Here is a 272,784-nt window from a genome sequence, read left to right as displayed (position 1 = left end):
TGGAAGTATAATCTTGTAAATTGTGCTGGTTTCTTACCCTACAGGTGATGTGAATAACTTGCAGTCAGGAGGCTGATGGGTGCTTTCTGTGGCATTTGTGCTGCTGACAGGGGCTGCACAACAGTTGCTGACACTTCTCTCTGTGTTTTTAATCAATTGCTGTTAATTGTGTACTGGTGTTAGGAGTTGGTGACAGTGACAGCTGAAAGATGATGATGTTGAGACCTGAGGACTTCAGGAATTTTGATCCATGTGTTGAAGTAAGTTGGTGATAAATGTCATGGTCTGAAATTACCTTGTGTAACAGTACTGTGACACACTCATGCACTGTTGAGACTTTATCCACATCCTATTTATCTAATTAATGGGTTTAGAACTTTCTCCTTTTCAACCCTACCCCTGCCTCCCAATTAGCTAGTGAAACCTGGAGGAGTTATGGGTGTTTATGCAGGAAATCCTGGGAATCTTGCAGAGTTATTAGTGCTCTTTTCAAAGGAAAAGGTAGTGTCAAAAGGTTTTAATTTTTCTTTCAATCCTTGCTCACCTCTTCCTGCCCATCTGTTTTCTTCTGTGATGTGCTGCATTATGCAGAGTAGACTCCCAGCAGTGTAGTTGGGTTTTGAAAGCATGGTCCATAAGAGCTGACCCTTCTTAGAGAGTTGGGGGATGTGGATCTGCAGTCTTTATATACAGTTTTTAATACTCTGTCTTGCATCAGAAAACCACAAAACGTTATGAATCATCACTTCTTCAGATGTTTTGGGTTATTAGTTTACTTCTCAGCTGATAAAAACTGCAGTTTTTTTTTTAACAACCGCTACTAATCCTTAGAGGATTGACAGGCTTGGCAGTGGAAATGTGTTATGAAAAGAGTATTTGTTGCTTATTTTTTCATTGTAGATATTCTGAGTGTAGCAGTGCTGGAGGAGTACTCGGGTGGTAGTACTGAGAGTACTGAAGCTGCAAACTAGAGACAGCATAAATTCTTTTTCCTGAAGAAATGGGACTTTGTGGGTTAGAGTCATTACCTTTTGAGGCCAGCTGTGTACTGGCAGTGTATTTGCAGTTTGAGAGCTGTGCTTTTGCCACCCAGCTCTGTGTGGGTTAATCAAAAGACAGAGCAAATAATCAATAGGCTGCAGCCAGGCTGGAAAAGTGCTGTCAAAATTACTTTCTCTCCCAAGATATTTGAAGTCCCAGAGAAAGGATCTTTTCCAAATGGAACTAGCATAGAGAATGTGCTTTTGTACATGCCGTCCAGGCTGAGTTATTTATGCACTGCTGTGTAATGTTGCAGAATGTGAAGTGAGCAACAAGTCAGGATTATGGAAAAAAACTGGCAGTGCTAGGAAGTAATTCTGGTTTGTGTAAGAAGTCCTTGTGTTGGAAATAATCACAGCTTAATTCATTGTATCCCAGGGCATCAGCCTGGCATTGGACTACGATTATCAGCCTTTGCTGGTCCAAGAGCAAATTAGCAGAGGAGGATGGGACTTCCACTATTTAAGCTACGAAAATAGCATTTCTCACTCCCGTCTTCTTTTCTTTGGAGAGGTGACGTGGTTCAGGTGAAAGGTGTTTCTGATCATCCTTTGTAGGAATAGCATCTGGGGCTTTTTCCTTAAAGCAGAATATGCCTGGAATGTTTTCAGTGAAGTGCTTACCTTAAAATCACAACTTTATGGGGATTCAGGAATAATCTCATCCTGTCCTGGGTTTTTTTATGCTTAAATTGTGTCTCTCTTGAGGAGAGCAAAAGATGGGCAAAGGTGAAAGAAACAATTTTCTTCAGCACAGTTGACGAAACCCATATCTCCAATAGACTTCTATTTTATTTGAGATTTCTATGCAGTGTGTTAAGCTGACAAAACACAAAATAGAGGAAACAGATCCCATTTCAGTGGGTGATAACATCTACATTCTATAATTCTACTGAAGAGTTTTGTGAACAGCTTAGTCATTAGGTTAGTAGTATTTATTGGTTCAGAAAGATCATGGATACATGTGGGGGACAACACTGTATTTTAGCTATGAAGTAGTTCAATTTTTCTGCTGTTAATGAATGTATAAATTTTCTGCACTTGGGTTGTTTGATAAGAATTCAGTGAACCTCATTCCACCATTTTCTTGAAGGTTGTTAAGCTGATAATTACAAAAGTAAGCAGGATTCATCAATTTTAGTGCAGTAGTGGGAGTCTGTTCAGCTGGGCTCAGAAAAGGAGATTTTCATTTATGTCCTCTGCAACAAAGAAGAAGAAAACATTATTAACATTTTATACCAAAGAGACAGTTTTATGCTGTATCACTATCAATAAAGTGACTGATGCTATGAATGAGCAATCACTGGCAGAAGTATACGTGTACTAAGATAACTCCTTGCAGCTTTCATCCTTCATGTCTGGTAAAATATCATCAGAAGAGCTGGAAAAATTCTGGGAAGAGCAAAGGTTCCTTGTGTCTGACTTCTGACCAGAATCAGCCTCCACTTAAATTAGGGACTTGCTAGTAGGATTTTAAACACATTTCTTCAGTCTGCTTGTTTGGCCAAATGCCTTCTGTCCCATAACTCTTCTGGGATTAACCTGTGCTACGTTGTTAACCCTCTTGACCTTTTGCAGTCTTGTTTAGTGTTCTGTTTTCCTCTCAGCACTGTAGCCATGGGCTTCTGCTTACAATTTCTTTGCCTTATTTTGAGGTCTGAGTAATGTTCTTGGCAGGAACATTCTGTCAGGTACATCTGCCTATCCTTTTAGGTTTACCTTCCTTAATCCCAAAGCAGTGGCACCATTCCTTCAGAGCAATGAGTTTGTCCTGGTCTCCATCGCACTCTTGGAAGAAACGGGTTATGCAGTGTTCCATGGGAACAAGGGAGGCTCTCAAGGGTGCAAGCTCCGAGTGTGTTAATAATCTGAAAGAAAGGGCAGGTATGGAGAGCTGCATTTCCTTAAGAAAATCAGCAGGATTATTAAAGCTGATCTAAGATGCTACAAAACAGCAATGATGGCTTTATCAGAGATGCCCCAGTGGATTTTGTTGTGGTGCTTCTGTAGTGAATATGTCCCAGGTCATGATAAAAATGTCTAATATCTGGTGAGCTAAAATGCTTTTGCTGAATGTTTGTTTGCCAACATCTTTTTTCCTACAAGTATTACTTTTGTAGTAATTACAGGTACTGAAAGGAGCAACTTGCTCACAACTCATCACTTGTGGAGTTTTGCTGTTAATCCTCAGGATATCAAGCTTGCAAAGTGCTTAACTATGTTCTAAAACAGTAAGTGTGACTGTCCTGAGATATTGAAGGTCTGAACTTGGGAATACAGATTCCATCACTGGTTGATATGACCAAAACCTTGAAATTTGAGTTATGTTCTCAGAAGGTAGAAGCTTCCTCTGAACTGTGACTATATTTGCTCCTTAAACTGAGAGACCTCTGTGGTGTTAGTTGAAAATTATGGATACCTCACTAGTGGACTTTTGCTGCCAGGGCTCTGTCCTTTGTACTTAGCCTTTTTCTCTTAGCTTCAGTAATAACAGGACTTCTTCCTGGCTGAGAGCATTAGTAGGTATTAAGACACTGTAGAGCTTACAGTGTAATACTTGATTGTGCAAGGCAAGAGGATAGCAAATTCTGACCTAGGATATGATCAGGAAAACAATGAGAGAAAAAGTTCTGTGTTAGAGAGGGGGTGATAATGGCTTCTAATAGCTAAGGGACTGGTTCTGTATGTAGAGAATCCCTTGAGGTGTGTAGCAAAGTAAACTAGCCTGAGTTTAATCAGCAAATCAGAACTGAACCACATATAATTTTTTACCTGTCAACAGGGTGCTGATCAAGCTGGTGAAACTGCCAGTGCACAGGATACACATACATGTGGTAATTTTTGTCAAAATCATGCAGGAGCAGCTCAACCGGGTGGTCACCAGCCAGAAGGCGCTTGTCATTCTGATAGATCTTTTTTACCTGAGCTCAACACAGAAGTTATTATTTTTTGTTTCATGTTGAAGATCTGTCTTGAAGAGAGCTATCTGGCAAGAAGGCATTTTGGAGAAGTGAAACTTGATAATAAAATACCCCTAGGGAAATGTGTTTTAGTGTTGGTGACCATATGCAGCATGAAAAGCTTGCCTTAGTAGTCCACGACATTTTTGCTGCTGTCTATGTCACCTTTGGCAGTAGCTAGAAAGAAAGTGAAATTCTTGTGGTTTAATTGTCAGACTCAGCTAAGGGGGGCAGTAGCCTCAGCTTGTTAGGAGATTAAACCAGTTTTATCCCATCTTCTGTCCTGAGGCAAGCAACGCATGTTTTGGGGGGAAATAAGCCATCTTAGAAGTCGTCTAATTCATGCCATTTTGTGTGAGATGTTCTGGGCTGGTCCCTATAACTGTATGGTCTTATTTGAAAAGGATTGCTGACCTTATTCCTTTGCTTTTCGGTTAGAATCCCAGAAGTGTTCAGGTCACGTTCATAAAATTGAATAAGGATGTTCTTAAGCCAGTCTCGCATCCGGAGGGGAAACTGATCCACTTCATAATCAGTACAGGGGGGGATGTCTGTGCCAAAGAGAAAAGCTTTTCTTAACAAGTCATCTGTTAAGTCCCCATTCGAGCATTTCTGAGATTTGAGGTCTACTTCCAGTAAAAATTAGAATTGATGGAGCTGTTAATACATAAAATTTTGAATGTACCTAATTGTGTTCAATTAGAAATCTACAATTTTTTTAGTGCACGTGCTTAACCAGTTGTGCAAGCCACAACCCTTATATATCTGTGCAGCTTTTGAGCATAATTGTGCAGTGAAGCTCTAATCAGTCACTTGCATGAAAGTAGAGTTTTTGATGGCAAAGGAATATTCTGACTGGGAATGACTTTCCTCCTACCATATGCAGCAGTCGAAGAGGTTGGAAATCAATTCTGGCTTTTAGATCCTGACTTCTGCATTTTGCATCTAAGTTTGGTTGATGTTTTTTAGTTTTTTGTTTTCCATGGGGGTTTGAGAGTTAATAAATTTTCATTTTTTAACTCTCTGTAAACACTGTTTTTCTGATCAAGGATTTACAAAAATCTTCAAAGGCTATAGCAATAGGAACATATAACACAGTGCAGGGGGAAGATAAGGTCAACAAAAAATTGGTGTAAGCACAGGAGAGATGCCTAGGTTTCAGATAATTTTTAAACATTGAAAGCCTTAATTAGCAGATAATTGATGCACAAGTGGCAGATTACAGGAAGGAGGGCAATCTAGGGCTGGCAGATGTGTTAAAGCTACTGGCTCTTTATACCGAGCTGAATTCTTCAAAGGAAAAGAAGCTTACATTTGCAGGAGCCCATATAGTCTAGGTGCAGCTGGCGTCCTATTTTTGTTCCTTCCAGTTGACATTTGGTGCCGAAGAGTTGACATGTCCCATCATAAGTTTTGTTATCTGTACCACAAACCTAGAGGAAGGAAAACCACCACCCCACCACTGTGTTGAGAAAAATCCTTGTCCCTCAGAGGCATTACAGTAATAAAAGCATCATTAACATGTGGTGAATACCACAGGGAGTACATGTGATCAGAAGTATTGGAATTAGTAGTTGTTGTATGCCCTCATGAGGACTAGTTGTCTGTACCTGTATGCCCAGTTATGCAACACTTCAGTTTAATTCTATGGTTGTAATATAGCCTCTGAGATGCTGTGGGATTATTTCACTGGATGTGTACTAAGCATGTGCTCTAAAATACCAAATGGATACAGAGAATTTTTAGTGACAGGGAAAAGGTAGAATCCCTGAGACTGAGTGAAGCAAGTCAGTTACTCTGTAGTTACATGGGTTCATACTGCTCTCAAACCACACTCAGTGAGTTTGTGTGCTTTATACTTAATTTTTCAATTACTGGAATCACTCAAACTCACTTGCATGCTTTTTAAGGTAGAACCATGCTAAATAATAGCAGGGGAATATGTTATCTTGTGAATACTTTAGGTGGCTTTTCCCAGTCCTGTGCACTGGGTGAAATACTCACATGCTCATAGTCCTTGGTGGGAGGGCAAGCAGCAGGATCTTGGCAAATGCAGTGGGGTTTCCCTTGTTTGTCTGCATGACAGACTTTGCCTCTTTTGCAGTGGAAGTTCTGACATGTGTCTGGCAGTCCTAGCAGGAAAGAGGGACTATTAGAGGTGATGGGATAAAGCCAAGTGTTTGTCAGATACTACTGAGACCCAAAGCAAAACACAGCCCAGTATTCATCAAGAAGTTCAAATGCATTTTTAAGTTGGTTATGAAGCTGGATCTTGTATTGAATAAAACAAGCCAAACTTTAAATGAGGAATTTTTGTGAGACTTCTAGCAGTCTCAGATTTGAATTGGATGTGGAAATAATTTTTTTTTTTCAGAAAAAGCTGTTTGTTCTGTAGGGGCTGACATTCAGACATTCACTTCCAGACTTCCAGCTTCCTTTGGTGAAACATATCCCATCTGTCTTTACTGAATCAAGCACTGGCCTTTGTCCCACTCCTACTTGAATTCAAGCTACTGTTCTGAAACTGAAAGCTCTCAGTGCAAGGTAAGCCCCATTTCTGTATAACTGACACAAAAATTTGTGCACTGCCTACAAATGTTTTTCACTAACAAATTACTAACTCCAAGGGAGTGTGGAAGGGATTCTCTGGGAACACAGGATTAGGCACAAGCACAGTTCAGTCACGTGAAATCCTGTGCTGCAAAAGGCAGAAAAGAAATACAGACCGGCAGGTTCCCCAGTGGCAGAGAGTTGGGAGTTACATGACAGCTTTGCTTGGGGCTTACCAAGGAGAGCCTCCTCATTCCTGCTGCTGACACTTTCCATCTCACCATGGGAACTGTCTGTAGTCTTAACCTGCACAGTCACAGAGGCATAAGCAGAAAGTTGTGGTAAATCTTAAGAAGAAAAAAAATACTTGGCCTAATTTTTTTTCAGGTCCAAATACAGAGCTGACTGAGGGACAGTTTGCTCTGTTTTGCTGTGCAAAATCTGTGAGAAGAGCATAAAGCCTCTGGTAGTATTACCATGCTCTTCTTATTTGGGGGAAAAAATAGAGTAGGAGATTGAGAGAGAGAGTGAGAGAAATGGGAGCTCAGTGAGGCCTGAGTTTCTTATAATTATTCCATTGACTCTAGTCCTGCCTTTCCAAGCTGTTCACTTTTGTGTAGTAGCATTTAAAATCTTTGTGAGAGATGAGTGAACAGGCTAGCCTAGTAAGCTGGAGACTGGGTTTCAGGTTTTTAATCTGTGCATCTGTATTTATTTGTGTGTTTCATTACACACCCCACTGGGTCTGGAGCTCTTATGTGAATGGTGTTCACTTCCTTTCTAGTCCAATTCACCTAAGTGCTCTGGGTGCTGTGACACAGCATGAACCAGAGGAATACTGAGTATAAGGGGAAATGAGACTTCTGCATATTAAGAAGTCACCTATTTTTCTCCAACAGGTCATTTCAATCATCAGGAATTTAAATTTAGAACTGGTCCCTCTCCCCCTTTTTGTAGTACTCAAGTTTTATTTTAAAGATAATTTACCTTATCTTCACTGTCCATTGAATTAATGTTCTGAATGGAGCTACTAATTTTCAGTTGCTGCTTGTTGTCAGAATTGGGTGGCTCATGATCATAATAATCTTGTTCAGAATAAGCAAGGTCTTTAATCTTGACAATTTGGTAATCCTCTGTCTCTCTGTGAACTGCAGTGTCATCTTCAGTGGTTCCTTCCCCTTCAGGCTCGGTACTGGTGCTCTCCTGGTCATTACTCTGGGTTCTCTCCTCTTCCTCATAGGCTGTTTTTTTCCAGGTATTGCTGAGATATTCCTCACCACCAATGTCACCACTGTCATGACTGTCATCAGCATTACTGTCTTCCCTATCTTGTATTTTCACCACCGTGTCATGATCACTCTGATAGTTCACTTGAATATGGTATTTTCTCTCTTGACTTTGCTGCTTGCCATCCTGATATTCATTATGGGTTTTTTGAGAGAGGGGGATTTCTTCTTTATAGGACTTCTTCCTGTTCTCCCTCTCTTCTTCCTCTAGGTCAAATTTCTGGCTGTGTCTCTTGGTTTTCCGGGTTAGTTGTCTGGAATCTCTCAGGAGTTCATCTAATTGCATGCTGTTCTCATGTTGCTGTCTTTTGTATTGGTCACCTTGATGTGTCTGATGGTCTTTATGCTTTGTGTCTCTGTAATCAGTTTCTTCACCCCATTTCTCATCCTCCTCTTCCATGCTTTCCTCATCATCACTTTGACTGGCTTTTTCAGACAGGCCAACAGCATTTTTGTTATATTTCCACATGTTATGCTCATGATGAAGGCTGAAAGCACCCACTGGGTGTTCTGTGTGGCCTGGAAGGTGTCGGTTTGCCATGTTCCCATGTTTCTCATGTTTCCTGAGCTGGTCGTGCTCAGAGCTGGACTGTTCTCTGCTGCTGCTCCCAGAGTCACTGTCCTGGTTATCAGAAGCCAAACCTAGTTTATTGTGCAGTGCAAGGAAGTCAATGCTTTTCAGGCTGTTTTTCACTTGATGCTTGCTCCCAGTTCTTTCTTGTTTCCTCATGGTCTGGGGCCCATCCCTGTCTTCAGAGCCTGGTTTTAAGTTTCTGGGAGTGGGCAGCAAATCACCCTCGTCTACATACCCTGTGTTCTCTTCCTTTGAAGCTTCTGGATGAATATATTCACTCTTTAAAAAAAATGTAAATAGCAGATTAATAAATCTTAGGATTATTATTTAAAGCTGATGCAGTGTTATTTTTGCCTTGTATTGCAAAGCATGGCACTGGCTTTATTTGTTTTCTTTATTATGTGCTCCTCTTAAACTAGCCTAGGGCATGACATTCACAGCTGATGTGCCTTCTCTTTCTCAGAAAATGTGTTTTTCTGTCCCTTCTTTTATTGATGGAGTTTCTGGAGAGGTCTATGCAACTCTTTTTCAGAGAGAGATGCATATGGGTGTCTTGTGAAATCTCAGAATGCTTAATTAGTATTTTAGTCATAACCATAGGCACTTGTAGGCTGCAGCAATTATCACTTAGCTCAGAGAAGGGGGATGTGAGACATAACTTCCTGCACAGATTAGGGAAAAATAAGGGACCTGGGAAAAGAGGAGCAGGCAAAGAGAGAGTACCTTTCACAAGGTGAAAAATGCCCTGCATTGATTTTATAATCCATATATAAATCTACTTTGAGTCCAATACATCATTACTTCCTGGCTGAAGTCACCAGGAACTATTGTGTGTGGTGACAATTATAAGATCAACAAGAGATGTTTGAGTGCCTTTTCTTTTCTTAATCTGTCAAAACAACAGCAAAAGTGAGACCTTCAGTGGAAATGGTTCAAATGCTTGAGGAGAAAGCAGGTACTGAAATGACTGTCAGGTCTTGCTGAAGCAATTACCTTTTTGCTGCTGTGTGTGTTTCTGAACAACACTTGTGGATGTTCAGTGTTGCTTATTGCTTACAACAATATAGCACCTGATGCTGATATTTCTTAAAGCTTTTGGGGGGTTAAGTTTGGGAAGAATGGTCCTTCTCACTTGGTCCATCCAAGTTGCTGGAATAGCTTTTTTCCTTTAGTTTGACTGCTTGGAAACAAGCACTCCACTCACAAACACTTATATTTATTTTATTTTTAAATGTAGGATTGAAAATATTAATTTGATTCTTGTAGATCAGCTATATCCTATTTCCTAATGTCAAAGTGGTATCTTAATGTTTTACAATTTTGTCTTTTGCCAGGTGTCCTTGCTGATGTGGAAATAGTACTGGGAACTATATTCACTGTATCAATTCCAACTCTAACTTTTTCAGGGGAAGATTGTATGTTCTAACAGAATCTAACAGAGTCTAACAGAATGTAGCAGAAATTCACTGTGGAGCTTTTCCAAAGTTCTACAGGTTCAGAAAACACAAGGCCAAACAGTCTTTAAGATTTTCTGTTGTGGCTACCTGTGCTTGAAGCAGCAGTTTGAGAAAGATTTCGCTCATGTCTTGACAGGAAGCCTTGTCCTGCACCAATTCTGCAGAGATGTGCCTGGATACAGCTTCCAGATGCTGCTTTCTGTTATACCTTTGTCCCCTGGGGAAAATCAGCTCTTAGAACTCAAGTGCTTGTGAAGGAACTTGGGCAAATTTTAGTCACTGTCTGTGATTAGATACTGTGGGGGAGAGCTGGCTTTTGATAGATGATGCACACACTTGGAACTGATGATTCATTGGCTATTGCAAGGTTTTGTTTTGATGCAAGTGTCTTATGTGTGTTATTTCTGGTAGACAGCTGTAGGCTGCAAACTAATCTTTATACCATTTCCTCTGCTGGATACTTCAGTAGGAAAAGTTATTTTTTTGTTTTCATGATCCACATTGACATGAAATGTATCTGGAAAGCTGTATAGAGTGGGATATAGTTTATAATTAAAACATTTAAAATGGTTAGCATAAGAGTTGGGATTTTGAATCTTTTACTACAGAACATGGTATGAGTTTAGTAGTTCTGAAACCCCCAGTGGCTTGGAGACAAGATCCATTGTGTCTGAGTCACAAAGGCTCAGTGCAATAACAGGAATTTTTATTTGGGTCAGCCATGAATGCAAAACTATGGGCTTCATCATTAGCACACATATGTGGCACAGGGAGGGCTGGTGAAATCCTCCGTCTCATTGCCATCAGGGCATCTGGCCTGTCAGCCACAGATTACTCTGCCAGGATAAGCTGTGTCTAATGCTCTGCACCATGAATAATGAAACATATGGTGGCTAAAATTCTTACATATTTGACACTGCATATGATCCCCTGGCGTGATAAATTGAGGATTTCATCCTCCTCCTATACTGGAGATGTGATAACGACAATTTTGTCACTGGAGCTTATTACTTGTGCAAATATGGGTAATGATGATATGAGGGGATTCATTTAAGGTAATTTTCTCAATAAGTAAAACTTCTATTTTGAGCTTTAGATTTTGTCCTGTTTGCAACTGTTAATATGCAAAGCATGAGATACTTGGCACTAATTCTTGAGGTGAGAGGGCCTAAAGCTTTTTAACATAAATCAATTTGCCAAGCAGTAATTATGTGGTAATGTGTTTTTATATTTAAGATTAATAATGTAAGTTACTTCCTATTGTTTAAAGAAAAAGAAGAGTACCTTTTCTGGAGTTTTCTGTCTGTGAGTTCTGAGCTTGTGGTTTACAGGATGGGTCTAAAAAAGACAAATATATGAATATCTGCACATCCATAAGCATAGAATATTCTCAGAATATAAAATTAGGTGCCTGATGATAATAGCATGGTGAGGACTTACTGAAATAGCAAAAACTGGTCCTACAAGACAAATGAAGAGGGCTACAGCCTTCATGTTTTCCAGATCTTGTAGAGGACAATAGTTAATGGTACAGGGTTAGAACTTAGAGGTTTCCTTTCTGCAAGAAACATGAAAACAAAACAAGTTAAGATTTGGGTATAATGACCTAGAAATGTCTGATGGAAGCAATGAAGTGGTTCCTGTAAATTGTTAAGGATAGAGACCCACAAAATTGTTACACAGTGTCCTGTAAACTCAGATGCGAGACCAGCTTAACTAGAGGACACTTTAGTCTCAGTTCTTTGACAGTGATTAAGCTATAGGCTGTGTTCACAAACTCCAGGTGGGTGTTACTGAAAGGCAGAGCTGTGAATGGACACAGGTTAAGTATTTAAATACTTACAAATAGTTGTAAGTGTTTATCCACCCCTATGAGATACCACTTTGTGAAAAATGCCTCTTTTTATTGAAGGCAATAAAGTGAGGCAGTGCCTGCTTGTGGCGCCTCTACAGCTGAGGTGTCCCTTGGCTGCTCCCCTCTGTGTCTGGTAGGAAGAATTAAGTGGTGAAATTCTGCTCAGCAGGTCGCCAAGCGCAGAAGTACTGCCCAGGCTGCTTGAAGAAGGGGTGCAGTCCTGCTTCGGATGCAGTCCTGCTTCTGTGTTTTCTTGGAAATTGTCACCCAAAGTGTACACTTCTGGAAGATCCCTCTGTTAAACATTGTTCAATGTCATTATCTTTCCTCAATGAAGATCAAAATACTCATTAGTGGGGCATATCTTGTATGCAGTTCATTTTTCCTTGCAGTTAGTCTCCAAATTACCTCTTGACTAATTATCTGTTATCTCTTTGGCATTCACAGTTAGTTGTCTAAGATGTTTTCAGAGGGAAAGGCAGAATACAACAAAAGCCAATAATGAGCACATGCAAAATGCCTCACTGGGCTGGATATGGGCAGTCACTTCAGATCAAGGCAAGTGTGGTTAGACTGAGGATTATGCAGGCAACTTGTCAGAAATGCAGGGCAATAATCCAATTTTATGTAAAGCCCTGAAAACTGCATACTGTGCTTTTTGAAGGCCTTGCAAGTGACTGAGGAAAGAAGGATTTGAATGTCAGGTAGGCTTGATGTCCGTTTCTTTCTGTTGCTGGTGAGCAACACAGACCTGGGCATGTCACTTAACTGAGTTTCCTTTTTTAAAACTCACATTTGTCATATTTGTTTTGGTAAACTAGTTTGAGAGTTATAATGAAAAGTTCTCCATGTTGTGTTTTATTTACAATTGCAATTTTATAATTTGGCTTGTCTCTATCTGTAAAAGTTGCCTCTACTACCTTTGCTTAAATAATCAAAACCTAGTTGGAATAAATCTGAGTTAAGGTGGCAGGACAGGGCTTTTATATTTTTTTTTTAACAGCAAGCCCACAACAGCCCATAGGAAGTATAAGACTTGAATTAAGTATTTGGTCTTGAATAAGTATTAAATTATTAGGGAAGCCTGGCCACACTGATTGGAGTGTCCTATGATGGATTGTGAGATGATATTTTTTACACTGAGTGGGAAGGCATTTCATTCTTGCTTTAATTTCCAAATATGTCCTAAAAGAGAGAATTTTTAAAAGCAAGCTTTTGTAACACATAAGTTTGATAGAACTGTCAGAAAGGAACGATTACACAAGAAACTTTTTTTAAAAAATATGAGCAGGGAGACATCTCTCTGGGAAAATGAAATCATTATACTCTGCAGGAGAATCTGTAGGAAGACCTAGCCAAAAGGTGAATAGAAAAATTTCTTGTGTACGATGGGGATTTCGACCAAGAAATGAGTAATTTAACAGTACTTCATCTTGGGTTATTGAGCAAGCAATGCTAACAAGGGGTAGAGGGTTTGCATGGCGTGGAGGCTACAGGCTGCCATTCTAATAGAGTCAGCAGTCCCTTGAAATACTAATCAATTACATGAATTTTTAATAAAAGCATAAGTGTGATACTTTTAAATTACAACTGATATAGCACATTCCTGTTTCCAGATCTGTTTCAAAAGCCCCTTGTGAGAGCATGAGCACATTATACATGTAGGAGCTGGTTCATGTATGCACACACATAAAACTCAAAGGCAGATTTTGAGGCAGATTTCTGATCTAAGAAGAGATCACAAAAAGGAAAAAAATATTTAAGCATTAAAACTATTTCACTCATTCTGTACCAGTAAATAGTTGATAATGAGAATTGATCCCTCTGATGCTGCCACTTTTACAGCTGCAAAAGCCACCGGACGTAAGTCCTTGATGGCTGACTGCAATAAGATCAAAACCAAACCAAAAGTATTTCAGGACAAGTTAAAACAATTTTTAACAAACCATTCACATTAGCTTACTGTAATTGTTTAATCTCTTATGTTTTCTTTCTACCATTTCATTTTATTTTATACTTGTGTAGATCTTGTTAGATCCTTAGTTTTTTAGAGTTTTGGGGTTTTGGGTTGGTTTTTTTTTTTTTTTTTTAACCAGAGCTGTTTGTAATTTAAGACCAGATCAAGTCACAGTGAGCTGCTTTGATTTAATTTGAGGAGGATCAAAATGAGACTTACTTATTATGCAGAATTATTTTGATATTAGTTGGTGGGTTTTGTCTTCTCCCAGATCCTACATTTCTTTCAAGGGCTCCCTGTTTGGTACATGTTTTCACTAGATCTACCAACACGTCTTTGAAAGGTTCCTCCAAGACCAGCCAGCATTTCTCTCTCTTTCTTTTCCAATATGAGAAAAGAAGGTGAATCTATTTTTTTGGCCTTGTCTGTTGGACTAAGGTCCCTAAACTGATATTTCAAGAGACTGTTGAAGTGTTGGGAAATTAGGTCGCACCGTGGCTTTCAGCTGGACCACTGTACGGTTCCAAAGGAGGTGTGTGCTTTTCTTGGCTCTTGTTGGCCATAATGCTTCATTGTTTTGCAGGATCACTGGAAAAATAATTATTCCAGTGGTAAGATAAGGGTTGTATTCCTAAACACAGTAACTACACATTATTTTCTCTTACAAAGGTCATTTTCTGTTTTAGACATAAACATCTGAAATGTGTTATCCTTAAAACAGACAACACTGTATGAAAGCTTCAGCTATTTTGTAGTCAGTGGAAAAACATTGCAGAGGGTTAGATATAAAGCATTCTAAAGTTTTAAGAATAAAGAAGAAACAGTACCATAGCAGTAGAAGAGGTGCTCCTTCTTGGCCTGCCACTGATGTACCAGAAATCCTTGAGCCTTGCAAAATGTTGCTGCTTTTCCTGAGATGTGTTTTGGTCTCTGGAACAGACTTTCTCAGCATGTACCTTGTGCTGCAAGTGTCAGTGAAGGAGGATGGTACTCTTTGGGTCTTGGTTGAACAAGGAATCCTAGGCTTCTGTGGGACGAGGTGGGGGGCAGTGGGCTGGTGGAATTCTGGTGGATTAGTTGAATCAGAAAGACAATTTGGTGCTCATGGGCTCTGGGCCAGTGGAGCTCAGCGGCTGTGTGGGAAGGACATATTTAGTGATTTGCAGGGAAGGGAGCCAAAGGGAGTGGGTGCAAGAGTTTCTGCTGCATCAGCTGCTCCCAGAAGCGCTGAACCAAGGGATCTGCTGGGGCAGCCACACTGTTGGCTGGAAAAGTGGAACACGGGGGATGCCAGTCTCTCTGAACTGCCCAGTGTTGTTTCAATATGCTGCACATGGTGCGTGTGAGCCTGCAAAAAGGTAGAAATTCTAAATTAGGTATGTGAAACCCAGTATTGGTTGGAGGCTCTTGCGTAACTCTGAGGAGTTTGCTGTTTGGAAGCTGTTGCTATGGCTGTGCCCCTGTGTGCCATAGCAACAATGCAGAGCGAGCTGGTGAGGAGTGTGGAAACCTCCATGAGCCTCTGCAGCAGAGGCTTTGTGGCTTCTGGTTCTGCAAGCATTAATAAGTTTATTCTTTTTTTTTTTTGGTCATCTCATTATTCTATAAAATGCTCCACCTGAACTGGAATGCTTTCTGGGAAGTTGTCCAGAAATAGTGGAGGGGATGCACCAATGTAAGAGCAAAAGCACTTCCAGTGATAAAGGCAGCAATCCAGTCTCAAATTCCACATTCTGCCAATATCCTCTCTTCCTAAGGAGGACACTTTACATATTGTGTTGACATGATTGGAAGAGAGCTTGAAGCAAAATGAAATGAAGTGTGCAAATGGTAAGAACTGTAATGCAAATGCTGAAAATTCAGTCACTTTAGATAATATTTTAATTGGTTCTTTTTAAAGTTACAGTTTTCCTGACTTCTCTTCTGTTCACCCAAAATGGTAATAGGCAATGGGTGTTGATTAGAAAAAATACAGTGAGAAGTGTATAAAAATTTACCATGTTTTATGTGGCCAACTGTGAAGTTTATAGTTAATAAAAAAATTAAAAAAAAACAAAAGAGCCTGAAATCAGAGCTGAGCCCTCACTCTGTAGACCAAGCAGAAAAAAACCCCTTTGACAAAAGTCCATGAGAAATTCTTTAAATCCTTTTCCCTTTTATCTCTGCTTCTCTGCCTGGAAACTAATCCATGCCTATTGGAGTTGAAATTCTGCTTATCTGTCAGCCAGTCGGTGTCTGAAAGGAGTGGGCATTATTTCAGAACTTCCCATTTCTTTTTTCTTTTGTTGTGCATGCTGAAAAGATGATTGGTTTTATCTATTCAAAACTCTTTGTGCTGTACCATCAGATTAGCTTTACTGGGTTATCAAAGATGAGTGGCTTTGCTGTGATTTTTCAATGTTTGAGATATGGATGGACTCTCAGCCGGTAAAAGAAAACTGTTCAGGTGGCAACCCAGAAATTAGGACTAGTACAGCAATGTTAATTTTATGGTAACTAAATATATAAACTCTTTTTGTCATAAGATTTTCTGATAATGGCTATTAACCTTGCCTTGAAGTTCTTAATTCACAGAAAAAAGTGCCAGACTCTGAAGAACCGTGCAGAAACTTGAAGTGGAAATTTGTAGGAGTTTGAAGGTTATTATTGGAAAACTGTGTGTGATTTGTAGGCTTTGCCTGATTCTGTGTTTAAGCAGCTTTCTTGGGAATTGCAGGACAGTGGGGAGAAAACATTTTGGTTTTGAGGATATTGAGGAATTATTGCTTATCAGAGCTGTTACATATTTACAAAATACTTCATTAAGCAAAATTTTTAATCCTTGCTTTTCATGAGAAAATGCTTCAGTTGAGAACATCTCTGGTTGTTTTCTGATGTCACTGAGAGGTCTGGGCTTGTCTTGGAGCCACCAGTCCTAGTGCTCCAGTCCTCAGCCAGTCCCACTGTGTCAGGCAGTGTGCTTTTTGGAAACCTTTTCAGTGGTGGATTAGTAATTCCCCAACCAGAAAGAGGTGCTGTGCTATCAAGGTGAAGTATAGGGGGAAGAGGGGAGGCAAGCAGTTGCTGAGATAAGTGAAAGGGAGGATATACAGCAAACAATAAAGATTAAACATAGAAGAAAGAAAACAAAGGAGTACAGGAAGGTGCAAAAATTTGATTTATCTGTCTCACTGTAGTAGCTGCTAGACAGGCACTTTAAACAAAGGAAGAAGAGCAAAACCTCAGAGGATTTTGTGTTATATTTATTTATGTGCCTGTCTCTGGCAGCAATGATCTGTGGGTCAAACTGACTATGGATTAGGCTCAAAAGACATTTGTTTTTATTGGAGCTCTCTGCACTTTTGCATGCTCAGTCCTGCCAGAGGGTTCATATTTCTGCCCACAAGAGAGTGGTGTTGAGCCATTGGCTTCCAGACCACGTACCAGGCTTCAACTTCCAAGTTTTTAAAATGAAAAGTAAATTTTAACATCAGTGCTCATTCTGATTTACAAATAAAGTTTGGCTGTTCCATCAAATATGCTTTACCCCAAAATGAAAAGGTGTAAGCAAGGTGGAACTCAAGCGTTTTAGTGTAGATAAAGAAACTGTGCGCATATACTGGCTATTATATCAACGATATAATACCTAGCTGTGTGTCTGTGTGTTTTCTCTTTTTACTACAGAGGAAAAAACCAGCAAAATTAACCACAATACAACAGTCAGACATGAAACAATTTGAGTTTGATTGCAGTCAGTGCTGATGTGTGTGTGCTGTGGAGTTCCAGGTGGTGAAGATCACAGTCTGCCAGGTGGTGTTGAGAGGGCTCTAACCACATCCCTGGCTGCCTCTTAGCCATTAAATAAGTGATCAGGAAATTTAGGGAAATCTCGGTGTAACTTTCTTAACAAAAGGTGCATCTGAAGCCTTTCATGAGCTGATGAAATGGCCTTCATTTAGATAACCATATGAATTATTTAGATTCTCAAAAGATCACAGCCTGTAGCAACTCCCATTGGAAATGTTGGCAAGTACTGCTTGTCCTTTCCTACTGGAAATAATTGATAGGGTTCATGTGGACCATAGAGGCATTTCATGGGGAGTTTAGTTTTCTTGAGAAAGGTAGAAAAATTGGTTGGAGACAGTGCTGGGGGTAGGAGGGAGTTGATGCCTCTGACCAGTTCTGTTCAGTTGTGCCACCCCAAAGGAATACTGGAGGTGGGGGCCTTCTATGCCTTATTTTTGAGGAGGCAGGAGAATATCAGTTGTGGCTCTTTAGGTATCTTATAATAGTGATTCTGCCCAGGAAGTTTGCCCAAGTATTTTTGCATGCATTTCTTTCTAAATTAACTTATCTACCAAAAATAAATCACTGATAATTATAGTAAATATAATATATAGATGTATACATAGACAAATATTACTCCTTTTTTCTTTCCTCAGAAGAAAGAAAGCTTGACTTCCTTCTGGAGACTTCTTGTGCTGAATTTGGAATTAAGTTTTTTATATTCTGGGAAATGAATTTTTGGCACAGCTTTTTTTTACTCTAAAGGCTGCCCTTCTCTACCATCTTTTTTGACTCCAAAGGCAATGCCTGGAGTCCTTTCAAGATTAGCGAGCATGTCTGAGCATAATAATAAATGCATATGAGCTGCTAATGAGTATATTGAAACTTATCTCCCAAGAGCTTTATAGTGAAAAATCTCACGAAGTGTGGCTTATCATTAAAAACTTTTAAAAAATCACAGGGACGTGAAGTTAAAGGTCTTCCTATTTGTTCTTTTTGTGGCCTGCTACTTGGTCAGTTCTGCATCTAAAATCAGGTTCTCTTGAATACAGATTATGTGGTTGCAATTTATCTTTTGCTCTAATCCAGGAGCCCTCCATCACCAGTGTTTTATTCCATACAGCAGTAGTTCTGCCTACTTTCACATAACAATTTCCTTACTTCATTGCACTGAGTTTTCCAACCCTTCAGCAATCTCAGTTAGTCAAAACCCTGTTGTGGCTTTTTATTTCTTATTCTACCTGTGTTAAATGCTGTACGGGATGCAGTTCTGTCTGTGATTTTCATGATGCCTGGGAAGACAAGAAGTGCCAGGCAGAGCTCCTATTCCCTGGATGTATGGAGTGAGTCACGCTTCCTGGTGTGCAGAAAGCAACTCCAAACAGGGCCGAGGCTCCAGCACGGCTGCCCCTGTGCTGCTGCTATATCAGGCTTTGTCTGTGATGCAGTCAGGGTGTCAGAGACTCTCATCCCTCTCTCCTGAGAGCTGCTGCTCTGGACTGTGTCATGCTTGACCACAGTGCCTGCATAGGTTGAAATTATATGTTTAAAAAGGAGGGAGAGAAATAAACATCTTGCCCAGCTGGGGAACATTTGAGTCCCATTGGGGAGGAGCTATTTTAAAGCTCAGACTGAAAGATGTCTATTTTTGCCCTTCAGCCAGACAGACTCAGCTAATGGTCTAAATTGTTCAATCCATTTTCTTGACCAAATTCTTAAAAAGAGGAACGAAAATGAGCAGGAAGAGTCCTTAAGCCAGCAAGAGGTAGACAGAGCTCAAACCTGAAAAGATCTTATCTATACCCTTCTGTTCTTTGGGGCTGTAGAGATGTGCTTTAGTTTTTATAGTTGTAGTGTGCATTTGCTTTAATAATGAGCCAAAGAGATTAAGTTCAGTGTGAGGATTTTAAGAGCAGTACTGCTGAAAACACATTGTGGAGGTTGTGCAATCTCCACGTGTGTCTCATGAGCAGGTTGTTACTTCACTTAATCATTTCAGATGCACAGCATGGCTGGAGGCTTTTGGGGAAGCGTAACACAGCTAGGACTGCTCCTTGTGGCTCATCTTCCTTGTTTCTGATGTTCTGCTGAGCACTTTCCTTAAAACTGCCTGTGTAGATGGGTTTAAATGTTAGGATAGGGGAAAACCAAGTTTTTTATTGTGCATGGGTGCCATTTAATTGGATTTCCAACCTGACTGCCCTGTGAAGCGATTCTGCAGCTGTTTGGGAGCACCATGAAGCAAATATAGGTGGGGGAAAAAGCCAAGTCCACTTGTGATGGGGAATCTGATGTAAAAAGTGTGTCAATACACACAAAGGAGTTTGTCAAGGTTGTTTATTTAGTGAGTGCTGTGATCTTTGGTGATGACAGAAAGGCAATGAAGCTGATGAAGGGTCTGGAGCACAAGTCTGTTGAGGAATGGCTGAGGGAGCTGGGCGTGTTTAGCCTGGAAAAAAGGAGGCTCAAGGGAAACCTTATCAGTCTCTACAACTGCCTGAAAGGAGGGTATAGCCAGGTGGGGTTCAGCCTCTTCTCCCCAGCAACCAGTGACAGGACAAGAAGACTGTTTCCAGGTGTGCCAGGGGAGGTTTCTGTTTTAAATTAGGAAGAATTTATTCACAAGAAAGGGTGATTGGACATTGGAGTGGGCTGCCCAGGGACATGGTGGAGTTACCATCACTGGAGCTGTTTATGGAAAGAATGGGTGTGGCACTTGGTGCCATGGTCTGGTTGGCATGGTGGTATTTGGTCATGGGTTGATGATTGCTGAGGTCTTTTCCAACCTAAGTGATCCTGTGACAAGCAGAAAGCCTTGGTCCATAAGAAGACAAGGATTGTGAAAGACTGCAATTAATCTGTTCCTTGTTATTTCAGGAACAGCGTGGTCTTAGCATGGACTGTCACCCTCTCCTGTCATGGTCCTGGTTCTGCTGATATTCCTTACAGTGTGTGACTTATTTCAGCTCTAATGCTGGGTCTGACATCCTCAGGAATCAGAAAAACCCAAGTGTGATTTTGTACAGCTAAACGAGCCTTTTCTGCTCCTTGGCCTTTCTTACCCTGCTTCCAAGTCAGCATTTCAGAGAGCTTCTCTCACCCCTGGGAGCTTGGGGACAGCAGCTCTTGGGGCCTTTTGGCTTGGCTATGGGCAGCTAGGCATTTCCCTGAATTAGAAAGCTGCTTTTAGGATTTTCAGGGCACAGGACCCTCCCCATGGCATTGTGTCCTCAGTTTCTGGGTGATTGCCCCCCTCTTCCCTCAGGTTTTTCACCTTACTTCGTGCATCCTCAACTCCATGCAACTGCCTGTTCCTCAAATAGAAATAAGTACTGAGGAGAGTGTGTTATTCATGCCAGCACAAAGGTCAGGCTACTATCAAACCTGCCATCTGCGTGTGTGATGTCTCAGAGCCTCTCGAAAGACAAAAACGGGGCTGTGGGTGAGTGGGTGTAATGTCTGTAATGTCTGCTGTTCAGCCAGCCAGGGGTTTAAAAATACCACTTGTGAATGACCTGATGAGAGTAGTTTTAGAAGGCAACCCACAACCAGCACGTTTCAGTTTTCTGATGGGAAAGGTATTTGGAGAGGTGTTTATATCAAAACAAAATTTACTAAACAAGAAGGGAGCAGGACACTGAGGGGAGATAAATATCCATGGTGGAGTGGCTGGTGGCTTCCACTGCAGTTCTAATGCCTCTTTGGGGTCGCTCAGGGCACTGGATTTGTACTGGGGAGAGGGGAGGGAGGGGGCAGTGAGATGGGTGATCAAAGACTGGTTTTCATTTCCAAGCACCCTCCTCTAGTGCTGTAGCAACAACTTCCTGTCTGTATGAGTTATGCTAATTTCAGTGCTGAAAAATACAAAAATAGCTGAGGAGAGAGGAATCAAATTATAGTTTTGCCATGGGATGAGGTAGTGGGAAGGAAAATATGCTGTACCTTCTCCCTGTGTGGGCATGGGTGCCTGCCTCCCTGTGCTCAGAAGGAAGCAGGACCCAAACGGGGAGCAAGCCAAGCGCTTGTGTGGAAGTATCACCTTGTAGAGATCCCTGGCTGCTGCCTGCTTTGCCCCAGAAATTCATCTCCTGATGTCCACAGCCATTAAAGAACAGCCTGTCAGCAGCACCCCACATGGTGTAGAGCAAGATCTCCATGGTCACCGTTTCAGGATCTAATCATTACAGAAAAGGAAAGAAAGGATAATAGCTTGAAATATTTCTACATTTAAAATTCTCTGTAATACTATATATTTTCTAGTTTCTTTGTTATCCCCTAAAGGCAGAGGTTTCAGCCCAAATTCTGGTGCGCTGTGCATCACTCTGGTGTCTGCAGTGCCTAGCCCATGCCCAACTCTTGCTCCCACATGTCAGCCCCTCTGTGCTGCATCCCACATCTCCATCATGGAGCATTTCCCTATGCTGCACCACTGTGATGGAATCATGACTATTAGCCCCTTGTTGGCGGTGGGGCTGTCCTGGTACAGCACAGCAAGGGCTGGGTTTGTTAATGGGAAATGGCTTTTCTGGAAAATATCACAACCTGAGTGGGCTTTGATGATGCCTCTTTGAGTGCGCTAATGCTCAGCTAGCTCACACTGGCTTTGTTTTGGGTTTTGGTTTCATTGAGAGGAAAAAAAAAGGGGGAAGTGAATCAAACTGAAACCTCCCTTTATTCCATTTATTTTTCAGTTGGAGGGAATGGAGAGATTTGAGCTTACCTGCTGGAGCACATTAGTCATATGTGATGGCTGTGGGCATGGGCAAGATTTGAACGTGGGCTGGGTAGTGAAGTGCTTAAGCCCACGGTGCTGAGAGGATTATGGGTGAGATGGATCAGCTTTTGTGATTCTGGCCCAATTTCTTCAATAAGGAGTGCCAAGACCCTGCTGAAGGTAAATGGATGCCCTGGCACATAAGCTGGGGTGACACTTCCAGCAATCCTGTGTGGTTGGGCAGACAAAGGAAGTCCTTTCATGGCTTTGCATTCCCATTTGGGTTGGTTCTGGAGAGGAGCCTGGTGGAAGACAGAGGTGGTGATGCTACTTCCTCGTAGAAAGCCACAAAGTGTACTGTGTAATTACATCTGGGCAGAGCAGGGCTGCCCCCACAGCACAGTTACGTACGTGACTGGAGCAGACAGTGCTGGAATTTGCAGATATGTCAGCAGTCAGAAATACTAGAAACCCTCAGGAAAGGTTTTGTCAATAACTGAAGCCCTGAAGTTACTAAAAAAATTTGGAGGGGAGCTTTGTGTTCCTGCTCCTGCTGTGGGACCATGCATGCAGGGAAGAGGCAGCACATGTTCTCAACTGTGCTTCCCCAGACAGCACCTTGCTCTCATTTGTTTGCATCAGTCTTCCCTGCTTGCATATCAAACATATTTTCACATCTTTTTGTTTGTGACTGGTTATGCAAAATCAAATTCTGTGCACGAGAGTCAATGCTTACCCAGTATTCATTTCTTATACGCTTTTTTTTTGAGATGCCTGTTTCTAATCTCCTATGCAATAATCTTTTGTGCATTCAGCATTCAGAAAAAAACCACCAGTAATGAGAGAGTATTCCAGAAGGAATAGTGAAGAGGAACTAGACTGAGTAAAAAGGTATTGATTGTCATGTGCAATCACACATACGCAGCTGCTTTGAGGTATACCATTGAATTCTACTGGAAGTTTAACAGAGTGTGAATGAATTGTGTAAGAATTCATCTGTCATTTACAGCCGCTCATTTAAGGTGATTGGTATGAAATTACAAAGAACAACCTGGGGGGCCTGGGGGAATGGTTAGGAAGTTTTATTTATTGATAAATCAAACAATGAAGAGTGTTAAAGTCATCATGGAAGAGTGAAGGCTGGATCCAGCCTTTATGACTGGTATCTAAATTGGGTGAATTGACTACTGAGGGAATAAGTTGAAGATCTCATAAATGTAGGTCTTAAAAGCAATCAGCTTCAATTGCTACTGCAGTCCCTGTGAAAGTGGAGCAGAAATGCAGATCCCTGCCTCAGGATCAGGGGTGGCTGCTGTCAGTTGCCATGGTGATGTTCCGGTGCTGTATTTTAAGGTGCTGGCAGTCAGCTGTGCTCAGCTTCCCTGGTTAGTGCAACCAGCATTTTGGCTGCTGGCTGAATGCTTATACAGGTTTGTCACCAACAATCCCACACACTCTTTTCAGGAAAACAACATCCAGTAAGCAATTCCAGATTTTTCTTTGTTATTCTTGGTTTCCTCTGATATTCAAAACACGCTTATACTGCTTAAGCTTGGCCTGCCCCTCCCCCCAGTATTTAACGACCTTTTTAGGAACCATGGAAAACCAAGAAACATCTCCTTGGATTTAATACTTGTTTCTTGCTGAAAAGAAGTTTATCATAAGCATGTAGATTCCTGTATAGAGTAGATTCTATGGGATTTTTGTTGCATAGACCTTTGTGCAATATGGAATATTGTGGAAGATGTGGGTACAGCACTTACATAATAATAGTTAATAAAAAGTTAGATTGTGTTGGATTGTGAACCAAATGAAAGTCAGCAGATGTGTGATGTGCTATGCTTTTATTTTCTGAGGTTGTATTAATTGAGACTTCTCTGGCTTTGTGAGTTGTTTGGCATTGCTTGGGTTTTGGTAGTGAGGGGTTTCAGGTTTGGTATTTTTTTGGTGGTCATGTTTTGGGTTTTTTGGGGTTTTTTTGTGTTTGTTTTTTTTTGCCTTTTTTGTTTCGTTTTCCTTTCTTCTTTTATTTTTTTTTTTTTGTTCCTTATATTATTTTTTTAAAGTTATTAGGATTTTGAGGATTCAAATGTCCTTGGAGGTATGAGCCAAATTGCTGATGATCTCTTGCTCAGAGCTGCACTGATGGTGTCAGTTTTTCCAGGCTCCCAGGGGACTGTGGTAGTGCTTCCTGTCCAGCTACACTGAGCAGCAATAAATTTAGCCCGAGTGAGCCATAATGACAGCACAGGAATCAGAGGACTCCTGACCGCTCTCCAAGAGGGTCTGGCTCTCCCTACAGACATCTTCATCCCTCGAGCTGCCAGCCCTGTCCTGACTTCTCTGCTCCCTCTGGGCGCCTTGTGCCTCCGCATTACCCGTTTGCACTCCTGCAGTGCCTACAATCATACAATCATTTCCACTAGTCATTTCCTTCTGATGTTTTTTCCCCCTCCAACAAGAAATCAGGATGCTGTGACTCAGGAGACGGACACATACCTGACCTGCATAAAGAGCACAACTGCCCCTATGTCACCCTGAGCAGTTCACTGATGTGATCAGGGGCAAGGCTGGCCCCTGATCGCTGCTATATTTTCCTTGCTGAGAGCACTGACACTATGCTGCTTTCCAGATCTTTGCAATTCCAGTTGGATGGGAGCAAGCACAGGGTGAAAGCTGCAGAAAGCTTTTCGTATTAAGGCTGCATTATTGTTCCACTTCCAGCTTGTGATTGACAAATACTTACTGCTCCGACCTCCCAAGGGGTTGAATAGTGAGCAGGAAGTGATTGTAAAAGATATTGTACTCTGAATGAGATGTTAGGAGCTGTAATTACCCTCCGGTGTCTCTATGATTACTGCTGTCAGTGCTGAGCTATTGACAGCCCAGTGTCACTGGAGCTACCTGGTAGCTGTGCCAGCATTGTCAAAACAGGTCCCTGCTGTGAGGCAGAGCTGAGCATCTGTCCCTGCCCTGATTTTGGCTGAGGGCAGCAAGATGCAGCAGTGCCTGTGTACAGGAAGGTGTGTTGGATCTGAAAGTGGCCAGGCAGAAATGAGACATCCTTATCCACATCTGATGAAGTCACAGGCTCAAATTAGTGAATTCAGCCAAGTTGATGGATGAATATAGATTTATTGAGCCTGACAATCCAGTCACACACATCTGGGAGGGATGGCACAAAGACTTGTCCAGCCATGAACTCCAGCTGCAGTGAGCATGATGTGGATAGCAGTTATTGCTCCATGTGTTTTGCTTTGGCAAAAGTGACACAGAGCAGGTACAGCACCTGTGAGACTTTGTCCCAACAGACCATCGGGGCAATATGCTGGTTTTGCTGGAGGTCATTGCTCAGAGTAGGATGGTAGAAAAATGCTATAAATAGACATATATAGAGTGTGAGGCTGGCACAGGAGGTGGGAAGTGAGGGATTTGGGGAGATTGCCTTGCATAGGTTTTGGGAAAGGGCATGGTGCATCTTGTGAGTAGGATAAGGTTGGTAGCTCCCTTTGACAGTGTCACAGAGACTTTAAACAATCTGTGATGTCTGAAATAGGTGCCTGAAATAGAGCAAATGACTGGTGCCTTTAAAGTGCCTTTTTTCTCTGGCTGTAGAGGAAACTCCATGGTGGACATGGAATACGGTTGATGATCCTACCCCTGTGCTGACAGGACGCCAGGGGAGAGGGCTCTTGGTCTTATGCAGAGGTCTGGCATTAGCAGGTGCCTTTTGTGTGTCTGTATTTCAGGGCCTCTGGACTCAGGCTCCTGTGAGATGTTCTTTTCCAGCAAGGAGAAGTAGCAAATTTTAGAGGCTTAGAAGAAATCAAGGCTGAGCATGGCTCTGTGCTGTGACAAACATGCTGGTAGTTCCAAATCACAGCATTTGCAGCTATGGGGCTTGCTCCCAGAAGGAGTTGGAATATCAGTGTTGCTCTTCAAACACCTAAAATGTCATCATTAGCTACTGGGCTCTGTGTCATGTTAATGCTGTGAATCGCAGACAATGTTTACTCAGGTAACAAAATGAAACTGTGTTATAACGCCTGTCACCAGAAAGTGTGGGGGAAAGGGATTTGGATTTGGATCTGACCATAAGGTAGGAGCTGGTGCTGAGTGGTTGAGTGCTGAGGACATGTGCCTTGGGTTCTGCTCTCATCCTAGTCTTCCCTACTCCCCTCATTCATTGATCCTTTTCCTTTTGATGCTGCTGTCAAAATCCTTAAGTCTACTCAGGCGAGAAGTGCACCAGCAACATTAATATTATTAAAATACCCTGGACTGGAAAAAAAAAGAGGAAACAGTGGTTTTTTCAACACTATGTAGTTCTTGAGTTTTTGATGCTGAGCTGTTATGTTCTTCCTCCACCAGCTGGCTGGCTGTAGTGCCAGCTAGTCTTTTGGCTCTGGTGTCTCTTATCCCTCCTGCTGTCTGCACTAATTTCTTTCCTCTGTTCTCATGAACACTACACAGTCCAGACTGTCAAACAGAGGAGTGATATTCCTGCATCTTCTTACCAGCTCTGCCACCTTTCTAGTTTCTGACTTGCCACATACTCCCTGGTAGTCTGAGGGTGCCAACTTTAGCCTGGCCAGGCTTCCCCTATCTTCCTTCCAGGGCCTGAGCATCTTGGTAGGGTAGGACTTGTGGAAATGCCCAGTGGCATTTAAAACACCCAACAGACACCTGCTGCTCCTCTCCTCAATCCATTTCTCACCTTTGATGTAACAACAATAATCCTTAATATTATTTTTTCTTTATAAGTTTAATTGTAAGGTTGCAATATGCGGGCTGGGATTTCCTTTCCTTGAAAAACACAGGCAGATCTGCTTGGGCAATCTGGCTAATGCTGTAGGATGATCTCTGGAAGGGATTTGGGGTGCAGACCTCATCGATGGACCCAGGGCTATTGGAGATTACAGGGATGTGGGTCAGGTCAGTGTGCTGTCAGTGAGCATTGTTGGGTGTGCTGGTGCTGCAGGTGTTTCAGGGCCTTTGCAAAGGAGGGAAGTGACCTTGGGGTAGTGGCTGGTGGGGCAATGGGTGATGTGTTATAAAAGAGCTGGGCATGCAGAGCTTGCTGTTTATCTCTTTCTTGCACCACAGCACCTGGACATGAGGCACCACCAGATCTCTGGGGGCTAAGTTAAACGCAGGTTAGATATTAAAAAAAAAAAAAAAAAAAAGACAAAACATGGTAATTGTTGGAGGTGCTTAAAAAAGGTTGGTAACATGAACTCATAACCGGCTGGGGACAGGGGTATAATTTTGACACAGGTCAAAAGGAAAATACATCCCATGGTATCTGCGGCAGGGGTCAGGTGGGGAAGAAGAGGGAAAACGTGCTGAAGGTATGGGCACAGAAATGAGCGGCTTGATGGTGACTGTCTTGAGGCCAAGCGGCTGTGGGGAAAGCAGTGGGGCCACAGTGGCTCTGGGGCCTCCCTGCATGGGGCGCAGGAGGAAGGAGAAAAGTTAACTCATCACATTCAGCACCTTGTAGTCCTCGCAGGACAGACACACATGGACTGTGGGCTGGTAATGAGGGGGGGAACAGCAGGAGATTGTGAGGATGAAATTACACCCAGCAGCCAGACTGACTTGTCTGGTTTCACAAGATGCTCTGTCCAGCACGAGGCATGCCATCTGGATGCTGTTTTCTACAGCCTGAGCTAATTCAGATAACCTGCAGTTTACAGAGCCCTGACTCAATTCTGACCCTGCCCAAGTTTCCTTCAGCCATTTATTTCACAGTGCCAGCATCTCCTGTGAATGGCAGCAAAGCTGCAACCCTGTCCATGTCCCCATGGCACATATTGTGGTCTGAGTTTTCCAGAGCAGAGGTAGCATCCCCTCCCTGTCCAGCAGCTGGAAGGAGCACTGGAATGCTACACTCAGTGCAGAGTGTGTGATGCTCCCTATACACTTCCATTTAGTATTTCCTTTCTTCCTGGTACAAGCACCTGTGTGGGCATGAAAATAAAATATGAGTACTCTCTAGGGTGGTTTTGTGCTCCTGCCCCAAGGTACAGAACAGGGCTGAGACCTGGCAGGGAAATGGTCCCTGTGTGTTTCAGCACCCTGGCCCATGGCACAGGGCAAACTCTGCTCCCAAGGTTAGGTTGCCCAGGTTAGGAGGACATCATCCCTGGGATGGGGTCCAATGCTTGGCGTGGGTGACGCTGTAGTTGTTTGCGTGTGTCATGGAGGGAAGTGTGTGAATGGGATAAATTTAGCAGTCAAAACACAGGGCCAGCACAGTCTGTCATTAAGTGCCTTCCCATCTCATCATCCTGCAACCACAAGGAGCTTTTTTAGGGCCAGCGTCATGGCAGAGGCCAGAGGAAGTGTGGGAGGCCAGTTCCTGGTGACACCTCCAGGCGCAGCGGCGCTGCCCGGTGGTGCCATTGGCTGCCCCCGGCCCGGGGCTGGCACTGACCAGCAGTTAAATGCCTGCCCGGGCACCCTGGGACACACAGCCTGGAGCATTCCAACACAGACAGCCAGTTCATCCCTTCCCCAGCACCATAGGAGACGGAGGCTTGCATCACACCTTGAGGTAAAGGTCTTGGTTTCTTTGGGTTGATCTGGCATTGCCTGGAGGCAAAATGGCAACGTTTGGGAAAAGGGGATGAAGATTTCCTCACAAGTTTTGGTGGAAAGCAGGAGGCTTATCATCTGGGATGTGGGTGTTGCTTTGTCAGGGAAGAAATCAGAAGTGTGCTCGTTCCAGCATGTTTTGGGTGCAGGGTGATGTTCAGTGTGGTTAGTGTATCCCATAGGAAAGAGGTGCTGGGCTGGGCTTAAAGAAAATGCTTGGAAAATGAGAGCAGAGCTGGAGAAAAGCCCCCACTGCTTTATCTACCTGCCAGGCAGCAGTGCTGCTGGGGTGCCCACCCAGAGGGCTCTGGAGATGCAGCTCTCTGAGGCACTATCTCATTGGGATGCTCCACTTTGGAATGGTAGAAGATTTTATGAGGCTGTGAGGACCACTCCAGGTGGGAAGTGCAGCTCTGCAGCCCATGGTCGCACAGTGCTGCCCATCTGAGGTGCAGGCTTCTGTCACAACCACTGAGCTCAGCTGAGTGGTGACATTGCCATGGGAACAGGAAACTCAGGGGAGCTTTCCTGCTCCTTAATGATGCTCAGACAAAAAATCTGCCAGTACATGGCTGGGTATTTCAAATCCCAAACTAAAGGGAGGTTTCTGCACAGGAGGTGCCAGGAGGTGGCACAAGGACAAATCCCTGTCTTGTTTGATGACATGCCAGGCTGAGCACTGTGATTTGGGAGGGCTTTGTGAGACCAAGTTCCAGCCAGAGGCACATGCAAAGGCTTTGCTCTAGCCTGTAAATATTTCATTCCTTGTTGCAGCCACAGGGACCATGACTGACATGAGGGCTGCATTCCTGGTGCTAATCCTATGGGCTGTGGCGTATGCTTACCCTGTAAGTACCCCCTGGACTGACACTCCCACCCCAAACCCCTTGGTTTTGCCCAGCCAAGGTGCACTGATCACTGATCAAATGTCTCCTGGATGTGTTTAGGTGCCTGGCCATGAATCCCCCCACCCCAGCACCCTGCAGGAGGTAAGCCACAGGTGCTGCTGTCCCACAGGGAGCAGCCCCTCAGGGAGCAAGTCTGGGATGGGGAGCCAGCTCTGGGCAAGCATCCTTGGACCAGGAACCTAGGAGGGATCTGCTGCTTCTATGGGTCTTTGAGCTTTGTCTATCTGCTCAGTCTTTTCAAGCTGGGTTGGTTTCACCCTGTTTTGACTTTCCTCCCTGAAAAAGTTCCCAGTTCACCTGACACCTTTTGCTGGGCTGCTCTTTTGTTGGTGGCTACCATTTTATTTTGTATCGGCAGAAATAACGAAAGGGCTGAGGTGCAAGTAATAGAAAAGATTTGAGCTCTTGCATGGCTTGGGACTGAGGTCCTGCAGCAGCAGCAGTAAAAGTACTGTGGTTGGTGTTTAATAAACCAAAAGCACCATGTCATGTTTTGCCTCCAGGATACCGCAAATGGAGATTACATCGGCAAGCTGGGCAACCGCCTAGATGGTGGGGATGGCAGACATCATCCTGCCAGTCCAGAGACAGGGGAAAATGCACTTGCCAGGGACCTGGCAGGTGGGAATGCCGTGGATGAGGAGCTGGGTGAGCTCAGTGGCCAAGATGTGGGAGACCGCGTTGAGCAGGCTCAGCACGTAAACCAGGTGGACCACGAAGACATGAGTGCCCACAATGGGAATGACCTTGGTTTCCTGGTGAGTGAGTGAGTGAGTGAGTGGAGAGGAATGTTTTGTTCTGCCAGGAAAGCTCCCTTGGCCCCAAAGCTGGCATTGGTCAAGGCTGTGCTTGGCTTTGCATTCATCTGTTTGTCACCTCCATAGGAGGTGGATGCCCGTGACACTGATGATGCTGACAATGGAGACCACTACGGTGCCAGAGCCAACGGGTTCCCCTCCCATGGTGGCGGGTTCCTGGACGAGGAGGATGACAGTGGGGACGACACCTTTGATGCCAATAGGGAAGAAGAGAGGGGTGAAGGCCCTACCTATGGGGCTGGTGCTGATGGGGCAGGGGAACACAAGCATGATGCTGGGCGTGGGGATGCCGGGGCTGGAATGGGGCACAGCAGCAGCAGCAGCAGCAGCGAGAGCATTGGGGCAGACCACCGACGCTACAGGAACTATGGGCACACCTACAGGCACAGAGGGGCCAGCAGCAGCAGCCAGGAGGAGAGCTATGACTTCCAGGACGAAGCCATGCAGGGGGATGATCCCTCTGTCTTTGACGGCCCAGGCAGCAGCTACAGGATGCGCCACCCTGGCCCCCATGCTCTGGGGAACAGTGGGGAGAGTGCCCAGGGGGCTGGCTCCCACCGCTGGGAGGAGGGTGACAGCAGGTCCCCCGAGGTGGAGGATGGTGACTCTGGAGAAGACAGCCCATCTGTGGAGAATGACAGTCAGTCAGAAGAGCCTGTTGACAGCCAGTCAGAGGAAAAAAGCTCCAGCCACTCCAGGCAGGATGGGGATGAGGATGGGGATGGGGATGGGGAGGACAGCCCCTCCAGGGAAGATGAGGACAGTGAGTCCAGGGAGACCACTGATGAGCAGTCAGATGAAGAGCCGGGGGAGACCCCAGAGGTGGTGAGAACCTTGAATGAACACAGCAACAGTCAAACCTGGGAAGGTCAGGAGGACTGGGATTCTGCTGAGGACAGGAGTGTGCTGTCCACACCTGACAGTGAGTCCAGGGAAGAAGAGAATGAACTGAGCAAGTCCGGGGAAGATGATGATGACCAGAGCCATTCCACAGAGGACACTGCGGAGGAGTCAGAGGAGGATGAGAATGACTCTGTGCCAAGCACATCAGCTGAGAGCCCAGAGGTGCCAGAGGATGACAGCAGCCCAGAGGACAACACAGGTGAGGACAGCAGGTCTGCAGAGAGCGACAACAGCGAGTCCCAGGAAGATGAGGATGACGTGGAGAGCCACTCCCAGGAGGATGCCACTCGCGAGTCCAGCAGCCACGGGGACGACAGCTCCCTGCAGAGCCTGGAGAGCGGGGCCCACAAGCAGCGGCTGGGCGCCCTCCGCCACAGACCTGCGGCTGATTATGATGACAATGACTGCCAGGATGGGTACTGACCTGTGCCCCGTGACCTCAGCAGCAGGAAGGGTGTGGGGGGAGGAGGGGTTAATTTATTTGCTATATAGCCTGGTCGACTTCTTCTCAAGAAGTGGTTAAAATGGAGTGGCTAAAATGGTGTGGTCAATGCTGTGGTTAAAATGGAGTCGGGTTTGCCAGAGCTAGGCCTGGGCATGCTACACAGGGAATGAAAGGCTTGCCAGGCACAGGGAAAACACTGAACCACAGCAAGAAAGGGTATTTTCTGTATCAAACTGGAGAGCAGCTGAGAGCTGTAAGTGCCAGCAGGGTGATGCTGCCCACTTGCCCCAGGGGCACAGCGGTGGCTTGGCACTTCTGGGCATGCTGGGCAGGCCCCTGTGTTCACTCCTTGTGTTTACCTACCCAGACTCCAGCTGGCGCTTTCCATTAACTCTATGTCCTGCACATAAAAAAGAAAAGCTACAGCTGGTGTGCACATGTGGTGCATGGGCGCAGCAGGGTGTGAAGTACCACTTCAGGATGGGATGTATGTAATATTTTTATTATTTTGTAAGAAATGTACAGAAAACATTATACTGTATCCTTTTTGCACTTGTATTTCAAAGCTGAAATATACCCTGTCGATTTCTTTAATCACCATTAAAACCACCAAACTCCACTGTAGTGTGGTTTGAGATGTTGCAGTTTTTTTTCTCTGGGGTGTGTCAGGGTCTGCAGTTTGGGGCTGGACCAGAAGGAGCGGGAAGCAAAGGGCAGGATATTTGTGTGGAGAGCCACAGCATGCCAGGAGGAGGGGGAAAGCAAAAGCTGAGGGTGTTCCCACTCCCTCTATTTCCAGGTGCCCCAAAGGCCACCCCTGCCCCTTGGTGAACCTGCAGTGGAGTGGAAAATCTGGCTGATGACTCCAGTGAGCTGGGCCTGAGGCTTTGCTATGTTAGGGCCATCACCTCCTGCAATGTGAGCAAGGGTTGTGCTGCTCTTCCTGAGGTGCTGGAAAGGTGTCCCAAGGCATGAGGACTCTGCTGGTCCACTGGCTTTGTGTGGCCATGGTGGCCCCTGGTACCAGGTTCCCTGCAGCAGAGATGCAAGGTAAAGGTGTTACCATGCCTAAAACCTGTTTTACTCTATGTGACATTTGGTTGGTTTTTTCCTCCTATCAGCAAATAAACAACATGTTATTTAAAATCACATTATTTTAAATGTCACCCAGGCCCTTCTTCCTTGTTCACATGTGCAAGACAAGCAGTACAATGTGGGTTTCGATGCTGAAGGTGAAGCCTTGGGCTGTTGTGTCACTCTGCAGTTTTATAGCATGGAGTTGTGGCTCTGCAGGGGACAGTCCCCAAGGGGCCAGGGTGAGTGGGTACATTCCCTTCAGCTGTCAAGTCTCAGGGCTGAGCATTGCAGTACCAAATTCAAGAACCAGTAAAAAAAATGAAATCTTTTTCTGCTAGTTTTAGCAGAACCACACTTAATTTGTAGCCTGCTTCCACCACTTGAAGGCTGATAGCTGAACAACTAGTGGTTTTTATGGAAATTATGTTTTAATTTTCACCCTGTGAAAACCTTTTTCTGCTTCTGTATGAGATCAGCTCTGAAACTTGTGGCTTCCCCATGCTGCTGTCTTGGGAACGAGCCTCTTTCCTGACCCTTCATCCCACTAGTCTCCACTGTGAATACCTCAGCTGTGACCTGGCCCTTATTTTTTGGACTTCTCACAGCAGTTGTGTGAGCAGCTGGGGATACTGTGATGGCAGTGATGCCTGTCAGGGTCATGAACACCAAATTCTGGAGTGCAGCTCCGCCACTGGGGTGAAAGGCAGCAAGCGTGGCTATCTTGTGTTTGGCTGCAGCCAAAAGGTCTGGGTCACATCCCTGCCGCTGTAGTTTAAAGTTGCAGCAATGACGCGCTTGCTGCTGCGGGGCAGGCAGGGCTGGGAGCCCTCCCGCGGCCAGCAAGCGGGGCTGCTGTCCCGGCAGCGGCGACGTTCTGGTGCCGCCTCTGTCACAGGGCTGGGTCACATCCCCGGGGCCATCGGAGGTGATGGTCACGTAGCGGCAGCTGCTGGGGGTGGGGATGGAGCAGTTTTTTTCGGATCCCTCCCGGAAGAGGCGTGCAGCTCCGCAATGAGCCCAGCCTGCGAGAAGGACAGTGGAAACGTTTCAGGAGTGGGGTGAAACCGCTTCTTGCAAATTTATCCCTGACCCTGTGTCCATCTTCATCCTTGTGGGAGTGGTGCTGGGGTGCACAGCAGCCTGGCACAGCGGGGCAGAGGACTGCGAGTCCCTGTCCTCCTCATTCATGCATGGAGAGAAAAACTGGATTGATTTGGGTTTAGTGAGAGCGGGAGGCACGAGTGCCTTGCAAACAGGGCCGAGGGTATCCGGCTGTGTGCTCCTGGGGACGTGCTGCCACTACAGCCGTGTCCTGGCCAGCAACGCCCAAAACTTGCCTCCCGCTGGCTGGCTGCTCCCCAAAAGCTAAGGAGCCGGTGCCAGAGCTGACTGCTGCTTGCTGGTCCTGCCAGGACAGCTTCCCACGGGACCATCCCTCCTGGGCCTTGCCCTTCTCTGGGAAAACCTCCTGCTTGGCCTCAGAGAGGGAGCGGCTCATGTTGGGCTCACGCAGGGATTTGCCCAGAACCTGTCAAGGACATCTGCAAGGTTTTGGGGGACACTGGTGTTATTGGACTCTCCCTATCAAATGCTGTTCATCTGTGTATAAGCAGGACCGCCCTGCTTGACATCTGGAAGGGCTCGATGATGGGCAGGATTTCACAGGGTGAGGTTTTGGATGGGCAGAGGGAGTGTGACCAAAAGATGCTCTTTGGGAGGATTTAAAGGCATTTTTAGGAGTTTATGTATTTGGGTTTTGTGCCATGTGTCTGCACAATGTGAGCATTGGAGGGGGAAGCTCCTGCTCTCTGCTGTTGGGCTGGCAGGATAAGCAGCTGGGAAGGTCAGCCACAGGCTATGCCATCGCTGGAGATGTTCCTGCCTCCAGTTTCAGGATGATTATGTGATGAAGTTGTCAGATTCAGTTTTCCTGATGGGTTAGGCAGGGATAAAAAATGCCCACGTCAATGTATGCTTTTATTATCCACCCACATGACATTCTTTGTGCATTGGGGGTGGCCTCCTGAGCTGAATGCAGCAATTTACCCAGAAATCAGCATTGGGGGTTAAAGCAGGTATTTTTGGATCCATTTGGGTTTTTGAAAACATGAGTTTGCATAACCTTAAAATAAAGGTTTCTTATGGCTTCTTTTTCCCTAAGAAGAAAAAATTCTATTTTAAATAAGTAGCTGGTGGCTGAAGTGGTGGGAGGCAGCAGTGCTGAGCCTGGCTGTGGCAGCTGAACTTGGGTCAGCCACAGCATACAAGCTGTACTTATTCAACCCCATTATTTTCCTGGATTTGGTGGGAGAAACAGAGAGACCCCTGCACTTGCAGACCACCTCTCCATCCAGCAGTGGCTTTTTTGACAGTGCAGACAAATTTCCTGGGCTTCCCATGGTGATCTGAGTTCCACAGCTGGCTGCAGGCTTTTTCTTGGCCTGTGTTCGTGTTTAGCAAAATGGGAATATCATGAAAGAAACAATGACAGAATCACAGAATGATCTTGGTTGGAAGGGACCTTAAACACCATCTCAATTCAACCCCCCTGCCATGCGCAGGGACACTAGACCAGGTTTCTCAGAGCCCCATCCAACCTGGTCTTGAACACTTCCAGGGATGGGGCACCTCCTGCTTCTCTGAGCAACCTGTTCCAGTGCCTCACCACCCTCACAGCAGAGAATTTCTTCCTAGTATTGAATATAAAGCTTCTCTCTCTCAGTTTGAAGTCATCCCCCCATTGTCTTGTCACTACATGCCCTTGTAAGAAACTTCTCTACCTCTTCCTTGTAGGCTCCCTTCAGGTCTGATGGGATTGTCTCTCTGTGCCCCCTGTGATGTAATTCTGTTGTGGGAACCACTCCTCTCCAAGCACACAGTGGGGCCAGGAGAGTTTGATTGCGTTTCTCTGCCCTTTTCAATGGGGAGGAAAAACCTCTGACGGAATCACTGAGGCCATCAATCTGAACAAAAGAAATATCCCAGACGTGGGAAAACAGCCTTTGACCTCAGTGAAACCCCAAAATGTTACAAACCTTTTGAATGCTCAAAGGAATTTTTTCTTCCTGCTCTCTTTACTGCCATGCACTTTGACAGCAAATAACTTTCCCATCCCTGGCTTAGCCATGTCCTGGGAGTTTTGTGGTTCCCCCAGCACTGCCCCAAGAAGCCAGGCACCACAGGATGGTACAAGTAAATGGTAAAGTAAATTACAGGTGTAATCCACCTGTACTGCATTCCCCCAGCTCATGATGGAAACCTTAAATCCTCTCATACTGCACTCCTCAAATTCATAATGGAAACCTTCAGAGTGAGCAAGTGGTTTGCAGTTCAGTTTTTTCCTGTGTCCTGAAATGCAAAGCTGCAAAGAGCTGTTGTATTTTACTAGAAGGCATCAGGTTACTGAACACAGGGGCTGAAACTGCACCTGGGGGGCCAAGGCAACATCTGCTCTTTCTGTCCTAGACCTGATGTTGTTCCACCTGCAGAGCAAAAATTAGTTTTATGGCAATGTGAAAACTTTGTAAAGCCACCTTTTAAAAAAGTGAAATGAGTGCCTGAGTGTCAAGGTACTTTTTGCAGAAGACACGTACTTCTCTATGTATTTAGGCCAGTTTGGATGGGGCTTTAAGCAACCTGGTCTGGTAGGAGGTGTCCCTGCCCATGGCAGGGAATTGGGACTAGATGAGATTTAAGGTCCCTTCCAATCCAAAGCATTCTGTGATTCTGTGATATGTGGATACATACATCACTCTTCTGCAACTCCTGTGTGTACACAATAACAAATAACCAGTTCAAGAGCAGCAGTTCTTGCTGATACACACAGCACACTCTGCCTCTGCTGCAAGTGGGGCCTTTTTAATGCTGTACTCGGGGGTTTTACCAAGTTAGAGCAGTGTATGCAGTGCCAGGGAGGTAGGCAGCCATCACCAGTGCAGCACAGAAGCAGTGTGCTTCCACGCCATCCAGATGCCTGAAGGTCCAGGGACGCTGATTTAACTTTGTTAGAGAGCTCACCTCCTGAGCTGAATGTGCAGGCGGTTGGTTGTTAGTTCTACAATGAACAGAGGCTACCTTCCTGCTTGCCTTCTGAAAATAAGACCTTTTGGGGGGTTTATTTGGCTTTTTCTCCTGAGGATATATTTGAGAGCTCTCACATGTGGATGGAGGCAGAGACAAGTGGGGGGACCAGACCTGGTAACTTGCTCTGGCTGATGAGGAGTTTCTTGTTCCTGGAAAAAAGAAAAACAAACAAAGAGAGGAGATCCAATATACGGATATTGCTCAAACACGTGAGGGCCTGGGTGGTGACAAGTCTGGGATTTGCGATAATGCTGCAACCTAGCCTCAGTGATTTGCTGGGGTTGGTTCCCAGAGTTCAGGGTGCTTCAAAGGGCTCACATTACAGAGCTACTCCTGGCCTGCATTTTGCCAGGAAATAGAATTAATTTCCTTTTTCTGGTTTCTGCTCAGAGAAAAACGAAAATCATGTGAAATGTTCAGTTGCAGAGGGCCAATATATGAAGATTGTGTACTGATAATGGAGACTGATACAAGGTGCATTTTAGATATTCTCCCCTCACACTTTTATTCTAAAATTGGATGTTGGCAAAAGAATAATGAGTTGTGCTTGCAGCTGATGCTGGTTTGCATTTGTGTTTGTGCTCTGAGAGGTAAGGGGAAAGAGAGGCATTCCTTATTCTTATGCTGTTGCTCCCTCTTCTTTCTCATCACTTCTCTCCCCAGCTGGGACCGTGGTACACACACTCCTGTCCCTGACAGTATGTGAGGAGAGCTGGAAGCCAGGGCAAGCTCTCAGGTGACTCCTATGCAGGTTTTGGGGGTGCTCTGGCCGCCGAGCTGCATGGCAGGGGTGTCGCTATAGGACACGAAACAACACAAGCGCACACACCGCTGCTCTCAAGGTGAAGAAAAGGGAGGTTTATTTTCTGACTTTAACATTTATAGTTTTCTAAAAGTGACAGTAGATTGGAAGGTGAAAGTGCTACCCCTTTAATGACACTGGACAAACTAACAGTCTATCAAATTTCTCTTCTTCCATAAAAGAATGCAAAGCAATAAGTTATTTACACAAAGTGTGTGAGAAAGTTTACTACAAGAATGTATACATCAGAAGGCTTAGAAAATCTTAAAAAATCAGGGTGACACAGGGGTGCCCCTTTCCCTGGCTGCAGCAGCGCCTTTTTCTCTTCCCACCATGCTCAAAGTGTCCTTCTGGTTTTGTTTTCTTTACTTATTTTTGGCTCTGAGGTTTCCTTTCAGAATAGCTTCAGGGCATGGAAATAGGACGGTGTGGCCTCAGCCCTGCAGCGTGCCCGGGTAGGGCAGGAGCACTCTGCTCTGCTCATTTACCGCTCTGCAAAAATAGTAACTAAATTTGGACTTAGGAGCCATGTCAGCCTGAGCCAGACAGGGACACTCTGACCCTGAGATCCTCAGGGGCTCAGGCAAGCGAGTACATCCAAACTGTACAGGGCGCCCTTGCTGGGTGCAAGCTGCAGCACAAAGCTGCAGCCAGCAGCTGGTGCAAACCCTGCCTTCCACTAGACCACATTGGTTAAAACCCCATCCTTTGGAGGCAGATAAGCCATTCTGTGTTTTGTTTCCAGCAAGATGATATCATTTCATAAAGCTTTCAAAGCCTGCATTCACTTTTAATAACAGATTCCTTTCAGACAAAAGGGTGATCACTCCTAGCCCTGCCACCTTGGAGAGCTGGAGTTCTTGCAAAAGCATTGAGACCAATGCTCCATGCCTGCCATGTGATGATTTTAAAGTAGTAATAGAAAATAAATTTCAAATGGAAATGTTTAGCATGGCTGGCTGAGCTCCTTGCTGGTTTTCCACCATGGTGCCGTTGAGGTTGCTGCTGCTGGTAGCCTGCCTGGGCAGCACCCGCTCCAGGAGCTAAACATAGGTGCTGGCTGCACAAGGCACTTCAGCACACGTTAATTATCCTGGTGTTTTTTAGGGATCTTGGGTGAAACATGTGTTTTTATAGTCAGTTTTCCATATTTTTTTTAAGCAGCCTGGAGTAGAAGCCCTTTAATTACATTAAAAATCACCTCCCACCAGGACTCTCTGTTCCCAAGCCCTGACGAAATTTTAAGCTCAAAGCCAGGCACTTTGCTCACTGCTTTCCTAGGCCAGGCAGCTCAGGACAGCAGGGGACAATGGGAGGCAGGCCTATCTATCTCTGTCCTGAATGCCTAGCAGGGCAGCCCCTCCAGCTGCTCCAGCCCCATAGAGATGGGGGGACATGGGAATCCTCATCCTCACAAATGCTGATCTCTCTTTGTCAGAGGCTGCTGCGTTGGCACCGAAGAACTACATGGCTGAGGTGTTTTTGTGGGTTTTTGTTTTGTTTTGTTGGTTTTTTTGTTTTGTTTTGTTTTGTTTGTTTGGGTTTTTTTTGGGGGTGGTTTTTTTTTTTTGCGTGGCTTTTCCTGGCACAAGGCGTCAGCTGAAAGCCATGGCCAACTACAGGCCTCCCTTATAATTAGGACTCTTCACAGTCACAAAAGGGGCTTTGAAGCCCATGGGGCAGCTGTGCCCTGCAGCCCCAGGGGGTTGCATGGTGGGCATGTGGCATGGTCTGCTGCCAGGGGTGTTGGACCACTGGGGGGCTATGGGGACCTCTCCCTCCTCAGAAACAACTTATGTGTGTAGTGCTCCATCAGCAATTATCAACTCCCCATCATGTACCTGTCAGTGATGGGCTCCCCAGCGTGTAGTTGAGGCTGGTTTTGCCCCTGGTTTTGAGAAGAAACATTCAGGCATTTCATGGCAAAGTGGATTTTTCTGTCCTAAATAATCATAGTTTAACCACTGGCTAAGCTGACCATTACAGATCTTATTATTTTTCAGCATCTCTCTTCCTTCTCCTTGGGCTGTCGGTCTGAAAGCATCAAGTGGGAGTTGCAGCTCTCCTTGGCACTGCAGAAAGCAAAGTTGCATTTGGTGAATAGTCATTCCCTGAACTGCTGCAGCCCAGATGTGCAGGAGCTTAGGGGCCTTTGCTGATGAGTACAAGAAAAATCTGGGAAAGAGGGAGCAGAGGTGCACTGGAGAGCTGGGGTGGATAAAATCCAAGCAGGAAATGATAAATATGGGTAAAGGAGAAAATACATCCCTGTAGAGGTGGGTGCAGGGGGCAGCATCCACTTGCTGTATCCTGTTGCCAAGATCCCCAATGTGATTTGAGTGCACATCTGGGTGGGGTTTTTTCATTTCCCCCCCACTCCCAGGAAGTTTTTCTGCTTTGCTGGGGACATACACAGATTTCAGCTGAGCAATGCCTGATTTTTGAGAGCAGGGGACTGGGCTGGCCCCTCTGTGGGCCTGCATAGTTTGCAGGGCATTAGAAACAAAGCAGACCTGCATTTTGTAGCAACACTGTGGCGGAAATGGCTCTCAAAGGGGTACTGAGTGACATCTGTATCTGAATCCCCTTTTCTTTCCCTCCCTTTACCAAGGCCTCTGCAGGCATCCTGGAGAGGGATTTTTTTTGATTTAGATTGTTTTTTGGTCTAACGGCTCTGCACAAGTGGCTGTGGGGTTGGGCCTTTGAGGTCGGTCTTTTTGTCTACTTGAAAAAACAGTGACAGGATTTCCCAAAAAGGGAGGTGGACACCCCCCAGCAACATATTTCCCAATATTTATTTTAATTAAAACCCAGAGTGTTATTATACCCTCGGCCTCCCAGCCGCACATCTGAGGCCAGACCCTCAATTAAGCGGCGCAGTCAAACCTCTTTGGGCTTGGCAGCGGCGTGGGGTGCTATGTTTGTGCACCAAATCTGCCAGCGTTGAAGTTTTGGAGGGGTTTTGGTGCATGCTGGAGAGCTGGCGTCACTCTGGGCAGGGCGGTGACTGGCTTAGGGGGGGCAAAGCCAGACCTTATATCCCAGCAGGGCAGCAGTGGGAGGAAATCTCTGCCGGCTGACTCCATGGTTAGCTCTCAGCGCTGGGGCAGGGTAAGCTTGCTGCTGCTTTTCTCAGTTGGGTTGGGCATTGATGTCTGCTTTTTGCAGGGAGATGGGAGGGTCAGCTTGCTGGCAGGATTGGGGTGCTGCTTTTAGTCTTTTCCTGGATCTCTGGCTTCATGAAGCGCTTGGGTGGAGGGGATGAGCATCCAGAGCCTTGCTGAAAGGTCAGAGAAACTTGTGGACACTTGTTTTATAGCCTGAATTAAGCAAAACTAGGGAAACTTCAAGCACAGATAAATGTAATAACAATTCCCTACAAGCACAGCTGATACTGGGTTTAGGCAGGGGAAGAGTAGGAGAAAGCCTGACTGAGCTCAGGGGGATGCTGGGAGCATTTTTCCCTGGGGGAAGGCTGGGGTGATGCTGGAAACGATTGAGTGTGCTCCTTTCTCCTTGATGCACGAGGGCAGGCTGTGTTTTGGTGCTTTGGGTGTGCAGCTCAGACCTGCCTAGAGCTAAGTACCCTCCAGCTGCGCCTGTGGGAGGCTCTTTGTATTGATGCCTTGCCACTGCTGTTTTTACCAATGGCAGCCTGTGAAGCCAATTGCTTCCATTATTTGTTTGCTTGTTTGTTTTTCCTCAGTGAGGTTACACTGTCTGTGGTGTAGTTCCCAGGAGCAACTGCTTCCTGGGCAAAGCCCAAGCAGGTCTTGGAGCTATGGAAGAGCAGCCACAGTGGGCAGTGCTCCCAGCTGCTCCTGTTGCATCTCCAGTGGGGCTTGGCTTTCTCCCCTCCCTTAAGGGCAATGGAGAAACAGGAATAAGTCATCCTTCTCCAGGAAAGCTTTGAGTTCACTACATGGTGAAACTTGCTTTTCTGGTATATTGTGGCTTCTAGAAAAAACAAAATGTATTAATGGAAGTTGAGGCCGATCTTTAAAAAAAAAGAAGAAAAAGAAAGTATTGGGTCTATTGAGGGGTTGGGTGACCTCACCAAGGAAGGCTGGAGGTCAGCCTTTCTTCTCCCCAGTCACCCACGTGGACACAGACGTGTGGATGGTTTGGAGTGGTGCTGGTGCTTTCTGGCTGAAAACAAGCCCTCAATGTGTTTCGGTGTTCCTAGAGACAGCAGCCATGAGGAGTGTCTTGGTGTTTGTCTGCCTGGTGGGAATGGCGTGCACCTTCTCGGTGAGTGCCAGCTGAGGGGGGACCCCCTGGTCTTGCCAGGGCTGGTGTGGGGCACGTACCAACTCACCCTTTCCCCCAGGTCAAGAGCTGGCTGCGGCAACCCAAGCTGGATGACTCAGAAGAGAATGCGGTAGGGTTTCCCCAGTGCCTAGTCCCACACAGGGCTGATCTTGAGGAAGAGCACATTTTGGTGGCTCCTGTACCCAAGGCCCCAGACTGATGGGATTTTCCCTCTCCTTCTCCTGGTAGGTTTTCAAGAGCCAGCGCCGGCACTACCTGTACAGATACATCTACGTGTATCCCCTGCAGCGACGGTACCAGGTGGGTGGTTCTGAGGGGTTGCTGCTGCTTTTCTGCCCTCCAAATGCAGAGATTTTGGCCTGAATGAGATGGGGGCATGGTCTGTGCCCTGTTGGCATGGCCTGTGGGCCTGGGCACAGAACATTGTACTCATGACACCACTGGGAACCCACCCACCCACCTCCAACTTGGTTTTTCCTCTTAGGGTAGTGACTCATCTGAGGAAGAGGGGGATGGCTCAGAGGAGGAGGAAGAGGGGGTGAGTATGGCAAACCAGCAGTCTGCAAAACAAATACAGGAATTTGGGAACTTTCTTTGGTTTTGTAGTCTCTGCTCATCAGCATTTGTGGTCACTGACTTCCCACAGGCTTGCACTCTGGATAAAACTGGATTTTCTACTCTGGACCTTATTTTACTTTTTTTGTCAATATTTTCCTTTTGCTTTCCTTTTTGTTCCTGGGCAGGGGTTGCACCAAACAACCCTGAGACAAATTCTCTGGGTTTCTATTTCCAGTGGATCAGAAAGGAGCCGGACAGGCCAAAGAACAGAACCAGGGAGGTTCACACAAGGAAGAAGGTGCTGTTAGGAACTCCTCTTACCTTCGTCTTTCAGGATCTGTTGCCCCTGTAATACTGAGAAAACCCCTATGGAAAACCCAGTTATGCTCTGCATGTGTCCGTGGAGTGACACAAACTGATGCTATATTGGGAAAGTCAAATTGGTATCAGTCAGATGGTAAAGCTGCTCCTGTCTGCTGGATCAGTGTGAGCTTGGGCACCTCTGGAGCTGTGAGAGCAATCCAGGTCCAAAATTAAATGTAAGGGATTACAAAGATCTTTTGTGCCTTATCGGGCTGCAAATGCTCAAAAATAGTCCAGCGGTCTCAGGCACATAGGTGCTTTGAAATAAGGATCTGTTATGCTTAGAATCCTGTGTGTCACGCTTAATCAACTTCTTTATTTTTTTCTTTTTAAAAAGTTATTTAATGAAAGCAGGGAGTCTGGTTTTAAACCCTGCTTTGGAGGCCTGTCAGGGCTTGGGATATACCATGGGGTAGCCCCTGTGCCAGCTCTGGCACCTCCCTGCAATTTGCCCCATTTTAGCTGTTTCTCTCCCCTACCACTGCAATCTCTAGGGATAAATTTGAGCAGTGGGATGGGCAGCAAAAGGTGGAATTTCATTTCTCAGGAAGAAATTAACTGGTATGCAGGAATGTAGCTGCTCTGTATGTCTGCCCTTTTCATTTTGAGGGCACCAGAGCTGTGGCTGCTCTCATGCAGGGATGTGCCTTCACTGGCAGGGTGGACAGCAAGATGAATCATGCTGAAAGGCCCCAAGGTCAGTTATGTAAAAAGCATTAAAAAGCATATTGGTTTGTAAAAAGCATTATATTGGCTGCTGTATAGGGAGCATCACTTCCACTGGCACAGCTGGCTGCACTGTGCAATTTGATGGCTCTCCTGTTGGACAGGAGAGCAGCCTGGATTTTCTCTGCCAGCACGTGCACCTGTATTTCAAGGTAGGAGGTGGCCCAAAATGCCAGGGTAGGTGTCCTTGGTCTTGGCGTGTGAGCAGCAGAGATTGCCCAGGGCAGCGATGACACTGACCTCAGGTCTCCCTGCCAGAGCTGGGCTCATATGCTGGTGCCAACAAGCTCCACCTCCCAGGCTGGGCCCTCGGTGTGTGCTTCAGGCTCTGTTTGCATTTGGGTTACTCCTTACCCTTTTTTTAGCCATGCACCCCCTGAGAGCCCCGCTCTGCTGCTGATCTCTGGGGCCAAGTGTTGCCGATGGCTGATTGCTGGTGGGGTTTGGGCTCACGCCTGGCTTTGAGCCATCACACTCTCACTGACTGTCCGCACATGACATGCAGTGTGTTCGCATGTAGTGTGCCTGTGGCTTTCTTTGTTTACTGGAAACTGGGGAGGTAACTTCAGAAGAAAACCTTTAGATGCTTTGCAAAGCAAAACTTGGAGCCAGAATGGGAACATCCGACTCCAGCCACCGCCACGTAATTGCACAGCTCCATCTGCCCTGCTGCAGCTCCCACATTTCAGCCTGGAACAAGACCCGTGAGAAAGCAGGGAACTCGGAGCAATGCCCAAATGCTCTGTGTGGATGCACTGTATCCCTCTCGCTGTGGGGAGGCCTGTGCTCCATTCCAGCTGCTGAACCCCTGCCCTGTCCTGTCTCTGTCCTTGTAGGAGCCATTTTATGCTGGAACGAAGGCAGCTGGACGCCCTGCTGGAGCAGCCCCTGAGGACTGCCAAGTTGCACTGGGAGGAGACATCACATCCCCCCAGCAGGTGTGGTTTGGGGAGACAGAGGGAGCACCCATGGGGAGGGGGCTGTTCATTGCATGTTTGCTTGTACCCATGGGATACCCTGCACTCTGTTTCTGCTTGGGGGGTTGCTGTGGAAATACCTATAGCTGGACCAAGCTCTGGGCATTAACTTGGTGTTGGAAAGGGTACCCCAAAAAGATAGTCCTGCCGTGAAAGGTGAGGGGGAATGCTCAGCTGTGCCCATACCTTCCCCTTTCCACATGGAGCTGCAAGCTCCTGACATCCAGGTAATGCTGTGCTGTCTTCCCTCTGCCAGGGCAAGGGCTGCCAAAGGATCAGGCAGAGAACGGCCAGCAAGGGGGAAGACTCTGAAAATGAAGACAGTGATGAGAATGAGGAGGAAGAGGAGGAAGAAGAAGTAGATGAGAATGAGAATGGTGTCAATGGCACAAGCACCAATACCACAGAGGGTATTGGACCTCATGGCAATGGCACTGTGGTGGTTGAGGAGGGCACTGGTGAAGCTGAGGAAGAGGAGGAAGAGGAGGAGGAAGAAGAAGAAGAGGAAGAGGAGGAGGAGGAAGAGGAAGAAGCTGAAACTACCACCATTGCAAGCACCACCAACGAAGAGGGTCTGACACAGGCGACCACTACGGATGATGGGGGACCCACAGATGTCACCACAGATGCCACCACAGCTGGGGAGCTGTGGGAGTATGATGTGACAGCCAGGGACCACAGCCGGGGGGACGAGGGCACCACTGAGGGTGGGTACGAGGAACAGGATGAGTATGCACGTGGGGACAGCTACCGGGCATATGAGGATGAGTACGGCTACTACAAAGGGCACGGGTACGATGTGTATGGCCAGGATTACTACTACAGCCAGTGAGCATGGGGGACAGCCCTGGTGCTGTCCCTGTCAGCCCCAGACACTCAGGAAGGTGCATTTGAAGATTCCCTGGAGCTGCCGCATGCCAGAGGGGATGCCAGGCAGCTTGTCATGCACAGGCTCCATCCCTGGCTCCATCCCAGGCTTTTTTTTGTATCTTGCAAAGTGAAATGAAATGAAATGAAATGAAATGAAATGAAATGAAATGAAATGAAATGAAATGAATAAAGCAACTGAACTGAGCTTGTTGGTGACAAAAGGTTTGCTGCCAAATTTTCTGTGGTCAGTGGAGGAACGCAGCACTTGGGGAGGGGCTGAGGGGCTGCAGTTGCCCATGATGCTTAGGGCTGAATCTTGTTATTCCAGCTCAGATGCACATGAAAGGAGGGAGGAATAGCAAGGCTAACTTGGAAAGCTTCTGTAGAGTGCTGTCTGAAAAATGAAAGGGTGCTCTTAGGGACACTGCTGTGGGATTACAGCCTTGTTTTATGTAAAGTTGATGTGAATTTCCAATACGTGAGCAGTGATAACTTTATCCTGTCTTCTATTCCTTGGTAATGTGCCTCCCATGGCCTGACCACACATCAGGCAATTTTAATAAGGGCAAAACCGCTAATTTCTCTTTCTGTGCATCACTAGCTGTAGATGCACACCCCTGTAATGAGGGCTTTCCTTTGTCCCTGCACCAGGCATATGGGTACGAGACTGGGCAACTTGGATGTGTGTCTTGAACACCAGTACTGCAGCCCAAAATGTCCCTGTCACACAGCCTCATTCCCAGAGCAAGGTAGGGCTGTCACAGGGCTGTGACAGTGGTGCATCCACTCCCCTCCTTCATCAGTGATGGTGATGCCTAGCTGGGAGTCCTCAGGGTCCCTTCCCAGGAGTATGTCCCTGGCCAACTGGTGTTCTGCACTATGGATAGGGATAGAACAAATCCCACTGGGTTCCAGGCAGATGCCACCATCTGGGAATAGTGATGGCCCTCATTCACAGTTTATGGCAGGTTCCATGCTTCTCTTGCACTCCTAGGAAGGAAACCTGAGTTCAGCTTCTGATGCAGGTCCAACTGCAGAACTAGTCTATTCCTGCAGCAGCAAGTCACTGGCATTGTACAAAACTGCTTCTGTACGCCAAAGCCAGGCTGCAGCTTCTGGGGAGGCAGTAGGTGCTGCCTGCAGCATGGGCACCCCTGGGGACAAATCCCTATGGTGGCACTGAGGAGCCCTGCATGCACTCATGGCTGCTGTGGGGACGCAAGAGCTCCATCATCCACATCCCCAGGGAGTGCTCCACTACGTCAGGAAACTGGCACGGACAAAGAGCCCTGGCGCTGTCGGGGGCCAGGTCCTGCTCCTACAGGGCGCTTAGCCCAGTCCTGTGTGCGTCAGCCCCCCAGGCACCTGGCAAAGGCTCTCCTCCAGGAGCCAAGGCACATGGGCTGGCTGCCCTGTGGGGTGGCATCCGACTGCCACTCCCTGGCCAGTGGCTAGGGTCAGTTTCCTGCTGGCTCCAGGATTTGCTCCTGCTTGAGGCTGGATGCTGATGGTTTAAACATTTCTGATGATAACGTGGGCATTGTGCCAGCTCCCAGGGTTTGGGTTAGGGCAGAATGGAGAGTGGGATGGGAGCTGCTGCCACCACCACCACAGTGACTGCCTGAGCCAGGCTGGCTGCAGCAGTGGGAACCTTTCTTGGCAAGGGTGTAGGTGACCAGGAATGCCACCAAAAGTATAGGTGGAGAGAAGGAGGGTTTGTACATTGTCCACACCCTTGTAGCACTTCTTTGTAATGAAGTAGGGCTCAAAGGGACTTGTGCAAGCAGCACATGGAAAAACATACTTCTTTTTTTTTTTTTGCCATACATATTTCTTCTCTTTTGCGCTTGCATGGGTTTAACTCAGAGGGGTTGAGGTTGAAACCCAAAAAGCAAGTGTCAGAAGACACAGCATGGTGAGGCTCTCAGTTTGGCCAACACTGCCCTTCTGTGCCAAAGGGCCAGGACCAGGCCTGGCTCTGGATCTTGTCCTTCCATTTCTGCAGCCCTGCCAGCTTTCCCATGTTGGTCACAGTGAGCAAGCCAAGATCCACTGCACACCCTCTTATCAATAACCAAGCTGGATGTGTGCCACACTAAGATCTGCACTAATCATTGAGCAATTTTGCCTTCAGAACAGATATTTATAAACTGTGCTTTCTGTTTATCCAGCCAGGTGGAACATTTGATAGCTGTCTTTTACCACAAACACATTTTTAGCTGGAAATTACTCCCCCTGGTTATCTGTGAGTGCTGCCAGAGCTGACAAATGTCCCTGGGCAGGAGCTGATTGGCTCTGTGCACCCGGGGCCAACTTTAAATTTCAGCAAAGTGGGCACAGGCTCCACAGTCTGCCTGTGGGACCTGCCTCCGACAGGAAAAGGTAATCTTCTTACCTAGCTTCCTGCTCTGTCTCTGCCTAGCCCTTCAGCTCTGCTGTCCCTGAGCAGGGATTCTCCTGCTTTCATTCTGGGCAAGCCACAGTGGGGATGGGGACATCCTGATCCTTGGCCGTGCTCATCTCTTGAGCTTATGTTGCTTTTGTACTGCTGATCTTTGTGCATATATTTCCTTCTGGTGTTTCCTGCAGCAATACTGGTATGGCTTCGGTCTCTGGGATGGACCTGCAAGCCCAAGCAAGGGCGGTTGGGTGAAATGAGAATTGGCCAATGGAGATATTGCCTGCTGCCATTTATCAGCGCTGTGAAAGCCTAAAGCCTGCTGCTTTCTTAATTCAGATTTATGAACAGCTTAACTTGCAGCAACTTTAGGGGATCATTTATTACAAATATCCACTCAAGCTGCTTTGACAGAGGAAGTTGGGCAGTTTTAATAGCCAGTGTCAGAGCTCCCACTTGGAGCTGCTGGCTGTGCCCTAAGCACATGGTGAGAGCATTGCCCTTGTTGCGAAGGATGCAAAGAGGCAGGACAATGCCGAGGGCCACCACAAAGCCTGGGAAAAACCAGGGTCACTGCAAAACCCTGCTGCCATGGGAGCTTTGGGATAGCAGGAGCATTTAGGTTACTGCTAACCAGGATTATTGAGGACCACAAGTCCCAGGAATACAAACTGCAGCAATGCTTCACTTTGTACCTCCAGGAGCAGCCCAAGATGCAAACATCCCTTGTCTGTCTGTGCCTGTGCCTGCTCAGCACAGCCCTCACCACACCTGTAAGTATGGCTTTTCCTGGGTTCCCAGCTACTGCTGGAAGCATGAGATGTGCTATCCGGTGCATCCTGGAATGCTTTCAGCAGTGGGAAAACATGGCTTGTAGTTGTGTACACCACCTCTGGTGCTTGGGGAATGAAGTAAGGTAAACAGCAGAGATGACCCCAGAAGAAAAAATATATATTAGCACTGAGGTGGCTGAGCATGTTCCTTCAGTTTAGCAATCAGGGCATTGAACAAGTGTCCATCTGGGTGGCTGTACCTCCTGGATTTCTGGGGATCTGGGATCTGCCTGGTGCTTTTGGCCTGCAAACAGCCTGAATGAAGCCACAGGAAGGGAGGTGCGGGAAGGATGCTCATCTTACCTGTGTGGGGAACAGTGGTCAGAGGGGCGCCCACAATTATTTTCCAGCTCTCCTAATTTGAAATATTGAGAGATTTAACTAAACACAGGGCAAGCTAAGATGAATATAATAGGAGCCATTTTTGTCTTGCATAACTGTTGCTCAGCTTACTAAATACACAGCTAGAGTGAAAGTCTGCTCCTAGAAAAGGCTTGTGTTTTTGTCAGGGTAAGGAGGAGGGAAATCCCATCTTCCCTGAGATGGCCCCTCCCATGTGTTTTTTACCCCATGGAGTAAGCTCTTACAACCCGGTCTGTAGCAGAGCAGCTCAGGGGAAGGCAATAAATCAGCACAGATTTGCTTTTCAGATAGGAGCACATATGGGAGTTAATGCTATGCTGTGTGACCAGAGCTGTAATCTGGCCTTTGACACTGTTCACAAACAATGAAACAACCTGGGGATATTCAATACTTTGGGGTGTGTTTCTGCCCCTTCAGCTGGGCTTTCAGGGACTAATTTTTCTGAAATCAAAGAGGACTCTCTTCCATGGGGCTGTCTCTCACTCTGGCATGTAAGGGATGCCTGAAATGGCTTTGTGGGGCTCACAGGATGCTCCCACTAGTAGGTTCCCCAACCCTGAGGGATGCACTAGCCAATACCCACCAAAAGATGCCAGGATAATCAGGGAGAGCTGGAAACCTGCAAGCATGTACAGAAACTCAGCTGTGAGGACACACAGGTTGCTGCTCAGCAGCTTAGTAAACACTGGAAACTCCAGTGCTTACTAAGCTAGTGTTTGTAGCCAGTTAACCAGCTCCGGACTCATCACAGGCAGATCCAAGCAGTAAGCTGGAGCATTCTTTTGTGAGCAATGATGCTGTGTATTAAAAATGCACTGTGGTAAAATCCTCTGCAGCAGTCTCCAGGAAAAGGTTATTTGTTATTTATCAACAACACCCTATGAAAGCTAGCATGCAATGCAATCATGCTGGAGCAAAATTCACAATACTTTTCAGACCCTGGAAATGGGATTTTGACCTTTCCTACTACTGCTGTCTTTAAGTCAGCACCCCAGTTAGTGCCTGGGAATTTGGTGGCTAATCAATGCAGTTTTCCCATCCTTCCCTGAAGGTGGGAAAGGGTGGGTGGTCAGCAGTTGGCACTGGCAGCTGCCTGTATGCTGAGGCAGTGTTTGATGCCTCAGCTCATCCCTGTGTTTTGCTGCCCACAGGTGCCACCTCCGCTGCCTGAGAGAGCTGCTGGGAACTGTGTGGGACAACACCGGGTATGTATCCTTCTGCCACCTCCTGGGGCCTCAGTGGGCACTGTGGGACTCTACTGCAGTGCCAGACGCAGAAAGGGAAACTCCTGCCAATGCAATTAATAAGAAAATTGTGGGTTTTGGTTATTTTCTTCCCCACCAGATATTTCTGAAAAGCTGCAATGCCAAGCATGGCTTCTACATTTTCAAATATGTCTACTCATTCTCAACGCGGAGGAACCAGACACAGATAAAGGTAAGGGGGTAGCCAGGGGACACTGCGGGACCCTGGCCTGCCTGGGGTACCTCCAGCAGCAATCCATCACCCTGACCTCTCCCTTCTCCCTTCTCCAGAAAGAAGAGGCTGACCACCAGAGTATCATCCCCAGCCACCGGCTGGATGAGGGCAGTGCCAGGAGGGAGCCACCAGCTGGGTCAGCTGGGACAGCCCCAGGGCACAGCGACAACAGCAGCAGTGAAGTAATTGAGTATGGGATTGTCTTCAGCCCTGAAAACCGCAGCACCCCGGACATCAGCAGGGATGGTCCCAGTCCTCACCCTGGCACTGGCATGCGAGCACGTGGCAGTGGTGGTGGCATGGGTCCCACCCCATCCAGCTCAGAGGGCAGCGGCGATCTGGATTTGGTGGTGGAAATTGATGGCGGTGTTCCCATTGTTCCTCAGGGTGAACGCCCCAGTGAGGTTGTGGTAGGGAACAGGTCCAGGGTCAGCAGTGAGAATAAGGATGATGGTGCCCCCAGGGTGGTTCCGGTGGGGGAGGCCATGACTGCTGGGAAGGGGAGGGCCCCTACTACCAGAGGGGCAGGGGATGAGGGCAGTGGAGAGGCCACTGTCTCTGGCCAAGGGCAGGAGAGTGTTAAGCAGGGTACAGGGACAGGAGGCATTGCTTTGTCCTCTGTCACTGAGAAGATGGAGGATGTCCAAGTGGATGCTGCAGGTGTGGATGAATACGCTTACGTCCCCGATTCAGGCAGCGTCACCATCACCCACGGGAGCCTGGGCAGCACAGACAGGGCCAATGGCTTCACCCAGATCTCTCCAGGCAAGGATGATGAGGTAAACATATTCATTGGGAGGGCCAACATCCATATGGGGGAGCAGGTAACCACCCAGGCTGGTGTCACAGTGAGTAGGGAGAATGACGGCATCCCCTCTGTGGGAAGCAGCAGGCCCCTCCACAGGCTGGATGTCACTGTGACACCCAGTGGAGATGAAGATGACAGCGTGCCTGCCCGCAGGCAGCCTGAAAGACTGGCCACCACAGCCACCCCAACCTATGGGGACAGCATTGCCAGCAGCCTCAGGGACAGCCATCTCACTGGAGAGGATGAGGAAGGTGCCACCACCATCAGTGTTGATAGAGGGCTGGTAACCCCTGTTCCCTGGAGAGTCACTAGTGGTGACGTTACCAGCCCCACAGTGGCCAGCATCCATGGGAAAGATGATGATGAGGTGAGAGGAGAGGGGCAGAAGTCCAAGGGGAAGCCAGACCATGTGGCTACCACGACCCCCCGCCACAGGGGTGACATGGAGGCCACTACCACAGTCCCAGCCAAGGGGGCCAGCGTCCACCCAGCTGCTACTGAGGGGGCCCACACCACCCCGTCAGTGACAGCCAGCAGCCACAAGGCAGGCATGGGCACTGTGCTCGGCAGAAGAGGGAGTGGGGAAGTGGGGACAGCCACCTCCACACCCTCTCGTGTGGAGGCACGGCCTGGGGCAGGCATGAGGGTCCGTCCAGGGGGAGCAGGGCTGGACAAGACACCCAGGGTGGACAAAGCACCATTTCCAAGTGGGAAACCCAGTGGCCAGGTGTCAAGCGGGGCCCAGAGAAGTGTTGGCGGCTATGATGGTGATGCTGGGGGCAGATCTCATGCTGCCAAAGCAGGAGCCAGCCCCACTCCACAGGCAGGGCAAGCCACGGGCAGCATGGCAGCAGGCAGGGGCCGGGAGCGGGGGCGAGGCGCAGAGAGTGGGACAGCAGGGCTGGGGGCCGGGGGTGGCCGCCTGCCCGGGCACCATGGCAGGAGGCTGGGGGCTGGGGTGCCGGGCACCATTGCAGCCCTGGGCCGCAGCCGGCAGCTGGACCAGGTGAAACGCGCTGACGAGCTCCACGTCCGTGAGCGGGCCTTTTACAGCCTTGGCGGGGCGGGCGGCGGCCCCCATGGCCCCTATCCCGGCCTCGGGAGTGCCGACAGCAGCCAGTCCTCCGAGGGGGACCGGGGCAGCCACAGCGAGAGTGGACAGACGGGACTGCAGCCCTCAGGGTGGGGATCCCCAGGGTACCCCCAAGGCCGCTGGATCCAGGGGCCCCTCTGAGGCGTGGCCAGTATCCACCCCGGTAGGCTCCAGCGGTGGATCTGGGGGTAACTCGCCGTGTTTTCCCCCTTGGCATCCCCCTGCGGGCTCTGCTCTTGCCTGGGTGAGGGGCAGGTTGCTGGGGGGCACACAGTGCTTCACAGCCCAGGAGCCAAAAATCACTGGTTCATGCAGTCTGCTGTTAATCTGGGGGAGGCTGCGCATGGCACAGCAGCAGGAATGCACAGGTGTGCTGTGCTGGACAGCCAGGGAACAGCAGCTATGCTACAGGGCATAGGGTAGCGATGTTTGTGCACTGATGCGAAGCAACTAAAGAAGCAGTGAGAAAAAGCCTCTGTCCTCGCAGTTTCACTTCAGCCTACTGGAGAAATAAAGGCATTTCTGTACCTGTGGATCTGCTGACTCTGGTGTTTGCAATGGGACTTCAGGCAGTCACTGCCACAAGCAGCGTGCTGGGGGTGGGCTGGTCCCTGGGCACAAGGGGATTTCTGGCCCCAGCACATCCCTGGCCCTGCCATTTCTTGTGGGACTGCAACTTGGCCAACAAGCCCTACACATCCCTCCCTTGGGATGCCAGATCCTGCCCAGGGCCAACAGCATCCCTGGGCTTGCTAGGGAGGTCCACAGAGCATCCACCCCCTCAGTTCATCCACCTCCCCCAGCAAGAAGTCCCCATCATGCCCTCCTGATGGTACATTTCCTGGCCACACTGTCCTTCCAGGAGCACCATAACACTCTGACTGTGCCACCACCACTCCTGCCACTGGCCCCTGCACACAGGCCGGGCTGGGCTTCGACACACTGGAGCCATGCCCTCAGTGCTAATCAAAGTTAATCACTGTTTATGCAATTGCAGGTTGCTTTTTCTGTCTGAGAAGCTGCTAAAACAGGCGTGTTCAGGAGCATGCCAGAGTGAACGGCACAGTGGGAGAGGCGTTGAGCCTCTAGGGGAGATGTATTGCCTCAGCACATGCTGAGGGGACTCACCCCCAGTGCTGTGCCTATGCAGGAAGCAGGTAGGAGCAGGTAGGAGCAGCCGTGATGTCAGTGAAGTACTCACAGAGTACCTGCTTCCCTGCCCTCTGCACAGCTGCATGCAGGGAAGTGGCAGATCCTGGTATGGCACACAGAATCACAGGATGGTTTGAGTTGGAAGGGACCATAAAGATCATCTAGTTCCAACTCCCCTGACACAGGCAGGGACGCCACTCTCTAGACCAGGTTGCTCAAAGTCCCATCCAACCTGGCCTTGAACACTTCCAGGGATGAAACACCCATAGCTTCTTGCAGCAACTTGGTACTTAGGGATCATACATAGCTGATTCATGCTGGAACACCAGGACACTGTGTCTCACTGGTGCTATCAGTTACCACCAGCTCTTGGGACTCTGCTTTGCTACTGCTCATGTTCTCCAGCAGAAAAAGTCAAAATTGCATATGCCCACCATGGCCCCAACCAGGTGATTAGGCCCTGGTATTTCCAGGAAAGCTGCTCTGTGTACCTTGATCCCAGTGTTGGAGACACATGGAGATTTAGGCAGCCTGTGGCAGGGATTTGCCTGCAGCTTCCCAGGCTTGGGGCAGCATGCAGAAGACCCCCAAGGGCTCATGGACCTCCCATGCTGGCCCATCCAGCTCAGACTAGAAGGTGCTGCAGAGCTGCTGCCAGTCTGGGCTGGAAAACTCACCCGTAGAATTGCCATGGCACATCACACCCCTGGATTTATGGACTACGGCAATGCTCTGGGGCTCTAGGGCTGGGCATGATTGCCTGGCAAATGAAGAGCATGGTTTTGGGGTCTCACTGCTGACAGGGTTGGAACTAAGGGGTTTGCAGCCCTGGCATAGTGCCCAGGCCCCTCCATCCTCAGTCCTGACCATACCCTTGTCCTAAAGATTAAGCAATATCCTTAAGCGAGGGCTGGGCACCATCTAGTGGAATAAAAAGCCTGTTGCTGGGAATGTTTTGTGCCTGTTGAATGATGCCCAGTTCTGCCTGATGTTGGCGTGGGCACTGCTGCCGTCTTGTCCCACCGCTTCCCCGAGGACCTGGGGAGCTCAGCCTGAATGGCAAGGTCAGGTATAAAACTGGCTAGTTCAGGTATAAATGGCATAGGCATAAACCAGCATTACCTCCTTGCACAGTCACTGCAAAAGCACCTGGAATTTTTGTGCTGTGACCCTGGCTCCCCATCTGGGAGAATACAGTATTTTGGTATGCTCACCCTGAGCCCCCTGCTCAGCACCACAATGCTGCCTGGTCCTGCTCTTTCAAAACTCCCCTGCCAAATAGCACAAGAGGCCACTGAATATAAAAATCACAAGTTTCCCTAGGAAAAGGTTTTCCCAGAGTTTTGGAACAATCAGGGAGCTGGTTTTTCCTTGCAGTGAAGGGTGAGCAGATGAGGGCTGGCAGGATGGGGGTTGGCAGGGTGACTCTGCCCACCCCTCATGCTCAAACACCCACAGCAAGCTTACAGCTGAGCTAGAGGTAGTCACCAAGTCTGGGAGAGCTTCTTCTGTGGCCTTTTGCTCTTTGGCTCGGCTGAGCTGTGTGTTTTTAAGAAAAGATTTAATTTAGAACTTTTAATAAATATACATCTACATTATGTTCCTTGTGTTTTGGGTTTTTTTGTTTTGTTTTGTTTTGTTTTTTTAATCAAGGGCAGCAGTGATTTATCTACAGGTGTTTCTTCACTCTGGGGCAGCAGAGGCTGTTGCTGAAGTGATTTAAGGTCATTCATCCCACCTTGTAAGTGCGTGAACCCAAGTGAAGAGTGATATGTACTGTCTGAGGGTGCAGAACAAAAAATGAATTGTCCCTGAAAATCCCAGCTACTCTTATGAATGTTAATTGTGGTCATGTGACCAGGCAAGTATGGGTACACGCTGCTGCTTCAGGCCAGCAAGGTTGCAAAGAACTGCTAAAATGTTTTTTAAAATAAGCCTAAAAACCAATGGCACGCTTTGAGGAACGATTCAAATGGAGTTTTGAACTGTATATTTTCAGTTACAGAGATCAATGCTGGCTGTATGGACGGGGCAGGTGGTGCCCATCACAAATAGCCCTTCTCAGATGTTTTCTTGGCTATGGGGTGGCAGCGGGAACCTCCCAGAGAGACAAGAGTGCCTTCTCCGTTGTAACACCATGTAGTTTCAGAAGAGGGCAAAAGCAGACAGCCAGAGGGAGCAGTTGAAAGCAGCATCTCTCAAAAGGGACTGAACATGGCTACAGGACAATAATGATTTTCCTTGTCACCTACTGTAGTTCCTCAGTGGGACCCATCTTCATGCCACACCAAAGACCAGGGACTGACAGGGACTGAAATACTGTGCACACCCCCAGCACACCCTTCCTCCCAGTGCTCAGCCTTCCTGCTCCTAAGTTGGCAGCCAAGGCTGGGCAACTGCAGGAGGCCTGAGTACATCCATGTTTTTGGACAATGGAAGGTGCCCGAAAGCCTCCATCCTTTGCCTCATTGACATTGATGAGGGTGCAAAGCAGCCTCAGCACTAGGAAACTTGCGTTTTATTTCTGCAGAGGAAGCCACTCAGTACTGCCTGTTATCAGGGGGGTTCAAAAATGTTTTTACTTACTCCGAACAGTCTCTAATAGACCATCCACCAGCACTTCCCTGTAAACATTTTGGAAAACATATTCTGAAGTCAGAACCGTTGCTATAGTCAAGTAAAGGCACATTTTGATACATGGAGTAAAATGCAAATCTCAGTGACATAAGCAAAAAATATTATTAGCCAATATTACAATCTGTTTGGGGCCTCTTTTGGTAATCCTTGCCTATTTCCCTGCGTCCTCATGGCAGCTTTAGAGGGACTGGTCTGCAAGGTTTCTTTGGGGAGCAATTGCCTTGCAGCTGGATACTTTGTTAAACAACATCCTATACTACATTCACCCTTCTTAAATTACTTTATGGGCCTTGCTCTGATCATCAGGGTACCCCTGATTTGGAAGAGTACAGAGCTGACAATCTCTGGCCAGTGAACTGTGGGTTTTTCACGCTTCCTGAGGTTGTCTGGAAAAAACTTCTCCTGCCAAAAAATCCTGGCAAAATGTAGCCACTGTGTGAAAATCCCAATGCTATTCCTCCAGGTGGTTAATATACCAAGCCAGTCAGTCTGGGTTAAGCTTAGGCTATTGGCTATAATTAATCTTTTAAGTTTGGGAAGTTGGTAGATAAAAACTTCTTCTGTCATGAAATGGAATGGCAGGGGCTGTTTTAGAGATCTTATACCTTGCTTCAAAGCTGGCCTGCACGGGAGGAGATAAAATAGGTATGCCACCTTTTCAGCTTCCCTGCAATGTGCAGAGAAGGGGTAGGAGCTTTATCTCCCTCCCACCACCAAGTGATGAATGTTTTCAATAGTGGTTTTAATTAAAAAAGTGTTGGGGCTTACAATAAAATTTCCCAGCCCCTTGCTGCCATCGTCCACCAGCGATGAGGAAGATCAAGCCTGACAGCCTTCAAATGTTTGACTTGCTGAAAGCTGACCCTCCTTTTCCTCAGTGCTCCCTCCTCCCTTATCCCTGTTGACACATTCCTGCAAAAAGCCATCCAATTCCACACCAAAATACAAGTGGGGCTGAGCCCACTCAGCCAACCTCAGCTGTACCTGTGGAGTGAGTGAACAGGCTCCCTGCCTTAACACATGGGATATTTCATATGCCAGTAAATCCATTTGTGCTTCATCTCATTTTAAACACTCCTGCTTTCCAAAAATGTTGAGTCCAAAGGGCAGAGTTTTAGATAATAAAAATCCTAAAGGAGATCTAATGCTTGAAATAAAAATGCTAAGCTGCTAGATTAATTCCAAATACATATTTAGTATATGAATAAGTAAGTACTTTGTGCCAGGCACCGAATATGAGAAATGAAGGATGTGTGTATGATGACCAAAACCAGCCTTTGCTTCAATTTCCAGACACAGGACTGAGAAAAATGGGAAAGTCATCCCCAACAATCTTTAAACACTCAATACCTTTCCCATTACCTAAGGGCAACTGTTGTATCAACAGAGAAATTATTTTAAGAAATGATCCTCCTCATTGGTAGGTTGTGAGCTGAGAATATCCATATGCTATCCACAGCACTGGATGAATTTCCACCATCCTCCCCACACCCAAGAGCACTCATGGCACCAGGGGCTGAGGAGCATCCCTGTATCCAGCAGGGCTAGGATGGGTTTACTGCTACTCTTAGGAGCACCAGCCAAACCCTTTGAATGCAGGTCCAGTGGCAGACTGGCTAGAAGAAAAATTGAATTTTAATTTCACTTTCCTTGCTGTGTTGCCTTTCATAGCAGAGCAGGGCTTCAAGAGGAAGGTGCTGTCTCCAGAAGCAGAGCAAATCTCCTCCCAATCCTCTTGTGAAATACTCAGCAGAGGAATAGTTGAACACCTGAAAAATTCAAGACTTCTGAGACTTTAAATAAGAATCTAAATTATTAGACTTTCACCGATTTAGGAAAAAATCCAACCCAACCTCAAAAAATCTCTTCATTTAGTTTTAATTTCTATTTACTGGGGATTAAAGTTAAAACAGTCTCATGAGAGTTTTCAGCCACAGACTAAAAAACATGAAGGAACTGTGGAATGCCTCTCCTTGGAAGGCCAGTCTGGCCAGGGTCCTGCACACCCTGATGTGGTGGATGGTGTCCCTGCCCATGGAAGGAGATTGGAACCAGCTGATGTTTAAGGTCCTTTCCATGCCAAAGCATTCTGGGACACCAGGAGGCTGCAAAGAGGGCTTCTGCTACCGTTAATGGAATGTTGCCACAGCCACGCCGTTGCCACAAGGATTCCATCCCAGGGTGCCCAGGTGACCTGGGGTCTGTTGAGACAGTTGATGGATCCTCTGCTGGGAAGCAGATGCAAAGTGTCCGTCTCCTCCGTGTAGTGTACATCTTCTCCATCCCTGGTGGGAACAGAAGGTGATTTGCAGACATTTATGAGGAAAACTCTTGGCTGACTACACAGGTAAGTGTGGACTATTTTTGAAAAGGTTTCTGATGCTGAGGGGCTGTTCTGGGCTTCTGGCCCAGCTGCAGGTGTCTGAGGCTCCAGTACTGAACTTGTACAGAAACTGGTGACTCAGGGATGGGAATCCCAGAGCAGGGGTGGCATTTAAGAGAACACGTATTCCAGATAGGTAATCTCCTCTCTTCTCTTCTGGTAGGTTTGGAAGAGCCCTCTGACCCCTAGAAGTCAGGGTTTTGTAGCAGTGTGCTACCTAAAGGAATCAAAGGGATCAATCACTGCAGCTTCTCTGACATCCTTCTCTGATGCCTGTCACGCTTACGCTCCCAGTGGTTTTAGGTCATGAAACACCATGAGTACAGTGAGTACTTTACTACTCAATGCAAATCCTATTCCTAAAACACATTGTCTGGGGTACTTCTGGAAAGGATTTAAAGAGTTTGTAGCAAATGCATGGCAACAGAAGCCTATTAAGACTTCATGTAACTTCAAGTTTTGGGACATGGAAGATTTTGAATCTCTCTGGATGCTAGCAATTGTTCACAAATGCTTACAGTGTGAACAATGACCTGATAAGATTGTGAAGTAGCCTCCTCATTTTCAAGCCTTTGGGATAGGCTTTTTCTTGGTGAGATAGCTGGCAAGAGATCAGGGGCGACTCCTTTTCCTTGATGATGTGCTCAGGGAGGAGTGACCCATAGCACCATGTGATGCATATTCCAGCCTTTTCATGAGTGTTATCTGTACCCTCGTGCTTTCATCAGTGTTGCAAAAATGGGGGCCACGTTACCCTTATGCCCACAGAAAATGCTAAGGCTTTGCTCCCTCTTAGAATCAGCAAAAGCACGTGGAGAAGCAGATGATTCTAGTCAAGCTCAGAAACTGAGCAGGGTGCTGGCTCCTAGCACAGGTGGAGCTTCAGAGCCAGAGCCAGTAGACTTCAAGGAAAGTGGTACACTTTCTTTTGAGCTTGGTAAGGACAGAATCTGCTTCTGGAGGACTGGGGTCCACTCAAATGTATGCATTTGCCAGCCTCTAGGCCCTTTAGTGGGGAAGAAGGGAAATGTGGGATTTTAGGAAGCACCTAATATGGCATCTGTAAACAGCAAGGCTCCCGGCAGGCACATGGGTTTGTTACTGCGCTATGATACATTTGTACCGGTGGGAGATGAACTGTGTAGCAAAGGTCCAAGTGCTGCTCAAGTACCTTAATGTCTGCTCTGAGCAGCTGACAGTTGCCCCAGCTGCCACTACACAGGGTAGCAAACTCAAGTTTGGGATCTCCCAGCTGGGAAGCAGATAAGGAAACTTTGTCATTAACTGTGCCCCGTCCCTCAAGGGAACCTCTACAGTATGGTACTGTAAGATCAGGATACCTGCTATGATTCCAGCTTTGGTTTGGTTTTCTTTCCTGTGTGATAAACATACACCTGTGTTAGATAAATCTGGTCTCCTGCAAGCTGCTGTCATCCAACAGAACTGTGTGAGGAGCTCAGCCACTCTTTCTTTCAGAGGGCTGGCAATGCTCTCCTGTGGACTGTTGAGAGCAAAGCTGAAGTGAAATGTGGGACACATTCCTGAAAAGAAGAGACCTAGGGCACAGATGAATCCTACCTCAGCCTGTTCCTCTGACGCTGCCCATTTCATTCCTTTGCAATTTCTCGTATTGATTCTAACATTCTGGTTTTCAGCTGGTGAGGAATTCATAGGTGTCACAGCTGACTTTCCTGACTCTGAAGACATCAATCTAACTGGCAATGATTCTGGCAGTATTGTGGTAAGTAGTGAATGACAAGCGTCTCTCTATCTCACAGCCAAATTAGTTTTCTCTTGTGCTGCCAGGCCTGCCTTCTGGCATCCAAATGTTCAGGGCTGAAACACAGATCTGACTTACCTACTTCAGATATAGCTCTCAGTCAACCCCAAATGCACCTATGAAAGCATCAGCATCTCTGAGTATCACTTGCAGAGCAATTTAAAGAGTAATTTAAAATTTTTGTTGCTCTAAAACTTGGGGAGAATGTTTAGCAATCATGGGTAATAGAATAGAAAGCGCCAATTTAAAGCTGAAGCTGTTCTAGAAACACACAAGATACAGGCCAGTGATTTAAAGAAAAAGGAAAGATGAGGATAGGAAGCCTTTGACTTCCCAAATACAAAGTGTTTAGCTGCAACATTGATTTGACGTACTCCTGTCACTTAGGTACCAAGCACTACTGTAGCTGGCTGGGGTACCAACTTTATTGTTTATTACTCTAAGTACTTAAAGTTTATTATTCCAGTTCTATTTTTTACTCTAAGAAGTATTTTACAAAGATCCGTCCCACAGGGTAGTTTATTCCCTGAGTTTTGCATGGCAAAGCAGAAACTTGCAGCAGTGATGCTGGCAAAGGTTTTGAACTTTATGGAAGAATCCGCATTACACAGCTCCAGTTCTGCAAAAATAAGCGTGGGTTTGAGGGTGGAATTTTTTCTTCAGCAGCTGTTCGTCTCATACAAAGAGTTCATGGCTATCACAGCTGAACTTGCCCATTTGCGGGAGAAAGAGGGAAAGAAAGACTTCCAGCCTAAATCCAGTCAGGGAACTGAAGCAGAGGATCAGAGTGGAAGGTGTTCATGTGATTCCTAAGTTACCTCTGTTTCTAACCCATTCTAGCAATGGGAGCAGAACCAGCAGCACCCACTTTCCAGAGAAGCAGATAATTCAGCCGTGCTACCGGCAAGTGATGATGACGTGGAACCACGAGATAGTGATGGGTATGTGAGAGATAAAGTGTCTCTCTACAGTCTGATTTCTGACATAGGGTAGAAAGATGTTTTTTGTCACATTCCTGGGTTCTGCTTAATTCTGTGCAAAAACTTCAGACCTAGAATATAATATCCTGTCTGGAAGAGAACCACTTTAAAAAAAAGAAATCCTAGCAAAATCCAATGGAAATTTTTCTTCTCTGTTCATGAGGTCATTAATGAATGTGTCTTACATAATTGCTTGAGATGTGCTGAAATGCTTGCAGTATACATAAGAGTTTTTGGAATAATTGTGTTGCTGGGCTGGGGTGTTGCTAAGTCAGAGTAGGGGATGTTTTAATTTCTGACATTCTATGTATCAGTAACACTTGATGTGTGGTGAAATTAATGGCTGCATGTTCTTTCTGGCTGTGCTCTCTCTAGTGCATGGTCATCAGGTATTCTTAGTTCTCCAAACTGGATGGATGAGTACTTAGAGGTAAGGATCCATGTGTTGTCATAGTTTCTGTTTTGTGGGAGGGGAATGGGCAGAGAGGGAACTGTACAGCTCATGTGGCCAGTGTGAGATGCTGTGGGCAGCTGGCTTGAAGCACAGCCCTTGCTTTGGAGCTCCAAAGAGCTCGTCCCTCCAAGTCACTTCTTGGTGGTGTACTCTGAGGGGGAAACTCCTGCCGCGGTGGCACTGGCAGATCTGTGGGTTCCTCATTCTTCTAGCAGCTACTGACAGATTGTAGATATTTAAGTTCTATTTGCCTAGTGCCCATAGAGCAGACAACTGGATTTTTTTTTCCTCCCAGTCCCTGTTCTGTCTTTCTTTTCTCATCAGCTCTGCAACCGATATGAAATTTCTATGGCTAACACAACTTAATTTGCCTGTTTGGCAAATTAAGAGAGAAAGAGGGAAGGATTTGCCTGCAGTCTAAATCCAGATAGGGATGAAACAGGGGAGCAAGAAGGAGGGTTTAAACATGTTTCTTAAGCTGCTACCCTTTCTACCCACCTGCATGGAGGAGTATCCACTTCTCTCCATACCAGTGGATGATTCAGTTGTGCTACTGGCCGGTCATGATGATGAAGACCTGAGAAATGATGATGGGTATGTGACAGATAAAGTGTCTCTCCAAAGTCTGATTTCTGACAGAGCAGCAACAGGTTTTTGCCAAGATTTTAGGTTCTGTTTAATCCTGTGCAAAAAGTTAATACCTGGAATATAGTGGCCTGTATGGAAGAGAACTGAGTAAAATAAAAAAAAAACCACAAAAGAAACCCCTAAAATCCATCAGAAACTTTTCTGTTCATGAAGCCATTATTGATTGTATCTTACAGTGTGGTTTGGGATATGTTGAAATGTTTGCAGTACATAAAAGTACTTATAATGCTCGTGTTGCTGGATTGGGCTGTTTCTGGGCTGGGATGTTGCTAGATCAGAATAGGAAATACTTAATTTCTGACATTTTATGTATCAGTAACCCTTGTTGTGAGGTGAAAATAATGACTGCATATTTTTCTTGTTCTCTTCACTCTACCACAAGGCGCTTTGGTCCCTTAACAAGTGTGCTTTACAAGGACTGCTTCTTATGGGTAAGAATCCCAGTGTCATCCTCCTTTCATTTTCTGTGGGAGGGGAATGGGGCAGAGGAGGAGCTATGGGACTCATCTGGCTAATGGGCAGCTGGCTTGAGGTGCAGCCCTTGCTTTGAAACTCCAATCTGTACGTCCTTCCAAGTCATTTTTTTGCATCAAGGGAAAAACCCTTATCTAGATGGCACAACCAAATCTCTGGATTCCTCATTATTTAGCAGCAGTTGACTGAGGATATTTCACGTCTTCTTTGCCTGCTGCCCATAGAGAAGCAAACTGGAATTCTTTATTCCCAGTCCCTGTTGTGTTTTCCTTTCTTCAGCAGTTGTTCATCTAACACCAAGTGTTTGTGGCTGCTATCACAACTGAATTTGCCCATTTGGGGGCGAAAGAGGAGAAGAAACATGTATAAACCAAATCCAATCATGGAACTGGGGGAGCAGGGTGGAGTGTGTGCAGGTGGTTCCTAACCTGCCTCTGTTTCTGCCCTGTTGCAGCAGCTGGAGCAAAACCAGCAGCACCCACTTGTTTCCAGAGCAGATGATAATTCAGTCCTGCTACTGGCAAGTGATGAAGAGGAAGGAAGAACCAACAATAGGTATGTGTGGGATAAAGTGTCTCTCTACAGTCTAATTTCTGACATAGGGTAGAAATAGTCTTTTGACAAAGTTTTGGTTCTGCTTGATATTATGCAAAATTTCAGACCTAGAATATAATATCCTATCTGGAAGAGAACCACTTTAAAAAAAAGAAATCCTAGCAAAATCCAATGGAAATTTTTCTTCTCTGTTCATGAGGTCATTAATGAATGTGTCTTACATAATTGCTTGAGATGTGCTGAAATGCTTGCAGTATACATAAGAGTTTTTGGAATAATTGTGTTGCTGGGCTGGGGTGTTGCTAAGTCAGAGTAGGGGATGTTTTAATTTCTGACATTCTATGTATCAGTAACACTTGATGTGTGGTGAAATTAATGGCTGCATGTTCTTTCTGGCTGTGCTCTCTCTAGTGCATGGTCATCAGGTATTCTTAGTTCTCCAAACTGGATGGATGAGTACTTAGAGGTAAGGATCCATGTGTTGTCATAGTTTCTGTTTTGTGGGAGGGGAATGGGCAGAGAGGGAACTGTACAGCTCATGTGGCCAGTGTGAGATGCTGTGGGCAGCTGGCTTGAAGCACAGCCCTTGCTTTGGAGCTCCAAAGAGCTCGTCCCTCCAAGTCACTTGGTGGTGTACCCTGAGGGGGAAACTCCTGCCGAGGTGGCACTGGCAGATCTGTGGGTTCCTCATTCTTCTAGCAGCTACTGACAGATTGTAGATATTTAAGTTCTATTTGCCTAGTGCCCATAGAGCAGACAACTGGAATTTTTTCCTCCCAATCCCTGTTCTGTCTTTTGGGTTTTTTTTGTTTTGTTTTTGGTGTTTGTTTGTTTGTTTGTTTGTTTTGGTTTTTTCTTTTCTTTAGTTCATCTAGTATGAATTTTCCTGTTTGGGGAAAATTGAGGGAAAGAAACGCCTCCAGCCAACATCCAGTTTGGAAGCTGAAATGGGTGGAGGGTGGAGGGTTTTCAGGAGGTTCTAAAGCTGCCTCTGTTTCTATCCTGTTCCAGCAGTGGGAAGAGAACTAGCAGCAACCTCTTATTTGCTCTCAGGACAACAGCTATTTGGCTACTACTTTTAATGTTCTTAACCAAAATTAGAGAGCGATAGCCTAGCACTCCTCATCTGATCTGTTGTAATTGCTTGGATGTGCTGGTGGTGGTATGTAAGACCAGGGCTGCACACCAAAGTCTAATTGTATTTTCTTTTTTCTCTCTTCCCATATGCACTGATGTAAGCTTATTGAAGGTGAGTTTACATTTTAAAGTTGATAATGGAATTGCTATAAATATAATCATTGGTTTTTCTGTGTCCTTACCAACCATCTCGAACAGCAGGGATTGAAACTGTATTTAGCAAAAGGCAAAGAACAGTGCTAAAGCCTCTGGCCAGTGTCTCAAAGAATGGATCCCACCTATGTCTGGTAGCTGCTATCAAACACCGTGGAAAATCCCCACGACATAAGTTGTTGCTTTATACTCATGTAGGAAGGTACTTTAATTTGGTGACATTTTCTGCAATTTTTAATTGCTTAGTGCTTGATTATTGTTACATGGATATGGGAGTTGCAGAGATCATTGTTGCATGTGTATTCCGAGAATTAAAAAGCAAACAGCAGTTCTTACCCTTTGGGTGTTACCAGGCCATTAAAAATGTACCTCCTTTGAACTATATGTGTTATAATTTTCAAGTTGCCTTAATACCATAGGACCACAGCAGACCCTGTTAGTATGAGTTGTGTGAGAGACGTTCCCTTTATAAGGCAGATTTGTTCACAAATAGTATAACTCTGTGGAACTTATGACACTGAGACTCTCTCAGGTAACATTTTTAGCTGTTCATAGGGTGAATAGAGCAAATGTTTTGTTTTGGTCTGTAGCAGAATAGTCTCAATGTGTGGAAGGGGTCAGCCTCAATATTTAGGGAAACTAGTTTACTTAAGACTGATTTTAACCCAGCTGAATTGGGTCCGTTTCAAATAGGAACCATTACAGACCATTTATAATAACTCATTTAAAGGGTAGTTCCAAGGAGAGAGAGTAAATAATAGATCTAACTTAGTGAAATTAAATTGCAGAGTGTGATCAGCAAAGAAGCCAGCTGCTGTTGGACAGCTCTGCACTGAGTGATGATGATGAAGATGTAGCAACAGATAATGATGTGTCTGTGGCTGATTCAGCATCTGAAGAAAGGGATTCATCTGAAGATGAAACTGGAAGTTCAGAGTACGCATGCCTCATGATGAACCAGACATTGAATTTTGCCTTTTGTTTTTCATGCAGACAAGACTATGTTTTACTGCTGTGGGCTGCCTTACCTTTGAAACCTCTACTTACTCTACTTATTTCCCTCTTCCAGTGATGACCGCATCCCATGCTGCATGATGATCAAATGATACCATTTTTACTTTAGGAGAGGAAGGCAGCCCAAGGCAGATGGAAAGCTTTGCACACAACCCTCAAGACGAGTTTGGGAGTATAGCAAGAGAGGGTGATTAGGCCCAGGCCATAGCTCACAATACATTACACTTCCTTTTCATGCCAGGCTCTAGTAGTGCTGTTAGATAAGGAAATACTTTCATTGGTATTGGCGGCTTGGCAGCAGCTGGACAAATTCTGTGCAGGCTTTATTAAAGCTGGTGTGCTTTGGATTACTGGAAGGCAAGATAGGAGAGAACTTAATATAAAAAAGGCATAATTTTTCCCTTTGATTTCAAGCTGCTCTGTTACAGCTTGTGCCTTCCTGCTGTGTTTAGGTGAGGCTGAAGAGCAGCACTTAATGCTGAGCAAAGTTCTTCTTGCCAGAGCTGTCTGCAGTGTTACTCTGTAGTGTGAGGCCTTGTTCCCTTCTAGAACTAATAATTCCCAGAGGACAGCTCAATGCTTTAGTCACAAAGCTGTTATTGATGACCTGTTGGACACAAGTGCTGGCATACATAGACTGCCCAGGGCTGGAGGCTGCTGATACTTCAGATCCTAGAGCAGGGTGCCTGACTTCATGCCCCTCTCAATGCAAACCAAGATGCTCTTTCCTTTGGGAGACCCAGACACTCATTATTGCATACAGCAAACTGAGAGAGTTAAGGATATGCAGGGTTCTCCAAAGGAAATGTGTCACGGCTGCTCAGTGCAGCTGGAGATTATGTGACATTTTATGTGTCAGTGTGGTGACATAAACAGCTGCATGTTCTTTTTGGTTCTGTTCTCTCTAGTGCTTGGCCAGCAGGTACTATTAGGTGTCCGATCTGCATGGATTTTTACCCACAGGTAAGGACCCACCTGTTGTCATCTTTCCATCTTTGCGGGTGGGGAATGGGGCACAAGGGGAGCTGCACAACCGAGCTGGCTGATGTGGGATGCTGTGAGCAGCTGGTTTGAAGCACAGAACTTACTTTGGACCTCTAAAAGTTACTCCTTATTGGTGTACGTAGAGGGAGAAACTCTTGCCAAGGAGGCACTGCCAGACCTATGTGCTCCTCATTATTCAGCAGTAAATGACACATTGCAGATACTCCAAGTCCTGTTTGCCTGCTTCCAGTAAAGCAGCTAACTCAAATTCTTTCCTGTTGTGATTTCCTTTCTTCCAGATTGTGCAAAGTGGACGACTGATTTTGTCAACACTGTGTGGCCATGTCTTCTGCAGTCAGTGCCTGCCTTTTGCCCTTCAGACTGCCAGCTTTTGCCCAACCTGCAGGACAGAGCTCACTCCAGGACAATATCATCCCATTTATATATAAGTACTTCTATTTTTCAAGACAGTCTCAGATGGATTTGGGGGGAGAGGTGGTATAATGAGTTTTTTCTCTATGTGTATATAGTTTTTGTTGTATAAGTTCCATTTTCTCTGAATTTAATTACAAATAAATTTTAAATTTATTTAAATATAATCAAGTCTGCTCATCTATGGTAGATTCTGCTGGTAGACAGAGATTTCTTTTAACAGGTGGAAATAAAACCCTTGGTTTGATTAGTCAGAAGTGCTTGTTTTTTTCATCACAATATAGTAACTGATTTTTGGGGGAAAATGCTAAAGGCATAAGCTTTGTAGTTCTTGCGATAGCATGTGTTTTATAGGGGAAGGGAAACAGGCACTGCTTGGGGTGAGAAGGCTTTTGTTTCTTAGGACAGACACAGCTGGATGTTTTGCTAAAAAATGTCATTATTTCAGTACTTTGAAGTTTGAAAGAGCAGCAGGTTGTGCACACATCCAAAGACAACTATTTTCTTTGAGAATAATTCATTTGTATCTAGACAGCTTGTTTATGGCCCAAGCTGCTTCTTGTTTTGTCACTGGTTACAGTGTTCCATTGATGATTGCCAGCTGATGACAGGAGCACTGCCAGCTTCTATGAAGCTCTTCAGCCTCTAAAAAGCCTGTAAGCTTAAGGACATAATTGCTTCAATATAATTGCTTTATTATAACTGCGTCAATATTGCTTCAAAACCAGTGCAGTTATAGCTACCTAGCTGTAAATAATTCTGATGAAACCCTTAAAAATTATTATTATTGCAACCAATTTAAATGAATAATTCATTTTATTTTTATAAATATATTTGGTTTGCCATCCTTTGTGCTGCTGGACAAAGTTGCACGAAGTCTTAATTACCCCTGTATAACCTTTTGGACATATACCATTGACAAAGTCTGGTGCCCAAGACTGGATTGCAAACTAAGCTCTTCTTCGAGGAATTCAAAAAGCAAGGGGGTTCTTTCCACACCTTTTGCCTTAGTGGGAGGGCTTCTCTTAATAAACTTTTTCTGAAGCTCCCACTCTGCCTGCGCCACAGGTGCCAAACCCCCACTGTTGTCTCAGGTATCTCACAGCAGCCGTGGACAAGCCCTTCACACCTGTGTTTCACCTCTGGGAAGATGTGCTGGAGAAGCCTGCTGGCCACAGATCCTGCAGGCACTGCTGCTTTACACACTCCTCCCACCAGAAACTTGATCCAAGGACAATTTCTGGGCATGAAAAGTACATGTTTAAGGAGGGATGGCAGCCCAACTTGGCTCGCTTTGTAAATAAACACCGGGGGTGTGTAACACAATAGCACGTATACTTGGCCCCAGCTGAGCTGTTTCTCTATACTGTGTTGTTTTGGTGTTCTGGATCAGAAATCTGTAGGTTTGTTTTTGTACCAGCCACTCAACCACTAAACTGCTTAACCTTCTCCGCAGTCAGCGTCTTGCAAAAGCCAAACACAAGCAGCTCAGGCTGCATGAAAACATGTGCAGCAGACTGGCCTGAAAGCGAAAAGAAAGCTGTAATTTACTGGAAGGGAAGGTCCGCTTTAAATTTACAGAAAAGAGCATATATAGAAACCTAACAAAAGCATGTAATGATTGTCTGGCCAGGACCAGGGGATGCAGCTGTGAGAAGTAGTGATGTGAATCAGCTATCAGATGTTAAACACATTTTGTCTTGGTCAGATCATAATCCCATATCCTTGATGACAAGTATCTCTTCCTAATACTAAAACTGCAGAATTGCTGTCAGAAAAGCAAAAGCTCAGCTTGAATTTAAGTTGGCCAGAGATGTTGAAAACTGCCAGAAAAAGTTCTTTAGATGCATAAACAACAGGCAGAAACCTAAAGGAAATATTGGCCCTCTGTTAAAAAGGAGAGGTGAGTTAATCACCAGAAACACTAAAAAGGTTGGTCATGAGGCACAAGTTCTCAACATTCTTTACCTCTGTCTTTGCCAGTACTGCTGCTCTCCACCTTGAGAGAAATTGGATAAAATAGTTGCAGTTGGCATGTATTTAAGTGGAGTCCTGATGGCATGTAGGCTGCACATGCCAGCAATAACAGGGGCATCCATAGGCAAGCTATGGAAATTCAGAGCACTGCATGAGCGCCAGGACTTGTGCCACAAATATTGAAGTTAACACTCAAAAGTTTTTGTGCAGATCACACCAAGCTTCAAGGCAGGGTTTGCAAAGTTGATTTCTTGGGGATAATATAGTAATTAAACAGTCAAGCTCATGAGAGCAGAGTTGATGCAGGAGTACGGACCCTGCCAGACCTACCCCAGCAGGGACCACTGCCACAGACTTGAGCAGAAGGCTGTGTGGTCCTGGGGGACAGGGAGACTTGGGGCCATGCTTTTTCCCTCTACTTAAGCTCGGCCTCTGACAGAGCAGCTCAGCCTATGGAGTGGATTTCACTTCATTATTTTGCTTTCTCTCCCCCTTTTCCAGTCCAGTTTCCTCAGTTGCCTGTGCTCCAATCCATCTCCCTCCCAGCCTTCTGGCTTTTCTGCCCTATTGGCATTCTCCCCCTCAGCCCTTTTTTCCCACTGCTGTTTCTCCAGCTTTGCCTTTTCCACTATGCATTTCCATCCTGGTGTTTCATTTTGTCCTGCTCTGCCCTCTGTCAGTGTTCACCTTCTCTATTCCAACCTGAGTAAACTGGTGCTAGCTCCTTGCTCTGACTGTCCAAAATTCTCAGCCAAATGAGGTCGAGGGACCCCTTAATGAAATTCCTTGGATATCAGTTTTGTGCAATAGTCTGCTACTCATTGTATCTGGTTCTTTTATGCTTCCAAGCTTAATTTTATGCCTTTTGAAATGAGCCAGAACAGAATTGAAAGGAAGATGCTGTAGGGAAGGCTGTGGGGAAACATCAAGAGACCCAGTGCTGCCATGGCTTGGTATATCTGGGAGTCCCATTTGCTGCCTAGAAAATTTTTGCCTTTATTCCTCTTTATCATTAATGCATCTCTGAATAATGATCATTAATGCAAAGGAATGGTTCTTGCTGTGCAATAGTCCCCTTTAACAAAGTAAATAACTGCTACACTGGTGATGAGAAAGTTGATGTTGAAGACTTGTAGGTTACTTCATACAGGACCTGACTCCATTTAGCAGGGGGAGGTCCATGCTGCAGGGGGAGCATGGACCCTTCAGGATGAGTTCATATGGTTTAATTATTTGATTAAAAAAAAAAAAAAGGTCAAGATTAAAAAAAAATGAATGTATAAAATGGAATTTAAATATTCGGTCCTAGTAAATGGTAAAATAATGAATATGTCCGGCAACCATTACATTATCTGCTGTCTAGAGGAAGGTAGCGCGCCTTTCACGAATGGGGTCAAAGTGCCAAGTTTGCAATGACCTTAGGACCCTTCAAGATGAGTTTCCCTTGGAAAAATCCCTGGGTTTTGCAAACAGTTCCTGTACCCAAAGGTTCTGGATGTAAATTCTGGATGTAAATCACTAACAGGCAGGGAGGGATGTTCTAATTTCCCAAAACTAAGTTACTTGAGGTGAGTCACAATCAGATGATGATGATTTTGTCATCTCATTTAGACCCAGTGTCTGCTGTGGCCTCCCAGCTCTCATGGGTCACTGGAAAAAGTCTCTGACACATGCCTGGGGGCAAGATGGGATTTTCTGTGGAAGAACTGGGGAACAATTGCTGCTCTCAGCACTTTCCAGCAATGAGTAAATACTCCTGGAAATGAATGCGTGTCAGGAAACTGCCCTTTTCTAACCTCCCTGTGTGCCTTCTCCCTTAGTCACCAGCTGGGGCTGTTGGGGGTACTTAGGAGTGTTTAAGGTGACATGCTGTGATACACATGGTCTAACATGTTTTTGCCCTCTCCCATCAGAGGAGGATGTCTCCACTCCCTGTTTGCACCCTGCACAACCTCCCTGCGAGCTCCGTATGCTTTCCTTTGCCTCCGTGTTGTCCTGCCTGCCCTAACCAGTGTGTCCTACTAAAGGGGCTTTGTGGAGGTGTGCTTGAGGAAAGCAAGGAAGTTTTAGCTTCCTATTTGCAGAGTGAGGAGTAGGTTTTTAACAGAAATTATGTTATACCTTTGCTATTGCTTACTTAGTGCTGCCTGGCTCTGGGCCACTTAAAAAGCCAGATCCCAGAAAAGAGCAAAGCATTACTATGATCACTGGAAAAACTAATCTGTGTCCTTTCTCCATGCAGCTCAAACACTGCCCAGGCCTGGGTTTTCAGAGCTAGAGAAACCTCCCCCGAGTTGGGAGGTGGAGGTGTTTGTTGAGGTGTAGGCTTGTGTTTCTCCACACAGGCATGTGGAAGGAAACTGCAGGGCATCTGTGTCATCTGGAGGAGTTTTGTGGCGGGGGAGAAAATTTAAGACTTTCTGCATTGGCTGCAGCATCTGCTTCTGAAGGGGAAAACTAAGGGGCTGATGCTCCAGGGACTGAGGTCTGTAGCCAGGCACTATCCTAGGTCATGCTGTCTGGGCAGGCTGCTCTGGCACACCTGATAGGAAGGGAAGGTGCTAGTGGGTTTGGCATAGCAAGCTCTGCACTACACTTAATCCCTGAAAATCCTGCTTGTTTAAAGGCATGAATAGTCTGATAGTTCATGGCTAACTAGAACATGAGATTTAGTTAACAAGGTATGCATTAGGACACCAGTGAGATTAAATCACTTGACTTTTAATGACAGCAGTAAAATACTTTGGCCCCATGGTACAAAAGCCTCAATAGCAGCTGGTGTCAGCCTTGGTTTCTCTCTATGGTTTCAAGACCATGCTGTCAGGGACAAACTGACCAGTACACAGCTTCATGTCAGAGCCTTATCCAGGGCACTGTAGAGGGGAAAGGAAGGGGACCCCTTCCTAGGGCTGCTGGGTTCAGGAGGCAGAGCTGTTCAGGGCTTTGGCATGGACTTGCTGTATCAGACTGTTTTCAAAACAGCTATTCTGCTTCTCAGGGTTTGCAGAAGAATTCAATAGCCATGAGGACCACAGAAAGGTTTTTAAGGGCTCAGAGATATAAGAAATATAAGGGCACAGGTCAAAAGCTAACATTTTCAAGAGCAGATAAAGCCCTAAGGCAGTAAACAACTCAGTGTGGGACAGCTGACTGTGTACAGGTGATAGTCCAGAACTAGTGTGAACATCTATTGTGATGTGCTCTCCAGAAGAGGAGAATCAGCTGGTAAAAACCAAGTATTTAGTTTGTTTGCTTTCTCTTTAATCCTCCACTTCCGCTACCCAATCCCTTGGTGTGACTTGTAACAGAAGGGCAATGGTGATGTTGTTTCTTACTCTTTCTGCATTTAGGATTTGTATTTCCAGAGCCTGCTGCAAGGGTCTCTGATGCGTCAGCATGCCAGGCACAAAGGGGAGGTTTTGTCAAGATATGTGGCATGTTTGCCTCCCCTTCTTGCAGAAACCATACAGGAATTAGTTTCCAGTATAGTTTCTAGCAAAATGCTGATATAATTCAATTCAGTTCATATAAAAGCACTTACTGATAGCTACTTGTGCTCTTCTGACACTGTTGGATATTCCATGTTTGTGTGCCTGAGAAATACTTTTACTTGGGGCTGTTCTGTCTTGCAATGGAAAGCTGTCACTAAAGGCCCCCAGAAAGGCAAAGCTTGAACTGGAGAGATGTTGTCTAGTGACTGGTGTTTCACCCCCTCTTTTTTACAAGTAGACCGCTGCTCAGGCTGGACCCTGCTCTCATTTCAGTGAGCAACACAGAGCTCAGTCCCTTGCTGCAGGGACTGACACACCTTGCTGATGTGACAGGCAGAACATGACTCATAAATCATTAATCTGGCACTGAAATGCTGCTGGAAAATTCCAGTTTAAAAGTTTTACATGGTACTGAAACAAAGCAATCTGTCACACCTCTCAAGCTGCTCAGAATTCATGTGCACTTCCTTGTGTTTGAAACAAGAAGAGGAAGTTTGGATCTCAGCTCCTTCTGAGAGTCAGGCTGATTCTCCAAAGCCTGCAGGTGTTTGGTCTGAGAGATGGGCATCTGCAAGAAGCTACAAGCCAACAGAACCTGTGGATGGGGATGCATGAGGCAGAACCATTGCACACAATGCACAGAATGCTTTGCTTAAACCACTTCCCCTCAGTGATTGGCCTGACAAATTTTCTGTGTCTTTTCCTGCTTGTTTTTCCTTAAGAAGTCTTTCTGTACCCCATGACAGGCTATGAGGAGAACTTTGTATGACTGTGAGCCTGTGGCAGTCCCAGTGACCGCAGTCAGCATCAGATGAATGCTAAATCCAAGCTCTGCCTGGCACCCTCACCCTCCTTTGCACCTGCTTGCCTGCATTGTCCACTTGCCCAGACAAGGACCACCCAGACCACCAAGGTCCTGGGTTTTCATAGATGAATCCTCTCACAGGTTTCACAGACAGGGCCAGAAGAGTAATGGGGTTCTAAAAGCTTGCTGGAAGGGTCAGAAGTCTGGGAAATCCTGGCTGAGCTGTAGCTGTGAATGTTATGTTCATTATGTTCTCTGTATGTGACAGAGCAAGTCATCAGACTGAATAGGCCAAAATATTGTAAAACACTGGTGACAGTCTTTGGATTCCTGGTTTTTAGCAGGAATTTGATTCAAGAAGATCTTCAGGATTTGTGAAGTGGCCTTTGTGCAATTACCTGGGAATCAAAATATTCAGTCATCTTTCCAACTCCCCTTCTGAACACCTTCCCAGCAGGATGGGGGCACCTTCTGGTAGATAACCAGCTATCTTCTGGTATCTAAAAAACTAATTTTAAAAGTATATGTTGTGTGTATATACCACTTGTGCTTAGTCATGTGTGCTCCTAAAGCCTTCTAACTTGGAATCACAGAATGGTTTGGGTGGAAAGGGACCTTAAAGACCATCTTGTTCCAACCCCCTGCCAGGGGCAGGGACACATTTCACTAGACCAGGTTGCTCAGAGCCTCATACAGCCTGGTCTTGTACGATTAGATGGGGATTCCAAAGTTTCTCTGATCAACCTGCTCCAGTGTCTCATTACCTTTACTGTAGACAATTTTTAACTAATCTCTAATCTAAACCTGCCCTCTGTAAGTTTAAAGCCATTTCCCTCTTGTTCTTTATGTCCTCTAGTAAAATGTCTTTCTCCAGCTCTCCTGCAGCCCCCTTTAGATACTGGAAGGTGCTATAAGGTTTCTCTGGAGTCAAGTCTTCTCCATCCTAAACAACCCCATCTCTCTCAGCCTGTCTTCACAGGAGAGGTGCTCCAGTGCTCTGATCATCTTTGTGACCTCCTCTGGACTCCCTCCAAAAATTCCATGTCCATCTCATGTTGGGGATCCCAGGGCTGGTTGGAACACTCCAGGTGGGGTCTCAGCAGAATGAAGTGGAGGGGCAGAATCCCCTTTCCTGACCTGGCCACACTGCTTTGGATGCAGACTTTGTACTTGGCCTTGTAGATCTTCCTAAGATTCCACATTTCAAGTCTGTCCAGGTCCCTCTGAATGGCATCCCTTCCCTCCAGTGTGCCTATTGCACCACTCAGCTTTGTGGTGTCATCAATCTTGCTGACTCTGTACTCAATCCTATTGTGCATGTGTGCCACAAAAGTGTTAAACAATGTCTGTCCAAACTGACCCCCGAGGGACACCACTCATCACCGGTATCCAGGTGGACAATGAGCTGTTCATTGTAACTTTGCATGCTGCCATCCAGTCACTTTATCCACTGAGTGATCTAGCCATCAAAACCACACCTCTCCAGTTTAGAAACAAGGATGTTGTGCAGGACAGCGTCAAAGGCTTTGAACAAGTCCAGATAGATGATTTCAGTCACTCTTCCTTTATCCGTCAACACTGTAATCCTGTTGTGGAACACCACCAAATCTGTCAGGCATGATTTGCCCTTAGTGAAGCCACATTTGCTGTCACTAATCACCTTCCTTGTTTTCCATGTTCTTTAGCACAGTTCCCAGGAGGATGTGCTCCAGGATCTTTCCAGGCACCGAGGGGGGACTGACTGGTCTGCAGTTCCTCAGGGTGCAAATTTGTTGCCTGTTTTTCCCCAGCGATTTATTCAGCCAGGCCGCTTGTGCTGCAGTGTCTTGTCTTATGAATGGAGGACACTTGTATATTCCTGCAGTGAATAAAGAAGATAAGAGAGAAAGCAGCTGATATTTTTTTAAGGTACACTGGCTCAAAAAAGATTTGTAGTAATGACTGTAGAGCCCACATCCAAACAAATTCAGTATGCAAATGCCAACTTCTACTAGTGAGGGTTTGTGCTGATGGAATGTAATTTCTCACTTATGTTTAATGATTGACCTGGCGTGGAGAGCAGGGGAAAGTAAACCATTTGTTATTTCAGTCCCCTGTTTCCGTCTTGGATTATATGTTTTGCATGTGGGGACACGTTGCAGGGAATTGCCCATCTGGATAAAGTGACCTCCAGGCAGGAGGTGACTCACCACCGCTTCCCTAGGCTGCAGCCATCCAGTCCCACTGTGCCACACTCCATTGCTCTCAACAGCTCTTGGGGCTCAGCTGTGTACAAGTTTAAGTGCTTTACCACCTGAAGAGCAAGTGCAAACACACAGTGAAATGTGAAGATGCTCCCGTGTTTGGTCAGGTTCTTAGGTAATGCTACTTCAGAGAAAAGTCTGGCTCATTTCTTTGACTTTGAAAGGATATTCCACACCCTTGTGTGAGTTATGTGTAAGAAAGTATATAGAATCATCGAATAGTTTGGGTTGGAAGGCTCCTTGAAGACCATCTAATTTCAGTCCTCCTGCCATGTGCAGGTACGCATTCCACTAGACCAGGTTGCTCAGAGCCCCATTCAACCTGGCCTTAAACACTTGCAGGAATGGGGCTTCCACAGTTTCTCTGGTCAATCTATGCCAGTGCCTCACCACCCTTACAGTAAAGAATTTCTTCCTAACAGCCAATTTAAATCTGCCCTCTGTCAGTTTAAAGCCCTTCCCCCTTGTCCTATACCCTTGTAGAGTTAGTCTCCAGATTTCTTGTAGGCTCCCCTCAGGTATTGAAAGGCAGCAGGTTTGTCAGAACTGGGGCATTTTTATGTAAGTTTTAACACAACTTGAAATCAGACCAGGGTTTGCCATGTCACCACAGGACTACAAAGCATGTGTATATTCTGGCATATGTTCAGCCTTCAGAAAACTGCATTTATAGACTGGGGGAAGCAAGTTTCTTTGCGTGAGCTGACCATCATTATAGGTTATGGCAGCCCTTCCCAGACCACTGGCTTAAACAGGAAAGGAAAGAGACATCTGCCCTGTCTTCTGTTTGACAAACCAAACTCGTCACAGTATTTTGCTGCACAAAACCATCACCCAAAATAACCTCATTCTTGTGTGTCAGTTTATATTTGTAATTATACTTTACAACAGGAAGAAAACTATGTTAATTACATTTCGCAGAAGAAACATTCCTCTTGTGCTTTCCTAGAGCGCCTGCAGGGAGATTACTATGTTGAAATAAAAACCCAAACAAATAAACCAATAGCTGTTTTCACTGGAGAGCCCAATTTCCACCTTGCTGCTTATTAGAGTAGGGCCTGTGCCATCGACAAGATTTTCTGGAGAGTAAGAGCAGGAAAACCTGCACAAGAATTGCTCCTGCGGGAAGCTAAGGTGCTCTTAAGAAGTCGAGAAAAGCTTTTGCAGAAGAAAGAGCAATGAGAGTGCATTGTATTACATTAAGAAAGATGTGGAGAAATATTGTAATTTCTAAATATTTTTAATACCCATGTGCCTCTAATTCATTTTTCATCAGTGGTTCAGGTAATTTGAAATCTTGCTGTTTTTCGGAGTTGATCACTGGGAGAAGAAATACTATTTCCAAAAAGCCAGGAGGTCTCAGGAGGTGTGCATGCAGCCTAAGGGAGCTGGGGAAGCTCCTGTTTCCCTAGAAGTCACAGATACGTTTGCCATACAGTGAAACAGACTTCTTGGGCAGTGAAATCTGAAACTGGAGCAAGGTGAGAAGCCAGTGCTCTGGGGAGGCTTTCCCAGCTGTGAGCATAAGGATGCTGGCAAAACCTCACCAGCATTGCCATCAGGCTTATCTCTGTTAAAATCAGAATATAACTTGTGAATACCAGGGGCTGGAATAGAACTGATAATTGTGAGCCAATCTGCTCTGTTTATATGTGGCTGAATTGTGTAAATGGCCTGAATAATCTAATCTCTTCTCTGGCCACAAAAAACAAGGGGAAATCCGAAGGCCTGTGCATAATTTAGTTCTTAGAGTTACAGCTAGGTGGTATAGCTAGTGCTCATCAACATGACTGTATGGAGAGTAGCTTTAACAACAGAACAACTCCAGTGCAGGAGGAAAAACTGCATTTGGGCAAATGCAAGCTGATAAGCTCAGTAGTATGCGAAGTTTGTCCTTCAGTCTGATGCATGCAGAGGAGTAAAAGATGGCCTTTTAAAATCCACAGAGTCTCATCCTCTGGTTTGTATCATCTGTACACTGTGGTAATTGACTTTTGTAGTCTGTCTGTATTACCAGTTCAGGCCTGGGAGATTTGCTGGCTTTCCAGGAAAGATCTCCTGGGTACTGACTGGGACACCTGGACAGCTCCTGCAGCTGTTTGAATATGGAACAAGGGAGACCATAGGCTTGCCTATTCCACCTTTAATTGCTAAGAAGGGAAGAAGCAGACAGGCTAATTTGTCAGTAGGCCTTATCTTTGTGAAAGGGGAGCAGCCCTGCTGTCTAAAACTTCAATTTGCAGCATCTGTGTAGCCCACGTAATTAAAAGAGCCTCTCTCTTTCTCTGCCTCCAACGTGTAGTCTGTGTATGTGCAAACAGAGCTGCTCTTCACTGGAGTCTATGGAGAAGACTTCCTGCTGGAGAAAGATATTTAAAACCTACAGCCAATGAATGCAATTACTTGGCTGGGTTTATTTTTTTTTTGTTTGCTTTCTATTTTGCTTCTGTATTTTTCCTTGATATCTGTGGTTATAAAGATGGGAAATCAATGTGTTAAGAGAAATGCTAGTAAAACTGAAGTTCAGAGTGAGCCTTTAGTATCTCTTAGGCATCTATGCCTCATCTCATTTGTTAACAGTAGCCAGCCAGGAGATGATAAACAAAATGAGCAAATTATTTTTACACCAAGATTTAGACTGGCCTGGCTCTAAAAACAGTATATTTAATAGTCTACTCAATAACAGGACCTGATAACTATTTGATCTCTAACAGAAAGCTTGTGCCCATACAGCAGCTTTGCAAGACCAGAGCCATACTTAATGTTATTTTTGCTGAAAATTATCAAAGTCACATGCTATAACATCAGTGTGGGATGGGCAGGTATGGTAGACATGAAGATAAATAAAAGGCTACTTAAAAAGAAATCTTGCTGTGGTAGTTTGCATTTCTAATTATTTAGATGCTACTGTTTTTTAATTATTATTGGAAAAATCTACATTATTCCTACCATCTTAAGACCTCACACAAGCCACTGAGGGTGCCTTGTAACTTGCCTGTGAAGCAGAAGTGTTACACCCCAGCAATGACACTTCTGGCACTGCCCAAAAGAGAGCCATGGATAATATTCCCTGGACAATCCATCTTCTATTGCTCTTGCTCTGAGACTTAGTCCCGCCTTTCCTCTTGTAAAAATCTATTTCCAATGGGACTGTCACACTGCTCTCTCTCTCAGGAGAGCAGCTACCTAAAAAATAGGTAGGATGAATGAATCTGCTGACCTGAAAGATTGGAAGGTATATCTACAAATTCCAGTAAGTATTGGGAGGTATATATACAAATTCAGTGTCTCAGCCTGGCTTCTTTGCCTGGAGGAGAGGAAGAGTCCTCCATGACCATGAACATTTGTTGAAATGAAGCCTTCCTCTTCCTGTCTTTACTTAAGTCTGAATCAGAAGACTAGGAATAATCTCACTGGGAGTTTCTGTGATCCAGCATTCTCCTTTGCTGTTGATTTTTCAGTGGGGTTTAGGGAGCCTGGATAATGTAGCTGTGTAATATGCCCTTGCCTGCACTTTTAGGGTAAAGCAAAGGTAGGATGTGTCAGGGATGTGGCAAACTCCTGTGGCATGTGACTGCATTGGTGCCAATGAAGGTACAGATACCAGAGTTCCTGTAGTGCTCCCTTCAGGAGCTGGGTGAATAAAAAATGCTTTTCAGCTCTGCAGAGGGCACAGAGTTATCTACTGACAACCTGCACCCTGAGATCTGTGTTCTCCAGCCTGGCACAGCCCACTGTCCTGTCACTGCCCTGTTGCTGCCCTGCTGTCTGAGCTGAGACCAACTCAGCTGCAACCAGCAGTCGAGCTTTCTCCTTTTGCCTAATCAATTGCTGAGATGAGATCTAGTCTGTGCTTCAACAGCAGTGATTTTGGGTGCAGCAGATCAAGTTTCTCCATACAGAATGGATGTTGCTTCCCAAAATTGCCTGTCATCCACTGTGTTCACATTTTCCATGGGTGAGGAGAAGTCATTTGACTTCTTTGTGACAAGCAAGACTCAGTGAAGAAAATAGCAGTGTTATTTATTGACTGGTAATGTTCTTCCTAATGCAAAGAGCTCTGATGCTGCATATCCTCCTGAAAAGTAAGTTGCCCTGTCAGCTGCCCCTTCTCATTGCTTGATTCAGATCCTGCTGCTTAACTCAGTTTCTTAGGCTTCTCCTTCCTCTAGTTAATGTATAGCTGCAGTGTGCATCCTGCTTTGCCTCCATACGCCAACCACAGTTTGCCATTTATTCTGCCAAATTTATAGCTACACACTCAACCAACAATCTGTCTAGGTAGCCAGTATGAATTATGTGCAAAATGTTATTTCCTAAATCTGGATGTGATTATCTCTCAGCTGTGTATTTCCAAAATAGCAGCTCCCTTCCATAGAGAGCTGGTAAGCAAGGAGGGAGAGCAGGGATTTGCCAAATGTATTTGTGCTTCTGTGCTTAATGAAAAGAAACCTTTTCCCCAGACATTTGTATCTGAACTATTCAGTCTCAGACACTTGTATCTGAACTATTCAGTCTATCAATTTATCCTATTTTCTTGAAAAATCACATATTTAAGAAAACATCCCTTTGCTGATGGTAATACCTGTCAGGTATGAGTTATTACTTCAACTTTCATTAAAAACTCTTTCAAGTTATAAAAAATATAGTATGCAGAACACGAGGAGAAATTTCTGGGTCTGGGTGACTTCTCTATTGGCACTTTTATTGCTTGTTGTACAAGAGGTGGCAGCCCCACCAATACTAATTGAAAGAAGCGTACTGACATGCAGAACATGTTCTGGCTTTCCAAGCCAGAGCCAAAATAATTCATTGCTGCAGTGGAGAAGATAGCTCCTGCAGAGCTCCTGCCTGCATAGGCTCTGTGGGAAAATAGCCTTGTCACCTCCAGGCTTGAGCAAGCTACGGGGAGTGTCTCCATTATTCAGTCGAGACGGGAGAGGCCTTGACCCCGGCCTGCTGATTTTTGGTTCTCCCACAAAAATAAATCAGCTTCTTGGCCAAACAACTTCCTCCCTAAGCCCAGTCCCCAACTCTTTAATTTCCCTTCACCAGGCCCACAGATGGGTTTTTCCTCCCACTCCACCACAGGGCCCCCACACCCTGGGGCGCAGTGCCTGGGACATGTTTGCTTTCACACTGACTCAGTTCTGCACCCATCCCACCTCAGACCACAGTGGCCCTGGGCTGAGAGTTGAGAAAACAGCTCACAGCAGAAGCTGAAGCCATGTGAAATCTGACAGGTTTCTGATACATAGCCAAGCCTATATCTGAGGTCAGGTTTATTGACAGGGTCGCAACATGCTCCAGACCTGCAGAAAAGATGCCTTGTGTACAGATAACCACAGACATGCAGGGTGGAATCCTGGTTGTGCAACACCCGGCACCTCTCCAAATTATCTGTTTTGCACTGGCCTCTTCCAGGAGCCACTCAGAAAGTGTGTCTTGCGAAAGGTTGGTCTCTGGGATTGGTAGCAAGCTTTTTTGGACTCAGCTCCTTGCGCTGTGATCCTTGTGTGGCTGTGTATGGAAACATGACATGAACTCAACGTGGTAAATGTGGAATGCAAAATCAAGGCTGCTGTGTGATAAGGATTCCCGGGATGCAGTCAGGACTCTGTCACACTCATCTCAGTTATGCACAGAGCAGCACATGGAAGAGTTGGCCCATCATCTCCCTGTCTACCTCTTCTCTGTCCAGCTGTGCCATGATCCACTCTGTTTCTTGCAGCAAAGGGTTCTCTCTGTTTTGCCAGCAGAGCTTCATGGAGATACAACTGGAGGGGTGCGGTGTGCAGAATCTTTCCTGTTGTGACCTGCCAAAACTCCCAGCACTTAGGGGAACAGGCATCTTGTGACTTTCCAAGTTTCACAATGCAGAGTGAAGGATGCTGTTCTTTCCATATCCATTCTGCATATTCAGATTTTTCCATTAGGGTCCTTTCTCAGCAGGAGGAGAAAATTTTGCAGTAGGATCAGAAACAGGGAACTGAGCAAGGCGGAGAGAGGGAAACAACTTGTCAAAAAGTTTTTCCAATACTTGTCTGAGAAGCAGTCCTCTGTAAAACTGTTTGCTACAATCAAATTCCTCTCAGCACTCAAACTGTGAGCACCGAGCTGGCAATCCAATGGTTGCTGTTTTATGAGCTTATATGGGATTTAAGCACACACACCTCACCTCACATGCTTTCCTTCATCCTGGAGCATTATCTCTGCAGCAGTGTTCAGACTTCAGACTGAGCTCAGCTCCTTCTCATCCTGAGATGAGAAGGTCTCATCCTCTTGTTCTCAGAAAATTGCTTTTTGAGGGTTACATACATTAAGAAATGGTACAGTAATGAAAACATGGTGTACACATAAATTCTTTCACTGGTTGTTCTTGATTCTATGAGTACTTCAGACTATTATTGTGTTTGTTATTTTCCAGTTGAAACAAATGCATTTCTTCTCCTGTCAATTCAGAGCTGAAGCACAGCCACAAACCCAGCACTGAAAAGCTGGTGTTTAGCTCTTCACACTGGTAACACTGATGACCTGAAAATAACAAAATGTTTCTGTGCTGGTTTAATTTCTGCTGCTACATGGACTTGAGTATTAAAATACATGAATTTCAATGGGGAAAAAAATCTGGAACTTTTTCTAATTGGCTGTAAAAGTCAAGGGAGAGGACATCAGTGGGGCTTCATTTTAGCAAGTTCTAGACAGCTGGACTGTATTTATGCTGTTTCAGGAGCATTCACTTGCCTCTCTGAAAGGTGGGATCTGACTGAGGTTGACTAACCTCCAGATTTGTGAGATACAGCTGCCTGGCGGTTTCTCAAATATTAATTTTTTCTTCATTTTCCAAAGCTGTTATTAAAAAGCCATTTGAAAATGAGAATAGACAGTGACTAGTCCCAGAAGCCAGAGACAAATGAGTGGCCTCTCTTTGAGTAGAGGGAGATAAGGACAGACCAAAAAACTGCAATCTGTCAGACATTGGCACTTTCTAGTATGCTGTCAGCCTGTTGTGGGGCTGTTTCCCAGAAAGTCTGTCCCAATTTATCACCTACTCTAGCTCTAGGTGGGTGTTGTGCCTAGTTCTGCAACTCCTCAAGGAACTGGTAGGGCAGACTCTGGGAAAGTGACTTCTTCAATTACTCCAAGTGGTACAAAGGCAGAGATATACAGCTGTGCTGCAAAGCATGTGTTATCGGGGTGCCCTGCTCACACGTGTAAGGAGAAAATCTCTGTTGTAATTTCTTTATCAAACAGATCTGACACCCATATCTCTTCTGCATGCCAAATATTCTCCTGGGCCCAGACACAAACACTGTGGTGGTCTATGTAGTCTATTCAAGAGGCAGAAGGCTTTGTTTCAAGTCTACCCACTCCTGTATGTAAGCTTTTCCTCACTTTTGAAGGTTTAATTAAGAAAATGTAATGGCTTTGGGAGGTATATTGGTTAATACACTGAGTTTCCAAAGAGCATTTTATGGTAGCAATATTGCTTTTCATCTGTCTTTCACAGAAACCTATCTTTACTAAGTCTGCTTTTCTTGGAGATATTCTAATTGCAAAACAGTATTTGGTAGCATTCTTAATGCTACCAAAGAAAATAGCCTCTCTCTTCCAGCCTTAGTCTTTGCCATCTAGCCTTTGTTCATGTTCACCTCTTGTTTTTTGATGAACGAAATTCAACAAAAGCCAGCTGTCTTGAAAGCTGACTGATCACTACAGGTCACTGCAGGGAGGCTGGGATTTTCCAAGCCAGCCAGAGGTATTGCTGGGTATCACACTGATGTCCTAGTTCAGGATCTTAGGTAGGTGTTGGAGGTTGCACAGGGAGGCACTGATACAGCTTCTTGACAACACAAAATGACAGCCTAACCACATGTTACCAACATAGCCCAGGATGGAAGGAATTGTGGTCAAAAGCTTTGTTTGACAGGACAGACAAGCAGAAAATGTCACCTACATGCAACAAATTACAGCCAGAGTCATGCTCTGCACGGACCCTGACAGATCTTGAAAGCCAGAATCATATACCCTCCCACCTGTACAAATTCAAGCAAGCTGCTTCTGCTGTGCCACCAGCAGACAAGAGAACTAAGGATTTTAATGTGGGAAGTGAAAATGGTGAAAGCTCCCTGCTTCCTTCCCTGCTTGTTCCTTACATTTGAGACAAAAACAAGCACAAATCCTACCAAGGCAAAGGATTTCTCAGCTAGATGATTTACAGGAGGAATAACCATTTAATGATAGGCATGAGACAAGTGCTAAATTTACTATAGCTCTGTGCAGGCTAATCTTGCATAAAATGAAGACATTTAGTAATAGCCATGGCTTCTCATCCTGCTTCTGGATTACTACAAAACATCCCTGCTGCTCCTTAGTTCTTACAAAATCTACATATAGTGGATTGTATGGTATGTCTGGCAACATACTCAAAAACACTGTCATCTCCCAGCACGCTGGAAATACCAGTTGCTTGCCAGAAACAGCTCCCTGGGGGTCACACAGAGACTCTGCTGGGAGACAAGGGTTCCAGGTTCTTGCAAAACATTTGCCTTGAGGTGCCACAGTAATAATTGACCTGTACAGGAATGTCTGTAACAAACTGCAGGAAGGCTCTGTTTCTAATGGCTCCATCAGCACAACAGATAACGCCTGCTGAACTTGGTGAAACAGGTTGTTTACATATTATGTATTTTCCTGATGGTCTGATACACAGTAATATGCCATTGTGCAAATTGCAAGTGTTGGTTTTGGCCAGACAGCAGCTCTAGAGGATCTTCGAGCATAATGTTGTTTTTCAGTTCTGTGTCTCTTGATGAAAGGCTTGTAGGGAAAGTGTGTTTTTCAGGCTTAAGGTTTAACTCAGGGTGTGGACAGGAGAGCAGGACACAGCACACCCAGTCCCACATGCAGTGGTATGAGCCACTGGCTTCACTCTGTCTCCATATTTGTTCTGTCAGATCAAAGTAGTTTTTTGCTGATGGTCAGGACTGGTGTTTGGAATGAAATGTACTTGGCTACCTAAGGGCTTGGCTTGGGGTTCCCTGGAGTCAACAGCAGTGGCCTTTTGAAGCTGTCTTAGTAACTAAGTATTGGCTACCACTTGATGCTCAAATCAACATTTCCAAAGAGTACCCACTTCCAGCTGGAGTCCTGTATCTGCATTCAAGGCCTTCAGCAAACTGGTTTTCAGCAGCACTGAGCTGCAGATACAATGGGAGATGGTAGATCTGTCTAAATCTGCATAAGATCTTGATGCTGAAATCCTAGTTGCTGAAGGCTTTTTTGGTTGAAAAGTCTTTCCTGAGTTATGATATGATAATGGTCATATAGCTTCAAAAACAAAAGCTAGGATGGTCCTCGCCCAGGTGGATCCTTACAATCAGAACTACTAATGATATACTATTACTATGTTTTTATCCAGTTCTCCCACTGGGATATTAGAACACTCTCTTAAGTACACTAAGTTGAACTTCCAGCTGTTGCTGATCTCAACTCAAAAATATAATCAGCTAAGCCTGTGTGATGGTGTAACCGGGCGGTGCTGACTAAGCACGGGTATGTTACCCCTGATGTCTTTAAACATGCCCCACAAGTGTCAGTAAGCACAGGATAACTGGTAACAGGAGCTGCTACAAACAGGTCTCTCTTGTCTGCTTGGCTAAAGATACAGCAAACATCAGTGGGGTGTCACAAATGAGAAACAGGATGACCACCTTGAAACAGTTACAAATATTCTGCCTTCTAAGAGGGCTGTTTGGAATGTTTTTCTGTGTTTGAATGACTCCTCATTGTTCTTTTAAAGAAACACCACATGGAAGAGGGTCTGAGAGTCCTCCAGCACATCCCAGCTGATGCAGAATCAGTTCAAAGTTATGGACATCCAAGGGAGGCCACAATAGATTTGTCACCCATCAGCAGGGCTGATGCACTGCTCCATAGCAGGCATGGAATTTCATCCCATGATGTCTTTGCTTCCCAATGCCAATCATGGTACTCCTCATGCTGGAGCTATAACTGTGGGGGTTTTTTTCTTCCTTTTTTTCTTTTTTAATTGAAAAATATCTGGTAACTGGTCCCTGAAAAGGGTTCTGAAAGGGATTTGGTGCATGAGACAGCTGTAGCAGATGACTTGACCAAACCACCTGAGAAAGGAGCCAGAAGGAATAAAAATGAACACAAAAGTCGTAAGAATTCCTCATAATTCCTCATAAGGATGCACCAATCTTTAAGAAGAGCTCTTGTACATCTTTCCAAACAAGTTGCTGGATGCAGAATGCCTACTGAGACAACTAGTACTACTAATTTTTTATTTTTTTTTTAATCCAGGTAGACCAAAAAATGCAAAAGGCCATATTCTGCAACATCTTTGCAATTCCTGTAGCACCATGCATGCCCTGGAGAGAAAGTCTACAATTCTGTGGAAACATTAACACATCTTTGGTGAATTTTATGTTCAGATTTATTTCTTCCAGCACACATTAGATATTCCTACCCCCTAGAGAACAGGGTACAAAAGATTTCTGGAAAGCTGGGCTTTCTACAGAAGTAGAACAGGCATGCCCTGAAGCCCTCCTACACGATACCAAACAAACACTGCACATTCAACAGACCTGCTGGTTAATGATCTCGCTCATATGTAATGTTTCAACCTTAGAATGTTTTTTGTTTGCTTCAAAAGCCACAAAGCCAAAGAGGAAGTGTAGGAGAACGTGGGCAGGACAGTGGCCACGAGCTTCATGACCTCATCTTTTTCCACCACATGGGGATTGGTGGCTGTGCTTGGGACAGAGTTTAAATTCCCAGAGCTCAGAGATGTCAGGCAGCAGGAGACGAGGGGAGAAAGCCAGAGCTGCTGGGAGACAACTGTCTGAAGCTGCTGCTGGGATCACTAAGAGTGCTCTTGTTGTGGCTGACTCCTTCAGCACCAAAAAAGGTAACTTTTATTTTCTTTTTTACCTGACATGTCCCCGTCCATCTGCAGCTTTAGCCTAGGAAACACCGAGCAGATCTTTGAAAATTGCTTCACTGGGCAGGGATATTTGATATTTCTCTGTGGAAAAAAAGGTGTGCTTTTATAGGAGCAAGGTTGTTTAGCAATGCCAAGTATTGCACATAATCACAATTTTAAATTTGTGTACTGATAGATGTTGGGAGAAGGTTACTGAAAACCCTGCCACTGAATCATGCACCCGAAACTCAGAGCTGGTGCTTGAACACAGAAAGCTTTCTTCCTCATATAATCACTGCCTGCCAGTGCTCTTGTTTCTCCTGGCAGGCTCATGGTTTGTGCTGCACAATCCTGAGTTGATGGGACAGTGAATGGGATACACTTCTCTGTGAAACTTGAAATTGCAATACCTCTATCAGAGTGTCCTGTCTCAGGGCCAGCCTTACTAATGCATTTAAATGTCCCAAGCAGTTTTGTTTTCTGCTGTGATTTACCAAAATTTTGAATGACTCTTGTTCATCAGTAAATTGGTTTAAATTCTCAGCAATTTTCCTTATTCTGGGAACTGGTCAGTAAGCACTGAAGTTTACTTTAGCTCTCCTAATTTCAGCAGGAATCAGTTATTTATTAAATTGCTATGGGAGCAGCTATTTCACTTAATCTCTCATTTAGAAACACAGGTTATTTTGTTCTAACTTCTGGATGGGGAAATGTAGATCTATCAATAAAAGCAGTTTATGTTCATGTAAACTGACTTTACTCAGCAACTCAAGTTAATAACCCTAAAAACTAGTTTCAAAATAGCTGACAAGACAATACAAATTGCTTGCCTTAACCTGCCTCTTTTTCAAAACAATTGTCTTAAATGAATGAAGATAAACCAAAGCTGGTATTTATAACAGTTTTTCACAGAGCTTTTCCTTTGCCTATGCAAGTCAGTAGACAACAGGGGTCAGTTCACCTTTTCAGTGTGGTTTTTCTCACCACTGCTCAGCTCTTTTTAGTATTCAGTTTCAAAATTCTTGTAGCTTTTTGAGTTGCTAAATCATTACAAGGTGGGTGGGAGGTGGTGATGGATGATAGAAGAAATAAAATTAGCATGGGCAAGTTGAATTCATAGCAGGGACCTGGTCTTGGCATAGTTAAGTATACAAAGATAAAGGAGAAGCTATAGTGCTTTTGTGGTATTTTGCTTTATTGACTTACTGTTCCAAAATATTTTCTAGGTAAAATATCACAATGAAGGTGGTAGTTCTGTGTTTATGTCTTATCAGCATCACAGCTGCATGGCCAGTGAGTAAATCACAAACACTATCCCCAGCACTTGCATTATTTCCTTTGCACATCAGTAAGAAACACTGCTAAATGATTTTTCTCTTTTCTCCCTTCAAGGTGATTCAATCCAAGAAGCATGCCATTTCTGCCAGCTCCAAAGAAAAATATGTAAGGTCATTTTGTCTTTCTGTTAATTTTCTTTGATAGGTACTTTTTGATTTTTGTTGTTTTGTTTGTTTTCCTCCAAAACACATTTTCTAGTACTTGTTCTATGATTGTAGATGCTTGCAGAACATGTCCTTACCTGGCTGTTATGAGCTAGTTTTAAAGCAGAGAGCCACTGATGTCCACAGACTTTTTCCTGTGTCATGTGTCTTGGTTGTGGACTTTCATTAGTTCTATCTCCAGACCAGCACTGGAAATCTTTTTTCTTAATGAAAAATGTGCTAGCTGTTAATTAAAAAGAGAAAGGGACTGCAGTATGGCAAAATTACTACAACCCATATTCATTAGTGCGGATCAGATGTCAATATTTGATGTTGGAGGAGCACCTTAATCCAATATCCTATTTTTTTTTTTTTTGAGTAATGTAAGTGAACTGTATTTAGTCTTGTTATATAGCTCTTTAATTCATTCCCCATTGCTGGCTGTTAACCTTGTAAAATCAATTCTTGGTCTGAGAACCAACCTCTGCATTTAGTTTAGAGTCTTCATGAGGTGGGAGATAAATCACCCTCCAGAAAGGGCCTAAGAATTAGAAAAAGCAATGATTGTTAGATATAACTCCAAATTCTACTCAATAAAAACAAGCTGGAGAAACTGATCTGAATTTGCCCAGGCTCTGCCAGTGAGAGAGGCACATCTCTCTATCTTATCTATCTATCCATGTTCATCTCGGATGAACGCCTAGCTTGTTCTGAGTCCTCTTCCTGCAGCAATGAACAGCTGAGGACACATCCCATACAGAAAGACTAGGTACTGCAGATGCCACATCTGCCTGAAAGAACAGGTTGGGATGCAGCAGTTTTGCCTGCTCCTTTGAGGATTAACCCCTCCTTTTTATTTTCTCTTTAAGGACTCCAGGGGCCACCACTTGCATAAGTATCACAATGACTATGTGAATTCTCAGTCTCAGGAGAGTCAGCAGGACCCACAGAGTGACCTGGCATCATCTCAGCAGGTACAGACACCTAACTGGAAGAGAAAGCAGAGCATTTTTCCATGTCAATATTTGCAAGTTATGATTAAGTGCTTAAAGAATAGTCAACATGCTGATCAGCTCTACTGTATGTGCCTTTGTGTACTAACATTGAGCATTGTGTTGCTTTCAGACCCTTTACTCCTCAGAAGAAAGTGTGGATGTCCCAGAACAATTGGTAAGTGTTTTGAAGGACAGCACATCTGTTGAGTGCTGTAGGGCAGCCGGTGTGGAGCAGCTCTCATTTTCCTCACTCAAGTGTGGTTCTTGCAGTAACATCTCTCCCAAAATAAAACAAAGCTCTGGGCAGGGGGAGGTGAACTCAGTGCAGTGCCTGCACATAGCTCCTCAACAGTGCCTATGCCCTGGGCCAACAGGACAGGTACAAGTCTGCACCTCTCACATCCATGTTCATTTGCCTGATGTGTAATAAATGTCTTCCAGCACTTTCCTGATGTGTCAAGCAAGAGCCATGAAGACGTGGATGATGATGATGATGATGATGATGACAATGATTCCAATGACACGGATGAATCTGAAGAGGTTGTCACGATTTTTCCCACAGACATTCCAATAACCGAACCATTCCCCACTTTCCCTTTCACCCGGGGAGACAATGCTGGCAGAGGTGACAGTGTGGCCTACAGGATGAGAGCAAAAGCTGCGCTGTTGAAGTCTATCAAACTCCACAAAGCTGCCAAAAAGGTGAATAGCACTGACCAGTGGTGCCCATGTTCTTGGAAATGGGGAGTGAACTTGAAAATGGACAGGGCATTTCATAGGAGTTGGTTTTGAAAAGTGATATGGGGAAAGTAGGCATAAGTGAAGGAATGCATTTCCTTTCTCTGGATACCACAGATCAGGGGTCTTCATGACTGCCAATGCACTGGGGCAGGAGTGCAGCTTGCTGATGCAAGCTGTGCAAAACTGCAGTTTGCACTGTCACGATTTACTTGCACACATGAAATCTGAGGCCAGGAGCAAATGAGAGTTTCTCATGTGAAAGGTTCATGTAACTCCATAAAGCACCAGAGTATTTCCAGGCAGAGGTTCATCATGCAGGCTTTGAGCATCCCTGCAGTCCAAGCAGGCTGCATTAGTGCAGTACTTGATGAAACAGTTCCTCAGGAGTGACAATGGCTCTTATTCTGCTCTCTAACACAGCTCATCTATGATGCGACTGAGGAAGATGAGAGCGACACGGATGCAGACAGCCAGCGCTCTGTCTCCCGGGAGGATTCTGCTTCCCGCAGGTCCCTGAGGAAGCACGCCAGCAGCGTGGTGTGGTCTGACCAGAGCCACGGGCGGGACAGCAGCGAGCGGGACAGCGACCCGCATGACCGGAGCTTGGAAAACGACAGCAGGCCCAAATCCGATAGCCACGAGGCAGAAAGTGACAGTAGCAAGCCTGGTATGAGAGGGGACAACCTCTCGAGTGTGGAAAGCAGGGAGAGAGGGGACAGCCACCCGAGTGTGGAAAGCAGGGAGAGCCGGGACCGCGTGTCAGCTGAGCTCTCTGACCATATCAGCAGCCAAACGCTGGAAAGTGCCGAGGATTCTCAAGATCGTCACAGCATCGAAAGTAACGAAGTTACCCTTTAAAAGGAGATAAAAATAATATTTCCCTTCTTTTCCAATCTCTATCTAAGGGAAGCAGGGAGTAGCTTCATTTCGGGGAACTGTTTGTTAATGTAGTTCGCGCGGTGACTTTTGGGGTTCGGGGCGGTGCACGGCCCCTGGGGCTGTGCCGGCGGAGGCGGTGGGACACGGCGGGCGAGCGTCGCCCCTCGGGCACGCTGCTCTCTGCGCTGCCGAGCGGTGTTTTGTTGTAAATGGTATTAAATAAAACCTCAAAACCCTGTACCTACATTACTATTCACTGGGGCTTGGACCGAGCCGGGGGAGCTTTAATACTTCTTGTTAAAATGATGCGAAATGCCTGTTCCTCACAAATTTAACCTGTACAACCTCTTCGCGAGGCCTCCTCGTACTTTCGCCGAGGAGGAGCGGGACTCCGAACACCCAGCGCCGGCCCCTGCACCGTTCCCGCACGGGCGGTCCGGGGCTGCCCTGGAGAGTGGAGGGAGGCGTGGGAGGAGGAGAAGGACGGCGGGAAGGAGGTCCCGGCCGCCGCTCCCGCCGGGAGCCAGGGGGACTACATCTCCCTCTGTACCGCGGGCTTTCCGCCAGAGGGCGGGGAAGGGGCGGCAGCGGCGGGGTCGATGGCGGGCGGCGGCGGCTGCCGGCGCGGCCGGGAGCAGCTGGAGCTGGAGCGGCTGGGGCAGGCGGCGCGGGCCGGCTCCTGCCCGCCATCGCCGCCGCTCTCCGTCTGCTCGCGGCAGGCCTGGAGCCGGGACAACCCGGGCTTCGAGCCTGAGGAGGACGCGGCGGCAGCGGCGGCGGCGGGGCCGGTGCTGGAGATGGACGTGGAGTGGGGCAGCGGAGCCGCGTCGTCGCTGGGCAGCGGCACGGGGGGCCCGGCGGGCGGCGGGCGGCGGGCGCGGCGGGGCCCCGCGGGGCGCGGCGGAGCCGAGGGGCCGGGCCGCCTCTCGGGGCCGCCCGACGGAGCCGCGCCCCGCAGAGCGGCCTGGGCCAAGCGCCTGGCGCGGAGACTGCGAGGTGAGAGGGCCCCGGCCGCGCACCCCGCACCCTGACCCGGCTCCTCGGGCGCGTACGCCGCTTCCTGCGCGCTGTAGAGTTGTTTGTAGTCTCTCCTCTGTAGTTGCTTGTCGTGCTCCTTTTTCTCTGCCCGTGTCCTTTTCCATCCTGTGTCTCTATGTCCCCATCTCTTCGTGCACATCTGTCTTCCGATCCCCGTCCCGGTTGTGGCCCCCAGCACACGCAGATGCACCCCCATCTCGCTCCTTGCTTTGCCCACCTCTCTGCCTCCCAGGTCTTACTCCTGGCTGCTTTCCGTGAAAGACACTCCTGCACAGGGGAGGTTTAGGTTGGACATTAGGATGAATTTCTTCACAGAAAAGGTGGCGTTGGAATGGACTGCCCAGGGAGGTGATGGAGTCATTGTCTCTGGAGGTGTTTAAGGAAAGACTAGATGTGTACTCGATGCCATGGTCAAATTGACATGGTGAGGTTGGGTCATAGGTTGCACGTGATGATCTCCTGAGGTCTTTTCCAACCTTGGCTTTCTGCCCCACCACCAGGTCTTTGGAAGGCTGGGGCAGAATGCTTGTTCTTCTTTTTCAGCAATACCCCATTCTATAGAAGTGGTTAGGATGGGGTGGGATACTTAGAGTGGGCTGCTGGGAGGGTGTTTGAATCACTTTTTCTGCAGCATTCTGCAGTGCCTTGGTGCTGCCCTTTACAGTCAAGTGCTGTCTGCTGTCGCGCAGCTGGTGACCAGGGACAGAGTTGGAAGCAAAACTGAGCACATATCATGTGAGCGTTTGAGGCGTTGTTAAAAGCTTACTGCAGTAACTTCCTGCTGATCTGGCCTTGTACAGGGTTGATTTGACAGCAGCAGAGAGAATGCTGGATGGGGAGTCCTTTGGATTTAAGGTTGTGAGAACACATTGAAAACACTCCTTTCTTTACAGAGAAGCTTAAAATGTCAGCTTCAAAGTACAAGGATTTTAAACAGAGCATTAGTTTAAGTGTCGGGCAAAATCTTTATAGTTACAAAGCTGCAGAAAAAGCAAAGCATATTTAGAAAATAAAGATTCTTCTTCTGAAATGTGGATTTTCGGAAGATAGTAGATAGTACCGCTGTTACTGGCTGCCACGGCATCAGTGGAACTATGAAAACAAGCTTGACTTTAAGGAAGGATTTGTACCTTCTCTGATTTTCATGTGCATTCAAAGATTGTTTGCTGTAATGATTTCTCTAGCTGTGGCTGTATTGCACCAGAAGAAATCCCTCTAGAACATTGCAATATCTTAGTGGTATGCAAGTCAGACTTGCAGAGATTATGGAATAGAGCAGGTTTTCTTTTTAGCAGATTTTATTGGGACCATGTTCAATGACCCAAGTCACTTCATAACAAGAAACCAGAATAACCAGGGAAAACCACCAGTAATAATTGTGTTGTGCATGAATTGGCACTGTGCTGTTTGGAGTCTCCAGTAGAGTGTTTGTTTTAGTCCATTGCTGAGATGTGTAATTGCCTAGGAAAAGAGCTGCTTCACATGGAGAAAGTTAAGTCCTTTTATAAGAAGTTTTACAAAGTTTTTATACTTCAGATGCTCCCTTCATCTTAGTTGTTGCCAAGAAGGAGCCTCCTGTGCATGTTTTCAACTGTGGTGAAAAACAGCAATGTTTGTACCTGAGGCGAATGTGAGTGACTTGGTGGTGACCTGGCAGGTGTTGCTCCTGTTCCATCTCTGTTGTGATTTGTGCAGTAGTACTGAAAACAGTTTCTGTTGATTCCTGACCTCCTTCTATAGGCACATGTAGCTAAAGTTACTGTAGTCAACAGATCCTTTTCTGGCTCTTTGATGAGAATGTTGCCATAAATTCCTGGGCACAGTAAGTGTCTGGGTGAGACTTTGGTACTGTGGAGGTGCTGCAGGGTGCTGTATTTCTGTGGAATAGGTAACACCTTATCTGAAGAATGTGATCCCTGTGCTGCACAGTTTAAAGGGGCTGATTGCAAGCCTGACATTATTATTGGGCACTTGAAGGATAACTGCGGGTTTACTATGGGAAAGAATACTCCACGGTTCTTTAGATATTCCATGGATATCCATGAGTATCTTTGAAGACTGGAAATGGTGCTTTCAGTTTTATTTCAAGGACTACAGGAAAGCTGGCATAGATTTATTTAATAGAATTGCATCTCACTAGACAGAATTCAACAAGAGGGAATAATCCTTTGGATATCACAAGTGATAGTGTCACCATGGCAAAAAAGATGCCTCTTAGTATTGAAGGATGTTCAATGACAGATTTCACTTTACTTGCCATGAGTTCTGAAAGAAAAATGCAGAGAGGATTTAAAGTATTGGGATTTTGGTAATTGCTGTAACAGGAGTTACTAAGTGAATAGAACTGACTATCAGTAGTTGAGGTTCTTCTTTATGTGGATTCTGTTTAGATTCTAACATGAATGTTTGTGAAGTGCCTTTAGTTCCTCTAGTTTTACAGATGTCTTCAGCAAATATCCCTGATGCTGAGACAAGAGGGACTGATTATTCTGCTCTGTTAAGGAGGAAGTTACCAGAAGTTTTGATGGGTAAAAACAAGGTGTATTTCCAGAGCAGCCTGGAAAGGTAATCCTGACTTGTAGAGCTGTACTTGGTCACCCAGTGCTGCCATGTTCTCATGTCTGTCATCACTGATGTGTGTTGGGCATTTCTTGGAAGGTTTTCTTAGTTATTGTTATATAAAGATACAAAATACCCGTCCCAGTCACTCATTAATTGACACTTTCATGAAGACTGCTACATGCAGAATGAGTATGAGCAACTGCTAGTTGCAGATTTAATTGACAAAAATACACAGATCATGTCAAAAAGTTGGTGAATAGCAAATGTATATAAGAAAACAAAAGAGTTTTGTTGATTGCAGCAGATGTCAAATCCAGCACTACTTACCTCTGCCATGTTTGAGACATCTAAATCAATATTCTAACAAGGGAAAAAGGGAATAATATATTTATATTGTAAAAATGTTGCAGCTAATGAAGGCTCCAAGCTAGGTCATTTAGCACAAAAATCGTTGTGTGATCCCTGGTGCTGTTTAGTTGGATTTTTTCTTTGCTGACTTGACTTCTAATGATAGTCTAATATGACTGAATTTGAGTTTGGAAACTTTCTGCTTCTGCTCACCACATATCTTATTGGTGAGTAATTGCTGACAGCCGGGACTTGGCTTTCTCGGCAGCTTAGCTCACTGGCTTTTCCAGCCTTTTCTTCCTCTCTTCCATAATGTCTTCCTGCCTTTATTATGAAAGTTGCTAGTGCAACTTAGTGCTGTGCTAGAGACTGAATTTATTGAGTTATTATTATTACTGACTCAGTAAATGTTCTTGGATTTGTGTTTTTGTCTTCAAGAATGACCTAATGGGGAGGATTTGGCATTCAGTGTAGTAAAGTTGCAGTCTTTATCTGCACATTTTCAAACTTGGCCTTAAAGAACAGCTTTGGAAAAGCTCTCCTATTTGGGCGCTGACACTAGGGAAGGTCCTAAGTTACCAATTAAACCATGTGAACAGAGATTAATGCTGAAACTGTTAGTGCTTGCTGTGCCCATGCAAGAGAGGTTTCTGGATTTATGTCACAACTTAAAAATGTGGTAGGTGAAAGGCTTCAAGAGACATCTAAGACTTTTTTTTTCTCATTTATGCAGGTAGAGGTAAGAGCTTCCTTATTCCCATCTCTGTTAGCAAACAAAGGTCTGCAGCAGGCAGCTTAGCCCATTGTCTTAGCCTTACAGCAGTGGTTGCAGACTGACTGAGCTCATGCTTCATTGTCAGGTTTATAATGCATTTTGGCTATCCCTTGTTACTGTTCCATTTCAAATTACTGTAGTATGTTTGATGGACCCAGGATTTTTCCTAGGGAGCTTGAGGTTACTACATTTCCATCTACTGAGAAGGTAAAGGATGTTTTGAAAGGTTAGCTGTTTAAAACACCTGAAAAGGATGGAAGTTTACTGCAGTTCTGTAGGAGTGAATTTTTAGTTTTAAATGCTTTTTCACTGATCAGAAACTGAGGTCAAATTGCCTTGCTTTAGGTTTAAATGAGGAGAAGCTCCATGAAGGGAACAGTCTGAGCAGCAGCAGCCGTTCCCAGCTTTTTTTCTATTCTGTACTAGGCGTAGGAAATAATGATGGTGATTGCTAACTGCATTTTGTTTCCAGGTGGTTGTTCCTTTTAAAAGACTCTATTTAAAAGATCCTTTTGCTTTTTTGTTACCCACTTGGAAGAGATCACCAAAGTTCAATAGCTTCTCTCCCTGTCTTTTTGGGAATGCCATTATATGAAATGAGGACCAGGCAGAAACAGTTCAGCTAATGCAGTTGCTCAGGCTGACAGCTAGACTGTACAGCAGTTGCCCATTTAGGCTGCTACTGATGTTTAATTGATAACTCTTTGTTGTGCAGGGAAAGAAACCATGCAGAAATGCTCACCAACATCCCTGCTGTGTCTCTTGCCTGTCTGAGAGAGGAAGATTATCATACAGAGTTTTAAAAATTAATTTGACTCAAGTATCTTCCTTTCATGTAGAAAATTACGACTGCTTCTAAAGGCTCAATAATGAATGTGCATTGTCATTCATTGAACAATGATTTGCATGTTGAAAAGATAACATACCAAAGCACTGCATTTCCATTTCTTGAGGGATGGCTGTCTGTGCATGTCACTGTATGCTTGTATCTGTTTTTATACCATGTGGTTCTAAGCAACTGTATTTCTGCAAATCTTCCCCAGATTCTCTTAGAGTTCTGCTGAACTGTTCCTAAATTATTGTGGTATCTCATTGATAGTTGATACTGCCTCAGGCCCCATTCTGTCTGCAAACAAAGCTCCTCTTTCTTAAACTTAAAATCCATAGAAGATCTTGCAGCAATGACAAAGGTTAAGCTTTCAACACTACTTACTGTCACTTGTGTATCTGTACCAGACATCTGTGCACATCATTATATATATCTTTTTCCTTTTAAGGCCTGTGGGGGACAAGACTCATGGAAGAGAGCAACACCAGCAGAGAGCAGTACTTGAAAAGTATTTTACGGGAGCTGATCACGTACATTGTTTTCCTCGTGGTCCTGTGTGTCTGTAAGTACTATTCAGCACCAGTGCATCCAGTTCTGTACTACCTGCTTGTTGTGATTCCAGAATGGAGGTTGTTTGATGTGGGAGAATTAAGAGACAGGCAGGCAAATACTTGGAATCAAATATTTCTCTTTTTTCTGCACATGGGCTGTTGCTTGAGACTGAAAATACTACAACCTTCTGCATCTTAACAAACTTAGAATCTTCAGGCAGGATGATAATAGACTTATTCTTTTAGAGAGCATTTTTTTATTGTAGTACTGCATTGCAGTGTAATACTTCTGCTACACTTTTTGAAATCACTGAGAAGAAATGGTAAATGAAGAGGAGGAGTTAGCCATCCAGGACAAATAATTGAATCACCACATTTGGAGTTCATCAGCAAGGTTATATACAGATCACAGCTGGAGGCTTCTGTGGTTTGTGCCATTTGTTGTCTTCATACCACATGGAGTATCATAACACTAAAGAACAGAGAACATAGTAACATTAAATTTGCAATGCAAGAAAGAACTTCTTGTGGAGTTACAAAATATCTGTTTTATTTGTTTGCTAGGGAGAAAACCAACAAAATGTGCGCATTAAGTTAGTGTATCTTTAGAAAGCCAGTATGTTTCAAGTCTCCAGTTTTTAGTGTGAACAGTTCTGCCCTAAATGGCTGAAATGCTGGTGGTGGCTCTTGAGTTGCCATTTATGATCAGTTTTAATACAACAAAGTGATGTTTTAAATTTTTGTGAGAGGGAATCTCAGAGTGGAAAAGCAAAGGCAAAACTACACTGGTAGACTATGTCTGAGAGCAAGTCTGCTCTGCTTGAACGTAACAGAATTACTAAAAAGCCCAAATTTTATACTATTGACACAACTGTTTTGATGTTGTACTGCAGGCATGTTTATATATTAAATATCACGTTTTTTTCCTTCCTGAGTAATTTAAGAATGCTTAGAGCAGGTTTATGAACAAAGCAGTGCAAGGGTGCTTGTGGCTGGCACACTGTAGCACCAGGAGAAGTGTTGCAGTGAGGGGTCTGCTTTAAAGTGAAATTTGTTTCAGCGGGAGAAGTTTGACTCTTAACAGGCTGTTAACTGATTGTTTTGCTACAGAAAGAGATTTTTGCTAACAGAATAAAGGAAAAGTGTAGTGTGTTAAATATCTGGAGATATTGCTAACTTATTACTATTTTTTAAGTATCCTTTTTATTTTTCACATAAACAATAACTGGAGGTCAGTCTGGTCTGTGGCTTGGCATGCCCTAGGAGAGTGCTTCCCAGTGCAGGCTAAATGCTGTGAGCATTTCTTATTCTCTTGTTTGGAGAGTAATGTTTAGAGAGAATCCAGGTATTGACAGTCATGTGATATATTCCATGTGCACAGCAGAACTCTATTAAAAATAGTTTTGCTCTCTGGTTGTTAAGGGAAACAAAAAATTTATAAATTTTATGCAATTACCAAAACTAACAGTGATTGTTCACTGTAGGCCTAATCTTTCAGATTCCTCTGAGTTTTAGCCACAGAGTGGTTCAGGTATTTACAGGTGGTAACAATACTTGTCAGCAGTGGAGAGACAGGGGCATCTGAGCTTGGATCAGAAGCCAGTTTTATTGAGAATATGAGGCATTTATATATGGTTTTACTGGTATGGCACTTCATTAAGGTTCTATTTTTGGTAATAATTTCCCATTGGTTACACATTCTTCATGACATCACATCACCTGGTAACATTATCTTATCACAAAAGTTTCACAACATGTCTCTTGCTCACTTCTTGCCCAGGGAGAATTTATCTGTGTTTGTCTCTCCGAAGGTTTCTGCTTGATCAGGCCTAGGATATCAGGCTCCTTTATCAGTTCCATTGTACTCTGTTTTATTCCCCATAAACACCCATGCCAAAGACTATTTCCTCAACCCATCTTAGTTTTGTACATTTTATAATTTATGCTCTGTGGCCCTCAGCCATACCTTTGACCCTGTGTGAGGAAAAGGAGTAATACAGTCATTTATTTTCTGTGGGGAGTTTCTCTTAAAGGCCCTGCACATCTGTACTGGACGTTCATTGCTTAATCCATGTCATTCCCAGTGCCCTGCAGTATCCTGGTTGACTGTCATTATCTGCTCAAGCAGAGCATAGTTGTCCTGAGGTCTTTGTGCCATCTGTGCCAGTTCTCCGTGCATGTCTTGGATAGCACAAGCCACCTAAAAAGGCCCTACCAGCCTCTCTTCAGGCTGCTGAATTGTGCCTTTTTTTTCCTTGAGGTTTACTTTGGTAGAAGCATTAATAATAGAATGAGATGTGGAAAGGAGAAGAGAGTATTATAAATTGATTGATCAGTCTACCTTCACTGCTTTTTGTATTTTAATCACAGTTGACAGATAAATGCTGCTTGGTGTGGATTTTGTTTTGGAGCTTAATAGTTCCGCTACAAAATCTGTACAAATTCAACCTGATGTATTCAAAACTAATAAAGGTTTGGTTTTGGTTTTTTTTGTTTCTTCCTTTCTTCCTTCCTTTCTTTCTTTCTTTCTTTCTTTCTTTCTTTCTTTCTTTCTTTCTTTCTTTCTTTCTTTCTTTCTTTCTTTCTTTCTTTCTTTCTTTCTTTCTTTCTTTCTTTCTTTCTTTCTTTCTTTCTTTCTTTCTTTCTTTCTTTTCTTTCTTTCTTTCTTTCTTTCTTTCTTTCTTTCTTTCTTTCTTTCTTTCTTTCTTTCTTTCTTTCTTTCTTTCTTTCTTTCTTTCTTTCTTTCTTTCTTTCTTTCTTTCTTTCTTTCTTTCTTTCTTTTGTTTTTTTTGTTTGTTTTTTTGTTTGTTTGGTTGGTTTGGTTTGGTTTTTTTTTGTTTTTTTGGGTTTTTTTGGTTTTTTCCTCTTTCTTTCATTCCTTTATCTGTCACTCTTTACCAAACCTTCTGCAGTGACTTACGGGACAGTGAGTTCCAGTATGTACTATTATACAAGGGTTATGTCACAGCTCTTCCTGGAAACACCTGTGTCAAAAACGGAGAAAACTGATTTCAAAACTTTGTCCACAATGGATGACTTCTGGAAGGTAATCTAAACCCAAGTTTTTATATCTCTGTAGCTGTGGTTCACTGGTACTGTCATGAACCTTAAATTTAACCTTTAGAATCTTATTTCCTAGCGTGGTCAGGCTCGTGCATGAAAATCTATGTGCACAATGTCAAAGCTATGGAACAAAGTAGACCTTTAATATGTGAAAATTTAGAGCAGAAATGATGTTGGTGGGGCAGGGTAGGGCAAGTTTGTGGGATGTCTTTGGAGGGCAGGTAATAGTAAAGTCTTATGTCAGAGAAATTATTAACTGCAATTCTAACACTTCTGTGGAATGAAGATCTACAAAAACAGGGCTGGCAGCATGCAAACTGAAGTTCTGTCATCCTCCCCAGTTCACAGAAGGCCCTTTGCTGGATGGTCTTTACTGGGAAATGTGGTACAACAACAAAACCGTGGCAGAAAACAAAAGCTTCATTTATTATGAGAACCTGCTCCTAGGAGTGCCTCGCATTCGGCAGCTGAAAGTCAGAAATGGTTCCTGCTCCATACCTGAAGATTTAAAGGAGGAAATCAAAGACTGCTATGATGTCTATTCTGTAGCTAATGAAGATACTGCTCCTTTTGGACTCCGGAATGGAACTGCGTACGTAGCATTCCTGTAGATACATACTCATTTTTATATACTTGTCACCCATTTTTCTATCTTAATTTTACAGTGTTAGTCAAAGGAACTTTGTAACTTCTTTCTCAGAGGTTACATCAAAACTTTGTTGCAAGGACCCTCTGAATTAAAGTATATTTAATAGCTAATGCATGTTTTTTGGTCAGGTTTTGTTGGTGTCTGTTTTATTAATTGTAAGTTGAAAGTGGAAAGACCAATGTGCTTTCTTTCACTTCTGAACTAGCTGGACATACACCAATGAGAAGGATTTGAATGGCAGCAGCCACTGGGGCTTGATTGCCACATACAGCGGGGCTGGTTATTACCAAGACCTCTCGAGGACCAGAGAAGTAACAGCTCTGCAGATTGCAAGTCTGAAGGAGAACCTGTGGCTGGACAGAGGGACCAGAGCAGCCTTCATTGATTTCTCTGTGTACAATGCAAACATCAACCTGTTCTGCGTGATCAGGTATGAACAGAACCACGACAGTGTTCAGTTGCACCGTGTGGGTTGCAGACCTGGGGTTTTCTTGTGATGGCTTTGGTTTGGGGACATAGGTGTATCGGTGATATTTTTGCCTGATGTCTGGGAGAAATGATGAGGACTCCTCCATGGATATCAGAAGATTAATTAATTAATTTATTATACTATATCATTCTATGTTATATTACACTATATTACATTACATCTAAACTGAATCTGCACAAGCACTCAACTGCACAGAATCTTGTGACTGTCTGCTGACCGACAGTCTGCACGTGCACTTGGCCCTGACAGGCCAAGGAAACAAAACCCCATCACTTTGGGTAAACAATCTCCATATTGCTTTCTACTTTGGCACAACACAGGAGCAGCAAATGAGATAAGAATTGTTGTGATCATTCTTTTCTCTGCTTCTCTCACTGCTTCTCTCAGGTTCAGAGAATGTGCATCCCACATAGGTGAGTGTATGTTTTGTGTAAAAGAGACAGACAACTGAAGTGCCATACCTCCCTGTCAAAGAAGTGAGACTCCTCATGGAGTCTGTCCTGGCTTTCCTGATGCCACAATGCCTTGGGTGCAGTTTGCAGGAGAGCTTTCTAGAGAGTTGGCATATTCAAGTAAATCCATGGGTATAGAGCATCAGCCTTTGGTTTAGGCAGAATGAGACAGGCAGAGATGAAAACAAAGCTTTCAGTCTCTGTTTCTTCATGTTCCAGAAAGGCTTTGAGTTTTAGTCAAAATTGAGTGTGGTCACGTTTACAACTTTTGTGTAGTGTGAAAAATTGGAATAATATGTGGGTTTGTTTCTATTATTTAGATAATTATACAAATAAACCCAAGTGTCTTTTAGTAGTGCTTTCCATTAGTTCTTTTAAAATTAAATTCTTTTCTTTGCCTTTTTTTAAATGCAGGTTGCTAATAGAGTTTCCAGCCACTGGAGGCCTGCTTACATCTTGGCACTTTCAGCCTGTGAGGCTGATTCATTACATCTCCACTTTTGATTTTTTCCTGGCAGCCTGTGAAATGTCCTTCTGTCTTTTTGTTCTGTATTATATGGTGGAAGAAGTCTTAGAAATTCGCATTCATAGACTGCACTACTTCAGAAGTGTTTGGAATTGCCTTGATATCCTTATCATTGTGGTAAGTAACCTTTATAATCAGGCTAAAATTGCTTTCTAAAGTGCACTTTGTGGGAGACATGAATTGAGACATAAAAACACAACAGTGTTCCTGTTGTGGTTTTAAAGTACAGGACCATCATTAGGAGGGATACTTCCAGACTATTAGGCTATTCAGTCTGAATATGACAATTTTAGTCTGTGTTGCAATGTTGGTATGTTTCACAAAGTTGGTTGTTCTGTCTTCAGTGCTTTCAGCCTGGTGCAAAGTTAGAGTATTTGTCCATCGTGCATTTTCAGTTTTTGTTTATACAGACTTCCACTGAAGGTGACAAACTTGCCCTCCCTTCTACATATCTGGTACAGACTATTGCACTGGCTTTCAAATAAGAAAATCATCTGCTTTAAATAAGTGATTTACATTTCAAGGAATGGGACTTGGATTTGAATGTTTGCAAAGAACCACAAGGAGATTTATCTTGGTATTAAATACTCACCAGCTAATACCAAGTTTGAAGAAGTGCCTCAGAATTGTAGAGTGCTAGCAGCTGTCTAGGTTAAGTGGACAGTCTTGCACATTAGTAATCTTAGTGTGCCAGAAAATATGAGCTTTGGATATAAAGCTGCATAATATAATTCTCTCTGGACTCAGATCAAGCTGTGCTTACCAAAAGTATACAAAGCCAGAAATGCTGAAACAGTTCCAGTCCCATACTTGTTTTGTATCTTCAGGCTTGGATTAATCAAAGGTTTCAAGTCTTGAAGCCAGTATTTGTAATCTAGGGAAATATTACTTGCATCACAGTGCTTTGTAAACAAAGGGCTGCTTAGGAGGATGTTTACATGAACTGTGTGCTGTTTTTTACACTTAAAGGTTGGGCAGGGAAAAAATGCTTTGCTGTCACAGTCAGTGAAGAGTATTCAAGTGTGAGTGTAAAATTCAGTGCACACAAGAGGTCAGAATTCTATGTTTATGCGTTGCCTGAGGGGCATTGTTTAAATGTAGGATTACGTACTTATGACTCTCTATATGTGGTGAAATGTTCACTTACAGTAATGAACAGCACATTTGCAGAAGTGAAAGCAAGAAACCTCTGTGGTAAAACTGCAGCTTCTCTGCTGTTGCTTGTTCTGGGCAATACTGCTCAGTCTGTGCTCTGGAGAAACTGTAGTACCTTTTTGGCTACGGCTGTCTTTCTGTTCTGTGTTCTTTTTCACCTTTGTCTGTTTGAATTGTCATATTTGCTCCCTTACATTTTCTTCTCTGTGACAACATCACTTCTGTAATCCTGCTAGGTGCCACTGTCATCTTGTTCTTCACAAACAGTGGCAAGGAAATGACTTTTAAATCTTCTTACTCCCAGACTATTTGTCTGTAGTCCAGGACTATAATGGTTTTATTTTGAAATGCATGAATTTCCACATATCTTAACTTTATCTGACATAAATGTCTCAAACAAGTTGTTTTAAAACCCTAATTGATTTTTGTAAATTTATGTGTTTCTTTTGTCCTCAGCTGTCTGTGGTAGCTATAGGAATTAGCATCTATAGGACATCAGCTGTCGATATGCTCCTGAAGAAGCTGCTGGAAGATCAGAACTCATTCCCCAATTTTGAACCTTTAGCATATTGGCAAATGCAGTTCAACAACATTGCTGCAGTCACTGTGTTTTTTGTCTGGATTAAGGTAATTCAAGACACACATCTTTATTCTACCGTTAGAATGTAAGCAGTATTCTGAGTTTCACGAGACACATTATTTGAGGCTAACTCATGTTTCTTTCAAAGTCAATCATGTGAGAAAGTCAGAACAGTGATAACTTCTTGCAGATGAAAATCTAAGTTGTAATTTGCCACAGGTGTAGTCAGCTCTTGCTTAGGTCTAGAAAAAGTAGTCAGTCCTTGTGTTTTGTCAGCAGACATGTTAAGAAATGTTTTTATTATTCCTCAATTGATAAGTCAGTAATTCTTACTGGGTACTGCTTTGTCTCTAGCCATGTTCAAGACATATCATGTGAAAGAGTAGAGAGCAATTATGTTAAGAAATTGTCTTCCTTCTCTTTTCAGCTTTTTTCTTTGTTTTTTTTCCTTTTAACAGCTTTTCAAATTTGTTAACTTCAACAGAACGATGAGTCAGTTATCCACCACAATGTCTCGCTGTGTCAAGGATATAATTGGCTTTGCCATTATGTTTTTTATTATTTTCTTAGCATATGCTCAGTTGGCCTATCTTGTCTTTGGCACTCAAATTGATGACTTCAGCACTTTCCAAGATTGCATGTAAGTACAGGTATAAAAAATGGAAAGAAGATTTTGGTGCATTGGTGAATCAGTTACTTTATCAGAGGCAGATCCTGTGATGTCCATCTAAGCAGATAAGCTGCAGGCACACTGCTGTTGAAATAACCTGGTAGCAAACACATTTTATAACATTTTTATCTCTGTGTTATTGCTGTCAGAGCAATAAACTAAAAATGGCAGGGCTGGGTTGGTGTTATATGATTTTTACAGGGGTTGGTTACATTCCTAGACAAAGCAATGACTCCATGTTCAGTGGTTAAAAGCTTATTGAAATATTGGATGCATGATAAGGTTGTGTTCCTGATAGTGTTCATAGTTGCTTGACTCAGAGTCCATCTTAGACAACCACAAAATTTATAAGTATCTGGAATCCAGGAGAGAGAGAGGACTTAATATAAGATTGCTAATCAATTTTTCCTTGATTGATTTGGTGCAACACAACCTGATTGTAACTGAGGAAATTAATAGGTTGTTCAGTCACTGATTTCCCCTACTCCCTTACACTGGGGCAGTGTTGCAAGGAATTTCTTGCAGAGAAGTGAAGGAACTGGAGATATGCTGATGGTGGCATAAATTGCCAAGCTTCTTCCAGCTTAGAGGGAGAGGGTTGGGGTTGTATGTGTGTGAGGAAGATGGGAACGGGTCTAAGAGCTTCACAGTAGTAATTGCTCTGCTTCCTGTTGTGACAAAAAGGAGAAATAACCCCCATGGTTTTGTTCTGTGTGTGGCACCTGGCTGTGAGTTGGGTTATGCCTATAAGATGTGCTTGATGAATTGTTTTTGCAGACCCTGATAAAGTGTTGCAAGAGTGCAGATCTCTCTGCAGCCTATCAGTCACACTGCTAGAATAAAATAGTTTGAGAATCCTCGCACAACTCCAGTAATATTTTCTTCAACTCCTGGATGTGTTTTGTTTTTTAAGATTTACTCAATTCCGCATCATTTTGGGAGACTTCAACTTCACAGAGGTTGAAGAAGCTAATCGAATTTTGGGACCTGTTTATTTCACTACATTTGTGTTCTTTATGTTCTTCATTCTTTTGGTATGTACACTTTGTTTATATGGGGTATGTCAGTGGCTGTTTTTGCATCACTTGTCCTTTGATTCCTCCTGCTACTTTTGGGGCTTTTTCTGATGGTGATGAGTGTATGGCCCATGAAGGGGCCTGACTGCTACATGGCTGGTCACTACACTCTTTCCTGTTTTTCCTCATTTAAAATTGATTTGCATAGTATATTCTTTGTCATTCTCATGTAGTGATCCACATTTTAAATTTATCATTATTATTATTATTAATTTTAGTTCTAAAATCTGAATAGTGCCTGGTTGTCAGATACAGCAGGGCTGTCTCTTTTGGTGAAAAGTAGCTGTACTGTTCCATGCAGTCTCTTGATTCATAAAGTGCTCTAATGTGTGGCTGGCTGGGTTTACAACAGCTTTGTTCTTGCATGCCACACACAGCTTTGCCTGCTGCAAGAGCATGGTTCTGCAGCAGTCCTGTATCGTCATAATTTTTAATGTTATTTAGTGACCTTCATACTTAGTGCAGCTTTTTGTTAGTATTTGAGATGAGGAGGAGTGGTATTCAGATTTTATTTGTGGGAAAATACTTCATCTTGGATGTTCACTGGTAAGGATGCAGAGAATTTTAAATCTTTCGTGAGGAATTTAAGTGTTTGGTGAGATGGACCAGGATTCAGTGGGAAAATAACAAATGTGTCGCTATGTGCCAAAGGTTCACATAAAGCAGGTTTCCTATTTGCTTTGTAGCACCTAAAGTGTCCCAGAGAACAGTCTAGTGTCCAGCAAGGGAAAGAAATCTCTTTTTTCTAAGGGGCAACAGAAAAGCACTGAAAGGTGAAGTCAGAGCAGGTTATCCAAAATACTCACTATAATTTGTGTGTTTTTTAATATCATTTTGTCTGAAATGACATGTTGATGCAAGTCCCTTGAGACCAGTCTGAGACCTGAAAATTCAGTTAGGGAAGATGGGCAGAAAGCACCAACTCTTAAAACTGGAGAAAGTAGCAGCAGAAAATAGCACAACAGTGAATTGTCCAGTTACCTCTTACTTCTCTGGTTTTGGGCATGAATGCATAAAGATACGGCACTGAAAGATTGTAACAAAGCATGTTTTTAAGTCCATGAGGAAACAGAGGATAACGTTGCTTTTCTACATTGAACATGCCAGTAAATTGAGTAACTCTTCTTGAATGTGCAATTTGTAATTCAGTCATGTTTACTCCATGTCTAGCAGGAGCCTTTCAGCAATGACAGCATGGTTTGATTAAGTTACATGCTTGGCTCAGATTTAGTGAGACCAATATTTTCCCCTTTCTCTGTACAAGAAAGAGCTATTTCCAGAGTTGGTGCCATAAATGCCAAATGCCTGATTTTAAGCTTTTTGATTTTATCTTTAGTTTGAAATGCAAGCAGAGCTGTAACTAGATAAGAACCTTTGTTTTGTGCTGATTATTACAGGATGAGTAGTTAACTTGATTCCTCAGGCATTTTTGTTGCCAACTGTTTTGCCTGGATTAATTCACAGCTGTTACCTGTGTAAGTTTTGCTTTGCAGGGTTTACTGCCACTGCTGTGTGTAGCTATGAACTGTCTGGAAAGTAATTCTCCAGTTATGTTAATAGCCAGTGATGTTGATTAAAATTTGTTATATTGCAGAACATCATATTTCAATATCAAGCTCTGGATGTTAGTTTCATTTTAAACAGATCACTATTTTCTTCTGGCCTTTTGAAACAAAATCCGTGTTAAGGTCTGCACAACAAGGTCATAGGAATAGTAGGGCTCAGTCCTGTTGAAATTTGAAATTTCAACATTTTTGTTTTCTCTTATGAACAGAACATGTTTTTGGCCATTATCAATGATACCTACTCTGAAGTCAAATCAGATATGGCACAACAGAAGGCAGAAATGGAATTGTCTGACCTTATCAGGAAGGTAAATGTAATGCTTTGTTTGTTTGACATCTTATTCGTCACATCTGAACTTATTTCATAAAATACTATATAAACTGTACAAAGTAAAGCTGGCAGCAGCTGGGAAGAATACACATCTCGGTTAAAATAAGTAATTCTGAGCTGAGTATAAATTAAATGAGTGAAACCTTCCCATCACAATGTATTTCAGTCATCTAAGACTTTGCCTTGAATGATCACACTGAACACACTGAATGAAATTATATAGTAGCTGATTTCTGTAATCAATAAACTTATTAGAAATCTTGTTTCATGAGAAACAACAGAATTTTACTTTCTCTTTTAGGGCTACAACAAAGCCATGATCAAACTTAAATTGAAGAAAACTACTGTTGATGACATTTCAGAAAGTCTGAGACAAGGTGGAGGAAAACTCAATTTTGATGAACTCCGGCAAGATCTCAAAGGGTAAGGGAGGTGTTACTTCTTATCTTGAATAGTATACCCAGGGACTTGTGATGTTTCGTTTTAAACTTTTTGATGTAATTTTCCTCTAGCAGAAGCACACTAATGTGGATAAAGACATACACCAGAGTGTTTTTCTCTGCATTATGGCTGGTGTTGGCATCGTGTACCGGAGAAAGGTTTTGGGGGCTCTGGGGCCCAACCTCCTTGAATTTCTGTGTTTTGGGGAGAAAAACACAGAAATCTCTGAGGAAGAGATTTCTCCTCAGAAATCTCCTCAGAAATGACAGAAACATTACCATTTCCTCAGAAACATTACCATTTCTCCTCAGAAATGACAGAAACATTACCATTTCCTCAAACCTTTGAGGAAATGGTAATGTTTCTGTCAGACTACTGCAGGAGTTTGTGGACAGTCGGGAGTCCAAGGCAAGGGTACAAATCAAGGAGATACAGAAGGGAGTTGTGAAGGAGAAATGTTCAATGTCAGGAAGATTGATGCTTTAACTAATGAAGGGTAAGGACTGAGGGGTTTTTATCAGTGTTGTGAATCTACAGGCAGCACTGGGATGTCTCTGTCTTGAGGAAGAAAGTCTATTTGAAGTGAAATGTTTTCTGATACACAGAGTTCTTTCAGCATCTGAAAAATGGAAAGTGAGGGAACTGCTTTTACTGCCTTTTCAGGAAGGGGCACACGGATGCAGAGATTGAAGCAATATTTACCAAATATGATCAGGATGGGGACCAGGAATTGACAGAGCATGAACATCAGCAGATGAGAGATGACCTGGAGAAAGAGAGGGTGAGCTCAGCATTAGGAGTGGGATGCTGCCAGCATTGTCTGCCAGTCTGTGTGCCAGTCCCTGTGCTGGTTTCCTGCCTCAGAAAAATCCTCTTGTCTCCTTTCACTTTGCTGTCATTCCTGGCTGTCTGAGCAGAACTGTAAAAAGGCACAGGGGAACTGATAGAGGACAGGAGCTCTTTGACCTTGACACCACCATCCCCCATGTACAGGTGAAGGTTTTTTACATCTCTCTCTCTCTCTCTCTCTGGCTTGTGTTTTCACAAAGGAGGATCTGGACCTGGATAGGAGCTCTCTACCACGTCCTCTGAGCAGCCGCAGCTTCCCCCGGAGCTTGGATGACTCTGAGGAGGATGAGGATGAAGACAGTGGACACAGCTCCAGAAGGAGGGGCAGCAGCTCTAGTGGGGTTTCCTATGAAGAGTTCCAAGTGTAAGTTTATCCTTCTGAGGGGGACAGATCTGCATGTTGGGTTTTGTTTTTGTTTTTGTTTTTGTTTTTTTTATTGTGCATTTTCTTCTTTGGGTTATATGGTATTCTCTCCTTGATATTAATCAAATTATTTATAAAAGCAAGTGTTAGGATTTTGTTGTGCATAAGTCACTCCTTTTAGTAGCTTTCAAATAATATCTGAACTGGAAGTGCCTTAGAGAGCCTCATGGGAGATGGTTAGAATATAGAAAATCAGAATAAACAAAAAAAACCAGCAAAAAAACCCCTGTCCTTAAAACCTTGTCACTGAAAAGTCAGAGAAAAGGGTCATGTTACAATAATGCCAGAAAATACTTTTGTAGTTTTTTAAGTAGTAAACCCTTGAGTTTAAGTTCAGTGAGAGCTTTAATGGTTGTTTCTAATAAGATTTAAGTTAGTCATGAGTGTGTATTTTGTCCGAAGCAATAGATCTCCATATTAATTAATTACAGCAACACTGGCTGAATAAAGAATTATATAACTGGAACTAACAAATTTTCATGATGATGCCCTAAGAGCAGTGAAAGCAGGGTGCAAGATGTACATTTTTCCCCCATGTGCTTTGCCCCTGTTTTACTTTCTTGCTCTGGTATACCTTATCCCTCCTGGATGGTAGGTTTGTGGGAAGTCAGAGGCATGCTTGGGTAACAGTGATGTCTCATCCTTGTCTGCTCTGGTGTTGACATGCTAGAACGGTGCTGACTGGGCAATGTCTGAGTCACTGAAGCTCCCACTTGTTGCCCCCAGACTCATGAGGCGGGTGGATCGCATGGAGCATTCCATTGGCAGTATCGTCTCCAAGATCGATGCTGTTATCGTGAAGCTGGAAGCCATGGAGAGGGCCAAGCTGAAAAGGAGAGATGTGTTGGGAAGGCTGTTAGATGGAGTGACAGAGGTAAGAAACTCACTCTCTGTGATCTGGTCACAACCTGAATGTCTTCCTTTCTGTTGGCAGTTCTTCCTACTGCCTGGCTTGGCAGGATTGAAGGAGTGGTGGTAAAGAGGAGGTGTTTGCTTTGGCAGTAGGTGAGTGATTTCAGTTAGGTGTTAGGAAAACATGAAATTTAAAATGTGAAATTTTGGGAACATGATTCAAGATTCAGATATGACAACATGTCTTACAGCAGCCCTGTGTCACCATTTAAACCTGTGATCTGGGCAGCAGTGGTGTTCAGTAGTTGCTGAAGCAGCTCCTCCATCCCTTGGTGTCTGTTGGGATTAATACAATACTTTTTGTGGACTAGTCTGTTAAGAGTCTATGGGATCCAGCCCACTCTGCTCTTATTCTCCTTTGTTGCTTCTGGGACTGTGTGTGGCATTTGAGGGAGGTCACTTCTGTCACAAGGGTTACCTGACTTCTGCTGCTTCCCCTTTCACTCTCTCTTTCCTTGAGGGCCCTTTGGAAACAGCCAGTGGGAGAAATGTGTTATTTCTGTAGATCCTAAAATCTGTCAGGTGGAATACAAGTTATGCTTTCCTAGGTGGCAACCTGGGCATTTAATTTCATCCCTGGAAATAAAACAGTTTGCTGTGGGAGCTGTATCCCCATTAGCCTATGGAAGTACTCAAGTGGTATAAGAATTTCTTGTGGTTGTATAGGGATTTGCCTAGACTTCAGTTTGGAAGCTGCACTTCCAGCTTGTGTCTTTTAATGTGTTTAGGATGAAAGACTGGGCCGGAACAGTGAAATCCACAGGGAGCAAATGGAGCAGCTGGTGCGAGAGGAGCTGGAGCGCTGGGAGTCGGACGACACGGCCTCTCAAATGAGCCATCGGCTGGGAACACCCCTGGGACTGAACGGCCAGCCTCGCTCCAGGAACTCGCGGCCGTCTTCTTCCCAGTCCGATGGGGTTGATGCAGGAGCAGGAAATGGGGGGAACAACATCCACGTGTAGCTTGAGCTTTGTAGGTGATTCCACGTGTTTCAGGTCACTGTTCAGTCAGCAAATTCCCCAGCATGAGGGGATCGTTCTGATCAGACCCCTGAGGACATCTTTCACTGGTAGGAAAAAGTAAATACTCATTCCATAAATCATTTTCAGGCCTGCGTAAGCCATGTGTAATGCCAGCAGTTGGAGTGGCACCCTTGGAAACAAAAATGCTGGAAACTGAATGGATAGCAAGTGGGAAAACATCTACCAGGACAGAAATCTGATTCCATAAAAATATTATTGGGAACACTTGCAGGAGGGCAGCAAGCTTCAGACAAAATAATGTGCAGTGGCTGACGTACTAAGAGGCTATTAATTTTCTGCTTCCTCTTGGAAATGACAATTTTTAAAGGCTTTCAAAAGCAAATTTTAAAATAATATGGCATCAGTTTGTCTTATTCATTATAACAGCTGACAGATAAAACAGCACTTTTTTTTAAGAATATGAGTTTCTACTTGTCTTTCTGAGTTATTCTTGGTATACTTAGTATTTTACTTAATTTAAAATATTTTTTCCTGTTTTGAGAGGTACATTTCTTTAAGCAGAAGAAAGTGCACTTAGTTTGTACAATTATAAATTGCATCATTCTGTGGTAGAAACGGAATGCATTATAAGTAGCATTTAGCAAGAAATACTCTTCACATCCAACTAACATAATAATTTTCAGCTAAGTTGCAAAGTGCCCATTTTTTAATGCTATCTTTTAATGATTTAAGTGTTTCTGGGATAAACATTCCAGAGGTTCTTAGATAAGTACAGCTACTTTTGCAGAAAATACATCATTTAAAAGCATACAAAATTGAAAACCACTGAGTTTTCCTTGGGTGTGACAGGGAAAGGGACAGAGAAGTTTCTGACAGTTGGGAGAATCTGATCTTGTGCCATGTGAAGTTCTAATCACATCTCAACTATGTGGTCTGTATTTACATTTAACTAAACTGCTTGTGAAATGGGTGGCTACATTTCTACATAGACTTTTCTGCCGAGGTGCAACACAGGATTCATTTGGGAAGGTGTTTATATTACAATCAATGAATTTTAGTATTTTTAGTATTCCCTCTGCTTTGTGTCATAGAAGCTTTATTTTTGCAAGGACACGCAACGTTGAAATTCTATTGGTTTCCTATAGAGAGCACCGAGGCAGTGTTTGCAGTTTTGCCTAGGCTGGTTTAGGAGGAAGGCTGTCACTTGTGCTTTTTTCCTGAAGATGGCAGTGTTCTGGTGTTTAAAGACTGAGAGCTGGTGAAAAAGACAATGGAAAGCTACATAATCAGCCACATCTTAGCTATTAGTAGCATATGTAGAGGAGAAAAGGCCTGTTTAACAAAGTATAAGTGGCATGTGTCATGTTGGTGCCTTCTGTTTCAACAAGCAATTGGTGTCTCTTCATTCTTGTGGGAGTGCTGCTTAGGCAAAGCTTCCATGTTCCATACCTTCTTGCAATGGCATTGCCTGGATGTGTGGAATGCCTTTCCCAGGGAACTTGCTAAAACTAAATAGAATTCACACCTTTCCATTTTTGATTTTATGAGAAACCATATGCACAGAAACCTAATTAATGTAAGCTGGAAGAGGACGAAATTCGGTACTGGAATGTCTTAGGAGCTGTGTCTCGGGAGCAGAATTATGTAGGAGAACAGGTTGTGGTTCTTGTATGGGTTATTTGGTCCTTTATTGGGAAGAAATTCATACCCTTTCACAAGAGTCCTCAGGAACCTGTGAAAACAGTGCACAGCACAGTGGGGGTAAGGCATTTGTGTAGGATGAGGGCATTCAGATTAAGCTCTCACTTGCCTTGATTGAAGGGTTTTACACCTCACAAACCTTTCTGAGGGAAGCTTTTCAGTGTTGAACTGCATTTCTGACTGTAAACAGACCAAAGAGAAACACCAGCTGTACTCATGGCCATCGGGTGTGCAAGGAAAATAGAAAATACTATACCAAAGCAATTTAAATACACAGAGCCTTGTCTTTATATTCATATCCAAAATGTCTTTCAAAATGTAAATTCAGTCACTCTGTTCACCTTTCATTTGTACTATATGTTTATTATGAAAATATTTGCATTAATAGCTGTATTTGTTGGGGTATATTTCTGTAATATGTCGTTACTTGATAACAAACTTCATCTTGAAGTGCAGTAAGTTTCCATGGGTACCCATGTGCGTGGACAGTGGGCCTTGCAGTAAGTGCATTGCCACTTGATAAATGTTACAAACTTTTTATTGATGCATTTTTCAGTATTAGATTATAATATCATTTGTCACTTACTATAAAGGTACAGTTTTTTGCATAGTAATGTACAGTGTTTGGTTTTATTAGGAAGCTGTTAATTATGCAAGTCTTGTACAATGATCAAGAATGAGCACTTTATTTCCTAATAAACATTTTATATAATCTACAAAGCAAATATTGTGCCTACACTTGGTTTGTTTATAATGGAACATGAAGAATCCTACATTTTATTTGTGTTACTTTTAGCTCATATCTTATTCTCAGATTACCTAATAAAGGGAGTAGAGGGTGTAAATGAGCACAGTGGACTGGGCTGATCCTACTGATTCATTGCCCAAGCAGTCCTTTTTTAATACTTTATTTCAGATCTGTGTTTCTGCAAATGCACAGGTCTGCTTTCTGCTACTTCAGGTAGCAGCTCCCACTGCTAGCAACTGTCTCTTCATTACTTGCTGGATAATTTAAGTATTTTTTTTCTCTATTCCCCCTTTCCACCCCCCCTTCTTTCAGGAGAGAATACTACAGCATCTGGAGGGTTTGAATAGAGCTTGGAAAGCCCAGGCTGCCATGTAAAACCCATGGTTCTCTCTGGACAGCTGTATTAATGAAACTGTATTGATGAAAATGGAATGATTAATGTAAATACATCTCATTCTTTAGTGAAATACATACATACTGAATTTATTAAGTATATTAAGCCTTTAATAAGTGCACTATAAAAGTCACAGTGTGTGGGGAGTGGGAACTTTATTTATTTATTTAATTAATGAATTAATATTGTGTGTATGCTGTAATATTGCTGATTTTGGAAGATTTCTTCAGGAAGTGCAGCTTGAGGTGCCTATTTGGAATAAGAGCTTTTTGGAGTAATTCTTCCATGTCCACAGGCATTACTTGAATGTCTTGTATAGTCCAAGATTCTTCTCCAGTAAATCCAAACAAGAAAAATTTGGTCAAAAAACTGAGGAAAAGGGGACCTTTATGATTAAAGGTCTGCAAGAAATTGTCACTTGTATAACAAGGACTTCCAGGTTTTAAGCAGTGATCATGCAAAATAGGTACAGAAAGGTGGAGTGACAGCTTAATGGTTCAGGTGACAGACTGACATTCAAAGAGTTGTGTTTTATTTGTGTCACCTCACCCTGATGCCTTAACACACACTCAGCTGCTTCCAGCTTGGATCAAAGGGCTGCTACAAACATGCTGCCTAATCACCAGTAATGCTAAAACACTAGATTTTCCTTGGATTGGGGATTCTGGCAGCTCTTCTGCTTTGTTTCTACTCCAAGGAATAGTCAGGGAGACTAAAACTGCATCCCAGGATGCAAAGAGCAGCAAACTTGTGCCTTCTGTAACAGGCCTGAATTTGGATGAAATGTGAGAGCAGATCCTACAGCCAGATGTTCAGGTGTTTTGGAGCAGGCCCACCAGCAGTGGGGTACGAGGAAGGGAGCAAGAAGGGTTTTGAGATATGGAGAGTGTGCTGGGTTTGTGTGGTTTTCAAAAAGTCATTAGTAGTCAATGCAGTAAGATTGCCAAAGGACCAATCATGACAGTTTGCATCAGCCACAGTTTTGCTGGTGACATTTTGACAAAAGTTGACACCAGTAATTTCATTCATTTGCAAAGTCGTGGGAAGAGTTAAAGATTAGCAGAGACTCACAGGGGACAAAGTGCTTATTAAGGAATTATTCATAAAAAACAAATCAACAATATTAATCTCTTTCAGAGTTAGAATTTGTTTTAACTCCTGTTCAGGTTTTAAGACTTCTAGTTTTGAAAAAAATAATTTCCAGTGAGAAGAGTTAGGCTTTGTTTTCTGGGTAGTCACAGTAGAGGTGTTTTTGAAAAAAAAACTTAACACTATTAAAAATGCCTGTGTGAGCTGCTCAGGCTGCTGCTTTTCACTGCTGCGTGTGATCTAGACTCTGGGAAACACTCAAAGGAAAAGAATGCTCCTTTCAGGCTAAACCTGAAATTACCAATTCATTCCAAAGTCTGAGGTAACTACACTTCTGTACTGCTACTAGCTTTTCCTGGAGCTGAGGTGGATGCTGTCAGACTGAGTTCCTCAGCTCCTCAGTTTCAGATATCTGTGTGCACAAGATGCAGCCACGAGAAACCTTGTGCTGCAGAAAGGCAGAGCTGGCAAGCACTGGAAAGAAATTTCCATCTCTCTCAGTGTTCCTGTGATGCCACAGCTGTGTAATAAAGGCCAGCTGTGTTTCCTGGCTTAGTTATTTGAAACAGATTTGACAAGGGCTTTAACTGTCTTAACTGGTTGTAATTTCATGCCCAGCAAGAAGAGGAGGGAGATGTCAACTGGGAGAGGAAAAGCATTTACGTTCAGGATACTTCTCCCTTTTTTTATGGCACAGGAAGATGAAAATAAGATCTATCTGACAGGAGAACTAATTTTTTTTAAAAAAAGAAGGAAAATATTTAGGTTGAAAGTTGTTCATGTCTGTAAGAACCATAATCACAGATTATTTAGCAAATAGAAGTGTGTCACATGGAAGATCCAGGGGAGCAACTCCAGGAGTCTTGGTTGGCATTGCTGCTATTTACATTATCAGATTATACTCTCTCCTCCTGCTATGTAGCTTTTGTGTAAAAAAACACAGCTGAACACAAAGTGAGCACTTGCACTTCCCTGGATGTTCAAGAGACAGCAAGTTGATGCTTATAAAAATGGCATTTACCAGTTAATATGAGAAAGCTATTCACCTTTTTTAAAATTTTCTAAATTATTATGTTCTCTTTTAGAAGAACATTTGTATAAAGTGTGCAGAAAACCTGGCACTGTAGCAAGGAATACTGAAAATTTTTATCCAGGAAATAAAAGTTTGAATACTTGTAGTGTTTATCAGCATCCCAGAGAAAATTTGCAAACTGAAGTAACTACAAATCCATTACAGGGTTCATTTGAGTACATTTGATTTACCTTGTACTGATGCTGGTGTGTGTCCAGAAAGAGTGTCCATCATGTTACCTGCAGTGCCTGTCTGCAGCCCTACAGAGCAGGGTTTCATCCTCAGAACTTGACTCTGTGCCACTGGAACAGTGGAAAAGTAATCAGAAGGCAGGTGGCTATTTCATAATACTGGGGAGTGAGGGAGTAATTGCAGTGTTGTATTCTTGAAGAAGCAGGGTGACTAAGATTTTGGCAAGGCAGTTTTCTTGAGAATGAACCAGATATGACCCAAAACCTTATGGAGGCAAAGATTATTTCTCTTGAAATAGGAAGGAAATACATGAAACTGGAGAAGCAGAGTTTACATATTTTAGTAGGCTGAGCTGCCCTTGAGTTTCCACATATTAAAAAACCTGCTGTTCTGAGCTCTTAATCTATAACTATTTCGTCTCTGAAGACAAGAGATAGACATACAGAATTTAAATTTTTTTTCTGATGTTGCTATCCTAATTGTTCTCTTTCTTCCTTTTCAGTGGATATATTCATTATCATTATTGTTTGACAGCTTCCAGTGTCTACCTGACATAAATTCTTTCTGTCCTTTATGGTATTTTTTTCCAATTCTTGCTCAGTACTGGAAAAACACAGAACTGCAAACCTTTTTATTGATTTATTCTCTGTTTTAGTGGGGTGCTACCCTACAAGTACATTTCTTAATGTCTCTGGGAAACCCAAATGAAACAAATGTTTTTCCTCACAGGTGGTTAGTATGCAGTCTACAAGGCTCTTATTTTATCCACCAGCACAGAAGTCAAGAAAGATGATGACATTTTTTTATGCAGCCCAAAGCATCCAGACAGTGGTAGCGACTTCATCAGTAAAACATGTAGGCCCATGGTGAGAACTAGAGGGTCAGCAAGCACTCAGACACTTGTTAAATCTTTGCTTTTGAACAAATACAATTTATAAACCCTTGGTACACTGTGAAAAATAAGTAACAATCCCCAAGTCAGTGTCATGGGCCTTTTACATGTATCATTTGAAAAGTCAGCAGCCTATATCATGCAGTTGTCCAATATGTGTATTTTCCATACTGTCTAGCCTTCTGCCTCCTCATCAAAAGCCATTCATATTGCTCTGCCACCAAGCTTACTAACCTGCTTCACAATTCACTGAAATAATTCTTTATTCCAGAAAAATTGCTCCAACAATTGTAATTATTGATAATTAAATATTTTAGCACAAAGAAGAAGCTAAAGGAGTAGAATTGAATACCAGTGATTTCAGTTTTGCCAGTGCCCTTCTGCATACTAAAAGCTCTCAATTAATACGGGTTTACTCCTTAGGCTGCTCTTAGCATTAGGTTGCAGTTTACTTTTTTCTTCTTCTTAATAAATAAATATAGAGCTCTGAATTACGGCATTCCAAACCTGTGTAAGTTTTAAATATTCTTCCTAGGACATGACCACTTCACCTGGGTGATATATTAGCTGTATCTAGCCCATTTGCTATCTATTCTTGCCTTCATGAACATGCACTACAAGGAAAAAGCAATTACTTTCAGTTACTGGCACAGAAAATATCAGAACCTTAGTTTCTGTACTCAAAGCAATAAAATTTAAAAGTGGTATCTTTTAAGATTATTATCATAAAGTTTCATTTAAACTAATTGAATTAAATTAGTTTAATAGCTCTTTAGAAAGTATCAATCCTCAGCTTGTGATTTATTTTGATTGAAGTTGTTCAGACAGAGGATGTAAAGAAAAATCTTCAACTAGATTGAGTACTCTAAAACCTAAATAAAAGTAAGTCTTTTATAGTTTCCAAGAGTACAGATTAACTCGCTTGCTGTCAAAGTGTAAGCAAGCTAAAGAGGAATTTTCATACATGAAAACACATTTTCAGTTGAGTTAGTGATATAATCAGAATCATTAAGTTCTGTACATCACACTATTTAAAAGTTAAATGCAAATGACAAAAAGTCTCAGGAAAACAATGGTATCAGGCAGTTCTGTCACTTTTAAGCCTGAGCAATACATGAGTCTTTACACCATAAACTACTTAATCCTGTTACCTTCTCTTGCTAAGATCCTGCCGAAAGGAGCAAATGTCAGGGATAATTCAGCTCCTGAGCCAGTTGCAGTGGAAAGCAGGGATCATTTCAAGACCAATTTGGAGCAGATTAATGAAAAAAAAAGGGTTTAATGAGCCATGGACCCCTAAAAGAATGCTGGACAAATCCACCCCTGATGAGGGTGGGGAGATAAAAGAGATTGTGAGAAACAAGTCAGGACCATTAACCTTGGGCTATGAAGGAGGTTCTTGAGAGTCTAATTCTTGTCACAAGGTCAAGCTTTTACAAAGCAATGAGGGATCTCCATAGTATCAACCTACAGGCACACACACATACTCAAAGCCCTCTAACCTCGGGGACTCTGGACTCATTTCCGTTCTCTAATTGTCTTCCCCCCCTGCTTGCACTGCTTGCAAAATACACGTTCGAGTATTTGTAGCAATGAGGTGTCTCCTGGCTTGTGCAAGAAATTGTAGCTATAGTTGTACTAATCTGTAATTGTACTAATCTGCCCCAAACTAAAGGGGAGAACCAGATATATCATAGAATAATAGAATTTTGGGATAAGAAGGGACTTTAAAGATTGCCAATTGCCAACCCACTGCCATGGGCAGGGGCACCTTTCACTAGAACATGTCATGTGCAGTGCTGGACAAAAAGAAAAAAATAAAATCTTAATTTAAAGCCTATAGTGTGACAGAAAAGTCTGACATTACTACTACTGTAATTCCTGCCCATGCAACTGAGGTATAGAATTTTACAAGTTTATGGAATAAAGTATTGGAAAGTACTGGAAGAAACATTTATTTTATGTAAATACTTTCTTATAGATGGCCAGCTGCTGAAACAAGTAGTAGAAAGCAAGAAAAGTTTTGTGATAAATATTATCTGTGCAATAAGGTGTCAAAGCCTGTTCAAAATGTGAGTAATTCAACTTAGTTTGATTATTTCCTTTCTCAGAATCCACTGCTACATACTGAAATTATTTTCTTTTATGACTGGAACACAGTCTGTGTGATCATGTTTATAACTTGTTGAAATTACAAGGACCAGCTGCAATTCAATCAACTGTAGATTTCTACATTTTAAAATCTGGGATGATTTTCCTTTTTCCAAAGGCAAAAATTCCACTTTCATTTCTTTGTAGTATCAGGTCCTGGTACTCCAGGACAGGAGTTCCTGTCATTTCTTTATGGAATAACAACACAACTGTTATCTCCTCACTGCTTCCTTCAGCTTAAAAAGGGCTAAGCTAAAGGCACAGAACACACTCTGTCAATTTTTTGTGCTCTGAAGCTTTTATTTTCCCCAGCAGCATGGCATCTTACCAACAAAGCAATACAATAATTAGTGAATCCTAATGTCATATGTATGAAGATGTTAAATTTACAACATATGTAAGCTGCCCATTCTCGAGGAGTGGTGTATTTGAAGGTAGCAAGGTCTTGAGAATGTGGAGGATCTGGAGGGGAAGCATGTGAGGAGTGGCTGAGGCCACTTGGTTTGTTCAGCCTGGAAAAGGAGACTGAGGGGAGGCCCCAGCTCAGTCCACAACATCTGCATGAGAGGAAGAGGAGGGGCAGGCACTGATCTCTTCTCTGGGGAGACAGTGACAGGACCCAGAGGGAATGGCCTGAAGCTGTGTCAGGGAAGTTTTAGACTGAATAGTAGGAAAAAGTCCTTCACCCACAGGGTGTTTGGGCACTGGAACAGGCTCCCCAGGGAAGCGGTCACAGCGCCAAGACCAACAGAGTTCAAGAAGAGTTCAAGAAGAGTTTGGACAATGCTCTCAGGCACAGGGTGTGACTCTTGGGGACGTCCTGTGCAGGACCAGGAGTTGGACTCGATGATCCTTGTGGTCCCTTCCCGTTCGGGGTATTCTGTGTTTCTAAATCTCTTGCAGAAATAAGGTCCTGTAAGATTTTTTTTTGTGGCCTACGCAAGCTGGGGCAAACAATGCAGGAGCAACAAGATGAACAGTAACAACCCAAGAAAGAGCTGTAAAGTTGTCTTCTATGCCTTTTTATGCATTTACTATGCATAACTCTGCAGATAAAAAAGAGATGAGCTAGCATTGCTGCACATGGCCAGGGAAAAGCTGGCCTGCCAGGAAGTGATTGCTCCAATCTATGGACTTTTAGAAAGGTGCTACCATCCTGTTTAGTCATGCACTTGAAATTGGTCCCCATAAAAAATACTGAGAACTTCTCTTGATAGCAGCACTAATGGGACAGTGAAGATGACTTGCAGTTATGCAGAGGAAATACAAATTTCAGGAAAGGATTATGGGAACTGGCCCTGTAAGAACAACACCTTTATTTAAAAAACACAGTGCTTCTACCACTTGACTGAGGCAAGAAAGGCTTGATGGCATCAATAAGTACATTCTAGAGCAGTAATGATTCCCAAATAGAAAAGGGCACTGGGATTAAAGGAATTTTGTCCCTGTCTCACATATCCTGTGACCACATAAGCAGCTGAGATTGTGTTGGTGTCCTGATAAGCATCATTTTAGACTTAATTTCTTCCTGGTGAAGGTAGGTGCTAATTAAAGTATGGAACTATTTACTTCAGGTTAAGCCACTAAATATTAGATATAGTGTTTGACAAGATATCATAGCTAGAACATGCAGAGATACTGATTCAGTCTCTTGAGAAATGAACAGCTGTACACTTTTTCTTTTCCTCTGTGGCACAGAGGAGTGAGCCATGCTAGACATTTTGGCAGAGTAAATTAACAGTAAGTATTTTATATACAAGGATGGCATTCATGTTGTTGACTTGGGTAATAATAAAAACACAAAGAAGATTCTCCTTAAAAATAATCAAGTCAGTTGCACAATCCATTCAGCAAACTACTGAACAGTGGGAATTGCACCTTTCCCTCTGGTTTTAAGAGAACTTCTTCATGAAGCGCAGTTTGAGGTAGGCGATGGTGAGGAAGATGAGTGTCATGCAGGCCAGAGCCAGGTGGTTCTGCCACAGCCCCCAGGTGCTCATATCGATGCCTTGACTCTCCAGATAGCCCTCTCCAGTACATGGCCTACAGATAAATACACACACATTGATAAGCTTAGTCACTTAATAACCCACTCAGCAGGAGCTAGGAAGATCTCTAGAAGTTGTAATGTGGGTGCATGTGTGTAGTAGGCCAGGCAAACACCAGCTGTATGTCAGTGGTTCATTTTCCATTGTAAATTTTCTTTTCTTGTAGCTCCAGTTTCACATAGGAAGCTGAAATGGATTTTGTGAGGCTGTACGATTGTGGGTATGTGCATAGCTCTCACTAAATAGTTTGAAGAAAGGTAAGAAGCATAATGCGAAGTATTTCTAGTGTTATAAATACTAAATATGCCAACAAGCAGAATGCTCCGTGCAGTAGAGTGCAAAAACCCAGTCAAAGGTTCCTTTTCCATTGACAACTCACAGATTCTCTGATCATCAGTGAGTATCTCTGATACTCAGACTGATGTTCTAGGACTTCTAAAGCTGCTGATGGTGGGATTCATTTCAGTGTACCAAAATACTTACATCTGGCCTGTCTGTCGATAGCTACTGCCACTGTTTAAAACTGTGTTGTTACTGCCACCACAGAAGTTCAGACCAGTCAACTCATTGATCTGTAAAGCCTTTTAAAATAAAAGAAACAATGACAACAGAAATTAGTAGATAAAGGAGTGATACATTAACAAGATGAGATATAATGCAATTAAAGTAATTCTAAAAATGTGCTGGTATCACTATTATATTTGCCAAATCCCCATTCTTTACCAAAGTAGCAGAGTTCTTTTTTCTTTTAAGAGAGGAATGTACATAGCCTGTACACACCTGGTAAAGCATGCACCACACAGGCTTTACCACTTCTCCCAGGCCAGACTATTCTAAACAGGCACAGCAAAGCCCAAATTTCTCTGCAAAACATCACTCTGACTTAAATTTTTGCAAATTAGGAGAAAAGCTTTAGCCTGACAAGTTTCTGTTTGATTGATGGAAAAGACAAATAGGAGATTTTTACTTTTTTGGGTGGGGATAACATTGTTCTTTACTTTGAGACATTTCTGTCCAGCTGAAGTCCAGTGAATGTAGTAGGTGTGTCTCTCATATGAGGTATTTCCAAATCACTGAAATGAGCTCTTCTAAACAGCAGTTGGTACTAGTTGATGAGAAGCCCTTCTTGTTTCAAAATACTGCACAATACTCCAAGGTTATTGTACTTAATTGGCTTTCCTTTTGCTCGTTAGGCCATCAAGTGTGAAGATTTCATTATCATGATTCAAGACATTCCTTTCTAGCAAACCATTTCCAGGTTTGTACACAGGGAATCAGAGCACTTACTGTCATTCCATATCGAGGGATGCTAAAGTATTTGAGCCAAGAGAGCCAGGACATGACGCTTGTGAGATTGACCAGCAACCCAGAGAAAATCTAGAGGAAATGTTTACAAAAAAAAAGCTATAACAAAACCAAACCAAACCAAAACCAAAACCAAAAACAAAAGAACCCCAAAAACCCCCACACAGATTACAAATTACATGCTTTTATCATGTGTCCTTCTCTAGCTCTTGACTTTGCTTCTTCAGAGAAAAAGGAATGGGAAAGTGTTCCTAGAGGAAGAACCTCTTCCAGCAGAAGAACAAAAGGGAAGGATTTATATGTTATCAAGCTTTGGGCCATAACCTCAGGTCCTTCCCCCAAAACAAGTAACAAGGAATGCTTTCCCCTGTGCAGTAAACCCACATGCTTCCTGTCTAGGGGTCCCACATAGGTTCATATGAACTCTCTGCTGCTCCTCAGTGTGGACCTGCTCTGGGTTTTGCCTGTGTGCCCTGAGTCTGAGGCAATGTGGATTTTGGCTGTAGGTTCAGCTCTGCCTCATCTTAAGCACCGGTCTCCTGACTGTGGCTGTGTGTTGCCCAGTTTAACATGCCCAAGGTGGGCCCTGCAGCTGGGGAGGACAGCTGAGCTAGTGGTCTCAGAAAACAGGGGGCTGCAAGTCATGCTCTCAGCCAGACACATTTGCCTTTCACAAAGTTAAGGAGAGAGAATGAAATGTAGCCCTAAATGGCTTTCCTACTTTCCAGGCAGTTTTCTGTCTGCTAGAGCCACAGAGAAGAAGTCAGAGGAACCACTCTCCTCCTCACACCCAACCCTCCAGCCCCTCACTTCTTGTTCTTTCAAAGGACAAATATTCCACCCCACAGCATCAGGATACTCAAATCAGAACAAATCAGGATATGTTAACCCAAACGGACTTTTTGCAGAATTCAGCTGAACTCCATGCTAGTAGGATTTCTGGATTTCAGCATTTCTGGGATTTCATGATCCAGACTAGAGAACTGAAAAGTGCTACTCACAATCATAAAAACAAATGCAACAGTCGAGAGTAGGTTTGCTATAGCGACCACGCTCTGTCCTGCTGCAATGGCAAGTGCCATGGAAGTGGCTGTGTAGGACACCATCATAAGAGTGAACATCATTATAAAGAAGGCTTCTACTGTTGGTTTCAAACCTTAAAGATCAGAACAAGAAGGATTTCAGAATGATCCCGCTGAAAGCTCTGCCATAACCTGGACACTATAGTGATTTTCCTAGTGTGTTCTGCTTACAAATTACATCTTGTCTGCCAGCACAGGCTGTGTCACTGAGACCCAAGACTGCTGTGGTGCTTGTGACAGCCCTTATGTGTCTGTCTTGACAGTGGAAGAGAGGATGAATAAGTAGTATGCCCAAAACTGCAGTAAGACTGAAGGCAGTAGAATGTGTAGAAGTACTGTACTTCACACATCCCAAGTGGCTGCAAGTTGTCCCTCAAAGGAGAAACTTCCAGTGCACTTCCATGAGAAGCAGCTGTACATCATTTCACTAGTTTCCAGCAGAGAGCTCTCCTAAAAAACCTAGCAGCTTTGAGGTGGTTATGGATTCAGTAGCAAGGTCTGTTTCTCTCCAGTTTCACAGTCTGAGAGCCTCTTGCTGATGTGGCCTTGTTTCCTATTCCTTAGGGTAAAAACTCAGACCAAAGCAAACAAACTGGTATTAATTCACACAGTATTAAGATCTTAAAACAAAACCTTTTCTTTTAGGTGTTCTTGCAAGGATCAGAAAAGTATCTTGTAAGACTCATCAGAAGCCAAGAAGGCCATAGATGAGAAGGAATAAATCACAACAATGTTGTAAAGGTTATGGCTTCCTTCTAAGGACAGTGAAGATGAGATGCTTCACAGATTCTCTGATGAATGTTTTAATCTTTGTGTCTTTTCTGTAGAAAACAACACGGTGTGCTAAAAGTAAGCTCAGTAGCCAATGCCACACCAGTGTAGGGATTTAGCTTATATAAATATCCATGTATGCACACACATCTATAAGATGCACATGCCATGATTTATTGGGGGGGGTTGGAACGAGACTGTAGGAGACCATACTTGCCTAGCATGAAGTAAACTATGCAGGTGAAGATGATGCTAGGCATAGTCCTTATGGGTATTAAATCAGCCATTAGCTTTGCTATGAAGTATACAGATGTTCTGTAGTACCCACTGATATATTCATGCCTGGAAACACAGAGATAGGTACAGCGCATTACAAATTTAACCACTAAAAACCAGTTTGATTTTCAGCCCTTGACAAATGTATTCTAGCTCAAACTGGAAGAAAATCTTTTATATTTGGGCTATAATGCAACTGTCCAGTAAGCCTACACAGTATAGGACTGGTGACATTTTGATATGCAAGTGAACATGGGTATTTGTGCACATAATTTTTAGTAAATTTATGTGTCATGTCATCAAGACAGAGTGTAAAGTTTGAATAATTTTCATACTTTATACAGCATAGCTTTAAAGAATCCAGTTAGATGACATTTATCGCCCTCACTAGCAAGTCACACATTATTAATCAATGCCAACATTGAGTATTCAAGGGGTTTTTACCAACTGTGTCAATAATATAACACTCTGAGCCAGTTGTAATCATAGGTACCTTTTGAGGGGTTTGCAGACAACTTACTAATAGACTAAGAGAGTATATTTGCAATGAGCACTACCACTGAAATAATTTGAAAATTCTGCACTAACTGTACTTAAATGACATTTACAGCATGTCAGAAGAACTCATAGTCTAACAGGAGAGTCTGGTATGTTTTTTGTATGTTTTACTTACATAAATATCTTCTTTTCTACAACAAAGAGTTCAAGAGCTGAGACACTGCTGAAACACTGGTTGGTGGTCAGAAAGAACATTGCACCCACTCTGCAAAATAGCAAAACAGTGAGCTGTTATTTAAAATGGGATGCAAATGTAGTGTTTCCACAACAGAGTACATAAATCCACTTGCAGTTCCTGAAGTTTAGCAGTCTTTGACCTTCCATCCCAAAATCCATGGAAAACGTCTTGGCTATGAGTCTGAATCTGTAACAAGCCTGACATAGATGTGGTACAGTCATTATTTGGTTTTGGCATGCAATGATAGCACATTCTCTGATGCAGTCAAAATATAGAAAATCAACTGAGGTTTTTTTTTGAGGGGCTGTGGTTTGGTTTTTTCCTTGATGTAATTTCCTGACACATTAAAGATTCTCAGATGGTGAAGCATTTGTCTGCTGCAAACAGAGAAGAACCAAATAAACAATGTGAGAAGTAGTTTTCACCTTTTCCACAAAATTTTAAGGCACTTCCTCCTCAATTTAAAACTGGGTTGTTTTTAAACAAATGTTATGAAGTCTTCCGAGATTAAGAACCCAGAGGTTTCATAGTGGCAAACTCGTGTCAGGTCAGGTGAGGTCATACGACTGTCAAAATGATACATAGAGCAGCATAATTTGAAAATCTCTTACTGCTGGCAAATTCAAGTGTGTGAGTAGAAACAGTTGCAAGATTACAACTTTAGTTACCCAGGTTTATGTAGCCGCAAGTCGGTATATTTTAACACTCAGTTCTGCAGGGATCTTGCTAGAGGAACAAAATCACATCCTCACTTCCAAGTCACACAGGCTTGGCCTTACTGATCTGAAGGGAAGGATTTGCTTTAAAGAGGTATTAAGCTCCTTTAAAGGGAGCTTTATCAAATTTTCGAATATCCATTCCCTAGACTGACTGACCTGTTCTGTAGTCCAGCAGAGTTCTCCTCAAGTCCGAAGAAGATGGCACCTACCACCAGTCCCAGAACAGCTGTAATACAAAGCTACATGGGAAAAAGAGAAAAGAGGAGGGAAAGTATCATTCTCATTGCTTCAAAGGTTTTCTTGACTGCCAGGATGAGGATGACAGTTTATTTTCATGCTCCACAGTGTGTGATTACTGGGCTCTATCATACATCTTACTCATGGGATTGTTTTTAATGAGGTGCTACAAAAGGGCTACAGATATGCTGATGTTTGCAGTCTGTAACTATTTAAATAGCAGAGATAACAGGATGTCACTTAAAATACTGAAGTGTGTGCATCACAGTTTTTAAATGCTAAATGCAAATGACAAAAAGTCTCAGGAAAACAATGGTATCAGGCAGTTCTGTCACTTTTAAGCCTGAGCAATACATGAGTCTTTACACTATAAACTACTTAATCCTGTTACCTTCTCTTGCTAAGATCCTGCCGAAAGGAGCAAATGTCAGGGATAATTCAGCTCCTGAGCCAGTTGCAGTGGAAAGCAGGGATCATTTCAAGACCAATTTGGAGCAGATTAATGAAAAAAAAGGCTTAATGAGCCATGGACCCCTAAAAGAATGCTGGACAAATCCACCCCTGATGAGGGTGGGGAGATAAAAAAGATTGTGAGAAACAAGTCAGGACCATTAACCTTGGGCTATGAAGGAGGTTCTTGAGAGTCTAATTCTTGTCACAAGGTCAAGCTTTTACAAAGCAATTAGGGATCTCCATAGTATCAACCTACAGGCACACACACATACTCAAAGCCCTCTAACCTCGGGGACTCTGGACTTGTTTTACCTCCACACCAGCCATTTATTCACTCATTATATAAAACATGATGAAGATAATTTATACCCCTGGCTACAGGCCAACTTTTCTATTGGCGTCTCCTGAATTGCTGAGAATTGCAGTGGGAGTTTTGGTGGTGCTGCGGCTGCAGAGTTTGGCCCATGAATTAGGGGATTCCTGAGGATTAGTCACTCTGCAGACGCCAGCTGGACATTCTTCCTTTTTGAAATCAATGTGCAACTCTGAAGGAGTCAACATTTTTGGTTCTGATCCTTCAGAAAAAGCAGCACTAACAGAGCCAGTGATTATCTTTTATGGTGGGTGCTGAACCCCATTGTGGACTTCATGACACCTTATCCAGAAGACATCATCACCAATGTGAGCAGTCAAATAACCAAACAGCACACACATCATGAGACTGCAAAAATATTTTTGCACTTGAGCCGACTGCCAGGACTTCATTTTGTGCTGAAGTTAAATGAAGTATACAAATACAGTCTGTTAACTTTTCCTGGCGGGGGAGAGGATTTGAGGCCAAACCCCACAGTGCCAAGCCTGGGCAATTAGAGTCAAATCTGAAGAATGCTCTTGAGCAAATGTGTGAAACTTCTTGGGACATAATGTGCTCCTGGCTGGGAGCAGCAGAATCCCTGCTGGGACAGGTCTTACCTCCCAAAGTCTTTCAGTAGTCCAAAATTAATTAATGAACAGTCCCACATTTGGGAGCATTTCAGAACACCTTTTATCCCCAGATTCCTAGACCTTGAGCACTCTTTCTTCAGATGCTTACTGCAGTCAAGATATCAAGAGGCAAAACCATCCCAGCGACTTATCTAATAATCCAGGAGCCAAATAAATTCAATGTATATCACAAAACTACAGATACAAATAGCCTTACCTGAGCTATGGAAGCCTGAGGGTTTCCTATCAGGTTTTTAAATGTGCGCCTGGACACCCATTTCAGCTGGTGGAGGAAGGAATTGGCATATGTGATTTGCCGGAAAAGTTGTTTGGTTTTCTTTTTGTTTCCTGAAGAAATGTTCTCTAAATGTGCTTTTGTTTCTCGGTAGTAGGCAGAGTTGGAGTATTTTTCTGCTAATTGCTCAGCCAAGGTCTTATCATATTCAGAGCATTCTTCAGTCCTCTCTGCTGGAAAGATTAAAAAAACAAAAGAATTAAGATGCACGCGCAGTTCCAGCAATTCACTGCACTCAGCCCCATAGCAGACAGTTCAAAAGAGTTGGTATAAATAAAATAAAAAATCTGAGTTTGCCTGCCTGTCCCACAAGCAGCAGCAGCCTCTCAGCTCTCTGACAAGGAAAACCCTTGTCTGCCCATGGAGTTGCAACATGGCTTTAATCAAAAAGTGATTTTTACATCCTCTTTGTCCCCAAAGGTTTCTGTAAGTGATCTGTTTCACAGATAATTACATAATCCTGGACTTCCCAGACTTTTAGATCCAGGTGATCCTGCATGTATCTACTTTGGTCATATATAAATTTCAGCTGGACCTCCATTTTTTCTTAACTGTGGTAAAGTGTGAGCTTTTGCAATGACAGATGTAATGTGTCATATCTGCCAGCTATAATATTTGCTAGACCCTGATCAGAGCACTTTTGTAAAATGATGGCTGCTCCTTTGGTAAAGGTATAGTGAAAATGTGTTTGGGCACTCAGCATATTCATTACTTGATTTGCCTTTTCACTCCTGTGAAAAGAGAGTAAGCTATTACTGAGTGGCAGCAGAAAAGTATAAGAAAGCATGCTCCAAAAAATAGGTGAGAGCTGATTTGTTAATTTGGGGATAATTTCTGCCTTAGCACAACTTCAGAGAAAAATCAGATGAGCAGTGGTACCCTATGGTACCAGGTCTACCCCTTCCCACCCTGCTCAGAGGAAGGAAGATAGTAATTTCCTAACAGAAAAGTTGTTACATTAGGTAAAATAGTCAAGTCATAACTTGACTATTATGCATCAAATTATGTCCTTAACAGGAACAATTATCCTGGTTTATCATCTCTGCTTCTGCGGGACTTCAGCTGGTTTGCCTTGAAGATGAAAGAAGCTCTTTCTGTGTGCTGAGAGTTACCAAAACAGTTCCTTAAATTCCCATTACCACACATGTTAGGATAACTTGACTCAGCTATGGGTTTCATACCTGTGTTACTTTCATCAGCCTTGTTCATTGCCACGGCGGTGGAGTCTCCATTGATGACGTCCAGGAAAAAATCGGCGGGGTTGTTGTAGGGCTCGCACTGGTAGCCTGTGGCGACATTGACACTGTGGTGACAGTGTTTTGAACCCTGGGGGGGGTTGTGTGACTGGCCAAGGACTGTGCTTGGCTATCAAGAGCACAGCCACACATCCTGCCATGGAGCAGCCTGCACCAAAGGCATGGCAGCCTTTGGAAAGTCCACACTTTCTTGAGGGATGAGGGGCACTGCCAGGCAGCACTGTCAGCAAAAGTGAGGTGACAGCCAGCAGTGTGCTCTTCCCAGCCCTAGCCCAGGCTTTCTCTAATTAAGATGTACCAGGAACAGCTCACCCAAATCCACATGTGGGCCAAGAGGAGAAACACCCAGAGAAGTGCTCAGCCTGTTAAAGTACTGGGCTTGCTTGGACACACCGCGTCCAATTCTGGCCCAGAGCTATGGGCATTTCACTTGAGTTGGTGCAAACCAAAGGCTGGCCCTGCTGGAAGTAGCGCTCACCAATGGACTGGAAGTACTCGATGGCATGCTGGGCTGGCCCGTGGTACAGCACTCTCCCTGCAGCCAGCAGTGTCAAGTTGTCAAACAGCCGGAATATGGCGTACCGAGGCTGGTGGATGGAGAAGATGATTGTCCTTCCTTGTTTTGACATCCTGAATATGAAGAATGACAAAGATGTCAGCTTTGCAAGTTGATTCAGTGTTTAGATAAGAGCATTTGAAAGTTCAGTTAAGTCTCAACGAAGTCTGATTAACTTGGTATGCCAGAGAAGGAAGAAGAAAGGGAAAAAAAAGAAAAAATATTTAGGTTGTATTTGCAGTGTCTGTATGAGAAAAGAATTCTCACTTTGGAGAGAGAGAATTAATTCAGTTTTTTTAGTACTCCATTCACATCCTTGGCTCACTGGTAAATAATTACATGTCTGAATTCCCTGTTTGCTCATTTGAACAGTAATTCAGGCCAAATATAACTGAAGTCTAGCAGAGTGGAGTGCTGAGAACAGGAAGCTGTTTCTAAGGCCACCACCTTTTCAGTAGCAGCAGGACAGCATTAGCAGTGCTGGAATCAAGTCCCGTGGTTGGCTCATCCAAAAACAAGATGGCAGGATCCGTGATGAGCTCCATCCCAATATTAGTCCTTTTGCGCTCTCCTCCAGACACGCCACGAGAGAACTGAGTACCAACCTAATAAAAAAACAAGAAACTTGTCTTGTTTGGCCCAAGGAGAAATCCTTGAACAAACAGTATTGTACCCACATGGCAGTATCTGGGGAGAGTTGTAAGAAATTCTGGCCCTACACGCAGAAGCAGATGTAAATGTTATCTTACACACATCCTTGTTCTTAATGTTAGTATTACTTGAGGTCTTGTCTTTTTCTCCAACCACTAACTTCCCCTTTCACCTTTGCCTTTCCCTTTCTTTTTACCTGCAATGTAGTACCAGATGGCAGCATCAGCACAGTTTGTACAGGTCTCTATACAGAAATGTCACTAATTATTGTATTACTGAGACATCCTGTTGAAATTTGCTTTTTTTTTTTAATCTGCCATGATGACTCATTTGGTTAATTAATAAACCACTTACTACATTTTAAGTAACATGTTTACAGGCCTTACCTTGGAATCTGCAACTTTGCTCAAACCCAGTTCCTTGATGATCTGATTCACTCGTTCATTTTTCTCCTGTTCCTTCACTGACTTTGGCAAGCGGAGTGCTGCTGAGAACTTCAGATTTTCTCTTACAGTCAGGGTTCCCATGACCACATCATCCTTCATTTAAAAAAAAGGGTAGATACTTGGTGGTTGCTCAGCAGTTTCTATTTATTCCTCTGAGAAATGTATCTACCTATGTTTTATGCTCTCCTTGCATGCAGAGGGGCAGCAGCAGCAGCCGGAACATGCAGTAAGGTGCCTCTTCAATGCCCGTGTCATAGAAGAGTTTGGATTTCATGCATGTGATTATATTTGCCTTAATTCATAAAGCAACGCCACATAGGAACAGTGTCCATCACGCATGATATCAAAATATATAAACAGCCAAGTACTAAATACAGTCCCTTATGTATTCTTACCTTATTCAGTTTTTTGGAGGTGTTGAGGGAGAGACTCGGGGGCTGAAGGGACTTAAGGAGCAGCTACAGCTCAGGTCATTCTCACAGTGTGTTTGCCCATGTAGCCTCAGCCCACCGCAGGTGAGAAGAGGGAGAAAAGAGGGAAGGTAAAGAGAGGTTGGGTCCATGTGGGTTAGGGTGATGGTGTTCAGCATCCAAACTTGTTTTGTCAAAGGAGGATGGAGGGGAGGTTTTAAGATACCATTTGCTTGTCTCTTGCAAAGGGAATCTCTCAGTTGTTGGAAGTTGAGATTTACATGTGGTTTGAGAGACCACCTTTCTGTAACATGTTGACAGTAATTTTAAGTTTTCCTCGATTCTTGGATGAAGGCAAGGTATTTGCAACACAGCAGGAACTTCTTACAATAGAATCCACAGTGATAAAAATTACTTACCTGTACTACATACCCAGAGGTACATTTGAAGTTGTCAGGCTGAGGAGCTCCATTGATCAAAATGTCACCAGAGAGTCCGCGGGGATCCTTCCTTGCAGCCAAAATGTCCAGTAGCCTAAAGGAAAAGTTGGTTACTTTGTCAGATGAACGTACAGGAGGCAAAGCTCTCTGAACGTCAAACCCAGCTCATGGAACAAACAGCTACATAAAAGCAGATCAAATTCAATTTCTGCAATCTAGAAAACTCCAGCAACTTTCAAGGACTGAGTTTCTTTTGTCCTGGTTTCCTAAGGAAATGAGATCCATACAGGTCCATGTCCATTTTTTCAATGATTTGAGTTTATCCTCAAACTGGTTACACATTAGCAGAATGGTGTGTAAGGAGTGACTATCAGTAAACTGTGGACTAAAACTGAATTTCACCTTTCTCATATAATCTGTCTTTTGGAATTCAAGTATTTCTCAGAAAACAGTGAGACTTACACAGCCCTAAATAAAAACTCAATCTTTCTCTGAAAGAGAAGTCCACTACTGCTAAATGTGTACAATTTCATTTTCCCATTGGTGTAACTTCTGTGGAAGGTGAAGGGGGCACTTACGAAGATTTACCACTGCCAGTGGGTCCCAAAATTGCATTCAGTCCTGGTTTCATGATGCCGCTGTAAGACAAAATGGATAAGTTTTACCAAATAGTTATGGTGGGGTTATTTCTTCTCCTGTTTCAACTGGTAGGCCGTACAACTACTTTCTGCATGCCATTAATTTTGGAATAAATGAAGCTCCCTAGTCACAAGCAATATTTAAGATCAGACTTCACCTTAACTTTTTATTCCTAATTCAAGAAAAACTAATAATCATATAATAAGACAGAACAGAAACATGACTAAAATGTAGCAAAATCTGTACATGTATTTTTACCACATGGGTCTCTACAAGAGAAGCACACACTTGCTTCAACCATACTCAGTTCTAAAGGTATTATTCTCTCAACAGAGAGAATAATAGTCCCTGTAGGCAGAATAAACTAGGGATTTGTCTGCACTTAAGATAGTTTCTCTTTATCTGACATTAAAGCCCTATGAAACTCAAAAGCCAGATGGCAAATGTCACAAATGACCCATGTTAGTCAACTGAGGTACCACAACGCATGGCTTTTGAGGAAAGCAATAAAGCCTTTAAGAGCTCATGTTTAGTGGAAATTCCCTAGGCAAAGAGTAGGATAGACAGAGCTACACAAAAGGGTGAATATTTATGACAGAAATTGGAGCTAGGGAGCTGAAAGTCATGGGTGACTTGGAATGGCATATTGTGTGCCAATGCCTTGCCACTGAGTTTAGCTACTGAACTGTGAATGGGCATGTTTTATTCACTGATTATTGAACAAAGACCATAGTGACATGACTGCTTTACTGCAGTAGTGCTCACTGTTGGGGGAAAAAACACAAAGCAACTCAAGAAAAATGCCAAAACTCCAGAAACCTTTACATCTCTTCAAAGTTAACCTAACCCTCACTAATATTAATGTGTTAAATGTTCTAAGTTTAACCCCCCAAAAAATTAACCTTTCCCAAGGCCACCTAAGGGAAGGAGACAACCACGAAGGACAGGCTGCTGGTATCTCAGCCAAACACCCTGGCACAGTGGGAGGATTGCCAGGGAGTGTAGAGCAAGCAGAGCTGGCTGCTGTGCCCAGTGTTGAGAGCAGCCAGGAGGACTGTATGCCCAGGGCCAAAGGAAGCGTGCTCTCTGATGTACAGGCTCAGCCCAGGGACTGAGGACCTGGGCTTAAGCACAGCTGACAGCAAAAATGAAGCAACCACACATATAAATAATTCTTCTAAATCTTGGTCTGCATGTTGTGCTGTATGGCTCAGTGACGTGAGTGAAGTCACCCTCTGGACAGAAATAAAACTTACACGTACTCTAATGAGATGTTTAAATACGTACTTGACATCTTTCAAAACTTCTTTTTTGGTGGTTTTTCGGAAACACGGGAATCCAGTCTTTGTCTTCACATGGTAGCAGATGTTGTGGAAGGTAAGCACGCTTCCTACCCTGCCAGCCAAATCTGGCAAGGACTGCATTCTACTGGGAACGCCATTTGTACCAGATTCTGACATCTGAATACATAGGTGTGGCTGGTCTTCTGCCATCTTTTCTCTAGACACGAAACACAGGAAAGAGAAGATGTGATTAGGTATGAAGAGGAAAGGTGTGTGTTTTGGGCTCAGTGCTTGGCACAAAGTTGATAAGGGTCCGCCAGAGGCAGGGAGATAGAAGAGTTTCCCTCCACCCTGGTGGTCTGCGGGGCTGGGCTGACCTTGGGAGACCACAGCTGCCCACCCAGCTGCCCTCTGAGGTGAATATCTACTCTGGCACCTGGACTTCCTTCTCTAGAGTCTGTTTCTCCCACATTTTCTCACTCATCTCTCACAGTTGCTGAACAACATCTTTTTCCCTTACATGTTTCCAGAGAACATTTATCAGCATCCCTGACACCCTCAACTTTGCCTCAGCAGCTGGAAGTGGCTGTGTTTGCCACAGCACAACCCCAGAATCCTTTCCCACAGAATCCTCCCCCTCCAACTACGCCTCAGCAGCAGCACCTGGCCACAGGCAGCAACTGTTCTATTAATCTAAATAATTTTGCGAAGGATATAGCAACATGGAAACTGACACTGCTGCCAAATTATTCTCTTCCTTGGGTTTGCTTTCCATGTGAAAACTAGAAGGTAGCTGTGGAATAATTAAAGTTATCTCACCTCTCTCATTAGCCAGGCTTCTGCCTGTGAGCCATCCACGTGCACAGTGGAGCATCCCTGGCTGTCCCTGTGCACACAGACCTTTGTCCCCTTTGTTCTCCCTTAAGGGTCATCTGGGGGAGAGGTAGGGTCTGGCCTCTCTATATAACATGTTGACTCACCAGAGTTTGGTTACTTTAAATATCACTACGGGAAATGTTAACAATGCAATAGTTCGTGGGAATCAAGAGGGTAGACGATCAGCTGGGAGCTCTGGGGTGACCAGTCCTCTACCTCAGCCTAGTTACAATGCTTACAGCAAGAAAGGAGGCAAATTATGACACAATTTCAGACATGCTGAATGAATTTGAGAGCCATTAGTAAAAAGAGCACTGGGGGGAAAAAAAAGCCATTTAATCTATCAGGCTCATATGGTCATACAAAAACCCAAATGCAAGCCCTTATCTTGTCAGTTTGCTCAGGGTGCTTGACAGACAGCTGAGCTCTCCTTGGTGGCTATCAGCACAGTGAAACCTCTGGAAGCTCAACATTCAGCAGCCGGCCTATCTCCACATAAAGGCTGGTTCATCTGCCTCCCAGTGATACTATCTCAAATCTAGCCCAAGACTGCCTCTTCTGAAAAAGCTGCAGTCTTCTGTGCTGACAAAAATATAAGGTCTTAATGTTTTAGTAGCCAGTAATCTTGGCCCAGTGCAAAGAAATCATGTTTGAAATGTAATTACAATGGATCTAGCTTTAATTTTAGCTAAAATGCATTTTGAATAAGTTGAACATCAATCAAATGTGCAACATTTAAAATATAGAGGCCTTTTACTGAAAAACTGCATACACTCTCACTGGTGCCAGAGAAGATTTACCTGCCTGGAGGAGAACGGGTAATTTTATATGGCTATTTTTCCTGCAGTTTCCAGGTTAATCTGTCTGCACATCAATCACTGCCTTTTGAAAGGATGCTTTGGTAAATTAGAGATGTGCATTCAGAACTGCAGAGGGAACTTGTCACTTAAAGTCTCACCAAGTGCTGAGCAGATATTTGCTGAGCTAGGCACCAAATACGCAACCACAGGGGCAACACCACATGTAGGCATTAGAAAATCCCTTGAGCTGTTGGATAACCAAGCAGCACAGAGTGCAGAAGTCAGGACAGTGTGACTATGACCTGGATATATCACTACATATATAAAGTATTTGGATCAGTATTTTGCTTGATCACATTTTTGCTCACCTTAATATTTCAGTATTACAGATGCAACATTATGACCAAATGAGAAAAAAAATGAGGTAGAGTTTGACCTCAGACATAATTAACAGAATGGCTACATTTTTCTTTGTTTAATTTGATTTTGTTAGTTTTTGGTCTTTTTTTCCAAAGACCAGCATAAAAACCTAGCTCAGCACTTGCACTGAAATTTCTGAAATGCTCTTTAGGAATCAAACATTTTTTTTAGGAATTAAAGAAATTAATTTTTCCAGACTGAACTAGATAGGTAGATAATAAGCAAAGAATCAGAAACTGCTTTCACAAGTGAAGGATCATACTGCTTTTACAATGTTGTTCCTAAGAACAGTCAGTCTGTTGTAGTCAAATTTAGTCTATCAATCAAGATAGGATGAGATTGTACACTTCCTTGCAAAAATGTGTGTAGAAGCTATATAATTAAATCAGGTATGGGAAGAATTACATATATCCATAGCAAACAGTCTCTAAATGGCTATTTAATATAGCTGTCAGCAGGAATCTTCCAGTTCAGGAAGGCTTGATAACCCAAATTTCCAGAGAAAAACAACATTCTTTGCTATTGTTCCTTGGGAAAACATTAACTACTGGGAGCTGTGAGCAGAGGCTGGATTCAGGTCTCACTGGATCTCTGGTTTAAGTTGTCACAGCCCTTCCTGGCTGCAGGGTGCTTGTGCCACTTGCAGGGAGAGGGTGGGGTGCAGCAGGTAGAATGCCTGGTACATGGATTTACCTGTGTTCTGTTCCTCCCTCCAGGAAACAAAAGTGTATTGTTGGGGACATGCCATTTATCAAAGTAAAAAACTCCATCTATTTCAAATGCTACATTAATACTGAAAATAGCATTTCACACTTACAGAGCTACTAAAATGTATTGCAGAAAAAAAAAATGCAGAATGCTCATTCACTTAGAGCTGGTGTAGTTATTTCTGCTGTATAAAATCTGTGTTGGCTGCTCTCTTCTGAAAGGGACATTACCACTGCAAGATCTCCACCACAGCAGCTCCTTGAGCTGGCAGAATGACAGGGCTCTGGACATTCTTCTTGCCTCTGGTGGGAAGGGGCTTGGGGAAGCCCCAGACTCCTGCTTCTCCCTCAGAGCAGGTCTGGCATCAACACGAGGTCGGGTCAGCTGTGGCTTTGCCTGGGGGATCCGTGGAAGCCTCTGAGAGTGGCCATTTGGATCTCAGCTAACAGTGTGCTCAGAGAAGATGAAGTGCAAATAGTAGAAAATATGCACACATGCTAAAATTAGGCATTTGATTTGCTTTGCTTTTTTGGATGCCTCTTTTTTGCTGCGGTGTAAAAAGTTGCAGTGAGATAATCAGTTTGGTATTTTACAAAACAACCTTCCCATTTCTGATATAGCAACAAACTTCACCGGAGGAACAGAGGGTCCTACTCCTTCACAGCTAATGTAATTGTCAGCTGTTTGCAATCGCTCCTCAGAAATGGAATCTTTAAAATATTGCAGATTCTATCTGTTAAAAATAATTCTTTAAGTTTAATGTGGCATACAGCCATGAAACATTTCAAGTCAGAACTTTTACAGGACAAAGAAACAACCAAGATGAATGTTAATCAAATCAATTTCTATGCAAATTTTAAATTTAGTTTCTCAGATTTCATGGCCATTGGCTTACAAATATTTCCTTTAGATCAGATGTGAGAAGGAGATTCTATAACAACATATACTTCCTGCTGTATTCAGAAGTATTTGTTCATCTCAATAAAGTGTTTCATATTCTCATCATATCAGCCGTGAGTATAGTACACTTTGCATCAGCAGAATAAAAAATTTATAAACTCTCTGGAAATTTTGCAAATTTTGTTTGTTTTGCTAAATAGTTTTGAAATATTTCTATTGCCACTGATTTCAGCATAATTTCAGCTCAGGTCAAATAGAAAGTAATTTTCTTCAGAGATATGTAGTCTCAAAAAATTTTGCCAGGAGACAAAGTACTGGATATAGAGATTTAACCTTTTATTAGTGGCAAAATGAAACTACTTTCTTTAAAACAACGAAGAAATCTCTTTGCCCACTGTTTCAATACAGATAAAATTAAGGTCTCAGTACAGTCATTTTCCTGAGGATTCTTCTGAGACTTATAAAGTACAAAGTTTCATTTTTTCCTACACACACAAAAGGGAACTAAACAAAACCATCAAACAACAACAAAATGTGCTATAAAGTTCAGTTGATTCAAACATGCTTGATTCCACAACAAAGTGGAGTCTTTCAAACAGTTTCACTAAATGTATTTGTGTCCTTCAAGATACATTGTCTATATAAAAAACTAAGGAACATTTATTCCTGTCAGTCTTCCTTCAAAGCTTTTGGCACCAGGGGGATTTGCAGTTCAAATAGAAAAGAAAAACCCCACAATAAAGAACAATACTATAGGAGGAGCAGTAAAATTATGAACAGCAATATTCAGACATGCATTTTTTAAAATCCAGGTGGATACTCAATAGATTTTATCTCTATAGAGAATAAGTATTGAAGTTACTTAAGGAGGAAGAGTTTAGAGACAGAAGCAGCTTTCAGCATAATTTTCTAAGGGAAGATGCCCTAAACCCTTTTTGAAAACAGTCTTTTTCTTTTTTCTGAATACTTGAACATGCCAGAGAAACTGCAGTTAAGTGTGCTATTATTTCTCTTGTTTTTAGTGGTTACAAAGTTAAGTCTTGCAGCCTGCAAGCTGAAACAATACTGTATGTGCATTTTGGACTTTTGAGACATATATATAAATTCAGAGAAGCTGTAACCTTTCAATACATATAAATTCACAGTACCTTTTCTCCCCTCCTTCTTTAGCCATTTCCAGGGATGTGACTGACCAGAGAATGGCTGTGGGGATGCAAAGGGGGCAGGACCATACATTCTTCCTTCTCAGGAACATGTGCAGGAAATTAAAACCATTTGAGTAAATGAGGATAATGCGATTGAGGCAATCTGTAAATTAATTGCCAGCCGATTTACCATGGATTTGTAATCTACCTTCAATGAAAAGAGCACAAATGTTAACGTGCATGAGGGAGCACTGAGAACGGCAGCTCCCGCAAAATTTTCTCATTTTTCACCTTTTTACTGGTTTTAATTTATGCCTTGAAGCTTCTGCACCCCCACCTTTTATAAAGCATATTTTCATAGATTTTTTGCCTTCCCAGTAAAATCCCTTGAAAAGCTGCGAGAAGGCAGGTGAGCGTTTTACTGTGGTTTCCTTGGGTGTTTGAGAAAAACACCTGCTGAATATTATTCCACAGCAACGGCAGTGCAAGCAATTCACGGACGAAGGAGCAAGCCACTACATCGAGCTAAACCTGTCTGAGTAAAAGGGCTGAACTGCCGCTACTGATTTACTCACCAGCAGCGGGTCCGGGTCGGCGCTGCAGGGCTGCTGAGGAGGTGGCAGAGGCGCTGGGAGGGACGCAGGATCTAGGGAAGGGACGCAGGATCTAGGGAAGGGATGCAGGATCTAGGGAAGGCATGCAGGATCTAGGGAAGGGAGGAGCTTGGCACAGCTCCCACGGCTCGCTCAGCTTGCAGGGTTGGGCAGTGCCACCCCGGTCTCACATCTTCGGCAGGACGAGCCGGCAGCTGGGTACCCTGTGCTCCACCACCCCGACGAGTCTCCACCCTCCCTTCGTGGGGAGGGCAGGGCCAGGGCGAGCCACTGCTTTCACCTTTTCTCCTTTTAGCTGAACAACTCGTAAGCTGCCACAACCTACCCACGCCAGTCATGGTGACACTGTCAGTGAGGGAGAGCATCTCCACCTGCCCAAGGCTTGCAGCCATGAACGGGGCTGGAAAAGCTGGCAGGGTGGGATGAATCCCAGCACGGCATGTCAGACAAGGCTCAGCTGGCTGTGATATCTTCTCGCCCAGTATCCTGGATACAGATACGTTTTACTTCAGTTCCAAATACCTGCAAAAATGCAAAGGCTTTTCTGAGCCCATCAGGGTGGGGTTTTCACAGGACAGTATGTGGGTATGACATTGATGCTGTGGAAAGAAGCAAAAGTAAGGCAGCCTTTGTTATACAAAGTAGGAGCACTGGTCCCCAGCTGAGGTTACTGGGCAGCATCAGCCACAGATTTCCAGGAACTGTGCTAACTGGGAGCAGGATCACTGACGGGTATGTCACTTCTCCTATGAGCTCCCTGATGCACTTTTGCTTTCCAGGACAGATGTAGCTTCCAATAACCCCAAAGATGAGGTTGGGCAAACTCTGGGGGATACTGAAGGAACTCCTTCAGTTCGGTTGGCACTATACCACATGAGGGCTCTGCCCAGAGCTTTGACAAATGCATGACCCCATGGAGTCTCAATCTTTCTCCTTAGGACATAACACAGAAGAGTACATGTTATGGACGGTTTCCATTTAAAATCATGATTTTTAAAATAATCTCTTTTTCCTAGCAAGACTCATCACTAATTATTAAATATCAAGGCCGCCCGTAAGAGCTCTCCTGGACCAAACACCACAGGGCAAGATCTTTTTATGTAGCTGTAACCTGGGATAGGTAAGTATATAATTGTTCATGAACCATGCTTCTGAGACTTTGTTCTTTCCTTTATCAATGACTTTATAATAATTAACTCTCTACTGCATTTATATGAGACTTAGAAGCATGCCACCAGCTAGTGAAAATCATTGCATAGTCCCAGTGGCATTTGAGAAGGTGCACGTGTCTCCAAAGAGGTGCAGAAATACTGTTACCTTGTTCAGGGAGAGTGTATCTGCAGCCTGGGCTGGAAACCTCAGCAGACAAATTGTAGTATCAGATCTGGCCCTTCCCCGGGCAGCTTGGATGCAGGACTCAAAGGTGTCATAAATTGCTACATTGGGAGGAGCTGTTGACTCCCTAGAAGGCCCTGCAGAGAGACCTTGACAAGTTGGAGGGCTGGGAAATCACCAACCACATGAACTTTAAACAAAGACAAGTGCTGTATTTTTCACCTGGGACAGGGCAGCCCTGGATGTACGGACAGACTGGGGAATGAGAGGCTGGAGAGCAGCGCTGTGCGAAGGGACCTGGGGGTGCTGGTCCATGGAAAGTTGAATGTGAGTCAGCAGTGCCCTGGCAGCCAGGAAGGCAACTGTGTCCTGGGGGGCATCAGGCACAGCATCACCAGCTGGGCAAGGGAAGGGATTGTCCTGCTCTGCTCTGCACTGGGGCAACCTCACCTCGAGTGCTGGGGCAGTTTGGGGTGCCAATATATAAGAAAGCATGAACTATAGAGAGCATCCAAAGGGGCCCAACAAAGATGGTGAAGGGCCTTGAGGGGCAACCATACCAGGAGTGGCTGAGGTCACTTGGCCTGTTCAGCCCGGAGAAGAGGAAGCTAAGGAGAGAGCTCATTGCAGTTACAGCTTCGTTGTGAGAGGAAGAGGAGGGGCAGACACTGACCTCTTCTCTGTGGTGACAGTGACAGGACCCCGGGGAATGGCCTGAAGCTGTGTCAGGGGAGGTTTAGACTGGATATTAGAAAAAAGGTTCTTTGCCCTGCTCCCCAGGGAAGTGGTCACAGCTCCAAGCCTGACAGGATTCAAGAAGATTTTGGACAATACCTTTAGGTACATGGTGTGGTTCTTGTGACTGTCCTATGATGGGCCAGGATTGGACTTCACGATCCTTCTTGGGTCCCTTCTAACTTAGGATATTCTTCCATAAGCTAGGAAAAACCAGAGCACTTGCACAGGATGCAGAGAGAGGTGACTGTTGCTCTCAGGATGGCTGGTGCTCCAGCTTAAACCAAACAACCAACCAACAACAACAACAAAAGGAGATGAAAAACTGTGGTTATTTTGTTTGCACAGATATTTGCTCTACTTTTAAGAGCCAATATGACTTGTTTTTTTTGTTTTTTTTTTTTAATTGTGGGCACAGGTATCCTTGAGATTGTTTCTGAATGTGTCAATTCACAGTTGCTCCTGTCTTCAGGAGTGGAGCAGACTCCAGAGAAGGAAAGCCCCAACTGATGCATGGATTAGAGTCTGAAACCTTGAGTGAAAGGAGTTCAGCCTTTCTGCAGTTTCAGGAGCTGGCCAGGAGCAATTTAACTTCACAGGGAAGTTTTTTTCTCTTAGACACATGTATAGGACACATGTATAGACAGTCTGAAGGGACTGTGTCATCAACTCTGGTAGCTGCTAGGATGTTGAGTGGTCCTGTATAAAGATAGTACAGAGCCATTCACATTCAAATAAGCAATAAAAGAAATGCATTGTAGGAACACGATTCCTCAGAGATAAGATTACATGTTTCATTAGGGAGAGGCAGAGCACACTTTGGCATCTCATCAGCTTTGCTGCTGCAGGGCTCCCACAGGGATCAAGGTTCATGTATTGCTGCAGGGCTTGAAACCTGTGCCCTCGGGAGTGAAAAACTCTGTAATGAATCCTACCCTAATAAATCTTTTTCCATTTTACTGTTTCTAAGGCCATGCCTGCCCCACATGCTTATTTGTCAGATGATGCACAAAAAGTTATCGTAAATTTTCCCTCATCTATCTTTGGGCAAACCTGTGGTATATCGCAGGATTACTTAATGTTAGCAACTGATTCAATACGGAATTCAACATTTCACACTTCTGTTTTGTGCTTGGTCACATGTGAGGCACATCCATAACATCATGAGAGCTTTAGTCAGTTCACAACACATAAACCCTGAGATGTTAAACACAATATAAGCGAGGTATCACCTTATCAGACAGTCCCTCCAAGAAGCCTGCATGTTCTGTTTAAACATTAAATCTGGCTGAAGGTCACCACCAGCTGTCCATTAACCAAAATAAAAGGTTAAATCTGCACAGCAGCAACACTAGCCAAGGTGTGTCCTGAGCTGTGCCCCTTTGTTTGGAGTTGAATGAAGCTCTGAGCTTTCACCTCAGCACTGGGAGGCAATGTTTAAAAACATAATAAAACTTTATTACACGGAGAAGAAAACACACCTTGAATGAGTAATTGCTATTGAAAGACTAAAGGTGATGAACCTCAAGGAAGGGATGTAGACATTGAATCTAATGTTGATCAACATGATGCTCACCAGGAATTCTCCTGAGCTGCAGATCAGGCTGGCATGATACTGTGCCGTATTTCCAGCTTGGTGTCAAACCTCTCACGCTTCGCCCTGTTCTTCTAAGTTCTTCTAAGCCTTGTGATGTTTACATTTTCATAATGAAGTTTCTCATGCACATTTCATGTAAATAATGATTGTTTTGGATTCCTTTCTGGAGGAGGAGAAATTTGATAAACTGTTGGTTTGACCAGTGTAGCTGGAGAAGTGGCAATTTCATCCTCCAATCCATGGTCACTTTTAAAAATCTATAAATATTAGAGTCAAAAATAAACTATGCTTTTTTGCCTTAGATGTTTCATGCATGTCGTATGCATGTTGTTTAACATTCCCATAACAAATGACTTAAACTGTGCCCCAGAAAAGTACCAGTTAAATCACTGTGATGTTAACATCACATATTTTACTTGAGTGGGAGATTTCCTAGCATGTTCCCTGCTGTTCAGAGTGAGCTGCATTTTACTGATGTGTTCCAATCTCCTGAATTTAGGCTTAGAGCTATAATCCTTCACAACCTTGCTTTGTCTTACAGGTGTTTTGACTCTATCTTGCTTTGCAGGCCAAAACCTGGCTTAGTTGAGAATTAACACACCTGGGAAATATCTAAGACCTCTGTTTCCTCTCAGTGAACACAACAGTCTCTTAAGCTGCTAACACCAGATTCTTCTAACATCTTTCCATGTCTGCAGTCATGTTTTCCTCCCCAGCTCTCTGATTTCTTTGAATCAGCAAGTCCCAGGGAGGGAGTTAAAGCACCCCAATGGCAAGCACTGCACCCTCTGTGAAATGTCCTGAACACAAACAAAGGGCAAGGACAACTTTATAGATACTCTCAGAGTTTTTACACCCATTTGTGGCTGTTCTAATATGTAGCAGTGACTGAGAATTTTCCTTCTCACTGCTAAGTTGTTGTGATCTTTTGCCAGAGCAGAAATGTTTTGTCATGGTGAAATTGCCTGTGGACAAACAGCAGCAGCAGAAGCAGCAGGGCAGTGCTGAAGAACCGTCCCTCCTTCACGTGCTGAAGCAGAGAAACAAGAGCAGCTCTCAGCATCCTTCTTCCCTGGTGCCCTCTGGTGACTGACACTGCTCTCCCAGCTCACGCTGCACAGGGTCCTGAAACACAAACCTGCTTAGGGGCCAGGCCTTGGGGAACAGAAGAAATAGTATCGATTTTGTCCATTAGTAACAGTGTGGGATGTGAAACTTGGTGGGCTGGTTTATTTCCCCGTAGTTCATGCAGGCAGCACCACCACTGCTCTGCGCCAAAAATGAAGGAACAGCAATAGAGCTTCTTGGAAACATAGAGAACCACCCTGGAAATGTAGGAAGGCTGTATCAGGAGAGGCTTGCATTAGTTGTGCTTTTACCACCATCCACTACATCAGTACTCACACTGCATTAGCCTTGAAGAGAGAAGAGAATGTCTGATCTGATGCTCAGGGTCATGCCCCACTACATCATCTCGTGTCCCTGTGGGATCAGTGCAGAGCTGGGGATGTTTAGCCTGGAAAAAAGGAGGCTCAGGAGAGACCTTATTGCTCTCTACAACTACCTGGAAGGAGTTTGTAGAGAGGTGGGGATCAATCTCTTCTCCCAGGTAAACAAGTGACAGGATGAAAGGAAATGAAAGGAAATGTCCTCAAGTTGTGCCAGGGGAGCTTCAGATTGGATATGGGGAGAAATTTCTTCATGGAAAGAGTGGTCAGGCATCAGAACAGGCTGCCAAAGTTGTGGAATCACCAACCCTGGAAGTGTTAACATAATGTGCAGATGAGGCACGTGCAGATGTGGTTTAGTGGTGAACAGGGCAGTGTTAGGTTGATAGTAGGACTCAGTCTTGGAGGCCTTTCCAACCTTATCAGTGTGCTTTGTGAGACAGGCTGTCTCCCATTTCTGGGAGCCCTTCAGACTGTTTGCAAACATCCCCCAACTTAATTTCTGCCTCCGGAAGCAGTGGGAGCACCTCTCCTCTGGTGTGTGCTAGAGCCAAAATAGCTCAGGGTTTCAAAAAACCTGCGGTGGAACACCCATTGCCTGTAATTAGCATACCATGTCCAGGAGCTGGAATGACCTGAAACTCAAGAGAAACCCAAGTGTCCCTAACACTTGGGGAAGAGGTCTGCTGGCAAGAGCATCTGGTACCTCAACAGCAGAGCAGCCAGAACTGTGATCTGGAGCTGGAGCTGGAAGATGCAGGAGTTGAAATCACTTAGAGCACCAAATACCTTGAGCTTTAAGCAGCTGGAGCATTTATCAGTCAGAGCTGTGAGAAACAGGAGCAGCTCTAATCCAAACTAGCTCTAATCCAAACTATCAACTGGAGCCAGGGTGTCTGTCATCCAGGCGCCACATGGGCTGTCCTCTACAGGGAGTTCCACCCAGCAAGGAGCCTGGCCTCTTCTCTTGTGGATTAAATACGTGTCACATGCTCCTCACTGCACGAAGGGTCCCTCTCAGTCCCATTCCTGAGAGCAGAAGTGAGATGAGGGTGAGCCAGGCTCTTGTGGGCAGCCCTGCTCTGAGGGGCCGCAGGCTGTGGCTGAGGTGAGGTGGCAGCACAAGGCAGTGGAGTTCCCTCTGTAGCTAAAAAAGGAGAGACACCAGTCAGTCAGAGCTCCTGGTGGCACACCCCAGAGACCCTCAGGAGACGCCTGTCCCCCTCCCTATCCAGAACAGTCACATCTCTCCCAGAAGGGCAGTCCAGGAAGGGCATTTGCACAAACCCCTCAGTGAAGCAGGGTGTACTTTGCCCTGACTGTGTGCACAGGAGCTGTACCCACAAACACTGGGCTGTCCCCAGCACTACACAGAGCTCCTGGCAATGGCGTGCAGCTGGGCCAGACCTCAACAACGCTTGGTTCACCTTTCCTGAGCTCCCTTCCAAGATCTCAGGCCCCCAAATATTAGGCACAAACCTCCTAGGAGAGGCTTTGGTCTGGGGGGCTGTGACAGCTCCCACATGGTGTTGACCCCCCTCGGGCATTGTTTGCCCCCCACCCATATTCATACAGTGCCAAGAGGGGCAGCAGGAACAGAACCAACCCAGCCAGCCCTCAGAGGGGATCTCAAGTGCTTATCCATCACCCACAATGAGGTTTTCCTGGTTATGCTGGGCTTCTCCCACCCTAGCCAGCAGTGAGAGACCCCCTTGACAGCATGGCTGGGTGTGGGGCTGTTTGGTCATCACTTGGGGCACTCACCAGGCATTGCCTGCAGCTCCTGAGTCCCTTGACACTCCTTGGATGAGGTAGGCAATTTTATCTCTCCCCCAGGCTTGGGGCTGGCTGCTCCTGGCTCCTTGCTGCATTTCCACAGCACGGCCTGTGCAAACAAAGCCCCATGAGGACACAAGGGCAAAGCTGTGTCAAGAAGGACCTGTCTTAGCACCAGCAAGGAAAACCATCATCACAAGCATCCCGGTCTCGGGAGGCATCACAAGAAAACCACAACCATCCTGGCCCCAGCAAGCTGGCAGCAGCCTGGAGGGAGGTGGAAAAGCACAATGCAGGACTCCTCGAGCGGAAAGGAAGGTTCAGCATTACTGACAGAAACGCCTCAGGACCCGGACAATGTCCCTATTTCGGCCGTAAGCAGCCGCGGGGCGCGGGGACTGCTGCCAATCCAGGGCTGACTCCCATCGGGAATTGCTGACACGGAGGCGCCTCACCTGGGGGTGCCGTGGGCAGCTCCATGTCCCTTGATATCCCTGGGACATGGTGCCGTCCCAATAGCGCTCAGCCCGAGAGTCCCGGTGCTCCTGGGGCAGGACAGGTGAGGAAGCGCGGAGTCCTGGCACACGGCGCTGGAACAGCCTGCAGGGATCTCACGGGCGAAGCGGGATCCCTGAGGAAAAGCCAAGCTTGCTGCGCCTCCTTGTGTGCGCCAGGAGGGTGGAACACCGGCGGCAAGTGGCTGAGCCGTGCGACAGCCGGGGACCGCCCGCTCCGGGATCGGGATCGGGATCCGGGCAGGTGCAGCTTCGGGCTTTGCGACTCCGTGATGTGGAAGCACCTGCGGCAAGAGGCTTTTCCTTCCTGCCCGCGGCTGGCAGCAGTTTGGCGAGGGTCGTGCTGGTAGCACCCTAAATAATGAAGACAGGTGAGTGATCTTAAGTACATACTTGCTTTGGTAGTGGTCATTTGTAGTTACTTCTAATAAAGAAATTCACAGAAACAAAATCTGTGTCCTCGTGTCTGCTCAGCAGCCTCCTGGCTGCTTCTGGCTCACTGTGGAGGACATGGGTAACTGTGGAGGTTCACGGCTTTGGCCCCTGGTCCCAATGCACCAACCTCTTGCACTGGAGGAGAAAGAGACCCGGGGAGGAGACTCCACGATCAAGGACGGGCACAGAAGGATGCCAAGCAGGAATGACTGTCAGGGAAGCCCAAAACAGCCATCACTGTGGGAGGAGAGATGGGGACAGGGAGCATTTGTCAGTCAGGGAGCCCCGTTCTGGGGACACAGGGCTCACATGCCCGTGGAAAGAGGAGACCTCAGCACTCCTGGCTGTGCAGTTTAGAAGTCCTGGATGCTGGGTGCTCTCAGCACACTCGTGGGCTCCTGCAGCAGCAGGGCTGTCACTGAACTGGCCACCTCAAACCAGGCAGCCGCATGTGCTGTGACTGGGGCTCAGAGGCAGCCCTCAGCCCTGCTCTGTTGGCCGGCAGGGTGCCCGTGGCAGGGATTTGGGACCAGCAGCCGGGAGGAAGCAGAGGTGACCCAGCAGGCCTGCGGCCACCCGTGACATCTGCTCCCACAGCAGGCACACTGCCAGCTCCCAGGTCCCGCTGGCACCACGGCACAGCCGCTTTCTCCTCTCCTCTGTGCACATGATAATGTGTGCGAGCACACACGGACACGCCGCCAGCAGCGGCGCAGCCTCGCCCCTTCACATCGGCGGCAAATACAGCTGGAATTGTGATGGTGAAAACAGGCGAATGGAAAAGGTGTTTTTTAATAAATTCCCATCCTGTCCTGCAGGTGCCAGCACAGAAGCACAGATATGACAGAGCCTCTGGGCACCCTGCAGCCCTCTCTGGGCAAAGCCCCACCTTTCTCTGTTCAAACCAATAAACTTTAAACCAATCTGAGCCAGAGCAACCCCAGTCCCAGACTTACCTCATCCCTGTTTGTCACCATGGTAGGCCATGGATAAACCTTTGCACCCCCAAGTCCCAGCTCTTCCACCCTACACCCATGAGCTGCAGGGGTCTGACCCACAGAGAAGCCATTCCTGTGTGATGGTCTCTTCACAATGTTTGTGTGGGGAAAGCAGAGTGACTGGGAATCCCACAGTATCACCATCACTCCCCACTTGTGTCTTGGTGCTGGGGACAGTCCAGGCATCCATAGGGATGGGTTCAGCGCTCTTGGGCCTCTCTGAGCAGAGGGCAATGCTGCCACCAGCTCTGCACATTGATGGTGTCCACAGAGAAGTTGTTCCCATAGGAGATCTGGCTTTTGTTTTATCTTCTCCTCACTGAATTTTGTGGTCTGGCCTCATTCCAGTGTGGGTGGGCAAGAGAAAGCCTCATTTACCTGACAACCTCACCATGCCTCTGGCCACACAGCCTAGAAAAGTACAGCACCGATTCTGGTGCTGCAGAAAGACGCAGAGACATAAATAACAACACACAGGCATGAGGACAGGCAGTGCTTTTATTGCTGGCTTTACCAAGAGAAAAGGGGATCAAGCACAGCAAAGGCAAACTCCTCATGGTGCACATCCCAACATCCAGGGCAGCAGCAGCTCCTGGCTGCAGTGGTTCCACAGGGTGCACTGGAGATAGCAGCATCTGCAACGGGATAGGAGAGCAGGATCACCCTTCACTCAGCCATTACTGTTCCGACACTGCTGCAACCCTGTGTCTAGAGTCAGGTGTCAGAGGAAAGGGAGAGCCTGGGAAGCAACTGGGTGCTGTGCAGCAGTGAGACAAAGCAGCACCAGCGCCCCCAGTTTACCAGAATATGCCCATCGCCTTCCTCCGGTTGATGTCTCTCTTCAGCTGGCAGAGTGCACATGGGCTGCAACACCAGATGGAGCAAAAGTCTCGCAGGATGGAGCCCTGTGGAGCAAGGGACATTGCAGGGAAAGCCCCTTCCCACACCAAATCTTAAACCTTTCAGCCTTTCTATTTTACATTGTCAGCACCCCGTCAGAGCTCACCCAGGCCCTGCAGCATCCTGCTATTCATATCCAGCAAGGTCTGGGATGAAGTAGTGTGTGCTGGGATTGCCTCCAGCTCACAGTGGTGAGGCAGATATGTCCCTGACTCCTGGCCAGCTGGGATGCTCATGCAACTCCTCGCCTCTGCCCTTCCCCTTGGGCACCCCCTTCTCCTTCCTTGAGCCCCCACCTCAGCACCCATCCCGCGGCTGTTGTCGCTGTTGGGACAGGCCCCCAAGCTGGGCACTCACTGGGATGTTGTATCTGGTGCGGTACAGGGTCCTCATGGCCACGCTAGAGCCGCACAGGCAGCACTCGTCCATGTCCCCAGCCACTTGGCAGTTCAGGCAGAGGAAGCAGAACATCCCACAAAGACCTGTGGGACAGTGAGACGTGGACTTGTCTGACAGGTGCAAATACAGAGGGGGAAAAGCCAGCTGAGAGCTCTGGCTCTTGACATCAGGCAAGAGCTGCTCTGCCTCCAGTACCCATGGGAGTGGGGTTTGTGGCAGGGGTAATGCGGCAGGAGGAGCAGGAAACACATCACAAGCAACAGCAGGAATGAGGGCTACGTATGTACTCACATACACCGCAATCGGAGCAGCAGTCCAGCAGCCCTGTTTGCCACTCCCCTGGCTGTTGGGTGGCTGAAAACTGGGGTTGGACTGTAATCACAGTCTGAGAGGCCATTGCCAGCACGGGCTCAGATCCCTCCAGGCAGTTTGTGGTCTGGAAAGAAAAGCCATCAGAGGAAGATGCTGCAGGTGTTTCTGAAGTGGGCGTCTTGCTCAGGCTGCTGCATTCAGAGAGAGTTCCTTGGGGAGTCCCCACTGCCAGGGTAATGCCACTCTCACCACAAAGTGAGGGGCATAGCTCTGCCAGAAGCTGCCACTACCCTCTGAAGGAAAGCCCTCTCTAGAACCAGTCTTCCACCAAAGGCAGCAGCACATCATCCCTATGCAAGTAAAACACGTCTGTAAAAACAGAGGTCCTTCTGCTTCAGAACTGCAGTGCTTCAACACCCCAAACTAGTCTTTTCATCTCCAGGTCATCTTTCATCATTGTCTGCATAAAATCACATAAAAATATCTGTGTAAAATTGTCTGCATAAAATTGTCTGCATTTTGGGCTGGTTTTGGGGGGTTTGTTTTGTTTTTTTATGATCACAGTCTCCCAAAGTTACTACTGCTCAGTTCTAGTCTCCCCAAGCTCTCAGGAGCCCTACCAGCAGTTCCTATCCCTCCTCCACTTAACTGTCTGTGCCAACACGTCACCTTCCTCTTCCTCAGTCTTGTGGGGTCCCCATGGCCCGTGGAGCTCCTCTCCATCCCATCCTTCCTCAGCAACGGGCCGCGTTCTCTGAGAGTAGGAAAGCTCCTGCTCCACAGTACCATCCCCAAAATCACTTGACCAAAGTAACAACTCCACCTGCACCTCCATCAGTGGCCCCTTCCCTCCCTGCCACCCCTGCAAGGCACAGGACCAGCTTCTGCCACTCTCAGTATTGGTTTTGGAGCTTTAATTAAAACAAACGAAAAAAAAAATTGAGGATTCTCCCACAGAACTCCCATGCAGACACACTCCCTGCCCTTTGCCCAAGCTCAGCACCACTTTGTTAAGAATCTAAGAGGATTGTTTTCACACCAGAATTGCACAGTTACACAAAGTTAAGTATTAAATGACACAAGAAATGGGGTGGAACAATTACTATGCCCAGCACTCAGACTATGCCATTGAGCTCATTACCTAAATCAGAGTGGCACCAGTGGTGGCACTGCATTTGTACTGACTAATGGCAACAGGTGGCAAAGGGTTGCTGACTCTGCTGGAAGCTCCTGGGACTCCCCAGCATAGCAGACACATCCCAGCTGTCAGAAACAGCCTGTTGCTCTAGGATGAGCCCTTGTTCCTGGCAGTCCCAGGAAGAGAAAAAAGGTTGTTGAATTATGGTGTAAGAGGGAAGAAAGCTCTACATGGTTTGCTCCTGACTTTTTTGCAGCTTTCTGCAGGCAGTGGAAGCATGGCTAGGCTGTCTCTGTCTGAGACACCTGTGAGTGCAGCAGGGGACACTGCATCCATCATCCCTCTCCAGACACCTCCTGGCCCTGCCTTGGCCAGCTGTCCCTGTTTGTTCATCTATGGGATCTCAGGTAATTCCCATCCCTGCTGCAGCCAATGTAACACCTCCTGACACACCAAAACAGCAGCCCCTTCAGGAAGCCTTGCACACAATGATTTAAGAAGAACCAGGAGGGGCAGGGGAGGAGACAGACCCTGGACAGGCTGTGCAGTGGTGAGCCCAGCATGGGGCTCCCATGCAGTGACAGGGATGTTCAGCAGCAGGAAGGACCACAGGGACCACAGGAAGAATTGTGCACAGGAGCACCAGCAGCAAAAGAAATTTTAGGGACAGGATTCCTCCAGCCAGGCTTCTCCTTCCCCTCCCCAGGTACGAGCACACCACATCCCTGCACAGGTGGGGGCTGCAGTGCAGAGCAGGCAGCAGCAAGAAGCCTCTGCCACACACTCACCTACTGAGAGATGGGCCAGGCCCAGCACAAAAAAATGTATCACAATTTCACAATTTCACACCCCCATGGCATCACCAGCCATGCCGGAATGACTGATGGGGACAAAAGCATCCTGAGGTGCCTGCAGCTACATTTCACCAACAGCCAAGGCCATAGAGCTGTATCTATAGGCACTGTATGCACACAAATACAGTGCTCTATATGAGCAACACAGTGCAAAAACTGCTGTCCTCCACCTCTGTTCCCCACATCTGTCAAGATGCCATCAGCAGCCCCCACCACACTGTAGTTAACCCTGAAGCAGCTTTCCAGGTAGAAAACCTCACCTTTGCTTCCACCCTTTCCCCTTGCCCAGCATCACCACTTCAGCCACAAGCAGTTTCCGTACCACGACCAAAGCAAAGCCATGCCACACGTACTTTCCAAGCTGTCCTTGTCCCAGCAGATACGTGTCCTTTTCCTGGTTCTCATGCTTTATATGCACTCTGGCAAATGACCTCTGCTCCCTCTGACTAACAGAGCAAATGGTAGCTTAGGTGCAGCTTTTCACAATGGCAGCTTCCCTGTGCATTCCTACTGCCAGCCCTCACCTTTCCCCACCCAGTCACTCTCCAGGCCCAGAGCCCTGGTGGGAGAGGTTTTCAAAGAAGGGCAGTTTGTTTCCAGGCTCCTGTGCTGCCCTAAGCCATGAGCTGTTCCTTTGTCAAACCTGAGCATCTGCAAGAACTGTCTGTAACTGCAGTGGGTGACACAGGGGCAGCCTTTCTCAGGCTAAAAATGCATTTTCCTGCATTGCCAGGGATCATCCATCTGAGCCATCTGGGTTTAAGCAGTTGGGAGTGCCATCACATCCACCCACCCCTCAGCACAGACAGTGCCACTACTTGCCCTTAAAAAGTTTTATGGTAAAGGTGAAGGTGGAGTGGGGACAAAAAAATAATCATATTCTCCTTAAAGAATGAAACTGGGAGATATTTGCAGGGATCAAAAGTCCTTTAGCATTTCTCTTGAGAGTGATGGAGAGAGGGTGGATGCAACCTCCACCTTGAGGATGGGAATGGAGGGCTCACAGCCCAGTGCAGACAGACAGGCTGTGTAATGCCACGCAGGAAGATGGCACTACTTGTACCTAGAGAGGACACAGATAACCCACAACAAAGACGTTTTTTATTGTAGGTGCAGAGGAATTCATGCTCAGGGTCCATATCTCTTCAACATGAAGGTGAGCTGGTGCCAGGTACCCCATGCCTTTCTATTCAGAAAGGTGTCACTCACCAACACCAGAACCTGACTGCAGGAAGACCCAGCTCTGCCCTGCAGCAATAGTCATTTTCCCAAATTTTAAAACTTGGATGAGCAACACTGACTCCTTCAATGTATTAAATACCTTTTCTAACAGCTGATCCAACAACAAAATACTAGTGAAAATCTCTCTCTGCATCAGGCACAGGGAAATCTCAGCTACACCAAGGGCTGCTGAGATGGATGGAGCAGGAGAAGGATTGGTGCTCTCAGGTGGCACAAGAGCGACATACACAGAGGTAGGAAGACAAACTCAAAACTTTATTTCTGCAGTTAAGTAGGGAAAATCAAATGCAGTCAAGGCAAGCTCCACATGGTGCTTTTCCCCAACAGTCAGAGCAGTGGTGACTCCTGCTTGCAGCAGTTCCAAGGATGCAGCGAGGATGGCAGCATCTGCAACAGGATGGAAGAGGAGTGTCAGGACTGAGATGTGCCTCACCACACTCTGTGTATCGCCCCAGTCCTCCCTCCTCCACCCTGCACAAGGTCCCCAGTGACATTTTGCTTCAGGACATGTCACTCTGGTCAACTGTCCATGGCCATTTCCCCACTGCAGCAAACTTGGTCCGGTGTCAAGACGTTGGCAGGAGAGGCTCTGGGAAGCCACCAGTCTGCATGTGACAGCAGCTTTATGGACGAGCACCACCAGCCCTGGCTTACCAGAATATGCCAAGCTCCCTCCTGCGGTTGATGTCTCTCTTCATTTGGCAAACAGAGCAAACAGTGCACCACAGGGTGACACAGTAGTCAGAGCAAATGGACCCCTGTTAGGGAGAAACAGGTTAGGGACAGAGGTTTCCCAGAAACCAAGTTTCAGCCAAGAAAATGTTAATCACATTCCAGGTCAAGTACTCTTTTCTTCTCAGCAGGCTGCAGCATCCTGAGTAGAAAACACTGAAGCCTTGGGCTGGCAAATCCCAGGAACCATGGAAAGGAAGGAAGGAGCCCTTTGTGCAGGCTGCAGATAGCTACTTATCTTTTGACTTCTGAGGTTCAGACTGGGAAGAAAAACACTGACAGGAACAGACAATGTGGGGAAAGTGAACTTGGGACCCTATGGCTTGCCCTTGGGATGGCAGCAACCACCTCCCCTGCAGGAAGAAACACCCTCACATATGCACTGTCTACCCTCCTCCCAGACCTTACTATGGATCTTTATCCACGTAACCAGCTTCACCTATTCTTTATTCAGCCCACAGTTATCTCAATCAAAGCTCAAAGACGGAAGCAGCAGCTGAGGTGGGTACGAATGGGAAAAAAAGGGGAAGTGGCAATCACTGCTGTCCTGAGCCCCCCCTCTAGTGCAGAGAGAGGGGCCTCGGGGACAACCTGTCTTTCAGGCTCGCAGCAGCAGGGTGAGGGGGCAGGCTCAGCACTGACCGGGATGTTGTATCGGGTGCGGTACAGGGTCCTCATGGCCACGCTGGTCCCACACAGGCAGCACTCGTTCATGTCCCCAGCCACCTGGCATGCCAGGCAGGGGAAGCAGAACATCCCGCAGCAGCCTGGCAGGGGAAGAAACACAGCCCTGGCTGAGGCTCTGCCTGCCCGCCTGGAAGCACCGGAGCAGCTGGGAGAGCCAGGCTGCCCGGCTGCACAGCGGCACCACCGCGCCAAGCAGCCGGGGCAAGGAAAGCGTGTCCAGGGCACTCACAGACGCCACAGTCGGAGCAGCAGTCCATCAGGCCTGTCTGCCACGTGCATCTCGAGACAGAAGACATGGCCCCGCCGAATTGGGGCTGGATCGTCACAACGGTTGGGACAGCCATTCCCAGGCCCTCTTCTGAAAGAGACAGGAAACAGGATAGTTGTCACCCTGGTTTTTTAAGATTTTCTAAGCCCTCTGATGTTGACATTCTTGTAGTGAATTTTATCACACACTTTCTGTAAATAAGCCATTGTTTTGTCTTCCTTTATGGAGGAGGAGAAAGTTGATGGACTGTTGGTTTGTCCAGTGTGATTGAAGAGGTGTCACTGTCACCCTCCAATCCACTGTCACTTTTGGAAAACTATAAATGTTGGGAGTCAGAAAATAAACTGCCCTTTTTCTTCCTTCACCTTGAGAACGGTGGTGTGCTTGTGTTCTTTCGTGTCCTATAGTGACAGACAGTCAGTGAAAAAACTGTGGTTGGTCTGAACCTCCAACCAAACTGGTGACTACCACCCTTCAGCAGGCCTCCTTTTGCCCAGCCCCCTAGCTGCCACTGGAGGTGATAGAGCATAACCATATCTTGCCTGCATTTCTATCTGTTCAAGGTTTTCGCATTATCTGCCATTTTATCCAGCCTTCAAAATAGCATCACTGATGTTCCCCACTCCACTCCATAAAGGCTTTGCTAGTGCTTAGCCATGACTCATTCCCCTCGTGCTGAACTGGGCTGGGCAGTGAACCCAAGCTAAAGGGAGTGACTTGAGCACTCCAGTTGTTTGACTCGGTGTATTTTACACAGCATGGGCACAGGGTATGTGGGAAACACCTGTGGGCTCATTTCCTCATAACAAAGCCAGGCTACACACAAGAGAGTAGCATAGAAAACTCGTATCTCTGGTTTCCTGATGTAGGGAGCCAGAAAAAGAGAAAATCAATGTCCAAAGTCTGAAATACTGTCCTTGCCTTTATGTGGTTAAGCAAGCAAGTAAACCTTGAAAACCAGTAAACCTCAGGTCTAAAATAATAATAATAATGATGATGATTAGAATGATAACAGTAAAAATAGCAACAAGAGCAATTTCTTTCTGCTTCTAATTCCCTAGCCAAGTAAAAAAGCACAAAGTTTTTCTAGGTAACAAATCTAAGGAAGTTTGGGGTTGGGTGAGGTTCTCTGAGATAACATAAACTGCCTGCTCACATTTGTTGAGCCTTCTTTTCTGTAAATTGAGTGGATTTATTTTCTGTCTTAGAAACAGCAGTTTGACAAAAGCAGACCCACCCTACTGGGTGGTCAGCCTCTTCTATCTCCTCCTCCTCCTCCTCCTCCTCCTCCTCCTCCTCCCCCTCCTCCTCTTGCTTCTGAGCTCAGAAGCCAGAATAGAAACAAATGAAGGAGTGATGCTGGGGGAGGGGAAGCACCTTCTTTCTCCATCCTTTGGAGTAACATGTGCTTCTCAGGAATCCCACTCATGGCTTCAGCTGGCAGCACACACCAGTCTGCAAGCCCCGCAGGAGTGCAGCTGGGGGTAGTATCAGGTGTGTGTCCAGAGAGAGGTCCAACGCCTCTGCTAACCCACAGCTTCCCTCTGCCTGACAACAGCAGTGCCACCCACACAAGTATTATTCACCCATTTTCTCCTCTCCTAGCTGCAAACAATAATGAAGAGTTTGGAGCATAGCTGCTGTTGCCACCAACAGCACACCCCATGGAAGGGACAAGCAACACATGGAGAGAGCAGGTATCAAAAGCCATCAATATCCAAACTTCTGGTAGGGCAGCTCAGTTTAAACAGAGAGTACTGAGTACCAGTCAGATTCCTTCAACACATTTATACAATTGTGTTAGCATCAGAAAGCAGTAAGCAAAGGTAAACTCTCCATAATCCAGCTTTTGCGCATAGCTTTTTAACCCTCCGCCCTCCCCCTCCTTCCCCAAGTAGGATTTGCCAGATAGTTTGATTTATATTTTGTGCTAAGCAGGAAAAAAGAAAAAAAAACCTACTTTGACACTATTATCCCACTCTTCCAAGGCTAACAAGTTACTAATATTTCCATGCTTTTAGAGAACTAACCTGGTGAGCAGCCTTGCCTCCTCTCCCTGCACAAAGAGGCTCCGGCAAAGGTGAAACTAAACTTACTCCCTCGGATGTTCTTATTGGCAGCCAGCAGTAAAAAACGTACAATGAGTGGGAGGTAACTTGCAGGGGGAGGTCAGGAGTTGTGCCCTGTCCTTACAACCACAGACTTTACAAGCGCAGAACACAGTAATTTATTTTTCCTTTTCCCAAGATTAGTTATTTCTTTTTTTAAAAGAAATGTTTGCATGTTTATTGTCTTATTCCCTTAACTTTGCCCACATGATGCTGCTGCTCAGGGAAGAGCAGTCCTGAATAATGTACTTTTATCAGAACAGACATATAGTGTAGCATTCTGTTTTTTAATTGTAATGCATTTCTAGCAGTCAGTTTTGTAATCTTTCTTATTTTGTACTGTTATAGCATATTTTATTCTTGATGGATTGCTCCTTTCCTCCCTGTGTTACTGGGTTTGCCCTGGCTGTCCATCTCTCCAAAGATCTGCCCCTCTGTTCCCTCTTCCTCCTCCTATTGAATGTCAATCCCTCCCCAAGCCTGCCTCTTTTTCTAGAAACTTCCCTATCAATCTTGTGTCCTTCAAAACCCCACTGGTTTGTTTAAATTATTTTCCTCCCCTGCAGTCTCTTATTGGTTTAAACATTCTATTCCCCGGCCTTGTGTTCCACCCCCAATTTCTCCCAATTGGTCTAAGATTGTCTCCTTCCCTGGGACCTCCTCCCCCTTATAATCTGATGTATGCGTTTGGGTTTGTCCTTTCCGTCACTGAACCTCCAGGAATAAACTTCTTTGGAAACCATACAGAGGGCCTCTCCCTGATCCTTGTCCCTACCCTCGGCACAGTCTGCAGTCTGCCTGAGCCGTAGAGCTGCCGTGCCCTGCAGCTGCACCCCGGACTGGGCAGCTTTCTGGGGGCAGCCCACCTGTGCTGCCGGTGCCGGGAGCTGGTCGGAATAATCCAGCACTGTGGCAATACAGGTTTTCACTTCTTAGAAAACACATCCTGCATGGGGAGGCTTTCCATTATAATTAGGCTGATTCCCTAAGTGCTTGTTACAGGCCATGTAGCCCAGCCACTACAGTAAAATTAACTGAGCAATTACCATACACACATAAATTTCACTTCATAAGATACTAATATTACAGTTTCTACACTAACATGCCCCAAATACGTAACCACTCATGTCCCGTGCAAGACAGTTTTGGACACACTTCCAAATTTTGTGGAGAATCTGTGGCACTAGGACAGCACTTTTTGTTTCCCAGCAGGATGCACATAGCATGCAGAGATACCAGAGAGGGTCTGGGTGGCTGTTTCTCGGGAGCAAGTCAAGTTCAGTGTATCCCATGGGAAGTGCTGCTGGTGAGATTCCCTTCTCTCTCGCCCTCATGAAGAATGGGGAAAGGAGAAGTTTGGGCTAAACGTCAATATGGCAGCTTTGTCGACAGGCGGGGACTTAGGGTGCTTTATGTGAAGGCTTTTACCAGTAGCGCTGCTGAGAAAACAGGGAGATGTGCCTTGAAATGCTTCCCTTGGCTTCCAGCAGCTCCAAAGTTTAACTGTGTCTGTCCCTGCTTTACAATGGGGCTGCCCGGCCACTCCCTGTCTGGCTCGTACACAGTTGGTGTTCTTTGTAAGAACATTGCAATAGGCTATGAAAACTGAGGTATGCAAAAAGTTGTAAATCAGCAGATCCTCCCTAGAGGAGGAGATGCCTGACATCCCAGCAGCTGGCTGGATGAAGCTCATGGCCTAGGAGTCTGCTGGGGAGGAGGGAAACAGGAAGTTGAAATGCAGTCAGGTTTTTTAGGTGGTAAGAAGGAAAAGCTCCAGAGAGACCTCAGAGCACCTCCCAGTACCTAAAGGGAGCTACAAGAGAGCTGGAGAGGGACTTTTCACAAGGGCATGTAGAGACAGGGCAAGGGGGAATTGCTTTGAACTGGAGGACGATAGGTTTAGTCTGTATTACGAAGAAATTCTTCATTGTTAGGGTGGTGAGGCATTGGAATAGGTTGCCCAGCAAAGCTGTGGATGCCCCATCCCTGGAAGTGTTCAAGGCCAGGTTGGATGGGGCTTTGAGTAATGTGCTCCAGTGGAAAGCATCCCTGCCCACAGCATGGGGTTTGAAACTAGATGATCTTTAAAGTCCCTTCCAAACCAAGCCATTCCATTTTTATTTCTAAGAAGACAATGGAAAAATTCCACTGAAATCAATACTCACCAATTTAACATGTAGTACAGTAAATGTAATACTGATGAAGATTCAGGAGCACAGATTAAAAAAAAATCTCCCTTAATACCTTTTTGCTTTCTCTGCGAAGGACGAGGTATGGATTACACAGTCTACCTCGGTACACAGTCTACCTATGTATTTTATGGAGCAGCTACAAGCAGAAACTCATCTATTCCAGTTTGGGCCACTCACATGTAAAAGTTTGTGCTTGTTCTCTGTACCACTTAAAATAAGTCCAACCTGCAGCTTCAAACATGACCACAAATGAGCAAAGCCACTTTCCCCAGCATGCTGCCTTGTACTATTTACACAAACTAAGGTGCCTTCAGTGGTAAGAGGTGTGTTCATTCACAGAGGGTCCATGAATCCCATTGGTGTGCAGGTCAGGGGGGCTGTCTGGCACAGGAGGGTGCCTGGGGGCCTCTCTCCAAAGCTCTGGTCCCACCAGTCCTTTCCAGAGACAGAGTTCTGTTTCAGACATGGAGAAGGTCTTCTGAATCAGAAACTTCACCTTTTTTTCTAGATGTCTCCACAGCTTCAATGGAAGAACATGTTACCCACAAACCTTGCTGTCTTCCCACAGCTTGAAATGGCTCAGGCAGAAGGGACATTCCTGCAATGGTAAAAGCTGCAGGAGAATGGAGCTGAGTAAGTGCAAGGGAAAATTTTCACAGCTCTTAGAAATGTAGCCGAGGGTCAGTTGCACATCTCACCAACACTGAAGCCATTGCAGTTGGTACAAGCAGAGCTGCTCCCATGTTTGCACATCCCTCATCTCTCCCATGCCAGGAACACTGCACACAGTGGGGAGAGTCTTGGGTGGCTGATCAGACAGGAAATGATGCTATGGCTGGGAGCGTGCAGTGCCGTCTGGGCCAGGGGCCTGAACCCCTGTGCCACAGGCGCCGAAACATAAAGTCCAGCACACAGTGAAGAGCTCCCAGCCAGGGCCAAAGGGTACCACCAGCTTCACAGCAGCTCTTAGTCACAGCTGCTCAGACCTAAAAGTGGTTTCAAATCCCTCTACAATTGCATGCTAGCACTAGCAATGGTTTGTCACAGATGTTTCACACATCTTGTGTGAGAGAGACATCACACATCTTCTGGCTGAGCTTCCGCTTCCTGTGGCTCGCTGCCTTTTCATGCTTTCAGTGGTGTGACTCTTTCTCCATGTCACTCAGACTTACAGGATAATGCCCTGTGGGAATCAAGCTTTACCTCAGGAGCTCACAAGGTATAAAACAACTAAAGTAAAAAGCAACAAGGCAATCCTCTTGTTACAAACAGATCAGTCCAACTTATATATTTTGTAGTCTGCTGCTTCATTAACTGCCTAAATCTCACTGAGTTGCACATAAACAGAGGCAGAACTACCAGCGGGTGCAAGTGTGGATCTTCCTGTACCTATCCCCATCCCCCCATAGAATGGTGGGAAGCAGGAGAACCTCAGCAGTTCAGCTGCTCTTGGGTCAGCTCCAGAGGCTTTCTGGAGTAAGCTGACCCATGGCTAATTTCCAGCTTGGACATGTGCTCTTTGCCTTTTCTATGGCAGTTTTATCCCAAGCTGACAGCTTCCTCCAGAGCAATGCAGGGGACGATGGACCTTCCCTTCTGCTGTCCCTTGTGTCTGCCACACGTGGTGTCCTTGCTTTAACACCTGAGCAGGAGTGAAGTGAACAGCCACACAGGATGCATCATGAAGTTAATCCAGCATAACCAAGGTATTAGCAAAAGGACATCCAACACACTTTGCAATGGTATTTGACAGGTGAAAAGTATTTTTTTAATGTATTGATGTTATTTAGCAGAATAAATTGTACTGTTGATTAAAAAAGGCCTTTACTACTTAATAATAATGATGTTTAAGACAGATGGGAGAAGGTATTGAGAGAGTTGAACCCAGAGAGATGATGTGCAAGTGGGAGAACTTAAATCTTTCTGTTTTTCAGGCAATGAACCTAAAATACAGCTATGTCTTATCTGTGTGAAATGAAATTAAGATGAATTTGGAAAACTCACACAGGAAATATGAAGTGATTTTCAAGTTTTGGACATGAGGACTGTTTTGAAACTTTAATTTACACTGTGTTTAGCAACACCTTTTTCCTCTTCTCATTTTAAGACAAACACTTGTGACAAGCGGCCATCAGACAAAGGACACCAGAAGGTACAAACGCATGACAAAATGTGAGCTCTTCCCAAATATGAGCTACTTAAAGATGCTTTAATATGTTAAAAACAGATTAATAACTTTTGCCACCACCTCACTAAAGTAACACTACTGAAACTGATCCATACTAGTTTACAAGACTTTCTAATTACTAGTAAATGGCTAATAAACAAAGTTCAAGTTGGATGCACCAAAATTCTCCCTCTACAAAATGCAGCTATGTCACAAAACTGATCAGAAGATTATGATTTTTCATTATTAAACTCTTTTCTTCAACTTAATACTTTCTCCACCCCACAAATACAAACCCTATTGAAGAACAACTTCTGTGTAAGGACCATTTAATTAGCCTGCACTTGCTATTTTTACTGTTTCTAGGCATTCCCCTAGAAACAGGTTTTTCCTGTAAGACTACAAATAAGGCCGGTAGGCATAAGTCAAAACAAGCGGAATCAAAAAAAAATGTCAACAATTTGCATTGACAGACAAATTTGTAGCCCACAGTCAACCATGGCTCACACACATTTGGCAACAGCTCTGGGCTTCTCTGTTTTTGTTTTCAGTCCTTAGTCTGTGTTCAAATCACTCTTGACAAACAAGCTTAGCTCACTCTGTGCAGGCAGCTTTGCAGAAGCCTGTCCTTTTCACATGGAACGCACCTGCTGCAGCAATCACAGCAAGAGCAGAAAACCGTCTTAAATACTTCTCTACTGACTCCTTAATGTGGACTTCACACATTTAGAGTCCTGACTGTTTCTAGACATCCCAGAAGAAAAATAGTTTTTGCAACTCTTCCATGAAGCAAGCTCCAACTCAAACTCAAAATTACCTTTGTAATAAATCAGACCATCAAACATGTACTGCCAGATTTATTTACATACAGAAATCATTTTGCATTTTTACCCATGCTGTCACTAAGAGACACCTGTTTCATATAAAATCTTGCGTTCACAGTCTCCAGAGCTTGACAGAAGTTTGCTGCTACTACACAGGACCAGCAGAGCTTTTTGGAGCTCTTTTTTTGGAGCTTCTACGCAAATTGAAGTTATTCCCAGATAACCAAAACTTCCACTGTAGAATTATCAAAATTGCATGATTTCAGAAACAAGAATGTTTCCACCAGATTTTATAAATAAACAATATAAAGCAGTTATATTTGTATTACAAGTGTTTTCCTTCTTACAGTATCTACACTTCAGTTAGACTAAAATATCAGTATAGTGATTTCAACTATCTGTTCTCTGAAGGCTCTTCTGCATTTAAGCCTTTTCATTTCCACAGATTTCCAAGCACAATCCCTATGAAGAGCAGAATTCCTACAGTACGATTTGAAGAAAATTTTTTCCAACAGTCTTCGGGCTTGTCTATGTCCAAAGTGTAAATCTGCAAAGGTACAGTATAACATTAGAGGATTATTATTATTCTACAGATTCAAAAATATCTTACACATCACAAAATTATCTGCAACTTCAAAAAATTATTCTTAAGCTCTAAAGTCTACCCTTAACAGGAATACTGTGTTTTAAATCTTTTTTTGCATAACTGGCATCTGTGTTTGACAGATTTTTTTCAACATACAGCAGAAAAGTCAAGGATCTCGTATGAACATGATTCCCAGACCATCTCAATGGAAGACTATATAAACAGCCCAGTTACTGGTGTGTCTGGATTGACACTTAGAAGTGCAAAAATATCTGGGCATGTAAATAAGTTTTGAGATTTTCCTCAGTAAGTTGCCAGCTAATTCTTCAATGTAACTTTAAATAAAAATGAATGCACTTTTCCATCTCTGTTACAAGGTGTTTTTCTATGTTTCAGTAGAGACAAGGCACTGGAGGGCCAGCAGCAAACCAGAGCAAGTGCCAGACCCTGCCTTGCCACACAGGCTGGTTTCAGTCCAGTTGCTCTTAGCCAAGTCCATGCAATTCCCTTCCAAACAAGGACCAGGACACCTGCAATAGCAGCCAGAAGGCCTGGCTTACCCACACGGCAGCTCTCTGCTGTGAGTCACAACTAAAAGTGGAAAAAAAAACCAACCAAAAAAATCCCAACTCGCAAAGTACAGCAAGAGCAAATTTACTGAAAAAGTATTCCCAAAATCAAAATTTGGTGCAAGTCTTGAGCACGATAACAAGAGGAAATGTTGAGCAAAATGAGTGAAAGGATTAACAGAGAAGGAGCCCCAAAAACCTCAAACTTTGCACTTGAGCCTTCGAAAAAGTTAAAATAGAAAGAAGTATTTGACTGAAAGAAGTGAAACCTTCCCCAGGAAATCTGCTTCATTTATGGTTGTAGAGAGAAACAAGGGCTGGGTCCTGGTCAAATAATCAAAAAAACTCTTCACAAGCTTCTCAAATATGATGTGATCCACACCCTTAAGAACCTGTCAGCTCCTCAGACACTGGGAACTTGAAACACTGAACTGGCAAATTAAACTAAACAGCAGCTAAGCTATTATTTCAGAAACACATGGAAAGTAGAAGATGTTATTTTTCTATTGGCACACTTCTTGAGAGGGATACAATTTGACATCATCATGACCCAAATTTTTCTGCCTCAGGCAGAAAAAATTCAGTGAATCAAGGAAATCTTGGAAATCCTGACCCTCAAGCATCTTACTCAGCTTTCCAAACTCAGTTAAGGACACAATCAGAAATCTTGAACAAGAAGATAAGCATAAAAATGTTTAAGCAGGGCTATATTAAAATAATTCCTCAAAAAGAAGCTACTCTGTGGTATACAGAACAGTTCTGCTCTTTTGACTTAGGCAGTCCACACAATTGTTAATTCCCCATCATTTATACTCATTAGTCTGCATCCTCACTTATAAAGATACTTAAACATGGTTCTCATTTATGACAAAACTGCAGCACAAAGGCTCTCTGACAATTCAAACTGTAAATGACCATGCAGTGGACATAGTATTCTTTTCCTCATGCATTTCCAACCACAGTCACTATGAAAACAGTGGCCAGACTACATCACCACAAGGATTCTCTTACCCAGTGATATATTTAATATCCATTACCTGCATGAGCTCCACCCACTAAAATGCAACATTATGATCAACGTGCTTTATAAAAAGTTCCACATTACCATTCCAAATTTAACTTCTCAGACTAGCAATGGTTTTACTACTTGCAATACACAATACTCTGCCATCCCTTACCTATCAAGACCAGCAATTAATTTTTGAATAGACTGACTTGTCACTTACTACAACACTGTGTAACACAGTTGTTAGGATTCAGAAATTACAAGATAACAAGATCCTATCTGCATCCTTTACTGACAAAGCTAATCTCTTTCTTTCTGTTATTCATAAAAATTTCTAAATAAATGCAACTACAAGAGTGAATTGGATTGTTCTCTGCTTTTAAGAGAACTCTTTAGAACTGTCAATTAACATAAAATTATAATGTTAACATCTGCTATTATGTGTGCTAGACACTGCAAGAACTGAATCAGAGTAGTCAACACCGCAGTATTTTGCAGCACATTGAGGTGGATCTAGCAGCAGCTGCTGCTGGCAGTGAGAAGAAAACCCTTTCCTTGAGATCACAGCTTAATGTGTGGCACTTCTCTTGGTTACAAACAAACTGAAACTCAGTGCTCCACTGTTTGTGGTCAGGACTGAAGGTCTCCTCAACCAAAAGGTCTGCAAAAGGCTCTTCAGAAGATGAAGCTTATCGTCAGAAGACTTCAGTTCTCTGTACAGGAACTGCTTTTCATGGGTAGCTCATTAACTGATGGGAGTTGAAAAGCCCTCTGACTTCTTAGTAAGAACTTCCTCATGGAAAAAGTATGAATAAATCCATCAAACCTGGTGTGCCAGGTGAGTCCCTACGGCAGCCACAGCCGAGTAATATGGGAGGGTTTGGTTGCAATTCATCCCTGCCACACACAAACTCAGGAGCATTGCCAGGCTGAAGCCACTGAGCCACTGCTTTGTGTCCTTCTTGAAATGCAATGCAGTTGACTTCACACCAATCATGATGTCATCCCTCTTATCCTGGAATGAAAAGATGAAATACCACAAAATCCATAATCCAATGCCACTTCATAAGAAAAATAAAAATTAAGGACTTGCTTAAATTTTCTATGCTTCTTACTAGGAGCCCAATTTAAGGGTGGTTGTAGGTCCCCACACTAAAATTTAAACTAGAAGGCTGGTCTTAGAGCTGTTTAGCAGCCAGGAGTTAATAACAATGTCAAAGATATTTCCACAATGCAAAAGCATAAGAGCACAAAGGGTATTGCACTTCCATCTTTCCACCTTGTAAAACCTTGGCAAACAGCAATAACATTTTGAAGGGCTGGGACTTCTTTGGGGCTGCTTCAGCTCAGCTGCAGGTGAAGAACTGCAAGAGGTTAGTTCTGCTGTTTGACAACAAATTTGTAAACGAAACACACAAACTTGTGTGTTTAAACACGGGTATCTGGAAGGTTTCACTGTCACCCTACCTGATGTGCATAAATGGTGTCGTACACCAGTGTCCACATGACTCCAGCAAAGTACAAGGGCAAACACACAGACCACTCACATGACCCTTTGATGGCAGACCAGCCAAGAAGGGCTCCCCAATTAAATGTAAATCCTAAAAACATTAAGAGAATTAAAAAAATAGAAATTATTTTTGAAAGAACGCCAGCAGCAATTAAATACAATTTATCTGAGAGTGTATCATATCAGCAGCCTTTTGTATAATACCAACATCTCTATTTTTCTACCACTTATTTTCAGGCAGGTAATAAATATAAATAATTTGACATTTAATACCCTGGACATGCAAGAAAAAATACATATGCCACACATTTTTCCCTAATTTGAGTTTCCCTACACTAATTTGACTTCATTAGTGTAGGGAAACATTTGCACAGAACTATTCCAGAATACTCTAACAACAGGTCTGAAGGTAAAATGCTCAAGTGTCAGTGTAACAAAACATGTCAGGATAACTAGCTGCAAAACAGTACACAGCAGCCAACTATGATACTTCTAGTCTGAAAATGACAATTTTTTGTTAAAATTGAAGCTGAAGACAGCTGGAATATGAGAGCCAATATACACAGGTATGTTTTAGTAGCTCAACCCAAAATACGAGCACCATCAGTATCTGTTCAGGAGTTATTTTAGAAGCTGAAGACTAAAATGCTGTACAGACAAATCTGTATTTAGGAAGGGTTTTTAAATAACTGCAAAACTACAGCTCATTCTCAAATGACAAATGTTTATTTCCACCCTACTCTTCTACCTCCTATCACAGCATCAAAACAAGGAACTGATTTCTAATAACAAAAAAAACCCAACCCCAACCAAAGCCACACATCAACGCCAATGCCTGTCATAAATTAAGAAGCTTGTGGCACAACAGAGATTTGTCTGTAAGGTATTTCTATTTTGATATAAAGTTATACAAAGTCAGATTGCTAAAGCTCAAGTACTAACTTGTAAAACACCCCAAAAACTACATCTGAAATTAAAAAAAGAGAAAAAATCTTTCCATCTCACCTAAAACTAGCTGTGGCCAGTATGTTATTCTCTTCATCAGAGGGTAGGTGATCACAAGGAATAAAGAGGATGCTCCCAGAATGATACTGTAAAAAGTACCAAGAGAATTACTGTTTGCCAGGCTAAAGATCAGTAGATGTAGTGCAGGATTGCAGGAGCTGTACACGGTACTGAACTAATTCTTTCCTTTCAATTACAATTCCATGACTAATAATATCCTCCCTCTGACCCCAACACCTTTTCTACTCAAAATCTCTGTGCTTAACTCAGGACCAAGAACCAACCAGACTTTAAAAACCAAAAGGTAACTCATACATCACCTGTAGTAATTCAGACACAGAAGCACACACAGTGCCAGGCTGAGCTGTCCCCCGAGAAAAACCAAGGACTGGAAAGTGGAGATATCTCCAGCTGCCAGGGGTCTGCTTGCTGTCCTTGCAACCTAAAAATGGAAATAATATTACCACTAGGTACATCTGTAACTGATGGGCAATTTACAATGTTTTTTTCCTATTTTCTGAAGAGAAATGAAAAGGTCCTAATTCTGTTGTTTGCTTTTGTTTCTCTCTAATGGCATTTTCAGAGTCCAGTCCCATTGATGTGGAGTTAATAGCTGTGAAAAGACATTTAATCCCAACTGGGATACAGTGGAGTTTAGAAACTGTCTGGAGCAAGAAATCATACAAGGTAAACTGAAGAAAGAAACAAGTAACAGAAAAAAGTTAAAATAAATGGTGAATACTTGCCAAAGGTTACCAACGCCAAAAAAACACCAAATGACTGAATTTCACCTCAACATGAGGAAGAACTTCTCTACACTGAGGGTGGCAGAGCACTGGAATAGCCTGCCCAGGGAAATTGTGGAGTCTCCCTCTCTGGAGACATTCCAACCCCACCTGAACATGTTCCTGTGTCACCTGCTCCAGGTGACCCTGCCTTGGCAGGTTGGACTGGATGATCTCCAGAGGTGCCTTTCAACCTAACAATTCCATGAAATTGTGCATGTTGATGAAAATGGTGTCAAGTCTATTCAATGAGGTTCCAAAGCCAACTTTTACACTTTTACAGAATATTCTGCACATAAAAAGTATCTTGCCAATGCTTGAATAATGTGAATTTAAATAAACCCTTTTAGCTTGTTCTCCCCTCTGCCATCAGGCTATGCTAACATCAAATACTGCTTTTGGAGCAGTAAACATGCACTTAACATACCTGTGACCAATTCCACTGCACAGGGCAACCAAACATGGGATGCTTCACTTAAAGAAAATATGTCCCAAATAATCAGTAACACAAAATCTAAACCCCAAACCACCATCACCTACACCAACCAACTCCTGCTGTTGGCCTGGCCTCTATGGCACCTCTGTTGATGGAAGCCTTTTAAGGTACCCCAGAAAAAGCTGTGAAGGCAATTTATAAAACTTTTTATCTGACCACATCACATAATGCACAAATTAAACCATTATATTGAAATTCCCTCTTACTTATCACATCCCCACATCAAATCTGTTCAGCCTATGTAGTTGTTAACACCTTCCAAACCCTAAGCCATAAACCCCATTCTGATTCCCTGCCTTCCCAACAGCACAAACACAAGTGCCATACTAAGAACTTCACATACTGGATTGGCTCATTTTTCTGCGTCTTGCAGGGCCGAAACCCAAACTCCAAAACCACAGGAGCAATACAGGAAAAAAAAAAACAAGAGGAGCAAACAGCACCACCAGGATGCTTCCCTCCAAGCCTGAACCTGTGCACGTTTCAGAATCTCACTCGGCACTGCCTTTTACTTATTTCCCTCTTCTGAACAAATGGGAGATGATAAATGAAAACATACAACATAACATAAGGAGATTAGGTCAGGGCTGGGCATGATACTCTGAACAGCCAAAATTAACAATACAACAATAAAAGGAAATGCTGCTCCTCAAATTAGGGGGGGGAGGAAAGTAATTCTTGGACAGATTTTCACTAGCAAGTGTAGCAAAAAAAGTATTACTTGGTTTGTTCTGTGGTGCAAAACAAGGTTGAAAAATAAACTTGTTCAAGCACTGCCTAAAGCAAACAACAGCATGTATTTTATCTTACATAGAGGTGAGTATTCTAGAAGACTTACTACAGTCCTGGACAGAGAAATAAAATACTTTCTACTGTTTTTGGAGGAAATGTAGACAAATTAATTGCGTGCATCTCAGACAGAAACATGGAGGAATTCCTGAAGCTGGAGCCTGCACTCATCAAGGAATCACTAGTGATGTTCATGTACTCCAGTGCCTTCAGAATCCTTAGTGCATGGCTGAGAAAAAACAGCATGTGTTAAGTGGAGTTTCTCTCCCTGGAGACATTCAAAATGCATTTGGATGTGTTCCTGTGTAACCTGCTGTAGGTGAGTTGGCCTTGGCAAGGGGGCTGAGCTAGATCATCTCCTGAGATCCCTTCTAACCCTAAAAATTCTGTTGATTCTCTCACAATGGAGATGAATGGGCACATGCTTGGCTCTCTGAATCACAGAAGGGCTTGGGTTGTAAGGGAACCTTAAAGATCACCTCATTCCAACCCTCGTGTTGTGGGCATGGGCACTTTTTACTAGACCAGGTTACTTGCAGCCCCATCTAACATGGCCTTGAACACTTCCAGCGATGGGCCACCTAAAACTTCTCTGGGCAACCTATTCCAATGCCTCACCATCCTCAGAGTGAAGAACTTCTTCCTAACATCTAACCTAAACCTACTCTTTCAATTTGAAGCCGCGCCCCCTTGTCCTGTCACGGCACGCTCGTGTAAGCGGCCTCGCCGCGCGGTTCGCTACCTGTCTGTCATAGTCGCGGTCCCACATGTCATTGATGGTGCAGCCGGCCCCTCGCATGAGCACGGCTCCCACGCCGAACAGGGACAGCATGCGCCAGTCCGGGAGGCAGCCGGGCGCGGCCGCCAGCCCGATGCTCCAGGTACACGGCAGGTAGAGCAGCCACGTCCCTGCGGGGAGACAAAACCCGCGGGCGGGCTCAGCGGGGAACGGGAGGCCACGGGGGCCCGCGGCCCCGGCCCTCCCCGCCGCGCTCACCGGCGGGCTGGTGCAGGCGCATGAGCCGCAAGTACGGCTGCAGCGGGGCCGGCGCGGCGCGCACCAGCTCGGCCGCCGAGAAGCTGCGCGGCCCCGGGGGCGCGGCGAACCGGCGGAGCAACAGCGGCGGGGCGGCGGCGGCGGCGGCGAGGGGGCGGGCGGGCGGCGCGGAGCCCGAGTGTGTCCCGGAGCCCGGGGACACCCCGGCACAACCGCGCCAGCAGCGCCGCCGCCATCTTAGCGCCGCCCCGCTGCCGGCGGGACGTAGTCTCGCAGCACTGCGCATGCGCGGCGCCCCTGGGCGTCCCGCGCCGGGCCTGAGGCGGGGCGGGGGTGGTGTCTTCCCGGTGGAATCCTCGTCGTCGAAATTTAACGTGATCGTTCTTAACATTCGTGTCATCTCCAAGACCTTTCCTCACTGTAGGCAATTAAAAAAGAAAAAAATCCGAGTTCCCATGTGGCCTTTGTGTCTCTTCTCCTCGCTCACTCAGTTCTCCCACCAGCTGTGCGAGGGACTGAAAAGCTGCGGGTTAATGACTCCAACACCCAGCGAGTTCCAAGAGCAGCGCGGTTTTGACTGAGGCCGGGTTTGCACTCCCCGAGCCGGAGGGGAGGAGGAGAGGGTTTGGGATGTGTGTTGGGAAATCTCAGACCAGCTTAGGAACAGCCCGGGTGGCCGTAAGAAACCCACCTTCGCTTAGCAACAGGGGAGGTACCTGGGCATTCCCACCTGAACCAGATTGTGTATTAACCCGTTGAACTTCATGTTTCAGGGGCTTCCCCCACCCCTGACGGATCAACACTGCGATCATCACACATGAAAATTCAATGCATCAATTAAGTCTTGTTGCTGGGTCCGCAGGTGGTGTTATCTGTGCAGAAAAATTCACAGCACCAGAGGTTTATGTCCAAAAAGGAGACAGAGAAGTCCTCTGACTATATTCCAAAAAAAGGGGAGAGGCCATGGGTATTCCCGTGGTGTCTCTCAAGTTTTTGGAGGACGTAGCTTTCTTTTAGTCCTACTTTCCCGGCCACAGGACTCTCTTCCTTTCCCCATTGACTGAGGTACTTGGGAGGTACAGGCTGCCCGAATCACCTAATAGGTATCCCCTTCTAGTAATCACATACACACACACACACACACACACACACACACACACACACACACACACACACACACACACACTCCCCCGCCTTTTCTCTGTATCTCTAAGTCCAGGATTTTAATACGGCTTTAGATGAGGAAGTCTCTGTCTGAAATTTATGGTTACTCCTGTTGCTTCTTTCACCTATCAGCATCTAGCTTTTCCTACAGGCATGCTCACAGTTTGTTTGTAAAGACACATTCTTCTCATTCCCTTCTGATCTTCCCACTGTCTTGTCCTTTCTCTTTCTTTTCCTTATATATTTTCTTAAATTCTATTTTTATATTTCCTATGGTTATATTTCTATAGATAATACCCGAAAGGGCTGCATACCTCCCTTCCATCATTCTAAACTAAACCTGCTATATATAAACACCAGTCATTCATGTGTCATTTCACTCTTCTCTACTCCAAGGGACCCATTAACAAGAGCCTCAGTTACCTCACCTTCAGGGTCATAACACCAACTTATGAGTTATTGCACAAACCAGAGAGCAGAGGACAGAACCACAAAACCTTGGCTTTTCATGGCATGGTTTCAGTGTCTGTGTCCTCACATCTGCCGCTAAAAGATTCCTTGGGGAGTTCATTGTCCTTCTAGAGTATAAATTCTTTTGCGTTACACACTTCTTCAGCTTGAATGACTCACACACTGGTAGAAAACAATGGAAACCATTTTGAACTTTAATTTCCCAAGATGCTGACTAGCAGGAGGAAGTGAAATATGAATGCGATGGAGAAGTGACTTTAATGTTTTGCCAGCACTTTGCCATTGTTTTATTGTTTTATTAGCAGTACTCCACAGCTGTAAAACAATTTGCACAGGACCATAAAGGAAAGAATTGCCCAACTCTGGTGAAGAGTAGCTAATAATCTAGGTTCCATATCATGTTGATAAAGTCATCATGGGCTTTATTCAGATACAGACAGGTACCTGAGGTGTGATTGAATAGTGAGTCCTCGCAATGAATCCCCACAGCCTCTCTGCCTGCCATGTGTGTAGGAACATGGATGCTGATTGTCACCAGGTGGATGTCCTCTGTAGACAGTGCTTTGGTGTTTTATATATGTGAAGTGGCAAGGAAACCCTGGACTGTCTGCAGAAAAATTTTAAGGAGTTTGTGGAAGCAGAGCAGTAAACTAAAGTTTTACAAAGTAAACTTTTACAGTTACTGCTGCTGTATTTATATTCATATTCATAATAAAGTGGCCTGGCCCTTCACTGAAAGACAATCTAGGGAGTAGCTCATTTCAGACTAATAAAGCCCTGCTGTCTTGTTTAGCTGAAATCCAAGTTGATGGTCAAAATGTCCCTGACTCTAAGGTGGTTATCAGTTTCCTTATTTTCACATACACAAAATGATCCCCTGTACCAAAGTGTGATGCAACTTACTCCACCTTCCAGGAGATTCAATGTGAGTAATCTGACCTCGAGTCAAAAGGACAAAAACAAATTGGAATGAGTGTGAAATATGATTCTCCCTGTTCTCAAATAAGTGTACACAGTGTATTCAATCACCCGAGGTCAATGACATTCACAGAGGAATAAAAGCCCCAGAGATAAGGGTGGGGCAGGCATTGGTCCTGTGAGGGTGATGTTCATCTCTGTTTCAGACCATAGCATCCTTGGAGTGCTGAGATCCAGCATCTTTCCCGTTCCCTGCACTTTTGTCCCTCTTGCTCTGTTTGTATAGAGCGAACAGTTGCTATTAGCTTGATGTCCAACACTTTGTAAAGCAAAAGGCAGTTACTGAGCTGTAAATCAAACCTCCCCACCCCACCATCAAGAACAGGGCTCAGAGAGGAGACACGGTTGGCAGCAGCTGTCATTTGCATGCGCAAACATCCCGGGGCCCCTCCTGATAGTTCCTGTGTGCCAGTCACCAGCACATGTATCACATCTGAGTCACACTGGGTGGAGGGCTTCTGAACTGCTCTGCAAACACAATTGAAACACACCAACCTGTGTAGGATTTCTTTCATTTTTGTGTACTTGGGCACTCTTATTGATAATAAAAAGAAGCACGGGTAATTGTGACCAAAAGAAAAGAGGGGAGTGTCGTGGTATCAGCATGTCAAAAAGGAGTCTTAAAAAAAATTAAGATTGCCAAAAGTTGGTATAAATTGCTTTAATTAAAATCTTCAAATAGAAAACTCACAAGCAGTGGAATAAACAACATTTTTAGAAAAGTTCTAAAAAGAAGCTACCAGGCAAATAATACCTTTGATGTTTTAGTTGCAACTTACATTTTTACAATAATAATAATATATTATTAACTTTATGTTGACTGTATGTAAGACTTTCCATCTTACACTCTCTTTGCTTCTGTTATGGAACTTAGACAATGTAGACAAACTCAGCCTTCCTTGTTTCTGATCTATGTTATCCCCTGATACATAACCCTTCACAGAATGCATCTGCTCTACGAATGCACACACGCCTTTGACACTCTGAACTCAACTATAGCCTTTTTAGTGTGCAGGTTTTCATCACAGCTACAAAAGTACATCAGTTTAGAAAGTCATCCCATCAAAAAGGTTCCCTGCCGTGTGTTAAACCCCATGTAGCTAGTAGCATCTTTTTAAAGCTTAAAAAGGGAGGTACAGTAGTGTGGGGTTGTTCTTCCCTGCTGTGCTCATAAATATAAGGCATTGAGAATGGTGTGGGTTACATACCTTCAAGAAAAGTAGATGCAAATAAATATATGTAGAAGGCCTCAGCTGCTGTCCTACCCCAGGCTTTTTGTTGCCCTGGGGACCAGCAGCCTGTGTGCCACAGGGAGCTTATTGCTGGCACAGCCACCTGCAGCAGGGTGTGCATGGGGAAGGCTCAGCTGGGGAGAAAAGCCACCACCAACACAGATTTCTGTCCAAAATCGCTGTTTTTCCAGTAGAAAGGATGTCAGCCTGCCTGGGCACTTCGGTCCCCAGGATGCTCTATAGCAACTCTGGTGGTTGAGAGGTGAGTGGTTTCCTCAGCATCTTTCCTATCCCACTTCCCCAAGACAAAAGAGACCTAGGTACATTAGGGAGTGTAAAGCAGAGAGAGCTTGAGAGCTTTACCTGTGCATAGGTTCAGGAAAGTCCTTTCCAGCTCAACTGCCTGCAGAGTGGTGCAGGTTGAAGAGTCACGAGCACTCACTGTGCAGCCTCCTGAGCACAGAGGGTTATTGTCAGGGCCTGGTGCGCTCCTCTCCTTTTCATACAGGGAAGAAGTGTGTGATGGCAGAGGTTGACCACCCTACAGGAACAGCCTGAATTTCCTGCATCAACAACTTGCCTTTGGAAAGCACAGAGCCACAGCTCCATCTTGTGACTGAACAATCCTAGCTTGAGAAAAATGTGTGTTGTCTCCCCAAGTGTAATAGAGGATCTGGTTTCTCTGCAAGGCCTTTGCCCCTGCAAGCACCCTGACCTTGGTTTGCTTTGTGTGTCCAGACTTTCCACCCCAAGATACCCTCAGCAACCACAACCCCCTCTCAGGCTTCCCCACATAGTGTGAGGTCACAGCTGTACAGCTCAAATAAAAATTCTGCTTATCCTTTCTGAAGGCAAGCTTTTGAAGAAACTGCTTTAGGAGCTGTGCTTGCAGAACGGAGAGGGAGAGGGGAGGTTGCAATGCCTGGGTAGGCAGAGCCCCAGGTAGTGTGAGAATCTCCCTGCATGATGTGGAGAAGGGTTCCACGCTCAAGGACAGTGACAGGCTAGATCAAGAGCAAAACCAGCACCTGCCTGGTCTTGTTCTACCTGGATAATTCTCCTGGAATCCTCCTTGTACCAGTTACCCAGTGGGACCTCAGTCTTCCCCAGCTAACAGTTGTGCTAGTGCTGCAACATTTGCATCCCTTACCAGAATTAAATCCTGTGGTAGAAATGTGAATTTCTAGAATTATAATTTCCTACTAGGCAAATGCTTTACATTTATCCTGAGTGTGTGTGTTGACCACTTAAATGCACGCAATAGCTTTGGCATTTTTGATAACATAAAAGCCGTAGGAGAAGGCTGGAAGGCCAAGCGGTCTGCCAGGACCAAGGGGCTTTTCCACAAGCTCTGGCAGTGTTTCATCATCCAGCATCCGTAGCACACGGCCGTTCAGCTCAATAGACCTGGAGAGGGACAGAGAGACTGTTTGGGCAGCTGTGCTCTGTTTGCCATCGAGTACAAACTGCTCTGGGCCTGAGTGTAAACATTAACTCAGCCCAAAGCCAAACTAAACTTCCCTTGAATGTGTGTGTACACACACACACAGACATCTGCAGCACTCCCACTACAAGGACTCCTTCAGAGTGGTAGCACAAGCACATTTAAAAGTACATTTCTTTCTCTTCCAGTGAGGTCAACAGCTAAACAGGCTCTGAAAAGTACAAATTTAAATTGCTTTTTCTCCTGAAAATATTAATATTCTTTTTTGCCCACAGAGCAGATCTTTCCCCTGTGGATGCATTAACAATGACAACAAAAAGATCAAAAGATCCCACCCACATACAAAGTCTGAACATGTTGCTGTAAATCAGGAGCTAGCACTTGGGAAAGCAATATACCTGTGCCTGTGCAAAAAAAGAAAAAAAAAAAAAAAAAAAACAACAAAACAGAGCTTTAGTAGCTGGTCCAGAACACTGACACCTGCTAGGATAAACTTCCAAATTAACATCAAGTAAATGTCCTTATAACTTAGTAAGCTTTCAGCAGCCTCAGTTTAGGAGACCTGATTTAACAGAAGTCAGATCTTGCTGAAAAAATCCCAGATGAATGAGTGGTAACCTCTTCTTTCCCCTTGCAAATTGAATAAGGTGAGGTTTCAATGACAATCTAAGCCTACTCACAGTCTTTCCACAGGGACTGGAGGAATTGCAACTTACCTGGAAAGAATATTCTCTTTGCCATGAGGAAGTAAGAGGTACTGATCCACATGCTTGCTCAATAGGTAATCTGGTAGCTCCAAATGTTGGGTGACGTTGTAGAGGTTTAAAGCAAACAGTGTCACATCCCCTTCTCTGTACTTTGGGCTGCAAGGCAAGAGAAGGTGATGGTGGGGATCAGAATAATGTGTGACCTTGCAGCGTCCCAAATGGCATTTGTTGGCCAGGGGGTGGCCACGGGCTCCGTTTCCAGGCTATTTCGCCCTTTCTGGAGGCTTACTTGAGGCTGCTTGTGCAGTGGAGGTAGACACGGAGCTTCCTCTTGTTGGCTCCTGCCAGGCTGACCTGCAGCACCTTGGTACCCACCAGCTTCTTGTAGAGCAGTGAGAGCCAGTAGTCCTGGGAGGCACAAAAACACATGGAAACATTTGTGTACATGCCAGGTGCTCCACACAGTGCTTAATCTAACCTTAATTTTGTAGCTCATGTCAAGGGGTTTTCCCCATAGCTTTTTGCTTTACCAAGTTTTTCACATCTACTTAAATTCACACACCATAGCTAAAAGGGAAGCCCTGACTGCCAGCAGCTGTGTTTAGAAAGTACCTTAGACACATTTTCCCCTTCATACAGAACTCTCAGAGCTCTGTCAGGGAGAGATTATGCTTTCGAAATGTCCTTCTGCAGGGTACAGAGAACCTCGGGACTGAATGCAGGAGTGTAAGCTGCCCTTCCTGCAGGAAGGTTGTACCTAAAGCACAGGTGCAACACCAGGAAGAAACTCCTAAACTTTGACCCCTTTAACATTGTACTTCTGAACAGGTATCAGGATTGATTTCTAAATCTGAGTCACAAATGTATCCTCTGACACTTCAGGATGATGCCTCAGAGCGGGGCAATGCCCAGTGCAGACTCATTTTTTCCAGGTCTTTCCTGGCTTTTAGAGAGCTTCTCCCAGCTCATTTGTTGATCTTTGAGGTTTTCTTAGGAGGAAAACCATTGTGTTTCTCCTCTGACTCACCAGAAGCCCAGGAAATTACTTTTGCTATCAGCCTTCATTCTGAATCCCTCTGCAAGGAAATGCAGCCTTCTGACACTGATGTGCTTCCTCATTTCTGTGCTAACTACAGCTGGGTTTGGATTTCCCTGCCTCTGAAGCATTAGTGGCTTGGTTAACATCTGTACTGTTTGTAGGTGAGGAAAAGGGAACAGTTTCAGTCCAAATTAAATCTATTTTAATGAGGGAATGAAAAGCCCAAAGTCACAAGCCTGATGATGCAGCCTCTGGCATAGGAAGCAGCTGAGCAAGTAGGATGGAAAATCCCTGTATGCTGGGTTTTCTTATAGGCTGGCTCTATGACCACCAGTGAAAATCACAATTTGGAAGCAGAAAAATGAGAGGGAAGCTAAAAAGGAAGATGCCGTCCTCTCACCCCAATCTAAGTGCCAGTAGTACAAAGAAATGTGCCGTTTCTGCAAGAACAATGTGTAGTTCATATAATGAAGTTTTATCACAGCAAAGTATATTTCCTAATAAATCAAACTATACTAAATGTATATTTCAATTTAATTATCCTTCAGCCACAACTGTAGGATGAATATGCTCATGACCTATAACACTTGAGTGTTGACTTCATGGTGGCCTGGTTTTCACATGGAATATAATTGATTTTAATATCTCTTTCCCCTTCTGTTTATAAACTACACATCACTCAGCTGAGGAGTAGTCAAACCAAAACAGGCCATCCAGAAAAACCTTGTAACATCCAGGAGCTTCTATGTACAAACCAGGGCATCGTGTCCCACAAATCACTTTCTGCTGTGCTGAAGACTGGCTGCACCCCTGCAGCTGGAGTAAATATCTAGTGTGCATGCATATATATGTAATAATACATTAACCTGCAGTGGAACATGAGATAACTTTAGGTGCAGGGATACCCTGACCATCCAAGCAAAAAAAGGTGTTGCTAAAATAGCTGACTTGTCCCTCCACACCCAGAGCTGCTGTGCAGAGGTGCATTCAGGGGTGTTTACATACCGGCAAAGGCTCAAAGCTGGCGTCCACCAGGTGATAGGTCCCTGCCCCAAAGAAAACCTGTCTCATTACCACATCAATCCCCTGCCTGGCTGAAAGCCCGAGTTTGTCCAGCCACCTGCCAAAAAATGAGGCAAATATCATGCAGATGAAAGTGCTGACCTCAGCAGTACTCTGTTGCCCCTCTCAAACCAGATCGGGAAGCAGGAAAACAAAACTTAGTGAGTGATGCTGACTTCCTTAAAAGCACACAACTAATTTCAAGTCTTGCATTAATTACATGAAAAAATAATTTCAGTCCACCTCTTGAAGTCCAAGTTGGTGGGAACAGTTGCTCCATTCCCCTGTTTGTAGGTGGTGGAAACAAGGAGTGACAGCAGGTTCTCCTGAACTGGCCAAGGGTCTGAAGGCTGAGAGAAATCATGACACCAACAACAAGGTTGCCTGTCATTATCAGACTTTGACTTGCTGGCCCACCACACCCTGATAAAAAGTCATCATGTCTTATAGGATGGAAAAAAACTGCTCGCACTCCCCAGGAAGCCTGAGGAAGCCACATTCCTCCTGTGGGGCAGCCCCATTCAGCTGTCAAAATACATAATTTCCCATATTGGGGACACAGTACTCACATAAAACCGGCAACATAAGTGTTAGACAGTCTGGGAGCTCCTCCTCCATAGGCAGAGCTCGTCTCTCCCAGCCACACCTTCTTGTCCGGCACAGTCTGACCAACAATCTGGCCAGTGTGGCATTAGGAAAGAAGAGAAAGAGATGACAGTTAATTTTTTGGCTACTGAAATGAAAAATATTTTGTGTTTTAGCCAAAGACTTACTTAGGATGTTTACATTTAAGGGATAACACTCTGAGATGGGATGTCACAGAAATTTGGATCAAAAGGACTAGAAGTAGATTTACATTACCCCCTGAAAAAACCCCAAACTTGCTACCCATGTAAAACAGGACAAACATCACTAAAATCCAGGTCCCATAGTTCTTCTTGTGCTGAGTAGTGCTATATTCTAAGTTATAATGCTGTCAGGATTTCAGAAAAAAAAAAAAAAAAAAAAAGAATTGGGGGGATGGGATACCTATCAATTACATCCCTGAGTAATTACTCTATCAAAAAATGAGAATGTTGTAGGTGTGTGATGCACCTGGCATCATGTTTGCTGCATAGCAAACAGTTGGAGCTCATTTGTTGTTAGTATAATTAATTTTAATTTTATTTTTTTAATATACTATGTCTGCAGAACCCAAACTTTGAGTATCCCTGTCTATTGCTAGTAAGAAGTAGTGCTGTATTTTAGATTCTGTTAACCCCCTGGAAACTGAACATGGGAATTATTGAACAGGACAAGGTACCTCCAGGACTTCATATATGGCTGTGGCAAAGGTGTCCAACACTTCAGGGCTCAAGAAATCCCCCCTTGTTGCACTCTGTCCATTCACATAGTAACTGAAAATCAGGAAAAAAAACATAGACAAAATTAGGGAGTAATACCACCAGTGGTACAAAACACCACTGAAAGTATTCCGTTGTTTGGTACATTTATCCACAGCAAGATTTTTCTGTCCAGTGTTTTTTAATTTTTTGTTTCCAAATGTGTAGGTCTGTCACTTGTGTTTAAGGGACTTTAACATAGAATTACCTCAGTGGAGTCAGGATATCACAGGAATTTCCACCAGCAGAAGCAATAGGTTTGTTTGTATCTATTTATTAAGAATAAGGAAAACATCACCAAGAGCCAGCTTCTGTAAGTCTTCTCCTGTTGAGGAGTCTATGTGATTACTTGCTTTACTCTATCAAGTTATATATTAAAAATATCAGCTCACAGCATCTGTCCATCTGCTGGAATATTTTGGCCACTTGGAGGGAGCTGAAATATGGGCATCCCTATGGCGTAAATGGTGCCCTCCACCATGAGCAGAAGAGTTTATAAGTCTTGTTTCTCCAAATAAATTGGAATGGTGGTTTTTGCAGTTCATCGTGCTATCACTCAGTCTGACCAAAAACAGCTGAAGCCTTCCAGCCACAAGAGGAAGCTAAAACCTGATAATCCTAAATGAGTTAACAACAGCCCAGGAAGGGGAAAGGACATGTTTCATGCCTTTCTAGCAGCTGAAAATATATAGATAATTGATGTATGTATACATATATATAAAAAAATGAGTATGTACATCTTTTCTCTCTGTTGTCTGACTGCTGCATGTCATGTCCTGCTTTTGACTCTGGAAAGAAAACTGCCTTCACATGGAAATGACTTTCAAACATGTGGAGTTCATGGCCCTGAGGCCAGTTTACCCCACTGTCGCCGTGAGCACTTTAAACCTACCAATCAAAGTCACTGCACAGGAGCAAAGGGCCAGGTGCCAGTGCTGTTTGCACTGCGTGTGGGATCTGAGGGTGAGTTACCCACACAGAGCCTGAAATTACTCCAAGAGCAAACTCAAGGGAGCAGGAGGAGCTGCTGGCAATTCTCCATGGACAGGGGTCAGCCAGACCTACAGGGCTTTTTCTTTATATCAACTAGATATAAATAGAGCAAACAAAATTATCATCTTGCACATGTTGCATTCCCCGTGACAAACCCCTACCCCTGCTTTTGGGTCTCTGCACCAAGTAGACCCTTGGGAGGCTTCAGCATTTCTGTAATGTGCTCCCTCAATTCAGCTCCTTTCTGAACACAGGACTTTGTGGAGAGGGCCCTGAGAAACTGTCAAAAGGGGCATTTCACCCCCCTCTTTTCTGTTGAGATTGATAATTCTGTTCAAATTGACATTTTTTAAAGAAAATGAGGCAGTAATCAGAGTGACAGTGGTATCCAAATGGTACTTACTGGTGCCATGTGACAGAGTCAATCACCTTCCCTCCCGATTTCAGGAAGCTGCAAGCAGAGGGAATGGTGGAGGACGGGGGATTAGCAGTACCAGTCATGGCCCTCCCACTAATGCAACACCATGCACAGCCCTCCCCTGTCCCCACAGCTGGCAGTACTGATGGTGAATGCCTGGGGGCCAGGATTGCCACATGGTTTTTAAGCAGGCTTGGGCAGCCTGGCTTCCTCAGCAGGTTGCTGGGAGGATGAATTGACCTTTGTATAACATGTGGGTGTTTTTCAGGCTCAAAGCCCTTGTTAGTACAACCCTAGAGCCAGTACTCAATGGGAAAATGTGTAGACCACTGATGTACTTCCAGCAGCTGAGTTTTACCTGGATGAGTATTCAGGCCTTGAACTCAAGCATGCAGGTAAGATTATAATTGTCATCTGTCAAGGTAAAAAAAGTTGTTCAACCCCTGCTTTAAAGCCTCTTCATGCCTCCTGCATATAGGGGCAGACAAGCCACAATTCTCCACGCCTGCCCTACTCCAGGGAATGCTGCTGGAACCTCACACTCCTACCTTCTGAGCAGCCTCCGCGTGTGCTTTCGGGGCTGCCCAACGTCAGGGCCGTAGAGCTTGGCATGCTGATAGAGGGCATAGTTATTCAGCAGTTGGCGTAAGTGAATAAAATCTTGCCCCAGCTGGAAGCCATCAATGTGGATGCCAGATTTCTTCCTGAAGCTGTTGGGCTCTGAGGAAGACACATGCACATCAACACCCCACTCTGTTTCTGGGGCACAAAATAGGGCAGTTCCATTCACATGGGAAGCACCAGTTCCCTAAGGCTTCACCTGATCTGGCATAGTGTGGGTGAGATATTTGAAGGTGAGCATGAAACCAAAAGCTTGGGGGATACAGCGTGCTGCTCTCCAGGACTCTGTCCCAGCCATAGGTGACATCCTGCATGTTGTGGGGGATTGTTCACCTCATCTCAAAGCCCTGATAGGAGCAGCAAAATCATCTCAATTTGCTCATTCATCTTGCATTTTTGTAAAATCCCCCTGCAAATTAAGACCTTAATGTCTCTTTATAAAACATCACCTTGCCTTGGTGTGGCATCATGCAAAATATCCAAAGTTACTAGCCCACTCCTACTTTTCTAGCTGATGGCTGGTCTGGCCAACAAGCACTTACCATTCCCGAGTTCCCAGGAGATGTTGTACCTCTGGGAAGCACAGTAGTCCAGCAGTGCCTGGGCGTTTGAGCTGTCCCACTGCAAGCCACCTTTCCGCAGCAAGGCATTGAGTCCAAAGATCAGGTGAAACCCTGAGCAGTTTGCAAAGCTGTAGAGAATATCCAGTGTATTTTCTGCACAGAGGAGAAAGGAGGGGTGTTTATCTCAAAGTTGGAGCATGGTAGTTGAGCTCTGGCCAAGCAACAATCCTTACTGCCTGTATTTATTTAGCCTGATGCTGCAGATGTGCCAAACTTTCCCAGCCAGACAGAAGAGGTCAGGCCTCACTACACATCTGGCAAGCTTTGAGAACCTCCCAACTCCTGCAGCTGAATACTATTAAATGTGGGATGGCAAACAGTAGAAAAAGAGTTCTCTGAATATTTTTCAAAGTGGGTGAAATATTTATTTTTCAGTGGTTTCAGCTTCTAATAGCCTATGGCCCTTTTACTGTGGGGCAGAGAACTGCATCCCCCTGTTTAAGTCTTACTTGTAATGGTGGTGTTTTTGTGCTTTTTCCGGTTCTGTTCGGCAAGAATCAGCTTCTCCTGCCTGGGCCATTGAGCCAGCAGCACCTTCTCAACAGCAGCAAATGCAGGCCTTGAGCCACAAGCCTCTGCAGGACAGAAGAAGGTTGATAGGAATTAACTCCTCACCTCAACAGCCAGCAAACCCTTGTTCCAGTGAGCTGACAAAGCATAGGCTGCGATGCTTGAGGAGCAGATAAGCCAACCTGGCATGCAATGGTGTGGCAGGAACAGGGCAATGCTTCCTGCACTGGCCCTCTCATGCAGGGGAAAGTGCTGACTTCCCCACACGGCTCACTGGCAGCAGCCATAAGACACATTTCCTTCAAAGCTCATATTTTTTCTTGGCATGCAAACCAGGAACAGGCCATAACCAGAGAAGAAGGCACGAGCTGGAGTCACAGGAATTGGCTACTTAGCAAAGTGCTATGAGGGAAAAGTACCACTTGACTTCAAAACTGAGCATCACTGGTCGTACAGTAATGTAGGATTGCACAATTGTGCTATGTGCCACAGGAATATACAGGATTTTTTCTATTTGAAACACCTCTTGACACTTTTGCTAAGTTCAAAGAGAAAATACCAAGCTCAAGCAGTTGACAGGGCTCCATCAGGTTTGCATTTGCCCTGTCAAAGCAACAGGGGGGCAAGGCTGCACCCCCAGCCAAGCTCTCTGATTTTGGGAGAGAGATTGAACGCTCTGTTCTCCTCAGGTTATTTCTTCCATCTGTTCCTTAATTTTCATAATGAAGCCCCAGCTTCTGAGCTGAACTTGACCATCTTCCAGACAGTGAGGGAGCTCCCAAGATTGCTGCAGGGAGCAAAGGGCAGCAAAGGGAGAGTCTCAGGAGATGCCAGAGAGGATACAAGTTCCCCTACATCCTTTCTCAATTTCCCACAGCTGGCACAGCTCTTCCCACAAACCATGCTGAAAGTCCATAGATCTCGTCTCCATGGATGCTGGCAATACTGAGACTGTGGAGGGTCCCCAGTGCTGCTGCTGTGCCCTTGCAGCATCCTCAGCCTGTGTCAAAGACCCTCCAAAACCTAGGATGGTTTCAAGTCTGACAAGTTGATGCCAACTTTACCTTGCTGTGCCTGAAATTCCCAGAGGATTTTTTCTTCTGAGGTTGAATCCTTGTTGGGATCAAAGATAAGAAAGTCTGTCTCAGTGCCACCAAACCTCAGGAAACCTGGGGACAGGGCCGTTGCTAGGACACGCAGCTTGGAATTGCTGAGGAGGGAATGCCAAGAAATAGGAAACCACTATATTTATGCAGACTGTGTAGAGGGTAAACATGGCAAGCACTTTGAGGAACATGCTACAGTAGGTGACCTGGGGCTACCCAGTAGCCTCAAGAAATTCCTGATGGCTTTCTGGGATCTGCATTCCAGCCCTCTGCACTGTACAAAAGGGGTGCTGATGGCCAAGTGAGCCAGGAGAGCGTCTAATGGGCAACAAGGGGAGAACGTACCTGAGGGAACATCAGCAGGGAGCCAAATCCGGGGGGCAAAGTAAGGCAAAACTTTAAAACAATCTTGGTTTTTTTCATCCTAAACATCCTCCTCCCCTAGATTTTTTTGTTTTGTTTGTGCAACACCAACATAAATGTTCTGTGAGAATTTGAGCGCAAAACTGACTTTACATCATCAGCCCCAGCTTCCATCACAACTGCCAAAGCAATTGCCTTTGTACCCAAGGGAGATTAAGGGTCCCTGCTGGGACAGGTGTTAACTCTATCAAAGCAGGTGTACAAAAGAACATAACTGTGACTTGCTCACATCCCATGCAGGATGTGCAGCACCGACAGCCAGCCTTCTCTGGGGGAAGCCACAAGGCTTTGGAGGGCACTGGGCATGTTAGGCGCTATCTGCTCCGTGGTGACAAACAACAGATTAGAGGCCACCAAGTACTTCCTACACCCCTCCTGGTGGCACGGCTGGCCTCAGGCTGAACCCCAAGGTGTGAAGATGGGGCTGGATGTTGGAGACGTGAGCACTTCCCAGTAAAGCTGGTGACACCTTTCTCACCAGCTCAGTGAGGACAACAGCATGCAAGTAGTGGGAAAGCAGGACTGGAGGATCCGCATGTTTTTTGAACACTTTCATGGATGGTGATTCCACCATCTGCTTCCCTGCGTAGCTTGTTCCAATGCATGATTACCCTCTCAGTGAAGAAATTTTTCTTAATATCCAATCTGAAGCCCCCCTGCTACAACTGAGGCCGTTTCGTCTCTTCCAGTCAGTTGTTAGCTGGAAGAGACTGACCCACACCTCACTACAGTCCCCTTTCCGGCGCTTGCGGAGGGCGATAAGGACACCCTGAAGCCTCCATTTCTCGAGGGCAAACAACCGCAATTCCGTCCGTTTCCTTCTCCTTTTTTTTTTTTTTTTTTTTTCTGCTGGCAAAGCAGCTCCTCTACCAGGCTTATTGTCGAGCTGAGCTTTCCCTGCATCCCCCATGCCATCCCCTCCTTCCCCGAGCACAAACGGGCCGGCGCGGCTCGCACCTGGGGAAGGTAACGCCTTCTGCCCTGGGAGGGCGGAATTAGCGAACCCCGAAGCAGACGGGATCCAGCAGCCTCTCCCCGACCCCATTTCTAGGGGAGAGGGACTCCCCGTTCCCCCCAGCTCGCTCCGCAGCGCCTTTGCCAGGATGTCCCGCTCCTCCCCCCGAAGACTCTTTCTCCTTTGCCCAGTTGGGCGAGAGGCGACTCACCTGAGCAGGGCGACATAGCGCGGGTCCCGGGCGAGGCTGGCATCCAGGGTGAGGGAGAGGAAAGCCGGGCTCACCTCCCCTCGGGGGCTGTCCCGGAGCCCCAGCCGCAGCTTCGCCGCTCGGTTCCCCTCGGCCAGTGCCGGCGGCAGCAGCAGCAGCAGAGGCAGCAGCAGAGGCAGCAGCATCCCCGCTCCTGGCCCGCCGCGCCGACACCGCCGGCACCACCCCCGAGGAGCTCGGAGGGCGGGCCCGGAGCTCCAGCGCTCCACTCCCCGCCGGGAAGAGCGGCTCTGGCGTGAGCAGGAGCTTCCTCACCCTCTGGAAGAGCTCCAAGAGCATCTTCGAGCCTCAAATTAGCAGCAAGACGCCCGACACCCGGTGTTACCCAAACGCTCAACCATTGCAAAATGAATCTGTGTTTACAGCCGGTTCCTTCCCTGCTCACACCTTCGCAGCCTTGCAGCCGCCTCCTCCAACATCCCGCTCTGCCTGGGCGGCCCTGGGCATTTCCGTGTACAACCAGCGGTCTGGAAAATCTCTACAGGACTGAACGCTGCCTCTCCAGGGCTGGGATGTCATCCTGGAGCCCCGTCTGCGGCCTTCGCTGCGGGAAACTGACTCCCAGCAGCGCACAGCCCTGTCAGGCTGAAACCTGACTGTTGCAACAGTCCATGCTGTTGGAACAAGTGTCCTAATTGCAGAGGTATGAAACTTGGAATTACTGTTACCGAAAGGTTTCAGGCAGGCTCTGGGTCTGCCCCCTAGGTGTTCCCTGCAGAGTCCAGTCTGTACCAAAACTCCTTCTTTGGCAGCAGCTGACCTTGCTAGGGAGGCCTGTCAGTAAAGAGCCAGCTGCAGCCATGGAGCAGGTATAGCTTAGTGTCATGGAATGGCTTGGGTTGTTCCAAACCCTACACCATGGACAGGGATGCCTCCCACTAGACCAGGTTGCTCAAAGCCCCATCCAGCCTGGCCTTGAACACTTCCAGCAATGAGGTGCACACAGCTTCTCTGGGCAACCTTTGCCAGTGCATCACCACCCTCACAGTAAAGAATTTCTTTGTAACATCGAGCCTAAACTGACGCTCCTTCAGCCTAAGGCCATTCCTCTCTTGTCCTAGCATTCCATGCCCTTGTAAAAAGTCCTTCTCCAGCTCTCTTCTCATCCCTTCAGGTACTGGAAATTGTCTGGAGCCTTCTCCTCTCCAGGCTGAACAACCCCAGCTCTCTCAGCTTCTCTTCAAAGGAGAGTTGTTCCAGCCCCCTGATCACCTTTGTGGCTTCCTAACAGATCCAAATTCTTCTTGTTTTGGGGGGCCCAGGGCTGGATGCAGTATCAGAGATGGAGTCTGGACCAGAGAAGGACAGTCACCTCCCCTGACCTACTGCCCACTCTCCCTTTGATGCAACCCAGAATACAATTTGCTTCCTGGGTTACAAGAATGTTTCTAAGTTTCTATGCACACTACTGAAACATTTGCAGAATTTTTAAACAACTACATTTAACACTACCATTACATTTCCCACCTGCACCAATTCATCCTGAAGCATCCATATGTCTGAGAAGGTTTGTTCTGAAAATGGCTGTCGGCTGGAACAGGCTGTGAATCTGTTACTTTATTCAGGTGCAGTGCTTCCCATACACACCAAAGTTGGGGCATTAATCTGTGGCTCAAGTGCTTGCCTGCCTGGCCCTTCCTGTTCCTGCTTGCTCTACATTTTTGTACTATTAAGTAACTCTCCTCCGGAACTAGAAGAACTTGACTAAATTAACTCTGGTTTTGATAAGCATATCCACGGCCCTGCCAAAAAGGAAACATCAGTGACACTTGTGACTGTCTCAGTATCTTAGTTGGGGTAATGCTTCCCATTTTGGGAGTGCAGCACCAATTATATGCCTACGCCCCAGGAAGGGCTAGGGTGACGATCTGCCAGAGGAATAACTCATCTATCAGCTGATGACTGGAGCACCAAACAAACTACACCACCCCATGGGTAAACTAAGGATAGAAGAATGTAGTTCAGTGTGTGAAAAAATCATTGCTGCAAATTTAGCTAAGGCTGTTACCACAGGTGCAGGAGGAAAGGTCAGGAGCTGTCAGGCAAGATGTAGCCTGTGCACAATTTCTTTCTGTTGGAATTCCCTACTTCTGCCTTTATTTCCTTCATGTTCTTCTTTGAGAGGACACATTTTGGGTGACTTGCTATTGTACGGTGCCCTTCTCACAGCAAAGGCACAAGGTGTATATTTCAAATGGTCAAGGCTATGTTTTGGGATCAGTTGCTGTGTACAGATGTGTGTATGTGAAGTCTGGCATGTGTTGTGTTTTTAGCAGCCTGTGAAACCTTGTTGCTGGAAAACAATGCATTCCAGCATTAGCTTAAGGTACTAAATGAAAAGTAGCAGCTTTTGCCTGGGCATTTTTCACATGGTTTTATACACATTTTTAAATATTGCAGAGTAGGGGAGCTCAGTATAGATGTATATGGAAATCAGGGCAGAATTTGAGTGATGCCCTGTGAACTACAAGGGGAGCACTTAAGAACTAGGACTAGGCTTAAGCCCACTTGAGTGTTACTTGAAGCCAGCTCCAAACAAGCATCCCATCCCTCTTCCTCATTTCACACAAAACCTATCCCCTGCCTTGTGACATTCAAATGCTTTGGTCTTGCAGCTCCTATCAGACAGTTCTGCTTCTCCCAGTAATGCCATTAGACAGCCTGTGATGACTAGATTTTTATAACTAGAAAGAACTAAAAACCTTCCAGGAATTTCAACTGTCTAACTGCAACAGCAACGTGCTTTGCTAGCTGGGGCACCTCTGCTGTTCCTGGGCAAGCACCAATAACTGATATATTTATACCTATATCTATATATATGTCAGTGCTTTACCTTGTGTTTATTAAGGGAATTCAGAAGGGAAGAGCTGCCTTTGTAAAAGGCAAACAATTCTTGTGACACAGATGTTTGGGCAGATGAACAGAGCTGACCTGTGACAGGATACTGCTCTGTTTCTATGTAAGAAGCCTCAGGAAGATGAAATTAAGGCTAAGCTGATGCCAAGAAAGCATGGAAATTGTAAAAACAGAGATGCCTATCAGAATGGTTTTGTGAGCTATCCTTCCTCCCTGCCCCAAGCCTGCAGCCAGACCTTGTCCTGACAGCAGCTCTCAGTACTTCCTGCTGGTTTTATTTCTGAACCCAGATGGTTTATGGGAGTCTGAGATGGCACACCCTCTTTATTTAAAGATGGAAATGATACCTTGGGTCTAGATTTTAGCAGTTATCTTTGATATGCACACAGAGGTGAAATGAAGCTTTAAAAGGAAGGACAAAGTGAGAGCTAGGCAGGACTAACTCATGTGAAAATGGCTTTTCAGAACATAGGAATGCAATAGGTCTCATTCACACAATTAACAGCTATACCTTATCCTAAGCCTGACTCTCTTAGTAGTCCTTCCAGGGAGAGAGTTTTCAGTAAGTTATGCACAGAGGTTCATGGAATCATGACCCAGAGGAAGAAAGGGAATCACGCAAACACAAGAATTGGTCTATGTGAGCAAGCTGGAAAGCAGAGTGAATAGAAATCGAGACTAAGAAATATGCTCTGAGGTGTTAGGTCAGAACATTTCTCTGCACCTGAACAGACTTGCACGCCCAATAGCTCCCATCCAATTTACTGTGGGGTTATGAAGACATTGGCAGGAACATCCAACAGAGCATATTTTTGTGACCTACTTAGCTTTGAAGCATCTACCATTGTATCACATGGAAATAAGATAAATTCATCAATGTTGCTTCTTTTCCTTTAACACAGGCCTTAGGATACAAACATCCCATTGAAGCAAGTGAGAAATATTTGCTTTCCAAAATATCTTGAATCCATCCTCAGCATAAATTTTTCCATAGCACATTCACCCATAACACACATTTACCAAACTAATGCATATTGATTCCAGCACCTGAGTGTTATATAAATCAGCCCACTGAAGCGCTGAGCATCATCTGGCAGTACAAAAATACCATGAGCAGCATCTGTTGTATTCCCTTTTTTCTCTTCTCCCATCTCCACCCAGGGGAAAAGCCCAGGTAAGAAAGCTTTATATGAAAAGTATTTACTCACATTAAAACAAGCAGTATGAAATATATGTACTGCTTTGCCTGATAAGCTTGATTTCAGGAAAATAAGACAAGTTACATATAGCAAAGTTTCAGTGCAAATTAGTGCAGCTTCATTTAATTTCTGATCCTCTCTAAGGTCACAGATAAAGCCTTAAGGGAATTGCACTCATCCATCAAGGCAGAGCACAGTCTGTGTGAAGAGAACAGCAGAGATAACAATTGCCAACTTCTTTTTCTTTCCAGACGAGCTTTATGCAGATTTAAAACCACTCTCTTGTTTCAAACCAGCTTTTCCTACCATTTTCACAGGAGCTCTGGCATTTGTAGGGAATAATTGACTTTTTTTCTAAATGTGTATCCATCAAAACTTGATCTTGTAGCAGTGCTGGGCATTATGGTCATGTATAGTGTGAGGGTGCATTTAGCAAGTGGCAGGAATAATATTTTGCTGCTGTTCCCCTCTGCTATATAAATACATAAAATGTACACTTTAATTAGCACACAAGTACAAATATGCAAAGAATTGTGACAGATGTTACTGGCTCATTAACTATTCTGTAATAGATGCAGCAATTAATGGATTATTTCCATAACATCTGTTATTGCAGTAACTCAGTACTCAGAGTGAATAATCTTATAGTAACTTCCTAGGGTTCTTTCCCCCATCAAATCCACACAAAACTGTACCAAACTTTGGAAAGGCACCATCAAGTACCAATAAACCTCTAAGGTAGTTGTGTTTTCTTATGTGGGTACAACATCTCCTGCTTAGATATGTATTCACTGTTATGCTGGAGTGAGCATCATCTGTCTTTTGAATGTAACACAAACCAATAGAGAATTAAATGTTATCTATCATTTGGTCAAAGATAGATCTTAATTAAAAGGCAAGGCATTTAGAGATAGACTTAGATATAGCTTCAAGTCATGGCAAATATTGCTTCTGCCCTTGAGGACCAACTTCGTATTTTTTCATGTTTCCAAATCCAATTGTGCCTCAGGCACCTAAATATCAGTAACAGGATTCCCCTGTGGGCACTCAGTGTACCAGTGGAAATGAATCACATTCCCTCTAACAAGTGCTGGTTTTAAATTCCTGACCTGGTTTAATACTGAATGCAGTCAAATATTGCATTTATCCAAACCATGCAAGCCACTAGGAAATACCACAAGTACAGGTTTAGAAGCATATGCCAAATAAAGGTTTATAAAGAATTTATTCAATTGTTACCTATGATTTCTCTAATGCAACAACAGAATGAGTGGTAGAATATTAGCATTTTCAACCATAACCACTTTCTATCAAGCATTCAACATCTAACACCCTCACTGGATTTAAAAACCTTTCTGTTTATTTATTTCTAGAGCCACAACATAATTAACCTGTCAAGCCCCCAGTTTAACTAAGGTTTATCTTACTTTTCCTTTACTGAGAAGACACCAAATTTTACACAGAAATGCCATATTTAGGTGTGCTGCTACACTGGCTAGCACAATTCAAAACTACTTTCATGGCCTCATGACACCCCACCTGGAACACTGCATCCAGATCTGGGGTTCTCAGCGCAAGAAAGCCATGGACACTGTTGGAGCAGGTTCAGAGGTAGCCATGGAGATGCTCAGAGGGGTGGAGCACCTCTCCTATGAATACAGGCTGAGAGAGCTGGGGTTGTTCAGCACAGAGAAGACTCCAGGTGTTACAATAAATGAGGGAGAGAGAATTTTAGAGGGGTAGATAGTGATAGGACAAGATGGAATAGATTTAAACCAGAAGAAGAGATATTTAGATTGGATATTAGGAAGAGATTCCTTACTGTGAGGGTGATGAAGCACTGGCACTGGATGCCCAAGGAAGCTGTGGATGCCCCGTGCCTGGTGTTCAAGGCCAGGCTGGGTGAGGCTTTCAACAACCTGGTCTAGTGGAAGTGGACTGCCCATGGCAGAGGGTTTGGAATGAGATGATCTTTAAGGTTTCTTCCAACCCAAATCAGCCTATGACTCTGTAATTTAACACATCAGGCTCCCCCAGCTTTCAAATCTGTCTTAATGTGCAGGCCATTGTCAAGTGCTACACAGCAGCTTAGAAGTTTACCATGTAAACTGAGGAAGGTTCAGGCTACTGTAGGTTCTAAAGTAGGTTCAAAACTACTTTAATGAAGCTTAACTTTTTGCTGGAGCAAATTGGGTTCAGATGCCTTTAAAAATCCTGACTAGGGTGACTGATACATGCCCATGGACTCTCAGAACCCAACAAGTCTTCTCAAACGTCAGTTCTTTAAGGCCTCATCTTTATTTAGTCTTCACATTTAAGCAAGAAATTAAAAACATTTTTAAAAAGTAAACCTTCTGTTTGGAAGACTGCTTCAAAAGCATCCTGAAAGAATTATCTCAGGGAATTGCCAGAGGCTGAATATGAATTTGATATCTGCATTTTTTAAAAAGGCTTAAACTAGGCATCATTTACGATCTCTTGCACAACTCTGGGACAACTTCCTTGTTATGAATTGCAGCTCCTTCCATTAGCTACACTTAGAGTACAGAGAATCCTGCAAGCAGGCATTTCTGGGTAGCTCACTCAAATGCAGGTGTCCTAAAGGGAATATCTAAAGATATTATTTAATTCAGCTGTGAGCATAAGCTCCCAGCAGAAGTACACACAAAGCAGTCAGTCCAATTCCCAAAGCACTCCCAAAACACTAGGGCTATATCTAAAACCAGGAATGAAGATGATTCTGTCCTATTGCTCAAGAAGTTCACAATCCAAACCTTTGAATGAAGTCAACTATGGCATTCACATTCTCTGAAAAAATTCCTTCGCCCAGGGTTTTTCTCCTGGGAAGCTGAAAGTCAGCTAGAGAGGCCTCAGAGAAAAGGAAAACCATTCTTATTTCATTTGCTTCTCCTGTGTTGTGCTCTGTGGAATGTGTTTGGAGATTGTTTACCCACAGGTGATTGTTTCACTGGATTCTGGTGTGAGTTGTTTTGACTCTTTGGCCAATTAGGGCCAAGCTGTGTCGAGACTCTGGAAAGAGTCACAAGTTTTTATTATTATCATTTTAGCATTCAGTAAGTATCCTTTCTGCAATCTTTAGTATAGTATAGTATTCTTTAATATAATATAGTAGAATAAAGTAATAAATTAGCCTTTTGATAAGATGGAGTCAGATGTATCATTCCTGCCCTCGTCAGGGCACCTTGTTTACAATAGTCAACTTCTGAATTCAGAAATCACTCAAAATTGTGGTATACAAAAGACATTAAATTTTTATTAAATTACAGCAGCTTTAAACAGGAGAGTTAAAAATTTTAAAAATATCTGAATTTTGGATTCATTACTTTTTTCCATGACAATCAGTGGGTCCCTGGGATATCTGTTGGCACTTTTAAGAGTTCTTCGACTTCTTCCTGTAAAGCCTCAGCTTTTTCACTCAGCAGCATCTACAACAAGAAAACACAGAGAAAAACAAAAATTAGAAAACAAATACACGTATTAGCTATAACTCTTAGATTAAAACACCACTTCCTTCCAAACTTGCACCTGGGTTTGTAAAAGACTGCTGCTACTCTGAGGACAGTAGCAGCTTTGCCTCAAAGAGCCAGCATTTTTTTGTCAATTAGTTTACATCCATATAGAAAGCAGTCACACAAAAATTCATACAGCACACAGATGATTTTCTGGATTCTGCCACCACACAATACACCAATTTTACAGAATATGAACAGTTTTGTCTGGAACTGTTAAGGAACATTTTTAACCTCAGACATTCATTTTCCATGTTAGAATAAACATTTTTAAGTTGTGCCTGCCGAGCTGACTTCTTCCTTTATTTGAAATTTCTTACTACAGCATTTTACACCAGACATACAGGACTCCCGATATTAGCAGTTGTTTAATCCATTGCCCTGAACTGTTGCTGGCATGGAGAGGAACAGGACCCCATTCAAGCACTCTTCTAACTTCCCAGTTAGAGAAAACTCCATGAATTTAGTATCTGAGCAGGAGAGTAGGGTAGATTGCTAGATTTGTCCTTGATGTAGATAAGCAATCTGCATATATCCCTTTCTTTTGGCTCCCACAGCAGCAAACGCAAAAAGCAGCAAGAAGCCTACAACATTATCTGAACATGACTTTTAAAGTACACAACCCCCAAAGCTGGTATATTTACTTCATGAGAATGTGCAAACCAAAACTTTCTAATTGACTGCCTTATTTTTACACCAATCACCCATCCTTTTATTCTGGACATTCCCTTACTTCACCATGAGCTTGCTCTTTTAGTAGAATCAAACATGAAGCCAATACAATTGTAACAGCAGACAATGAATGGAGATAGAGAGAGAATACCATCCCTTGATAAAGTACTTCCTGCAGTTTTTGTTTAGACATAACTCAGTGTTTGTTACAGAACCTGCATATTCACAATGGAAAAGACAGGAAAGAAAAAAAGGGCATGACAAAAGCAACCTAAATAGGTGAAGTTAATCCTGCACCTTGTTGGTTTCCCTTTCTACAATTTCTACAACCCTACAAATCCTATTCTTTTGTCACAATTACCACTAGAACTTCTGTAAGGTAAGTCCTGAGATATTGGCAGAACAGAGCATTTCAAGTATCAGACAAGCTGTTACGCATTCTTGCCCTTTGCTTCCCCTCTGAAAAGCAGCACCACTTGGCTGTACACAACAGATTGTTCTTAGCACATATCAGCATTTGGATCACAAATGTCCACTAATGTCTTTACTAGTAAACTGAATCCTTCCCTTTTAATGCTGTTCAAACATCCACTTTTGACATACTGGAGTTCTGAAGCAGGTTTTTATAGCTTTATTTCTAACTCACCTTTGCAGATGAAATTATTTGTTTGGCTTGACGTCGTGACAAGTGCTCAATCATCCTCACCAAAGTTTCTGGATTTGCATTAGCCAAGTGTGCTAAAGTTTTGTACCCTGCGTTGTAAAGCTGTTTTGCTCGTGCCTGAAAGTACAAAATTGTGTTAGATTATCAGAACAGGAAATAGGAATTACTGGTAAGTGCCAATCTCTGCACCAATCTCCAACATTTCATTCTGCATATCAATCCAATCCTCTTTTTCTAACCTGAATACTCACTGAGAATCTTTATAGCCTAAAAGCACAGGTTTGCCACTAAGATTTACCACCCTAGCAATCTTATCCACCTCTTATGAATCCATTTGCCTTTATTTCCTCTGAGCCTAGATGATACCAATCATCTGCTGCTGTCTTCTCTTGTTGCCATGTTTTCTGCATTCACTGTCACTGACAGGAACAACAGTCCTGCATTCTTTGGAGGCGTCTGCCTTGTTTAGTTTCTCAGATTAAAACCTCACTGCCACTAAATTCAATGGTTTTCTGACAAACTGTTTCTACAATATGCTGGATAAGAAAATTACATCATTTTGCAAGGAGTAGAACCTTGGACTGAAGTCCCAAAAGAACTTTTGTTTTAATAGGAGTCTTTGATCAGAGACTAGTTAAATTTCTTATTTAACATACATGCAGTCCCAACATGACTTTGGATATTTCTGTAAGGATCTTCTAACTTAAATATGTAAATTCTTATTCCTCCTTACTCCCAGGAACTGAAGAATCCTTACCACAAAAGAAACCTGGACTCTGTTTTCCACAGAATTCACAGAATGACTAGGTTGGAAAAGACCTTAAAGATCATCAAATCCAACCCATGCCCTAACACCTCAATTAAACCATGGCACTGAGTGCCACATCCAGTCTTTTCTTAAACATATCCAGGGATGGTGACTCCACCACCTCCCTGGACAGACCATTCCAGAACTTTATCACCCTTTCTGTGAAAAACTTCTTCCTAATATCCAACCTATATTTCCCTTGATGCAGCTTGAGACTGTGTCCTCTGGTTCTGTCAGTTGCTGCCTGGAGAAAGAGACCAACCCCACCTGACTACAGTCACCTTTCAGAAGTTGTAGAGAATGATAAGGTCACCTCTGAGTCTCCTTTTCTCCAGGCTAAACACTCCCAGCTCCCTCAGTCATTCCTCACAGGGCTTGTGTTCCAAGCCCCTCACCAGCCTCGTTGCCTCCTCTGGACGCGCTCAAGTGAGTCAACGTCCTTCCCAAACTGAGGGGCCAGAACTGGACACAGCACTCAGGGTGTGGCCTCACCAGTGCCCAGTACAGGGGAAGAATGACCTTCCTGCTCCTGCTGGCCACACCATTCCTGATACAGGCCAGGATGCCCTTGGCCTTCAGAGCTGGCTCACGTTCAGTCTGTTGTTGACCAGTGCCCCCAGGTCCCTTTCTGCCTGGGCCCGTTCCAGCCACACTGTTCCCAGCCTATAACGATGCAGGGGGTTTTTGTGGCCAAAATGCAGGACTCGAACTTTCAACTGAGTATACAGCTAAATTATTGTCCAAATACAGTATTTTCATAGTTGGTGTGGCAGAAGCCAGAAGAAAACCATAGCCCCCAGCTCCCATTTCCTAAACAGATCACTTTTCCCCCAACCTCCAGATTGTTGTGGAATATCTGCATTATGCTGAATTCCCAGTAACAAATTACTTGGTTTTCCAGATACACTTGAAAGGCGCAGTAACATTTAGCACACAAGTTAACTTGAAAAGTTTCATCGAGCCAGGTTTACTGACCTCTAGAACCCCTGCTACCTCCATCAGAGGGATGAGTTCTGTCTTAACACAGTATGTCAGCTGCTTGGTAAGCTCTGTCAGCAAGGCTTTATAAACCCAGAATTCTTCCAATTCCTGTAGAGACAAAGATTGCTAAAAATCAGTTCCAAAGTTCTGTATTTGGGAAATAAGACTGACAAAACTCTACTAAGGCAAAAAGTATATATTTGTCTTTTAGATGAGGGAAGCACTATTATCTAAGTCATCCTTTCAGAGAGCTGCAGAGGTGTATTCAGCATTCTTCAGCTGAACATCCCAAAGGTGGGGCAATTCTGAAGGATAAGCAATAAATTATTTCAGTTATTTCACCAACAGCACTAGCATTGATCAATCCCCTGTACAATTTGTATGTTTTCACATTCTCAGTGCATAAAGCTTGCTTTTACTATCAGAAATGTCATTGTATGACAATGTTAAGCTTTGCTCAACAGAAATAATAACATAGAACAGGAAAGGTGAAATATCACACCTGTATTCAGTTCTAAAGTAAGATAACAAAACTCCAGATTTTGCAAAACCAAGCCACAAAGAATTTATTTACATTCTTTTAACACAGTACCTCACAGAAATGTAGAAGGCAGGATGCAAAGGAGGCTGCAGAATTGAGGAGATTCTGCACATACCCCCGGGACAAGTTAAATTTCTCTGAAACACTCCATATATTGGTCTCTTTCAGTAGTGAATAAAGCACAAATGTCAGGTAGAACCTGTTCACCACAGCACTGTCCACATTCTAGGAATAAGACAAACTAGAATTCAGAGCCAGTATCACACTGCAGATGTTCTGTTAGTACTACAAGGCAAATCTTTTCATCTCTACTCCCTTCGCAGCTTTAAAACATTTCTATACTACACACAGAGACATTAAAAACATTAAGAAAACCAACCAATGAGATTAAAAGAACTTTAATAATCAGAACAGCAATAAATAACGCTAGCAGAAAAATAATCTGGAATTTGCAAATAATCAAATGAAATTACTCAACTGTCATCATAGGTATGAGAAATTGCCAACCTACCTTTCTGACGGCTTGACCAGAAGCCTTTTTTGTAATAAAGCTTTCAGGTACTCCCACAATATCTGCTACTTTTTGCTCTGCTGCACTTAGCTGGTTAAACTAAAATAAAATTTTATAAAGAATATTCAGATATTTAGTTCTTTTAGTATCATAGAAAACACAAGTACATTGTTCACAGTGCAACAATGTTTTTCAATATCTCTATAGAATCAGTAGAGTAGCTCTACAGTCACCAGTCACAGGCAGCCCTGAGGCTTCTTTGCCTACTTGTCTGATTTATCTGTAACTGTCCATCTCTGAATGCCTCATTTTAACAGAATTAAACAGATTTTAGTGCACTCCCAGTAAAAAAAAAACCAGCATATTTGCTATCAGATTGTTACCCCACTTCACGTCCTGTGTGTACAAACCCCCTGCAAATTTAATACACAGGATTACTGCATGCCCCAATGGATGTTTGCTAGCAATTTCTCACCTGTCTCAAGTATATCATCCAATCTGGGCTACAAGTCATATCATAGGGAGTTGACAGATATAGGAGATGAAGATTGCTCTCGAGAACCAGCCCCTCCAAACCCTTTTTCAATTCTCGGTACAGAATATTGCAGTACGCCAAGTCTATTGAGCCTAGAATAAGCACATAGGGTAAGAATAAGCACAACTATTATCAGGCACACAGAGTTAAATAAAGTGCATTTTAGCATAGAATCAGTATTATCTTTACCTTCCACAAAAGCTTGTTATGCCATCTGAACTGGAGAGAAATATCTGTAACCTGAATTACTGCTCTAACCTAACATGAGTAGCGAAGCAAAGCTGAGGAAAGGCAATCACCTATTTCTATGTATGTTCATTCTGTGTGGTTTTGGAGTGCTTGTGAAATGTCTTGGCTTTACTGAAATTCTACAATAATTTTGTAGATTGAAGGAACCCTTCAGACTCATCCTATTTCAACTACATTCCACACCCCAAAATATTTATGATACGATAGGAAAACAGAACTTCCTGATATATTTATTTTTGTTACAATTGGTATACATGTCACATGCTCCCTTTCCCTCTTAAGCTTTCCAAGAAATCCTTCTGTTTACAATAACCTGTTCATAACAATTAATTGTAAAACAAGGTCCTGAGCCACTTCAATTACAACACTAAATCAATTATTTAAGTGGTTTTTTTTAGGGGTACAGTTCCAGTTTTCTTCCCAGTGGGATCAATATTATCACACTTCATTCACATCACTTTCAGTCATGTGCTACTTCGCTCCCATTTTCAGTCTACATCATGTAGTAAAACTCTTTCTTGACAACTTGTTTTTCATTGCAGTTTAATAATAAGAATAAAAAAATCCATACCCTTATATGCAGCTTTACCCAGGGGTGTGATTGTCAGTGTAGATTTGGAATTGTGGTCTTTCTCAGATATTCTTCCTTTTAGGAGTCCTTTTTCTATTAGATTTTCCAGCCCATCTTTAATTATCTCTGCGAGGCTCTTCTCTTGAGACAGCAGCTGCTGCTGAACACCCAGCAATGTACAGCACATAAAATTGTCCACTTCCTCACAGGTAACTGCTATCTGCACCAGTTTGGGAAATGATTAGCATATTTAAAGTTATAATTTCACACGTTTAATAACACATAAGAAAAAATCACTGAATAAAGAAAGAGCTTGTGTTTCTATAGAATATATCCCAACAATAGAATGATTCTCAGTGGCAGATCTGATGGACTGCTCTCCATCTGTTCTATTATTCTAGCTACTGCATCATGTTAACTTGTTTCCACTGTTTCTATTTGTATTTTGAATCAAGTATCAGAAATAGAAATATTAATATTCTATTGTATAATAAGATAGATATAATTTTTGCTTTTACACATAAGGTAATTGTTGTGTTAGATGATTACTTATGGAGTTAAATGAGAAGATCTAATCAGATAAGGACAAAAATTTGATTAAAGCTTTTCTGAACTTGCAAGCCTGAATGTTTAAGCAGTCTGTCTTTTCCTACAGGATCAACAGGTGACATTTTTTCAGCATTTCCAAGCACTTAAGTTACTCACAGAGAAGAGTTAACTGATACCTTCAGTCCAACCAAAGATAACAACAGGCTTTGGATTCCCTTGGTCAACTCCAGCAGAAGATTGCTGTAGCAGTTCTCCATAGGACTGTGAACTAAATCCTGAACCTAAAAGAGACAAGGAATATATTAGTACAGAGGAATAGTCATGCATTAATTTTATACTTTCAAAAAATCAAGCTGGCATGCATGATTCACCTTATAAAGAAAATAAGGGTAAACATCAAAAGTTTACAGTTCCCATCTGAAAACAAGCCACATAAAGCAAGTTTAAAGGTATTATTACATAAATCAAATACTTACAACTTTAAGAGGTGAACAAAAATTAAGCTAGGCAGCTTGGCTCCTCCTGTTTATTCCACCATCTTAACTCAGCAATTTAAATTACCAACAGCTTTGTAAAAATTACCAAGTGTTTGTCTTTTTCTTGCACTATGAGAATACTTTCTCCAGCACTGTCAATACCAGCTCGACCAGCTCTGCCAATCATTTGCTTATACTGGTTCTTCTTCAGGAAGTCATTGCCAACATAAGGAGCTCTGAGAATCACCCTGCAAAGACATCCTGAATAAGTTATGCTTTATATTCAAATTACTAAAGCAGCAGTAAAATGTTATAAATTCAAATTCATTGTTTATATAGGCCCCTTACCTCATAACTAATAAAAACCTCTTTGGACAGATGCGTAAATCAATTGTAAAGCCTTAAACTATTTAAGGTGTATTAAATGTGCACGCAGAAGTGGATTCTTAGCAAGCAATCTTTGGTCACACAGAGTACAGCAGCCCTATCATCAGAACTTGCATATGAAAAGATAACACTTTTTTTTTTTAAACATATTCCAACTGCAAATCCTCAGAAAAGGTTTATTTTACCATTTAAATGCTGTTCCTAGGAGAGTATCTAAAGAAATCACTGTTCTTTTGAATAACATTACTAAAACCATTAAAACATTTTTCAATTTATTAAAACTTCCTTAATCCATTTACATAAGTGCTCTTCAGTGATATACTCTGAGGTACTTCCTACTGATTCACATTTCCTACATGAATGCTGCAGTCTTGTATCCCAAATTGAACACAACATCCTTTATATTTTCAATTTGCTGGTAAAAGCACAAACATACTTTAAATAGTGCTAAGATTTCCAACTTACTAAAGAATTTTTTTTACAAAGCAAAAATCAATGCAAAACTTAAATCTTTTGGCTACTAACCTTCTAGCTGGTAGGTTCACTCCAGCAGCTAGAGTGGCTGTGCAAGCAAGCAGACACAGGACACCTGCAGAATAAGCTTCCTCTATGCTTTTCCTTTCATCATTTGTAAGGCCACTATGGTGATAGGCAATACCAAAAGGGATTGTCTGCTTCAAAACAGGACAGACAGTTCCATTTCCAATACTCTTTAGGTTCTTGATGAGATCTTGTTTTTCTTTCTCCTTGTGAGCTCTAAATTCTCTTGGAGGAGGAAAAGCATTTCTTTAGACTTTGACCAATCATTAACCAAAAGAAAATAAAAACCAACAGACCTGCTTACTGCCTCATTCTCTTCATCATTCATTTCTCTAACATCTAAGTTGAAGAAATAGTTATTTCCAGTAACTTTCCAGCAATACGCAGGAAGCTGATTTAGTTGCAATAGAGCCTTCCTTGTTTGGAAACACAGGAACAGAAGATATCAAATACTGGCTGCTTTAGATTTTACAACTCAGATTTCCAAAGTGGGTATGGGAACAGAGATATTCAACTGACTATCAAAGTACATGACCAAATACCAAATGTTTGTTTTCTAAGCTTCCAGAAACCAGTGCCAAAGGGACATAAAGTTAGACTAATTTAGTATGTTTTTCCTTCTTTTCTTTATTTTTTTCCCTCTGGCAATCATCTTTTTCAACTGTTTTGGTACAAAAGTAAGAACTTTAAAAAAAATTTTTATTTAAAAAAAATTTTTATTTAATAAGCCTTTTGCAGTTTGCTATCACTTATGCAATTAGCAACTTTATACGACTCCATGTTCAAAGTATTTACTTCTAATCACCAGGGAAAAACACTTGCAAGCTAGATGACAATAAACCCTAAGTTGTAAGCAATTATTTCACATATAATTAAAAAACATGTAGAAACTTACTTCTTGAGGTACTTGCACACCATTGAAGCCACATTTTCACAATTCTTTTTAGTAGGACAAAAGATTAGACAGGAATATTTAGGAATAACTTCAGTAACAAGTGCAATGATGTGGTCAGGATCTGCTTTCTCCAGATTACTAGAATACTGTAATAAGCACAGATTGACAAATATTTAAAGCTAGGAATTAAGTCGTAACCTAAATATTCAACACTTGTTCTCAACCATTGCTTGAATACTCCCATTGGATTTAATGTGACATAATTCCAAGAAGTTGTAGAATAAGCTTTTTTCCCAATCCTTACTTGAAAGACATCTAACTTGAGGGATGCATGGATATACAAATCAAATTCTTTGCTTTTTCCCTTAATACTTCATTTTCTTTTAGCAATACTTGAGATACAGTCTACCATTTGACAAATCTTCCTTTGTAAAGGTTAAAAGAATCCCTACAAGGCAGTAGTAAGCTGGCAAAACCCACAAAAGGTATCTTCTTTCAGTTTTGTCCAAGAGTGATCAACTCTACCCCTGAACAAAAAACACTGAGTATCTGGAATACTCATACATACTCATACTTTTCACAGGTCAAAATACTGAAGAAACCTCTACCTTGAAGAGTCAAAAAGAAGTGCAAATCAAGTTTAAGCATTCAGTATTTCAAGGCTGTTTTTTTCATTCCCAAAGCCTACCCCTTCTTTCTCATGGGTACTACAATTGAATGATCATGTTTAAGTAATTTCTCTAGTGAAAGGTCTGCAAGCAAATCAGTGTAAAATAATGCATTTCACAACAGTTCTAAGAAACTATAAGCACTTTGTCTTTACCTTGAAATTAAGGAGATGTGAAAAAGCAAAGCCATTTTCTGTTTTGCTGTCAACTGCATAAATGGTGTCTCGTATCTTTATGTACTCCTTTAATTCTACCTAGGAAAGCAGAAACCGCAAAGAGAAACTTTAGTTAAATTACTCAGTTTTCTCTAAAACTATTGCTGATGTACAGATACAGCTTTTCTCTAAGCATCACATGCCATACACACACTTGCACATAAGCATGCACTCTAGAATTTTTAAGAGAACTTATTTGTTTTGATTATTTGCCTTGATAAAACATGGAATCATAATGAAGAATGCCAACATTGTTTCCCATGAACTGTTTATAAACCATGTTGTCCTGAAGCATACAAGAACCAGCACTACATATTCTAGTTATACCAAATGGACTACAGTGACTCAGCACAGTGGCTGTAATTTAGGAATTGCTTAAGTTAAAAAGAAGCAAATGCCTTAGCACAGCATTTTAAAGGTTATTGCATTTGTGTATTTAGAAGTGCATGGTGCTATTTACTGTATTGTTGGCAATTAGAGAGCAATAGCAGGCCTTATATTATACTGTACAATTAAGCACAAAAGGTGTGATACAATTCTAAACAGATTTACTATGATTTTAAAGGCAAATATCTTCTTTACTAGTTCCTGGTATCTTGTATACAGACCGGTCTAAAATTATTAGTGTAGTACTCTGCTTGCAGGAACTTCTGCAGGTCTCCAACATTATTTAACGTTGCACTCATGCCAATGATCTGTGTCTTTTCTGTAAAACAGAAGTTGAAATGAATTTATTGTCACATTGCCAATTTTTAACACTTCTGTTCAGTATCTAAGTCATGAGACTCCTTCTTCACTATCAATCTTTCCAAAATGCCAAAGTAGCAGGTTTGAAGGGAAAGGCCACTACTAAAGAAATACTAACTAACTACGAAATAATATTAAGTTTCAAAATAGTAACTGAGACTTAAATTTTAAAAAGAAGCATTTAATTGGATGCCTAAAGGGCTCCTACAAATAATGGAAGACATTTGACAACACCCAGGATTTCACAGAGAAGTATCAAAAGAGCTTCAAAAACACCCTAACATCGTTAGAGGGTCAATTAATACTTCAATGAGTAAATGCTGTTACTACATGGAGTCATGCCATGTTTTTCAAAAGCAGCCAAAACAGCACAAATCCAGAAAGTGAGAGTGACTTCTCTCAGAGGCCACAACAACAAAATGTTAATGACATTAACTGTAGCCACGTCTTACTACTGGTGTAAAGAATTTTCGCCAGAGTAATTTCCAGTACTGCTCCACGACTTCCCGCCCCGAGCATATGCAGCTGTGGACAGAAGGGAAAAAGAAAAGGCAAGAATGCTAATGAGTTGAGAGTATTTCTAAAAAAATCACCAAAATATATAGATATAAAGAAATACTACAGAACTGTTTTTGTTGGGCTTCCTAAAGATATCCCTTGTTTAAATTTGGATTGTTAAGTTCAGATGCATTACCTCACTTAAAAAGCATTTAAGGATCACAGAACAACAGACTCATGGGCCAACGTAGACAAGATTTACCTTCCATTTAACTAGACCACAACTGACACAGTAAACAGTCAGCGTGGAGATCTTTGTATTCACCACTCTGAGGCAATTGTAAACAAAATGCGGTTTAAGCAACACAAAGTAAAAAACATTCCTAGCAGCCAGCTTCTAGAAAAAACAGAAGTTAGTGCTTCAGCTGCCCTCTGTTTAGAAGCTGCAGTGCTAAAGCATGGTCAGTCAGCCTGAAGAATTCCAGGAATTAAAATCCCCATCAGATGTTATACACATTACTCAACCTCCCAATAAACCCTTGGTAGCGCAACTCAGCCCCACCACTGCAACAGGCAATTCTCACAGCCAAATGTTACTTGGTATTTTTCATTTTTGTCAATGTTTCACTGGGTCATTACTACCAGACACAAAGTTGCATGGCTTCATATCTACTAGTTAAGGTCTAGGTTTCATAAAGTACATTCCATAAAACTAAAATTATTGATGCTTTATTTCAACCCATTAGAGACTTCTAAATGACAAGTAGTTATGCAGGAATTCACCATCAACCACTACCACAGTAGATTTCTCAATATAAATCTATTACTCTGAAAAAGCAATAAATGCTTCATAAAAAACAAAAAGAACAAACAACAACTTTCAAAATTATAGAATTATGGGCCAATTCAGAACACAGAAAATAAAAGTAATTTTCATGAGGAATATTCTAAGAAAAACCAATCAGGCGAAGAACTGCTCCTTACTAAATAATTGCTTATTAGAACCCTAAAAGAACTTGCACCTGATAAACTGGAGTACATCTTGTGGCCTACCTCATCTACCACAACCAGGCCGAGATCATCAATTCTTTCTGTTTCAATTAAGGAGTTCACCAGAGCATGTCCTTTTTCTATAGTAGCAATATAAAGAGATTTCTTTACTCTCCTTTTGATTGGTGGAAATCTTCCTTTACTTCCTGCATATTCTTCAACCAGGAAACCCAATTCTATCCCAAAACTCGATAAACCCCTAACCTATAAAAGAAAAATCAATTAGAGAACAAATTCATGCTCATTTTGGATTACAGATCTGCCTCAACAACTCAACAGAAAACCAACCCATACCACAATCAGCTGCTTGAATTAGTGAAACATATTAGCTAAGATTATCTACTCCAGCTACAAAATTGAACTGTCTACACATATTATAGCTGGGTTTTAGCTGTTCTCTAAAACTAATTTCCTCTTTATACCAAAATACATTTTTATTTCAAGATCACTTCTTTAGCAAGTTGGGCAGCACAGTTCTTAGGCAACTAAAGAAAACATCCCAAAAAGCCATTATTTCAAAATTCAGCACCCTTTACTTCATAAATATTTATGAAGTAAATATATCTTCACCTCATAATTTCTGTCCCATTCCAAAATTACTAACCATCAGAGCAGCTTTTAGAAGAGGTCACTCACTTCCCACCATATATTCATAAAAACCTTACTGCAAACCAGGCAGGTGAGCAAGTAAACAAAGCATATAATGAAAGACTTGTATCAAAAAAAGCAGTGCCAGAAACACTGTATCCAGACCTTTTCTTGGACAATGGCAACATATGGCAGGATCATCAGAACATCCTTCTGCCTGCAGAGTAATTCTTGGAGAATTATTATTTCAGCTACAAGAGTTTTTCCACCACCAGTTGGCAATGAGTATATCAAGTTCTTCCTTTGCTGTAGGGATTCTAACATTAGGCAATCATGCTGCCACTCTGCAAAATGAAAATGGAACTATCAGCAACCCCAAGGGAATGTTAGTTAACATGAAAATGCCTGTGTTTCATTCAGAACACTCTGAGCTCAGCCTTTGAGAGCTTTTCCTCAAAAAAGCACTTAAAGCTTTCAGTGATGGTGACTTCTAAACTATTCTGTAATCCAGATGGATACCATCCATCCATTCCATCCATCTAAAACACCAAAACAGCCACTTCCCAAAACAGGACAACTGCTTTCCAATGTGGTTTATGTTAAGCATTACCTTAAATATTTTTACAGTATAATGGGTGAAACAGACAATATTCCACTAGCAGTTCTTTTTTTTTTTCCAACAGACCATTGGTTACACTACCATAAAGTGTTTCAATCCCTCGAAGTTGTCTGAATAAATCTTTAACCTTGCTAGGTAATCCATAAAAAGGGCCTATATCAAGAGAAGAAGATTCAATAGCTTTCCTAGCCACAAAAATCTCTTCAGATAAAACAGCTTCTTTGAGCTGCTTGGTCTTGGAGACCTGCAGAGTCTGGGCTCTGGCATTTCCAGTCATAGCACTTTTCAGGTGATCTTTGAGACTCTCGGATTTAAATAAAACACACTTGGAGCGTGAGGAAGAATCAATAGGTCTGTTCCTGTGTTCAGCACCAGCATAAAAAGACAATGGGTCTCTGATTTTGTCTGAGAAAGAATTTACACGTTCATCTCTCCCTTTTGAGAGTGGAGACATTCTAGAAGCAGAAGAAAGTTCATCCATTTTTTCAAAATACAGGAGTTGTGACGATGGCAAGTCATCTAAAATAGACTCAGTTAATTTTTGATTGCCATCAGCTGGGTCACTGTCATGCATTTGGCAGGCACCCTCTTTGTCACTTTTAAGGACAACCAGATTTTGTGAAGCAGAGAAGTTATCTTGCTCTTTCTGGTGAACTCCTGACTGAAGGTTCCCAAGTAGCATCTCTCCAGCTGCTTTCACATCCGTATTTTTATCCTGCAGGTATTTGTGTTCAGCATCATCCACTTGAGTGATCAAGGAATCGTTTCCATAAAAGCTGTCATAGTCACCAAACATATCCTCCTCGCTATCGTTACTGCACTGCAAAAACGAAACCGGAGTTATTGACACCCTGAGGCGACGCCACAGAAGACAGAATAACAAGCAGAGCACAAACATCAGAGCTAAGTCGCTTAAGTCTGCCCCAGCTTAACGCAAAAGCATTTTGTGTGATGCCATCTTTGAGGAAAACCCTGCTTAGGTTCTGAAGAAATGCCTTGACTAAGTGAAACAGATAACCTACAAGTAGGAGAATACATGCACAGAGAGATGATAGAGATGATTTTTTTAAAGCTAAAGCCAAACGGCAGCACACTCTCTCATACAAAACATGACCCTTGCCGACACACACCATCCTCCCAGACGGAGCTCCCCCGCCTCGCCACCAGCCCCAGGACCCCGCCATCCCCTACCGGGGCCTCCGCCGGGGGCCGCTCGCCACCAGAGCTCGGTCTCTTGCGAGCCACCGGCGAGCTAGCGGCAACGGGCTGCACTGGGGCCCGGCCCCGCTTGCGCTCCGAGCTGGAGCGGCTCTTCCTCCGCACGGCGAGCCGAGGCTCCGCCATGGCCGGGGCTGCGCGGAGGCTGCGTGGGGCTGTCACGGCCGCGGCAGGACGCGAAGAGAGGCCGCGGGGCCGCCCCGCGGAGGCGCAGCGTCCATGGCGGGAGCGGGGACTGCGGGTAACAGCCCGCCGGGGGAAGCGCGTGGCCGGGCTGCCGCCAATCGCCTGTCCCGGGTCGGGAAGACCGCGCTGCTATTGGCCAGCGGGGGGCCGGCGGCAGTGACGCGCGGCCGGAAGTGGCGGTGCGGGTGTCATGGCGGCGCAGGCTGTGGCGGCGCGGAGGCGCTGGTCGCGCCTGGTTCTTGGTGCGTCCCTCCCGGTCTCCCTCTGTCTCGAGCGGCTGCGGGGGCGTTCGCCTGTGCGGCTGTCACGCCGTGCCGTCGCTAACCTTGTCGCTCTCCCTTGCAGCGGAGCTGTGGGCGCGACCGCGCCGCCTGCAGCATGAAGGGCAGCCTGAGCGCTCGGACCAGGTGAGGCTTTCCCGACCTGTCCCGCCCTGCTGTCCTACTGCTCCCCCTCCGCAAGACACAGCGGTGGCTGGAAACGCTTTGCTCTGGTCGCTGTGTAGCTCGGGGCTCATCAGACCCCGAATCCATTGTGGGGGGCGCAGCGCAGAGGGAGCTCATCGGGCGCAGCAAGTTAAGGCCCCGCGAATCTGTATTTCAGTATCTTAATGAGAGCCTGTTAAACCTGATATCTCAGTAGATCGGACGTGGAGCCAGCGACAGGACAAGGACCAGTGGCCGTAACTAAAATCACAAGAAGTTTCACCTCAGCATGAGGGAAAACTTCTCTACACTGTGGGCAGCAGAGCCCTGGAACAGCCTGCCCACTGAGGTCACGGACTCTCTCTCTCTATGGAGACATTCCAGCCCCACCTGGACGTGTTCCTGCGTCACCTGCTCCAGGTGACCCTGCCTTGGCAGGGAGTTGGACTGGATGATCTCCACAGGTCCCTTCCAACACAGACTGTTCTGTGACTCTTTCACTATGAAAGTGAAAAGTCAACTTTCATATCTTGTAAGAATTTGGTGCTGGTGTCTTCTGAAGCTTGAGGAGGCTATTCAGAAATACCTCCCAAGGAGGCTCCTTGGGAAATATTTCTAAATCTCTCTCTTTAAAATGTGTGTGAGCACATGGAAACTTCCTCAGGCCATTTGCCATGAAATTATTTTTTAAAAAAAGATTCTTGTGAGTTTTCACACAGAACTACATTTTTACCAGCTTCTGCAGATTTTGACTTCAAGTAGAGGTGTAAGCACTGTCTTTCTGAATGATTTAATAGAGTTGCTAGTGTCACTGTTACTAAAATATAGAAGGCTGTTTACTTGTGAGAAGTCTTTGAAGTTGTGAGGTACCAAGAAGTGAGTTAATAAAGTTATTGAAAAGTTCAGTGGTGCACTAAATATCTCTTCTGGTTTCAAGGCAAATATTGATTAAAGGATTAAAAGTAACAAATGTTCTCTATTTTCTTGTGAAGCTTACAGATGTTAATCATTCTCTGATTTCAGCCCATACAAATGGAGAACCCCTACAAAGATCCTCCAAAGAGATGTGTCCTGTGTGGAATAAATGTGGACTATAAGAATGTGCAGGTGAGTTTTAAAATTGCCGTCCTTGGATGAAGGGAATGGGTTTACTGTTTTTAAATGTGTGTATAGTAAGTCCAAAGTGATTAAAAAAACCAGTTAAAAAATCTATTCCTATGTGGACGTGTTTAAAACTTATGAGTAAGAATGTGTGTAGGTCAAGGGCCAAATAATGTAGTCATGCTAAGATGCTTAATCAACTAACTATGTGTGACAACTTTGCTGTTTAACAAATAGAGTGCTTGGTTACAATTCAGCTGCCACAAAACATGGAAGCATAGAAAATACTGTCTAGCTCCAAGCTGTACTTTTTTCTTTAGGTAGAACTGAATTTTGAAAAAACAGATGAAAAAATGAAAAATAGAGTACAAGTAGTAACATAAAGCTCCAAAAAAGAAGTTCTTAAACTGACTTTGATTTTTCTTAATTTAACTAGCTTCTTTCCCAGTTTGTTTCTCCATATACTGGCTCCATTTATGGCAGGCATATCACAGGTATGTGAAGTATTAAATTAAATCATGTACAGGGCAATAATAGTATTTTTGTGAGTCTAAGTAACTGTGCATGAGCAGTCTTTCTGAGAGTAACCAGTCCCAACTCCATACATTTTTAAGAGTATTTCCCTGACTTAGTAGCCTGCATCAAGGAATTAAAATATCCTTTAATTGTATGCATTTTGTATTTAACAGTAAAAGCACACGTGCATTTTTCTAGAAGGACTTAATCAAAGCTAGAGGGAATTGTCAGTAACATGCCTTTCACGCTCTAATGACTTGTTTGGTGTTGAAAATAATTCATCTCTTTAGGCTTGTGCAACAAGAAGCAGAAGGAAATTACAAAAGCCATTAAAAGAGCTCATGTATTTGGTAAGTATGATTTTGCTTTTGAATTTTCTAACTCAAGACTACTTTTCTACTAAGAACACCTCTGTCTTTTTTTTTTAACAGGATTTATGCCAGTTATGTTTAAGAACCCACAATTTCTCACAGACCCCAAGCTATGTAACATCAAGTATCCAGAGTGATATACTGTACAGAAATAAACAATAAAACTGTTTTTCATGTTTATGTACTTGTTTGCTGGAAATGTGGTTTGCTAGCATAATGTGTGGTTGACTTGAGGGGTGGATGTCAGTCGTTCTTTTATTTTTTTTCATGAAGTCTCTGAAAGTTATTGTCTGAAGGAAGATTAAAGCAATAATAGAAACTGGCAGCTCTATGGACCTCTTCCTCTGCTCACCAGTCTTGCTAAAGCTCAGGTGGCTGTTTTTCCCCTTGCTGGGTTGTAAGATGTGAAGTAAACAAGCACTGGTTTCCTGAGGATAAATTAATGTATTTAAATTGTGGCAGTTCATGTAGACAGCTAACTCTGTAACGTGTTCATTTGATGCTCCCTGTGTCAGGAGGGTAGGTAGCACTGTTTCTTCACCAGCAGCTTGAAGTTGTATCACTTTGAGGCACCATATGACATGCTTATCTCACTGATAGCATCCTGTAGCATAGGCTTTGAACCCTGAGAGAGAGAAGACAGATGGAACTCTGGAAGGCAAAGTGATGGAATGTCATTTTGGATTTATCTTTATGCTGAACAGGAGTCATGCACTGGGCAAAAAAAAAAAAAAAACCAAAACAACCTGCAAAAATGCCCTGTTACATACATCCTTGCAGTGCTAGAGATTGATACATCACCGGAATACACCAGCAGTAGCTTTTGGCATGAAGTCATCTGACAGATCAGAAAGTAGGAGAGTGTGGGTATTCCTTTGCATCTCTGTTTTTTTCAAACACATCCTCATCTGTTTCAGTGCTACTCAGTGTAAGCTTCCTTTCCTGGTCACTGTCCTCTTGGTCTTGAAGTGGTTCTTGGTGAAGCTGCAATGATCTGGACTTCTTGAATGACTTTGAAACTGATGTGGTCTCCCTGACCTTACGCTTGTTTAGATGCCTTGATTCAGCTTCAGTGAAGTCTCTTTCCTCTACCATAAGAGTCAGTTTGTCCATGACATTAATATGATGGTCTGTGTTACAGCAGTTCTTGGATATCTGTTGGCCTTTGAAAGAAACAATGCAGGTCTGAAGTCTGGAATTGGGGAAAAATGTTTGTAGTGCCTGGCAAAGGAGAACATTCTCCTTTGGCTCTGCTGGGTGGTTTTTGTCTTCTCCTGAGGAAAAAAAAAAATCAAAGTCAGAGTTGCAGAACCTCTTGCACCTCTGCTGTTTTGGCTGACTCAGGTTCAGAAGTGTTTTCTGCTTCTGCCACTTGAGTCAACTTGGAAGGGCAAGGCTTGCACCACATTTAGTTGACTTACCTGAACAATTTTGTTGCTTTTTCCTCTTTATTTCTTCTTTTAATTGGCTCACTTCTGCTAAGAGTTTCTCTACAGATCGTTCACTGACTTCTACTGTAATGCATATTTTCTGCAAGGAGAAGAGTGTGTTGATCAGACTAACAGTATTCACAGTAGCTGACTTTAAAATTGTTGAAAAATCCTTGAAGGTACTCATGGTTAAGTTGGACAGAGTAGTAAAAAGCTTAAGGAATGATTTAGAGATGGATCTCTCAGATAACTTAAACCTTGTGTTGAACCAGGTGCAAGATGTTTTATTTGATCCCATCTAGGCAAAGGAGATCTAACAAACTACAGAGAGTACTCCTTCAAAATAATCCTCTTATGAGAATTTATTCATGGACTTGAAGATAAAACATTGTACTATAATCAAATGGTAACTTAAATCCTCAGCTTTGAGAATGTAGTGTGCAGCGCAGTAAGTAGAACTTGCTCACCTTTCAGATTATGGCTTTGTTTTCTCATGCAGTGCAAAAAGTGTAGCCCTTGGCTGCCTTGGTTTTGTAGAACTGATGAAGGTAGGCAGGCCTGCCTGGCTTACCTTCAGTTCCTCCTGCAAGGTGGCGTACATCTCATTTATCTTATGAACCTCTTGTAGGGACCCATCTTCATGGAAGAATTCTGACCTGTGACCAGGAGTAGAACAGCATAATTGCAAGCTAGTGATTCCAGTGCTTACTTAGTAGGAGCTTTAGTGAGTAAAGAAGCATTTTGTGCTTCAACGCCAGATGCCTGTGTTGAGACAGACAGCTCCTGGCAAAATATGGGACTGAATTAATTTCCTAGTATGCTGGAATGGTAAGTAATTGTAGAAAACAGGTCAAGCGAAACAAGGTATGGCTATAACATTTGCAAAAGCACTTAAATGCTTTTATAAAAAAGTAAGTGTAATTATGGTAGTGGGAAGCTACAGCTGTCAGTAAATACGACATGTATTGTACCTGTGTTGTCTCATGGCTCTCACAAAACCAGAGGATACACAGGAACCGGACACTGTTCTGTAACCTTGCTGTTCTGCCATTCCCAAGTTGGTAACCACCAAAGGGACTTTCTGGAAAAGTCTTAAAATGCATAAATATGAAAACATGATCTATTAATATCCAAAGATGTTTCACTGAAAATTAAATATTTTTGGCCATTCAGGATCCAATGGAAGGGTTACAGTATGGTTAATCCTTGCTAAATGTATTACATCATGTACAGATGAGGCTAAAGGCAAACTCCAAGAGCAACCAGAAGCTGAGCAATGCCTATAATTCCCCCTTTTCTGACTACAACACACACTAATTCAACATTTACTTGCTAAGCCTAGCCTGTGAGCAGAATCTCTCTGAAGATAAAGTTAACACCAATTTAAATATTTTCATGAACACCATGTATGGTTGAGGTCCTGTACATAAAGCAATTTGATCAGGTGTAGCTTATGTGTGTAAATAAACTGACAGTGTCTGCTTGGTGATGCTGGCACTATAGATAAAAAGGGCAATCCCAAAATAAAATTCCAGGGTAAGCCTTCAACTGGGCTGTGTCAACATAGGAGCAATCTTATTAAAAGTGTAAGTTTCAAAGGTAAAATATACAGTGTTACTGAGTCAATTGCAACAAAGTAGAGAAACTTTCAAGTTTTAGCATGTGCTGTAGACATTACCCTTCCTGAGGCCGATGCAGAGCATGTTCCAATCTGTAAGTAGAACAACTTTCTGTCATCACACTAGAGGTTAAAAGGAGGAATACAAGCCCCTGATTTGATAGGTGTGACTGCAGGTTTTTATGAAGAACTCTTTCCCGGAATGTCATGGTCTGGTCTGTGTTACGTCTGAATTTGTACCATCCTATTACACTCTGCAGGCAGAAGAAAATTCACAGTTACTGTTGAATCATAATGTCCCTGTGTGTCACTGAAGCAAGTTTCATCCAGTGCAAAGTCATGTCTGAATTGTTTGCTAGTAGGTGCACAGTCAAGCAATTAGTTAACCTGAAACCTTTAAAACTTCTAAGCCTATTTCCCATCTTCTTTCCTTCAAAACCATGTGTTGAATTGGTCTGTTTCTTAGCCTGCGTTCAAGCTGAAACTGCCAGCTTTCTTCTGTTTTGCTGTTTCTTTTCAGCTTCTACTTTCCCCTTATAAAATTTTGTTCTGTGGAAAAAAATTTAGTTCTTTTTGATGTAGTGCTCCTTAACCACTTGTGAGCTGACCTCAACTGATCTTAAGGTGGAAACTGGTGCAATTCCTTTGGGGTCCTTGAAGTGTTCACTTGAGAAATTAATAATTCAAAATAAAGTTGTGACACATATGTAGGCAAATCCTAGTCAAAGATAAGCTAAACTGGTTTTTTTATGGAGGAAAAGGATGTAGCTGCCTTGGCCAGCAGCATGAGGGACTATAAAAGGTTTAAAATGAGAAAAGAAAAAACCTTGATGCAAGAGGTATCCAGAACAGCCTCCAAAATTTGAGTGAGCTCCTCAGTATGGTTTAGATTTAAGAATAAAATACCTTCTTACAGCCTGATAGTATTTTCTTCAGGGCAAGTTCATTCAGTTCTCCTGCAGAATTATAAAAGCTATAAGAAAATTAGGACAATTAGAGGGGAAGAAATTAGACTGGAAAAATAACTTTAGCATGCTGAGAATCATCTTGCTTTAAAAAAAAATTAAATTAATACTATTAAGGGTAAGGGTTAGAATGTATGGAATGCTTTTTTTCAGTGTGTTGACATTTTTCTGTAGTTTATATGGTATCATCGATCACCAGAAGGTGCAATATGCTTTATCTCTATTTCTATATGCATAGACAAACATTAAAAAAAACACATAAAGAACCAAAATAGGAATAGCATATGGCATTTTGCATCTGTAATTCCAAGAGGTTGATATGGCTACTATAGTTACAGCTGGGTGATTTTCCTAGACAATGTAAGTTTAACACTTGAAGAGTTCAGGTTAGGGTTAATTTTAACTTTTCAATATCTGTTTCCTTGAGATTCTTACCTGAACAACTGGTAGCATGGAATATGCTTCTGTATGTCTGGAAAGAGAAAGTAACATTACTCTGGGTTCATCAGCTCAAGATGTATATTCTTCTGCATGCTATGATCAGCATCAAACTCATAGAAGGACCAAGAAATAATTTTACATAATTTCTTAAAATTGAATGCATTACCATAAAATTAAATAAGGTGAAAAAAGGAAATATTTTAAAAATATATTCTAATTAATTTTGTCAAAAGTATAGGGACCCATTTATATAAACTGTATTTTTTGTATACTTTTCTATTATGTCAACTGAAAAATCAAGCTGGGTGCTTTGTATTTTTCTCCTTCTGCTGAGTGAAGGAGAAATATGTAGTATGAAGGATTTCACTTGAGTAATTCAATGCATATCAACACCAATCACATCAAGATGATAACCAAAAATACATCTGGCATCTGCTTAGTGAAATTATTAAAGAGCTTGCAGCCTTCACACACATAATTTTATAAGCTCCAAGTGAGGTAATAGATGCTAATACATTACAGTTCATACCACTGATAGACAAAGCTCTTTCAGGACAACTGTAGCCCAGGAGAGTTTGTGATGTAGCCAAGACAAGGGTATAAACCCCAAGTTATGTTTAATGTAACAAGATATTTGGCAAAGAGTAGCCATCCAAGGAACTATGAACAATTATTTCTTTTAAATTACTGCATTTTCTGCAGTAAAATTGTAATATTTTTAGTAGTTAAAATGTTACAAAATAACCCTTCCATGTGTTTTTGGTTTGGGTTTTTTTGTTTGTTTTCTTTTATATATCAGCGAAGCATGTAGGATCTTGGAGCTTTGATCTTGCTGTAGATTGCTGTCCCCCAAAACTGAAAGCTGTGATTTACTGCCCAAAACCAAGCAGACTATGAAAAATGTGGACACACTAACCGATTGTATAAACAACTTCAACATCATCCATTTGTGAGTCTGTGATGCTGTTCTTGGCTTCACCTTTCACATCTCCAAGGAGAAAACCTTCCTTTAGAGGGGAAGAGAGAAGAAAACCCCACATTAACAGTAGCATTGAACAGACACACTTGCTCTTGGCGCTGGTGTGGCCTCACCCCCTGTCCTGTGTGCAGTTTTGGGTGCCACACTGTAAGAAAAATACAAAGCTATTAGAACGTGTCCAAGGGAGGGCTGCAAAGATAGTGGAGGGTCCAGAGGGGAAGCCAGAGCAGGAGTGGCTGAGGTCACGTAGTCTGTTCAGCCTGGAGGAGAGTGGGGGGAGACCTCATTGCAAGCTACAGCTGCCTCAAGAGGAGAAGTGGAGCTTCAGACACCGATTTCTTCCCTCTGTCGAAGGTGACAGGACCCGAGGGAACGGTATGAAGCTGAGTTGGGGGGAGGTTTAGGCTGGATATCAGAAAAAGGCGTTTCCCCCAGAAGGTGTTTGAGCAGTGGAACGGGCTCCCAAGGGAAATGATCACAGCACCAAAGCCTAGCAGACTTCCAGAAGCATTTGGACAGCACTCTCACAGGCATGTGGTGGGATTCTTAGAGTGTCCTGTGCGGCGCCAAAAGTTGGACTACATGATCCTTGTAGGTCCCTTCCAACTCAGCATATTCTATCTTGATTTTCTTTAATACCAAGTGTGAGTGCTCTCTTCAGGAGAGGAAAAATGCGGTCAAAACGAACTTTTTTCTATTTTTTAGTTTTAACAGAGTGGTTTCTCGCTCATTTTTCAATACTGGCCCGCAGTTAGGAAAAACTCCTCAGCGAGGCAGTCCTGTGTCGTGGTCGGTTTGCGGTGGCTCCCGAGTTCGCCGAGCCCGAGCAGTCCGCGGCCGTGCGGTGCTGCCCGCCGAGGCTGGGGCCAGGCGGCCCGGCCAGCGCCGCGCTCGGCCCGGGGCGGACATGACGCTGCAGCCGCCGCTCGCCCCGTTCGATCACGGAACACCCGCGTTTCTCCGCCGCTCGCACACGAACAGACCGCCGGGCGCTCTCTCGGCAGGGCCGGACGGGGGAGGCCCGGCGGCAGCGCGGCGGGGGCGGCCCGCCCCTCCCTCCTCTCCCACCGACCCGGACCGGCCCTCCCTCGGCACCCACCGTGTCCGAGTCGGTGCTGAGGTGCTGGAAGGTAAGGGCGCCGAACACGAAGCCCGAGAGCAGGGCCGAGGTGCTCTCGCCTTCCATGCCAGTAATGGCGGGACAGGCCGCGGGCGGGCGGGAGCCCCCAGCGGCCGCCGGCGGCAGCGCCGCGCCCGGGCCCGGCCCGCCGCACCCCGAGCCGCCGGGAGCGCGGCCCCGCCGCGGGGCCCGGGATCCCTCCTCAGCTGCAAAACGCGGAGTTTGGAAAAATGTTCTTAAGGGAAGATGTTCTCTGACGTTTGATCTTTGTCTGCTTTCAAGCCTAGTCAACAAGAAGGGAGATTTAATACCAAGGCCGTGCCTCTCGAAACAGGACATACAGCTGTATGTCTATCCACGGTGCTCTTTGAGAATGTGGGGAGAATCTTCTGAGTTAATGACCTAATAAAATGTGATTAGGAGGTAATAAAATGATAATGCTAAATAATGATCTGACAGCAGTAAATTGTACCACTTCTTCCTCAGATGTAGACTGTTTGCAGAATGCATGTTTTGTATTTTTTGAGTTGTCACATTTTTTTACTTATTTTAATACTAGTACTAACACTTTTTTTCCCCCATTATAGCAGATGTTTCTGACATATCAGCCAGAAGAAAGTCCTAGAAAACAATTTCAGGAAGAGAGAGTTACAAGTGACAACATTCTTTGAAATGTGATCAGAGATCTGATCTGAAGGCTGCAGGGGTTTTACTCCTTTACTTCAGGAGAGCAAGTGTTTGGTTTCATCACTCATCAGGACTATAGGTACGCACAATCTTAGCCTTAGATGTTAATTTCCTGACTCTTGAAATAGGATGTGTGGACCTGTGGTCTTTCAAGAGGCATTTCCATGCTTTTTATGTCTTACACATATTTTTTTGGTTACCTATAAAATTAATATTTTCACTGCAGTTTCTTTTCCCTTAATTTTTTTGCAAGATTTAGAAGGAGTTCTGGCATATTTATATTTAAATAAAATTCTTTAAGAATTATTTGAAATATATGTGGATGATGCTAGCATTTAGAAGGGAAAACTGTTATGATTCTTAACTATTGTTACAGTAGAGAGAGAGACCAAGTAAGACTTTCATTTCTCAGCACAGTCATAAATGATCTAGATGTCTGAATAAGGGGATGACAAGTCTCTAGATAGTACAGAATGATGGGCAAGGTTGATGGGGAAGAGCTAGCATGCATTTCTTGCAATGCAGACCATGTGGTATTAAACAAATGGGTAACAAGTACAACACATCTAAAGGGATATATTACAACGAAAGATTCCATTATAGACCATGTTGCTGTGGTAGAGGCAACAAAAACAGATGATACGACAAACTTCTATAGCTGTTTGGGGAGAAAACGTTGAAAGTGGACACAAAATGCTCACTCAGTTCAGGAATTCTCCCAAAGGACCCTGTGTTGTGCTTGCTGTCACTCCTTAGCCAGAGCTGAGAGAAAATTGTATGCATTTAATCAGTGCAATAAGTTTTAGGCATTGACAAATTAATTTATTGCATTCAGTGTCAATTAAACACAAACCACATACAAGATTTATATGGACAATACATGAGGTAGGTATTGACAGCCATGCAGTGCCTACACATCTGTGGGTATTTACACATTGCTGAGGCATACAAATGTAATCAGAACAGTAGTGGATTTCCCTGTTTTGAGATGCAAAGACTCTAGCCTGTTGTAAGCCACAGGATACAATTACTTTCTGTAATTGTTGAATTTATCTTGTATGGATACAATAATGCTTCTGTAATCAGAGCTAAATTTGTTACAGTCATCCTAATGTGAGTGATACGGTACTTAAAGATTCTTCTTCAGTGTTTTCATAATTTGTCTGTTGATGGCCAAAGATAAAGCATAACTAGCATTACTGTGGTCAGATATAAACATGCTCCTGTTTGGTGGCATAGATGGAATCTATAGAGACCTAAAGAGCAGCAGACATAGCTCAGAGTGAGAATGCAGAAGAGCACATATTTGCACTTCAGTGCATGAAGACAGTGTGTTTTACATTAATAAACATTGCACCTGACACTGCTTCCTATGAAATAGGTTACCTCTAAGGTTATTCTGGCCTTTTGGAGAATTTTCCACATGTAAAGCATGAACTTCAGTCTTGATAAATATCAAAACAAAACTACCAGAGATTATTTCACCCTTGAGTAGCAATCAGGTAAGGAGTTTGATGAATTTGTTGTGGGGTTGCAACATTGAGAAGACATAAGCAAAACTAATAAAGGCTTTTTGTTGTTGTTATAGCTGGTTAAAGTTTAGTTGAAAAAAGAGATGTTCTTAGTAGTTTTCATTCTGAGTACACTCAGCAGAATTACTGGGGTGTAGAATGTTCTGATCAGTCCTGTTTGAACACTTTCATATCCTGAAAAACGTGATCCTGGTATCCTTGGATGTTAAGTGATGCTGGTAAATCAGCCCAGGTTAGCTGTCAGACTCTGTGTCATTGACTTACAAGGCTTTTCTAAATAGATCAGTCTGCATGGCAAAACTCACAGAGAAATACCAGGGAGCCCTACAACGGGTGTCAGAAGAATAATTTTAGCAATAATGCCATCTTTCCATGCCTAAAGGCAGTGTCAGGATGTACTTCTGTATACTGGCTGCAAGCAGCTTTGGACAATGTTGCTACTCCATACGGCAAAAATTATACCCTGCATATTTCCTAAAAAAAAGGATCAAGTGATAGAAGGTTGACCTTGATTGACAGTCATGATCATTGTCATTTGCCTCAGGTACAAATACCTCTTTGTTAATCTGTAGGGAGTGTGTTACTTCAGCATCAGAAGCACCACCTGGCTGAAGCTAATGTGCCAGTGCTGCTTTGGAGCAGTATCTGCTGGGGACATGTGATGTTTGGCTGGTCTGATAAGAAAGGCGTTGCAAGAAAGGCAGGCTGAAAACTCTCCCCTGACATCCCTTTGGAGTCACTGGAATGGTTAGTGTTGGACAGGAAGGAAGTGGAAAGAGTGGTTGCCAAAATTTATGTGACTATGTGACTCCTTCTTTTTGAAGACCATGGCAAGTGTTATTTCCAGGCTGTGTTCCCCTTGTGTATCAGAGGGAAGGCAAAACCATAGTAGCACTCCTTGAAAGCTATCACTTCCCACTGCAGTTTTTAATCTGTTCACAGTGTATTTGAACCTGCTTAAAAGCTGACTGCTGTGCAGGAAAGGGCTGTTTATACCTGATTTAACCCTTCCATGTGAGGCACTACAAATAGACACAGGTCAGTGCTGTGTTTGCTTCTTCTTGCACTGGAAAAATAAATGGGTCATAATTCCAGTTCCCTCCAACAACTGGCCATTAGGCAATAGGCAATGTTTTGCAATATGAAATTAGTAGAATGACCTCAAGGGATCTAGAACCTGGAGTAGTCAGCTGATGCCCATTCCATCTCCTTGTCATTTCCCTAGGAGACCAGGAATTGTTTCAAGTGAGTTTGTTATGCTTGTGGATGTCAATTTGAGATTCATTAAATTAAAGGGAGCTTTGCTCTTGGATTCTTCCTGTGTCACCCACATTACTTTTTTCTAAGTTGGGTTCTGTTCTTCCAAGTGGACAGAGAGTTTTGCATGTTTTCTGGTGGCTTTTCCTAACATACGGGGTACTTCATCATGAAAAAATGCTTGTGGTTATTTGGTATAAATTCATCACCTGTTATTTACTGGACCTTACAAATCAGTGCTAGATTCTGTTGCTGCATGTTTATTTCATTATTTGCAATATTTTCCTCTTCTGGATAAAGCTTCTCTCACAGCTTCTAAACTGATGTGATTGCAGCAGGCTAGCTCTTGGTAAGAGGGAGAAAAAGGGCAGAAGAATGACATGCAGAATCTCTGTTTACTCAGTGGATGGCAGAACTAATTCTGAAAGAAATTATTTTGCTGAGGAAATTTATGTAGCCACATTACAAACAGTGGTTATTCAGCTTAGTGTTGGATGCATATCTACTCACATTGGAATTCGATAAAAATGACATTTCATGGCTCTTCTGAAATAATAATAATAATAGTAATAATAGTAATAATAATAGTAATAATAATAATAATAATAATAATAGTAATAATAATAATAGTAATAGTAGTATCATCATCATCAACATCATCAATTACTGTGATGGGGTACAAAAAGCTATGCCAAATTTCTGACCAAAAATAGGAAACTATGTTATGAATTGCCTGAAGAAATAAAGAATTTCCTTTCTTCTTCACATCGTGAGCAAGTTCATTACCTTCATTCAGGGCAGAGATAAAATTCAAATCCATATTCACTTCTATAACAGTCTCAAGTTTTTTGGAGTTGAGACATACAGTGCTTAGACCATCATGTCTCAGTTGTTTTTATGCTTATGGTCTCAAGAGCAGAAGGATGCTTTAGAAGCTTCAGCAGTCATTTTTGGCAGAAATTTAACAAAATTTAACACCTTGGTCATGATTGGACAAGTTCTAGTACTCAGATTTATTCTGTAGTGGGTTTTGGGACAGTCTTCCATTGAATTACAATTTTTATTCCATACTGTTACTAGGTAGACATGCAGAATCTCCTTGATTTTGGTGTCATTCCCAATTTGGGTTGTTGAGGTGCAGGTTTTTTGTTTGTGTGTTTGCTTCTTTTTCTCTCCAAACCATGTGATGTCAATGGTGATAGAGTAGTAGGAACATTGAAATGGTTTTTATTATTTCAGGAGATACAAAGTAGATAAAGCAAAGAATAATTGTAAGAAGAGCCTTGGCCATATGGATCTTGTAGTACCTTTGGGCTGGATGGTTTGACCACCTCAATAGAGAGGCAAATAGAAACTCTTCAGTTCTTTCTTTATATGGTTTCACAGAATGAAAAACAACTCTACCTTATCCAGGAGAGGAAATTTCTTCCTCCCACCCAGGCTAGGCAAGTCTGTCTTTCCCTCTATGCTTTTAAGAAATTATTTGTCTTGTGTGTGCCTAAACTTGCTGCTGAGGCATCCCACCAAGTGAGCCGCCACATCTTCCTGTTCCTTGCAATATTTCATTTTGCCCCCCTTTCCTGCTTCAAATCAGGTCCCAGAAATTACCTCCACCCTCCCGCCCACGGGGTTTCTAGCACCTAGAGTCTATGCATTCCGATCCCCTGTGCGAGGCTGATGGCAGCTATTCACAAGTGCTGCCAGGTGGATCAACGCCCTCTCCTCCAACCCTCCACAGGCCTCGCTAGGGAATGTGTGTTAGGTGGGCAAGCCACTTAAGGAAGAGACCAGAAGGGAGAATAAGGAATAGTAGCTAAAGAGAAATGGGTGACCGAAGCTGTTTTACAATGGAGCATTGTTCCTAGAGAAGCCTTTTGGCAGGGCAGGTAAGAAATAGTGGTTAATGGTGTACCTGGCAGCAGCAGGGTGGAGAGTGGGGGGCTTAACGTTGTCACTGGGAGAAAGAGCATTGGGAAGGTGGAAACACTTAAAAAACAAACCAGTGAGGTTTTGTAGAGGATACAGAAGGCTCAGAAGGCGGCCAGCAAGGGGAGAGAAAGGTGAGGAAGCTAAGTAATGAAAAGATGCAAAAGAGAAGTTATATTGCTGGAAAAGATTGCAATGTAATTTGAAAGGCCTGAGGGATGTCATGCAGCAGCAAATCTGAAGGTACAGAAGCTACTTGACTCACTATGTGGTGCAAGAAGCATGCCATGGATTCACACGGGCTTGTGAGTGTCAGGAGTCTGCTGCCTGGGTGTGTGGTGTAAATTAGAGGTGGTGCAGCCCCCTCTGACATCTGTGCTTCTCTTACTGCCTGGACAGTGTTGGATGCACATTTTACACAGGATCTTTCCATCTGCTTCCATTTATAAGGAGTCTAGCTGCTTCACAACACAAACTAAGCAACGGTACACGGGGATGGGAATATTTTAAAAGGACAGCCCCGGCTTCAGACAAACACACCAATGTATTGGCAAAGGGAAAATCTTTTGTGGACCAGCACGTCACTGTCTTGGAAGTTGTGCCCTAAATCCTCCCTCCAAGAAGCTGGTGGGCTCCTCTGAGGTTCTAGAGTTATTTACCTTTGTATCATCTGTGATGCATGCAAAAAGGCAGGAGAAGGGTGGCTGTAAGGGGTTGAGCTCAGTATTTTCTAAAAAATACTGAATTAAATTGTTGAAATTTGATAGTTTAGAAGGAGAAACATGATTATCTATTGCATTTCAATTCTGTAGTTGAATATGTGCAAAGATAGATGACTTGTTACTCCACAACAGTGTATTTTGTAACCCTGTAATACAGGCTTTTTTGGTGAATTTCTGATAGAGTGAAGGGAGCAGGTTTATTGTCTTGTCAGTCCTTGCCTGCTGAAACTTGCATCTTCATTTCAAATGTGTTATTAAAAAATAAAATAAAATAGAAAAAGCCTGACTTACATGTCAAACTTCTCTTTCATTCATTTGTTCAAATACCAAAACAAGGCAGGTATCTCACCATGAAATAGAAAATCTGAGTGAATAAGTCACAGATTTGTGCAAACATCAGTTGGAGAAATGCTTCATGTGTATTAATAAGAGAAGATTTTAGGCAGTCTGAAAAACACACCCACCTAGTTCTGTAGTGTAATTTATTGGCAGGACACCCTGTGAAAACCAGTTGTCACATTGACAAGGTTCCTCATTGGCAGCATCTAATTATCTAACACATATTATTACTTATCGTGGTTTTTTTTTCCTTCTCCCCTGGTGAGCAAATGCTTATCAATTACAAGGAAGTGGGTGGAGTTAGGGCGGGACAAAGGGTAGAAATTACTTTTATCATTGAGAGTATCAGTAGTGTCAGTCTTCAGTGAGCAACAGCCTTCTCCTAGAGACAGCTTTGGCTCTTAGAATGTGTAATTTTTCTTTGCCTCTGTCTCTTGAAGCTTGCTAGATTCTCCACTACAGATGAGCATATATTCTCAGAAAGGCAGCTGATTGTCATTTCGGAGGGGCAAGCATGGAAGAAAATAGAGAAGGTCATGGCCTTGCAGAAGGCAAGATTTTGTCTGTCTGGATGATTTTGTTTGTGCCATTAGTTTTGTTGCCTTCGATATTTCGAGTGTCACTGGGGATTTCTCATTTCTATGTGAAAATTGTAATTAAAATGTTAGAGGTAAGTTGAGAAGTGAGTTCAAAAGGTATGTGTTTGCTACAGGACATGTTTAATTAAAAATAAAAATCTGTACATTTAATATAAATGCCATAAAAGTCAGAAGAAAACAAAATCCATTAACTTGCATGTGTTATTTGCATCTTTATTTTATATGATAATTTTTGTGGGCTATCTTTAATGATATCTAGTTATGTGCTGGCTTATCATCTGCTATTGGTTTGAGGTTTTTTGGGGTTAAAGTAGGGATTCCACGGTATTTTCTTCTAGTTCATGCTTGTTAGAATGCTTCATGCAAGTAGAATACTCATGACAAGTATAAAGAAAAAGATCTATTAGTTTGTGGAGTTGGTAAGTAATAAAAACGTGTATTTTAGATGTATATAAGTTTCAGTGGTTTTATTTGGATTGTTTTAATTGCATGGAATTAATATTCCAGGTAAGAACACTGATTCTTTGTGTTTGCTTCACCAAGTTATAAATCTGGGGGATCCAGCAGTTACAAGTTCTGTTGTACAAGACTTAAAGGAATCTGTGTGCAACCTTCTAAAAGTGTAGTTTTTGTAGAGATAAACAGATAATGGCTAAGATTCTGATCCTGCTTCTATCAATAAAAGGTTTCTGTGTTTTTTTTGCCAGAATCCCATTTAGTTTTTCAAGTTTGGTGTTTCAAATCCATTATTAGCCAGAAGTAGGTGCTGTGAATTCATCATATTAAACAGTAAACATTTCCATTTTCCAGTAGATTGACTTTGTGCTTCTGGCATAAACCTGCTTTCTGTGAATATACTTTCTACTTGTGGCAGGAAACATGTTACTATTATTTTTGCTATTATTATTAAGCCCTTGGAGTAATCTGCAGTAATTTTGCAGTAGAACATGTCTGTAACAGTGAGATACAGTTAATATCATGACCATCTTACCTTGCCAGTTCTGTCTTTTATCCTTCTTATGTTCTCTTTTGTTTGTTGTTGTTTGAGGGAGTTGTTTGTTTGTTTTAATACTGATTAGGAGCTCTTGAGCAGTATCTGTCTTCAGCTGTATGAACATCATTTAGCATAGTGCAGATGACTGCAAAATTTAGGGATTACTTGTTTTTTTCAGATACTGATGTCAGTGGGCAATGACTGCCTGTGGTGGCTGTATGTAATATTGGCCTTTATATGTGAAATATTTTTTAATCAGACAGTGGTATGCTAATTAAATCCCTAATTAAGAGCTACTCTAATATCAAACCTGTCTTTACACAACTTTGCTGCTGCAGTTGGTGGGCATCAAAATAATTTCTGGGTTTCTTTTTTCCCTGTGCATTTCCCAACTCCAAGAGATGTTTGACCCACTCAGTGTGTGTTTTATGTAGGAAGGTATTTCTCTTTGGTAAAGCACTTGAAGTATTTTTCTCTCTACAGTTTTTGTAACAGGTTATTAGTGATAATTCCGTGCTCACAATGTGCAGGATCAATGTACTGAAAAATAAATAAGTTAATTGTTATGTGATCAGCTATAGCCTTTTGTGTCTAGTTCCCTGTTGCCACAGCAGCTAATAACAGGAACAGCACAACTCCATGCGCTGCTATTTAGGCTGGCTCATTTTGTTCTTTTGTTCAAAGTTGTTCCCTAATTGTCCTGTGGGCAAAAAAAGGAGTTTCCGCTGTTTTCATCTTACAGTTAATTCCAATGGTTTTCTTTGAAGTATTGTCAAATGCTTCTCATTGTGCCACAAAAGTAGTTAAGAGCTTTCTTGGTGGAAAATGGGAGGGAGAAAGAATGGAGGGGGTGTTAAGTCCCCTTTGCTTGTAATGTGGCCCACTAGGCTCTTAGGAAGAAAGGATAGGACTGGAAAACTCTGGGTTAAAGCTTGTGCATGGAACTGCTGAGCCTATTCTTGTAGTCCTGGGGCTTTTTCACCAGAATACACCTAAAATTGCAGCTTGGGATAAGTCAGCTTTAAGGCAGGCTTGTTTGAGATATGAAAAACCTGACATTGAAACCCTGGAGAGGTGTTGGCTGGTTTCTAGCTGTGGTGTTGTGTTCCTGTGATATTGCTAATGGGATAATGCACAGAGACCATCTGTGGTTCCTGTTGTCCTCTGGAAGGTGCAACAGGATGCTTCCCGGAGAGCTGAGCTGGAAATGCTGAAGATGCTTAGTCATGTATTAGCACACTACTGTCTATATTGCAGGAATATCACTGCTCGAGGAAGTGCCAAAGAACTGAGTGATGCTTCAGCAAAAATCCAACCTTGAGCTCTATGGCTGGTCACTCCATTGTGTTGCATTTGACTTAGTCTGTTATGTAGACCAGCAAAATTAATAGAATCCTTCTCATCTGAGGAGTTTCTTTATATCTGTTTCTTACAGCTGAGCAGAGGAAAAGTATGTTTTATTTTCCTCCAGGTTTGGCAATTTGAGAAAAATAGAAGAGTGGAGACTGAAATCAAGGACTTCAAAGTGAAAAAAAAAAAAAATTATATTTTGTTTTCAAAGAAAATGTATCTTTAGACCTTACTTAATTTGTTGGGAGCAAAAAAGGTGTTTCAGAATAAAACTCAAGTTTTCAGATCTATCACTAAGCAAAGAGTAATGGTGACATATGATGAGATAAGTCGCTTTGATTTCTTGACTTCACTGAAGTGTTATATCACTGTGAGTGGTGATTGGAATAAATGGGAAAAATGTAATCAAGCGTGGAAATAATTTTTACCTTCTGCTGCTTTTCCATCAAGCAATCTAAATACTTGCTATTTTAGAAAGATTCAAGGTTTGAAAATTTGGGGTGACTGTTTTTGTTTGCAGGTGCTTTTTGTGGTTGGCTTTTTGTTTGGATTTTGTTGTTTTTTGGTTGTTTTTTTTTTAGGATATATGGATAATATAATAGCAAAAGACCTCCAATACAGTAATTTCTCAATTGCATATATATTAGCTCATAATTCTTCTTATTATTACCCTTAAATTATCCTTCAAGCATTTCTAGAAATTATAAAGGTGAACGTGGTTTGGGTGTTGTTAGGGTTATTCTTTCACATATGCTTGTAAACTTTTATTTGTAAATAATGTCTTTTCTCTGAGCTTTGTCCATCCTGGGGTTTGTTGGAGATGAGGATATTAGCAAAGCTGTTCCAGGAATGTTACTCTAGTGATTGTAAAAGAAGATGCATTTGCTAGGATGAAGTCTATGCCATGCTCTCAGAGCCCTGTGAAGAGTCAAAGAAACACATTAAATAGAGCTGTAGCTCTATTTGCCAAGAAATGTTCTGGAGTTCTACAAGATCTGAACTTCTGTATGAAATTGGAGCATTGTTGCTTCTAGAGAAAAAGAAATCAGCCATCTAAAAATTGTGAGTAGTTTTTGCATTGAGAGCTCACTTGTACATGGAGGTAGCTCGTATGCTGTGAACTCCTACTGGGGTATGGCAGATGTTGCTGACACTTCAGCTGGTGAAAAATTGCACTGCTGTGCTTTTAAATACATGGCTATCCTTAGCTGACCTCTCCATCAAAACCCAAACAAATTATATCTGTGCTTTTATCCCAAACAGCCCCTTCTCAACCCATTTTATCAGTCTCCATGGAGCAGCCAGGAGATTTGTGAGTCCTTTTCACAGCCTGAGGGTGGACAGTCACATCTTCTCAGACACTGAGTGTAACACTCACACTATTTGATCTGCGTTCATGTTTGTAATAGGCAAGGGGAAAGAATGCCAGGCAGAAACCACTGTTAAGTGAAGAGGTCACAAGTGCTTGATCTTAGATGGTGACTTTGGTTCATGCTGAAAATCTACCAAACTTCTCTTTGACACTGCAGTGGAAGACTTTACGTGGAGGAATTGCCCCAAAGCTTTTGTCACACATGAGGAACAGATTCAGAAAAGCTCATGTAATGAGTGATTAGAAAAACCTTTTGTGAGAATATGGGAGAAGAGGTAGTAAAATATGGGAAGAGAGGCAAAACTGAATTATTACTTAGTATAGAAAGATGGAGTATTGAGCTGTACTCAATACAAAAGTGAGAAGGAAGGAAAAATTGTGCAAGATATGAGATTTCAGAAAATGAACATTCCACATTGTCTTTCATGTCATGTCCTGTGAAGACAGTAATTAACATAAAGCAGTATTGGGCACCCTCCTTTTATTTAGAAAGTAATTACAGGAAGCTCAAACAAATGACTGTTGCACTGTTGGAGTTAAGCTGTCAAGTATTCAGTATTTCAGGTGGGATCAGCCATTGGGTGCTTGGACTTCTGATATCCTCATCACTTCAGAAATGGGAGTGAGGGAAAGCGCAACATCTGAGTTCTCATTCAGTCAGAAGATACAGGAATGAAGTTGCTACATTTAATACATAAATTCTGTGTTAGTTGCAACATCTGTGAGTTTTTTTGTAAGGTATTTAAAACATCCTTTCATTACTGTTTTGCAATAGAGACCAGCGTGACAGCTCTGTCTCAATACTGTGCAATACAAAGGTGATCACAAAGCCTTATTTCATTTTGGAAAACAAATTCTATGTACAGATGCTACCAAAGGCAGAACAACACAGTAGCCACTGCAGAGTTAGTCAGTCCAGAGTTTGACCCAGACAGATGGCTTTGACAGGTGTCAATTCAATGGCTGGACTGAAAGCCTGACCTGGGTGACTCTACAGCTGTATTCCCTCCTCACTGCTTGTTCTTCAGTCTCCCATGCCAAGCCATGAGTTAGAAGAATTTCATGTCCCATGATGGTTTGTGGAAATATATTGCCTTTTTTCTTGCTCACATACTCTGCCCAAAGCTTTCCCATGGTAAGCCTCAGTTCTTGTAGTAGAAGAGAAAACGGATAACTGCTCCTTAAGCAACTGCTCTGTGCCAGTCCAGACTTGGTAGATGCCTGTCTCAGCCATCTCAGCCAACTCTTTTCCAAGCTAATGAGCCCTGTGTAACTGTTCAGCCTTTGAAAGCTCTTCTTCATCTTTCTGGGACACTGCCTTTGTAGCCTTGACGATTTAGTTTGTCTGCCACTTTTGCCTCATGCTTTCTCTGTGCTAGGAGCCAAGATTTTATAATTTACTAATAAGCTTTATAAATTTTTGTGGGTTTTGACTTGTCTTGCTCATTTAGATTAGTTAACATGTATTTTTGGAGTCAGCTTGGTCAGCGACTGTCACCCTTTTTCTATCTGGGAATCAAAAGCCAGCCTCCTGGAGGTATTCCAGATCCTTCGGGACAGTATGAGCAAGCTCATTTCTGGCAGTCCTGGCCAGCTGACAGGTGCTTTTTATGTAGGAGGACAATGATAGGCAAGATAAGGGTAGTAGACAGGAAACGGGAAAGCAGAGACTAAGGCAGAAGGCTTTATTTGTCAGTATCAAATATTTTATGTTTTATATTTTTTCCTCCCTCATGCCATGCAACTATCCTAAAGGATGCTGGGGAAGAGATGAGGACCAGCAGTATTTTGTGAAGAGGTTAAATTTGCCACATCTGCCTTACTGTCTTTTGCAACGTTCCTGTACCTGTTCTGTATGTTCTTTCATTTCTCAGTGTGTGGGCTGCTGTTTTCATGACATCCACTGGTTCCACCTGGCTCCACCATTCTGAATGACTCTCCTTGAGTTGCAAAAGATTGAGAGATGATGTACCTGTTGACCTTTTCAGGAGAATAATTGGGAAGTATAGACAAGATGATGCTCTGTGGTGCAGGTTTTTTAATTTCTTTTTTGGGGAGGTTGTTTGCTTTATGGTGTTACTAAAGAAGGTTTGTATGGAGTTTAAAATACTACATTAAAACCTATTCTGCCTTCACTTTTTTCTTTTCTTTTATGATGGCTGGTAAAAATAAAAGGTCAGCTACGGGTAACTAAAATATCCTAGTTATGTCAAGGCAAAGTGTCCATTTTGTTACTGACTTTGATAGCTACAGAAAGAGCATGCACAACTTAGGGGTGGCAAAAAGCTGGTTGATGTTTGCACATGAGACATGTTGAAATATAGTGAAGACTGTTTGAGATCAGCTTTGTGGTGACTTGTGTGGCTGCACATGTCAGCTAGAGGGAAATGCACTGTTTAGCAAGAGGTTATATGAAACAGATGGATTAGCCTTATCTATTGTAGGTGGGAACCCTTAATAGCAGGTGAAGGCATAAACTGAGTGGGTCACTGAGCCTTTAATAATGAGCAGAGCCTATGCTCAAGCATCCTGTGCCCTTTGTTAGGGCAGGTACCTTGACAGAAATAAAGCCAGATTTTAGTACTCATGGGAGCTACTATTTATATGTCTATGTATGTATGATGAAAACATTCAAAACTAGGAAAACTTCAAAAATCAGGCATAATTTTATATTTTATTTTGCTAATGGAGAGTCTTATGATGCTCTATGCAAGGAGAAGAAACGGTTTAGCCCAAAAAAATGAATACAGGGAAGGGTGAAAGCTCATTACCACAGCTGCTACCTTCTGAAATACTATCGATACAAAATGTTGCCAGCTCTGTTTTCTGTCAACAGAAACCACTTGAATGCCCTCAAAATGAATTAATCTCTTTTATTCTTTAAAATCAAAATTTTAGTTCTATTTTTCTGGCATACCTCTAATGTCAGTGATATTATTTTGTATACTCTTATTGCCTGAAGCTATCTAGAGAAGAGAGAGTTTTGGATACATTGGATCTTATAGAGTCTCATAGGTAGCTCAGTAATTTGTTGGACCCCCAGAAAAAAAAGCAGCTTGTGTCCTGAAAAGAAGTTTGAGCCAAACAATTTTTCCTGGAAATGGCAAAAGGTAGTCTGTGTAACAAATGAAACGGGAGGTCTGCAGGGCACCCTTCAGGCTGAATTTGAAACATGAAAATCCTAGACCTGGCAGGAGTAAAAGAGGCTCAGACAATTCACCTGAGGTAATTGCAGAATGTCTGGAAATGATGAAATGAAAACCATCAACATCTACTTTTCTTGTTTTGGGAACAGTGGGCCACCCTGCAGATTGAGGAGGGAGTAAAAAAGCAGAAGGCGATGGCACTTGAAAATTTAATCTCCACTGGTAAGATCTCTGGATGAAGGGGACACAGCACTATTTATCATGTGAAAAGGCAGCTATTTAACAATCTTACTTAGAAAGGAGTTTGATGAGCAAATATCTATCGAAGCTATAAACCTACATAAGCATGTTATAAAAAATATAATCTCTGAGTTTTGTGAATAAAAGGAATTAGAGACTACTGTGGGTATAGAAAGACATTGCTGATAAACATTTGGGAAGCATCCCTGTTTTCATAAGTGTTTTTTGCTTTTGGGCTCCATCAGCTCTCTCTTTACAGAATTGGGATAAATTAGTGTTCTTTGTGCTTGACATGGCTCTGCATAGTTATCTTTTCCTTCTTGTAACTCCTAGCACCCAAAAAATCCAAGCTCTCAAATAAGAGTTACAGCATCCCACGGATCACAGATAGAATTTGTACTCTTTTCTAGATGTGAGGATAAAATCCAAATAAATTTTTTCCCCAACTATTTTTCCTTCCTTCTTTGATTGAAGAGTTAAGTTCTCATAGTTATCCTTTTACTTGTAGTGCCATTTTTAGTGATTAGTCATGTAGGCTGCTTGGTTTGTCAGCTAATAATTTTCTGGTCTGATGATTTTCTGGGAGCTGAAGGTTTTACTGAAGTGTAGATGGAGGAAAGCTTTGTGATTCTGATCAGGGGGAGGTAGGTTGATCAAGATAAATTAATGTATTTTTATAATGCATATTTAATGTCATCCAATATGCCCTATCATAAAAAAAAAAAAAAGAGGTGGGGCAGGCAAACAAAAAAGCCAAGTGTTAGCCGGTATGAACCAACAGAATTTTAGTCACTGTAACCAGCCAGATAAGAATCTGGTCTCAGAGTGACCTCAGCAGACTTGCTGCATTGCTGTCCTATGGGCTGTGATTTTACAAATAGCAGAGCAAGAATGTGTTGTCATTCTTCCTGCACAATGTGTCTGTGTAATGCTTTGTATGTCTGGGAGGGGAGAAACCCAGGCACTTTCAAGTTTTTTGGTAGGGAAGTGACTCTTAACAGAGAAGGGATGGGGGGAGATAGAAGGGTCCAAGAAAGAAAAAATGCAGAGGAAGGTGTTTTTTACAGCTGGGAAACAATAAAGCTAATCAACATGAGCAAGAACAATCATACAAACTCTGCCTGAATTTGAGTCAAGGCACCAGGAGGGATCTGCTGTCTTGGCAGTGTATATGTGACATTTCTAGGTGTGAGTGCCTATGTTATTTGGTAAACAATAATGAAGTAGGTGTTGTGCTCAAGATTTTATTTGCAGCTTGATCAGAATCCTTTTCTCCTTCCTCAGCAACTTAGGGGTGTTAAATGGCATAGGATTAGAGAAGTAACTTGTGGAATGAGCTGTCAGTACATAAATGAGGCATAGCAATGCATTATTGTGCTTGAGTAGGAGAGCTGTTTCTAAAAAGCATATGTATTTCTTGATATTCCCTTTGGAATGCATGTTGTTCATTTCACCTTGTGGAAGGAAGGCTCATTTCCTCATGCAGGGATCATCCAGAGAGATGAGACTCCCATGGAAAAGGAGGTTGTTGGCCGATGCCGAGGATGTTTCAGCCTTGCTGATGTCATGTACTTCTCCAAGAAGGGCTGTGAGGCAGTTGCGGAGGATGAAGTCACTCGACGGTTCTCCTCTGAGGAGCTGCTGTCCTGGAATCTCCTCAGCAGAACCAATGCCAACCTGCATCATGTCAGCTGGAAACTGGCTGCTGTGTGGGTCACTGGCATCCTAATTCGGTATTGCCTCCTGCTGCCTTTCCGGTGAGCCAGACAGGGTTTGCTGGGATTGTTTTTCATGGTACTTTTTACAGAAGGTGTGAAATAATATACTATTGGCTAGTGGAGGAAGGAGAATCTGGCATGACCTTTCCAAGAAGCCATCTAAACTCAAATATCCCTTTAAAAAAAAAGTAAATTTCTCATGTTCCATATGTTTTATTAGTAATTAATTTGCTTTTAAAATCCAGCAAAGCTGGATTAAGGGGTTTGTGTGCTGGCTAGCTAGTAGTTTGTTGCTAGTTAGATGCTATTAAATGCTGGAAGGAAGCATTGTGAAGTGGATTAAAGAACCAAGTAAGAAAACCTTCTTGCTTACTCCTCCAGTTTTGCTTCTTGCCATTTAATTAAGATTATTTTACTTTGTAGCATCTGCTTGTCTGTTTTCAGCATCCTGTTGCTGGTGTTGGCCACTACTCTAGTGGGACGGTTTCCAAATGGCAGGTAGGTATTTGCTGAGGGCTCTTTCAATTCTTCTGTATTTCTTTAAGGATTTGAACTAGTAGTTGGAACAGTCTGCTGAAATCCAGAGGATTGATGTGAACCATCATGGGGTGACTTTTTCTCTCCTGTAAAATTATAGAGTGTTGTGAGAGAAAGTTATGGCAATGGCATCTGAAAGCAGACATGCAGTGTGAACCTTAGTATGGTCTTTGTAGTAACAGCAATTTGGGATAACTCAGAGAGTTTACATTGCATGTGTGGCTCCATAGAACTAGAAATGTGTCTATCTATGGCTTCATTTCTTTTAGAGTTAAAGGCTGGCTGAGCAACCAGGTCCAGATGATATGTGCCACCTTAGGTGTCCGATGTCTGAGTGGCCTTGTTCATTTCCATAACAGGTGAGTGCTGCCACCTTGCCCTTTATTAGTCTGGAGTTTGTTTCTTGCAGTAGTTAACATCTCAAGTTTTAGAGCAGGATTCTTATTTCATTACTGCTTGGATACTTGGTGATGGTACAACTTGATCCAAAAAGCTGTTTGGATCATCCAGACTCTCTCAGGATGCTCACATGCCCTCCTGTGTTTCCCGCTGTGTATTGGCAGGGTGTGTTTAGATGATGTAGTACTCTTCAGACACTTAGATATTTTTCAGTGCTTGCCACCTGATTGGGATTGTAGTCTGGAAAATAAACATTAATTACTTTTATGGTTGTCATTGCAGGGAAAACAAACCACAGGAAGGAGGCATCTGTGTAGCCAACCATACATCTCCATTGGATGTCCTAATCCTGGCCAGTGATGGATGCTATTCCTTGGTATGAACAAGACAATTGGTAAATATCAGTAATGTTGAGATGTCCATAGATGTAGCATTGGGTAAGAGGATGAACTTCCTCATAGAACATTTGGGATTTGACAGCATTCAAACTCTCATTCTGAACTGCAAAAAACTAGATGCAAGCAGGTGTGTGCACATGTATGACCAAGGGGATTGGTATAATTTGTAAATAAGCTTAGAAATGGTTGCATCTGTGTTTAGAATTTAATCATTTAAGTGTGTGTGTGTGTTTGCTTTGTAACAAGTTTCTTTTGGACTTGCAGGTTGGCCAGGTACACGGAGGGCTTATGGGACTTATTCAAAAATCCTGCATGCAAACCTCTCAGCATGTCTTGTTTGAACGCTCAGAAATAAAAGACCGTCACCTGGTGAGGAAAAAGTAAGGTAGTGAGGTGTTTGCTTCATTGTCTGGTCAGGTGTGGTAATTTGTCATCAGTGTTGACATTTTTTGTCATCATCTTTTTTTGTTGTTGTTGTTGGGTATTTTGGTTTGGTTTGGTTTTGCTTTGTTTTGGTTTGGTTTTTTTTAATGTATGGTGTTTTGATTTTATTCTTTAATGCAGGCCAAAGAGGAGCTGCATGCTTTTGAGTTGTAGGAAAGACAGTTGTCTTGGAAAATGACTGATCTTAGTGTCAGTAATCTGCTTAGTGGTGATATTTGTGGTTTTAAGTGATGCAGCAAATGTAGTAAGATAGTGACCTGTCACTTAACTAAACGTGGAGAAACCTTAGATACGTGTAAAATTGACGTTGGGAACCTAGAAAGCATGAAAACTAGAAATTTGGAATATATTTCAGTCTAAAAAAAGTTTGACTGCATTCATAGCTGCAATCTGGGAAGTGCTTTTCACATGCTTCAAGAACCACCATTCTCTGGTTAAAATGGAACTTCATACAGTTTTGTAGAAAATCTACTTTTTTAATTCAAGAGATACTGAGATAAAGGCCTGAAACCAGAACATATTCCAGATGAGGCAACTGACTTGGTGAAAGGCAATTGGGCAAGGGCTTTTCTTGTCCTGTGTGAGAGGTAATGAATGTTTAGATTCTTGGACAAAACAAATATGAAGCATACATTGAAATTTTATTTTCTCTCCACAGAATTAGAGAACACATTGCAGATAAGGCCAAGTTACCCATTTTAATTTTCCCAGAAGGTAAGAAGCAACTGTATTGATTTTTTTGCTCTTCTCACTTCTTGCCATTGAGTGCAGTTTATTATATCCAGTCTTTAGAACTGTGGTTGTTTTTAGTTTGTAGAATTAATTAGTTCTTATGAGATATTAAAGGTCAGGTTCTAGTATTTTACAACAGTTTTATGACAGTTAATTTGCTTTAGCATATACGAGAATGAAGACATGCAAGGCTCTGGGATTATGTTCCAGAACTAAAGCTTACTTTCTTCTTTAAGAACTAAGTCTCCTTAAGACAGTTTAGGATTAATTTCCTGATACTTTTCTCAGAGTGGATTAAGCCCTTCATCTATTTTAATTCTGACCAGGCACCTGCATTAACAACACATCGGTAATGATGTTTAAGAAGGGAAGCTTTGAGGTAGGAGGAACCATCCATCCAGTAGCAATCAAGGTACTGTAACTGCACTTTTCTGAACATGGAAGGATTGGTTGCAAACGCTTCTCACGTCAGCGAAACTGTTCATATGTAAGCCTTGAAAAGGGATATGTTTGGTGTGCATAAAGTACTGAATAAGCCCTGAGAGACAGAAACTTGTGGTTTGAAGCAGTATGGGCAGCATTAATTTCTGTCCTGGCTCTTACATGCTCTGAGGATAAGGGCAGTTTTCCTGGCACTTTCAAGCCTTTCTGAGTAACTTTAGCCAGGTCACTCTAGATCTGGAAATATTAGTTACTTTTTCTGGCACTATAATGTTACCTGATCTTATGGAAGTTCTTAAAACTGGTGTGAGCATTGTCAAGGAAACCTTTGTAGTCAGCATATATGTAGATGACAAGTTTTTATGTTTTGAATAAATCTTTTGCTATAGTGGTGTTGCAGGTCTGTTACAGTTTGATGTCATGCATTGCTTGTAAATGCTAACTGTTAGAAACTTGTAATAAATGTTGGAACTTTACTCTGAATTTACTGATGCTTTCAGGAGTGTGATTAGATTTGCCCGTTATTTAATAAGTTGAATTGTGACTTTGTGGCCAAAATAAAAAAGGCCCTTTATGTGATTTAAACCAAGGCAGCTTATTCTTCTTGTCTTCCAGTATGACCCCCGCTTTGGAGATGCCTTCTGGAACAGCACAAAGCATTCCATGATGACCTATGCTTTTAATGTGTTAACCAGCTGGGCTATTGTCTGCAATGTGTGGTACCTGCCGCCGATGGTCAAAGAGGTTCTTACACTTTTGTATGTTTTGAAAGTGCTTGTGAAATGCTGTCTGGAAGGAGGTCTGCATTACTACACAAGGTGCTCTGAATCCTATTTGATAACTTAATGGACAGAGGCTAGGAAGCAACACTGGATTTATCCAAGTCCTGGATTTATTTAGGATGCATCCCCTGTTCTGGCCAGACCTGGGACTTCAGGCTGTGTGTTGTTTGAGGCTGTCCCAGAAACCACAGAGCCTCCCACGTAGTTCTTTTTGGCACCAAATAGTGGCAAACCAGGATCAGCTGGAACTGCTTACATTTGGCTCATGGGTCAGGCATATATCCTACTGCCTGCTGTCTGACAAAACCTATCTTTTATCTTTTTAAGTGAGGCACAGAGAAAATGTCTGTTGTAAAGCAATTAATGCTTTTTTTTTTTCCAGAAAGAAGAAGATGCTGTTCACTTTGCTGACAGAGTCAAGGCTGTCATTGCTGCTCGGGCAGGAATGTCTGTGCTTCCTTGGTAAGAAGCAACACCTCTGGAATTGTTTTTAAAGGTGCTCTGTATTCTGAAATATTAGCATGGAATCCTTTAAAACCTGCTTTGTTTACACTGTAGTCCACCACCCTTACTGACTCTGATTCAGAAAATGTTGCTTTATTACTTGAACAATTACATTAGAATAATTAGAATAATATAGTAGATAGAGAGAAACAGAGCTGACAGGTGGATCTAGACAGCAGGCAGTATTAGGTGAAAATTAATTACTTGCCTGTTAAATGCGGCGTTAAAAGAAGGACATTGTGGTGTTGTAAACCTTGGCAGTATAAATCACTTAGCATTGTCTTACAGATGTCAACATTAAGAGTGGAAACTGCTTTGACTACATAGTCTAAATATAGTAATGTTTTTCTGCCTTGACCCTGAAATTAGTTTAAGGCTGTTTCTTTTCTGTATCTTTCAGGGATGGAGGACTGAAAAGGAAAAAGGTCAAAGAGTCTTTCAAGGAAGAGCAACAGAAAAAATATTGCCAGATAGTAATAGAAAATGGATCTGTGGGAAACGGAAATGTTTGTTAAATGCTATTTATTTTATCTCCATGACTTATCTCTACCAGAAAATGGACTGGCTTTATATAAAGCCCAACATGTTTTCCTTCTGTTCCCATAAGATATTTTGCATATGACACAGCTGGGAAACAATAAAGAAATATCCTTATTTAAAGCAAAGTACTATAATTTTATAAATAGGAAAACATAAAATATTCTAATAAAGTTTTTCCTGATGCTGAGAAGAATCTACAGTAAAATTAATTATGTTCATTAGAGTATGACTTTAAAATATTTGCAATACCTTAAGGACTTAAATGGTTACTTATAATAAATCACCTCTGTATGCTAGACTCTCTCAGCAACTTAGACTAGCAATACTCCTGTGAGCCACAGTAACCTTGTTGCTCTGGAGATAGATCTCCTGATGTCAAAAGACATGAAGCATTTCACCAAAATATGTTTTCTGAATTGCATGTTGGAAAGGAAGTGTTGTATGTCAGAGGGAAAAAGCAGATGCTGACTTTCTCCTCCATGTCACAAGACCAGGGATGGCACTGTAGAATATTTTCTGTTATGTCAAAGAGCAGAACAGTATCCAGGGCATCATGTCCCTGATGTCTTGGTGTGTGAAGCTGAGGTAAATTAATCACAGCCAAGGACAGTGTAATAGAAAATATCCTGTGTTTTTAAATCATATCTTGTGGTTTTGTTAGATCCCTTTTTGAGTCTGTTTGTATGCATTACACAAATTAAAGAAAGCCTATGAGGTGACATCCACTGTCCTCTGCTGCTGTTATTTCTAGATAGCTACTTGCTTGTGTTACCACTGGATGTGAAGGCTGAGGATTTGGCCTCTGACAAGCCCACCCTCCAGGAACAGAGCAAGTGCACTTAAGGAGTATGCAGTGGGAATATTTCTGTCTCCTATAGCATTTATTGGTATAAAATATTTGCTCTCCTCGTAAGTAGCTTTCATATCAAAGGATCAGTCTTCTTTAACCATCTGAATGTCCTTAATGAAACACACAAATAGCTGCTGTTTTGGCCAAGGTGCTCTAAAGACAGACCTTGGTAAGAACAGTTACTAATGTTTACATGACAGCAGCCCATTGGCTGAAGTCTCAGAAAAGACAGAGGATCAGTCTTGGTGAGCACAAATACATCCTACAGAGGGACAGATGCACAGATACAACTCTACCCAGACCTAGAGAGTCTAGAAAAACAATATCCCATGGAGGGGCTAACAGTAGCACAGAACTGAGCTCTCCTCTTCTCTGGCCAGGCCTGGCATTGCTACAGGTGTGTGAATTTCTTTGGTGGATCAGTCAGTGTAAGTGCTGGTGTCATGGGTAAGCAGTAGGAGAATCTGCCCTTTTGCACAGCTTTTAGCCACTCAGGCTAAAAGGAAAGCCACCAGGCAGTAAGGAAAATTGCCTCAGGCTCTCCTGATTTGGAACAGGTCTACTTACTCCCAACTATAGTAAGATGTGCTTCCATGGCTGTTTAAGCTGCTGATTTATTTTCTAGGTATAAAAATGTGAAGAAAAGTGATTGAAAATCCTGATAACTCTCAAATGTTTTCAGTGTGCCAGAGTTTAAAACTGTGAGATTGTCTTTCTGTGACTGATTTCTGAGAGTTGCTAACAGAGACTGCAGTAAGAGAAGTGTTGAGAGCATTCTTCCTGCACTGCTCTGTACTTTCTTTGTTCTCAGAGGTAAAATGGGAGACCAAATAGGCAAAGAGAGGAGCCAGACACAGGAAAATATGGGGAGATAAAGAACAACTGCTGGAAGAGAATTTTTCTGCTTCTGTAAGAAATTAGGAGATTGATATGCCTTTTTTTCCTGTCCTGCAACACTTCTCCAGCTCATCAAGAGGAGCCTTGGAATGTGTGATCCTCACTATGGTTATGACTCCAGGTTGTGTAAAAGTAAAGCTCAGACCTCTGAATGTATGAGTATTATGTATCATTTGTGAGAGGATGGTGGGATTGTCAGTATTTTCTCAGTCATTTTTTGGCTATCTTAGCAAAGCAAGCTGAAAACTCTGTGAAGTGGGTACTTAAATATGGAATGGGGAAATAAAACCAAGTGCTGAACCCAAGAACTTGCCAATTACAAGTGGAGTGTACTTTGTTACCCACTGGTAAAAATGCCAGTCTGACTTGAAACAGAGACTACTTTGTCTTGCCCTGCTTTAAGTAAGTGTTTCTGATTTTTGGTGTTATTTTCTCTACTTACATTCCACCTCCTCCTTTCTTTTCTCTTGAAATGCAAATTAAATACAGAATATATCAGCAGAGGCCTTGGCAATTGCTCTTACCTGAAATTGTATATTGCCCTTAGACTGCCAAGGTTATGGAGGAATTGATTATTATACAAAAGGTCTCCACAGATAAGTATGTTTTCCTCCTCTACTAGGAGGGCGTGGTGACAGTAAAAAAGAACACGTTCTTATGACAACAACAGTAGTGGGAAGCTGATAAACAGCTTATTTTTCACAATCAAGGATCTTGCACTTGTGTTACTCCTCCTCTTATCTTTCACTGGTCTTGCAGGAACCAGGTTTCTAACTATTAGACTGTAGGAATGTGCCCCCTGTTGACAGAGCGAACAAATGATCCTTTGTCTCCTTAAAAAGGAAAAAAGCCCAGAAGTTTCTCTCCTCCATTTGGTAAAAGACACCTCATAGGACCTTGAGGACTTCACCTCAAACCTAAGGATACACAACTGGACAGAAGCCAAAAGGTCCCGCTTAAGCAATTCACTAGAAAAAGAAGAGAAAAAGAAGACAGCAAAGGAAGTATTCGCTTTTGTGGGGTGTTTATACCAGGAGCAAGAGCCTCTTGGACCTGGCTCGGTTTTTCTCTGTAAAGAGCTTTGTTATTTTGCCTTTTATTAAAACTTTTCTGTTTCCAACACTACCTCAGAAGCCATTCTGCTGCTTTTATGCCATCTGAGGTAGCTGGGCTATCTCGGCTGTGATGTTTCTCTGAGAGCTCATAAGACCTGGCTAGAGGAAATATTATATTATTAGAGCTCCTTTTTTACCATGTACCTTTGCAGGATGAAACGCAGCATGGTCTTCTGCTCATTTGTGAGAAATGATAGGCTAAAATGGAAGCAAGTGGAGTATTTGGGTAGACCAGTCAAGTAATGCCCAAAACAAAACCAATCAAAGGAAAAAAAGCCCTGCCTGGTTCAGGGCAAATTTTGGAGAGAACCCCCAAAGGGGCTCCTCTAGGAAAGCAGATTCAATTGGCCCCTCTCGCCAACCAGTCTGGGAGAAAATACCTCCTTGGAGAAAAGTGGAAAAAACCTGTTTATTAAACAATAAAACCTAAACAATGTTAATCAATAAAACCCCTTGCTGCTCCAAAAGAGATGACAAACTCAGAAAGTCCCCTCTCCGGGTTGCAGTTCAGCTCCCTCAGTCTCTTATCAGTCCCTCCAGTGCTGGAAACGTCGTGGCCCAGGCCTGGCCACGTGCGAGCTGCCGATGCTCTGCTGGGTGTTCAGTCCAGAGCACGTTTGAACAGGCCCAAGGAAAAAGGAAAAAAACCCCACAGTCCACGGAACTTCTTTGCCTCAGCTAGCTAAACTAATCAAAAGCAGAGGAGAGCTCTGTCCTGCTGTCTGTCCATCCGCAGACAGCACAGTCCAGGAGCAAGAATGGGGAGGAATGAGTGCAGTGTCTGAAAACAAACTGCGCACTTCTTCTCTCCCCCTTCACTCTCTGGAACGAGTCTTAAAGGTGCAAAACTTATTATTCAGCATAAACAGAGCAAGACGATTGGGGATAAAAGCATCATATAGTCAACCTAGGACAAACTCTGTCAGTGTAAGTAATGTTTTTGCTTGTTATATTTTTTAATGTATTTATCATCTAATAGCTGTGTAAACAACATAGATGAGATGCATCATCATCTTGGACAAGCCTGTGAACACTGTCTTCCTGCAGAGCACAAATTTCCTCTACTGTTTACCATTTAATATATTTGACCTTAACCAAGGAGCCTTGTTCTTTTAATTGACTGGATGGCCTAATCCCCAAATTAAATATGATATAGGTAATAAGTCCAGGGAAGACCTACATTCTAGGTAGCCTTGCTTTTTAATTTGGTGTTGCTAGCTGGTACCTCTGTATGAAGCATGTGAGGGATGCTAACTGTTGCTGTGGCACTAATACATCAGGAAACTGAAACAAACCACAGTGGTCCAGGGTGCATTCATCCCAAACTTGAGCTGCCTAAGGAAATGAGCCATGAGTTGAAAATAAATGTAGGTTGGAATGAGTGAATAAAATAACTCTCTCCTGCTATGTGGGTGGGGTAGAGAACAAAAATAGCTGCTGCTTCTAATTCTTGAAGATATCACTGTTTTAACAGCTGTGTGGATAGAAAACCAGATCTATTTTAAAAAGTTCTCCTTTCGTGAAACTTGGGCAGTGTGCTCATTTTTATAACGATCTTTCCCTGTAACATACCTGCAAAACTGATTGGTGTAGCTCAATTCCTTTATTCCCTTGGCTCCAAATGTCTTTTTCTACTGCTGTCTTACATTTGGGAACGTTTAAATGCTCATCTCTGCCTTTTCCCGGGGTCTGGCTGTTCAAGGTGCCTGGCTGAGCGTTAGAAGAGATGTGCAACGGGAGCCATCTGGTGGCGTCCAGTCACTGGCAGCAAACTGCCTCGCAAGCCTGCTCTCCCATTTCCAGGAAACCACGAAAACGTAGAAATAATGTTGCATACCCCAAACACTGCATTTTCAAACACTGATAGTGGTTTACTACCCGCAAAACTTGTGCTTGCTTGAAGATTCAGCAGCCTTTGCTGTGTGGGGTTTCTCCTGGCCATCTCTTCCGTGTCACAAACCAAAATCAGAACCACTTCTTTCCTTTAGTTCATTCAAAATCAGGTAGGAGCCTAACCCCTGAGCTTTTTTTTTTTTTTTTTTGTATTTTAACACTGTAGAGGTGACAAACCTGGGATGTTCCTGGAGGCAGTACAACATTTGCTTTTGCTGGGATGAGTTTCTTCAGTACCTTGATGCTGTTTGATCTTGATCTGGGGCTGGGGATACTTTCAGAATAAGTTTTCAGGATAATGAAGATGTTCAGAACTTGTTTTCTGCCAGCGTGCATTTCCTTGTGCTGTAGTGAGAAATAGAAACTGTTAGTGCCAAATTTAATAACACAGCATTTCAAACTCTTCCATGTGCAGCTTGCCGTGAACAAAACCCAGAAAAGCAGCCTGGGCAGCTCCTCACTCTGAAGAACAAATTTTGGTTACACATGCAGTCTGAGGCCTGATTTCAAGCTGACCAAAGGAGGTTGGTCACAGATGAGACTTCTGGGGCTTATGGCCTCTTTGTGGGATTTGCTTTTGGAAATGTTTCTTCTGAGGTGTTGTTCAGACTCTTTTGAGCAGGTTTCCCAGCTGTGGCACATACTGTGGAGATGACCTGTGAGAATTCACAGGTTAATTTGGTGTTTGAAAAGGCAGCTTAGAAGTTAGAGGACACCCAGCATACAGAGGCCTTCCTGGTTCTTTGTTTTTTTATTGTTTCATTGTACAGATAGGCAGCACCTTAGCTCTGTAGCCATTTCTCCTCTCCCCTCCTCGTCTATTTATTATTCTATTTAAGGATGGCTCCTCAATTAGTGTACCAGACTCCTCTGCGAGCAGAGTTCATTGTGATCAATTGTCATCAAGGCTCACGTTTAGTACATCCAATCAATGCTATTCTATATAATGGCTGTGGTATTGACTGATTTCTAATTTTACAGTATGTTGAGCCCTGTTGAACTCTTTTAATATGATAATTGCTTTACTAATCAGTAGCCATGATTTGTGTGCAGTTGTGGATTATTGATATCAGTTGATGTCCCCTAGTATTTCTATTTGACAGTATGAAAGATGCGTGTGATGAAAGACGTGTAATATCTAAACTGTGGCTATTAGTTAGAGTATAATTGGGAAAAGCATTATATCCTTGCATATCAAACTTTTAAAAAGTAGGCTATTAAATAATTTGAAAAGGCATATTTCTTTTTATAAGGGATAGGTACTAATAACTATCTTTTAAGTTTATACAAACATCTGTTAAACAGGTTTTTTTGTAAGCATTCATTAGTTCATACATTAAATACTGCATTTATCAATTATATAATTGATGTTTTTTCCTAAAATGCTCATCATATGTGGCTATGGACAGCCTCCTTTACTCATATAATTTATGACTTTTAATAAGATGTATATACAAGCATTCAATGAAATAATAATTGAAGTTTGTTACACTTCTAATAACCACTCTGTCCAGTGTTTATTAATATAATTTTCTGAAATCCACCTACAAGGGATTAGAAGGATTAACATTCTTGTTAGATTTGAGCTGAGGCTGATTTTTATCCAGACGCAGTCTTAAGACATTTGGGCTTTTACGTTATTCTTTGCATGTTGGAGTGTCCATTTGACACAAGGAGCTGGTGGTTGCATTGAGCTCAAGGATTATACTGTGCAGCAGCCCTAGGAAGTGGCAGTCCTGTGTGTGTGTCTGAGCTGCCATGAGGACTACAGCCTTATTAATGCTCCTTTCGGAAGTGCAAGCTTTAATATCTCTCAAGGAAAAAAAAAACAAAACAAGAAAGCAAACAAACCAAGATGTAAAGATAATTTACTGGCTATCAGCATGTTTTGTCCTTCCTTAAAATCCTGCTCTGAATGAAAATAAGTTTCTTTTAAGTGATTAATTTTATTGCCCTGGAAGTTTTGTTCATTAAGGAGATCATGGAGTTCTGGACTAATACTTCCATGTTTTTTCATTCACTGTTTCCTCTCTCCCAATGCAGTGGAAATCCAGGCTGCCAGGTCATGCTCAACAGCCAAAGGAGGTGCCATCCTTGTGGCCTCCTCCTTATATTGGTGTCACAAATTCTATCATGTCTGCTGGGTCAGTTGGTTTTAATTGAGTTGGATTGATTAATTCCTAGAAATCTAAATTTCTAAACTATGGAAATTAAATTATTTGAGGTGGGGCACGCCTGGGTACTGTGTTCATGAAGCACACAGTGCTTATAAGCCCTTGCTGTTGCTGGAGACAGCACACAAGGCTGCAGCTCCATCAGTGCACATTGCCAGGCTCAAAGGCTGTGTGGAAGCCAAACTACTTCTATTTATTTTCAGGGTAGTACGAATTGGAAATCCGTGACAGCAGACAGTAAAATTCCACTTAGGATACAAAGTGAAGCTGAAAACATCTGACTCCTTTTATAAAAGGTATCAAATTTTACAGCGAGTTATAGCAAATACAGTGGTAGAGAGAAAGCATGCCCTGCCTGCAGCCAGAAGACAGATGAGAGAGTGCAGAATTCCCCCGAGTGGTTTGCTGGCTACCTGCCATTCCTCAACAGCACAAGATAAAAACAAGCACTGGGATAACCACCCTGACCCTATTTACTTGCAATAAAACACTCATATTTACATGAGATGAAACTGTTTGATATTCTGAAGCTGCCCAGCTCCAGTGACAAGAGACAAATGAAATGCTACTTTTTATTAGATCTGACCTACCAGAAGCCAGTAACACATGCAATAACTGAGCAAAGGGAATCTGAGACTGTCTCATGAGGTACAGGCTCTCTTCCCAGGTTGGTTAACAAGATTTCCCCCATCTTGGAAACCAAGTTTGTAGCCATGTTCCATACCACCAAAACTTGAGAGGTGCTGATAATTAGGGGGGATAAAATAAGTGGGGCCAAACAAACAAACAACACAACAAAAAAACCAACAAAAAACTCAGAAAAGCATTGTGGTACGACTGATCCTTTTCCTCTGTCTTTGACTCAATCCAATCCCCATCAAAAGCATGTGTTACATCAGAGAGTCATGTTTATTTGGAAAATAAACATACTTTTGCTACAGACATAAAAATACACTATTGCTAGTATTAATAGGACAAAAATTAAGAATTTCAGAAACTTCTCACAAAGTTAAAGGAAAAAAATCAACAAAAATTTTTGCATCCATTTGGAGCACCTGATTTAGGTAAACTTGAAGCATATCACTTCAACCAAAACTTTTTTGGTATGCACTGTACTTGGTGAAATAAATTGAAAAATAAGGATATATGAAAATGTTTTCTTCCAAATATAGCAACACTGGTATATTCTCATGGAATGTTTCTTTTTGAAAAATACTCCATTAGAAACATGACTAACTGTAGCCTTTCTACATGAAATAGGCCTTGAAAAAATTAAAGCATGGAAAATTTTTAAAACTGGCACTTTTTCTGTGTCTTCAATGTATATCACACTGTTTTACCCATACTGAAAGTATGGTCTTAATGCTTGAACAAAAAAAAATCCCTTCTCTCTTAGGAAAACAGGCTCACTGGTAAAAGTGAGGCAGAGAAATTTTATGCCCTCACAGATTACAGTGCAAACAAATAAAATGTAATGATGTAATCAATTTGAAATGAAATTGTCAGTAGATAGGTGATCAGCAGCTTATAACAGCTTAAAAGGCAAAGGCCACTTAGTAAAGAGAGCAAGTAGGTTTGTTGCTTTTTTAAAATAAGTCAATAGCTTTTGCAGTTAACAGCCAACTATTCTTCAATGGGAGCGCAAGATTTGTGCAAAGGCCAAACCTCAGCATGGTTATGACAGGACTTTGGTAGCAGCACCGTCACCAGGAGGCGATTGGATGAGCAGGCATGTTTCCTTCCTGCTGTCCCAGGCAGAGAAGGTCGTTTTTCAAGCAACTCAATAACAAAATTGATTTTTTTTTTCTTCCCATTTAACATTAATGATTTTGTGAATTATTCATGCAAGCGCGGAGGGGAAGCCTGAATGCAATGAATAAGAGTATGTGTTTATGTGCGAGTCTCGCCTGTCTTGGTCTGTTTAGCTCACACAGGATGGCTGCCTGTGCCTAAAACTGCCTCCTGTCATGATACATTTTCACAGTGTTTTTCCCCACTGTTGCATACTGAGAGCAGGGGTCAACCCAGCCACCTTACCCTGCTTTTAAAACACAAATGTTGATAGAGAATGCTCCCTTCCTACTCTTTGTTTATGGAGCCTGAGGACAGTGCCAGCGGGTCCAATAGCCAGGCTATTGCAGTAAAAAAACGCAATGCCTTAATTCCATGTGATGAATATTACAAGGAGAGGTCTCCAGAATCTTCTTTTGTTTCTCCAGATACACTGATGGATTCCAGCCTTCTGAGACTAAGGAATTTGCCACATACCATCAAATTTGACATACGGTGTGCCATTTCACTAAAGCAGAGGTTAACAAGCACATAGACTAAGTCAAACTATTTTCAGTTTTCAAGGTTTGTTTTCTCAACAAACCCACAAGGCAACACTTTGCCTTGCACAGGATTATCTGTATTGCAATTCCTGCTTCAGATGGCAATATTAGATGCCATTGGTTGCTGTCTAAATAGAGGTACTGAAATGTCAGGGAGATACAAAACCGTATGACCCATTACTGTGAACTGTACTGTTTTCCTCAGGATCTAGACAGCATCTACTGTTGCTGCTTGGGCTACATCTGTCCTTTGGATGAAGCATTTTGTTCCTTAACACCAGATGAAAATGAACTAACCAAGCCTTTGGCCTCTGTCATTTGCACCTGAGATGAAAATTCACAAGCAAGTACTAAAACACCTATATCACTTTCTGCTTGGGAAGCAACAGACAAAATACAAAATTAAAATATCTTACCCATGTGTGTGTTATAAATATCAGTCAGTCTGGATAGTAATTTCTTTTGATTTGTTTCTGTTCTGGGCTCTGGGCACTTTTAATTGACTTGAATCCACACATCTTTGTAATATTTAAAAAGCACTTGTAGTGCAGATAGTAAGAACTCTCTATTATCCTGTGTATGGCACTGACAGGCTATGGCTTTGATCCTTATTGGGCCTTTTGGGCATGATCATAACTAAACACTTAGAAGAATGAAGACATTGAAGCGCTGTTTGGCAATGTCAGATCTAGCTGGACAATTGTGGTTGTTGCGTCCAGAGGCCTCACCAGGGATCATCCTGCTTCTGCCTCAGAGAAATTATTCAACCAGATGAGGCAAAGAGTAGGAGGAGAGACACCAGAGCCAAAAATAGGAGCCAGAAAGCATTGGCCTTGTCCACATGACTCTCCTGGAACTCTCCTTGGACTCCAGTTCAGTTTTTTCATTGAATCCTAAGCACTTGGCTCTCAGATATATTTCTGATCGCTCAAATGCGGAGAGGCACACCAAATATCCCTTTTCTGTCGAAACAGTTATGAAAGATGCACACAGAAAATATGCTGACTGCCTTTTTCTGGGAGGACTATGTTATTCCCTTTCCCCGGGATGCTTTGGGCCGACATCCTTCTTCAGCCTTTCTCTGCTAACACCGCTTTTTTTGCACTGTGTCTCGCCAAGTGCTGTAGGACGGGCTGTGCAGGGGCCGGGGCAGACAGACCCTCCTCCAGCCAGCTGCCACTAAGTTTCCTTTCTCTTGGAGAGGGCCGAATGCCGGGGTGGGAGCTGGACCCTCAGTGAATCCCTCTTCCCTGCTCAAATCAGGAGAAAAACACAGGTGGACGAGTGCAGATCTTGCCCATTTTCCCTTTACTTATCCTTGTCCTCTTTGATACCCACACACCCACGAGCTTTCCCCGGTTTTCCTTTTCATTTTTGCCCTCCGAGCTGCTCGTTTCGGACTCCCTACGGCTTTCCAGCCCACGCTGCTGCCTCGAGGCACCCGGCTGGCCACGGCGGCGCCGCCGCGCTCCCGCCCGCACCCGTTGGAGCCGTTTTTCCTACACCAGGAGCCTTCCGCGCCGCCCGCTAACCCCTGGTTTAGCTGCCTCCCGCCCCGCGGGCGCCCTCTCCCGAGGCACACAGCTTGCAAGCCCGCACCGGCCCAGCCGCTCTCCAGCGGCCGCCGGGCGCACGGCGCCCCGCGGGGCGGAGCGAGGCGGGCCGGGGCGGGCCGGGGCGGCCGCGGGCCTTTAGGGCCGGCGGGAGGCGGTGCTCTCCGGGCACCGCTGCCGACGCTGGCGTCGCGCGGCCGTGCGCGCCATGGAGGTCGTGTGGGCCGTGGGGCAGGTGGGCGCCGTGTGGATGGCGGTGGTGCTCGGGCTCATCATGGTGCCCTCGGCGCTGGGCATCTCGCTGGGCATCTCTGAAGCCTATATGTGGGTGTTGGTGAAGACGCTGGAGGTAGGCGGGAGCTCTGGAGGGGAAGGGGTTGTCCCTGGCGCTGCGTTCCCCGCGGGGCTGCGCCTCGCTCGCTGCCCCCGGGCTGAGGCGGGCCGAGCACGGCTCTCTCCGGCCGGGGCGTGTGCGGGGCTGGATATCCCGGAGGGGCGTCTGTGCGCTCCGGTCCCATCGTGTCCTCCTGTAGAGGAGAGCGGGTGGGTCACTCCTGCCTGGCATCAGCTCTTCCCGGCTGTAGCTTCGGGCTTAAAGCCCTCAAGTAAAACTGGAGATCTGTGTTAATTTTCTGGTTGTGTAGGCTCTGGAGTGCTGTCCCTGGACCCACCGGAATAAACCTTGTTACCTAAGGCTGTACCATGGCCTGGGCGAGGCTGTCGCTGTGGCAGCTGTGCTGCACCTGGGGAAAATGATGCCGGGTCATGCTCTCGGAGGGTGTAAAGGTCTGGTGTCAGAAGTGCTGATGCTCAGAAACGCGGACTCCCATCCAAGTTGAGCATGTGCAACGCCTCAGTTGCCATCTGCCTCTCAATTCTCAGGGATAGCCAGTTTCTCGCAGAGGAACTGCTTTCTGCATGGGGCATATTTAATATGTGTGTGAAAACCCTCCTTCTGAAGCTTATGGTAGTGGTGAGCAAGGGTGTTTTTAGACAGTTGCTGGACGTGATCAGATTTGAATCTTTACTACGCTTTTTCCAAGGAGGGGCCGTGCCCAAATCACGGAAACAGCTGTAAGGAGGAAAAGTTAAATGACTCACAGCACAGTCAGTGGCTATGCAATATACGTCACTACGTGACTGTGGAAAGTAGATTTTGTCTAATTTCATCTTGTTCCTCGAGGTTTTTAGGCAAGCCTTGTTCGTGTACTTCAGTGTCTGGCTAAAAAATTCCACCTATTAAATCAGCATTTGTTAAATACATCTAAAGGCAAAATGTTTTTAGGCTTTTGAGTGAGAATGAATCTGCTCTAAGTAATTTCTGGGACTGTGAATGGTATCAGGATAAATGTTGAGGAGAGAAGATGCAATTGTTAGTGGAAAAATGGATTTGAATAGCAGGAACTGAGGAGGTAAAATCACCTTGGCCTCAGGGAGCAATTCAGATGGCCTAGTGAGATAGTCTTGTTTGGATGACTTGCCTTCGCCTTTGAATAACCACAATTTACATTCTTTATTCGTAGATCGTTAATCATTATTTTTTAGTGTCATCAAATGTTGCAACAAGAGGTGACTCAAAATGTTTTGGGCAAAATTGTGAAGAAGTGTCTGGCAGCATATTGATGGTGGTTAATTGTGAGAGCTCTCCTATTGCCTAAGGGAGGAAATAATGAGTTACCATTACTTTTGCATTAAATACTTTCTGGAGTTGCATGCTGCTCAATATATTAAAAATTTTATTAATACAAAATTATATTGGACATCGATATGATATAAAATAATGTATCTATAAAGAAAAGGCAATGAAAAATTGGAAAGTATTCTGAGAAGAGTCAGCTAAATTTGACTTGCTATGGGAGAGTGAAGAAGCTCAATCCACCCAGGTATTCAGCTTATCTCAACTTGGCCTTGCTTTGCCTGTGAATTCTTTGTCCTCAGAATACTTGCATGGGGATAATCCCTGAAAGGAAGTGGTTTGTTGTGGGATGTTTCCTCTTCATTTGCTCACAGGTCTGTCTTGGTTAGAAGCCCGACAGAGGATGACTGTCTGCAGCCAGGTCCGAGCAGCACCTGCAAGAGGGCCTGATGTGTGATATCTAAACTGTGGATATTAATCAGAGTAATATTGGGAAAAGTACTGGATCCTTGCATGTCAAACTTTTAAGAAGTAGGTTACTTAAATAATTTGGGAAGGTGTATTTCTTTTATAAGGGATAGCTATCATGTTAACAGTGAAATGTGCTACTAGCTGAGTGTCTGAGACTCCCTGGGATGTTGAATTGAGTGTGCACATTTTCTCCTGCGAAGAGCTTTTGGGCTCTGTGAAGTCACAGGATGCTGGAGTCTCTGATGGCTGAGGCCTTTTTCAGCAGTGTTAGCTTAATAGCTTCCTTAAGCTTCCTCTTCCACTCCCAGCCCTGGATCTCCTCAGGCCTTTTTCCCTCTTTTCCAGGAGGAGGGTGGGCACTTGCACCTGCACAGTGTTCAGTCAAGATGCTGCTGCTTTTGTTGCCTCTTTAATAGGCAACAAAATAGGAACTATCTGAAAAGTGGTGGCTGTTTGTGCATCCCAGGTAATACCCTGGATTTGCCTGTTTATATCCCATGTCCTGGTGTAGTGAAAGGACACAGTGACTGTGGTTTGTTTCCTACATGGCCTGTGTTGTCAGGTTACAATGTCTGCTTTATTCAAATCAATGTATTTTGAGGGTCCAAGTCTGTCCACAGTTCAGGGACAATTCTAGAGTTTGCTGTGATACCTCTTCAGGTCATATCGGACAAAACAAAACATCCAAGAATGAGTCTGTGGTGTTCAGTTGTTGTGTAGGCTGTGGGATGGAGCAAGTTAAGATGATGGGGGCTTGTGCTTGAATTTTTTTCCTGCCAATTAAAAAAAAATCTTTTTCTGTTTTTTTCAGGAGGGCAGAAGCTTGTTCTTGGTGCTGCAAGCATGATCTGAGAAAAGGGAGGGGGAAGCTCCTTTTAGGAACAAAGTGTTTTTGTACTTCGACCATCTGACATTTCTGACAAGGGACATCAGTTGGTGCACAATAGATTTTTCTCTCTGCTGAGCTGCCTCAGCAAGCACATGCTGCTAAGAAAACACAGTGTGTACAGATGAGGATGTGCTGCTGTTGGGCTGCATTTGACCCTTAAGTACTGCACTAGGGATTACCAGCCTTATATAGATATATTTTTTCCTATGTGATTGTGTTTTTTTCCACGTGATAAGGTAAAATGTGTAGGAAGTTATGCTGAAGAAGTACAGCAGGCAGCACTTGCTATTTGAAAGCCTACTTCCCCCATCATGTGGGGGAAAGTGCATGAACTTGCTTCTGAATTGCCTTACCAAACACAGCAAACTTTTAGGAGTTTGCTCATTTTTGTCTGTGGCTTTCCTTCCAGCGTTAATAGAAGGATTTCTGGCACCGTGTTAGTATAGTTTTTTAAAATGTGGGAGTACTGCTGCAGAAACATCTCTAGCAGCTGTTTGACCCTATGAGGACCTAGTCTGGACTAGGCAGCTGCAGTCCTGATACTTGTCAAGTCTCCTGCCTCAGAAATATTCTCTACTGCTGAAATGCTGGGGACTGTCTCTTGCAGTCATCTCAGCATGCTGCGTTGCTCCCTGTTTGTTTTTCAACATCAACAGATTGCTTCCAATTTTAAATTTAGTGCATTTTTACCTCTTGGTCTCATTTATGCTCTGTCATAATCCATTGCCTCTTGTGAACTCTTAGTATGATTGGGGGCTGTCGAGGCCCCTGCAAACATGCCATTGGAGGTGTCTTGCTAAGCACTGGAGAATCCAACCTTTCAGCAAATCCTTTGTCTTTCATTGAGGCCCATAGAGCAGTCATTGTCGCATAGGATCAGTTTCTCTATTTCCATCAGATTGTAGAAAATCTGGAGGACTAGTTTGGACTGTGTGTCTATGTATTTGGCAGTAGCAGTGCACCCCCCCAGTGATGATTCTGCTTGGATGGATTGCAGCTCACCTTGTTAAATACTTGGGGTTTTTTTTCCAGTCTGATGGGTTTTTGTTTTTTCTTGGGGTGCGCCTTGCTACCTGAGACAGTGGAGTTGTCAGCAGCACTTTGTAAAGACTGACCTTCTTGCCCTTTCTAAAGGGAAAAATTCATGTGTTTTTAAAACTGTGCGGTGCATAATACTTGTGAAACATGAAGAAACAAGAAAGCCTGAGGGAAGTGAGTTGTTCAGGTCACATTTTTGAGTCAGGAAACAAACAGCCTGGCTATTAACTAACATCACATTATTGTCTATTTCTGGACTAATGGGTTGTTGGTGACTGCAAGCACATTTAGTGCACTCCCCTTCCCAGTCTCTCGAGGCTTTGTGTGGGGGTTTGCGGTGAGCAGAGAGAGTGCTTCTTGTGTGGCTGGTTTTGCTGGCTGTAATGCACAGCAGATGCTGCGCTTGTAGATGTTGTTTGGGTCCTGTAACTGACCCATCAGGGTTTAACAGCAGCCCCTTGTAACAGAAGCAATTTCTGATACTGTATTATGCTGCCTGTAGGGAATATATTTTCGCTGGACAAGAGTGTAATATTATTCTGTAGCTGGAGGTTAAACCCAAGTTCCTTGTGTTGCAGATGACCTTGGCAATTATGAATGGACCTAGATATGAGGAAAAAAGGACCTCTCAGTGCCTCTGGTCAAACTGGAGATTGCAGCTGTGCAGGGCCGGTGGGATGGACTGATACCCTTGTCCTAGGTGTGCCAGGCTGCAGCTTCTTCCCATAAGTCACCATCAGGATTCTGTGTGGTGCCGGGCATGAGGGTAGGGAATGGAGAAGAAGAGGATGTAAGCTGATAAATAGATGAATCATTGTGGGCTTTGACTGCTGCTTGTGTAACTCACTGGCCTCAGCAGCAAACTCTGCTGACTAATGTCATTGCACAGTCAGTGAAGGCCTCTGTCTGTGTAATTGGTATCCTTCAAGGACTGCTGGGCAGAGGAGAATCTGAGAGAGCTCTGAAAGCTGCCAGCTCAGATGGTAATGAGAAGCATGTCTTGGAGACATGCCTGGTGTGAATGATGCACCCTTGTTTACAGGGCTCACGCTGACTTTTGGAATAATATTTTAGCAAATTTTATGCAGAATCTTGAAGTAAATCCCTGGCCTGTATTAATGTAGACCCCAGTCCTTTGAAGGCCTTTGTATATGTTTACCACAGATTTAAAACTTAAGAGTCCTTGTGTATCAGTAAGATTGGCAGAGCTGGGGGTTGCCCTTCGCTGTAGTTGCATCCGTAATTAATGCGCCATATTCCAGATCAACAGCCCTTGTCTGAAACCGCTCTCAATTTTACAGCATGTGAACACTGTTAATAATCAAATGCTGTTAAAAAAATAACAGCAGCTGTATTCAGAGCTTGCCTCGAAGTAGGGGTTTGTGAAGCTGCTGCAAAAGAAGCTGCTTGGCATTCCTTTTGCTGATGCCATTAGTGTTATCCTATAAAGCTGGACTCTTAATTGCTCATTGGATACCTGTCCACCAGGAAGGACTTGCCATGCAACTCCTGTGTGTAGAAGAATTTGGGAAGCTCCTTGGAGGCAGTGCCAGGGGTGTCCCATCAGAATAAGAAGTGCATGGGAGATGAGAGAGGACATTTTGCCCTGACTTGGAAATGATTGCTCCTCTTGGTGGTGTTGGTGTTCTTTCCTCACACAGAACAACTCAGTAACTGGCATGCAGATTTTGCTGTGGTAAACAAGGTGGCATTGTGGGGGATGTGCTCTTCAGTCTTTCTGTTGTTACTGAGGTTTGGAGAGATTCCAAGGAGGAGTGCTCACCTAAACTAACACATGAACTTTTGGCTCTGATCCAGCGGTGCTTTTAAAATAGGAACCCCAGTGGTCTGTCTCTGTGTGATTGCAGTTTTCAGCCATCTCTCCCTTCCAAAAAATTGTTGAATAATGTTAAGTCAGAGGTGGTGTAAAGGTGGTAAATGAGGTGAAAGGCTGAGCCCCATTCCTTAGGGGAACAGGCAACACTTTGAGGTGTTTCTAATGATTTGTATTTTGATCCCAGCAAAGAATGTCTAGATGTGCTTTCATGAAATGACATGTCAGGCTTGGCTTTGGACATAGTCAGATCTCAGAGGCAAAAATCACACATTCACAAGAGATATCAAAACCCCTTCCTAACTCCAGGTAAGACAGTTGCTAAATAGACAACTACCTTTCTCAAGTACTGTATAGGTCCTCTATGTGTGGCAGTTGCTTCATGATGTGTAAATGAATTTGATCTTTTGGCCACTTTAGATTTTATTTTAAAGGTGCTGATAAATTAGAGGACTTTTCTAGGAGGATAAGGAGGGGGAACTTTTCAGGGGAAAGTTGATGTCTTCCTTGCCTAGTGAAGTGTGGTATCTTCAGATTCTGCATTGCATAATTAAAGCATTCAAGCTACTTTCTTGTTAGCAGTTATGATACTAAAGTTTCAAAACTAGGCTTGTGGTGATGCTTGTAGTTCTGGGATCATGCTGTTTTTTAACTTTACATTTTCAGTCCATTGGGTAGCCCCTCTGTAGAACTATTTTTAATCTGTTCAGGAGCCTGGTGTTTTATACTTATTCCCCAAAGCTGCCTCAAGAAACCCTACTAAAAATGCAGGTCTGCACCAAGGTCCTTGGGACTGCCAGCTCAGCACCAGCTGGGAGAAGCCACTTAGATTTGTGGCCTTGCCAGTCTGCTTTTTGCTCATTTCCTGAGTAGAAGGGAGACTATGGCTTGTAATTGTTTCATGCTTTGATCTCTAATACACAAACACACTGTTTTCCCCTCTGTGGGATGGATCAGCTCACATTGTGATAGCTCTTTGTAGCACAACCTTGTTGTCCTTCAGCATAGGAACCAGCAGTGGATGGCACATATCCCCCCTGGTTAGCAGGAAGGAAGGAGAATTGCTGACATTAGTGCAGGTGGTGTCTCTTTTGTTTCCCAGCCTGGATATAAACAAGCTTTACACTTGATCAAAGTTGAGATTCTGGCTTTGATGGTAGTGCCTTTAATTCAGGTGCCTGATAATATGTGAAAGAATTAGATGTAAAGTAAAAATTTCTCATTTCTTACTCCTTGCTTACTGGAACATACATAGTTTTTGGAAATTTGGATTGAGGTAAGAAGAAAGCTGACAGAGAACTTGTTTGCTGTGTCATCTGATAGATGTGGGTCCTTAGGAATGCCCAAATGCTCCTGACCAAGAGGGAGAGCTGGTCTCATCATTGCTTATTATATTAAGTGTGCTTAAATCCCCTAAGAGACCTGGCATGGAATGTAAAAATGCCTCAACCACTGACTTGTGGAGCACAAGTCAGTTGTCCCCTGGATTACACTGTGCAACCCTTGTACATGATGCTGTGCTCTTGTCAGGCTTGTGGCAGTGCTGCTGTCTCCTGGGAAGGCACAGGTAGAGTGCAAAGGGAGCTGTCCTCTCCAGGCTTTCTCTTTGCCACTGTTCCTCCGTCCCCTAGGTGGGTTGCTATGCCTTTCTGGAGTTAGATGGACATGAGGAGCAAAGGTCAGACCACTTAGGAAGAAGAAATGGGCTTTTCTGAATAGGGTGGATAAATGTATCTGAGCAGTAGAAACTGACTTGTTACATGACTCTGCAATTTCTCTGCTTTGGGAAGATTGCACTTCTGCCTTTGCATAGCAAAATGTCAAGATACTGCAGGATAGGGGGGTGTTGCAAGCTTTTGTGCATTACAAAGGCCTGTCCCAATAACCTGTGTCCTCCTGATTTGTGCTGAGGCTCAAGCTTTGACACAGTCTAGAATGAACCCATAACTGCAGGATTTCTGTAGCAAGAGCTTTCTGAAGGTAGTATTGCATTCTCTTTCTGAGCACCAAAGTGTTCTTCCAGGTTTTAATTATCCCTTTGAGAGGATTTGAAAGATGAAAACTTTTTTTTTTCTGCTGGTGTGTATGGCTGAGACTATTAGCCAAATATGCTCTTGTTTTTCTATGTGATAAGTGTCTTAGCTGTTTGTGGAGATATTAATTTGTTGAATACAGTGATTCAAGTCTGGTCAGAAATGATTGCCTGAATGTATTTGCTGGTCCCTCTGTACCCTCAAATCCATTCCATAGGCAAAATGTAAAATTACAGTGCTCTGAGTAGGTTCTTCCTTGAGCATTGTTTTGGTTTGGTATTTCCCAGAACTTTTATGGTCACAGTACTGGTGAGAATGTAGCCAGAAAGTTACTGAAGGTACTTGAGTACTCCAGAAAAAGTGAGTTATTCCTACTGTTTGCTGCACAGGAGGCATAGGCAAGTCCAACAAACTCAGGGACTGTGGCAGCTGTATCTCCAAGAGTGAGGAGGCAGCAGATGTTACCGGAGCAGCTTCGATATGTATCCAGTCAAAATTAATTCCTGGAAGAGCTATTGCCTTAGCAGCAGCAGAACTGAGAAGGAAGGGGCTCTCTGTAGCTCACCCCAAAGCTGGTGAATTGGCCTGTTTTCCTGCTGCTCAGAGCTTCAAAATGAGAGCTAAGAGAGTTGGGTTGTTCAGCCTGCAGAAGGCACCTGGAACTCATTGACCAGAGAAGCTGTGGACTCTCCATCCCTGGAGGTGTTCAAGACCTGGCTGGATGGGGCTCTGAGCAACCTGATCTGGTAGAAGGTGTTCCTGTCCATGGAAGGGGGTTAGAACTAGGTGATCTCTAAGATTTCTTCAACTCAAACCATTCTATGATTCTGTGAAGATGCCAAGAAATGAGCAATTGCAGAGTCAAGGGAAATGTCAGGTTTGTTCAGCTTGGAAAGTTCTTGGGTGTTATCCTTTTTGGGTTGAGTCTGAATTTAATTGAAATTTCTCATGACTGCAAATGCTGGTTTTGGTTTTAGTGAAATCAGCTGTGTGCAGGCTTCAGTTTCACTTAAGCCAGTTAGGACTTTTTGGTGGTTTGGTTTTTTTTGGGGTTTTTTTTGTTTTTTGTTTTTTTTTCTTCAGTATGATGAAACTCTGAAAGGAGACAGTCTGGGTTGTGATATGTCTGTCAGCTTTGTGAACACGTACTGTGTGTGTCCTGTGTCTAGCTTGGCTTCTGGGGCTTTCCATGTGGCCTGGACTCAGTGGCTGTTGTGGCAGTAGTAAGGCTGACTGGGGCCTTTCAGGCTCTTGGTGGCTGTGAACTGGAACTGAAACAGGTGTGGCTCTCTGAAGACTGAAAGCAGAGTTGAGAAGTACTGACTAGCCCTGAGTGTTGTTTTGGTTTGGTTTTTTTTAATTATTATTAGTTACTCTGAGTTTCTTCATAAGAACTGTGTTTGGGTTTGTGGACACATCTGAGGAGGATGAATGATGACTACCTGATGAAGATATTCTTTGAAAATCACAAAACTGTTGGTTTTTTTGGTGACTTTTTTCCTTAAGTGAATACTGCATTTGTGAAATAATGTTTTCATTCTGTTCAACAGTGGGCCACTATCCGGTTACAAAATGGTGCCAAAAAGCCGCAGCCACAGGTGCCACGGACTCCTACTGCCAATGGTGAGAGCCTGGGTAAAGTCGCATCGATGAGGCTGATGTTGTGACGTTGGAGTACTGAGGCCTTCTCAAATGAAGCAGTTAGATGTGTGCATGAGATAATCTGAGAAGAGATGGGGTGTTACATGCTCACTGAAAGTCATGGTATGTCCTCAGGCAGCTGCTCACTCACTGCCCCAGTGGGACTGGGGAGAGGATCGCAAGGGTAAAAGCCTGAAAATCCATGGGTTGAGATAAAGACAGTTTAACAGGGAAAGCAAAAGTCACACACACAAGCAAAGCAAAACAAGGAATGAATTCCCTGCTTTCCCGTGGGCAGGCCAGAGAGCAGGGCCCCATCATGGGTAACAGTGACTTGGGAAGACAAACAGTATCAATGTCCTGCATTCCTCGTTCTCCCTCCCACTTATTATCCTGAGCATGATGCCATGTGGTCTGGAAGGTCGCTTTGGGTCACCTGTCCGAGCTGTGTCTCCTCCCACTCTCCCAAGCCCCCCCAACTTCCTCACCAGCCTGGTTGTACAAAAAACAGGAAAGGTCCTGGCTCTGTAAATCCTGCTCAGTAATAACAAAAACATCCCTATGTTATCAACTGTGGGTTCAGCATGAATCCATAACACAGCCCCATACCAGCTACTCTGAATAAAATTCACTCTACCCCACTGAAAACCAGCACACTTACATATCTAATTGTTTTGCAATGCTACTGGCTAGCAAACAGTTCCTGCAGTATAAAATGCTGCCTTTACTGGCTCATACTGAGTCTTTGAAAAATCAGGGGATGAGGAAATGAAGGGCATGAAACAGCATGAAATTTAGCAAAACAAAGTAGAGCTTAAGATGGAGACTGTCCTAGTTGATGGAAATTTTTGTGTTTAAATATGAGGTTAATATTCATCTTGAAATTTGTCTTTACCCTGATGCTTCTAGGGTTGCTGGCAGGCTATCTCAGTCCCAAAAGCATTAGAGTGCACTTAAATATTCTCTGAAGAGGTCTAAGTGTTTGTTGGACAGCACCTTTCTTTCCCAAGCTCAGTGCTTTTTCTGTGGTAGGACTGCAAGTTGAAAGTGTGTAGTGGGCTTGTCTTCTTTTCAGTCTGCTGCTGTTGACCTTTTACTCTCTGGAGTTAGTGTCAGTGTTTGCCAAACTTCTTACACTCGCTGTCTGTAGAAAGACAGCTGAAAAGTTGCTTCATCTTTCTTCCTTTAGCCTGGTTTTGAAATTAGTTCTTTAACTATATCTTAACCCATACTTGTGGTAGACTGTAGTAGGTCAGAGTTGTCTTTATGACTTTGGAGCCATAAGAGAAGTCTGAGTTTGCCCAGGAAACAGGAGAAGGCTGAACAAAGCATTGCAGTCAGCACTTGGTTTCCTCCTGGTTCCTGAATGCTTCAGTTTTGTTATTCAATTGCTCTATTTTGACAGCATTTGGCTGAAGTTGTGAGCATTTTCTGTGTGTTCCTTCCTTAGGCTGCACAACTGGAAGCAGGCCCAGCCTGCCAGTTAGCAGACAAGTCAGCTGTTACCTGAGCCTGTGGATTAGCTCATGTGAACATGATCCAGTAGTGGGGACTGAATTGCTGAGTCGGGTATGTGTGTTTCAGCTCCAAAGGGATATGCTTATCAATACTGCAAACACTGGGATCTCACTGTCTGCAGGCCAGATGTGGAACTGGCTTCCATGTCAGCAGATGTCAGCATCTGTGATAATAAACTGGAGGTACTGCACAGCACCTCTGAAAACAGGTTAAAACTTGTCTTGCTTAGTTGCTGACTTAAAAGTGGCTGAGAAAAAGTACATCCTATATCACTCACCAGTGTCCTGAAAGTTATGGGGTTTTTTGAGAGGAAAGGGGGGAAAGGCAAGGTTAGCGGTCCTTTCAGCTAAGTGTCAGTGACATGTTGTCTGCTTCCCAGGTTGCCAGCGATGCAGGAAGATATCCTTTTTCTTCCTGTAAGGCTGATGGTGCCCCATCACATTATGGGCCACTGAGATGGCAAGAGACCCTACTGTGCTGTTATAGCTGCGCCATAGGAGCTGTCATCCTCCTAGATGTCTGATCATTCTTACACGTGGTTATTTCTTCTCTAGTAAACAGACATCAAGGGAGGGAGGCCCTAGCTAGTAGATGGTTCTTTGAACTGTCTTTAAAAAAAAGTTACAAGTAGCTAATTCTCCTGCAGCTGAGGGGTGTGTAGTGTTAACGTGCGCTGTGGTTCAGAACCTGCACACAGCTGAGTGTACTTTGCTGTCTGGAGGACAATTAGAGATAGTAAAAATGGCCTGAGGTAATTAATATAGATGATTGCCTGCAGGCTATGTTCAAGCAGTCTTAGGGATGGGGATACACAATCACAATGGTAGCCTGAAGTCCTTTTTGATGTCCCTCATATATCTGAAATAAGAAGTTAAAATCTTTTCCCACTGGAGGTGGCTCTTTCTGCTGGAAGCTGGAATCTTAACTGTTCCTTACTTGAGAAAGTATGGGGAGACATGTGATGCCAAGCTGTGCTCCATGTCTTGCTCTTGGGAATTTTTAAAGCATAGGAGTAACTGACTGGTGATTAGGAGTTCCTAGCTGTGGAAGAAAGTACTTGAGGGCCAGGGCAGGTGTAGGTCTAACAATGCATTATATAAGTCGGCTGAGGTGACAGAGCATGACCAGACAGAGGCCAAATTGCATTATACAATATTTACTGAGGGAGGAGAAACTCCTGCTGATAATGAATTACAGAGTAGTTGATTAAAACAGGGTAAAGGTAAATGTTTCTCTGTGTGTATGCACCTATGTGTAAGTGCTGTATAGATGTGTGTATCATCTCTTATGATTTCCCTGACCACTCAGCCAGTACTGGGGGTTGGGTCAGGATAGAAGGGAACACTTGACTTTATGTTCAAAGTCAAGTTTTCCTGTTCCCTGGCAGAGCAAAAATGGTCCTCCCCAAACACTGAAATTTTGTCTCTCAGTAAAAAAACAAACAAAATCAAACAAAAAAAGACCAACCCCAAAACCAAGTGGACATGACTGAAGAGACACCACCTTTCTCTGCAGCATCAAATCTACTGTGCTTTACATCTCTTGGCAGAAAGGGCTGCCAGTGCCTCTGTGTTGGTTGTGTGATAAGCAATAGTTTCAAGAGAAAAGTTGACTGGTGTAGTTACATGGGGAATTATGCAATGCTGTCACCTCAAGATCTTTCTCTGTTAGAGGGAAGTGTGTGCTGGACCCAGTGGTAGCTCTTGGCTGAGTAGGTGCTTGGAGGGTAGGTGTCTATCTCACTGCAACTGAATAACCAGCTCTCAGCTCTCCGTGTGGGTGCTGGCTGTGTTGTCTTCAAGGTGGTGGGTTTAAAAATGACAAAAATGCCAATAAGAGATTTAGAAGTTACATTCAATAAAAGAAAAGCTTATGCAAATAATCTTAGAAGTATCTAGTTACTACATAAGTAGATACTACTAAGGAGCTAATTACTAGATACTACTAAGTAGATCTACTTGCTTTGTAAGTAGATGGTGTTAAATTTGGGCCTGGTATAATTAGTTGACTGGAGTATGTGAGCTTGAAGGCTTGGGGCTAGTGCTGTGGTTTTTTTTTTTTTTGTTGAGAATAATGTTTGCTGTACTCCTGCATAGTGCTGTCTTTGGCCAGCTCAGTTCTGCCTATGGCCAAGGGATTAAAGGCCATTAAATGTGACTTGTGATTACAAGAAGGCTAGGTACGTCACCAGAGAGCAGCGTGTGTGTAATTCTGTTTGTAATGCCTTCACGTGCCGCTGAGGTCTTGGCTTGGAGCAGCTGTCCCAAAGTGGCAGGGCATTTGGTGCATGGGGGTGTTATGTGACAAGGACAGCACAGGCTGATGAGGCCAGACATTCCAGCCCTGCTATCTCAGCTTGCTAGCAGTGTGATAAACTTCTCAGGTGGGTTCAGCTGAGAAGCTGGAGCTAGATGGGCCGGCTGCGTGAGTGGTGCTAAATAAGGGGGAAGGATAACAGCTAGGTAAGGAGGAAACATTCCCAGCTCTGGGAACTAGAGAGGGGTTGGTACTTGTGTGATGAGTGCTGGAGCGTTCCCCTGGTTTTTTGCCTACAACCTGTTTCCCACAGCACAGAGCAGACAGGTTGCACTGACTCACCTACAGTCCTGGATATTTCACAGTTTGGAGATTTTCTGAGTGCAAGGAAAAATTGAATCAAAAGCTAGAGCTCTGATTTGGGTTTAACATATGACATAAGCGTAGTCCATTTTGGTAAATGCTTGATGTGATGCATGCTTGTATAATTTAGATCCTGAAGAGCATGTGGCTTTTTGGGTGTGCCATACTAATGGGTTATATTTGTAGGCTTGTCATAGGACATTGCAGTGAGGTGGCCCACTGGTACAGTTGGGAGTTTTGCCTGCCAGGTTCCAAGCTGAAGGTGCCAGTAGGTTTTGTAGCAGTGTTGTTCTTCTTTAGTGTTTACCTCAATGGTTTGTGGGACTTGTATCTTGAAGCTTCCTGTGTTATCCCATTTGTGCCATATCCATAGGTGCGATAAGATGATTTTCCATATCACTTGTAATTTAAATGTTATAATTATTGGCACAGCAAATATATTGAGAGATTTTCTGCTGACAAGACTTGACTGGGAGGAACACATTCTAGGATGTGGAAAGTTCCTAGTAGTGTGACGAAATTGGGTGCTATGTCCTTTCCTTTTTTTTTTTATCTCAGCATGGAAGCACAGAGATTATGCAATTTATCAGAGGGTGTCTGACAGAGTGGCAACTTGAACTTGGACCTCTGTAATCCAAGTTGAGTGTCTCAGGGGATGGTTGTTCTGGTTAACTGTTACTCTAGATTTCTTTGGTCATCAGTTTCTGGAGCCAGACTTGCTTACAAGCAAGCAACTACTTGATCTGTGTTTAGCTTACACAATTTGTTCTTGCCTTTGTAAGCTCTGATGAGAAATTTGTGCTTATCAGACCATAAGCTTAAAAAATGAACAGGTTGGAGGAAGGGGAATACTTCTTGTTGGCACTGCAGTTGTGAACTCTCCAGGTTTCTCTCCAGGCATTATGTAGTCAGAGTTCAGCTGAAAGAGTTGTTGGTGCTGAACTAAATCAAGGCTCCTCTAAGCACAATTTTCTTTGATGTAGTGTTTTGGAGGGTTTTTTCCTTGTTTGATTTTAAGTAAATTAAAAAAAAAATAGTGTGGTGTGCCTGTACTTACAGAAAATATTTGTGCTGTGATGGCAGGGAGGTGTGTTTGGTTCAGAGCTGGTCCATGCACAGTTTTGTGGTCTGGGGCTTTGGCAGTGTTGTGGCTGTGGGACACCAGAATGTCAGACAAGATGGGAATAGGGAAGCCTCCATCAAGGAGATTGAATGCCCTTAAATACACAGAGCACAGGAGGGAATGAAAAGGCCAAGGTCTCACTTGGTTTCTTCTGAAAGCATAAGAAAGTCCTGAATAAAGTTTGAGAACATGCCAGATGATGGGAAAGGGTTTGCCTTCTTGCTTCATGTTCAGCAGGTAACAGAGCTTGATATAGTTGCTGCTCAAGGTGTTGTTATGAGGAAGGGGAGCTGGAAGTGGCCTCCTGCAGGGTATGCTGTGGTCAGCTGCACAGCTTCTTTTCCTGTCCTAGGAGGGGCTCTGACAGTAAATTTGTCTTCTTGAGTAATGCAAAGTGACTAGTGATCTAGAGGGTTACTGTTAGTTACATCACAGAATTATTTTCTCAGGTGATTATTACCCTTTTCCTTCTCAAGGTATCATTGAAAGGGATGAAACACCTATGGAGAAAGAAATTGCTCTTCTGCATCGAGCAGACTTCGAATTCTCCCACATCTTCTACTTCTGCAGAAAAGGGTTTGAGGCTATTGTGGAAGATGAAGTCACTCAGCGATTTTCCTCAGAAGAGCTGCTCTCCTGGAATCTGCTCACAAGAACTAATGTCAACTTCCATTACATCAGCCTGAGGCTGACTGTTGTGTGGGTCATCGGGGTGGTAGTGCGGTACTGCTTCCTGCTGCCCCTACGGTAAGCTCTGGTGCTGAGGGGTTTTGTCAGCCTGAGAACGGGTAAATTTTGTGCTTTCTTGGTAAATGTCACCTCACCTTTCTTTAACCCAAAAGCGGCATTGGCAGATATAAAATATTAACTTGCTTAAAGGCTCCTTTTATGTTAAGAAGCACTTATTTGCTGTGGAGAGTAGAGTAGAGCTGCTGGTCATCTTTTGCATGAATGTTTCCCTTAAGTCGATGTGTATTAGCAAAATAAATGTAAGCTCTAAAGCTCCCTGACACTGTGTGCATGGGAGTATCTGGATCTGCTGCCTTTGCTACACCATGACTTTAAGCAACAGGTTAGGGAATTGCTGAGTTAGAGAGCTGCATATGTCAAGTATCTGAGGAATAATTGAATTTCTGCAATCCCTTTCCATTTTAAAGAGGGGAAAGTGTTATTACAATGAGCAAAGCTACTTACGTATGTTTAACGTCTGTTTTGTCTGTAGCTTTACCCTTGCTGCCATCGGGATTACATCAATGATTGTAGGAACAACTGTGGTGGGACAGCTGCCAAATGGCAGGTAGGTACTGTGTGTGAGGGATGAACTCTCCAAATTACATCAGTGCAAATAGCTGAAGACTAGGAGTGGACAGATTTTTACCTATAACGTACTACCAGTAGTCCATTCCACCCACAAATTTGTGGACCCTGTTTTAGTGGCATTTTGAATTTGGGCTGGGGTTGGGTTCTTATCAGTCTTGTCATTGAGGTTGATGATTTCTGATGGGTTCCTTCTGCTGGCATGAGATACTCAAATGGGACGTTGTAGGGCAGGTAGTAGTGTTGGGATGAAAAACACCCAGCAAAGAGAGGACAGCCTTGCCTAGCAAAGTGGTGCCAAGGGCATGATGTATCTTGGCTGAGCTGCTGTAGCAAGTGAGTGGTAGAGCTGGGAACATCCCTCTGTGCTCCAGAATACCAGGAAGATTTCAGCCCTGAGTTGTGTTGAGTAGGCTGGAGAATATTGCATGTGTGTCTGGCTGCTTTCCAGGATGCTTCAGATGTCTAATTTCTTTCAGTGTGAAAAACTACCTAAGCGAAGTGGTTCACCTCACGTGCTCCCGCATCCTTGTCAGAGCTCTGTCTGGTACTATCCATTACCATAACAAGTGAGTGAGCAAAAGTGTGTATTTGCTTATATGTGTGTGACATCCCATTGAAAATGGGGACTGCTCTCTCCTGAGCTGCAAGTTGATGTCACATTCTAGAGGCTGACTCACCTGACAGCTTAATGGAACTATTTGGTGTGTAATGTGGTGCTTTAATGCACTAGCAGTCTAACAAAAAAATATGTAATTTCAGGGAAAACAGACCTCAGAAAGGAGGAATTTGTGTTGCCAACCATACATCACCAATAGATGCGATCATTTTGACAAATGATGGATGCTATGCAATGGTATGAGGAGATCTAAGATAACCACAGCAAAGGGACCAGGAGAGGGAAAGATTGTGGGGTATTGCTTGTGGACTTCAGTACTTAAATTTCACAGCAGAGATGTTTGCTTGAGCACCGGTCAGTGGGGAAAAGTGTAAATTGTGTTGAAATTGGTCTATATTATGTGCTGGAGAAGTTGTCCTTGGACTGTCAATACCTAGCTCTTCTTCTGTTGAAGTACCTGAGATAGTACCATGTGAGTGTCTCGATTCTTTCAAGTGAATGCATTTTAACAGTTCTGTGGTCATTGCTCAGTCCTGGCTTGCAGCCTCCCAGTGCATTTGTGTTTGTTGGATGTTTTTGGAGGGGTGGAGAGGAGGAAGTTCTGCCTTTCAGGTGTCTCACATACTGATGTGCCTTGCTGGGCTTGCAGGTGGGCCAGGTTCACGGTGGGCTGATGGGCATTATCCAGCGAGCCACTGTCAAGGCCTGTCCTCATGTCTGGTTCGAGCGGTCCGAGATGAAGGACCGCCATCTAGTGACAAAACGGTGAGATGTGTGCTGGGTTGCCTCCCTGGAGAGGCATTGGGCAGTCAAAGACCTGGATTTGGGAATGAGTTACAGGGGTGGTGTGCAGCACACTGCATCACTCAGAATGACCTGAGTGTGCTTGCTTGTGTGGGCTTTGGTGCAGTACACTGAGGTGAAAATGTCAGGTTCCCAGGTCACCAGGGAAGGCTTGAAGCATTTATGCAGTGTGCCATGGTTTAGACCAAAGGTTCTGGGAAGCTTTGGATTGCAGACTGTCACAAAATATTTCAGTTGGGAAGCCATCAGCATAATAATTAATGTCTGAATTCAGATGTGTACTTGGAAACCATATGAAGATACTTAAATTCTGGTACTTTCTGTTGAAGAGAAATACTGATGATAAAATTGGATTTTTGTTACAAAAACTCAGTATCACTGGAAATTGTGAACCACTAGAAATAAAAAGCCTTGTTTGTTTGGGTGAAAGGCAAAATGTCTTGTTATAAAGGATATAAGCTGTGTACAAAAGTGGTTTTCTGCAGGATGTCACCAAAAGCATACCTGTGAACACTAGTACAGGGATAAAAATTCTTCTTAATTTGTAGAGAACTTTTTAGACTAATTTTGACAGATTAACTTTTTCACTGGCTTATTTGCCTTTGCACAGCGGGACAGTTTTGCCAAATTGTCCAAGTGTTATTCAAGTACTGAGCTGTGGGCATTTAGGAGTCCCCTTTTAAGGAATAGGCTGTTAAGTAGCAGAGGCTGGATGGACCACTGCATCAATATGCTTTTTTCTTAGGCAATTTCTTGAAGGTTGAGTGGATCAGAGTTAGTTAATGGCATATAATTGTTGGCTTCTCTGACAGTCATTAGTAAAATAATGCGGGGGAAAGAAAACAGGGATATTGCATCATGTAATGCTCCAGGGGCCTAAGGGATGGCAGGCCCAAAGCCTCAGTTTCTGTAGAAAAAAAAAGGCAAGTGCAAATTAGTGGCTAGTAAAAGGCTTTGGATTCATACATATGTAATATATAAACATATTTTTAATGCACCTGCCTGGGGAAAGAAGAGTGGAAAGGAGCTGTTTTTTAAGCTTTCCTTCTGCTTCCACAGACTCAGGGAACATGTGGCAGATAAAAGCAAGCTCCCAATCTTAATTTTTCCAGAAGGTAAGAAGCTGAACTCCTTATCTCCATTCAGTGTAGATGTCATCCCTGTTCTCTTTTCATGGCTTCTGCTGCTCAAATCTATCTTCACCTCTGGCTTCAAGTTTGTTAGGGCATTCCTAGTTTTCATCTTTAATATAAGATGAATGTACATGGAGACAACTCAATACTGTCTCTGGACATTGCTTCTCCTGGCAGAAGCTGCAGGCAGAAGAAGGGGAAGATTGTTTATTTTGCCCTGAGATTATTAATTTGCTGTCCTACAGATTTAACCGCAGCATTGTGATTTTTGTCTTGCACATCTTCTGGCTTCATTCAGGGAGTCAGTCACAAGACAAAGGCTAAAAGTAAGTGGGGGGGAAATGCTTAACTCAGCGAGCAGCAAATGCAAGCTCTTTATGGGTCAGACTTCTGTGTGGATGTTGTGTTGTACTGAAATGGCTGTGTGAAGCAATGACTTTGTCTTCTGGACAGGCACCTGCATAAACAATACATCTGTGATGATGTTCAAGAAGGGGAGCTTTGAAATAGGAGGGACAATCTATCCTGTTGCAATCAAAGTAAGTGGAAATAGCTGGCTGCTGGATTTCAGAGTTTGGGATGGGTTTTTGTCAGAGGGGCAGGAAGCTGTCTCAATGCAGCTGCTATTAAAAGCACAGTAGCTCTGGCAATTGGGTGGATGCTGTGGACGACTCCTGGAGAGTAAGTGGCTGAAATTAAAGTTAAGTCCTTTGGCCTATAGAGCCTGGCTAGTAGGCCTGATGGGGTCAGCTCCTTCCTTCAGAAAGTTGGAAGGAAGAGAAATCCAGCTAGTCCTTCCCAGTGCTGAAGGGAAGCATCCTGCTCACAGCAGACTTAATTCTTTTGGCTGTTCAGGCAAATGGGTGACATCTGCTGCTGGTTCTGTTATGTAATCCCAGATCCCAGGTCTGAGAGGCTGTGGTGGTCTGGGGAAAGGCTTAATCATTTGTTTCTTTGTGATCCTTTGCAGTATGATCCTCAGTTTGGAGATGCCTTCTGGAACAGCAGCAAATACAATATCGTGAGCTATCTGCTGCGAATAATGACCAGCTGGGCCATCGTTTGCAATGTGTGGTACTTGCCACCAATGGTTAGAAAGGTAATCCTGCATCTGGTTGCCTGACTGCTATTTAAAAACTTGACTGTGTCTGCAAGTGCATTTTTACTCTTTGTTTCCTCCCAAAACCTCTGCCCACCCCATGTCTCTAAATCAGTTTTATACTGGATTTTTGTCAGTGCTCACTGATGTATGATTGGACTCTCCTTTTCCTAATGCAGCTTAGTACCATCTGCAGTGCATCAAATATACAAAGGATAGCAGCAAATACAGTGCTGTTCACAGTAGCAATAATGGTAATGTTCCATCTTGTTGAAGCAAAATTTTCTCCTAATTTCGACACTCTAGGAGGAAAATGAGTTATTGTCACATGGGAGCATCAGATTATGATGTTGGCATGATAAGGAATGGGTGGTTTGGAAGTGAGTTATTTTCATGAGGCAGCAGATGAAAAAATGTTATGAAAGTCTGCTTCCATTGACTTCTCTCTTTGATTATGTTGAATTTGTGGCTCTTGAAGGAAGATGAAGATGCTGTTCAGTTTGCCAACAGAGTGAGGTCAGCCATTGCTCGCCAGGGAGGACTGACTGAACTCCCATGGTGAGTGATGCCCTCCTTGTTAGAATTCATGGACTATTTGTGATTAGTTTGACTGATAGGTGCTTCCATCCTTAGCTTTCTGACAAATAACATTGAACACCACTTTATTCCACTCAGGGAAAACAATGGAATAACTTCACATGCACATATGTGAAAGTAAAAGATGTATGAGGTCTTTGGAGCACATAGCATGCAGTGAGTCTTATCTAAAGGCTTGATGCTTTTGAAGTAGGTCCCTTCACAGTTGTTTGTGATGTTGAGATTAAGTAGCAAAAGTGAAGTTTTTTGGCAAATCCGATGAACAACAAAAAATTAAACAGGTCTTGAGAGTTTCTTCTCTGACTTCTCATGTCCTGCCTCAGTAAGTAGCAGGATAATACCTAGATTTCATGTGACACAAACTTGAGAGTGAAATTCAGATGACAAGAATGAGCAAATAGATTCAACTATGAGACCTATGAGACCCAGCTCTGACTAATACAAGGCAAGACACAGCTGTAGTGTTGCAGGAAATTGACTACCTCTACAGTCTGGGGAAGTAGCATCCTAGACTGCCAAAGATTTCTATTGTAGGTACAGCGTGTTACCAACATGAATAGACTGCTTTAATGAGCTGAATTCAAAATTTGAACTGCATGAGTTATGTGCTCAAAGTAAAGGTTTTAATAAACCTGCTTAAAATTGAATGTTATAGAAGTTCTGAAGAAAAGCCTTTATTACCTACCTTAATCAACTGTAGAATTTTAGTGTAATGCATAGTTTGATAACAATAGCCATTACAGCCCTGATGGTTTGCTGTTCCCTCTTTCTCTGTTCCAGGGATGGAGGACTGAAACGAGCGAAAGTCAAAGATACTTTCAAAGAAGAACAGCAGAAGAACTACAGCAAAATGCTAGTGAGAAATGGATCAGTAGGAAGCCTGTCTGCAGAAACTGAGTCAGACTGAATGGTGGTTCTTGAAAAGTAACTTTGCACAACCAGCCTTAGCAGGAATGTTTTTTTTAATTTAAAAAAAACTGTCAAAAAATAGAGCAAGGAAACAACAAAATCCTTCATTGTGTCTATTCATATTCTCTGTATGGCTGGTGCAGAGCCTGCCAAGGGCAGTGTCTCTGTGTTCTTCTCTGTTCATTCTTTCACTATCCTGCCCTTCTCCATCTTCATGTGATGATGCACTGCAGCTCTTGGTATTCCCAAGCTGAATGCTCGCAGAGTTAGAAGATGAAAAAAACACCCCAGTTTTTCTGAGTTGGTAAGAATGAAGGGAAGTGTGCTGAACAGATGCTGTCAGCACACTGCTTGTGAAGATACCTCTTTTTCATGGTACTTTAAAGGTTTAAACATAGCAAAATTTTGTCTTTGTTTTCCTGTTGCTCACAGATTTTTTTGTTGTAGATGACTCAAATCATATGCTTTAGAATGTTGTCAGAACTGTGAGATTGACTCTTTTTGTTAGCTTGCACCTGGATGTGCAAGGAGGGAATGGAAGCAAGGGTTGCAGAGACCCTACAGGATGGGAAAGGAGCTGCCCTGCCAAAAGCACAGACCATGGAATGTGAGGAATTTGGTGGCCTTATAACATGGTATTATTGAGAGCTGCTTCCTGAGGGAAGATAAGGGGCAAGTCCTCAATCTCCCTGTCCATTGCTGTTGTTGAAATTGCTTTCTTGAGCTCTGGAGCTGTAAAGGTAAGGTACAGTTAAGGTTGGATAATGTAGGCTATGACAGATGAATCTTTGTAGATTGTCAAGAGTGCCCATCTGCAAAAATTATTGTTAATGGCTTGAAATTCTCAAGAGAGCCACTCCAGAAACGTATCTTGTGTTTCCTGGGCTAGCAATAGCTATCACAACTATAAACATAGAAGTCAGCTTTGATATGAGACATGACATGTCCAAATCTGCAATATATTGCTGTCTGAATGTAATGAGAAATAAATTCTATATTTATAATGGGTCTTGTGTGGCATTACTACTGTTCTCTATATAATGAAAAAAGTTATACTTCCTGAGAACCTAACGTGGAATCAGGGAAACTTCAATCAATGACATAAAGGACCAATTGTAGTTCAGTTCTACAGATTTCTAGCCTGACTTTCTTTCCTTTTTTACCGTCTCCTTGGACTCTAAGGCACATAGTGTTTATCCTTGTTAGACTAGCAGTAACTCATCATGCAGGCTCATCTTGAAATTACAGCATGAAGTCATATCAGGGAGACTCAATTAATGAATCTGTAACTAACTGGGAAAGAACTGAGCTTCTAAATTTTTAGCTGAGTTCATTTCTAAGTAGTCTTTTCCTTTTAGCAAAGATAAATTAAATTTAATGCTGAAAGAAAATTACTGTCCTATAAATCAAAACTCAAAAATCTGATAGAGCATAGTCTCCTAGAAAAAGAATTCCTGTTTCACATTATGCACTTACACAAACAAATATATAGGGAAGTGTTTTCAGGTTTAGCATGGCAAGCCTTTAAGAAGGAAATGGGTTCTGTTAATATGGTTAGAGTGGTAGGACCAGTTCATCTTAACATTTGGTGAGACACACCAAAGGCTTTTTGCTTAAGGTGAACAGAGTTCAGCTGTGGTCTGAGTTGTTATTTCTGTTAAGATGAACTGGTCATGCAAGCTTTGGGCTAATGAAAGCATTTGTCATAATTTATGGATATTAACTGTGAGCTTGAGCTTTCCTGGATTGCGCTCACAATAGGAAGCTTTGCAAGGACAGCTCTTACAAAAACATGCCTGGCTGTTTTATATACCTACATACCTAAAATACAGTTTAGGTAACACATTTAAAAATCTACTCTGTATAAATATTGGGATATATATCTGAATGTTTCTTATAAGGTATCAATTAGGATGTATTTCTCTGTAGATGGAACAAGAATTGTTCTGGTTGAAGGTTTAAATACATGATTCCTAAGAGAACCTTCACAGCCATTTTATGGGCCCTCTTGCTTTCTTCCTGCTTTTCGAGTTAATCATCAGTAACTGAACTGCAATGGTTTTTTGGACGCTCTGTTAGGTGCGTGTATTTACAGCAACAGGATTGTGAGTTTTGGCAAAAGTGCTCAAGGCTGCAGTTTGCTTCTTGCTTAGGGCAAAACTGAATTTTAAGGCAAAAAGCCCTGCTAAGTTAAAGGATAATGACAGGGTAATCCAATGGTGCTGTAATGAAATGTCTGACAAGCCAAAGGGAGTTCTGCGACTTAGTTACAAATAGTCTCCACTGAACTAATTTTTAACAAAATCTGCCTTATTTTGGAGAGAATTTGTCAAGGAAATGTGTAGATGTAGCTGTGTGAGTGTCATGGGCCATGACCAGAGGCATCATGCAGTAATTTGTTAATTGAGAATATATAGGTGAATAAGCTGAGGTTTCTTGAACCTGCAGCTGTAGGGGGATACAGTATGGGTAAATGAAGGTGGTATAGAATGTAATCTTATCCCCCAACGAGTTGCAGCTGAACCAATTACTAAACATTAGGAGCAGGCCTGATGTTAACAGTCCACACCTGTAGCCAATAAGAACAAGTGGTATAAAAGAGTGGATTGGTGGGATCTGGAGTCAGATGGTTACTGCAAGGACCAGGAAGAGTCAGTGCTTAGAGGAGCTGCCTACAAGAACGTGGAGAAGGTACGAAACTCTGGTGATATGGAATCCTTGCGCTATAATGGTAATAGAACTCTTGATATATAAGCCAACGTGCAGCAGCTTGTACATCTTTACTAAGCAGAAAGTCCTGCGTGTTCTTTGATTCTTGGTGGTATATCCCCGGACTTTTCACTTAGCTCTGAAAATGTATTCAGAGAGGCTATGTGGTCAGTGGTGATAACTAATAGGTGGTTTTGGACTGTGTCCTAGGTTTGTTACAGACGTGAGATCTACGTTTTTGGGGTGGTTTAGTTTTTACTTCGGAGGTGTATTTTTGTAGGGCAGCAGCGATGACTAATAGTAGAGGGCCAGTGCATGGAAGGTGTGACTTGACCTGCTGCCAGTTAGGCCTCTCTACTGCCTTTGGAAAACTTTTTGTACATTTTTTCTTTTTCCACTGACAGATGGGAAGTTTTGCAGCTGTATTGGATTGAATGAGTAGTGATATCTCAAGAGATCAATGGTTGAACTGGAAGTTTTAGTTTCTGGTGCTGGGCACAGAGCATTGATTCTTATTTTAGGACCTGAGTGTGCATTTTTGTTTAGGTTTGAGAAAGACCTTTGAGTTTAGAGAAGGGTTGGCTCCTTTCAACCTCTGATAAAACTGCAGGGTTTGGACAGGTAGGTGGTTTTAAAGGTAGTGATAGAATCCAATTCAAATATTAATAATAATTTTTCTGCTGCTGAAATCTGTTATTTCTACCTTGAGCACAGTGGGTACAGCCAAGGATTCCCTTTGTATCCTGTTAAGCTGCTCTGCCTCTAATACATTAAATGTATGCAGACTGTCATTATGGACAGGTCCTAATTGACATGAAGGAGGCTAATGAAGAAAAACTCAATTGAGAGTCTTTGGAAACTTGTTTTAAATATCTCAGTGTGATTCTGGAAGTTCCTGGCCTAATCCTGAAATTTAAGGTACTTAAAAATGTTCTTGTCCCCCCCCCTTACTGAACAGATTGATAAAAATGTTTCTAGTCAAGATTTAGGTCTTCCCCCAATATTTATCTGGTCTAATTCAAAGACTTCAAGTGTCAGATTGGCAAATGTGATGTATTCCTGCTCTTCCTTATTTTAACTAGTGCTTCTCAAGAATTGGGCAGTCCTGATATTAACAAATTCTTGCTTGAGGAATGGAAATTATTTGAGGCAGTACTGAGATACTTAAGGAAAGGGCCAAAGAAAACCCCAAAGATACACAACTAAGGTGAAAGCTGACTTTGGCTGTGAAGCCTTCTCCAAGATAGCAGTACTGATGCTCTGGAAGGAGGTTCCTAGTTCTGATTTTTTTGTTTTTGGATGGTGGACATAAAGTAGCTGTTGGATAAACAAAAATATTTATCAGTACTAGCACTAAGGAAGC

General features: G+C 43.5%; 16 protein-coding genes across 22 annotated transcripts; 8 read left to right on the top strand and 8 right to left on the bottom strand.

Moving 5' to 3' along the window:
* Positions 1–2,210: 2,210 nt before the first annotated feature.
* On the bottom strand, positions 2,211–14,612 carry SPARCL1 (SPARC like 1). The gene is made up of 11 exons (XM_030948187.1): positions 14,507–14,612; positions 11,308–11,425; positions 11,152–11,205; positions 7,538–8,689; positions 6,787–6,856; positions 6,005–6,123; positions 5,313–5,433; positions 4,415–4,551; positions 3,813–3,961; positions 2,760–2,908; positions 2,211–2,239 (listed from the first exon to the last, which is right to left on the bottom strand). The coding sequence occupies exons 2-11, from the start codon at positions 11,359–11,361 to the stop codon at positions 2,211–2,213; spliced, it is 2,034 nt and encodes a 677-aa protein (XP_030804047.1). The 5' UTR covers positions 11,362–11,425; positions 14,507–14,612.
* A 14,931-nt stretch (positions 14,613–29,543) lies between these two features.
* Positions 29,544–31,810, top strand: LOC115903654 (dentin matrix acidic phosphoprotein 1-like). Its single transcript, XM_030948288.1, has 4 exons — positions 29,544–29,606; positions 29,706–29,747; positions 30,170–30,424; positions 30,551–31,810. Exons 1-4 carry the CDS (start codon positions 29,544–29,546, stop codon positions 31,808–31,810), a joined length of 1,620 nt encoding a protein of 539 aa, XP_030804148.1.
* Positions 31,811–40,868: 9,058 nt separating this feature from the next.
* IBSP (integrin binding sialoprotein) lies at positions 40,869–45,638 on the top strand. Of its 2 annotated transcripts, none has more exons than XM_030948073.1 (7): positions 40,869–40,905; positions 41,987–42,045; positions 42,125–42,175; positions 42,295–42,366; positions 42,551–42,604; positions 44,550–44,651; positions 44,947–45,638. In XM_030948073.1, exons 2-7 carry the CDS (start codon positions 41,992–41,994, stop codon positions 45,520–45,522), a joined length of 909 nt encoding a protein of 302 aa, XP_030803933.1. In that variant the 5' UTR covers positions 40,869–40,905; positions 41,987–41,991; the 3' UTR covers positions 45,523–45,638. The 2 variants fall into 2 exon arrangements, with proteins under 2 accessions (XP_030803933.1, XP_030803932.1); XM_030948072.1 differs by having other exon boundaries at positions 40,870–40,905; positions 41,981–42,045.
* Positions 45,639–48,671: 3,033 nt separating this feature from the next.
* Positions 48,672–52,675, top strand: MEPE (matrix extracellular phosphoglycoprotein). The gene is made up of 4 exons (XM_030948414.1): positions 48,672–48,731; positions 50,306–50,359; positions 50,499–50,591; positions 50,690–52,675. The coding sequence occupies exons 1-4, from the start codon at positions 48,672–48,674 to the stop codon at positions 52,673–52,675; spliced, it is 2,193 nt and encodes a 730-aa protein (XP_030804274.1).
* Positions 52,676–88,020: 35,345 nt separating this feature from the next.
* On the top strand, positions 88,021–90,856 carry SPP1 (secreted phosphoprotein 1). Its single transcript, XM_030948058.1, has 6 exons — positions 88,021–88,074; positions 88,174–88,224; positions 89,132–89,236; positions 89,388–89,432; positions 89,699–89,959; positions 90,419–90,856. Exons 1-6 carry the CDS (start codon positions 88,021–88,023, stop codon positions 90,854–90,856), a joined length of 954 nt encoding a protein of 317 aa, XP_030803918.1.
* A 621-nt stretch (positions 90,857–91,477) lies between these two features.
* On the top strand, positions 91,478–113,558 carry PKD2 (polycystin 2, transient receptor potential cation channel). 2 transcript variants are annotated; one of them, XM_030948001.1, is made up of 15 exons: positions 91,478–91,873; positions 96,878–96,991; positions 99,893–100,026; positions 100,385–100,635; positions 100,898–101,122; positions 102,049–102,277; positions 103,772–103,942; positions 104,354–104,535; positions 105,479–105,599; positions 107,416–107,514; positions 107,839–107,960; positions 108,642–108,759; positions 109,028–109,191; positions 109,978–110,125; positions 110,892–113,558. In XM_030948001.1, the coding sequence occupies exons 1-15, from the start codon at positions 91,675–91,677 to the stop codon at positions 111,123–111,125; spliced, it is 2,511 nt and encodes an 836-aa protein (XP_030803861.1). In that variant the 5' UTR covers positions 91,478–91,674; the 3' UTR covers positions 111,126–113,558. The 2 variants fall into 2 exon arrangements, with proteins under 2 accessions (XP_030803861.1, XP_030803860.1); XM_030948000.1 differs by having other exon boundaries at positions 91,779–91,873; positions 109,031–109,191.
* A 7,719-nt stretch (positions 113,559–121,277) lies between these two features.
* Positions 121,278–134,182, bottom strand: ABCG2 (ATP binding cassette subfamily G member 2 (Junior blood group)). Its single transcript, XM_030947609.1, has 15 exons — positions 133,977–134,182; positions 132,629–132,688; positions 132,030–132,144; positions 131,141–131,293; positions 130,551–130,708; positions 130,026–130,177; positions 129,473–129,577; positions 128,214–128,464; positions 126,479–126,561; positions 125,541–125,630; positions 124,809–124,933; positions 123,740–123,894; positions 122,721–122,810; positions 121,917–122,014; positions 121,278–121,428 (listed from the first exon to the last, which is right to left on the bottom strand). The coding sequence occupies exons 1-15, from the start codon at positions 134,180–134,182 to the stop codon at positions 121,278–121,280; spliced, it is 1,992 nt and encodes a 663-aa protein (XP_030803469.1).
* Positions 134,183–149,071: 14,889 nt separating this feature from the next.
* Positions 149,072–149,970, bottom strand: LOC115903505 (placenta-specific gene 8 protein-like). The gene is made up of 3 exons (XM_030948045.1): positions 149,865–149,970; positions 149,532–149,656; positions 149,072–149,179 (listed from the first exon to the last, which is right to left on the bottom strand). The coding sequence occupies exons 1-3, from the start codon at positions 149,968–149,970 to the stop codon at positions 149,072–149,074; spliced, it is 339 nt and encodes a 112-aa protein (XP_030803905.1).
* A 3,390-nt stretch (positions 149,971–153,360) lies between these two features.
* PLAC8 (placenta associated 8) lies at positions 153,361–156,911 on the bottom strand. Of its 2 annotated transcripts, XM_030947956.1 has the most exons (5): positions 156,837–156,911; positions 154,768–154,896; positions 154,494–154,618; positions 153,774–153,877; positions 153,361–153,506 (listed from the first exon to the last, which is right to left on the bottom strand). In XM_030947956.1, coding segments are annotated over exons 2-5 (345 nt in total). In that variant the 5' UTR covers positions 154,883–154,896; positions 156,837–156,911; the 3' UTR covers positions 153,361–153,505. The 2 variants fall into 2 exon arrangements, with proteins under 2 accessions (XP_030803816.1, XP_030803815.1); XM_030947955.1 differs by lacking the exon at positions 153,361–153,506 and having other exon boundaries at positions 153,770–153,877.
* A 3,938-nt stretch (positions 156,912–160,849) lies between these two features.
* On the bottom strand, positions 160,850–170,240 carry COQ2 (coenzyme Q2, polyprenyltransferase). Its single transcript, XM_030948345.1, has 7 exons — positions 169,841–170,240; positions 169,586–169,752; positions 167,094–167,215; positions 166,774–166,859; positions 165,726–165,859; positions 165,085–165,273; positions 160,850–162,644 (listed from the first exon to the last, which is right to left on the bottom strand). Exons 1-7 carry the CDS (start codon positions 170,238–170,240, stop codon positions 162,531–162,533), a joined length of 1,212 nt encoding a protein of 403 aa, XP_030804205.1. The 3' UTR covers positions 160,850–162,530.
* Positions 170,241–174,566: 4,326 nt separating this feature from the next.
* HPSE (heparanase) lies at positions 174,567–185,518 on the bottom strand. The gene is given in 14 exon segments (XM_030947932.1): positions 174,567–175,092; positions 175,846–175,992; positions 176,126–176,244; positions 177,881–177,995; positions 178,507–178,613; positions 179,241–179,334; positions 180,716–180,763; positions 181,279–181,450; positions 181,894–182,067; positions 182,424–182,549; positions 183,549–183,694; positions 185,180–185,366; positions 185,369–185,444; positions 185,447–185,518. Coding segments are annotated over 14 exon segments (1,743 nt in total). The 3' UTR covers positions 174,567–174,932.
* A 7,030-nt stretch (positions 185,519–192,548) lies between these two features.
* On the bottom strand, positions 192,549–207,458 carry HELQ (helicase, POLQ like). The gene is made up of 18 exons (XM_030947436.1): positions 206,780–207,458; positions 205,670–206,408; positions 205,135–205,313; positions 204,385–204,585; positions 203,286–203,358; positions 202,695–202,792; positions 202,027–202,125; positions 201,204–201,349; positions 200,294–200,533; positions 199,488–199,629; positions 199,082–199,186; positions 198,357–198,576; positions 197,477–197,628; positions 197,002–197,100; positions 196,542–196,715; positions 195,944–196,057; positions 194,143–194,277; positions 192,549–192,740 (listed from the first exon to the last, which is right to left on the bottom strand). Exons 1-18 carry the CDS (start codon positions 206,930–206,932, stop codon positions 192,654–192,656), a joined length of 3,156 nt encoding a protein of 1,051 aa, XP_030803296.1. The 5' UTR covers positions 206,933–207,458; the 3' UTR covers positions 192,549–192,653.
* Positions 207,163–209,728, top strand: MRPS18C (mitochondrial ribosomal protein S18C). The gene is made up of 6 exons (XM_030947441.1): positions 207,163–207,234; positions 207,338–207,399; positions 208,441–208,524; positions 208,955–209,012; positions 209,325–209,384; positions 209,466–209,728. The coding sequence occupies exons 1-6, from the start codon at positions 207,183–207,185 to the stop codon at positions 209,540–209,542; spliced, it is 393 nt and encodes a 130-aa protein (XP_030803301.1). The 5' UTR covers positions 207,163–207,182; the 3' UTR covers positions 209,543–209,728.
* Positions 209,361–216,056, bottom strand: ABRAXAS1 (abraxas 1, BRCA1 A complex subunit). Of its 3 annotated transcripts, none has more exons than XM_030947439.1 (9): positions 215,938–216,056; positions 214,776–214,866; positions 213,854–213,890; positions 213,360–213,409; positions 212,514–212,707; positions 211,807–211,926; positions 211,407–211,491; positions 210,827–210,935; positions 209,361–210,679 (listed from the first exon to the last, which is right to left on the bottom strand). In XM_030947439.1, exons 2-9 carry the CDS (start codon positions 214,800–214,802, stop codon positions 210,252–210,254), a joined length of 1,050 nt encoding a protein of 349 aa, XP_030803299.1. In that variant the 5' UTR covers positions 214,803–214,866; positions 215,938–216,056; the 3' UTR covers positions 209,361–210,251. The 3 variants fall into 3 exon arrangements, with proteins under 3 accessions (XP_030803299.1, XP_030803298.1, XP_030803300.1); XM_030947438.1 differs by having other exon boundaries at positions 213,360–213,426; positions 215,938–216,050; XM_030947440.1 differs by lacking the exons at positions 213,854–213,890; positions 214,776–214,866; positions 215,938–216,056 and having other exon boundaries at positions 213,280–213,397.
* A 6,879-nt stretch (positions 216,057–222,935) lies between these two features.
* Positions 222,936–236,675, top strand: LOC115903172 (glycerol-3-phosphate acyltransferase 3-like). The gene is made up of 12 exons (XM_030947437.1): positions 222,936–223,091; positions 230,032–230,104; positions 231,609–231,879; positions 232,264–232,338; positions 232,647–232,736; positions 233,059–233,152; positions 233,439–233,554; positions 234,277–234,332; positions 234,677–234,762; positions 235,407–235,535; positions 235,956–236,035; positions 236,478–236,675. The coding sequence occupies exons 1-12, from the start codon at positions 222,936–222,938 to the stop codon at positions 236,590–236,592; spliced, it is 1,341 nt and encodes a 446-aa protein (XP_030803297.1). The 3' UTR covers positions 236,593–236,675.
* Positions 236,676–247,640: 10,965 nt separating this feature from the next.
* On the top strand, positions 247,641–269,944 carry LOC115903157 (glycerol-3-phosphate acyltransferase 3). Of its 2 annotated transcripts, XM_030947416.1 has the most exons (12): positions 247,641–247,781; positions 256,884–256,956; positions 262,711–262,981; positions 263,457–263,531; positions 264,031–264,120; positions 264,314–264,407; positions 264,820–264,935; positions 266,034–266,089; positions 266,561–266,646; positions 267,078–267,206; positions 267,685–267,764; positions 268,584–269,944. In XM_030947416.1, the coding sequence occupies exons 1-12, from the start codon at positions 247,641–247,643 to the stop codon at positions 268,708–268,710; spliced, it is 1,338 nt and encodes a 445-aa protein (XP_030803276.1). In that variant the 3' UTR covers positions 268,711–269,944. The 2 variants fall into 2 exon arrangements, with proteins under 2 accessions (XP_030803276.1, XP_030803277.1); XM_030947417.1 differs by lacking the exon at positions 256,884–256,956 and having other exon boundaries at positions 247,705–247,781.
* Positions 269,945–272,784: the final 2,840 nt, after the last annotated feature.

This window comes from Camarhynchus parvulus, chromosome 4 (assembly GCF_901933205.1).
Source record: "Camarhynchus parvulus chromosome 4, STF_HiC, whole genome shotgun sequence".
Lineage (NCBI taxonomy): Eukaryota > Metazoa > Chordata > Aves > Passeriformes > Thraupidae > Camarhynchus > Camarhynchus parvulus.
The sequence above is the reverse complement of the archived record's forward strand: the minus strand, read 5'-3'. Positions and strand labels throughout refer to the sequence as shown.

Coding starts and splice junctions, on each gene's coding strand:
- SPARCL1 (XM_030948187.1), bottom strand. CDS start 11,361: ATGAAGGCTGTAGCCCTCTTCATTTGTCTTGTAGGACCAGTTTTTGCT. Junction 5,434..6,004: donor CCACCAAGGACTATGAGCAT/GTGAGTATTTCA, acceptor TCCTTCCTCTAG/GTTTGTGGTACAGATAACAA. Junction 2,909..3,812: donor GATCAGCACCCTGTTGACAG/GTAAAAAATTAT, acceptor CCTTTCTTTCAG/ATTATTAACACACTCGGAGC.
- LOC115903654 (XM_030948288.1), top strand. CDS start 29,544: ATGACTGACATGAGGGCTGCATTCCTGGTGCTAATCCTATGGGCTGTG. Junction 29,607..29,705: donor CTGTGGCGTATGCTTACCCT/GTAAGTACCCCC, acceptor GGATGTGTTTAG/GTGCCTGGCCATGAATCCCC. Junction 30,425..30,550: donor GGAATGACCTTGGTTTCCTG/GTGAGTGAGTGA, acceptor TCACCTCCATAG/GAGGTGGATGCCCGTGACAC.
- IBSP (XM_030948073.1), top strand. CDS start 41,992: ATGAGGAGTGTCTTGGTGTTTGTCTGCCTGGTGGGAATGGCGTGCACC. Junction 42,046..42,124: donor GAATGGCGTGCACCTTCTCG/GTGAGTGCCAGC, acceptor CCTTTCCCCCAG/GTCAAGAGCTGGCTGCGGCA. Junction 44,652..44,946: donor ACATCACATCCCCCCAGCAG/GTGTGGTTTGGG, acceptor TCCCTCTGCCAG/GGCAAGGGCTGCCAAAGGAT.
- MEPE (XM_030948414.1), top strand. CDS start 48,672: ATGCAAACATCCCTTGTCTGTCTGTGCCTGTGCCTGCTCAGCACAGCC. Junction 50,360..50,498: donor ACTGTGTGGGACAACACCGG/GTATGTATCCTT, acceptor CTTCCCCACCAG/ATATTTCTGAAAAGCTGCAA. Junction 50,592..50,689: donor GGAACCAGACACAGATAAAG/GTAAGGGGGTAG, acceptor TCCCTTCTCCAG/AAAGAAGAGGCTGACCACCA.
- SPP1 (XM_030948058.1), top strand. CDS start 88,021: ATGAAGGTGGTAGTTCTGTGTTTATGTCTTATCAGCATCACAGCTGCA. Junction 88,075..88,173: donor GCATCACAGCTGCATGGCCA/GTGAGTAAATCA, acceptor TCTCCCTTCAAG/GTGATTCAATCCAAGAAGCA. Junction 89,960..90,418: donor TCCACAAAGCTGCCAAAAAG/GTGAATAGCACT, acceptor TCTCTAACACAG/CTCATCTATGATGCGACTGA.
- PKD2 (XM_030948001.1), top strand. CDS start 91,675: ATGGACGTGGAGTGGGGCAGCGGAGCCGCGTCGTCGCTGGGCAGCGGC. Junction 91,874..96,877: donor CCTGGCGCGGAGACTGCGAG/GTGAGAGGGCCC, acceptor TTTCCTTTTAAG/GCCTGTGGGGGACAAGACTC. Junction 101,123..102,048: donor AACCTGTTCTGCGTGATCAG/GTATGAACAGAA, acceptor TTTTAAATGCAG/GTTGCTAATAGAGTTTCCAG.
- ABCG2 (XM_030947609.1), bottom strand. CDS start 134,182: ATGGCAGAAGACCAGCCACACCTATGTATTCAGATGTCAGAATCTGGT. Junction 130,178..130,550: donor GTCCTGCTGCTACTGAAAAG/GTGGTGGCCTTA, acceptor CTTCATATTCAG/GATGTCAAAACAAGGAAGGA. Junction 124,934..125,540: donor GTAGAAAAGAAGATATTTAT/GTAAGTAAAACA, acceptor CTGTGTTTCCAG/GCATGAATATATCAGTGGGT.
- LOC115903505 (XM_030948045.1), bottom strand. CDS start 149,970: ATGGCCTCTCAGACTGTGATTACAGTCCAACCCCAGTTTTCAGCCACC. Junction 149,657..149,864: donor CTGCTCCGATTGCGGTGTAT/GTGAGTACATAC, acceptor ACTGTCCCACAG/GTCTTTGTGGGATGTTCTGC. Junction 149,180..149,531: donor GCACCAGATACAACATCCCA/GTGAGTGCCCAG, acceptor CTTGCTCCACAG/GGCTCCATCCTGCGAGACTT.
- PLAC8 (XM_030947955.1), bottom strand. CDS start 154,882: ATGGCTGTCCCAACCGTTGTGACGATCCAGCCCCAATTCGGCGGGGCC. Junction 154,619..154,767: donor CTGCTCCGACTGTGGCGTCT/GTGAGTGCCCTG, acceptor TTCCCCTGCCAG/GCTGCTGCGGGATGTTCTGC. Junction 153,878..154,493: donor GCACCCGATACAACATCCCG/GTCAGTGCTGAG, acceptor TCTCCCTAACAG/GGGTCCATTTGCTCTGACTA.
- COQ2 (XM_030948345.1), bottom strand. CDS start 170,240: ATGACACGAATGTTAAGAACGATCACGTTAAATTTCGACGACGAGGAT. Junction 169,753..169,840: donor GCGCCTGCACCAGCCCGCCG/GTGAGCGCGGCG, acceptor GTCTCCCCGCAG/GGACGTGGCTGCTCTACCTG. Junction 166,860..167,093: donor CTGTGTCTGAATTACTACAG/GTGATGTATGAG, acceptor TACTTTTTACAG/TATCATTCTGGGAGCATCCT.
- HELQ (XM_030947436.1), bottom strand. CDS start 206,932: ATGGCGGAGCCTCGGCTCGCCGTGCGGAGGAAGAGCCGCTCCAGCTCG. Junction 202,126..202,694: donor ACACTAATAATTTTAGACCG/GTCTGTATACAA, acceptor CTGCTTTCCTAG/GTAGAATTAAAGGAGTACAT. Junction 197,101..197,476: donor GGATGATATACTTGAGACAG/GTGAGAAATTGC, acceptor ATTTTATTTTAG/TTTAACCAGCTAAGTGCAGC.
- MRPS18C (XM_030947441.1), top strand. CDS start 207,183: ATGGCGGCGCAGGCTGTGGCGGCGCGGAGGCGCTGGTCGCGCCTGGTT. Junction 208,525..208,954: donor TGGACTATAAGAATGTGCAG/GTGAGTTTTAAA, acceptor TAATTTAACTAG/CTTCTTTCCCAGTTTGTTTC. Junction 209,385..209,465: donor TAAAAGAGCTCATGTATTTG/GTAAGTATGATT, acceptor TTTTTTTAACAG/GATTTATGCCAGTTATGTTT.
- ABRAXAS1 (XM_030947438.1), bottom strand. CDS start 216,024: ATGGAAGGCGAGAGCACCTCGGCCCTGCTCTCGGGCTTCGTGTTCGGC. Junction 211,492..211,806: donor AGAGCCATGAGACAACACAG/GTACAATACATG, acceptor TCCTGGTCACAG/GTCAGAATTCTTCCATGAAG. Junction 210,936..211,406: donor CCTTGCAGGAGGAACTGAAG/GTAAGCCAGGCA, acceptor TTCTCCTTGCAG/AAAATATGCATTACAGTAGA.
- LOC115903172 (XM_030947437.1), top strand. CDS start 222,936: ATGGAAGAAAATAGAGAAGGTCATGGCCTTGCAGAAGGCAAGATTTTG. Junction 233,153..233,438: donor GTGATGGATGCTATTCCTTG/GTATGAACAAGA, acceptor TTGGACTTGCAG/GTTGGCCAGGTACACGGAGG. Junction 235,536..235,955: donor TGCCGCCGATGGTCAAAGAG/GTTCTTACACTT, acceptor TTTTTTTTCCAG/AAAGAAGAAGATGCTGTTCA.
- LOC115903157 (XM_030947416.1), top strand. CDS start 247,641: ATGGAGGTCGTGTGGGCCGTGGGGCAGGTGGGCGCCGTGTGGATGGCG. Junction 264,121..264,313: donor ACTATCCATTACCATAACAA/GTGAGTGAGCAA, acceptor ATGTAATTTCAG/GGAAAACAGACCTCAGAAAG. Junction 266,647..267,077: donor TCTATCCTGTTGCAATCAAA/GTAAGTGGAAAT, acceptor GATCCTTTGCAG/TATGATCCTCAGTTTGGAGA.